Source organism: Lethenteron reissneri, chromosome 13, assembly GCF_015708825.2.
Source record: "Lethenteron reissneri isolate LAM-NWPU_2019-01 chromosome 13, ASM1570882v1, whole genome shotgun sequence".
NCBI lineage: Eukaryota > Metazoa > Chordata > Hyperoartia > Petromyzontiformes > Petromyzontidae > Lethenteron > Lethenteron reissneri.
In genome coordinates, this window is record NC_083791.1 from 10,053,475 (window position 1) to 10,341,832 (window position 288,358).

Sequence of the window (288,358 nt, forward strand, 5' to 3'; positions counted from 1 at the left end):
TTGTGGATGAGAATTGTTCGGTAGGTCGTAGTACAGCAATGTATTATTCTATCCGTGTGTCTCTCCGGTTTCCTTCCACACACACAAAGGATTCGCGAATGGAAGTGGCGAAACATTCCAACGCAGGACCAGAATTAAATCGAGAAGCCATCATTATTATTACTCCTATATCATTTAAGCTCTTTGCAGGTGGGGTTTGTGGCTCACACAATATATCATTGCGATGTCCAACATCTTTGGTCTCAGAGATGACAGTACAGCAAGGGGGTTTGCGACCCACTACAATTGTAAATGTTTGTCTGAAAATTAAATGGGAAAAAACAATATTAATCGTGAATAAAATCTCATACGTGAAATCATCGAATCCGATGCTCTTTCAAATGCTGGGCCGACCTGGCTGCTCTTAGTTGTCTTGCGTGCGTGGTCAAAATTCCACATTCATGCGGCAGAGATGTTCACCCAGGTGTGTGGTTGTGACGGATTTTTTGTGCCATCTGCCCAATTGATTGCTTTGCGTTGGCATTGTTATGAGGGCGTTTTGCGAGGTGTATTGTGTTGTTCGTGTCGATCGGGGCCTCGGCATTTAAATCTAAAAGCATTTCTTACATAACATTAAGTATTTGAATTGTACAAATACGAATGTGCTGAGTAGAACCTAGGGTGTCACGGTGGTGATATGTTAATTACCTCGCCTGGTATATATATATCGTGGGTTCGATCCCGACCCTGACACCTGTTTCTATTTGAAATTTGCATGTTCTCCCCGTGGTCGTGTGCATTTTTCTCTGGGTCCTCCGGGTTTTCCCTCCACATTTAGAAACACGCGTTTTGAGTATTTTGCTTCAATAAATATCCACTTAAGCCACTTCGTTGAGCCATCATTTCAGGCCAGGTCACTTATTTAAAAAGAATTGTATAGCCCAGTGGGCCTTACCTGCGAAATACAAAATTTGGTTTTTAGCTTAAACTGCGAGAAGGCTTCTTCCATGCAGTGTCATAAGGTGAGACCACTCTGCATGATCCGTGTGGGTTTCTTGGAGACACTCAGGATCAATATCACTCGCCACTCATGTGAGCCCCGGGTCCTCCAGTTGTTCCCTCCACATTTGGAATCAACATGCGTTTACAGTATTTGGCTTTCAGATTCCAAAGAACACAGGATGAGATGTTACTATCCTTTGTGCAAGCACTTCCAAGAGTTCATGAACAGTGAGCCTGGTGAAAATTGGGGAGCGCATCGTCAGTAGTGAATCTTTGGTTCCTAGGGTGTTTCGGCCTTTCATACTATACACCCTCCCCAAAGGCGGCCAGCGACAGGGTGATCAATCCTACGCTTGCGTCCCATTCCCAATTAGTCATAGGAGTTGCCTTGTTGTTGATAGCCAACATCCCATGGGACTATGCATGGCAATCATTTATGATAACAAAAAAATAACTGTACAGTTCAGTGGGCCTTACCTGGTGAAATAAAATGGTTTAGGTTTTAATAGGTAACGGACATGATAGAGGCATGTGAAAATAAAAACAAACATGCTGCAGAATTCCTCATTGCGTTCAGATTTATTCAAACATGTTAGTTTTTTTTCCTCGTATTTATTTTATTTTTGTTTCAACCTGTTTTTCTTCTTCACGGTGGCAATATATGCTACTTGATAACGGTGACCTACACACACACACTGCACTCGATGAAGAGGGGATGTTGTAGTTGTTGGTGTCCCGGATGAATTTTTCAAACGTATTTACAGAAGAACGCAACAAGGTGCGGATGACGACGTGGGAGTTGCCTGGTGGTTGAGTGAGTGAGTGGTTAGGTCAGTGGGTGGTTGTGAATGAACGAGTGGTTGAGTGAGTGACTGGGTAGGTGAGTGGGTGGTTGTGAATGGACGAGTGGTTGAGTGAGTGAGTGGGTAGGTGAGTGGGTGGTTGTGAATGGACGAGTATTTGAGTGAGTGAGTGGGTGGGTGAGTGGGTGGTTGTGAATGGACGAGTGGTTGAGTGAGTGACTGGGTAGGTGAGTGGGTGGTTGTGAATGGACGAGTGGTTGAGTGAGTGGCTGGGTAGGTGAGTGGGTGGTTGTGAATGGACGAGTATTTGAGTGAGTGGGTCGGTAGGTGAGTGGGTGGTTGTGAATGGACGAGTGGTTGAGTGAGTGAGTGGGTAGGTGAGTGGGTGGTTGTGAATGGACGAGTGGTTGAGTGAGTGAGTGGGTGGGTAGGTGAGTGGGTGGTTGTGAATGGACGAGTGGTTGAGTGAGTGAGTGGGTAGGTGAGTGGGTGGTTGTGAATGGACGAGTGGTTGAGTGAGTGAGTGGGTAGGTGAGTGGGTGGTTGTGAATGGACGAGTGGTTGAGTGAGTGAGTGGGTAGGTGAGTGGGTGCTTGTGAATGGACGAGTGGTTGAGTGAGTGAGTGGGTAGGTGAGTGGGTGGTTGTGAATGGACGAGTGGTTGAGTGAGTGAGTGGGTAGGTGAGTGGGTGGTTGTGAATGGATGGGCGAGTGGGTCGGTGGGTGAGTGAGCGAGCGGGCGTTTTGGATGGTGGATGAGCTGATGAGTGGGTACAATTTTGAGGTTGGCCGTTTGCATCCGGCAAAATCACATGCACAGAAGAAACACAACTATAAACTCAATCTGTTGACATGACATCTGAACAACAGAGACGGCTGCAGCTTTGTTATTTTTCTAATTTTTCTTTTTACAGAACGCGTTCACGGGCAAGCCTCTCAATTTTCTGAACATCGTTTTCACTTCCCCTTGGTATTTACGGTATCCCCAACCGCCCCCCCCCCACCCCCCTCAAAATATGAAACCACAAGACGAATATTTGAACCCAGGAAAAAAAGGCAGATTAGAAGGAACAGGAACCACGAGCTTAACAAACCCTGTCTTTGCAACCAGCGCATAGGCATATCATTTGACAATCAGTGTGCTACTGCTGTTGCTCATCTTACAAGTAAAATGAAGTAATATTTGTGCCCATTGTCTTACTGCCATCAGCATCACAGCATTGCTGACTAACTGCACGCCACCCTGGGCAGGTACACGACACGCGGTGAGCAAGCGGTGAGTGGAGGAAGGTTCATCCCTTTTTTTGAAATCGTACAAGCTAAGATATGTTTGTTTCATTACCGAATACAAATACGCTACTCTATAGGCCATTAACTTTGACAAACACAGCCCTGTTTTGACAGCGCCGTCTGGCTCGTTAGCTCCACGCAGCCTGTTTGCTCTGAGTCCAAAATAAGCGGTGACCTCAATGACACAGCGCCGTGGTTTCAGAGACAGCCAGGCGCCTTCTTACATTTGTTTTTAATTCTAATCAGTTTTTAGGCAATTGCCAGCTACGTCACGCCGACACGACAACGAAGAACAGAATTCGTGATCCTTTTCCCAAGCGCTTTCACATTAACCCTCCCAATTTGAGTGTTTCCGTTAAACACGTAGGCTTTCGAGACCGATATCATCCATAGTAGAGGTTTTTTTGGGGGGTTAGATCGCGTAAATCGCGATTTACGGTTAGGTCGCGTAAATCGAGATCCAACTCAAAAAAACCTATACGATGGTTGAGTGTTTCCATTCGACGGATAAAAAGAGTCGTCCACCCTTAGACAAAAATGTTTACTTTTTCAGCGAAGCAAATGCGCCGGTGGGTTTTCGAGCAAAGCAGCCTTGCCTTCCTTGGAAGGCAGCGTCTTGGACACCGACGCTGCCCTTTCAGAGCCGAAAGCAAAAATGAGAGTAGATTGGTGAAAAGGTTGAAGATTGTTGTTTCTTTTAACCACACACAGGAGACCGGATTGTTTTCCGCTTTAAAAACTGCCGTGAACGATGCCTTTGCCCATTCTCTCCGCACACGGCCGTAGGCACGGGCAATTGCCAAAAACACACATCCGCACAGTATTCATTCTTCAGATTGCAAGACGGTGCTTGTAAATTAATGGGAAGAATGTCTAGGGCAGTGTTGTTCACTGATTCTCAGAGGGGGTGGGTTTGGGGTGTCACTTTCGCCGATAAGGCATCATCAGTAGTGTGAGGGCCGCCACACATTTTTAAACCACTGTTGGGTTTGACAGCGGCACGATGATGATGGGGGGTGTTGTCACCATTTGTGTTTTGTTTCGATGGCAGCAAATCAGGGGCCGCCAGTGGCCCGCCAGGCCTTGCAATGAAGAACAGCGCTCTATGGCATCAAAGGTGTTTTGAGCCAAGCTTTTCCAGCAAAAAAAAAACAATTCCCTGCGAGTGTGAGCCAAGTGGACGGCGCATGAACGTGGCGACCGGGGCGACGATTTTGTTTGTTTGTTTATAAACGTCCAGGCGAACATCGACGGCGTTCAAATGACAACGCATTCAAATTACGCGGTGTGTTTTATTACTTCTATCATTACTGATGCACGCAGAAACAAACACATTTATATTAACATCATCCGGCGGCCTCGGCTCTATCGGCGAGAAGTGAACGAGTCGGTGGCCCACTGTCTGGCAAGATCATCCTCACCGCATTGACGAATGTGTAGCGCTCGCTAAGAGAAAAAAGCAACACGTGGCATTGTTGTTCTTGCAAACAATGAGATCGGGTCCGTGCCGGCAGTTGGGCGTTACTCAAAGTTACAATATGCACACTCGTCTATAATACACAGGTCAGCGTAACTGGTTTATTCTGCATTTGAATGCAGATCGTGTCTGGTTTTTATTTGTCTCGCCTTTCGCCTCCTCCTCCTCCTCCAAACCCCCTAGATGTAAAACGACAAAGCCAGCAAAACGCAAAACTTGGTCGTAACACGGACACCTTAACCCAGTATCGAGCGACGTCACCGGCACACGTGAATTAATTACACAGGGATTAGATTGCTAAACTACCGTATGTTTAAAAATAATAATAAGAGAGAAAACGTAAACTACTAACTTTCGCAACACCTTTTGCAATTATTAATATTACAAAACCTTCACTTGCACTTAAAAATCAAGGATAGTATACCGGACTGACTTGGGGGGGCGGGGGGGTAGAATGAATCCGCCATGGCACCTGTGTTATTTTCTATGGCTTAGCAACCGGTAGGTGGAGTGGTCGTTTCTCTGCACAATAAACCCAGCAAACCGAAGTTGGATTTCCAGCCATGGCCAACTTGGGTGGCGAGTTCTACCTGGACCGGTCGCCGCCCCCAACCACTGCACCAACGAGCGTGGTGAGAGGTATGTTAAAATAACTGCCATCAGTTTAACACGTGGCAAGGCTTTCGCGACCTATATTATTCATCATTAAGGTTCTTGGGTTGGATCGCGTAAGTATAAATGCGTCGAAATCTTCCCACACCGACACAGCCAATTAGTAATGGATTTGTCACGTACACAAAGCGCCCAATTAGTTACTACTTCAGCTCACCGGTGTGTTGGAGAGTAAATCCACAACATTTACAATTGTGATTTAAAGCTTTCGTGACTGCAGGGATTCATCTTCTTGGTTCTTTCGGTAAAGTCACGTAGAAGGGAAATAATAAAATAATAAAAATAAAACATAATAAAATAATTCTCACGACGTTTCGGCCACAACGCAAGCAGCCGTCCTCAGGTGAAGAATGAAACACCAACAAGCTTGGAGCGTATATTTGTCAAGGCGCTCTTCTTCCCCACTCCAACCCAGATTAAATATACGCTCCAAGCTTGGTGGTGTTTCATTCTTCACCTGAGGACGGCTGCTTGCGTTGTGGCCGAAACGTCGTGAGAATTATTTTCTTATGTTTTATTTTTATTATTTTATTACTTCCCTTCTACGTGACTTTACCGAAAGAACCAAGAAGATTTACAATTGCCATTCGTTCTACTTTTAGCTAAGTATTAAGTCCAATTATATTGTTAAGCCGGTTCTAATCACGTGGGAGGTAAGCAATATATAACACATAAATGTTTAAATAAGTTACACCGATTTACTCATTTACTGGAATAGATTAATAAGCACTGGTTGGTTGCGAGGACAATAAACCAGCACTTTCACACTTAGACATGTCAGATTCAACTGTCCAGGGTCTGCCACATATGGATATGTGAATATATTAAAATGGGTACTGCAGTTTCTCACTCATTAAACCAATCCACATTTGAATCTGAATCTCAAGCAAAGGCCATTCTAAGGTCATGGAATACAACCCGCATTTGATAAGAGAAATATACGTAATAAAATGTGGCACAATATAAAATGTATACTCCTGGGACAGCAAGGCGCGGTGGACTTGGCCGAGTGGTAGTGTGTTACCTTCCGCTTGTTGCAGAGGTTTGTGGTTCAAATTCGGAAGGCAGTCCCCTGATTATAACTGCAGGTCTATTAACCGTAACATTATGCTGCCATCTGATTCAATAGTGGACGTTAAATATCCCGTGGCATCGTTTGGAGGCCATTTTGTGATGACGCCTATGATCCACATTTTTGCAAATGACTCAATTGGGATTAACACGCAGCAAACACTGCCCCCCCCCCACCTCCCCCCACCGTGAAGCTACAGCAGACTATGTCTGTGAAACATAGCACCAACCTTTGTGACCATCACGTAAACTCCGGTCATCCTCGCAGCGGCTCTTAGCTAGCCATCAAATTAGGACGGTCAATGCACTGCGCGCTTTCGGACACACTTCTGCGGCCGTCTGGAACGCTCTTCCTTACGCTATTAGGAAGCCACTGGAGCTATACACTTTTAATTCCAGATTGAAGACTAATTTCTTTAAAACTGCTTTTTGTGTTTACCTTGTTATCCTTCCCCCGCACCTCAGATTATCACGGTTGGCTACTTCCGGTGCGAAATAAGTTCAATATACATACATACATACATGTGACAGTCCTGCACTATGAATTCCAAATGTACTCTGTTATTATTTTTGACACAATGAAGTGCGTCTTACTTCTACGAGTCTTGTATGTATCCTTGATATTAAGTTAACAACCCGACATTGCGATCCTGGAATAATCTATGAGCTAACACTACGCAAGGGTAAGGCTCTATACCACTAGCCTGCATTCTAAACCTCAGCATACTTTCAAGCATACAGCACGCGCGCGCACACACATTTCACAATAATACAACGTTTGTTTTTTTCCCCAGCCAATGGAAGCTACTTAAGGTCTGTTGCACTAAGGAGATTTGCAGTTTTATACAATTTTCAGTTGTAATTTAGATAGACGTTTGAATAATTGGTTTATATTTTTTCTTTCCCGATTTCAAACCTTCCCAAACAAATTTAGCGGGATTATATAATCAAGCACTATTGCCACACGACTGAAAAATGGGGCAGTGATAGCACTCTGCTAATAATGATGGCTTTTTTGTTTTGATTCATAACGAGAACATTTTTTTATAAATCACTCATAAATATTGCATCATTACGTGCATTCCGATTGTTTAATTGGAATATATGTTGGATTAAAAAGTAAAACAGGCACCAGACCTCAAGCAACGCCGTATGTATGTCTTAAAATATACATATAGACAAAAACACTGTGAAATTAACATTTGTTTGAATAACGCAAACCTTACAAAATCCTGGCACGTACACGCACGTTGCTAAACAAAAAAAAACTTCAGGCCATGCAGTATGAAATTATCCTTTTAGAAATAGAAAGTACTTTTGTATTAAAAAATAAAAATTAAGAAAGAAGAACATTCGAAGCTACCATAAATTGTAAAAACAAAAAATAACAAGATGATGAAAATGTTTTTGTACATATAAGTACAAATATAAGTACAAAAGCACGTCAACACTTGCTTAAATATTTTCGATTTTCCTCTCCGGGAATCAAAACAAAAGCAATGGCTGGCACACACGCTACACAATACGTGACTTTATGTCTTTATGTATTCGTTTTTTTAGGTCAGGGTACGTGTGTGTGTGTGTCTGTGTGTTTGCATGTTTCTAATTATAAGTACATATTCTGTACGCAGACATGTACGCGCAATCATTGAGAGATGGCACTGTTTCGAGTTGTAAGCCTGGGTTGGAAATGAACGCAAAAAACAATATATAAAATACAAATGCAACATTTAAAAACGCGACTACCGTCGCTGTTGCTCTTATCAAAAACCTCAAAAATATGCCAGTTTTTAAGTGGAATCTTTTTAACATTTATTTTTTTGTTTTAGTTTTTTTTGTAAGCAACTATTGGCTAAAAAAATGTGTCGAAGACGGGGGTGGCGACCTCCTCTTAAAAACAATTAAGAACGGAATAAACGGCTTTGTTTTTCTCACTCACAAGCCCAATTTGGAACTGATAGTAGCAATTCTCACACTGGAATGTTTTTGTAAAAAAGAATATATTGACGTCTTAAAAGTATGCCGTACTAACTATTCTCTAAGTAACTTTTAATGTGAAATGGGTGTTTTTTTTTTACTTTGGATTTTCTTGTTAGAAATAAATGTAAAATCCACTAAATAGCATTGACATCTTGTTAAAATGAAACTCCACGTGAAGCAGTCTGAATGAATGTTTAAGACATCAACATTTCCATGAAAATTACGGCTACACTGCTCGTATTTTTTGTTTTAAAATGACAGCTCGGGAACATGCCAATAATTACACTCAAAACGAATCTTGGGAAGTAAATTATCATTTCGCAAACGAAAACATAATTATAATGACCATGGAATGTGTTATCATTAAAATGGTATTTTTTTACGCTGTTATCTCATAAACGCAATTGGAATATTATTTTGTACAGTGAGATGACTAACAACTTGAGGTGTTATACTAAAAAAATAATTACTTCCCGAAAAAATTTGCTAAAACGACTTTAATCGTAAAAAAATTTAAAAAACATGTTGTCACGTAACCACAGGCTAAAAGTAAGCCAGCTCCCATCATGCCGCTGGGTTTTGTAATTTGGAGCTACTATGGACTCCTTGCAGTACAGAATTGTGGGGAAATGTTTGGGATACCTAGGAGTTATTTTTTTTTTTGCGCAAGGAAGGAAGGGTTGGGTGGGTTAGGTGAAGATGAATCTCACAAATTGCGTGCACAACACAGAACGCCTTTGAAATTAACCAAAAATCGTTTTGGGTCAGGAAATTTGCTTCGGGGTGGGGCGGGGCGGGGGGGCGGTTAGGAGCGAGGCGACTAAGTGGACGGGGATGGGAGTGGAGGGGGGGCGCGGGATGACGGGAGGAGTTTGACGGAGTGGTGGCGGCAGTGGAAATCCCATCATGCCTTGCTCTCGTTCTGGTTGGCCACGGGCTGGGTGGCCTCGTTGGGGACCGTCTTGAGCTCCACGTCGTCGGCTTTTACTTCGGGTGCCGGTGGCGCCGTCACGGATTCAGACGGCTCCTCCTTTGCCGGAGATTTCCTGCATTCATCGCAGAAATTCCACGACAAGAAGAACAATGACAACGACCACACGCGACAACCACGAGTTAACATTTGTTTGCAATCGCAAGGGCGTGTTTGTTTGCGAGCAATGGCAATTGAAACCCTAATGTGCATTACTCGTGCGTTTGCTCCATTACAAAGTGCAACCCTTCAGTTTAATGCGGCACTCTGTCTAGTTCGTGTGAAAGGCCTGACGAGAGTAGAACACCGTATATAAATGAGTGTATGTAATAAAATTAATGTAAAAACGAGCTACTAATGAGCATGCACATGCTTTAAAATATGGAATATAGCATTGTGATGGTGATGATGATGATGGTGATGACAAAAGGCACATTTTTCACGCACGAAAACTTAATCTTTCTCATTTGGTTTAGGTCTGGCTTTCAATCCTCATGTTTTCCACGTACTAATAAACTCACAAACTCTGTGCAGAAGAGAGGTAAGAAGATCATGCTCAGAAAATCAAACCGCACGAAGAAAAACAACAACTTCACTACGTGAGCGGCGTTCGACGATCGACCGAACGTCATTGGGGCCCATGGTGATCTACAACAACGAGCAAAGCTCACGAATCAACAGAAATAAATCAACGAAATAAATCGACGAAAAACAAATCAACAAAATAAATCAAGAAAATAAAATAATGGCGTCGCCGCACGACCGGACACGGAGGTTCCAAGCACCTCCATCGACCACACGCAACACAAAGTGAAATCAAAACGGCACGACAGCCACATCACGACACGGAGAGCGGAGACAACGGCACGGACACGAAAGCACGGCACGGACACGAAGCAGGAAATCGAGCGCTGGCGTACGTTTCCCCAGCTGCCGCGAGCGCCGCGAAAACGTCTCTAGCCAAGTCGAGTTCCCCGAGTCCGTCCACCGGCCCGTCCCTGTCGCCGCCGCCGCCGCCTCCGGCCCCCGCCGCCGAAGATTTTCCGCCCGATGGCTCCTCGGCCTTGACGTCCTTTTTCGGCCCTGCGTTCGCCTCTGCCGGCTTCTCCGGCTTTGGCGCTTGGCCGGCGGCAGCAGCAGCTGCGGCCACGGGAGGCTTCGCGGGGCTGGCCACGGCATTGGTGCCACCAGCGCTGTGATTCATGACGGGGGACGCAGCAGGAGGGGCGGTCGTGGCTGCGCCGTCTTTCTTCGGCGTGTCTGCTTTCTTTTCCGACGACGGAGCGGCTTGCGCCGGAGTCGCTCCCCCTGCCCCCACCGCCGCCGCCGCCGCCGTCGGGCTTGCCGCGCCGGCCAGAGCGGCCCCGGGCGGCCGCGGAGCCGATCGAGACTTTGGACTCGGCGTCGCCGCCGTGACAACCGGAGAGCCGGAGCTCGGCGCTCGGGGATGACTCTTCGGCTTCTCCTGCTCCGGAGCGGCGCCCGTCGCGGGAGACGTGACGGCGGCGGTGGCGGCGGCGTTCTTGCCACCGGGCGACGCCGCGCTCGTCTTGACGGACGACGGGTCGCCCGGTTTTGGTTCGGAGGACGAGGCCGCCGCGGTCGCCGCGGCGACGGTCGGGCTCGCCGGGGCGTTGGTTTTGATCTTCGCCAGCGAGGCGGCGGAAGCGGTGGAGACCTTCTCGGCCGATGCCGTGGGAGCGATCTCGCTGGCGGGGCTGCTGCCCGCGGTGACGTACGCCTCGGAGTTGGTGGTGGTGGTGGCGGTGCCGGCGTTACCGGAAGGGATGGGGTCTGCGATCACTGTCACCGCGGTGTCCGCGTTGCGCCTGCGCCATTTGTTTGGTCGCAGCAAACGAAGGCGTCCGCCGGAACGAGCGGACAGCAGGAAGAGAGGTGGAAGGAGGAGGAGGAGAAAGAGAGATACGTGTACACATTGCGCACGTGTGCACACGAGGAAGGAGGAGTGCGGGTTTGTACCCGCTCTCGGACCCGATCATGGTGTGTGGGTTCAGAACGGGCACTAGAATGAAGGGTTGTTCAGACACACGGTGGATGGAAATCACGTGAAAATATTTTGACGATAAACAGCCGACAGATGTGGAAAACCAGAAGGACAGACATTTTACGTCACAAAAGCACAATAATTTGTCGCAAAACCCACGTTTACACTTGAACACAGAGATGCACCAAATAAAAAAGACCATGAATAAACAAAAAAATGAATGTACAACACAAATGTAATATGGTTTCTGACAAGTGATTAATGGCATGCACTGCACAGTGTTGAAACGAAATGTTCCAGCGCGGCACCACGAGCTGCTTTTTCTTTCATTGTCTAGAAAATAAATCGTGAAATATAGCCAAAGCAAACTATAAACAAGCTCATAAAGCATTAGCCTAACATTTATCGCTGAATTATTAAAATTCCACAATTATAAATCAATCTTTTTGTGGACCCGGTGCAATGAATTCACTTAATTTGACATTTAATTAGATGCGACAGTGATAGTGGAACATTTCTTAATTAATTAATCGGCTGTTTTCAGCCATACATCTGAATCACTATCTACACAACCCTGAGTCAAGAACTCTGAAAGTCGCCAGTGCCTTCGGGCGCTCCGACGTTTGCTGCTCCAGCGACTTTTAGCGATCCACTCTCCACGTGGCGCTCTGGGTTCAATCCCAAGCAACACTCGCAGGGAATTACCAAAAGCATGCCGTCTAAAAAAAGACGTGGATGATAAAGACCATAAATTTCGATTTAAAGCTTTCGTGACTGCAGGGATTCATCTTCTTGGTTCTTTCGGTAAAGTCACGTAGAATGGAAATAATAAAATAATAAAAATAAAACATAATAAAATAATTCTCACGACGTTTCGGCCACAACGCAAGCAGCCGTCCTCAGGTGAAGAACAGGTCTGTCGAGAAGACAGAGTCATTCAGACTGAGAATTATTTTATGTTTTTATTTTTATTTTATTATTTCCATTCTACGTGACTTTACCGAAAGAACCAAGAAGATGATAAAGACCACATTGGCATTGGCATCTATCGCTTGTCGTTTTCACAACAGCGCAAATTACAAACGCGAACGTTTCCTTCAACTTACAAGAGGAAGTTCTGTCCTGGTGGATATTGACCTGGTTGAAATGAAGGGTTATTGCTTGTACGCGCCACTGGTTACAGCATGATGTAATATCATTATTATGTGCGCATAAAAATTTCAATTGCTGGTAGTTTTGCTTTGTCCGTTCGGTTTTGCCGAGTATATTGTGGTATTTTTAATCTATCTTGTCTATTAAACTGCAGCCCTTATTGATTTTTAAGGCCGTTGCATTCTGAAAGTGTCTACTGTGTTTATTTTCTGACATTACGATTTCATTACCATTTAACAACTACACACGACTAAACTTTTTTAGAATTCAATAGGATGAGCATGCATAATATATTAAAAAGTGGCATTACTGCATGTGATACACAATATGTTTCACTGCGTTGTTATTTTCAAGGGCATTTAACTCATCTGAAACTACTCCGAATCATTAAACCGCGTAAAAATAAAGTAGAGAACGCATTTTTCACTCTGGATTAAGACGTGCCGTGTTTAACCACGGAAAATAACAAATGTGCGATGATTTTGCCAAATGCAAACAACTCACGAACACTAACAAAGTGCGCATGCGGATCCTGTTGTCTGCACGATATATTTAAAACGTAACAATGGGCGCAGGAGTCAGCTAGCACACAGTGCACATTTATTTAGAACACTATATATATATATCTCACGTAACAAATGTGTTTTAATTTTCCCCTATCTATTTAATGCGAAAATAAATGAGCCCTCGCGAACGTGAACTAACGTTTCAGCGCTTAGAATCTGCGCGCCGTATTAGTTGCCCTTGTTATCGTATTAGATGCAAATCACCATGAGATATGTCAACGTCCGACTGCATCAGTGCAATTTAGCCCAATTAAACACATTTGTTTTGTTTTCCACAAAGCTTCTGAAGCTGTGAAACCGGTGTCCACCTCCTCATCAAATATCTGTGCAGCTGAACACTTTGTAGTTCTAGATTTGAAGCTTTCGTGACTGCAAGGATTCATACTCTTTGATTTTTTCGGTAAAATCACGGAGGTAAAAAATAAAATAAATGAAAACAACAAAAAATGTAGTTGCTTTCATTTATTTTATTAACTAAAAATGTAGTTGTTTTCATTTATTTGATTTGATTTTTGCTACCTACGTTTGTAGTTCACAGCAGCCCGCATCATTACACCCATGAGCATTATGGGAAAGTTAGCATGGCGCACGGATTGGCTATTTACTTGTTAAATGTTAACATTTGTTTGAAATCCTAAACGCATTTTTCGTTTTTGATTGTCGTGTGAATGGCATGACGATCACTATCAGCCACGAGGAAACAGTTGCACTTAAGTGAAGAGGAATCCAGATATAACCAAGGGTTTAGGGGTGGAGGTTCAATGTAACGAGGACATTATGGCATTAAACACAGTGTGCAGGCGTGTGGAACATCGGTGCCATATGCAATGGGACATTAAACGCAAGCAAAACAAACTAAATTATGTGGGCAATTTAATTTAATTTGGTAAGAGCATGATCTGAGAAAATGCTATGTTAGCGAGAGAGCAAGAGAGAAAACCACACATTCACTTGTCTTTAAAAAGTAATTATTTGCAACAGCTTCGTTGACTTTTTTTAAAGGACATCACAGATTTGGTTAAAATTCATAATAAAACAAGTAACCCTTTCTCTTGGGAGAAAGTATTTGGTTTTGTTTGTTGTTAAAGAGCACATCAACAGTTTCCAGGAATGACATCTGCAGGTGTCGCGATTGTGTGACGATGTTGATGGTGGTGATAACGAACTGACACATGGCAAAATAAAAAGATAAAATGCAATTAGCCTCCATGAGACAAATTCCCGGACACAGCATAATATGAAGTGTGACATTGGCTTCATAAGAGAATGATTTCATATTGAATGTTTTGCGTGCGCTTCCCTGCAATAACATATTTGGCACACACAAAGACAAAGATCCCCGATATAGCCTTAACAGATTGTTGGTGCAAGTGCCGTTAGCTCCACACACACGCACCACACCGTACAGACATATCTGTGGTCTAATTGCTCTCAGAGCTACATCCAAATTGGTTTCCGTAAAATGTCACTTTAAGTGCACTTTGCGCACGCCGTTCTGTCTCCAATGTGAAGAAAAATTTCCAGTGTGGAATTGTCAAAACACGATAAAAAAAACACGTTTCCCATCTGGCAACATGCGCTGGAAGACGGTGGTGACATTTAAATAAAAAAAAAAGTTTCTACAGCCGAGTGTTTTGCTTGGTTTAATAGTGCCGCTAAGCTTGTTGATTTAATTGTTTCATTTTATGTTTTCGCATAAAAAAAAACACCTCACCGTCATATACTTTATCGTATTAAATGCATAATGACGTTAGCCATTACTTGCCAGGGATCATAAACAAATCTCTTGGTCCAAAAAAACCCGGCTTGGTTCGGAGGTTATTTAAGTGAACGTGATAGCCGTGTTCAAGATTCCAGCTCCATATAACAATAAGTCGATGGCAGCATTAATAACTACGACGCTAATTTGTAACGAGCACAATTTCCACTTGCCCGAAGGCAGCGACCCTGAGGCACGGACGAGCCCACCTCAGAGGTACGCTCAGTAAAAGTCAACTAAAAAGATAGTTTTTTTGAGAAGGCGCTTAAATGTCGCTAAAGGGTCAGCACGTGGATGGGGTATGGCGTTCCAAGGTGGAAGGGCCGACAACGTGGCATGAGCTCTAACTGCTGTATTTTATTCAAACAGTTAGATCCTTTAACAAAAAAAAAATTCCCTACACAAAATGTGTGAAGAACATTTCCATTCGGATCTCATGCAGCTAGCGGTGCATCACCTTGGGCACGCGAGATGCCACCGGAACTACTTTGTGAAGTCAACCGCGTCGATGTGTTCATCGACACCAATCGTCGTCTTTCTAACAGAACACTTATTTACCTACGATAATTTGGCCCAAGTCAATCAGACGTCTCGTACATTGATTTCGGTCAAATTAAGTGGCCAGACTCACACTGTCAAACCCCTCTACGACAATAGCCTGTGTTAATAGCCACATGTGGTTGAGACCCGGATCCTAACCCAGATTTCTCAGCGGCGTCTGTATGCAGAACTTTTTTCGCACCGTACGTAGTCAACCGTGCTAATTGGAGATGCGGTGGAAGGACAACAAACGACTCAGCGGCGTGACCTACAAGGCACCAGCCGCTCCTCCTGGACGTTGTGAATCTCAACACCGTGAGCTTTAGTTGTGGCTCGGCTATGGCTTGGCCTCGAACACGTTTCAGCTCAAGCTCGTGCAGCTCAGTTGCTTTTAAATGTATACGAGTGGCTCAGCCATGCCTTAGGCTCAGGCCCTCAGCCTCACGGGAAATCTTTTATTTGAGTTCAGTTTGTTGTCTTTCTCCCCCCCACCCCGCACCTACGACTAGCACTGTTGGCTACGTACGGCGCGAAAGAAGTTCAACACACATACGTACAAACATACGTACGTCCCGAGCATGACTCGGAACCATGTTCAGAGGCGGCTCAAGTTGAGCACGGCTTTTGGGTTTGATCGCTTGAGCCCGAGCCAAGCCGGAGCCAAGGCTGAGCCGAACAGTGTTACAGCGCAAGTACAGAGACAGCAGAGGCAGCGAGCGGTGACGGTTGCGGTTTGCAACGATGCGACCGACAGCGACGTACTCGGGCTGCGTCAGCGGCGTGGTCTCGGTGGGCTCGCTCGCCGGGCCGCCATCCTCGTGGTTGGCCGTCGCCTCCTCCTCTGTCTTCACCTCCACGATGGGCTCCTTCGATTCCTCCTTCCTGCCGCGGACAAACGGCAACGAGCGACGGCGTCTCAGTGGCGCCGGCGAACGGATCGCGAGCGGCGGAGAGGAAAAACAAACGTTACGACCGGACGCGCCGCCCGCACGCGATGGCCTCTGTCCATCTATACGAAGACAATTATACCCAGTGCGGTGAGTGGGCAGCTGGTGTGATCTGCACCACACCCGGTCGTCTTTGCCTCCCCATGGTGATGTACACACACCATGCCAAGTACTCGCTTCAACGTGATTTGACCTACGGATGGGTGGCAGTTTGCAGCGCAGTGCGCTAGACATTAGCCACCGCTGCCCATTTTTGCCCATATATACACAAAGACAAAGATCCCCCGTATAGCCTTAACAGACTGTTGAGACAAGTGCTGTTAGCGAGCACCTATGAAGGCCAGAACGGTACACGAGGGGGTGGGTGGCCAGCACCACGCCCGACCGCCTTAGTCTCCCTAGTGGCGATGTTTGCACACCGCACCAGGTACTAATTTGAGGCCGAGTTGACCTAAGGGGAGGCCCAAGGACCGGTTCAGATATTCGTCACTGGTGTTGACCGTGAGCAAGAATCGAACCCGTGTCGCCGAGTTCGTCGCCCGGCGCGCTAGCCGCTGCACCACCACTCCCCCAAATATATACAGGACAAACACAGCCACAGAGACGTATACTCACGAGTAGGAAGCCTTGCCCTGCTCCGGGTCGGCTGCCCCCTTCCCGGAAGGCCCAGCCTTGCCGCACAAGCTGACCGTGATGCACATGAGGAGGCCGCACTTCTTCAGGAAGTAGCAGGTGACATCGATGGCCACGAGCAAGATGAGGAAGATGACAATGACGATGCCGATGATGGCGCCCGTGCCCATCCCGCCGGCGGCCCGGAGGATGCCCGAGTCGCCGTCATCGCCTGTCCCGGAAGCGGAGGGGGGAGCGGCACACGGGCGAGGGTGAGGCGGGTGAGGAGGGCGAGGGTGAGGCGGGTGAGGAGGGCGAGGGTTCTCATCGTGGCTCCAGGGCGAGGGCACTGCCAAGCCAAAAGGAGCGCACCGCTGAGTTGTACGCCGTGAAGGCTTTGACCCACGTGAATGTCGCGGCAGGTTTTAATGAGCCCAATGTTGCCGGTGCCAACTGCCAAAAAAAGTATAGGCTTGGTTTTCGACGTGCAGTGGTTTCCGTGTAAATTCGATTCACCCTCCACCCCAATAAAGACTAAATTGTTCCAAAAGGCTATGATGGTGAGCATTTTAAATTTGCAACTTTGGAACGCAACGGACCCGGGACTGGTAGCAGTAGTTTTGTAACTCAGTGAAGTTTAAAGTTTGTTGCACATTTGCCAAAATGTTTACAGAAATCTATATAAAATTAGCCCATAAACAAATACGGTAAATTGCAGTTTACCCTTTTTGTAACCTGAATTCGCTGCTTCGCCCCATATTGGAGTAATAACTTCTGAAACAACAATGTTACACGTCACGTACACTAATACAACTTTGAAAATTTATATTTTTATTCCACAGCAACTTGCAGTGAGCCACTGCTAATTTACCAAGTTAGCTGCAGTGCACTCTATGCATTTAAACAAAACGGGAAAGAAAAAAAACCCCACGTAGCTCAGACAGCGTCCAGAATGCGACACTAACGCTGCGACGTGCGCTTTCTTACGGCAGCGTGCGCAGCGATGGTCAGAGTCACTTGTGACCTGGGCCAGGTGTTCATCATGGTTGGGTACGTAAGGTTCGAAACAAGTTCAACATGAATACAAAATGTTTTAATGTATTTATGTTGAATTTCTTTCGCACAGTACGCAGCCGACAAAGGTAATCGGCGGTGCGAGGGAAGGACAAGAAACGAAAACACAAAAAAGGCAGTTCTCAAGAAATGAGTTTTCAATGGAACGGGCACACACGCTCCCACTATGCAGGCTTCTCGTTATTAAATTCTCAGCCGCCCGTTGCCCCCCACACCCCCAGAGCTAAAGCAGTTTGCTATCCTGTCTCCATCGTACCTTGCCCTGTCAAACCCACACACCCTCTGCCGACCCCTCCCCATCCACCAAAACCCTTGCATATGCCACACATATCCACCCCTCGCTTCCTCCTCGAAGCCCTCCAGCAACAGCATAAACTTCACATTTATATATCAAAACGAGGACAAACGCCACTCGTGATAGATTGCACGCTCGGGATGAGATTCGTTTCTCTCCGTGGCACTCAGGATCCTCTGAGAGGGCGAGCTGGAAGCAGGCGCGCACGCACGCACGGTGCGGCTGGGAAATTAAGTTGTGTATCCGGGGCGCTGCATCGCTACCGATAATAAGGCAGATTGAGTGCCGCTTCGAAAACGTAGTTCAGCTACCTCCGTTGGGCGCCGATCACTTAGAGCAACGGGATCCCTCCCTCAAACCCTCCCTCCTTCCCCCCCAAGTTAAAACCCCTTCCGCTGACCGTGCTAGTTTAATTCATTTTCGTCTCTCTAACTCGTCCTCAGCAACATTTATCAGCTCTTGTCAGATCAACCTAACAAACAAAATTAACCATGAAAGCATACGGAAACTGTTTTTTTTACAATCATGACTAATAGATGAGAGAAGAGAAAATGTACGAGCATTTTGCCTTGCCAACGGGAGGCCAAGCTGTTTCGTGAAATGCAGCTTCCATTTTTGCAGCAGAGGCAAGTTTGTTTTTGGTTAGCTTTCTTCCTTACACGCTTAATTTAAAATGTAAATAATTCAACTATTAATAATATACGTTTTTGGGTTAGATCACGCTATTTATAAATGTGTCGTAACCCTCCACCACCCGACATGGCCAATCAGTAAAAAACGTGTCATGCTGACAAAAGACAAATAGTTCACTACTTTAGCCCACCGGTGTGTTGAAGAGTGAATCCACAACATTTACAATTTTTGAGTACGACGTTTCGCTGGTAATTACATCCAGCATCATCGGGCAATGTGCCCGAAGATGCTGGATGGTCGCGAAAGCCTACGTGGTTAATTAAACTATTACTCTTGACTATTTTTACCAGGTAAGGCCCACTGAGCTATAGAGCTATTTTTCAGAAGCGACCTGGCCACAAATTATATCTCAACGAAGTGGCTTATCATGTGGAAATGTCTAGCAGCCAAATACTCTAAACGTGTGATGTTGATTCTAAATTTGGAGGGAAATCGGAGGAGCCCAAAAAAAATCCACACAACCACAGGGAAAGAGACACGCAAACTGAAATTATACAGGGGTCAGGGTTGGGATCGAATCCACGACCTCCTGCATACCAGGCGAGGGAGTTAACATCTCGCCACCGTGGCGAGCTTGAACAGGGCTAGCGTGTATAAATAATAATCACATGCCAAAATGGAATAAAGTGTGTGAGAGCACATTTTACAAATACACCGAAATGGCGGAGTTTATGACACACTGGGAGGACGTAAGTGGCAGCCAAACCGCCTTCTGTGCAGCAGAGTGCTATCAACATAAACAGCAGCGTGCTGGTAATCCCCCGTTAAATGGCCTTCCTATCTCATTCAATTAAAACTCGCTTGTGGAAAATTTTAACTCCCAGCAAAATCTTGGCCAAAATGTGTAAGTTTGAGTGACACGTTATGTGCGCGCGCGGGGTGATAAATGTGGAAAAATGAGAAACACAGGCCACGTACTCTTGTGCAAACGCCATTAATTTTAAATATGTAACCTTAATATCTCATCCCGGGGAAAATAATTAAACGCAGGGGCAAATAGTGTTAGCCATGCATTTGACAGCACTCTTAAGACTTATGCAAATATTCACTAATGGCATTCAAATTGCATGGAATTTTTTTAAAACTTGCAACGGCTTCATCATCGTCATAATCATCATCATCATAAAAAAAATCACACTCGGGAAATACACATCTATGAGGTCCGCTCGTGTTTTTTGTCTTTGTTTCACCGAGGCAGCTGTAAAATGGGAACCTACAAATGCAAAGCAGAAAAGACGACGTGTGATTGTTCGTTGGTGTTTTTGTTTATTGAGCACAGAATGGAAGGTACCAAATGCATATGCCCCACACAGCAGATCTCACTTATTATATTTATACTCTCAATATATATAAACACACCAATAGCAGGAACTGCTGTCGATCTAAAACCTCTCAGTTGCAGGCATGATTGACTTGCAATTAGGGCTCTCTGAGGCTTGAACCAAAGAAGGAAAAAAAAACCTAAAAAGTTACTGTATTTGGTGTGTAAATTATACTCAACTGAACACTGCCAACTTTTTTTTTAACGAGTCCAATATCCTTGATAAAAGTGATCCTCGTTCTCTCGTCACTGTACTAATACTATCTTGAGCATAGGTATCCATTACCGTCACGTTCCTTGAATTCTTTCGTACGCAAGGCAAATGTTGACACGGCATAACAAACCGTTTCAAATTACGTTTTCATGATGCAAAATGATGCCTATCAGCATTGAGCGTTAGTGCGCGGCCATAATCAAGGCAGTTTGAATCTGGATTCTTGCGAATGACCCGCTGGCTAAAAAAATGGAGCAGTGGACATCCATTCAAACACGTGCTAAGCGATAGACCAATATTAGCAGCGTTGAAACTTATTGTCACAATCAGGGAAAACGGATATGATCTTAAGCGACATTGAATTATCACTGGAGGCGTGGACTGGAACTTGCATGTTTGGCAGCAGGACTTCATGTTCCTAATATACAAATGGTCCTCGGGTGCATAGCATCAACACCTACCAGAGCGGTACTCACAAAAGAAAACAAGCCTAAGAATCCAGCTTCAAAACCTGTGTTGCCTTCATTCATTCTTCCATCTGCATGCACTGACAATGCTCGCCAAGTGTCCACAAAAGCACGGTTCCATTACTGTGACTACCGAATAAACATAAACGTGGTCATTCACTTCTCTTTCTAGACCAAGCACGGTGCATCTATGACAACGCAGCATGTCGTCAATTTTTTGACACCGGAAATGAGTGCCAAAGAAGCGTGCGCGCGTGCACGTAGGATGGTTGAAGACGTAAAGTTGTGAATAAAAAATAAAATCCAGGTCGCCTTTATGAGACACTGCCCAACGACGCTTGAGCGAACGGGCCTCGCGCCGCGTTTTCGTTAACTGCAAGCATTCGGTCCGTTAACTTTTGCTCAGGATACCGATGGGTGGCCGCAATTACTTTTGACGATCACAATCCATTTCTCTGTGCAATGCTGCCCTTCAATAAAACATTTTGTTTGCAGCCTTTTGTCAATCAACACTGCCGGATGGAGGTGTCCCCATGCTGCAATTGGCCATGAGGATTTTTTTTTTAACAAACTTAACCATTGCTGTTCAGTGGGGGGGGGGGGGGGGGTTATGAAGATGGGAGCCAAAGGACTGGTTCACAGATTTTACTTGCCGCTGACGTTAGCCACCGCTGGGAATGGGGAGCGAGTCCTTTGCTAATTTGCCGCATCGCCACTCTGTCCAGTTCAGCAAATGCTCAATAGTACGGGGAAAGGGGCTTGTGAGCAAAAACATGAAGTTGCAGAGTAAAAATAGGACCTCGCCTGGTTTGTGTTCAAAGACGTTATCCCTACTATTAGGCAGGAAAAGCATTACAAAGTGTGGATATTGCAAAGTCATTTTAATTCGTATTATTGTTTTGAGGGTGGGGGCAGTTTAACCATGTATCTACAGCAAAGAATATTTATGTTAAGAAAAAAACATCTCTCACAGCATACTCATATTTACACTCCTATGTTACTTGATAACAATGACGTTAATAATAATATAATCTATCGGGCGTATGAATAGGATTACATTTGACACATTGAATTTAGATGGTGTTGAAAGGGGGGGATGTAAATGAAAATAACGAAGATGTGGGTCTGAGCACGTGACAATTACTGCGTAGGTGTATTGTTATCTTTGTTAGAGAGAGAGAGAACAATGCCACTCAATAACCAACTCCCACACAATCATGCAACCATGCATGATGCACCGCTCATCAAATTGGTCATTTAGGCTGCAAAGGGCTGTATTGGAACGTCACACAAGAGCTCAGGATACACAGCACGAGAGCACTTTTGGGCGAACGGTGTGTCCCCTCTTACACAGCTAATATCTGAGGTCAAGTGGAGCCACACACACAGTGACATCTCTTTTAATCAGTATTGATAAATACATACGCTGTATTCTGAATATTACATTGTTCATATGTCTACTTTATGGATTTCGTGTCCATTGGAGCATAAGACAGAGAAATAAGATTTAAGAGATAATGAAAATATTTCCAGTGTATTATTTATTTTTTACTTGGCCGCACGCAATAATCAGCATAGGACCGGTATTACAGTATCACACTGTTCTGCGTAGTTGCCAAACGTAATACCAGACCGCTGCTCAGGGTCATAAGCAAGCCAAAACTTGTGAATCAATTGATCGCTATATATTAAAGGTGAAAATACACAAATATTATGCACAGTTTTCATGTACTCAGCACGTGCGGTGGACATCACTGAAATATCACCAAGATGGACATGCAGTGAAGATTACAAGTACACGCTCATGTTTAAAATCAAGGGGAAGTAAAGTGGTAATACATGACTGCTTACAAAGACAATCGAACAATGTGTAAGTCGTTTTTTTTTAAGGATGTGAATTGGGTTAGAGAAGAAAACAATTCCGCATCATGAGCAATACTTTGGGGTAAAATGTAAAAACCGGACTCTCATTTGCACGCTTGGAAACGCAGTGGTGTCCGTCACCGTGTGTTTTGACGCAACAAAACCATCAGCACCACCACCACCACCAGCGTGACCGGGGGGGGGGGGGGGTGGGTAGCGACATCTTGCAGAGTGAACACAGCACTGGCACGTGCGCACTTGGCTGCCGTGAAAAACTCTCTCCGGCCCAAAAAAAAAAAAATGTACCACCAAACCCTCCATTTTTATCAAAAGATCGCCGCGTTTTACCCAAAGACGTCGCCGGGACAGAGGAAGGCTTGGCACACCTAGCCTTGGTGGCTACAACAGACACAGACAGACCAACAGACGGACAGACCTCACGGAAAGGAGATAGGGATGAGATGGCGCATGCGCAACAGCTAGCCATTCTGCAGCGTCGTTAGGTGGAAGGGGTCAGGGGGTCAGGGGTTAAAGACTGGAGTGGTAAAACTTCTCATGGGGGCAGGGGGGGGGGCAAAAAAATTTAGCTGGGCAGAACTTTTTGCAGCAAAACAGAAAAAGGCGCCCCGTGACAAAATGTGCACAATTAGAATTGCGCAGTGGGCACAGATGCCGCAGTGTGAATTATTGTGCATGTAATCGAGGAGCAGGGAATGCATACATTTAACGTTACATTGTATGTTAGTTGGCAGTCAACTGGCGTTGCATGCACTGAGAGCCCAATTAATTTGATAGAGCAACCTTCGAATTTTTTTATGCATTTGTTTACCATTCTGGAATCCCAATGTTCACACTGACGTGTTTACGAGGCAGATGCCGAGGTAAAGGGCCCTTGAAAGTCCAACGTCGTTCGAACTCACATGGCGTCACCGCTCGAGACATCTGCCGAGATTTATTGGCCGAAAAATTACAAATGCCGCGAAAGAATCCCGTCACATGTCGGGAAATTAAGTTAAAACGTAGCTTGTGGAAATTCAAAAATCAATTTTCAAACTATTGAATAGTCATCATTATTATGTTACAATTCATTGGCGGTGAAGTGTATTTATTTGCATGCAAACTCAAAATATTCCACGTGGAATTTTACACTGTGTAATTATCATTACTGCTACTATCTAATGCAGAGAATGGTATATCTATTAAATACAAATCTTTATTAATAACGAGAACAGTAATAGCAACAACAAAAAAACTGAAATATTAATTACGACCATAGCAAAACATTATAAAGAAAGTGACATCGTTGCTAGGTGTTGATGATGATTTTTTGTTGTTGTCCCTGGCTAGGCAGCGGTAAGCATGGCAGTGAAGGCAGCCATCAGCAAAGTGAGCAAAACTGCCGGCTGAATCGGAGCGAACGAGCCTGGCATGTCTGCATTCGTGGTGCAATTCATTCGTCGCCATGCCGCGAGTGTGAACGTGACAGCCGCATGCGTGTTGCGCGCGTGCGCGTTGTGCGCGAGTTCAACAAAAACAGAAACGCAAACGGGAGGGGGGAGAGATGGGGTGGGATGAAACAAATGCCACGTGCGCAGCATGTCCGTTTGGCGGGGTTGTTGCGACCGCCGCCAGAGTTGTTGCCGTGTTAATGGGATGGGTAGTGTTAGGCAAAACGGAGATTGCAGAGAAGCGGTCAACGGGGATTGGTCGAGGGGAAAGGGAACGAGAGAGAGAGAGGGGGGGAAAAATAAAACGAGAAAAAGAGAAAAGGAAAAACAGAAATATTGTAAGTAAATGCTTTAAATGAAAAAATAGACAGTTGAATTTGCACAGAGAACACACTATGAAAACAAATGGATATTTCAGGGAGACAAAATGCATTTGTAAAGATGTATTTTTTTTTTTAAAGAGAGAAGGTTAAAACATTTAATAAGGCACGGATCTAAATAAAACACAAGTGTGCCAAACATTCCAGAAGCCTTATGCGGCCAGGAGGACAGGGGGATGGAGAACAAAAAAATGTAGCTACCTGTTCACGTTTCTTTCGCGATAACGCAGTGGGCAAGGACGGCCGGGCTTGGATCCCAACAGAGGTCGCAACCGGGTACCCGATACCCATACCCTGGTGCGGCCGGGTACGGGTACGGCTAGGCCGTGAGTCACTGGTGAGTAACCGTTTGTCACTCATTTCAGTACCCGGCCGGGTACGGGTACCCGTTCCCTACCTGTATCCGTACCCGACCGGGTATGGGTACCCATTTGCGACCCTGGTGCGGCCGGGTACGGGTACGGGTAAGGAATCAAAACCCGTTTGCGACCTCTGGATCCCAATCATCAAACGGTTCAATCGATCCACCCCTAACCACTCACTCCGCTTGGGAGCGACTAAGCGTGCTCGTGATCAGGAGGTCGAGAGCACGTTTTCCGCACGAGATCGGACGAACGCAAACGGCCAATGATGCCGCCGGCTCGCAGCGGCAGCGCTCACCCCCGGTCGAGGAGAGCTGCGTACGTGGCGATCGGACGACGCCGAGATAATTGCGTCCTCCTCCTCCTCCTGAAGGACGTGTTTCCCCAATTGGACTCACGGATTAGAATAGAAGCTGTTGGGTAACCCACCATTATGCCCCACCGCAAGCCATCACGCGCATCTCAATTTTTTGATCTCCTGCCGAGGGAGGCGTAAACAACGGTGGATGAAGAGGCTTGTCTGCCGGTTTCAAACGCACCACCTTGGCCAAGAATCTAACCCAGTGCCGAGGGAGCTAACAACATCTACGTACAAACGATTAAATGTGGGTACGTGTATGTACACATGCACGTAAATACATGAATCTGTAAATACATGGATATGTAAATATACGAATGTGTAAATATATGAAAGGTTCATATACAGAGCCATGAGAGCACAATACACATTGTTGTGTGTATGCATATAATCACATGTGCGCATGTGATTATGCATGCATGTGTTTGTGGTGTGCGAGGGTGGTATTATAGTTCACAGACAGAATAGTAATCAAGATTGTTGTTTTTTTAATTCGTCGTCTAATTTTAGACTAGCCCAACACGTAAAAAAGGACATACAGATAGATAAAAATATATATTTTGATATATTTAATTTAAAAAGTGCACAACATAAAGGCAGTGCAAGTTATCATTTTGTTCACGATTTTCTGATTGTTACCACCATATACGATCATATGCATGTGTATATGCATGCGTGTTGTATATATGTATGCCTATTTGTATCTACCTATGTGTGTATGTATGCGCGTACATAATACACACATACATTCGAATGCGTTCGTATAAGCACAGCAAGCAATACACTTTAACGAAACCGTGTCCGAAACACACATACAGCGGACGTGTACAAATTCTAGAAAACCATTGCTTTTTTATTTACTCCGTCACTGATTAGAGATTGCAATCGCAGGGTGCAGGTGCCATGGTGGAGCTCCAGATGGCGCGACCATCACCCACCGTCACCCACGGCACGAGTGTCCAAATTTTGCACGACAGATGTGGCCCCAGCAGACACTTGGACCCCATGTTCCGGCATAATCAGCTGCCTAATCAGCATTGGAAAGGCAGCACGGGGAGACCGGCTGTTCTAAGTATACACGGGAAACCTTGTTTATCCGCTCGGCAATTATCCACTCATGCAAGGTAGGGTGGGGGGGGGGGAATCGATAGGTGTGATGCGCTGGGTAATTCTGATTACGTACAGGCTCATTGTTATTCATTTTGTGTTTTTTTTTCAACGTAATTGGCCACGTGACGCAGTGGTTGGAACAAGCGGCTTCACAATCTAGAAGGTTGCGAGTTCCCAATCCCAGTCGAGTATTATTAGCTGGGGGGGGGGGTTGATAATGTGCGTGCCACTTTGTGGGAAATCAATAGCGGTTGTGCCATGGGAATGTGGAATTTCCACCGTTGATTTAGGGCTGTAAAGGGCAGATGAGCATTGCCCCGATACTCAAATGAGTGCAATTTCACCAAATTTTACTCCAATTAGTGCAATATCACCAACGTTATAAACGATATTAACGTTTCTCAACGTTATATACAAATCTAATATATTATTTCGAGGTGACCGTGTAACTTAGGGGTCAGGGCGCTGAGACAGGTCCTGTGAGAACCTGGTTTTAAATTCTGGTTTCAGCCACATGTGATTAAACTGGGTTTTCAGTTGTTGCTAGTTACTAGTCTCAGCCCGGTAACCAATCACTGCACAATAATAACAAAAACATCTTTAATCAAATTACGATTTGGATCAATTCCATCTCTGTGAATTTTCCAAGTATATAATTGTTTTGACTTCCATACAACCAACATTTTTCTGTACCAGCGTATGCACGAAAGTGTGACCTCCTGGTGCATGAAGGGATGTCAAGACATAGTTCTGTTACATCTCCTTCTGCAGGCCATTCTCTAACACACCGGTTGGTGATGCCAATGGAGTCTTTGTCTCATACCATTATGCCAATAGCACGTTCGGAATAACATTTGGAAAAAAGACCACAGAAATTAAATGTACATTCATGTTATTGATTTCTCAAAATGTATTTTTGAGTCTGCTTGGATGCATATTCAGTTAATAATGATGAGTTGTGTCTCATTACCATTCCTTTGAGCTATCTTATTAAACGTGGTCATCATTATTTCCACAATCATGTGACTGTGCTTGTGCAGATATTGTTTAATGCATTAGCAGGCAGAGGGGACATTGTGTTTAATTGCCTGCAGAAATTGCATTTCAGAACATGCCTGGATTATAATAAGTGTGAATAAACAAGGTTTCGTAGCACGCAAAGACCCGCCCCCACCCCCCACCCCCCGGTATAGCCTAAATATACTTTTGGGACAAGTAATGTTAGCGAGCACCTAAGAAGGCCCATGCCGCACTATCACACACGCACACACATAGGCGCATGCACGCACAGCACATGCGCGCACAGTGCATGCGTCTATACGCGTCTTTTCAATGCAGGTGAAATAAATTGGCTGCGTAGCTTTTTGTCTCTTTATTTAAACAGTTTGCCTGTCTTCATTTGATTTTAAGTGCCACAGCGCACATTGAAATATACCAATCATTAGAACACATCGTTTTGTGAAAGAAAAGAAAAATCCCGAAACATTTGTTCAATTGGTAATGCCGAGGATTTCAACATGCGTAATGACGGCAATTTAAACCTATGAAACAAAAGTACTCGTGATGATTGATTTGCTTTTCACATTGAATGGAGATTGGGTCCAATTTACAGCGGGGAAAAGCAGGTCGGAAAACACGGCCAGGCTACACGCGCCCACCAAGAAGCGCGCTGACGCTAACACTCGGCGTGGGAACGTTAACGTGCGGTCATCTCATTGTTGCAACCTAAACCTCATCATCTGCGCGCCATGGCAATGCGCAACTTCCACTATCGAGCCGCGAATGCACGCACGCTCGAGCCCATCGCCCCCTTCTCGGCGGACGATGGTCTGACTCACCCGTCACGCCACGCGCGGCCCGTACCTGCGTTGGCTGTTGGCTTGGGTTGGGTGGTGAACCGGTGCTCTGCCGGGTCGGAGTCGCCCTCCTTGTTGATGGCTCTGACGTGCACCTCGTACTCCGTGTTCCACTTGAGCGACGACAGCATGGCGTGCTTGCTGGTGGACGGGGCCCGCTGCTCCAGCCACTCGGCGCTGCCGTCCACCTGCGAGAACCGGCGGCCGTCACTCAGGAACGTTAACCCTGACCGGATGTTATCTGTCTCGCCTGGCATGCGGGAGGTCGTGGGTTCGACCCGACCCTGATGCCCGCCGTGTATTTGGAGTTTGCGTGACCGATGCTCAGAGAGTGGAGCTCATCGCCGACAAGTGAGAGGGCACCTCCGATTGGCGCGGTTGGCTACGTACGATGCGAAAGAAGTTCAACATATATATGTACAGCGCCTGCACTACCAACTGGCGAGCAGAACGAGCAGCGCAGAGTAATGGCGGCGCCAATGGTGGCAAGATGTTAACTACCTCACCTGGTGTACAGGAGGTCGTGGGTTGGATCCCAACCCTGACGCCTGCCGTATATTTATAGTCTGCATGCCTCTCTCCCTGTGGTCGCGTGGATTTTTCTCCGGGTTCTCAGGTTTTTCCCTCCTCATTTAGAATCAATGTGCGTCGAGAGTATTTGGCTGCGATACATTTCCACATCAATAGCCACTTCGTTGAGCTATCATTTGTGGCCAGGTCGTTTCTGACAAAGAGCTATATAGCTCAGTGGACCTTACCTGATAAAATAAAAAATTAGTTTAGTTTAGTTTAATATGACGAAATGGGAGGAGATCTTTGTCTTTTTTTTGTATGCACATGCGAGGAGAGTAGGCATATTGATTATTCCACCGACTGGATTCTGGTTATCTTGGATCAATTCCACATCATCCATACCATTGGCTTCCCCTAAGTCAACTCGGCCTCGTGCAGTGAATGAACATTCGAAATGGAGAGACGGGCGACCGAGCATGCTGCTGAGCGCGGGCGATTTCGTTGCCGCCTGATGCGTCAGCTTTAATGTGCTTGCTATCAGCAATGGAAAAAAATGTGGGTTTTAATCTGATAGGATGACTCCGTGTCCATCGTTAAAATAAGTGAGACGCAGGGGTGGCCAAGCAGTTTATCTGCTGGACATCTGTGAAAAACATCTTCGTAGCTCATGGGATTCGTCTGGCCTAAATAATGGGTCAGAGTTCTGAGCCTGCACAACTGAGACCATGGGTTCAAATCTAAGGTTAGAGCCGCCCGTGATTGTGCCACTTGGTGGTGGTGAAGTCACATGGTGCTTTGTGACAGTTCAGGAGAAGTGCCAAAGGCTCATTGGCAGGAGGTCATGAGACAGGCCCAAGCGCCCTGAGAATGATACATTTAAATTATTATTGTTGTATGGATAAATGACTGAAATCAATGGTAGATGCACTAACTGCCACTCCTTGCTGTATTTTAGCTGCCTGGTGATCTGCTCATTAAACTATATTTTATTTATTTTACCAGGTAAGGCCCACTGACCTATATAGCTCTTTTTCAGATGCGACCTGGCCGCAAGTGATAGCCCAATGAAGTGGCTTATCATGTGGGAATGTATAGCAGCCAAATACTCTAAACGTGTGATGTCGATTCTAAATGTGGATGGAAACACCGGAGGACCCGAAGAAAAATCCACATGACCACGGGGAATACATGCAAACTCCAAATATAAGGCATCGTCAGGGTCTGGATCGAACCCACAACCTCCTGTATACCAGGCAAAGCAGTTAACATCTATCCACCGTAGCGCTCATATGTCCTCCTTTGTTGCTTGAGGGAGACTGCCTACAACTGTCCAGTATCATCTAGTATTAGCCTTCTGCACAGTGGGTGATCTTGACATCACCATTGCCAGTTGTTGACAGGTCCACACATGCGATACACGCACATATACATGTGCCCAAACGCAAAGATTTCCCTACAGCCTTAACAAGCTGTTGGGGCAAATGCTGCTAACAAGTACCTGTGAAGGCTGGCACGAAGCAGTAGGGGGGTGAGTGACCAGTACCATGCCTGGCCACCTTTGTCTCCCCAGTAATGACGTTTTCACACCCCACTAAGCACACATTTTGGGCTGAGTCGACCTAGGAGATGCCCTGGACTAGTTAAGACGTGCGTAGCTGACGTTGGCCGGGTGAAGGAATCGAACTCCACTCGCTGGGCTCGTAATTCAGTGCGCTAGCCACTACACTGCCGCTCTGCACATATCTAATTCACAGTAAACCCTTGGATTGCGAGTAACTTGGTCTGCGAGTGTTTTGCAAGACGAGCAAATTTTTTTAATAAATATTAATTTGATAAACGAGCGAGGTCTTGCAATACGAGTAGTACGTGTATGCGCTTAGGTTTTTTCGGTAAAGTCACGTAGGTAAAAATTAAAAAACAGAAATAAAATAATTTTATTTCTATTATTATTTCTATTTATATTATTTATTATTATTTATTTTTACCTACGTGACTTTACCAAAAAAACCTAAGAGTATGATATACGAGTGCTTTGATATACGAGTGCTTTGGATTACAAACACGTTTTCCGGAACGAATTATGCTCGCAATCCAAGGTTTCACTGTATAGGTATATATACACACACTCACACATGTATACATACCGGCCGATGTTTGACCAGGTAGTGCTGGATGGGGGAGCCTCCGTCATCCTGCGACACCCAGGAAATGACGTAGGAATTCCCGGTCGAGCCGACACTCCCGTGCACCTTGGGCGGGCTCGGCTCTCCTGCAGACGGCAGAGCAGGATAAACACATGTCATACGATACATGCACGCATGTCTGTATGTGTGTGTGTCAACGCTAGCGCGAGTGCATCATTTGCATGTACGGTGGGTATCACAGCAATAAGAATCTTCTTGGTTCTTTCGGTAAAGTCACGTAGAATGGAAATAATTCAGACTCTGTCTTCTCGACAGACCTGTTCTCCACCTGAGGACGGCTGCTTGCGTTGTGGCCGAAACGTCGTGAGAATTATTTAATTATGTTTTATTATTATTATTTTATTATTTCCATTCTACGTGACTTTACCGAAAGAACCAAGAAGACGAATCCCTGCAGTCACGAAAGCTTTAAATAGTTATAAGAATGTTGTATATGAGGGGTGGTTTATTCGGATAAAAGAATTGGTTATCATGGCTGCAGTTGGGAGGTTAGCACAATCAACTGCTCATTGAAGCAGTGGAAAACTGCGATAAGGTTGACTTCAAACGTTCCGTGACCAAATCGTCCTCAATGTGCCTGCTCGTATCTTGGAAGATAGGCAATGTTGGGCTTGGTTTTGTATTCGGATGTGCTGAGTGTCAATTCTCTCGTGTGCCTGGGTTTTCTCTGGGCACTCCCAATTTTTTCTGCCCACCCAGTAAACACTCACGAATAAAACTGGCCAAAAGATAGCAATGCAGGAAATTCCTGAATCGAAACAGTCTTGAGACTCAAGTGAAGCTTTCTTGGTTAAAGACGTGGCGGGATTAAAATACTCCTCACGTTAAGTTTTGAGCAACTTTTAAAACTGTACAAAAACACATGTTTAATCCACACCTCATATTTACGTGTCAATTTACTTGTAAGTATGCACACATTCAGAAGGATCAAAAAGTAAGAGTTAGTTGTTAATGTGAGACTTGCTTCACGTTTGGATCAACATAAAAATCACCCTGGCAAAAAAAAAGTGAATCATCCACGGCTCCATTGCAAAGCTATTGTCACCATCTCACGCGTACCTAATGAGCAATAGCCGCGGTATGACCCATTTTTTTTTTGCTAGATTAAGCCGTAGCGGAATCAAAAACAGACTGTCCCAGAACATTCCGGGCATCAAGGATTCTCAAGATCCGATTCCCGTGCAACATTCCATTTTTAAACGTTTGCCAATGTTTGCGCTAGCCACTCACATTTAATGTTTGAGGGTAATGCTTGTGTAAGATGCTGATTGGTAAACTTGAAAATATGAATTGAATGGTGCTGGGTAATGGAGCTGGAAAAACGCAACACTGTTATTTAGAAAATTTCTTTACAATTTAATGAAAAAAATTAGCAATAATAACTCAACATAATGGAACCCATCAACTGGGAATATCCACAAATTATCACCGCTATTGTAGTTTAATTAAACAAGGCTTGGCATATTATTAAACTGCCGTGCATCAAACGTTAAACTAAAAATTAAAACCATAAGTATCTCTTTTTTATATATATACACACTTTATTTTAAAGCAAGGCGCCACCCAGGGGAAATGTGCAATCCAGAAAGGGTTGGAAAATTCCACGGTAAAATGTTTGGGAGTGCCGAAGGATTGGGATAAAAGAATCGACAGCAAAGGCAGAATTCATTGAGAGAATGAGGCTGCAACGCGACTCAAAACTATGGCAGGGAGAATTGAGGGTTGGGTGTTTTTTTTGTTATCATTTATATTAAGTTCACTTGCTTGCTTGCTTAGGACTGTGCAAATCTTTCGGTCGTTTTTTAACCCACTTCCCGTGATCCAATCGAGCTGACATTTTCCACACAGACTCGTTGTGCGTGACAATTAATGTTCGTGAAAATTTTTTTCCGAAATTTTACACTTTTTAGGACAAAAATATTATATTTAATTACCAATTGCTTAATGGTGCAATGCAATCATCTGACCCATAGGTGGCAGCCATCTCAAGCCAGAGGACGAGAGGACTCTAGCCACCACGCATATAAAGGATTTATAGTGAAAAACTTTGTTTTTACGGGTTATACTTGTTCATTGGCGGGAAGGCGGGGGAATCGTGTGTTATACTTCTAATATCTAAGGACACTTCAAAGCGTATGGTGAGTGGAAAGAAAGGTCATTAATTAAAACGAATGATATTAAATTTGTTTTTGCTTAAAGAGTCATTTTGGAAAAGATCAAAAGAGACTCAAAGTGTGCTCAGAACAGACGCGGGAGAATGTCTGGTCACCCTCGTCTCCAAAGCAACGTGCAAAAAACATTATTTGCTCAATTTAATTAAGAATAGTGGCTAAACTCATCCTAAGGGTGAATAATAACAATGTTAAAATGTTGTATTTTTACACAAAAATTACTTTCAACAGGCGATATTCAATGCACGAGGATTCAAGAATGTGGTGGTGGAAAATATTAAATTCATGTCAACGGAATTATAGCTACTTCATTTGTCCTATATATATAAAAACAATACATTGCTTGTGGAAATAACGGAATTATTTTTCATTAAAAGCAATTTATATTAAAGCAATTTAACATGGAGTTTTGCATAGTAAAGCCATGTAACATCTTGGGAATGTATTTAAATGCTAAGCTGTATTGCAAAATACTATATAATCTTAATATTATGCAAATTATATAAACCTGCCCTCAATGTAACATCAAAGAAAAAAACAGCTTAAGATATAAGAGTATAGTTTAACAGGCATATACAAATATTAAACATAACCGCGCACATGAAAAAAAAACATTTAAAATTAGGTTTTAAATGCGTTAAAATATATAGGCGAGTATTTAATTCATTGACGTCTTTATTTTTTCTATTTTTTTTTACCTCCTGTTTAGCAGCGATGCAGACACCAGGACATCACCATCACCATGACAACGCAAACCATGTGATGGGTCACATGATCACATGATGATTGGTGGTGGTAGGAGGAGGAGGAGGGGGTTGGTTTGGTATATTTTGGAGGTTTGGAACGGCGCATGGGAACAACAAAAAAACACAAAAAAGCAAAGAAACATCAAGCTGGAATGAACAAAGGGTTAACTAACACACACTGGCACTCGCACGCAGGGTACCACAACACGCAGAGAATGATTAACTTGGCAGAATGCATTGAAAGCACGTCTGTCTCGTTCGTTTCGTGCAGCGTCTTTGAGGCGTCGTCGCATTTAAATTGCTCAAAATATATATTTTTAAATATAACACCCAAAATGGACACTGCTCTTGCAAACGAGATGCTCCATCTCAAGGGATTTTCGGCGTAAAATATTTTGCAATAAACAAAAAAATAATGCTGGCATTAGTGCTGCTTTATAAATCATGCCACGCTTTGAATAGACAATGAGCATTCTGTCTCCCACCACCTGAATCTATTTACCTCGAAATCTACCGGTCCATCCTTACAGATTATTAACGCCGTTCAATCTTCCTCCAGCGGAATCCATTAAATTATCCTTATTAAACGCATTTCAACAACGCGAACAACTGTCAATTCGCAGCAACTCATTTTTTTCTGTTAGAGCACAACATATTTGAGTTTGCAAAAAGAGATATATGTAGCAAACAAGCCTTGGCCGAGGAACTGTGGTAACAATAACGCTGCACCCGTTGAAGACAAACGGAGGGAGCAGATGCCATGGGCGTCTGACAAGATCGTTAATATGCAGGTCTTGCCGTGCGGGGCTTTTTCCCTGAGGTACGCAACTGCTGTGTTTATGCAACTGTAACTGAAGGATAACGGGGAATTTCAAGTTTGTTGATCTAAATTGTTGCCTTGCTGAAAGGAAGGGGGCACTGCGTGCATTTATTTTAAGCGACGATTTGGCTCTATGCACAATGCTAGTGGTTACAGGAGGGCAGCTCTAACCAGCCCATACTGGACATGTGTAAAAAAGAGCTTCACGGATCATCGGATTCCTCCAGTCTGAGTAAGGATCCTGATAAAGGTTCTGATGTAAGGCGGGAACAAAGGGCGGAACGGACACTACGCTTTGCAGACTGCCAAGTTAGGTTTTCTCCGGGTGTAGCATTTAAAAAATTATATTTAACACGAACAGTATGCATACGTAAAAAATAAATCTATTTCATACATTGATGCAAGCGGCAGCCAAGCATAAAATGTATTATATTCCATAACTTGTCATTAAAAATAACACATTATGCACATCCTGTAAAATGAACAGCACACACACAACGCAACGCGACAAATTCATTTATATATATTTTTTGTTACACAGAGCGGACGCTGGAGGCCCCTGCGATGCTGACCGGCGCGCACGCAGCTGCACCGTCACCGCATCCCGGACGAAGCTGCATTGCAGCGCTTGCCTGATGAAACCCAAGAATACGCGCATGTGCCACCTATCCCCGAATCCAAACGGAGCACGAGCGGCCAAACTCCATTCAAGCTTGATTTGAAGCTTTCGTGACGGCAGGAATCCATACTCTTTGGTTCTTCCGGTAAAGTCACGTAGGTAGAAAATTAATGGATCGCGACGTTTCGGTCGCTTGAAGACGGTCGCTTGTGTTGCGATCGAAACGTCGTCATCTATTAATTTTCTACCTACGTGACTTTACCGAAAGAACCGAAGAGTATCCATTCAAGCTGTCACACGGCCGGTGGGGGAGGGGGGGGGGACGCTTTGCGCACTCCATCTCAAACTGGCAAGAAGCAACGCGCACCCCGGTTGAATCCAAACAAAAGCAAAACTGTGCAAAAAACAACAATAACAACAACCCAGCAGCACACGCGCACATACACTGAATAGAACCCGCCAAAGCCTTGCGCGGCAGCATTATTCCGAAAGCCGGGGCGACATCAATGTCATCCGTGGAGCAGCCCAAGCCTGGAGACGCCAATTTTCGACTGCATGGCCGCACACTGTCAAAAAAGCCGGCCCAATCCCATGCGTTTGGGTGATTGCCCACGCTCGCAAAGGAGGCATAGCGATCAGCCATACACAGCTGTGCTTCTGAGGCCGTCTAGAACGCTCTCCCTTCCTGATAGTAGGAAGCCACTGGAGCTATGCACTTTTAAATCATCTCGGTTGAAAACTAATTTCTCACAAACTGCTTTTTGTGCTGAGTTTATTGACCTTCCCCCCGCACCTACGATTAGCACGGTTGGCTACGTACGGCGCAAAAGAAGTTCAACATACGTACGTGCGTGCGTACGTTCACACATGGCGTCTGTGTAGCAACAGAGGATGCACGTGGCAGCAGTGTGCTGCCGATGGCCACGCGGAGAGGCCGGTCGAAGTCACCAAGCGTTCATTAACTGGACCCCCGCAGCCCGTCACCGGCTCGAATGATGCAAACCACTTTGCGGAGATGTGGGATGATGATGACGATGTCACATGGGCTCACAAGTTAATTCGCCAATGTCCCAAACAGAATTCTCAGCGGGGCCACATATATACCGTATAAACCTGCTCAATTGAGCGTGGAGCAGTACTCATTTCCCCATTCTCATTCCTGAGCCGTGGATGGAAATTCCATGTTTCTATGGCATGGGTGGGGCGAGTGAATCTTTTCACGGGACAACCATTGTTGATTTCCCCAGCGAGCGGGGTTCATTTTATTGACTTGCAGAGGCGACGAAAGGGCCGAGATGACCCACAGCCGGGGGACTTGCAACTCACGAACCTTCCGGATGCAATCCCGCACGAATTATAATGCGTACGAAGCAACAACAATGGCAACAACAAAAGCGATGTAACTTTTGAAACTCAAAAGAGGCAGTCTGCGAGCCGTCCCTGAAGGTGGCTACACCTTGTCAAAGGAGCTCATGCGAGCGCCGAGGGGTGCACACACGCACGCAACGTGCCAGCCACGTGCAAGCGTCCGACACCTCGCACTTACTGGACTGTATTGGACCTTTAACCGACGAGGCTGCAAACACGGGGGAGGAAGTCACATGAAACTTGGTTTAGTTTTTTTATACAGAAAAAAATAATGGCAGCGGGTCCAGTATTGTTGAGAGAACCATGCCATGCATTACACGCTTAAAGTTAGTGTATTGATAAATGGCGGCTCAGTGAAGGTTATGAAGATTAAACAAAACGCAAATTTTTTTTAGATCTTATATGAATATAGCGCTGCCTTAAAGAATTTCAGACGAGTGATGAACGTCCAATATACATAAGCCCATCACTGCAGCGTAAGGCAAGCAAGCTCTTGGAATGCATGGTGCATGCATTCGAAAGGGAAGTTCCCTCACACGGCCTCAAACATATATTTTTTAAATATCCCGTCCCCTCCCCCCCCCCCCCTCGTTTACAAGCAGAGATGGCGGCAAATCAGCCAAGTGCGATTTTTTTTCTAGCATTAATGCCGACCCAAGTGGGCTAAGCGCATTGCCCTGTGGGCGATCCGCCGCCTTTGTGTGGAGGCACAAAATAAAAGGGCACTCGGGCAACGGGGGCAAGATTGACACATATTGTGGAGCTGACAGCCCAGGCTATGAAAGAGCTTCGGATAATGCGAAAAAAATTGGCAGAATTTGTCACGCAGAGTTTAAGTGGCAGGCACTTTTGGGTCAACATTAATTCGTCACCCCGCAATGTCAGATAACATTCGTTGCAATTACGTGACACCGTCTCAATTTCGGTAAGCAACACATTAGGGTTAGTCATTGCGTAGATTACTTTAGATGCTGAGAAATTTGAAGTATTAATGAATTTGAGGCTCAATAACCTTTTCAAGTTGGCATGCGTGACCACTAATATCAAAATAATTGTGATAGAGCTAGGCAGCAATCGTTCCAAGAACTATTAGTCATTTTATCATTGTTCATTTTTAATCGAGATTCATGCCAGTGGTTAATATATTTAAATTATATTTTTCCAAAATTCATTATCCCTTTGACGCTATATATCACAATCCCAATCTCCAAAAGCAAGCGTTGCTTGATGATGCTGTATTAATCGTCTGCAAAGGATTTGTGTCTTAGCAGAAATCACGTTGGCTTTGTATATGCGCTTTGGAGATTGCATAAAAGAGAGATATTCGCAGGGAAGAATTGCTGCCGCTGCGAATTACACCAAAAGGTCATTAAACTGAAATTACCGTCTTCCCAAATCAGGCAGAATAAGTTGAGCAGTGCTGATGTGAAGAAACGCAAAGCTGAAATTATTTTAATTTAAAGAACGGCGTGTTTTTAATTAGCATTTCGAGTTCCAGTCGGTCAATTATTTCAGCGTGCGCCCTATACATGCCAATGTTGATTGGTCGCATGCCTTCACTTTTTAAGCTAACGTCAGCTGTGCTTTTGCAGAAACACAGCCTGATAGTGCAGATTTTTTTTTACAGTTCTACTCGAGCAGTTCCACAGTCTCTGCAAATTTTATTTCACGAAAAAATGAGAAAGAAGCTCAAGCACACAGCGCAATGCATTAAAGCATCACTTACACACAACCTCTGCCGTAACGGCTTCTGCCGGAAGAGGACCTGACCCCAGCAACTCCGAGACGGTGACATCAAAGACGCTCCCCTCGGAAGCCGGCGTCGTCGTCGCCATCGTCGCCGCATGCCCCGGCGCAGGAACGGCCTGCAGGTTTTGGTTTGGCGGCGCGGCGCTCGCCGGCACGATGACCTCGGCGACCGGCACGAGCGTGGTTTGCGAGACGGACTCCGCAAGAGAGTCGCGGAACGGGACGAGCCCGCCGACAAAAGTGCTTCTCTCCGTCGCCCTCTCCGTCGTGGGCTCCGTGACGTGCCCGGCTACGTCGCTGGCCGAAAGCTCGGACTGGGTGGCATCGTCGGTGCCAGGAGGAGCGGCGGATGTCACCGTGTAATCGAGGACCTCAACGGCCGCGGCGACGGCGGTGGACGGAGACAGGGCCCTGGGACTCGGAGAAGACTCCGAGTGCGTGGAGTGGCCGAGCGGCGGCGCCTCCGTCGTGACGTCGAGGGAGGGGGCGGCGGTGGCGGTGTTGCCAGACGCTTCCGTGGAAACCGAGAGCTCCGTCGTGCCACTGAACCGAGGGGGCGGCCCTGTGAGATCCGTCAATGTGGGCGCAGTGGCCGTGGTTCCGGCTGAACCATCTCCCACGCCATGGGTAGTTGCTTCCTCGGAAGGCGTCACGGAAGCAAAAGCAAGGCCGTCAGGCACGGTCGCCGTGCGCTCCGTGGACGGGGGTGGTGGTGAGGATGCTGTTGGCTCGGCAGATGGAGAATATTCAGCCATGGTTCCTTCAATTCCCACGGTGTGCTCAGGGGCACTCGGAGATGTCGCGGGGATTGCTTCAGTCACACTTGAGAGGGTCACAGCTTCTTGCGCTGTGGCTTCTTGCGTTATGGCTTCTTGCGTTGTGGCTACTTCTTGTGTTATGGCTTCTTGCGTTGTGGCTTCTTCTTGCGTTGTGGCTTCTTTTTGCATTGTGGCTGCTTCTTGCGGTAAGGCAGTGGGAGGCTCCGACACAACCGCTAGCTCAGGGGTCGAGGGAAATGGGCCTCCTTGTGCCGTGGGAGATTCCGGTGAGGTTTGCGGCGCTGCGTCCGCGGTGACACCACCGGGGGCCTCGTCACCACCCCGCGTTGGCGACGGGAATCCGTCACTTGTGACGTCATGTGACTGGGGCACCGTGGAATCATCGGTGGCGTCGAGGTCACCCGTGGTTGGATGGGTACTTGGACTATTGACTACAGTTGTTAAAAAGCAAACACATATCGGCTGATTACAAATTAAAAAGTAGCAATTAAATAATGAGAAGTTTTTTTTTTTCCCCGACCTGCCCCCCTCCCTCCCCATCCAAATGACATTTAAAAAAAATGCGTAATGCACTTAATGTAGATGCGTCTGTGGTATAAAGTGGCAGTGTGAGCAGATCCTGTTGAAAAAGGACTTACGTGGTGCTCCGGTTTGAACCTCACCGGCGCTGCGGATGGCACGTTTGAGCTGGAAGCCGCTGGCGACGTCTTTGCCAGGCCCAACGAGACTACTCGGAAAAGGCTTCGATGCTCCGTTCCAGCCATCGGACGCAACTGCTGCCGAGGCTCTTGGCCAAGCTTGGCCGCGCACAAACCTCTCCAAGATCACGACGACCTCTTGAAAGCGATCGACTGAAGGGAGCGCGGCTGTATCCACTTGAGAAAGAAAATTGTCAAGTAAATGAATTGAAGAGTCCATAATTCAAACAAGCGGGTTTTGTTTCAAGTTTCTCTAGTCTTAGCGGGGTGTGTGATCAACGGCGCATGCTCTGCCACACCGATAGCTCACGGAGCGCACATCTCTCCCCAGGAGCTGGGCTGCAAAGAAGGCATGCGAGCGTGGAAGAACCGTTTCGTCGAAATGCTGTGGTCCATTGTGAGAAAGTCTGCGAGTAGCTTCTAATTATTATTTTAAAAAGCAGGAGTTTTTTTTGTTGTTCACTCTTTGCGCGATGCTTGATTTCAAGGCGTTCCCCCTCTGGCTTTTTGCTTCACACAAAAGCGAAGCAAGCGCATGTTAGGATGCGTTGTTTTCATTGCAAAAACAGGCAGTGGAAGAGGAATGGCTTGATGCTGCATACTTTTGAGAAAAACATTTTGAGCAAAGCAAAAGTTTGCCAAGATTGTAGTGAAGAAGACGTCTTTAATAGGTGCCATATAAAAATAAAACACAGTTTTCATGAATATTGTAAATTCTTCTAAACTGAAATTGCACAACTCGAGCTTTAAATTACGTATTTTTAGCCATGTGCACATGAAAGAAATGTTGAATAAAAACCGTATATTTTTGGGGGTTTCTTCCAAATCCTAGTTCGTACGCACAATCAAGTGCCGTGCAGCAAAAACAGAGAATCGATGTTTACACAAACAATTTAGCGATGCTCCACTGCCAGTGGTGCACAATTAAAAAAAAATATCCGTCAATTATAAATGTGAACTGCTTTTAGTGTTTAATGTGTTGCCCTTCCCCTGCTCCTCCAATTAGCATGGTTGGCTACGTACGGTACGAAAAGAGTACAAAATACGTACATACAAACCGCACTTCCGATTATCACGGTTGGCTACGTACGGTGCGAAAAGAGTTCAACATGTGTACGTACAATAATGCTGGGGGGGTCTTAAAAGTGTAAAAAAAAGTTTGACGTTTCAGGAAAAGGCCCTTTTAAATTGCATAAACAACAGAGGCCAGGGAGACCCGAGTGGATGATAATAGTTGGAGACTGCAATTGCTTACACCACGAGGCCTGATAAGAATTACGCTTTCAGAAAACGAAATGTTTGTGATGTAAGTTTCACGTGAATATTAAAAGTTCAACTGTCGCGGCAGCGGACATTTTGTGAACACCAGATGACGCTGGGATGTCATCTCCAGCAAATCGTTGTACAATACAAATTGTCAACGCTTTGCTAGCCTTTTAAACATTTCCACAGATTTGATGATAAAGCGATAAATCAAATGGCATATTTTCCCATCACGTGACAAACTTGATTTTATTTTTTGGGTGGTGGAGGGTTACATGGCGAAAACATTACCCCTATACCTCCAAGATTTAACCAAACAGAAACGAAATACGAATCATATTGTTGTTTGTCGTATGACAGTCATACCAATGTTTGCATTCTCAACAGTTGGTATTAATCCAAATTACGTGAATAACCAAACGATGTGTTTGTGTGTTCATGCCCAGTTATTGGTGACCAGGCTGAGATCATAAACTCACAGAACCTGGTTTAATCACAGCTACATGAACCTCGATTTTATTCGAGGAGCCTGAACCCACCCGACCTAAAACCTGATTTTAAAAAAAATGTGTATTTCACATTTGTTTCATTTCATACGTTAAATGTTTGCATTAAAAAGATGAATCAACTCTTCATGGTCACAGACGTGTAAAAACTCACGATCACACCACACATGAAAGCAAAGCTGGGTGGGCGGTGGTTAGGCACAGAAAGTGGGTGGTGGAATGATGAGTGCGTACGCACAAAGCCTGCTGCTTGGTTTGTTAAGCCTCTTGAGAATCAAAACGACCATGATTGCCAATGCGAGGCACATCATTGCCTGCAGTTGCACCCAACAGATGCTTGCAAAAACACGGGGGCCGTTCCGCGTCCGCGAGCTGCACTCACACCGAAGTCGCCGCTTAAAAAACACAAAAACGCTCAACCGCACAGCACACAAGCAATTGGCATTGCACGTTCTGCCCAGAGCAAGCGTTCTTGGGCAAGCGTTTCCTGCCTAAATGAATGAAAAGTTCCCTAGCAATTCAATCCTACGGTGATTTAGACGCAAGAATTGATCATCCCCGATCTCGTATGTACATTAGTTGCCGTCCGTGCCCTAATTGCAAATGTTATAAAATAATTTGAATACGTGAAACAAAACAAGACGGCAATTTTTACACACGCAATTTGACGCATGTATCCTGACCCTTGAGAATGATGCGTCTATGCATTGTTACACCTCTAATATACGTGTTTATGGGAATATATGAGGCACGTGTTCATATAGAGTACGTAGCGGTGTAATGGTTAGCGTGCTGTGCTACCATCCCAGGGATTCCAGGCTCAATTTGTGGCCGTGATGCACACCACTTGTAAAGCGGTGTCTGAAGCTGTTGTCGGCTTCATCTAGGTTAACTCAGCCAAAAATGTATTTTCCAATGCCACGCAATAAAGACATTGGCATTGGGGAAACGGGAGGTGGCTGGGTGTGGCACTGGAGCCACGCTAATCATCCACGTGCCACACTGGCTTTAACAGGCGCTTGCTGAAAGGAACTCACCCAGCAATTTTATTGGCTAAAAAACCGGGGGATCACTGGGGATCATTGTTGTATAGATCATTCCATAAAATGTTTCACAATGTGAAATCTTCCTCCCACACGCATGCAGGTAACCGTGTAATGGCCACGCTCAGTAGCCAACGTCAGCCACGAGAGACGATGGGGGGGGGGGGGGGGGGAAGATCGACTATTGTGAAGCCTAAGGCTCATGGAGGAATGAGACCAAACGCTTCACCTGTTCAAGCCTGATGCAGAGAGATGGAACTGGGCGGTCGTATAATTCAAGAGGCTGCTACTAGAGCTAAGCGCAATGATCCGTGGTGTTGTGTTTAAGACGCACAATGCTACTGCTTAACGCTTGTGCGCCTATGGCATTAAGCGACACACAAGGCTACTTACTGAAACGGTATGAAGACGCTAGATTACAAGTCGGGAGACAGAATGGGGTGGGGGGGGGGGGGGCAGAGAGAAGGACAGAGGGACGGAGGGAGGGAGAGGGATGGGAAATGAATAATTATCAGAACAAAAATCATACACACAAAGTTATAAAGTGTTGGCAGAGGCGACGTTTATGTTTTGCTTGTCATTGCCAAAATCGCTCTGGCTCACTGTCACCGTGTGTTCTCCCTGCAAAAGGATCGTTTTTTCAAAACTCTTTCTGCTCACATAAAAAGAAGTATTTTGGCATAACATGCCAGCGACAATGTTTTTGCGAAATTTGAAAACGAAGGATGCCCCCCCCCCCACCCACCCCGGCCCCACACCGTGGTGGTTCACGGGGTTGTGGGTGTCGAGTGCACCACCACCGCCGGTCAGTGCGCGCCGGTGAAAGTGGGGAGCACAGACGCGCGAGAACAGATGTTACGGAACACCTATGGATTTTGATGCGTTGCTCTCTCTTGCCCGCCACGTGGCCCCACAGCCTATATCGCCCGATACTTCGATACCTCCCTACCGGTTTAAAGAATTCAGACTCTGTCTCTTCGACAGACCTGTTCTCCACCTGAGGACGGCTGCTTGCGTTGTGGCCGAAACGTCGTGAGAATTATTTTATTATGTTTTATTATTTCCATTCTACGTGACTTTACCGAAAGAACCAAGAAGATGACCTCCCTACCGGTTTACGTCGGGAGGGGATGCGTTCCTGAAAGGCGCGATGATGAATATCGAGATGAAGTCAAACGAAGCGACTGACAGGGTGGTAGTAGTAGAAGTAGTTGGTGGTGGTGGTGGCGAAGGCTGAGAGGCGATGGATAACAAGAAAGGGACGGATGGCGCCGCTGGCGACGTGAGCGAGTGGGGTTGAGGCGACGCGGAACGGGGCGTAGTAGTGATAATAATGAAGTGACGACACGTTCTTGGTGCAGACGTAAATCGGGGTACTGCCGTACCCTGTACGACGCATTGCGGTCGCCAATCCCAAGCGCTGTCTGGGCTCAACCCTGCTTAGGTTTCTAGATCTTGGGTGAAACCGAGCGATTTTCACATTCGTGGCGAATTGGTCATTGGGTTGTTACTAATCATTATTAATTATCATCGTAAGATGTTAATACGCTACTGCAGGGGTCGGCAACCTACGGCTCCGGAGCCGCATGCGGCTCTTTACGGGCTGCTTCTTGACGATATGTACGTATGTACTCAAATGCATTGCGGCTCTTGAAATACTGAATTTTGTACCGAATTGGAAAGAAATGGCTTTTCTTGTTATTTTGGTTGCCGACCCCTGCGCTACTGGATGAAGACCACCACGCATGCCGTGTCTGCCATGGGGATATTTTGACCATACTTCACCATGCCGGTCAATGTGGTTTGGTGAAAGTGGCGAAGGGGAGGGGGTTGGGTTGGACTGGTTCAGATATCAGTCGCCACCCACGTGAGCTTGGAATCGAACTCAGGTCACCGGGCTGTAACACAGTAAACTAACCATTCCAACACTGCTCCACTCCCCAAGGTGACAGTGACGATAACAACAATGCGCTCTATGTAGATTTTTTTTGCGCACTTCCTTACGAGTACCATATTCTCAATTGAGCACTTTTGCAACCGTTTACATTTTTTTAATTATTTTTTCTTGTTTGAATTGACTATCAAGATGAGTGCTCACGAATGCTTAATGAGGAAGCAATCAAGAGCATAAATTTCTCGCAACAATGACTGGATGAGCTTGGAGCTCCAAAGGTAATTAAATATGATGGGTCTGAGTCCCAACGCCATAGAGATTGCTATTCATTCATTATTAAGCCTACGTAAGGAACACTGCATCTTCTGAAACCCTCCCTCCCTCTCTCTCTCTTAGATTAATCGTGATAATATTGTACGTGCATTTGCATACAAATGAAAAGGTCTTCTTGTAAGTAGGCGTTCGAAACCGTTGCATTTTGCGTTGTATTCTCATAGAGAATTGTTTCCGTTCAGCCAGGTTTTGTTAAAATGTGTTTTTTCATATTATAATAATGCCATTTGTTGGTGCCTTTTCTAATTTTGAACGATTTCAGCACAACACACAAGGAGATAATTCTCTTGCAATGTAAGGCGACGGCCTCTTGAAAATAAAGTGCATTGGAGCAAAATGTACTTTTTAGGAAATACTTTGTGGCTAGCGTATTCAACTATTTAATGGCATAACGCTTAGGTCACGTGACCACTTGGCATGGCGAACCACTCTGCTGCACCGTTAAGCACAACATAAAAACACACTCAACACTGGAATCGGACAAATATGCCAATGCAAAAAATTCCTGAACAAAAAAGATTCCTGAATCACAGGTTTTCCTGAATATACAAATGGCAATATTCGAATTAAAAGCTAATATCATGAATAGACGCGCAATTAACTATCACGTACTGATGATTTAACCATTCCATCTCACACATTTGAGGTAGTGCTGTGACTCATGGTCACGATTCAATTCAGGAATGATTTTTTGTCTCGGGTTGAGTCTCGTTTGGATCACTGCTCATGTATACCATCACATTCATCTATGAATCGTTACGTGCATAGCAGCTAACGTACGTAACGTGTGTTTATCAGCATCACGGTCACCATTTCCTATTCACTGCTGGATGAAGGCCACTCAACCCGGCCACCATCATTTGCGGTGATGCAATGCCAGAACCGAGCTCACTCCTGCACATGGCATCATCTCTCCATCACCATACCACAGAGGTCACCGCACCACAGAGGTCACCGCACCACAGAGGTCACCACAGAGGTCACCGCACCACAGAGGTCACCGCACCACAGAGGTCACTGCACCACAGAGGTCACCACAGAGGTCACCACACCACAAAGGTCGCCGCACCAGAGGTTACCGCACCACAGAGGTCACCGCAGCACAGAGGTCACTGCACCACAGAGGTCACCACAGAGGTCACCACAGAGGTCACCGCACCACAGAGGTCGCCACACCACAGAGGTCACCGCACCACAGAGGTCACCACAAAGGTCACCACACCACAGAGGTCACCGCACCACAGAGGTCACCATAGAGGTCATCACACCACAGAGGTCACCGCACCACAGAGGTCACCGCACCACAGGGGTCATCCTATTGGATGCTTTCTCTCTCCTATGATTGCCATTCCTTCACCGGTCTTGTCCACTAAGATTACCATTTAATGTTAACTGTCAAATCCACCCATGGCTGAAATGTTCAAAGGTAATTCATTTAAGGATGCTCCTGTGGATAGATCGGAATAGTTTACAGTATTTTTATGCAATTTTTTTTTTTGCAATGAACAATTCTCACAAATGGAGCAAATTAAAGACAGTTGGGGTTTTCAGAATAATACCACAATGGCCCCCAAAAATATATAACACAATTAGTATTATTAATAATAGTATTGTTATGGTATTATAATTATTAATGGTCTTATTATTGAAGTATTATTAATAATTATTGTGCCGATGATAAAAGCGAGGACCGACCTAATCCAAGGCACCACTCATTGTGAAGTATACGTAGATAACAAATGGTATAATAATAATAATACCATTTGGGGCTTTGGATTAAATCGGTCCTTGCTTTTATCATCGGCACAATCTTTGTCATGCACAGAGATGTAGATTAAACGTGCACTCTATATAATCAGCACAAATAATATCACTTCAGGCTGTGTTCCACCCATTCCTCTACGAAACAAAATTCCTACTTCTTAAACAACACTGCACACTCATACGGACAGCTGTAATCACCAGTAAAAAACGATAATCACTCTAAACATAATGAAGTGAATAATTAGCCAAAAAACATTGGAATCATATTTTGAATGGTGACGCATGAAAAATAAATTAACCTCATGATAGTAAAAAAAATACCCACAAAAGCTTAATGAAATTTTGCTACGTAAGAAACTGAGACATTCGTCACAGACAGTGACAGTCCCTTGAACGATTTCAGTCTGATACGCCGTAGAACCCAAGCGATAGCAGCTGTGTCGCACATTCACAAAATTATTTTTTGCCAGTGGCTGCCCCATCAGACAAGTGTCACGCGAAGCAGGATTCACTGGCAGAACGTCCTCTGGTGTCGTGTGAAGTGAGCAAGGCCCGGAGGCCGGACTTACGGATGGGCTCCGTGTAGAACAAGGTTGGCTTGGTGAACGGACCGTCCCCGACGCCGTTACGGGCCGACACCTCCGCCATGTAGTGGGTGTTTGGCTCTAGGTTGGTCACCTTCACTGTGTCTGCTCCCCACGCGTCAGCACACACACGTACACACCCACGCACAGACGGACAAAATTAATTGAAAACTCAGCGGTACAGGCATATTAGGCAGGCGTATGAAGTCAGAGGGAGAGGTAGAGACCGACTGGCCATGTGTGAAAAATAGCTTCCTAGCTCATCGGATTCCTCCAGAATAAATAAAGTCTGAGTGATGCCGCAAAACTGCGGCTTATCTTTTTCTCAATAACCTTTCATCGGACCGATTGAAACATTGTGGGTATTAATTCATGAGAATGACACGACTCTGGCAACTTGTATTTTCAACACAATCTCCCATTACTTGTTGCACACTGCTTGATGTTGTGGTCAGGCCCGGCTCACACAGCAGTGGACAGGCGCAGCTCCCAAGGTAATGTCTGGCCTCTATACCGCAGCGTGTATCCCGAAGCCCAAACGCGCCCCAACCCCCTCTGCCTATCCGTACTCACGCAGATTGCGTATCGACGGACGTGCGTGCACCGAATTCGGAGCATCCGTTCGATTCGTCAGTCACACGACTGCAAAGTGCCGACTCGTTATGCCGTGCAAACGGGGAGGGGAGATTGAAAAGTTCAGGATTCATTGCAGAATCTAATTATTAATCCTATTTAGGAGCCCCATTAAGAGTGTTTAAGTTTGCTGTCCTTCCCCCGCACCGCCAATGAGCAAGGTCGGCTATGTATGATGCGAAAGAAGTTCAGCATACACACATGAATTAGCCTTATTAGGAAAAATATATATTTTACTGTTCACAGTAAGTATGTTCAAATAAACTGGTAGCCGCTATACATATTCTTCCTGCAGTGCGGAATATATATTGCATGATCCCCCCCCCCCTTTTTTACATGAGGTGGGTTCAATGCCGGCTGCGCTATTAGTTCCGGATAATTGTAAAAGAATGGCAAGTCACTCCGAATAATTGCGGAGTGGCCGGAGAGGTGGGGGGGGTGGTGAAAACTGTGGTCTCCTACGTGAACCGACATCACAGGGGCAATTCTAAGATGGCCACGAACCATGTGCCATGTCGTTCAAGCGCGTCGTGTTACTTGCGCTTGTGGGCGGAGAGAAACGTCAAACTGCTTGAAATTCAAAGGCAATGCCAGTTTCGCGAAATGCGTCTCTCTGTCGCTCTCTCGCGGAAGTGTTTATTTGGGTGGCGCAACGGTTTGAACGGGTTTAAAAATGGGTGCAAGTTGGCAAAAAGGTGATGAGGAAGTGATAAGAGATATCCTGAAATGACTGCATGAAGAATTGATGGCAATCGGATGTCAAGGCAGTACAACACCGTTATGACAAAAAGGTACATTTAGCAGAGAATATTTCGAATATAGGGTCGGTTTCATTTACTTGACCGGACACTATTTTAAACTGAAAGTGCAGGCAAACTATGAACCACGATCAAATCGGCACATTATTTACAATATAAATATATGGCTAAGATGTCGTGGTAAAGACCCACCACCTGCCCGATCAATACTACCCCTAAAGTTGAACTATTTCTCACTTTGGTGATATTATACAACATTCTGAGATAAAACAACAGTTAGATACTTTAAAGCTCATACATAATTCCATTATACATCTAACGACTTGCGTGCATTTATTGCAACATTTATACGCTGAATTGTGATTTATAATTCAGATATGAATGTTTATATATTAAAGAAGTAATCTACAAACAAAACACTTTCATAGTTCCAAACTGATTTAAAATTCAATTCGAAATTTAATGGCTTATGGATGATTATTTTTGCAATTAAAAATATAGATAATAAAAAAAAAATCGGTTAAATTAATTACACAAATTACACATCGCACAGGAATTTATAATTTCTTAATTATTTTTCGCAAACAATAAAAATTGAACTAGGAGCACAAGAAAATTAGCGTCACTGCCAACGGGAATCTGCAAATGTGAAACGGACAAACGGGCAGAACGAGCGAATGTATGTACGTACGTTGAACTTCTTTCACACTCTACGTAGACATCCGTGCGAATTGGACGTGTGGGGGAAGAACAACAAACTAAATACACAAAGCAGTTCTCAATAAATGAGTGTATAATCGAGATGATTATTTAAAAGTGCATAGCTCCAGTGGCTTCCTAATATCGGAAGGAAGAGCGCTCCAGACGGCCGCAGAAGCGCTCCAGAAAGCGCGCGACTCGGCGACCGTCAAACCGAACGAGCGAGCGAGCGAGCAAACGAGCGGCGACCCACTTTCGCTGCCGCCAAAGTAGTAGCTGGTCCACTCGCTCAGGCCATTGGCGGGACGCACGCGCACTGTGTACGTCAGGATGGGCACACCGCCCGTGTAATCGGGCTCCTCCAGGGTGATCTCCGCTGACGTGGAGTACACCGCCGTGGCCTTCACCGACTGTGGGGCCGACGGCAGGGCTGTTGCGCGGGGCGGCGGGGGGGACACGCGCGCGAAAATGGGAAACGACATCAAGGCTCGGCGAGAGGGTGTCAAGTGCAGCTTCGGTGCGATCGACGGGTGAGGAAGGAGGAAGGGGGTTGGCTCCCGTGTTACAATTCACGCAGTTATGTTGTGCAGAAAAATTGAGAATACGTTTTTTCCCTTTCTAGAAACAAAACAAGTTTTAAGATTGTTCAAACACCAAATAAAAACAAGACGTAAATAAGTAACGTTCTCGAATCAATTCGCGATCAGCAATCATGACGATTCATTGAATCGCTGAGGGAGTGAACGGTTAGACAGAAAAAAACACGAAACAATGTCAACCGGTATTGGCCGAACACCCCAATTCCTCCCAAAAATGACATGTAAATTACTCAATTGGGATAACACGCAGCAACATCGTCACCTACTCCAACATAAACTCCTGAAAGGGTCTCAGTGAGAGGCATTTCTGGGTAAACACACACGATCATGCTAATACGGTGAATCCTCATGCTGGCTGGTTAAAGGCACGCAAGGGAGTGAATCTCAGTTGCAGATGCACGGGCACACACACGGGCAAAGATAAAGACAAAGATCCCCCGTATAGCCTTAACAGACTGTAGGGGAAAGTGCTGTTAGCGAGCACCTATGAAGGCCAGAACGGTACACGAACGAGGGGGTGGGTGGCCAGCACCACGCCCGACCGCCTTTGTCTTCCCAGTGGCGATGTTTACACACCGCACCAGGTACTCATTTAAGGCTGAGTCGACCTAGGGGAGGCCCAGGACCGGTTCAGATAATCGTCACTGGTGTTAGCCGTGAGCGGGAATCGAACCCGGGTCGCCAGGTTCATAGCGCAGCGCGCTAACCGCTACACTACCGATCTTCACACACGGGCACACGCACATGAACGCACGCACAAACGCACCTGCTTCCACCAGAACAAACTCCTTGGACTCGCTCGCAATGTTGTTGACGGCGACGCAGTTGTAGCTTCCAAAGTCAGACTGCGACTCTGGTGTAATCTGTAATGAACCGCACACACGATGGACAGTGTCTTATGAGATGCGTCATTTAAAAAAAAAAACTTCGTTCAAATAATTCCATCAGCGTTGCTCCTTGCGACAGAGTCCATTCAGAGCTCTTTTAGTAAAGCCTCTTGTTGGAGAACAAAGTCCACGGAAGGAGACATCACAGAACTACCTCCAACATGTGTGGCCAGCATCACGCCCACCCGTCTTCGTCTCTCCAATGCTGATGTTTTCACGCGGAGCACAAGGCACTTACAAATACTCGCTCGCTCGCACCACACGCAGCCGCCGGTGCCAGTGCCAGCGCCACGGAGCCCCTCGCTCACCTCGAGCACGCTGAAGCCGGGGAAGCTGTGCACGATCACGTTGGTGAGGTTGGCGCTGGGGATCGGCTGCCCGTCGCGACTCCAGCTCACGGCCGCCTTCGGGTTGGCGAGCACCTCGCACGTCACGTTCACCGCGTTGTTCGGCCAGCTGTGGTAAGTCACCTTTTCTCCGGCGAACTTGGGCCCATCTGCGCGCGCGCACGTACCCGCGACCGATTGCAGCCGTGACTGTAACTAAGGTCCGTGCTGTATAAACACCTGTGCCGTCGCAGGACGCGCGCGAAATAGAGCCGAACGGCTCATCGGGCCCTTCCTGCTGAAATAAATAAAATCGAAATCATGAATTCACATGCCGCCAACGTCAATATCCGCGCCATTCGCCACTAAGTGACGGTGACGTCACCCACGGCACCTGTGCCAGGCCAGCCGCACTTTGAGGCCACGTGAAGTATTGGAGGCTCGTTGACAGGAGGTGACGGGACAGGCCCAGGTGCCATGGGTTGACTTGACCGAGACGACTGGCAGATGCACCACCTGTGCCCCCAACTGTGCAAACTCGCTGCATTTTAGCCGCCCAGTGGTCCGCTCGTTGTTGTTGAGAGCGTCGCTCCTCCGCCCCCCCCGTTGTTGCTGGAGGGCGACTGCCTCCAACCGACCGGTAGCGTCCTTCACGAGCCTCATTCTCCATGCTCACGCGCGAACATACACACGCACGTACGCGCACGAGGCGCACGGCTTACATGCCACGTCGAGGTGCATGGCGGCCGACGCCTGGCCCACGTTGTTGTTGGCGATGCACATGTACTCGCCGGCGTCCGTGTACTGCACGTCGCGCAGCGTCAGCGAGGACACCTTGGCGTAGGAGCGCACCTCAATGCGGCCTTCCAGCGTCTACGCACAAAAGGGGGAGAATAAAAACCGAACAAAAAAAACGAGCGGGGAGAGACGAAGGAAAGATGAGAGGCGTCGCATTCGGAGGAGCGTTTGTTGGGGTTGGGTAAATCGGTTACGCGCGGCCTTTGTATGAAATAACATTTTTTTTTCGTAAATTCGGAAAGGATTCTGCAATTTTAAGTCGAGCGTCGGTAAGTTTCTCTCTTTAAAAATACGGAATTTGGCGCAGCTTAAATGATGAAAACGGTTTTCCTTTTGCGACTGCAGGCCTTAAAAATTTTGGCCGCAGTTTGGCGACGGCTCTGGTTGCGATCAAAGCGAGTGCCGAACATCCGGCAGTAAAAGTCATTTGGGCAAGAGTTATTTCACTAAAAAATGTCAGCGTCCTTTCAAATGTCAGCGGAACCAAAGTTTAACGCTACTCGCCGTGAGAGAGGAAGCAGAGCCGAGGATTGAAACCGAAAATCAAAATCATTGGTCTTCATTCGTCGTCAAGGTGAGTGAAACTAATGTCAATTTTAGTTGGCAAAAAAAATTACGTACGACTCCGTCAATTTCACGTCAAAACCTACACCGTTGATTGAATGAACTAAAAAGCTGAACTGCTCTTTGGAGAGGAATGTTCTTTGTGAAACGCTGACAATGACTGTATGACTATAATTGGCAACATGAAAATATATTATAGATAGCCCAGCTACATAAGTGTTGGCCATTCAAACCACACTCAATCTGTATAACTGTAGGCAATCGAAAAATGAAAGCAAAGGTAGGACTATAAAAGAACCCATCATTCATAGGAACATTTTAAAGAAACAATGAACACAACACCTACAAAAATAAAAAATAAATCATAACCCACAGCAAATATCAGACGGTATCTTATATATGTCATCATAAGCTATTTTGATTCAGGAAAATATTTCCTTTTCAAATGCGTTAAAGTCATCAAACATCACATCTCCCATTTGCCTCGCATTTCTTAACGTCTCATAGTAGGCTCCCACACAGTAGTGGCCAGAGTCATTACGAAGAAATAAAATCGTGAAACGTGATCAGGATGCCCTCGTGGCCGCAGAGAAATAGTAACCGTGACGAAAGACAGCACTTTGTCGATCCATGGAGATGTCAGTCAGGGGATTTTGCCACAAACTTGAGCACTCTGGTCAGTGCAGGTTCCCAAAGAGGGGGGCTACTGGGGGAGGCGGAATTGAGCAGAGTGAACGGGGGCTCCAGGATCCGTTCAGGTCACCCTCCTCACCAATTGTAGCGGTGGCCGTGACTGATGTCGGTCCGCGTGATTGTAACTCACATTATGGAGCCAATGTATTCCTCCTTTGCCGAGGCAAACTTTTTTCGAGCGGCTTAATAGAGAAATGCACTTCTGTGAAAAATATCATCTGAGAGGTGACATTTCACAGATGGCTTATTCCTGTCACAAGTGGCACAAGATATATATATATATAAATATATACATAGAATCCATACGTTGTTTTACTTCGCACTAATTTTTCATGGATTCATTTTTTTAATGAACCCACTCGCTATGCCCTGACATTGTCAGGAACAGGTTTTTTTTTTCTTCGTCTTCCTCTTCTCCTTCTCGCCGCGCTTTGCCACCACAAGGCCCCCAGAGTTTTCTGGCACGGCACTCAAAATCTCGAGGCGAGCGAGCAAAAGCGCTCGGCGATTCGCGAATGGCTTGCACGCGTCAACACAAGGACGGGTTGGGGGGGGGGGTGAGGGGGTGGGTTGCAGGGTTGTCCGGGTTGCACAGGGCCCGCCCGCCCGCCCGCCCACAAGACAAAAGCAGTGGGGGGGGGGCGGCACGCAGAGAGAATGACAATGATCACCCGAGGGGGGTGGGAGGGGGCCACAGCTGAGATCTCAGAAAGCACTCAATTCCCTTCGCAGATATATACATGGATAAAGCGGTCATCAGACTCAAAGGCAAACACGTTTTTTCTGTTGCTAACAAAGACGGTCACTGCCAGTCGCGCGCTTTTCAGACGCACTTCTGCGGCGGCCGTCTGGAACGCTCTTCTCCTTCCAATGTTAGGAAGCCACTGGAAGCCGTGCACTTTAAAATCACCTAGAATGATAACGAATTCCTCGAAGCACTAACACACACTGCTTTTTGTGTTTAGTATGTTATCTTTCATCGGCACCTCCGGTTAGCACGGTTGGCTATGTACGGAGGAAAATAAGTTCAACATACATGCATTATTTAATGTGTATATATGTATATCTTAATTATAATAATACAAATGTGTCTATTTGCCATAGTCGAAAGATTTGAGAGCATAAGAAACAGGTTAATTGGAATCGACTTGCTCCCACTGCGTATAATATTATTCCTGCACGAGCAATGCGCGTGTATGCATGTGGCCGTGGGGTTAGTGTGGGTGCGACGGCTTAATTACTCACGACTTATGTGGAACATGCACGCGGAGTTCATTATTTGTGTATTTTATGAGCGGTGAGACAACAAAGAAACGTGCATCGTATGTGGAAATTCACTGCGGGTTCAGCCATTTATGCGTGCGTTATTAATGGTGATGGAAATAATTTGCGAGAAGGCCCTCCAACTGAGCTGCAACATATTAGTCCCTGGTGTAACAGAGCAATATTCAAATTGTGTGTGCAGACATTCTGATGGAAAAGCCTAGTTTTTTTTAACAGAAGTGAACATCATTCATCATATAAAAATTGTACGATGACTGCAGCGTAAAAATAATAATATGCCATCCTAAAAATTTGTAATCGATGTAAAATAATCCATAATACTATTTTAAATCGTAGGCTTTCTTGTGAATATTTTCCAGAGAGTTGGGTGGCATTAGATAAGTTACGTAGCACTCAGTGCTAAGTTGAAAATCATTTACTTCGTGAGCAAGCTTAACGACATTATCTGTGGTTGATAAGGAAAACAGTTCTAAGATGCACCAATAATTGCAGAAGGATTGATGTCATACTGCAATTATGAACTGTACAATCACGCTCAACACACATATATAATGTGTGTTATGTATGTTATATATGCTCTCAACACATATATATATAAAATGTGTGAATGCACAGATTATATATGTGTGTTGTGATACCCCGTTATGCACACAATGGGGTATCTAATATTCTATGGGTATATATTTTTACGTTAACGTGATCGTGACAATTATGTTTTGCCTCTTGCATCTAGAACCCCGGGAGGAGCTTTTGTCAACTGCGCATTTAACTGAGGAGAGCTGACGGCAGGAAACCCATCCCCTCGCACGGCACACAACTGCCACCGTGAAACTGTGAAAGTGCGCGCTTCCGAAAAACGCCTTTAAGGAAAACCAACTTTGCCTCCCGTGGAAGTGCTCGTGCCGCCGCTGCTTGTTCGATTTCTTTCAACAACCGGTCGTCCGCTCGTCGCGCCCCGCTCGCAACTCGCGAAAGGCGCATCGCAACGAGCACCGAGGCGAGGAAATTAGTGCTTCCTCAGATTCCCACGGCTCCCCACGGTTAGCACAAGTGAGAGGGAGAAGTCACACGAAGCAGGCGTGCTGGCATGCAGGCGGGTGTGTGCACGTGGACGGATGGTCGGCAGGTACGAGTGCTGCGAGTGTGTGTGTATATATATGCGTTCCATGAGCTCTTGAGTGCAGAGGTGAGGTTTATCACTTCAAAACTAAACTGTGATTCTATTTTGTTTGAAACAGGCAAGGGGTAACTAAACAACGTAGCTCTTTTTCAGAAGCGACCTGGCTCCCACAAATGACAGCTCAACGCGGTTGCTTATCATCACGTGGACACTTATTGCAGACAAATACTCTAAACGCGTGTCGATTCTTAATGCGGAGGGGAAAACCCGAGGACCCGGAGAAAGATCCGTGCGACCATGGTGAGAACACGCAAACGCCAAATATACAGCAGACGTCAGGGTAGGGATGGAACCCACGACGCCGTGTATACCAGGCGAGGGAGTTAACATCTCCTCGCCACAGCGTGTCAGGGTTGGGATCGAACCCATGACGTCCTGTATACCAGGCGAGGTAGTTAACATCTCACCACGCGACGGCCACTCAGGTCTGACTTGACTGGCCGTCGTGGTGGCAAGGCGCCAACGTGCCCGCCACCTTGGCTCGGACGAACTTTGGAACGCTAAGTCGACGCCAGGTGAACCGGCCAGCCAGTGAGGGTTTAGGGTGGCCTGCTAAGGCAACGGCCATCTGAAGCGGTCGTCCGCACATGCGCCACGTGACACGACCACGTGACCGAATTGTTGAGTTCCACTGTGGCAGCATCGACTCATTGCATGCAGCGACATCCACCCAATGTGAAAATCCAGCGTGGTGCCAGCCAGTCCTGCGCATGCAACGATTCTCTTTTCTAATCTGCAATGCTGAATGGAACTGCATTGTACGAGTGACCTGAAGCCTATATTTTGTAATTTGCCCTCAACCACCTGTTCACCTGTGATCTCATCAAGTTCACCGACAGGTTAAATGCTACCAGCCTGTATGAGATATGTTAGATGGAAACATGTATGCTGCCCTTCAGCATCATCTAGGTCACAGGTCATAAGTCAAACATATCTCAGGATTAATACCATAGGTCCCTGGCTCCTTCCGGACAGAATGAACTCTGACTCAACACCGTGTGATGAAAATGTACTTGGGTCCTGTGACTCACAGATAAATGATGCTATGCACGCTTGCAACCGCTGAGTAAATTATTATTACACTTAAAATAACATCCCAGCTTAAAACTTCACATCCAAACGCTATAGATTTATACACTAACAATGTGTACAGTAGTAACTTCTTAAAGTTACCGAGTTATGTGTACGTGAAAAATAAATAGGCCTTTGTCAGTCCACTGCTGGATGAAGGCCTCCTCCGCATAATCGGTCATCGGAGTTGTTTGACTATACTTCACCACGCTGGTCAGTGTGGGTTGGTGAAGGGGGGGGGGGGGTCGACCAGGATGGTTCAGATATCGATTTAAAGCTTTCGTGACTGCAGGGATTCATCTTCTTGGTTCTTTCGGTAAAGTCACATAGAAGGAAAATAATAAAATAATAAAAATAAAACATAATTAAATAATTCTCACGACGTTTCGGCCACAACGCAAGCAGCCGTCTTCAGGTGGAGAACAGGTCTGTCGACATAATTATTTTATTATGTTTTATTTGTATTATTTTATTATTATTATTATTATTTTCCTTCTACGTGACTTTACCGAAAGAACCAAGAAGATGGTTTAGATACTCGCCACTGATGTTAGCCATGGCTGAGAATTGAGCTCAGATCGCTGGGTTTATTGCGTAGCATGCTAACAACGGTACACCGTCACTCCACCCCAACGTGTATTTGTGCATGTTCTGAAATTTTTACAAATTCAAAATCATTTCCAGTAATCGCTTTCCGGTCAAAGTGCAGTCAAAATGAAGGCATTTCACTGAAAAGTCGAGCAATTGATTTTACCCTCTGGGTAACAGCTTCACTTTTCTTCTTTCCATACCAAGATGCATTTTGTATTATTCTGCGTTGTGTGTGTGAATGTTTGTTGCACTTACGTTGTCCCATACACTTACGTCGACGTTAAAATTCGAGTTTAAAAAAAATCCAACGCCTGTCAGGTGGCTTCAAAGGCAGAGCGAGCGGCTCGCTAATCGGAAGGTTACGAGTTCTCATCCTGGTTGGGGCGGCGGGATAACCCAGCCTATCATCCCTCTGGGGTCGATCAAATAGGTACCAGCTTGTGGGCAATTCAACATTGGTTGTCACAATGGGATAGGTTAACCCCTCGGCATAGAAACGTGGGATGTCCACCGATTGCTCAGGGCTGTGAGCGTTGGATGAGCACCGCCTCAATGCTCATTGGAGCAGGAAACCGCTGTGGACTTTGCCTCTAAATTACCCAACGTTCCGTGACATACGATACGAGCCAGCGCGTGCACATCGTCTTGTCGCAAGACCACGTTTGAAGCCAATTTGTACTAACAATGCATTGCATCGTTCTGTGCAGAATAGGGCTCCTCCCTCCTACGGAAAGGCAGCCCTCTCCATTCAAGTGCAAACTTGAGTCGTCAAGAGTACGAACACGTCTCACGACGAGCGTAAGCATGGCCAGCTGCATCGTGGTGAGATGAAGGTTGGAGTTTTTGGAATTAAGCACCGGACCAAAAGCCGCATGTTTTGCCCTACGTGAAAAATGTAAGACTATTTGTTATGTAATGTAAGAGACAAGAGCCCAATATGTGGGCCCTGTTTGGAAGTTACAAGGAAATTCTCGATGTGAAACCTCACACTTCCACTTGCTATTGTAGTAAATACGTCAAAAAAGTGTTGCTCGTCAACCGTTCGTGATGCCTCCTGGTCTCTACAGCGACCGCTTGCTACTGACAAGTGTGAAGAAAAGACCTTTGGAGGGCTCTATCCACGGGAGGCCGTCTTTCACCACGGGGCGTCAAATCACACTCCCGAATGTTACACCTCGCGGCAGCAGAATTTGCCAATATATACCGCTGGTGACAAATATCCACAACAAAAGACAATTTTCTAATTAACCCTGCCGTTAATTCAACATAGTGCAACACCATCAGCATCATCGTCATCATCACCGTCGCCGTCATAACAACTACAGACACGGTGACTGATTAATAACAAGTTTCTGTTAGTAACGCATCTACTGGCTCATCTACCATGCGGTTATTTAGCGAACACAATATGCAAAATAATTAAAATACGCATATTAGGAGGCTTTAGGTTGACCAGAAGCTGGTTAGTTGCTTTCTACGCTACTCGAGGCTAAGTGCTAGCCAAAACGTCTCGCACGCGGACTTTGTGGTGAGTCGTGTTAATTGGAAATGGGGGTGAGTTGGGGGTCGGGGGATGGTGATGGTGAGTCTCAGGAGAGGCACAGACGGTAGATGCCACAGGGAGTATACCTGTCTGGTGATTGGACGAGTCCAAGATGCCTATGTAAGGAGACAGGGAGTGGTTATAAAGAGGGGAACAACCGAGAGAGAGAAAAAGAAACACGCTGCCAAATATCTTATTTTTTTTACATTGTAGGTTTTTATGTTCTTCATTGTTAACATCCGCAGAGCCCGGCAGTCGGGAGTGTCTCATTACACGGCTTTAGAGTGGAGCGTTAGGTGCCGATTGTCATGCAAACCGTATCCAGCAAGCACGTAACTGGCACAGTTCACACGTTAGTTATTGTCCAGGATTATCACACACAGCCCGTGTTACCCATCGTTACCAGCTCCTAACGCTCGTGTGTTGAGCATTATGCAAGGCGAGACTGAGAAACGGTCTTCTCCAATATTCATATCCTCACAGCTAACCGGGCGACCGCAAAACCGCGAATGAACTTTGACCTCCGGAACCTTCTCCCACCTGCTGCCCCTGGCGGAACACGTGCTGGTCGCTGACCCTCCTCCAGGTGATGGTGGGCAGGGGCTCCCCCTCGGACTCGCATGTCAGCACAATCTGCTCCTCCAGCTCCGACGTCGTCTTGTTCTCCAGGTAGGTGATCTCCGGTTTAACTGCGCCGCAAAAGAGGGGGAGACACGCGACGGTTCACAGCTCACTGCCTCTGCCGGGTCACTGAAACCGGTGAGCCTGTCCCGAGTCACGGTGGCTACGAGACGTTAACTGCCTCACCTGGTATACGGGGGTCGTGGGTTCGAACCCGACCCTGATGCCTGCTGCTGTATATTTGGAGTTTGCGTGTCTCTCTCTCTCATCATCACCACGGTGGCTAGGAGATGTTAACTACCTCACCTGGTATACGGGGGTCGTGGGTTCGAACCCGACCCTGATGCCTGCTGCTGTATATTTGGAGTTTGCGGTGTCTCTCTCCCCGTGGCCGCGTGGATTTTTCTCCGGGCCCTGCGTTTATTTTCCCTCCACAATTTGAATCAACGTGCGTTGGCTGCTATAAATTTCCACGCCATGAATAAGCCACTTTCCTGAGCTATCATTTGTGATGGCCAGGTCGCTTCTGAAAAAAAAGGGAGCTACATAGCTCAGTGGGCATTACCTGGTCAAATAAAAATCACTATGGGAACCTCATTTGCCAGTAAAAATATGATAATTGGTTTTTTACCCATTCTATCTGGCAACAAAAACTGACACCTTTTTTACAAGGAGTCATGTTTGCATAGATCGCAATACCTGCAGTCATAATACAAACAAAAGAACATAACTCTGATAATGTGCACTGTCCTTGAAGTTGATTGGTCCACACCCGAGACAGCTTTCCTTCGAGCCTAGTCTCATATGGGTTGGACCAGATGACGCCAAAAGGCGCACAACTCAAAGACAATGCACCATCAGAGTATGAGAGCTCGGGGCAAGCATCTACACTATGGGAACCTCATTTGGCAGTAAAAAATATGATAATTGTTGAATAGTTTGGTCCACGCGACGTGTGCCGCACGCCCGCCACGAAATTTGATCCGTTGCCCCCATCCCCGCCAACGCGACGGTGAGCGAGCGCGCACGCGTGTGACAAGGCCGCCGCATTTTTATTTATCGTCGCCAGTTTAATCGCGTGCCCGACGTTTTTTTTTTACAAAACGGATGATTGAACGGCTGGATAAATGAACTGGCACGGGTCCCAATACATTTTCCATATTTCAGTTAATTACACCACATTATGCCCTTTCACATCTGGCCAATTACATGTCCATTGAACTACTTCTTCGTCACCCCCCCCCTCAGCCCACTTCAGTTCCCCGAACATTTAAAAAACAGACAACACCCAGCGCAATAAGACAAGATTCATTTAGCATTAAACGAGCCTCAGAACAATTCCCCAATCGCTCCTCGCGCGCCTCAGCCTTCGGTTAAACAATACGGAGCTGGAACTGTGACACAAATTACACCGGTTATCTGCCCCCCCCAAAAAAAACCTCCAAACAAATTTTAATTGCTTCATTTCAGCCTGCCACTTCCTGCGCCCGCGTACAATAAAACCCGCGCCGGTGATGAATCACCAAACAGATTATGCCAAGAAACGAGCGGTAAATCATCAGTCACAGTTAAGAGGACTTTCGCTCTCGCGCCTTAAACTAGTTTAGCTCACTTAACACAGCGCAAGCGCTTAATCATTGGTAGGGCGGAGTAGCGGGTAATGGCCGTGGACGATAATACAACAATAGGCACGACTGTGGCGACAGTCCTTAAGCTATATTTATAATTAACGAACAATAGCACTTTGCAGTCCTCAGTGACAATCTCCTGGGCTCAGCCTTGCTCATGCCGCCACTTTCCACGTATCACTTTTTTTTCTCCACGGCAGCCCACGGGGAAACCACCTGAGGGGCCACCCTTGTTCTTAAAGTAATTCCCAACAAAGTCAGCTTAATAATTACGACAATCGCAGTAATATCACGGGTGATTCCCACGTGGAGAACGCCAATTAAAATCGGAGCTCGCAAAAAAAACGTACAAGTAAACAACAGTGTTTTTTTTTCTTTCTCTAAGCTATAAAGCATCTCTTTTCCAATGTAAAAGGTAGAATATGTCATTGCAGTGAGCAGCTGCGATCGTAGACTTTAAGCCGGGCAGACACCCGTCACGAAACAGGTTCTCAACCAAGTCACTGCATCTCGCATTTTAAGGTGTGCTTCTGCGGCCGTCTGGAATGCTCTTCCTTCCGCTATGATGAAGCCACTAGAGCCGTGCACTTTTAAATCTAGATTGAAAACTCATTTCTTTACTCTTTGGTTCTTTCGGTAAAGTCACGTAAGTGAAAAAAAAATAGAAATAACTAAATTAAATCACGACATTTCGGAAGCAACACAAGCTTCCGTCATCAGGTGGGACAACCACAGCAAGAAACAACATTTCTTACATCCTGCTTTTTGCGTTTAGCTTGTTGTCCTTCCCCTGTTACCTCCGATTACCACGGATTAATTGCTTGACTATTTCAATGTAAGTGCTTCTGATAATTGCCTCTCACCTCATCTCGAGTCGACCTTGTTATAATTTACTGGTTTGTATCTTTCGTGACTGCAGGAATTCATATTCTTTGGGTCTTTCGGTAAAGGCACGTAGATAGAAAAAAATAATTTAAAAAATGAAAATAAAGTGAATGAGAAAAAAAATTTCACGACGATTGTTTGTGTTGCGATCGAAACGTCGTGATATTTTTTTCTTTTCACCTTATTTTCATTTTTATTTTTATACTTTTATTGTTATGATTAGGTCTATCTACGTGACTTTACTGGTTTGTGTTAATCCCTTCTGCTGCATAAATATTTTAACTGAAATAGTATCGAATTGAAGAGTTTTATTCACATCATTTTGATGTTGCCATTGAGCCTTTCGGAGCTGTTCTACCATTGCTTGGTTTTTGTTGCCACTTATTTTGTATGTACGTTTGTTGCTTCCTTGTCACCCATGTCTCCTTTTATTTTTAATTCAATTCATGAATCAAAATATTTCTTCTGGAAAATCCCTTGAGATGGAACATCTCGGTGTGAAACTGAATGTCCAGCATGTTGGCTGACACACACAATGAAAATACGTAATGACTTGCATACATGAATGTTAAATGTAAAACGTACACCGTTTGCATTTATACAATGAATATCATACCCACTCATAACACACAAATACGTTTACAAGAATAACAACTGCCATATCTATCACCAAATGTCTCGCATTAAATAATACAATTGTGCCAAATAATGTAGATGTTTTTGTGGCCAATGCTACGACTCCTACGTTTTTCAGTTAAGCCATATCGTAGTTCTATGCCAAAATTCGTATCAATAATGACATTAATTTTAGTATAAAACCACTACGATGGGACCAGTGCGCATAGCCGGTTCATATTTTGAAATAAAGACTTTGCTTGAAAGATTTCTGTTCCTTTTTATTTTACTACACAGTTGCTGGGCACAGGCCCCAAAATTGTCAAGCAGGCCAGTAACAAACAAGCAGGAGGGAGGGAGGCGGAGTGAGGAGGAAGGAGGAGGTGGGGGGAGGAGGGTGGAGGAGAGAGGAGGGAGGGAGGCCACTCACCAAACACCTTGAGGGTCACCTCAGCGTCCTGCTCCCCGACCTTGTTCTCGGCGCTGCACAGGTACTCTCCGTCGTCCCCCTTGGCCACGTTCTTCACCACCAGCTCGCTGCCGTTGGCTCTCAGCGCGTACTTCTCAGACACTTCCAGCACCTCGCCATTGCTGCTCCCCCCCACCCCCCCCAAAATGGAAAATGATTAATCAAGACGATCGATCAGTACGTCAAGCAAAATGCCACACGTCCGATTCGCACGGTCGGCTACGTACGGTGCGAAAGAAGTTCAGCACACGTACATACGTACAATCAAGGCGTCTGTTCATAGGCAATCAAGAGACGGCTCATTGCACCGCTGTTGTAGCATCGAAGACGCACGCTGGATGAACACACAAGCACGCGCATTTACACACCCTCAAGCATGAGTACACTTTTTGGCTAGCAATCGAACATAGACGGTCGCTGCATCGAACGCGCGTTCAGGTGCGCTTCTGCGGCCGTCTGGAACGCTCTTCCTTTTCAATATTAGGAAGCCACTGGAGCTGTGCACTTTTAAATCATCCAGATTGGGGGCGGAGACAAAAGTGACTGGTAGGCATGTGACGAATCGCCTCCTTGAGATTTGACGAATTGTCACGATTCAGGGTGGATATTTAATTTGAGAATATATTTGTTTCTCATTGTGTTGCACGTCGAGCCTCTAGGGTGCTACAGGATTCACATCGACAAATTAAATACAACGTGTACGGACGGCTCATGAAGTATTCTCACACGCACGATTCGATGTGTGCATTGTGAGCGTAAGAACCGATTTTTATTATTATTAATTAACCAATGCATCAGTGATTGTGTATCAGCATCTCGGTGTGGTGCAAGCAACCTCATCATCTCATGCAGGCACCATTTCAGCCTTAATAGGTACTCACTAACCACATTTCCCCCAACAGTCTATTGGGTTACAATAATGATCTTTGTGTGTGTGTGCGTGAGCGGTAGTGTAGCGGTCAGCGCGCTGCACTACGAACCCGGCGCCCCGAGTTCGATTCCCGCTACCGGCCAACACCAGTGACGATTATCAGAACCGGTCCTGGGCCTCCCCTAGGCCGACTCAGCCTCAAATGGGTACCTGGCGTGGTGTGTAAATACATCGCCACTTTGAAGACAAAGGCGACCGGGCATGGTGTTGGCCACCCACCCCCTCGTGTGCCGTGCCAGGCCTTCATAGGTGCTCGCTAACAGCACTTGCCCCAACAGTCTGTTCAGGCTACACGGGGGATCTTCGTCCTTGTATTTGCACACACACGCTGGCAGCTTGCCTCCTTAATATTAAACGTGTATACACAGACACAAGTCTGCAGACCATGCTGTCTCGGCTAAACCAGACGACAGATGTCCATCCCTCTCATGGGAGCTCTTCCCAAAACATAAAGTATGAGTATTCACAGGGACGGATGGATAAAGCGAACAGCAGTTGCGCGATAAACAAGGCACTGAACAAAGGACGGCCTTGCACAGAGAGGGCTCCCCGATCGCGACGCTCGGGTGCCATAAGATTGTCCGGCGGACTTTACTTTTTGACCCAGATGCTTGGCCCACGTGCGTGCATCTCGATTAAGCGGGCGACAGAACCAATAAACGCATTTGAACAAAGTGGTTTCTCCAGAGCATGTCAACTCCCATTCCGAGGAAGCCCTCAAGCTTGCCAAGACAATTAAGCTGAGAGAATGAAAATAAATTACGTTAACCGCCAGTTGTGTTTTTGTGGCCCCCCGCGAGGGTGTATTGTAAAGCATTGCTCTGTGAACGAGGACTGCGTAGTTTTGATAGAATTCCCACCGACGCTAGACCCCCGTGCTCCACGGGAGAAGTTGATAGGGAGGATTCTGTTTCGAATGTCTGACAATAGATTTTTCCACTTAACTGACGAACATCATTCGGCCAATGAGGACATTTATTAGGTTTTTTTTTACCAAAGACAATATATATATCCGGATGCATTGAGCTAAATTGAGTGTATTTATGCTGCTTGAATTTACACGATTCCTAGCCTGGAATCAGGAGTAGACCTTGGAATGGAATGGTGCCATCGTGCGTTGAGCAACATTGTGGAATCGTGATACAACACCAAAAGCACAATCAGGATACAATAAAGGAAAAATAATGATGACATGTTATTTTTCTTCCCATCGCTTCTCAGCTCTTAACACTCTGCCCAATCCATGAGTGGAAATCACAACACCTCCCGATAATTTGTGTTCACTGCGGTGGTGACTACGTCCGCCAGTAACCCGGCACTTTGGAGGTGAGGGTTGTGTGGATCACGCAAATGCTGTAAAACTCCCATTCTGTGGGTGTTCGAGGTGCCATACCCTTGGCTTGCCAGGAGAAGATGGTACAGAGAAGATTGACTCATCTCCATCTGTTCCATCTGTATGGGATAGAAAATTGCCCTCCCCCATTCCACAGCCCCCCACTCTATCACCCTTCCCTTGGCTCCAGCCAGTGGGACCCCCCCCCCCATGGGCTTTCTCCCCCCCCGCATCCCCCACTGCCCCCCCCCTCCGCCCAGCGAGCTGTGCCCCCCCCCTTACTGGTCGGTGTGTGCCATGAGCTCTAGCCAATGAGAAGGCTGGGAAACGACAGATTGATAACACTTTTTTTTTATCACGTGATAAAAATGTTGATTATTACTGCTCAATTTGACGCACGCATCGCGAGCGTAAACCAAATAAAAAAATCGATGGCAAGACCCGTGCCTCGTTTACGGGGTTGAAACGAGAGGTTGCCGTCATTGGCAGTGAGGGCGTACAGTTGGGGCAGTTGGGAACATTAGCAGCAGAGGACAGGGAGAGTTGAGAGGCAGAGGAGTTTTAGTTTTTTTTCTTTTTGTAAATGGCGCAGAGATTAAGTGCTCCATTGAACCAAGATCGTTTAACTTTTTTTCTTGGAGTTAGAGTGCAGAGTATGGACTCCGGTGAGCAAGTGCATTAACTGCCACGCTGGAAATAGTAGGCATTGAAAAGCAGACAGAATAAAACGCTAGCTATTGTCACCGTTCCCAGACGGATCTTTGTGAAGTCACAACATCGAACAGACGAACGAACGAAGGAAGGTAAAACATGCACAGTGGTCTATGCAAATAATCCATTAGCAATACCCGCCATTCGCCACTAAGTGACGATGACATCACCACGGTGACCGTACATGTATGCAAGGACAAAAAACGAGTATACCTACCCACAAGTACAAAAAAACAACAAAGATCCCCCGTATAGCCTTAACAGACTTTAGGGGCAAATGCTGTTAGCGAGCACCTATGAAGGCCGGAACGGTACACGAGGGGGTGGGTGGCCAGCACCACGCCCGACCGCCTTTGTCTCCCTAGTGGCAGGTACTCATTTGAGGCTGAGTCGACCTAGGGGAGGCCCAGGACCGGTTCAGATAATCGTCACTGATGTTGGCCATGAGCGGGAATCGAACCCGTGTCGCCAGGTTCATAACGCAGCACGCTAACCGCTACACTACCGCTCCCCACACACACAAGCAATGCAAGCACGCTCACATGTACAAAACGACAACGATTTTCCCATTCACTGATACGGACGGTTGGAGGAGGTGTCAACAGGGAGTGTGAATTCATAATAGAGGTTTCTTTTTTTAGGTTATGTCAAGTGAATATAAATGTGTTGTTAAACCCGTCACCACCCGACACAGCCAATTGGTAAGGTTTGTCACTTAAACAAAACATGCCAATTAGTTACCAGCTCAGCACACCGGTTGTGTGTCGGAGAGTAAACCCCCGTCAACATTTCCAATTCGACTAACGTGACGTTTCGCCGGTAATTAGGGAGTATGAATTCGGTCCAACATGGCACACATGGGGTGGTGAGGCTAGCATCGTGCCAAGCTGCCTTTGTCTCCTCAGTGATGATGTTCATAACATGAGGTAACCAGATTGACTCAAGGGCACTCCGTAGGGAAAGGTTGAGATATTAGTTGCCACTGATGTTAGCCAAGGCTGGGGATTGAGCTCAGGTCGCTGGGTTCGTAGCGTAGTTCACGAACCACGACACCACAGAGCCCCAAGGTATTAGGAACGCGTTCCAGATTGACATGTTTAATATTAAAAAATCTGAGGCTAAATTTCAAATTTTAGGATTTAAATTTCTGAAATTACAATGACATTCATTGTTTATTCACCAAATTTGGTCCATTTATTATGAGAAAACCAAAAAGATAAATCTTTGAATATTTATTTTTCAAAGTAAAAAAACATTTGAATGATCTAAGCAAAAAGCGACATCACATAACGTCAAAACGACATCACGTGACGACACTTTTGTTGCGGGTAAAGCACTGAAGTGACGCCGTGGAAGTTACATCCACTTCCTGTGAGGTCACATTTCCAGATCATCCAAAATTTCACATCCAAACCAATTTTTATTTTCTACTTCGGTTCAAACCCAAACTCAGGGAAACACATCCACACGACAGATACAAACACACCGACACAAGCAAAGACATGCAGAGTACACGCAGAGACACGCGTAACACACACCGGGTCCAGGTGATGATGGGTTCGGGGAATCCGTCGGCTGTGCACACCAGGCGGGCATTCTCTCCGCGGTCCGCCGTGGCGTTCACGGCGTTCTGCCGCACGCGCACCGTCGGGGCCACTGCGACGGGGATAACGACGACGAGGGGACAGTTGTACGAGGGGGGCATCAACATCAGCGACAGCAACAGCAGCAGTTTGCAACAGCAGCGGCAGCACCAGCAGTAACGACAAGGTACAGCGATACCCCGATCTGTTTCTCCCACTGTCACGTCATCGCTTTAGTAAAACCGCAGCCTGATTCGCGTCACCTCGACCCCACAAGCTTACGTCGCTGACGGCGCCGTACATCTTTTCTAGGTTGTCCGTCACCTCTCAGCCTTCGCGTCCACCACCACCACCAGCACCACCTTGTCTACTACCTTGTAAGTCGCTTCGATTGCCGTCGTTTCGACATTCGTCACCGCGCCTTTAAGAAACGCATCGCCCCCGAGGTAAACCGGAGGTGTTGCTGTAGCTGCATTGGCATCTGCCAGTCATCTCGGTCAGCGAAACGATAACACTGGGGTCTGTTCCATGACCTCCATAGACACGTCACGTGGCTCAAAGCCACGTAGATAGTGGCTTTACCGAAAGATCCTAAGACTATGAATTCCTGCAGTCACGAACGCTTTAAGTCAGGATTTAATAATATCTACTTTTCCTTTTCCCCTGAAGCAAGACTCACCGTTCGATGCAGTTTCATGAGATGCGGTTGCATTTAGATTAAACGTAAATTGTTTCGATTTAAAGCTTTCGTGACTGCAGGGATTCAGGGATTCATCTTCTTGGTTCTTTTGGTAAAGTAACGTAGAATGGAAATAATAAAATAATAAAAATAAAACATAATAAAATAATTCTCACGACGTTTCGGCCACAACGCAAGCAGGTGAAGACAGACCAGGTCTACTACCTTGTAAGTCGCTTCGATTGTCTGTCTTCACCTGAGGACGGCTGCTTGCGTTGTGGCCGAAACGTCGTGAGAATTATTTTATTATTTTTCTTTTATTATTTCCATTCTACGTGACTTTACCGAAAGAACCAAGAAGACGTAAATTGTTGTTGCAGGAAATACAATCCCAAGCCGCCCCCCTTCTCCCCCGCCGGCGCTCACCGTTGACGAGCACGCGGATATCGCGGTAGTCGATCTCGCCTCGCGCCAGGATGCGCCCCTCGCAGCGGTAGACTCCTTCGTCGCTCTTGCGGATGCCGCGGATTTGAAGGTAGTTGTTGGAGAGCAGCGAGAAGCGAGCTGAGCAACGCACGCACACACCGCGGCCCCCCCGGGGTCAGAGGGCGATTCACACACGGCGAGATGTTGACCACCTCGCCCGGTATATAGCAGGTCGTGGGTTCGATCCCGACGCTGACAATGCTTGTACATTTGGAGTTTGAATGTTCTCCCTGTGGTTGCGTGGATTTTTCTCCAGATCCTCCGAGTTTTTCCCTCCGCATTTAGAATCAACATCGCGCGTTTGGAGAGTATTTGGCCGCTATAAATTCCCACGTGATAAGCCACTTCGTTGGGCTACCATTTGTGGCCAGGTCACCGAGTATCGAGACTCTGTATTGGGAGGGTCCTTGCCTTGGTTTTTGCACGAGGGAGAGATGTCGCTACTGTGTCATCCCAAACCAAGTCATTTACAGGACCATTTTCAGCATTGAGATGTTTGGGAAGGAATAGAAAAACCCAAAGGAAACCCAAACAGAACCACGGGGAGAACATTCGAAATCAACGTAGAAAGTGACCAGAGTCAGGATTCAAACCCAGGGATTTTTTGCTCCGTAGGACAAGTGTTACTACCACTGCGCCACTCTGGCGGCCACGATGATGAGACATGGGTGCGTGCCGCGTGCCGCTCACCGTCCTTCTTCATCATGACGTTGCGCTCGTTGAATTTCCACATGACGGCGGGCTCAGGAGAGCTGATCACATGACACTCGACGATGGCGTCATCTCCCTCCTTGAACTCCTGTGGCGAGCGAGCCTCCTTGAAGGTCACCCTCTCTGTGAGCACGTGCACAAAGACACAGATCCCACCACCCCCGTATAGCCTCAGCAGACATTTTGTGGCAAGTGCTGTCAGCGAGTAGCACCTACGAAGGCCGGCATGTCACACGATAGGGATGCGTAGGCAGTACCACGCTCGGCTGCTTTTGTCTCCTCAGTGGTGACATTTACACACCGCACCAGGTACTTATTTGAGACCTAGGGAAGGCCTAGAACCGGTTCAAATAAATCATTACTGGCGTTAGCCATAAGCGGGAATCGAACTCGAGTCGCCGGGTTCGTAGGGCATCATGCTGACTGCTTCATGCACACACACAAACAGCGACGCACAAGCGTGCATTATTCACTGTCTGGGCCAGCGCAGACACAATGGAAAAAAAAATATCTTTAAAAAAAAACTATGATTTTCCACCCCTCATGCAACCTTTAACACCGTGGGGACAGGTGCCGTTGGTGAGAGCCTATTTAAGGCAGCACGGAGCGTGAGGGTGTGGTGTGGTCATCACGTCAGCTCAGGCTGCCTTTGCCTCCCAAAGTTCTGGGTTCACGACGTTCACACACTGCCCCGAGGTGCCGATTCGAATATCGCTCATCACTCGTGGAGGCTGTCAAGGGAGATCACAGCAGGTTACTGGGTTCATGACACAGCGCACTAACCCTTTGCGTTACCGCACCCTGTACAAAGACAAACACAAAGATCCCCCGTAGAGCCTTAACAGACTGTTGGGGCAAGTGCTGTTAGCGAGCACTTATGAAGGCCGGCACGGCACACGAGGGGTGGTTGGCCAGCACCACGCCCGGCCGCTTTTGTATCCCTAGTGCCAATGTTTACACATCACACCAGGTACTCATTTGAGGCTGTCGACCTAGGGGAGGCCCAAGAGCAGTTCAAATAATTGTCACTGATTTTGGCCGTGCATGGGTCGCCAGATTCGTAGTGCAGTGCGCTGACCGTTACACAACCACTCCCCACACACAACAACAACAACCGCCATCGCCACTAAGTGGCGGTGACATCACCACGACGCTTGTGCCAGGCTATGTGCATGTTGAGGCCACGTGAAGTGTCGATCGCCTGCTGGCACGAGGTCACGGGACAGACCCAGGTACCACGGGTCGGCTGACTAAAATGAGTGGCTGATGCACCACCTGTGCCTCCTACTGTGCCAACTTTCTGTGCTTTATCCACCTGGCGCTCCGCTCGTTGTTGTGAGTGTCGCTCCTCTGCCCTCTGTTGTTGTTGGATTGCGACTGCCTCCAACTGCCCAGTAGTATCCTTCACGAGCCTCCTCCACAGAGGCCGATCTCCATCTCTAACCCATGGCCAGCCAGTTTATCCCCCTTGATCTGGCCAAACAAAAGCTGTTTAGGCATGCGGTGGCTGGACAGGCGGGCTATATGACCCAGCCAACACTGCCTTGCCTGCCGGAGGAGCTCACCGATGAGACTTTGCCAGATATTTCAAGGATTTGTGAGCTCCTCACACAATCCAGTCTGGCTAAACCCAGGATGGATCGTAGGCAGGCCAGCCTAAATGTTTCTAACTGGCGAAGATGTTCAATTAGGGGGGGGTCCACATTCCGCAAGCGTAGAGAAGGGAGGGATTGACTGTTGCCGAGAAGACCTGAAGCTTCGTGTGGAGCGACAGACCAGGTAGCTTCCACACAGCGTTACGCAGCTGATGAAAAATATTGCCGCTCGACTGATTCGGAGTGAGACCTCTGCTGTCAAACCGGAGCCGGTCATGAGCACACTGCCCAGGTATGGGAAACTCTCCACTCTCCCCACACACAAAGAAAGAGAAAAGAACCCCCGTATAGCCTTTAACAGACTGTTGGGGCAAGTGCTGTTAGCGAGCACATATGAAGGCCGGAACGGTACACGAGGGGGTGGGTGGCCAGCACCACGCCCAACCGCATTTGTCTCCCTTGTGGCGATGTTTACACACCGCACCAGGTACTCATTTGAGGCTGAGTCGACCTAGGGGAGGCCCGGGACCGGTTCAGATAATCGTCACTGGTGCTGGCCGTGAGTGGGAATCGAACTCTTGTCGCCGGGTTCATAGCGCAGTGCGCTAACTGCTGCACTATCGCTCCCCACACACGCACACGCACACAAAGACACATGTACAAACACACAGACACACACGCACACACGTGCAGATTTACGAGTGCACCAAGGTGCTCTTCCTATAAGCGGACGACAGTTGCGGCGCTGTTTCACGCTTCTCTCTAGACCACGGATAACAAGCTCAAAAGAACTGCTGAAATATTAATGCTAAATTAATAATTTCAGCATCATTAAATTTTTATAATTCAGATATCTTTAGGGCCATGGGTCGTCCGTGAATTGGCAGCATTGTTTTCCATCAGCCAACGTTGGGAATGACTGATGTAGTTTGCGGTCATCATCATCATCATCATCACTGCTATATCCATCAATTGCTTAACGTCTTCTGAACCAGGAATAAATCACAATTTGTGTTTAGCCTTCATACAATAATTCGTTTTCTTTGACCACCTCTTCATCTGTTTTCCCTTCTTTCTTCACTGCCTTGCCATGTATAGTTGTATGTATCAACCACCTTCACCTCCTTACAGAAATGCCTTCTGCAAAGGTTTACTCTTCATTACCGTGGGCAATAAGACTGGCATTGTGGATATCTATTTGTTTTTCAAACGCATAACTTTCTCCCTGTCCCTTCTTGCTATGTAATGAAGCATGGCATCTATTAATTAATGACGCCAGGGTCCTTTTGCAAAAGGGAGTTACGATCTCAGAGGACTCTCATCATGTTGTCTATTAAAGAAAATATACCAACGTATAAAACTATCAGCTTCACCAATCTTCACCATCTACCTACTCACATACCCAAAACCCTACCTAACCCATGTATCCAACATCCCTACCCTACCTCCCTACCTACAAAACACTCCTAACATTCTTGTGTACCCACCTATGTCTACTTACCTGTCCACCTAAATTCCCGACCTATATACATACTGGTCTATAAATATGCCCACCTCTCTACAAACATACCGACCTACCCACATTTATATAAACATACATATGTAAAACAACTGCATACATATCTTAACCATTTACAAACCTACACACCTAGAAATGTAAAAAAACATATATACTTATGGTTAACTCAGCCTGATGCACATTACAATTCAAGGACATAAAAAATAACAGTCCTCACATTAGTGGCCATCATAAACATTTATGAACACGAAAATGATATGCGACTCCCGTTTTGACAACCGCTTGGAGCAACTTCCGAGGGGTATTGCAAACTTCACCTCTGACCTCGAAACCCCCAATGCCAGGCTCCCTGGCTCAAAACTGTGGCCTTCAAAACAAAACAACAAAACATCTCGAGATTTGCCAAATTGTTCGGGAGATATTGTCAGCGCAGGGAGTAAGGCAACGGTTAGGTCTCCGTCGCACTCTGACCTTGCTCCCGCAGCAGATGGGGGGGAAAGCAATCCCACGCGATATATTTGTGGCCACGGACGATGCCGAGCATTCGGTCGAGATTGGCGGTGGAAGCCGTTTTTTTTCCCCTCTCTTTTAAAAGAGAAGCCACGACGGCAAAAAAAAAACCGAGGATGATTTTGAGACACGCGGCCGCGATGAGCGGGTTTCCCCGCCCAGAACATCGGCCGGCACCGAGGCAGAAGGGGAAACAATCAAAGCACATCGCCACTTCCTTGTCTGCGCTCGGCTGTTTCTCTTGCACTCCCGATTGCAAAGTTTCAGACTTACTGGACACAGTTCTCAGCTGTTAGGGAATGAGTTAATTCATCGACAGGCAAAGTGATGAGCTAGAAACTGAAAGGGAAAGGGGTCGGCCTGGCAATTGAGTATTTGGTTGCTTTACATTTCAACGTGAGAAGCCACTTCGCCGAGCGATCAATTGTGGCCAGGTGACTTCTAAAAAAAGAGCTATATCGCTTAGTGGGCCTTACCTGGGAAAATTAAATCGTTTAATCGTTTATAGTTGCATTGCCTGCTCACACCACTGCTGGCGGGGAAGGCCTTCAAACGAGAAGAAGCTCGAGAAAGCCGCTCTCTCACATGAGGTGACTTTGGTCTACTCTTCCACGCTGACAAGACATCTCGTAGCAGCTAGGAGCACCCGACACTGAACCCCCAGCACACCTGATTTGCCGATTGAGTCGCTGGTGCGGTACCGATTAGAGCTATTTTGGTAGACAGAGGAGGTGAGGCTGGTTGAAGGGGCCCCGGGAGATTTGAGAGTCTTGCCCATTGGTGGACATACGTACGGGGCGCTTAATATCGTTTGTGAGGAGGATTCATTGACTTCCAAGGGCGTGTGAGTAGTTTTTGTCCATCCTATCTATCTTCCACCCCGCTTTAATTCACTTCATTGACATTCACATGAAAGAGTGAATTTAAAACCACGAATGTCCAATGTGAGGGACTTCTTCCTCGTTTGCTTCTTACGTGAAAAGAGTCCACTGCTTAAAATGTTTTTTTTTTTTCCGGCAGTGAGTCATTGCGTGTGTCACTGATTATGATTGCAATGCACCACTCTAATGTACAAATTTCACTGCATTTCCCCAATGTTTTCATTCAAAAGTAAATCGATGAAATGAAGGCGGTACACTACCGGCGTACGATAGTTCATGACCATCGATTCGTCCACCGAATGACTCACCGAAATATTCAAAGTGACCTAACGGCATCAGTTTCAAAACAATTCAAGAAGTAATAAGTATAACCCGTAAAAACAAAGCTTTTCACTATAAATCCTTTATATGCGTGGCGGCTAGAGTCCTCTAGTCCTCTGGCTTGAGATGGCTGCCACCTATGGGTCAGATGATTGTCTGCCAGTATTAAGCAATTGGTAATTAAATATTTAATTTGTTTTCCCTAAACAGTGTAAAATTTTGGAAAAAAACTTTTCACGAACATTAATTGTCTCGCACAACGAGTCTGTGTGCAAAATGTCAGCTCGATTGGATCACGGGAAGTGGGTTAAAAAACGACCGAAAGATTTGCACGGTCGTAAGCAAGCAAGCAAGCACGCAAGCACGCAAGCACGCAAGCAAGCAAGCAAGCGAACTTAATATAAAGGATTTAAAAATTGGAAATAACCTTGGAGATCAAATAATAATAATAATATTCGTACAGTTCTGCGACTTACGCGAACCAAATTGTTAATAGCTATTTCAGAATCGAAATAGCGAGAGCAAATGACTCCCACCGCGATGGCCCAGTTTCATTTATTCAAAGTAATTACGCACGATGAGGCATCTCTCATGCGGGCGAAGCAGCAGTGGCGTTCATGTCACTGTCAATTGATCCAGAGGCCACGGATGTTCAATTGTGTCTTGTGAGACGTTACCGCTCGTCGCTAGAAAACAACAACAAAACCACGCATAATCATGCTCAAGGTAGCACACTGCTGTATTATTTAATAAGGTAAGTACACCGCCCTCCCCCCCCCTGTATAGTCTACATAGACTGTTGAGGCAAGTGCTGTTAGTGAGCACCTATTAAGACCAGCACAGCGTACGGAGGAGGTGGTGTGAGCAACACCACGCTCATTCGCCTTCATCTCCCCCGCACTGGTGAAAGTGTCCAGTTGGGGGGGGAGGGCGTGCCCCCCCCCCCCCGCAAACTCGGCCCATGCATCACCGCTGATGGCTGAGACTCAAACTCAATTTGACAGGTTCTCAGCGTCAGCCTCTGCGCTAACCGCTGCGCTGGGCACTGCACCAATGGAAAGCGCTCCGAGCAGATAGATTAATTCCTGCGGGCACCAGGCTGGCGGTGGCCCCTGAGCACGGGTTGAAGGTTCTCCTTGGGGTCGGGGTGTTTGTGAACACAGGCCAAAAGAGGGTGGTAAATTTCACCTTAGGCTACATATTATTATCGTGATTTGCGTTATGCTTTTTGAACCAGGAATGTCTCACTGAATCTCAACACTCTTGTTCAGGACATTCCTGAATACGTTTTCAAAGTAGGGGGGCCACTGATGTGATTTCCAATCGAGTAATTCTCCAGATAATATTCCAGGAAGGCCTCGCCCAGTCTCACGAACCATTTTAGCAGGGTCCTGCCGTCGCAGCGGGGGGGTGGGTGATGGTTTGCTATGGATCATGACACCCGCAGGCGCACAATGGCCCACTCTCGCGATAACGATGTCATGGGATGTTATGGACATCTGTGAAAAAGAGCTTCACAGCTCATAAGATTCCTCCTGCAGTATAAATAAAGATTCCGATTCAACGTCCACTGCGAAGCAGACGGCGCATGGAACATTTACCGTTCACGCACACCACAGAATTAAGCTGTGCCATTTGATTGAGGGGCTGTGTGTTTTCTTGGTGTGGTTTTGTTGGTTGTGTTTCCTTGCCCAAGCTGGATAAAGCAGATATATATAATTGATGTATTTATTAGTCATTGATTCATATTTAGAGACTTGATTACCTTTGTCTCCATGTCGCACTACTGTCATGTTTTTGTATCATTTGCTGTTGTAACCTAACTGATCTGCCCACACCCCCATACCAACAATCTGTAAAAAATATCTTTACAGCTCATCGGATTCCTCCTCCTCCTCCAGCAGTCTAAATCAAGATCCTGATTCTTCTGAAACCAGGGGCTGCGGTTGCCAGATTTTAACCGCGAAACAACCACAGAACAACCACCAAACAACCGCGGAACAACCTCGGAACAACCGCGGAAAAAGCACAAGAAAACCGTTGAACAACCACAGAACAACCACAAAACAACTGCAGAACAACCACAAAACAACCACACAACAACCGCAGAACAACCGTGGAACAACCACAAAACAACCGCAAAACAACCATGGTGGGACACGCGCCAGCGGCGAACGCCCGCGGGGGGCGGCGCTCACTCACGGTAGATGCTGACGATCACGGTGCCCTCGCCGGTGGTGCCGTCGGTAGCGGAGGCGACGCACTTGTAGACACCGGCGTCGTCGACGGTCACGCGGTAGATGGTGAGCGCCACCTCGTTTTCCTGCCTCGACACCGACACGCGGTCGCTGCTCTCGATGGCCACGCCGCGCGGGTCGAACCACGCGATGCTCGCGACGTCACCGCTCACTGCCGGTGGCGGGGACGAGGGTGGGAGAGAGACGGACGGGGGTTGGGGGGGCAGGCGCGGAGATTAGAGACGGGGGTTCTTCCTCTTTTTCTTGTTGTCGTGCGGCTGATGCAGATGCAGAGCAGCGACTACGAATTCACATTCAGGCGGTCGAGCCAGACAGCCGCGTCAGGAGCAGTGGAGGATTATCGATGCAAGGTGTGCAAGGAGGGAAACGGAGTTGTACGCTGAAAGAAAGGATGGACAGGCGGGCATGCAGGTGTGTACGCAGTCAGCTGGGCAGCCGGGAAAAAGCTATATAGATGGACAGACAAGCAGAGAGAGGTGGAGGGACAGATGAGCAGGTGGTAGGTAAGGCAGTCAAACAGGCAGGCAGGAAGACCAACGGCAAGACAAATAAGTAGACAGACAGGCGGGCATACAGGTAGGCAGGTAAACAGACAAATGAAGAGATGGACAGATGGTTGAACACGCGGGTAGGTAAGGTAGTCAAACAGACGGGTGTACATGCAGGCAGAAATGTCTGTGAAACGAGTAAGCACGAAGATGTTTGCCTGACTACATTGCCAGTGTATTTTGTCTTGTACCGCCGTGGAATTTAAAGTGGGCATATTAGCTGTTTTGTTGTGGACAATTAACAAGCCATTGGAATGGACATGTAGAACTTGGCATTGCATTTACTGTAAAAAAAAAACATGGAAAATACATTATATTGAGTCAGTCTGTTAGCGATACTTCGCATCCAATTTGATCATTACAATGTGACGAAGGCCCCGCTTATGGAAAATAAAAAATGGCTTCTCTTCATCTTTGACCCAGGGGCAGCAGCGATTACGAGGCACCTCGCTCCGACTGGCACGCGTGCGCAATTAGCGACGGGGCCTACGCCTCGCGCCGCGCGGTTTAAGCGGCACACTTACACACCTTCGCGAGGTGAGCGCGCTTCTCAAGAACAATGCCACATAATCGCCGACGCGCACACGCGAGAGTCAAGCGGCGCCTGCAACAGTTTAACCTCTCGTATGTCACGCACTGTCAAAGTCAAGCGCAGGGGGCATCTGAATCGGTTAAATCTAAGTGGCCCGTGTTTATATCGAAACGGACACTAAATAACAACGTCTAAGTGAGTTTCCATTACATATGATGGCCCACTTAAACCTGAAATAATGCGCTCGCAAACACACACTAAATCTTTGGAGGGGGCCATTACTGTTCGTGCTAAGCAACGTCCAAATTCATAGTCAGATAAACCAAGGTCGAATGTGCAGCGGTGAGACGTGTTGCCAAATTTAATGGGCTCTGCGGCTCGCACTCAATCTGGAGCCGTAGATATGCTCCTCCTCTGTCATTGCCAAGGCCATGGCAGAGGAAATTAGGTTTGGTTAATGCGTCGGTTCGTGCATACTGCGGATGAGCCCAACGTGAGCATATCCATTCCCACTGAAGAATCATTAATGGGACGGACCAATCGCAACGCATCGAGGGCATAGAGGGCCAGGTGACCTTTCATGTTCTGATGGAAATAAAAAATATTTTTAAATTGCTTCTACCAAAATTAGTTTTAAGCACATTTAAAATAGCCTTGATGTTTGGTTCGGCTATAAATAGTGATAACGACCTTGAAATAAATTGTGCAGACCTTCTTTTGTATTGACTGCATGCATGCCACAATTATTTTAGTCTGAATTTATCTAGGAAAGGCCCAAACCAGGTTCAGGTATGAATTGCCACTGGTACTTGTGCATGGCCACAAATTATAATTAGGCCTCTAGGTTTGTGCTGTGGTGTGCTGGCCGCCACAGCATCACTGCCCACACGTACAAACGCACAACGACAAAGCTCCCCCGTGTAGCCTTAACAGATTGTTGGGGAAAGTGCTGTTAGCGAGCACCTATCAAGGCCGTTACGGGACACTAGGGGATTGGTGGCCAACACCACGCCCGGCCGCCTTTATCTCCCTAGTGACAATATTTACAGACGGCACCAGGTACTCATTTGAGGCTAAGTCGACCTAGGGGAGGCCCAGGACCGGTTCAGATATTCATCACTGGTGTTGGCCATCAGCGGGAATCGAACTCGGGTCACCGGGTTCATAGCGCAGTGCACTGACCGTGACACAACCGCTCCCCACAAACGCACATTACGCACACACGCACACACGATATGCCATTAGTCATTCCCTACGAATCCGTTTCACTTAGCAAGTTTCCATATTTTCCAACAGTGGTATTTTGCTAAATGAAAACATTTTAAAAATCTATAAATCTGATATTGGCAACAAGCCAGACTTAATAAGGTAATTAAATAATTTTATGTGCAGGGCTTGTACTGTGTATAAATTACACTAATACATTCAAAGAAACTTTAACAAGAAGAGAGTAATCCAGTTTTTTTGTTATGCTTAAGCCAGACACCTTCATTAAGCTTCCCAAAACTTCTTACCAGGTTTCCTTAATGTCCCTTTCAGCAACATATTCATCGCACATTACTTTCAGTACATATAAGACAATTCAATGGCCATAAAAAAAAGCCACGGGATGCTATTTTTCATGGCGAGTGGCGGTCGCCTTTTTCCCTTGAAGGCTGGCTGCCAATCAGTCAGATGATTTAAGCACCGCGTCAGAACGTAGTGGTCACTGCGGAGACTTTTTGATTTATAGCCGAATGTGTATTAATGATGAGAGGAACGCTGCACACACCCACCGTCTCCCCCCCCCGCCCCCCCATGGCCTTATTAAAGACTCTTGAAGTCAAATGACAAGCAGAGGTTAGGGTCCTATTTAATTACACCCTCCATCACATTCAGCAGGCTTCAAGGCCCCATGTTGAGAAGATAAATACACGAAATGACTTTTCCGCGCATTATTATCGCCATCATCATCATCACCACCACCACCGTCATTGCGATTCCTCTCGAGCTGTCTTAGGAAATGTCCATTTGGAGCAATACAAATTCAAGGTCACTCTTTAGTTTAGTTCATATTTTGGGTGCGCAACGTGGGAAAATAGTCGTGGTGCAGTTGGTGCAACGAACTTGGCAACCTGGGTTTGATACCCAGCTATGGTTCGCATCAATGTACATTAATAGGAAATTTTTAATGCTTCATTCCAGTATGATCAGTGGCAGTGAATTCAAATGCAAGTACGTGGATGTACGTGTGTGTACCTCACAAAAACGTATGTTTGTGAGTGTACTTGAGGGGAACGGTAGTGTAGTGGTTAGCGCGCTGCGCTACGAACCCGGCCACTCGAGTTTGATTCCCGCTCATGACCAACACCAGTGACGATTATCTGAACCAGTCCTGGGCCTCCTTTAGGCCGACTCAGCCTAACATGAGTACCTGGTGCAGTGTGTAAACATCGCCATTGGGGAGACAAAGGCGGCCGGGCGTGCTGCTGGCCACCCACCCCCTTGTGTGCCATTCCGGTCTTCATAGGTACTCGCTAAAAGCACTTGCCCCAACAGTCTGGTCAGGCTATAAGGGTAATCTTTGTGTTTGTACTTGCGCACATTTCTTTGTAAAGCCACATCTACTAACAAACTAGAGGGCCCTTTAGTCGACTGGAATACTGATACTCATAAAACTGCTATCACAATTATACTAAACATTTTCAACACGTCCCTTCTATAATCACATTATTATTTTTTTTGCATTTTGCTTTGAATAATTCAAGCACGAGTGAGTTAAACATAATCTGCTGATATTAAGTTTCCAGAATCTGCTGGTGTCTGAATTTAATCATCATGGTAAAAACCAGGGCAATATAGCGAAGAACTCCCTACAAAGGTATATTCATGCTCGAGATTTCAATTGCACCGTTTCAAATGTCCACGGATTCGTGCCACGTGCAAAGAAATCGACGGCGTTCATTCCACCGATATGGGATTTTTCGGGCTTGGCACTGCTACCAGCTACACCGTCGGTGGTCAAGGTTCAGGAATGCAACCCCGCGACTTACCGGTGCACATGAAAAACTTGGAGTCGGCAACACTGATCTCTCCCACCGAGGGCGAGATGACCACGGAGAGAGGAGCACCTGTGATGGTATGAGCGGACGAGGGAAGGGATCGGGGAAGCGTTCATTGAGGGGGAGATGGCAAAAATAGAGAAGGGTCGGGGAGGATATAAGAAAGAAAGCATTGAGTGTCACGGATCATAAAGATCACGTAAATATCATCACAAACACAACGAAACAAATGAACTCGAAATTGCAGGGTGAGCCTGATGGTCTGAGAGTAATTGTTTTATTATGCGACTTCACGCACACTTTAGTCATTGCGAGGGATATTTATATTTTTTTGCATGCTGATTGGTTGCAAATTTTTCATGACATCTGGAAAAGTGTAACTTTAGCCCAAGGCAAACGTTTGCATAAAACAAACGATGGAGGCAATGCAGGGGAAAATAATCCATTAACTCGATATCGGTCAATTACATAACAGTATTAAAAAATATAACTTTTTTTATGTCACGAGTATAAAGCAATTTCCAGATGCACAATAACTTGACTCAATTGCCTATCATTCAACCAGGAGACAGCCCGATGGGATATGTTAACTTTCGACGTTTACAATTAGTTTGCATTGTTACGTAATATCTTTCGTCCACATTTAATCCCGACTGCGCTATCCGTATCGTGCCTTCAGCCGGGCGGGGGGGGGGGTTTATTCGCAACTCTCACGGAGCGGTGCATCATCGGTCATGTTTGCAAAGAACAGCCTCCGGATAAATACATTTCACACACAACATGGGAGTGGTGTGTGCTTTCGCATGCATCCTGCTACAGAGAAAAATGTTCATTAAAAGGGCATTAAAATCGATGCTAAATTTTCAAATTGGCGGGGGGAGGAAAAACATTTTACGTCATGAGCCACGATCGGACTGAGTATGTCAACCCTTGTTGTTAAGAATCGCATTTCACCACAAGTGGCTGAAACTGCAGGATCGAGCCTGAATCTCATCAGCATCGCCAGCTCGTTGCTCTGACCCTGATCCACCTGACCAACCGCACACAAGAGGTGGCCGCTTTCCTAACAATCACCTTGCTTGCATTTTGAAACTTTACGTAACTTTGGCTGTGCCAGAGCACGGCGTGGCCGACATTCACAAACGCTCTCTGTGAGCTCCTCAGAGAAATGAACGAATGATCGATGACTTGTGAGCCATGCAGGTGCATTTGCTTTTATCTGAAGGCTATCTTGAGCAACTTTAGCATAACTGTTGCTGGCAATCAGCACCGCTAGCGGTTTTGGCACAATTTATTTTCTTTTAGTAAAAAAAAAATTGTTGTTCAAATCTGGACACACGTGACCTCTGGTCCCACGAGTGAGCAACCGGGGATGGCGATTTCCAATCAGTTCACAGACAGAGGTCACACGACTATCCTGGGTTGTAAGTTCTATTGACAAGCCATTCTTCTAGATTTGAAGCTTTCGTGACTGCAAGGATTCATATTCTTAGGTTATTTCGGTAAAGTCACGTAGGTAAAAAATTAAAATTAATAAAAGTAAAATAAATATAAAATAAAAATCACGACGTTTCGGAGGCAACACAAGCTTCCGTCTTCACAGCACGATAGCTGTATCACTTGATACAGCTATCGTGCTGTGACGGTTCCACCTGAAGACGGAAGATTGTGTTGCCTCCGAAACGTTGTGATTTTTATTTTATTTTTATTTTACTTTTATTAATTTTAATTTTTTACCTACGTGACTCTACCGAAAAAACCTAAGAATATGAAGCCATTCTTCATCAAGCACAAGTTTCAACACACATTGTTTTCGTTGGCACGACAGAACTCCAATCACTCTGTGCAACCGCCTTCACCAAGTTGCCACAGCTGCTCGTGGTAAAATGTTGTTTTCCGGCGATGAATTTTTCCATAAAATGTCCCCCTAATGTGTTACGGCCTAGAGGCTGCAAAACTGGAGTACGTGATTTAGCAGCGTTGGCAGGTGACGGACTCATCTGACCGTGGCTGGTAACTGGTGCGTGCTGCTGTTTATGTGTGCGCGGTGTCTACGCGTCATAAAGCACCAGGGTTGAGCGCGCTTGCAGGACCCCCATCGTTCACGGGACCCTGGTAAACGTCACTAAAAGTGCCTTAGAGCCGCTGCTTTTGCACACAAACATGAGTGCGTTTAAATGCATCTTTAACGACCGTTATTTACTCGAAACCGCTCGACTATTTCGGCAAAGACTTTTGTTTTTTACTGCTGTGGTTTAATGCTCTTTGAAATTACATAAAGGAGTGTAATTAAATGAAATTTAACTAAGGTTTCTTTATAAAATATTGGGCATTGCAAAGTATACCGATCTTTAGCCAGCTGTCAATTATGCTTTATTTTACAGATCATCCTGAACGAGCAGTGGCATTGGTCCTTTCTTCTGAAGGCATTTGCACTTGAATACAGCGCTAAACGCAACCTTTAGACAACAGAATATCTTACACTGTTCACATATCTTTACGGGGCATGCGACGGCTGCATAATCAATTAGCATTGTGGTTTCAAATGTATATGTGGCTTTTTGTTTTTATCTTCCTTTATTTTTATGCCAGGGATGGGTAACTCCATGTCATGTGGGATTGGACATGCAATGTTTCCCTTCCCTGCTGCAACCTGCAAACTTATCTGAATTTTCAGCCTCAAATACAATTTCACAGGCCGTGTTGGCAGAGACACAAACTGAAAATGCAATGGCACGACTGTCATCATTAGCTTACATTGTACGTTGATCTTATTTTGCACCGAACATAGCCAACCGTGATAATCGGAGGTGCGGTATCGATAACAAGCAAACTTTCTCTATCAAATGCCCAACAAAACCTCAAAAATCTGCTTTTCTTGTTTTAATCCCAGGTCTCTCTAGGAAAATGTATATTTTCAATGGCGAATGAGGTCTTGTCATCCGAACACGTCACTGTACGTAATAGAATGTAATGTAAAGCAGGTGAGGTGCATTAATAAAACTAGCACTCGCCAATTCACTCGCAGTTTCTTGCTTACCGGCGGACAGTTGCCTCCTTATTATAATTATGTTTCGTTTAATATCATGTCCTCATCCATGCAAACTGCATCTCACTATCGCTGAGGAACCACAGCCAAGCTGGATGGTAGCAGCCAGGGCAGTGATAGGCGCCGCCAGTGACGTTTTGCTGCCAATTACAGCGTCCACTCAAATTGTAAATGCCTCGGCTTTGCTCTTGAACACACCGGTGGTGCTGGAGTCTTAACGCATTGGCACATCTTGTTCAAGCGACAAACCTTGATAATTGCTTGCTTGTCGGGTGGAGGTGGGTGTACGACACACTCATATTCACGCGATCTAACCCACGTTTTTTTAAATCATGAATAATATTGGTCGCGTAAGCCTACGTGTTGAATCAAGGGGAATGTACAACTGACATTCTGGGCATTGGGCCTTTTGAACAAAGAAAGAGACGATAATAGAGATGGATTGTAATAGTTAAGGAAACATTTGTAAGAAATTGTGTGTTACCTATAACGATTCGTTTGTTTAATGTTTTATGTTTCCTAATGTGCTAATTGCCCTCTACACACACACTGCTGTTTATACAAATGTTACCATCTGTCCAAGACCACATTGTCATTGTTCATGCAGCTACAATTCATTTCTGAATATGGTATATAAAAAAATAACATGTACAAGGTTGCATGGATCAGATAGAGTAACGTTTATTTATTTATATATCAGATTGCCATAATTGTTCAAATTAATTCTGGAACATGTCTGAATGAACCAGCTTAGTCTTGCAGTCAGTGACAAAACATGTAATTTCAGCAGAAAACTTGCAATCCCAGTCTCTGGAATTTAAATTTCAAGCTACACATCATTAAAAAATAAAACACTGGCTTTTTGTGCCTTACGAGAGTCAAGGCTAATGTATAAACGCATCTGGCAGTCGCCAAAAGTACCAGGACATTTTTTTATTATTATTATTTTTATTATTTTTTGTTCCTGAATAAATTTAGTTTTGAATAAGAAGTTACAAAAGCCTCCTCTTAAGCCAACTACAATGATTATTAATGGAGCAACTCTACCAACTTGTAAAACATCAAACGTTGGACAAAACAGCATGGGTTGTGAAGTGCCTGCCCAATATTTCCATTCCTGACACGTGGCCCATCGTTCGCCCATATCACCATGGGGCAATTCTAACAAACTCTATCTCATATGCTTGGTTCTTGAATCCCTGCAGTCACGAAAGCTTTAAATCGAAATTCCATCTCGTTGGCCAAATGTGCTTTAAGAATGGAAATTAAAAACAGGCCGTCGTGTAAATTGTGGCCATGCCAACCCAAACTACAGACCAGAGAGTAAACCACCGTTGTCTCTGCTCCTTCACAGGAGGCAAAGCAGATCTATGCGAAGTCTCGCCTAAAACACCCTCGTGGCGAAAAGGCCTCCACGTTGGCAATTATAGCTCCTGACCATATTGCCATCGGACGCAAGAAGAGAATAGCCATTGGCCTGCTCGATAAAAAAAACACTGCAAATCCATTCCCACGTAACACTGCAAAAACCTGGTCTCACGAGTTGAGAAACGCCGCTCTGACATTCGGTATAATCCCCACACGATACACAATTTTACACCACAGGCAAAGCGACGTCTGATGAGCAAAATTAGAGCAGATCAGTCTGCATAATGCGACTTCAATGAAATTTGACATTCCACTTTCATTGCTTAATCTCATTTTACATTTGCAAGGCCCGTCCACGAGACATGATCTCATTGTTCCCAGAAACGTGTCTCGGCACGTCGCCTCGGCACCACGGGCTGCCGTAGACACACACGGAAACGTTATACTGGGGGAAAAAAAGAATTCCCTGGCTGCGAGTTATTTATTTAAAGTTCGTTTCCGTAAAAATCTGAAACGAATGTGGAAGCTGCCTCCCGTTGAATGGCATGTAAGAAACGCCTCTGCAGAACTGTTAACTCTGCAAAAACCGTGTCCCAGTTATATCCAGTGCCAAAACATGCTTTCCGCACATGTGTTTCTCTTTAATGCGGACAAAGAGTTTTATTTCCATAATTCGAGCTACCCCCACCCACCACTTCCTTTGTGTCGCACATGCGTATTTGACAGCCAAGCATGAAGAGCAGCGCACGGCTACAGTGCCTAACAGGGCACTCGCCATTGAGTTGGGTTACGGATAATTGATCAGAAGTACCAGACGTTGTACAATATCCCGAGTAATTTCCAAACAGAAATATTACGCAGCGTTGTGAACTGTAGTGGAGATGGTAACCTCGATGTGACAACAACATTGGTGGGAAGTGACCCTTGCACACTTTACTGGTACCCGCAACCGTAAATTTGAAAAAAAAATCCTAAAGAAATAAAATGTTAACACGTCTTTTTTTTCTGGTGGAGGCTAGAGATCACAATGAATGACTGCAAAAAAAAAAGATGTGTGGGACTACCGAGCAATGCCCTACCAGCAATGCCCTGGTGGAGCATTGTGGGTAATAAAGAACAATAAGGTAGCGTAAATGAGCGTGAAACGATCACCAGAGACAAAGAAGATATGCAAACAAACTGAAATAAAAACAAGTTACAGCCATTTTGCAAATCTACAAGCGGATAAAGGCTGCCCTATGCCACGCTGGTCATGCAATTGTGCAACTAAAAACATGGTACGGAAACGATCAAAAAAAGCATTCAAAATGACAAATATCATTTAACTTCCTTACGCGTTGGATTGTGTGCGGTTTTCGAAATTTGCGTGAACCTGACACAATGTGTTCGTCGGTGATAAAATCGTAATGCGATTCTGCAAGGCTGCTCGTTGTGGCTGCAGGACACGGGATTGCACGAGACATTTGTTTTATAAATAAACGTGCAATAGGCGTCCGCTTGACTCGGCACAGTGAGTGAACGCGCGAGCACCTCCGAGGTTGTGGTTCCAAGCCCAGACAAGCGAAAAAATCAACACTGGGCACAAAGTCCGGGAGGATTTGCATGTGCAGCATTAATTATGATTTACGGGGTCGCGGAGACAAAGACCCTACACGTATAGTCTTCCCGCACCTACGATTAGCGCGGTTGGCTACATGCGGTGCGAAAGAAGTTCAACATACACAGAGTGATGGGGCAAGTGTCGTTAGCGAGCACCTATCATGGCCCACGTGGTGCACAAAGTGGCTGGGGTGAACGTCACCACCCCCAGCCGCCTTTGTCTCCCCAGTGCTGATGACGAAACATTGCACCCGGTACTCATTTACTGCTGAGTAGACCCAGGGGAAACCGAGATCAGGTTTGGATATCGCTCGCCACTAACGCCAGCCGTGGCCAGGAATTGAACTTATCTAGGCAAACTTTTGGCCAGTATCAAAATGATTAATTAAAATAATAACCTCTACCCTTCCCGGCAATTAAACAGGTGTCACGATGTTCAAACACCAACTCGAAACATTTCGCAAGGCATCGAGTCTGCGTTAACCACACGCACTTGTGGCAAAACGTGCAAACAAACATGCTCTGATGATTCTAGATTTGAAGTTTTCGTGACTGCACGGATGCATACTCTTTTTTTCTTCCCGGTAAAGTCACGTAGGTAAAAAATGTAAATAAATTAACCCACGACGTTTCGGAAGCAACACAAGCCTCCGTCATCAGGTGTAACCGCTCCAGTAAAATTGCTGTAGCAAACGTCGTGAGTTAATTTATTTTATTTTCTTACCTACATGACTTTACCGGAAAAAAAAAGAAAGAGTACGCTCTGATGATGTTGCGTAAGCATTGCATTTGACACGATACTGACCTACACCAGCCACAGGCTTCTGGCCTTGTCCCACCAGTGTTGGACCAGAGAACGCCAAACGGCGAACAGTACAAAGTCAATGCAAGTATCAAGGTGTGAATTGTTCGAGTTGAGCAGTTGTATCTATGGTACCTTTGAGCCAGCACTTTTCGCCTTTTGGCGTTCTCTGGTCTACCACTGACGAGACAAAGGGATTGAAATTCGTCCGCTGGGGTTCCCAAATGTAATGCGCTAACCACCCTGCCACCGCCCTCTCCGGCATGAACACACATCGTGGTTCAGGCTGGCCTAGCCTCCGACGGGATGGTAATGCCAGTAGCATACCCACCGGACTGTGTCTTTATCGTGTTCGTGTTTACACGCCACGCCGTAAGCTCAATCAGGGCTGAGCCAACCAACGGAAGGATCTACAACAGGGGCCATACAAAATGATCAACTTAAAAATTAGCCCGTTATATTTGGTCAAACATTTAATTAACTCACCCCTAATGTGATGGCTGGAACTGTTTCTCTTTGGCGAGGCGTGTGATGTTAGCAGGTATTGATGATGTTGCTACTCGCAACTGCTTTTCCAGGTTTGCTCCTAGATTTATTGAATTTCGAGTCCCGCCTGCGCTTGCCTTGGCAGGGCCAGACCAAATGATTTCGAGGGCCTCATACGGCCCGTGGGCCGTACGTTCCCCACCCCTGATCTACAACGAGGGTCAGGCACAACATTCCCACTGTTGTCATCATATCCAGCAATAGCACTCCGGTGTTACTGGGTTTGGCTACTGCCCTCCACGCAAATACGCACACAAGGGTAAGATTCCCTTGTTCACGCTTCCAGCCTGTCAAGACAAGTTCTCTCTGACAGTGCCTGTTCAGGCTGGTCATTCAAATTAAGATGTGTATAAAGATGAAATAATAAATTAAATAATAGCATACGACGTTTCGATTGCAACACAAGCAATCATCGTCAGGTATAGATTTTTGTTGCTATTTCATTTATACCTGATGATGATTGCTTGTGTTGCAATCGAAACGTCGTATGCTATTATTTAATTTATTATTTTATCTTTATACGTGACTTTACCGAAAGAACCAAAGAGTGTCTCCACGTCCATTGCTGATACGGTACTATCAATTACTAATTTGAGGCTATGCTGACCCAATGGCAACTCAGGCTTGGTTGTGCATTCGACGCAAGCTATATTGACTTCATGATCACCGTCGCGTTAGCGTGAGATTGATTTGCGACGGATGTCCACGAGCTGCTCTTGCGTTTCAACTCCAAAGTCCCATGCACTCTGCCCTGGCAAACACTTCGACCACATTCACCATTTGCCGGAGACTCTGCATAGTCAATGAATGCCACAAAGTTCCTCAAGCAGCAAATCAATAGTCGGGGTAGGGTCCAGTATCTTCGTAGAATAATCATTGTAAACGTGCCCTCTAAGTGATACAGAATCAGCAAGGAGCATAAACCATCACGCGAACTCCGGTCATCCTCGCAGCAGCTTTTGGCGAGCCCATCGAACAAAGATGCGCTCCTGCAGCCATCTAGGATGCTCTCCCTTACGAAATTAGGAAGCCACTGGAGCTATGCACTTTTAAATGTAGGTTACAAACGAACCTCTTTTGGACTGCTTGTTGTGTTTAGTTTGCTGTCCTTCCAGCGCACACTTCTGATTAGAACGTCTGGCTACGAGCAGTGCGAAAGACGTTCAACATATAGTAATAGGTTTTTAACCTTTCAACTGGTACAAAAACTGACACCTTTATACAAGGAATCATGTTTGCAATAGCACTCCGGTGTTACTGGGTTTGGCTACTGCAGAAACAACTCAGAGTTGTTTATTTTTGTTTGCATTTTGACTGCTTGTGTTGTGGTTATTGCAAACATGATCCCTTGTATAAAGGTGTCAGTTTTTGTACCAGTTGAAAGGGTTAAAACTTATTACTATATTTTGGCACTGTTAAAGGAGGTCTCATAACGTTCAACATACATACAGCAGGTGGTGCAAGATCTGAAGTGTGCTCTGAGACATGGCTGGATTAGATATGCGTAGCGGTGATGATGATGATGATGATGGGCTGAGTCGACTCCGAATGGGATTTACAATTTTACGAGCCCAAGTGCCGGTACCGGTCCGTGGCCTGTTAGGAACCGGGCCACACAGCAGGAGGTGAGCAGTGAGTCCGCGCGTGGAACCCGCCCCCATTGTTTTAATTACCGCTTCCATCCGCGCCTCTTTCCCGCACTGTGCACTTGACTGAGTCACAGTTTTGGTAAGCCCACAAGCTCTAACCCCTGGCCACAATGAGTAAAAAACAAACGTCGCTGAAGAGCTTCTTTGAAAATGGGGAAAGACCCAATGATGAACCCCCCCCCCCAGTCCGTGAAAAATGTCTTCCACGAAACCGGTCCCTGGTGCCAAAAATGTTGGGGACCGCTGCCCTATCACAATCTTGACAATTTGTTTTAATCAATACAGGCGTCCCTCGCATAGCGCGCGATACGCGCTCCTGAGAAACTGTGCACAAGTCAAATCGCGCTGCATGGAGTCGATTTCCCCATAGACATTGTGCATGTGATATGTTACGGTTCTTTTTTGTTCACAAATTTAAAATTTTAAGACCCCCCCGGCATTTTCTCCGCACACATCCGTTTTCGCTGCGACGTGGAATTTGACGTGTACATGAGGTCACAAGGCCCGCCGCATGCCCCCGACCCGTGCACAAATCAAACACGTGCCAGCCCGTGTGGGTTTTTCTGTGCATTGCTTGTGAAAACGACTGCCGGGTGCACAGCAAGCAGACGCCCCCGCGTGTAAGAATCGGCTCACGGAGCCACGTGGTGGGCTATTAAAAGTGAGCTAAGTCCCATGAAAAAAATCCAACGCGTCGACTCCAGAATCATTATTTGATTATTTGAAACGCATCGTCGGTGAAAATGCACGTGTGTGTGTGTGCGTGCAGCACTGAACGGAAACAGTGCAAATGCAATTACCCCCAGGATAAAAAAAAGCAATTGGGAGCTGATAATAAAACATTTCCATTTCTCCGATTCCACTGCCCCCCCCCCCCCTCTCGTCTTCCCAGCACCACTCCCCAAAATAAGTGAACATAATTTGGTTGTTACTTGCATTTAAAAGCCAGAGGACTGGACTTTTAAAGCGAGGTGGCTGTGAGAGGTTCAACGCGAAGGCTGTTAAACGAGACATAACCAAAAGATTCATCCATTGAATAGATAAAAAATTTTGTCGTGAGCCACAGCGTCAACCGTGGTTTTTTTTCTCTCCCAATTATCATCGTTAACATAGTCCGCACGCGCACGACGACTGGCTGCCATTCATTTTGCACCGTGCTCTTGAGTTTAGCCAAAATGCATGAATGTATTTAAAAGGGGTTCAGCGCAAAAAAAGAAACACTCTTTGGTTTGATATTGAAAACATCCGTGAAGTAATTACTACACCGGCAGTGCACGGGGGGGAGGTATTATAGAGAGAGCGTTATTAAAGATAAGCATGACTGCTTGTGCCTTTTATTCGTTACTTCCATGCAAGGGGGTGAACCGCTTCAAGCGAACCCTAAATGTGTTAAGAGTTTAATTTCTTAACCGCTGCAGGAGCAGGTTAAATTTGTCAAGTATAATTGCCCTGGCAATGTTTTACCCGTGCCAATGTACGTGTTGCAAGATTGTTAACCCGCATTAAGCCGCCTCGACTTCACCCGTGCCGTCCTTGGGAGTGAATCCACGCGGCCCTCTTGTGCGCACTCAAATTATTCGCCAATTGTAACACTGCTAGCAGCAGACTCGCTTAAATAGAAACGCTCGACACGACTGCTCGTGTGATGTGAAGTCACCCAGCCCTTACGAATCACCTGAAATATTTACTGGTCTCCCTATGCCCCCAGGCACTGTGTGCGCATGGATGAACTTCTTTCGCACCGTACGTAGCCGACCGCGCAAATCGGAGGTGCGGGGGAAGGCCTACGAACTGAACACACAAAGCTCAATGTTGTTTCGTCAGCACGTGAACACTGCAGCTCGTTTGGCAAATGTCAGATTTGTTATATTTAATTACTCCTCGTTCCACTCCTTTCTCTTACTGTCCAAATCGTGCGTTGTTTAATTGTGTAAGCTCGGTGTAGTGTGACCATGCATTCATTATGCATTTGAGCCTGTCAATTCTAACTATTTTAAAAAGTTTGTTCTAGTCATGTTCATTTTATGTAAGAACAACACAGGCGAACACTAATGTTGGTACATAGTGTTTTTGTGGGTTCTGTGCACATTAACTCTTTGGCAGTATTGCACTGCATGTGCAAAAAGGACAACCAGTCAACACTGCTGTTGATTAACTGTGAATAACCAAACCAATAATAGCTACTGCGTTTTCTCAGATTAACATGATCCATTGTAAATTCACGTGACTACACTCACCGCCCTCTGATCCTGCACACCTGATTGGCTCACAGCGATGACATCACGTCTTGACAATTCTGGCGAATGGCCTGACGAAGCCTGGTTGTTGTAAACGCCAGCGAAACGTCATGGTCCTCCTCCAACAGTGAACGGTGTGGGTTTACTATACAACACACCGGTGTGCTGAAGTCGTCATTAATTGGCACGTTTTTGTTCACGTGACAAACCTAACTAATTGGCTGTGTCAGGTGGTTGTGGGTTTAACGTCACATTCATATTCATGCGATCTAACCCAACGAACATGTTATATTATGCAGTTAACACGAATTGGTTCTACATTAGAACAAGCATATTTCTGGCTTTGCCTTCTGTCGTGCTATTTTAGTTGGAACTAAAGGACAAAAATACCCCCTTTTTTCTTCCACGTTTGACATACCACCGATGCGGCACAAGTCGGCTACAAACCTCGCAGAGGAGAACACTCCAAATGTCACTGTCTCATGGGGACGTGTACACGGCATGACGGCCGATGGTCAAACAACTACTCCCTGATTCATATACTTTCAGGGGCAATTGTTCCATTGCATCGTTTGACAACAACCGCCGTTCGCCACTAAGTGGTGGTGACATCGTCACGGTGGCCTGCGCCGGGCTAGGTGCTACCTTGAGACCACACGGAGTGTCGGAGGTTCCCTGGCAGGTCACGGAACAGACCCAGGTGCCATTTGACACACCCTACGTGTGTCATGTGAACGAATGTTAACATCTCAATAGGGATGCATCGTGGAATTAGCAACTGTCCTCATCAGATGGGCAGTTAAAGGAGAAACTGAAATGTATTGTGAAATGTATCCACAATATAATTTGTTAGGGTTGTTCAAGACCGTAGTTTTCTATACTCGGTATAGCAAAGTATTTAGTCAGACGTAACAAGGGCATTTAGTACCGCACATCTCTCGTTTTCACTATTTTTGTTATTGTATATTCCAATTAATCTATATCTACTTGGATTTCTTATAAGCGAGCAGCGTACCACTTTGTGTGGGAGAAGGGCTAGACAATTACATGACTGAATGATGAATTAAGTCCAATCAAAATGCATCTTTATCCACGCTACGGGCACACATGTTTCAAAATCAGAAGTTTATTTCCCACCATTCGAGCTAAGCTCTTTTTTTTTCAAGGGGCAAATCAGCCGACAGACAACATCGAAGCATTCCAAAGTGCGTAAGAGTTTTATATAATCAAATTATCGCTTTGTTTAAGAGCACTGCAGTGAGAAACTGTGACCAACCGAGTTTTAACACTATTATCTGTGCAGTTATTGGTGAGACCTTGACATTATCTATACTTGAGGAGGCTGCTTTAAGGACGGATGGATCGCCCCAATCCGAACCCAGGAAGCCCAGTGGCGTCGACTCGGTGCTGCGATATAATGACATCACATTAGTCCTCCACTAAGCGGGACGAGCTGCATCGTTTTTTTAATGATTGTTTTAATAAATGCAGTATAAGTGCTCTATATAGTTTTGTTAGAAATACGCATAAATGGACATTAATTGGCGTTTTTGTTTAACTTTTACTCGGTCTCCATTGGGCGGGAAAAAACATGTTTCCGTCAGATTGAAAAAATAAAATAAAACATTAAAACGTGTTATTTATACGCTTTTATTGTGGTAAGCACGGAAAGCCTGGAACAACGTGCCCGATGGTTGCTGGGGAGGGGGACAATGTTACTTGTTTAACTGTGAAAGTTCATAGGAGCAATGTGCTTGCTAGGATTGAGACCATTTTTTTTCTCCTGGGATGTGACAATTCAATTCCAACTTCCACCTGCGCATATCACACAGGGCGCTACGAACTGGACCTTAAAGACCTCGCAATTTCGGAAAATATATATAGAGAGCAGGCCATGACGTGGATTCCTGAAAGAGGGCAGCTTGCCTGAGCTTTATGAATGTGTCAAGGCTGGCTGTGTCGTGGGATTAAAATACTATAATTTATATCGTGATATTATACCCCGCAGAACTAACAACACGTCGTTCCAAGAATAACGAAATGAACTGCGCTGCAGTCTGATGTGAAAGTCGTACGAAACATTTTCATGAGCGCGCGTGCCTTTGTGGATATTGCACCTTTTGTCGGCCATTTTTAAACGCGAGGATTTTTTGTTGTTGTGGTGCAGAATGTGGACGGAGCTTGCTGCACGCATCGTCCACATTCACGTGTTGTTATTGCTTTCGTTGGCCACGGGGAAACTCGGCTTTCGTTTGAATCCGGACCCAGTGTAATGAAACCGGGTCGTGCGGTAGACCGCCAGGGCCAGATAAATGAAATATCCACACCCACACATACGCACGAACGGTGGTTTCCATGGCAACTGTTGCCAGGGGACCCCCAGCCTCCAGCCAATTTCCTATGCTACGAAAAAATATATATGTACGGTAAAGTCAACCAACATTATTTAATATACGCGTGACATTCACGTATTTTTTTTTTTACTAAATTTAAAATATTTAACAAAATTATGCAAAATCCGATGCAATCTGCAGAAATTGCCCTCGTATTTGTGTTAATGTTGCATGCATTGTATGTACGATTGCAAGCGATTTTTCGGTAATTTTCATTATTTATTGAACAACTGCAGAACATTTTAATGCATCACAAATGATGGCTGTTATATTATTATTTTTGTTCATTTTAACAGAGGCACCGCTTCGTGTAACATTGACAGCGTACAATTTTGCCAGCTTGTCAAAATGACGGAATACCTTTTTAATATTCCCATTGTGCAGTCTGCCTCATTTTACAACAAAAAAATGATCAAGAAGATGATTATTCATTGCCTTGATGAAAATTCTTCACGTTTGAAAATAGTGGCCAACAATTCTGCGGATGAAAAAGACCTGCAATTCACTTCTTTTCACACAAGGCTCTCGCTGCCCTGCCAGATTTATCAATATTTGAAGACTTGTTATGGCTGCCTTGTGCAGGGAATTTGCATTTTAAATATGATGTGACCCATAAAACAATGCCTCGTCATCTTTAATGTTCAAAAATAAACTGGCTTTAACTTTTATGTATACAGACCAAAACTAAACAATGTTGTTCGTGTTTGGAGAGATATAAGCACCACATATGTTGCACTAACACCACCCACCATCCAGATTTAAATCGGGAAACCTTCGCGAAATTTAATTAGAATTTTTATTAGATATTCAGCTGGATGACATATACTGAACCCGCAGATTCATTATTAATGAAGGTACACCTATTACTTTAAATCATGTCCTCATTACGCCAATCTTTTTGATTTTTAAGAACTTTGGAGCCAACGGTAAGTAAAAAGAGCATTGCTTTTTCTCAATTTTGCCTAAGAGGGATTAACACTGACAGGAGTTTCACAAAGATACCACAATCAACTTGAATACCTTTAAATGCCAGTTTGTGTGAGGCTCGTCACTGGCGGTGCTATCTACAAAATAATATAAAAGGACTGTCTCTGCATTTTCTGCTATCTTCCAAAGCCTCGCAGCGATCTTAGCCCTTATTATGCAGCCCGGCACACACTGGCCGTGCTGCAATATCGACAGCTAGTTTGATACACTTGCCTTTCATTTCCTAAGCAAAAAAAACCCCGAAAAATATATATCTTAATCATAAAATATAAAGGCAGATGGTCTCAGCTTGATCTAGATTACAGGGTATATAAATGTATGAGATTTATATATATAGAAAATTGTGCATGATGACATTTCATATTTTTGTTAAAAGCAAAGTGAATATAGGCCACTATTTACAACAATAAACAAAGAAATATATATCGTCAATGTCACTTATCTACCCATAATGCTAACACCGACAATTTTTTTTTTTTGTTGTGATGAAAATGCCTGTACTGTTGGGCTGAAAACCTTCCAATTGTTTCCCTTCTTATCATCTCAATTGTAGGTGGGAAGCATTCGAGGCCGGAGCAAAAAAACGTGGCCACCCCATGCGTTATTCAGCGGAGGCATAATGAGAACAAAAAAAAACACATCCAGTGGAGCACACTCAAGAGCGTTTTACATTTTTTATGATACATTCCGATAAAGGATCTCTCATCCACAAACACAATTACAAAGCAGGAGAGGAATTTACTTGAAGGCAACACATCTGTTGGTGAAAAAAAAATCTATATTTCTTAAACACTTTAGCTTAATCATTACCGTTGTAGGTTGGCACTGGCAATAATAGAGACAATTGCTTAATAAAAAACACCCAACACAACAGTGAATCTCTGATTAAATAGGAAATAAATATGTCTAAGCTTGGCTCCACATAATTACTACTATAATGAGCCAAGAATGTCCGTGTGTAACGCGTGTGACGTCACTCCACATTCATGAGCGGGTGGATTTTCACTCGTGCAGAAGGTAGAGCAGAAATAAAAAAGATTTCGCTTTCAATTTGACGCTTCTTTATTGAAAGTGGATCTATTAAATAATTATACGCAGCAACAAAGTGGATTTGGTGTCTTTATTTATTTCTTCAGCACTTGAGACGAAAGGTAAGTCTAATTTATGCTTCTATATTATGGTAAAATATATATTTCTTGGTGATTTCCCAGATATTGTATCGAATTCCTATTTATTTCAACCCCAGTGACCGAAAGCAGAAGAGAATAAAGCATCAGAGCAGTGAATTTGAACAAGTTGAACGTCAGTTATATACTGTGCTACAGTGACATGAAGTGGGGTGCTATATGAAGTAGTTTTGTGCAATAATCACTGCCATAAATACAGTGCTACAGTGAAATGCAGTGAAGTGTTTGATGACATACTTTCGTGCAAGATTCACTGCCATTAAATTTACACAAGATACAATTATACTCTGCTCAATTTTTTGTAAATATTACAGCTTCCGTCCTAGGATGGGCAAACAAGATAGTTATATATATTAAAAAAACGTTTAGTCTACCGGGCCACTGGCCTTTCCAGAACAATATTATCCAGCAGCATTGGTTTAAGCAAGTAAACTTTGGATCAGTCATTTCAACCTTCAGCAGTCACGCTTCTGAAATACTGCGGGGTTCCAAGATGCGATTGTCAAGAATATATGATCTGCTGACAAGACTCATGCAACTTGAAGCCAGTCCTTGCTTCACCACATACTGCTGAATAGCATTGGTCTGCAAAGCCTTTCACATGAAATACCTCAACATTTAATTACGTGGAGAGAGAAATTGAGGTAAATGCATGCGTTTAGATATCCACAATGCTCTTCAACAACACAGTGCATTTGATGATTATTGCATTCAATTCAGGAATGATGCAATCCTACTGACAACCAAATGATGTTACGTTGTAGCCTTGTCATTTTTGTTGAAACCTTTTATATTCACAGATTGAGGCTACTGTTGAAGTTCTCTTCATAATACGTTGGTAATATGCATAATTTCTGACCGTTGCTATTACTATAACAACATAATGTTGCTATTACTATAACAACATAATGTTGCTATTACTATAACAACATAATGTTGCTATTTTTTTTACTCTCATGCCACTTACGTGGACAAACAATGCCAAATATTTTGACATAAATGAAATCAATATTGAAATGACGACCCGGTGAAAGTGCTATCATAACTCTGACAGTAGTTCTGCAGTTGTACATTACAAAAGAAATGAATGCCGACAAGTTCATGACATGATGGGTTTGAGTATCCATACCGCGCATCAGCCAGTAGAGGCAGTGTCACAACACTTTTTGAACCGCCTAGAATTAATCAAATCTGTAAACAATGTACAGGTACACGAAACGCCATCATAACAGAATAACAGTGCAGGCCAGACCAAAAAAACCCATAAATTTCCAAATAACACACATGTGTACATTGCATTTGGCCTTTGCGCATTATGCAAAAAAACATCAGCAGTTCATGAAGAAAACACCACCTTAGGGTTGCGTATTTAAAAGGAGAGAAGGGTGAGAGCCGCATTGCCTTTGTGGCATCGATTTCTTCCCGTTCAATAAAATTACAGGGGTTTTGAAATGAGCTCTGTGCCTGTGGTCCCACCTACACCAATGCAATCAGTACTTTCAAGTTGGCCTGAGAAGTGGGATGCGATTGTTGGTTGATGAATGATCCATAAATGCATTAATTAGACTCACTATAACTTTAAAGTGAAGATTAGGTAATTTAGACCTTTCAATTGCCCCCCCCCCCTCTCAACTTCATTATAATCATGCTATCGGCATCACGTCAAGAGATGAATAAAATGTCCATTTGGAAATCTGCAGTGAATAGTGAATGACACACCTTGTCATCGAACGAGACTGACCATGTCACTTCAACAGACCTCTTGCTTGCTGGAGACACACATTGTATAGGCCCTGCAAAGTTCATTCACCACATGTCAATCAAATGTAACCATTTTCTAATTTTGACCAATGGAATGTGGTTTAAATGAAGGGGTATTGCAGGTTTAGTATGACTGGCCTGAGACCATCAACTCAGAGCTGGGTATCTCTATTTCAAAGACATAGATCCACGCCCGTATAACCTTCAGCAGACTGTTTGGGCAAGTGCTTTTCGCGAGAACCTATGAAGGCCGACAGGACACACGAGGGGGTGGGTGGCCAGCACCAAGCCTGGCCGCTTTTGTCTCCCCAGTGGCGATGTTTACATGCCACACCAGGTACTCATTTAAGGCTGATTTGACCTAGGGGAGACCCATTACTGGTTAAGATATTCGTTACTGATATTTCTTCGAAGCCGGAATCGAACTCGTAGTGCAGTGCACTGACCACTACACTGCTGCGCTTTATTTCAAACAAACACACACACATATCCACTCATAGACCGCTGGAAAATGTGGTGTTAGAAAACATACTATGGCCCACGCAGCACTTAAAGGTCATTAAGCGGCCAGCATCAGTGGTATTTGGCATCACCAACACCAGCCACTGATCGAATGCCAAGTAAACAAATGGGTGGTATTTTCACTTAACGTCGAGCGAAAACACAACACGGCTTTGGCAAACCTTGACGCACGCCACACACAAACAAAAGAGCCATCACCTGCCTGCGAGCGCAAAAGGGGGGGCTCCAGAATATTCCTTCCACCGCACCCTCAAGACACATCTATTTTGAGTTCCCTTTTAATTGCCAGCCATTCACATCAGCCCCCACGCCGATGATTTACTAAATAACCGTCGGCCACACGCTGTGCAAGTCACTGCGAGAACATTCAGCGGTTGCGTTCAAGCAGGGTGACGATTCACCCCTGTGAGCAGGTGGCACGTTCTCAGCAAGTGGTGGCTGTGGCGCTTGCTTGAGTGCACCGCACGCCAATCAAACACGCGGGGGGGGGGGGGTCCAGATTGTCGCGAGTTGTCCTCCGGATTGTCGGGACAATTACTATTTGGATCTGATTGGCAATTAATTAAATTATACAATGTCAACATAATTACCGACCTATTGTGTGCACCACCCCCACCCCTCCCCACATTTAATCCATAGCAGTCGTCCAGAGCTTTGCCAAGTATTGGGGAGCGTGAGGAGCCAAGATGTTTTGGGTGCAATTCGAGTCTCAGAGGAGCACGAGTTGAACATTTCATGACAAAGTGTTGGGCCAAAGGTTATTTCGAACGTAGAGGCCAATCACTACGATAACCACAGGAACACAGCAGCCTCCCCGCTTGCCTTATGCTGTTTACAACCTCGGATGCTAGAATCTCATGCAACAGGCGGGGGAAAAAGAAAGCAGTCTCGTGTGGTGGTTTTTAAAATGCCAATCACACCGTTTCATCAGAAATGTTCAAGGCCCGGCTAGCTTTGAGATCGGGATGCTCACCCTGGAACCAATTTTACACCAGTTCCAGTGGTTATATTCGTACCACACCCATCCAATATTATTTGCAGGTTTGCAGGAAATTACCAATGTGCACTCGTCTGTTGTGCGGCAGAAGTAGAAGAATCTGTGATTTCAATTGCAAAAGTTGACAAGTGTGCACTGGGGCATTCGTCAATGTTGCACGTTTGAAAACGACAGTCGACTAAACAATGATAATTGTCCAGGTCTCAATTTCCAAATTTATCGTGAATCTCAACGGCCTGTGAATTGATCATTCATTTATACGCCTATAAATTATAGTATAACCATAAAAATAAATTTTACTCTAAAACTGTTTAAAGTAACGGTACATATGCAATACAATTCGAATTTATAAAGTGTCTAAATATGCAGCCATATCTCAATGTGCTTTTTATAATAATGGGAACATTCGCATTGATGCGACTTGAAAGCGAGCAAGTGCAGTGTGTGCATCTGCCAGTATGCAAAGTCGTTTCTTTTTTCTTAAATTTACCTGAAATTATTTTCTCGCACACTGAGTACTGCTTTAATGCATTTAACTGTAGCCAATCTAAATTATCCTGCAACCTTCCGTGAAGTAAAATGCTTTCTGCAGTAAAGACACCTCCCCGAGTCTTAATTACAGCAACATCATCAATAAGGCCGATGAAACTAATTCTTTAATGCAGGGTTTTTGTCTCACTGTTGCCTAAAAAGTGACGGTAGGTGCACGCTTGCTTGGTGGGGAAATCGTGCACTTCTGACACCAAGCGTATGACAACAGCTTGCGAAAAGACCTCGGCACAACACTGCACCATCTGAGCTACATAAATGCTTTACTTATATGCATTATTGCCCTATCAGGTTTATGTTGTTTCAGCAGGATGAGAACTCAAGAGACCAGGATAGCCTCGTTCACACGAGTCACCCTGGGGTATTAGCTTGCCAGTATGAGGCAATGATTGCTGAATACGGGATATATATTTGCTTACAAAATCCCAGTCGCTTAACCTGCAGGTAATTTGCCAATGTTTTGGCTAATTGTGACCGATATAAGGAGTAGTGCGGTGGTGGTATAGATGCCGAGGGTGGAACTAACACAACAACTACATCGTTCCCCACATCTGCGGACAGCTCGAATACTGCCGTGCGTGATTTGGTTCCGGCTCAGTGCCTTCAATTTCCGGCAGATTTTTTTTTTCACCTCCCTTTCCCAATCGCACACCCACGCAGAGACCATCACGGAGGCAATTCCATTCCAGAGAATAACTCTGGGTTATCACGGGCGCCCCCCTGTCCCTCCAGCTAACGACGGGCAACGCAAATTGTGTTGACGGAAAGGAAAGGAAGAGGGTGTATATAACACTGCGAACGCGCGCACCACGCTTTGTAAGCACGCGGGCAAATGGAACGGAAGAATTTGGCGCATGCCACAGCTGCCCGAGCACGATGCATTGTGTCATTATTGTGGCGCGGAGTTTTCAACAGTTGGTGTAAATGTCACCATTTCCACCCCTTTGTCCTGATGTTAAACTGACTGCTGTTCCTCTGGCGTCGTTCTCACGAGACGAAGGATACAGTCAGAAATCTCGCCGGGCAGCAGATAATGGCTGCGGAAGATATTTTTTTTAACAGGGCTTCTGAAAAATCCTGTTGTTGGAAGCCTTTGTGATCCTTCATGCAGCAGAGGTTTGCACATTCCCACACTGCTACGAGACCGTCTATGACAGCCAAATAGAGTAGAAAGAAACCTAAAATAAAGGGTGTTTTTTGTTCATTCGTGAGCAGGCGGAGACCCATGAACTCAATAGATTTGAAATTCTAGTTTAATCACAGCCAGATGCCCAGACTCGAACGCAACCGTATCATCTCAGTTCTCTAACCTCAGCCACCGCAAACGGCTGCCGTTTATTTCCAGGAAATATTTTCCAATTCATTTTTTAGCTTCTTCTTAGGTTGCAAAACGTTATTTTGTTCAATTCCAAAGCTTGATTTTTGAGGACTCTTTTGGGTAAATCAGGTAATCCCCAACCACTCTGTACCCCAGGTGATCAATGGTTGCCATTAGATGGGCCTGAAATCTGTGACTCAGATCGAGGGGCCAAAATAAAACATTATCTTAGCTGCACGTGGTGGCAAGGCACGAGAAATCCAATTACGAGGTGGACCCAAAATAGCAACACCTGATATAGGCACACATCAGGCGCCATTTTACATGGACGGACATTAAATTAGCAGCGGATATATTAAGTGAGGACATTCATAACACACACAGATTTCGATGCATACACGCCATATGTGGCTTTTGTTAAATAACTATTTGGTGTTAATTTTAGGCGATGGGTTGCAAAAATGCCGTACATGACGAAATATTGTACTCTCTTCAGCTCATTGCTAAAAAGAACGGCCAAATGCAGGGGCTGTAAGAAGGTGACCACGAAGTGTATTGCTTTCGAATGGCAGATTATTTGACGAGTCAAGGAAACTGCTTTGAAGAAAAGCGTATATTACTATATTGAAGAGGGTACTTGAGGCGGCGATGCTATCACTACTGCCGTATGAATCAGAGTGCCAGACCCTAACAAAGCAGTTAAACTAAACAAAAACGTTTTATCTGACCAGGTAAGGCCCACTGAGCTAAATAGTTATTTTTTTAGAAGTGACCTGGCCACAAATGATAGCTCAAACAAGCTGCTTGTCGCGTGGAAAGTTTATAGCAGACAAATACTCTGAACGCATGTTTCTAAGCATGGAGAGAAGTTTCAAAGTTTCATTTACTAGGTATAGCCCTGTGAGCCATTCGGCTCTTGAATCGGGTGCAACAAAAAACCGGCGGACCAGGATAATAACCCACGCCACCACGGGAGAACATGCAAACTCCAAATATACAGGCATTGTCAGGGTCGGGATCGAACCCACGACCTCCTGCATACCAGGCGACGGAGTTAACATCTCGCCACAGCGGCACCCAAGACCAGACGGTGGGACACTGTGAGGGCAGATTTTGAAGGCTGCGAGGCTTCTGTGTAGCAGCTGCGAGATCTGGCGGAGGCTAGAGAGCGCTGGCAATGAGGTGTGATGGCATCGGCCGCATTTGGCCACAGAAACACCTTGACCTGGGGACGTCCGACGGAGATTGGGAAGGGTGGAGGCGGCTTGTGGTGGCCTCGACCATGACACCACGGATGACGTGGAGCAAAGAAGAACAAATGTTGTTACACGGCAGGCTGGTGAGATACGTACATGATCCCATTTCATCGCTGTCTAAAACGCTCGCATTGATCGGGCAATTTTGAGACAGCGGAATTGCCCAAATACACACGACCATATACAGACACCGCTCTGTGAACAGTGCTTGCTTACGGCTAGACCCGCCCCCATCACAGGAATGTGGAATTTCCAGCGCCGCCTCAGGAATGGTAATAGGAAATGCACGAGCACTACCACGCACTGATTTTGAACAGGAAAACTCTTTGTTGTAACGGACAGCGCATTTACCATATATGCGCAGGGCTTCACCACAAACAGTGTTCAAACTTCCCGAAACGCACTCTTGTGACTAAGATTACCATGGGGGAGAAAAAGCAAAGAATTACGCTTTAAATTCAGGCTATTTCAATGAAACAAAGTTAATAAGTTGGTAATAAAACACCATAGTATGCCCAACGGAGTAAATATAAGTAACTCCTACGCGAGTCTTCCCCCAGCGTGCACCCCGACAAAAACGCCGATCCAACGGTGCGAGGAAGAGTGAGGGGGCGGTGGTGGGGGGGAGAAACCATTCCCAGATGGACGATGCGACCGGCCACCACAGCGCCATAAAACGATGAAATTCAATATCTCAGGGCACGTCTGGACAGCGCACAATAAAGCCAGCGTCAATTTATCGTCAATAAAAACCTCGTTAGAGGCCGGGCATAAAAATCGATGCGGCGTCAAAACCTCAGCGCGGCCGCACATAAATTGTCGCGGTTATTATTTTCCTCTTTACATTTTTTTTCTTTTCCAGCGAGCTTGGAACCGACCGTGGGATTCCTAAACGAGTGTCGCCTCAAGTGCATTCGCTTACAAGCAACGTTTGTAACACGTGTCAGCTGTCCCTCGACGAATTAGCCAGCATCTCGGGTCATTGGCTTCCAAAGCGTCGGCAAATCTTGGAGGCGCAACACGACGCGTCGAAGTGTGAAAAAATAAAAATAGCTTTTACCCTTTCTGGCAATAACACAGTTCATAAGATGTTCAAACACCTTTTGCAAGGAATAAAATTAGCATTATCCACACGTACCTATGGCGAACATGCAAATAAAACATGCTCTGATAATAATATGCATTTTCTTTGAAACTGATTGGCCTCCGCCTGCTTTGAAACTCAAGTTGCCATGCTCACGGTGACTGCTTTGACATTGCCCGTGTGAGAGATGATCGCTACACCGAGAGACACGCGGATCAGAGGACGAATACAACGGAGGGATTCCACATTGATAAGGAACGCAGGTTTCGCTTAAGAAGGAATGATGGCCGACGGTGGAGACTGGTGAGAGAATGGAACAGTGGCGGCTCCTGCAAAATCTCTCAGGGGGGGCAAATGTCTGGATGATTGATAAGGATAAGGTCCACCCATGCAATGGATAAATTAACAGCTTAAGCATGTAAAGGCAACTTCACTTCTTTAATATTAATGAAAAATAAAGTGACTTACAATACATCTTGTTTGTTTCTATCTCACTATTATTACAATCCACTCAGTTTCTTTTTATTAAAGATTCCACTAGGTGGCGACAAATAATATTGTTGACTGAAACGTGCTTACGTATGATGACGTAAGCACGTTAGGGCGAGCCCTCCCGGAAGCCATAGAGAATGCATTGCAGCGCCCCCCGTTCGAAAAAAAAACATCTTTGAATGTAATTCTATGAGAACACTCTGGGCGATTCTCAGCCAGAGTGAAATCGCCCAAAAAGAGGCGGTACTCCACAGAACGTGACATGACGCTGATTGGACTATATCCAGAGGCACAGTAACGGCTGAGATTGGTGGTGCGTCGCCCAATCGCCCTAATGAAGAAACCGCCCCTGGAATGGAAGCAAAATTATCGAGCGCGCCCTAAAACGATGATCAACCCTGGACATGGGAGCAATGAGCTCATGCGCAGGAGCGAAACTGAACCGTTGTTGAATCGCAAGACCGTCAGAAATGGCATCTATGTGTGGAGGCTTTCACCCAGCGGCGGATATATCGCGGAAGATGATTGCGTCACAAATTATTCGTTTACTTCTAAACCAAAGTGGACGACATCAAAGCGGAGCACGTTGAAAAAGCTCAAAGAAGTCGCTTGGAGCGCTCTTGACAATGCATGCGACCACCCCCCCCCCCTGTCCCCCACCATCCCCAAGACATTTCTGGTTTCATTTTTACGATGCCTCGTGAGAGAGCGAGGGTAGTGAGGGAGCACCTCCACCTTGGTTTTAAGGGTCACCCGAAGGACCGGGACGGACCCCCCCCCCCTCCCCATCACCTCTTCCCTGCGTCAGACGCGCGCTGCTGTAATCTGTGCTGGATCCCCGTCGTTAGGCAACGGGATGCTGCTGCCGGATTACCGCTCGCGGTAATGGCCGGTGCTTAGCAACGGGCCCCGACAGAGCCATCTTCCTTGGCTCCACTGCCGTCGACGACGACGCGAGCCAAAGCGAGTCGAGTGTGCGGGACTGAGACAACGGGCACCAGTGTGGAGTACAATGATACAATGCCCCCCCCCACCTCCCCCCGGGCAAAAAATGGAATGTGTGCTCAGTGGACAAGGCTCTGTCCTGCAGAGTGCAACAGTGCAGAGATGTCTTCATTGCGCTTTCCCCATGAGCACATTCTCTTTGCACGCTTGCTCTATGAATGTCCGCGATAGGGCGGGGAAAAGATTCCCAGAAATGTAAAACGTAAGACGAAGTGGTGGGGGGGGGGGGGCTGGGAGAAGAGAAGGCCATATTCTTAGGTGTTTTCGGTAAAGTCAAGTAGGTAAAAAAAATAAAATTAATAAAAGTAAAATAAAAATAAAATAAAAATCACGACGTTTCGGAGGCAACACAAGCTTCCGTCTGTATCAAGTGACTCACTTGTATCAAGTGACTCACTTGATACAGCTATCGTGCTGTGACGGTTCCGCCTGAAGACGGAAGCTTGTGTTGCCTCCGAAACGTCGTGATTTTTATTCTATTGTTATTTTACTTTTATTAATTTTTATTTTTTACCGACGTGACTTTACCGAAAAAACCTAAGAATATGAATCCTTACAGTCACGAAAGCTTCAGATCTAGAAAGAGAAGGCCAACCATTTTTTTTCTGCTTGTAATTGCGTATTTTCAGGAATGTTATGAGAATTATTATTCTGAAATTATCATGGGAATTATTATTATGGGAATAAATTATTATTCTGAAATTATTATGGGAATTATTACGGGAAATATGATGGGAATTACTATCATGGGATTTATTTCAGGAATGTTATGGGAATTATTATTCTACGGAAAAGATCCAGTAGCACGTAGTGAAGAAAGGTTTTCTATTTATTGAAAAAACAACTTCACGTCAGATGGATTTATTGCAACGTGCTACAGTTTACTCTGATGTTCAGTCTGCCACATTTTATCATACACGCTGAGAGAAATCAACGAAGGAATATCCGAATCATTTTGAAAGTATAGCCTACCATCATATAATTTCATCCTGACACACTAATCTAATTCTGAAGTAATCTAAAGGTACAATTAAAACACAGATCTTAAAATCCTACAAATGGGTGGCAAGTAGTTTTAAATTGTATTAAATTTTTTACTCATTTAGGTTATTTAAGTCCTTTAATTCTCGACAATTCAGTCTTTGAATCGCTCAGTTTGCTGTGGCAAATATGTGATTACCCACATGGCATGTCCTTGAATATTTCTGTGAATGTTGATTAAATGCAGGAACTGAAAAAAATACTATGAAACTAGGCTCTATTAAATAAAACTTTTTTTTAATGCTGTCATAAATGGACAGCAAAGTTAATGTGTTAAAAACTAACAAGCATTGTCGAAAAGAGTGAAAAGTGATGAGCTTTAAGGTGAACATTTGCATGAGTTGTTAATAATGTTCACACAATATTGTGTGCCAGAAATAAAACAAGTTCCCTCCTCAGGAGGATCAGCATGACCCATTACCTACTGAAATTGTTATTTTCACCAAACAATGCATTATTAAAGGATGCATGTCTATTAATTTGTATATGTATTTTAAATACTACGTATATTTTTAACACGCATGTGTAAACCGATTCTCATGTTGTCAACAAAAAATGGGCGAAACGCATAAATGTGCAAGAATAATGCAAACAGCAGAGCATGAATAGCTCTTGTCAAGCAGTTACATCCACGTGACCTTTTTGGCAGTATCAAAATATTGAACGATGCCTTTCTGGCATGATTTCCAGAGTCTGCATTTGATGTTCAAGTCTGCATTAACCATCTATCTATTTTTAAAAAAATGTTTCACACATTTATGTCGTGTGCGTCATTAACCCTTTCTCATTTCGATGACGTATGTGTAAGTCATCAGTTTTTCTTCAGACCCCGTTCTGATTATGTAAAAATTTGTATCACCTTATCGGTACATATTCAGGTCAGAAGACGTACTGAGGCTCCCACAAGGCCATGCGAGAGGGCATGTGGCACAGTTTGCCACTAGCTATCATATGAGTGCGGTCGTTTCGCTACGGTTCCCTGCGATCAGTTCAACGTCTTTAAAAACAACGACGCAACGCCTCTCTAAATAAAAATGCACGCTGAACCGCTTGTGCGTTCAGAGATTCAGCTGTTGACAGGACCCACCCTGCAACTTGCAGATGTTTCAGAACAGAAAGTGTTAACAACCACATCAATTTTCGATTTAAAGCTTTCGTGACTGAAAGGATTCATCTTCTATGTTCTTTCGGTAAAGTCACGTAGAAGGAAAGTAATAAAATAATAAAAATAAAACATAATAAAATAATTCTCACGACGTTTCGGCCACAACGCAAGCAGCCGTCCTCAGGTGAAGACCAGGTCTGTCGGTCTTCACCTGAGGACGGCTGCTTGCGTTGTGGCCGAAACGTCGTGAGAATTATTTTATTATGTTTTATTTTTATTATTTTATTACTTTCCTTCTACGTGACTTTACCGAAAGAACCAAGAAGATGAACCACATCAATGGGACAAAAAAACCTGCAAAAAGCAACAGAGAAGCGTGAAGAGAGAAATGCTTGGAATTACCTTGAGAGACAGAATAGGGGAACGCATTGGTCAGACAACGTTGGCAGGCTAGTGGCATAATTCAAACTGTAAAGGCGAGGGAACTTTGAGCAGGATGCATCGTTGGCAGGAATGATGACCGTTGGTCAAGAGTAAAGATGGAGCAGCTGCTACCAAAGAGATGGGAATGCGTTTGATAGAGTCGACACACACACACACAATAGATTGAGCAAATTCAATCAGCTTGTGTGCGGGCGCTATGTGGATTCTTAACATTGTAGGATCGTGAGAGACGGAGGTGGAATTGGGGGAGGAAGGCTTTCATCCTGCAGAAGATTGACCATGGCTGATGTTGATGATGATGATAGAAGATAAAGATAAATCTGTAGAATGGGCATGAGTGCTGACCTCAGTTCGCTGTGGCCCTTTCACAAACAGTGTCTGTAAACTCTTGATGGAAGCGTGTTTTTTTTTTGCAATCGAGTTATTTTCTGGATGCAATTTGTCTGTGCTACCGGAACAGAAAGGGTTTTCAACAACCATCGTGGCGTCTCTCATCTTCACGGGCTGAGAAGTCTCCGCGATTCGGTGCCAAATTCAATTTCAGATAATTTTCCCGAAGTGAGCCCCCAAATACCTTTGTAAACCAGGTCTCACGCGAGTGAAACTGTTGCTAAGCTCGCTATATCGCAGAAGAATTCAACGACTTGGGGGAAACTTATCTCCAAAGTTTTGCGACCGCAAGCGCATTGTATCCAAAGACAAAAAAAAATCCCCGCCATGAGAAATAATAAGTGTGATGCTTCTGAACAGCGGCGTGGATGTCTCATGCTGATGTTTGGAATGTGTTTGCGCTTCACGTCCATAACTGTGACAATTTGCAACGGCAAGTGTGAGATTGGTACAAATTGCCTGACATTGTGACGTTATTTAACACATAGGCTTTCGCGACCAATATTATTCATAATAGAGGTTTTTTTTGGGTTAGATCGCGTAAATATATAAATGTGTCGTTAAAACCTACCACCACCCGACACAGCCAACTAGTGAGGGTTGTCACGTAAACAGAACGTGCCGATTCGTCACTTACACAGCACACCGGTGTGTTGGAGAGCCTCATGTTCTGTTCATGTGACAACCCTTACTAGATGGCTGTGTCGGGTGGTGGCAGGTTTCAACGACACATTTATATATTTAAGCGATATAAGCCAAAAAGCCTCTATTATGGATGTTACGTTATTCCTGAGACTACTGAGCCCAATTAGAGGAATATTTCTCCCAAGAGGAGGGGCATAAGTTTGTCTGTCTGGCATTGATCATACAAAGATGCAGCTGTGACGTGTGGTGTGAGCTCCAATCGCGAGGTGACAAGGTGCCTGTAGGAGGCAGGATAGCAAGTAAGTTACTGCTTTCATCTGTGGAGAGTTTTGAATGTCATTCACTCGATCATCTAGTTTTCCAGAGCTTCGAAATGTATTAATTAAACTGCTGTTTGGCAAAACAGTCCAAGGCAGAACCAATGAGAAGGCCAATCTTGAGACACAGTGAGACTTTCAGGATTATGCAAATCTATAATTACATTATTATATCATTTCACATGAGTGATAATCATTACAAGGCAAGTGATAATTTATCCCTCGAAATATTTAGTTCATTGTGATTATTCAGAGGTCATAATTCGTTTCAAGGATATATTTATTTATTTACCAGGAATTGAAATGGGCCAGAAAGACCCAGAATGCTGTGTTGGAAGTGAAAGTCTATATGTCATCTACATATATATAAATCACAACTGTCCATGTGGCCGTCTATAAATGACGTCACGCACCTAGGGGGGGGGGGGGGCGGTCAGACATTTGTGACGATGTGTGACGAGGGGGGAGGGGGGTTTGAGAAATGTGACGTCACATAAAAATGCACAACTTTAAATACATATAGACAACACGTTATACTTAATTAAATATACTTTTTAATTAATGTTTTCTCCTACAGCATCCGAGTGCAGAGCCACATTAATTACGCACTACAATAGCAATAGTTTAAAGCGATTTGAAGCATGTTTAATATTTTTTTTGGGGGGGGCAGAGCTTTGTGACGTCATATTTGAGGGGGGGTCTGACTTTTTGTGACGCCGTGTGACGAAGAGGGGGGGGGGGGTCAAAAATCGTCCAAAATCGCGTGACGTCATTTATGGACGGCCCCCATCCGTCACACTCTGCATCCCTCGAGCGGTAAGTACGAAGAAAACAGATACAATTTTGTTAAAGGTCTACAAATACATACGTAACATAAATTTAAAATCGCTTTACTATTTGAAATGAATGCGCTGCAACAGGCAACATATTTTTTTACACATTTAATAGTCAATGTTCGAATCCACTGCCCATCCGCCTTGCACACAGGCTCAGTTGGTACAGTCCAGATCTAGCAGCGGATATGGGGAAGGGGCATTTATGAGTTCTCCCAGTAATTTGTTCACAATTTATAACATCGTGGTGAATATGGGGCACCTCGAGTGGCTCAAGGGATTACACAAACCAATTGCATGCAAGATATACCGATAGAAAATAATTTGAGTTTAATATGCAGAATCTGGTTCTTGTATCATGATGATAATGATGTTTTTTTTTTTTTAAACCAATCTTATACTCTCTGATGTTTATAGAGAGCAATAATGAGATGTTCAAGTTGAGGTTGGCTAACCACTGAATTGCGTCATCATCCTGAACATTCCTCCGTCGGAATACATTTTAACCAATCAATCAATGCATGACTGGAGTGAGTTGAAGTGATGAGCCCAGGACACAAAGGACAACGGTGGAATGAATGTGGGGAGGGCCCAGGAAAGCAATTAGTGGCGAAAGAGGACCAGAATGTGGACCCCACACAGAGAGGGTAAAATGGCAGGAATAACAAAAATCGATGCATCACTGCATCATTAATTCATTACATGCTAATGCGTATGCAGTGCAGGTATGATCGCCATGACATATTACAATTTTGCTCTATCTGAGCACAAGTGTTGTTCGCCTTGGGAATTCCCGGGGGGTACGTTATTTGTGAGAACAAAACGATGTGACCCCCTTAGCGCCGAATACTGAATCAAAACAGGGTAGGGACGGCGGGTGGCAGTGGCAGGAGCAGCAGCAGCATCTGGAAGATGAATCAATAATTCAGCGACGACCCGACTGGAGTTCAGGAACAAAAAAAAACACGTCCCTAATTGCCCAATTTTATCCAGCTTCGAGGAAAATACGGCCGCAATGTTTCATCAGCGCCATAGAATCTCATTAATGGCTAAGAGATTGGGAACTATGAGCGAGGGCCTAAGGTGGCGTTGGGATTTTGGTGGGCATTCGGAAACAAAAATGTGTGCGAGAGAGAGATGGAAGATACTCGTGCTTTCATTTGTTACTGTGTACGGATGGGACTGGGGAAAAAGTGTGAATGTAACGAATACAATCTTTAATAGCCAGCCTGATTACGGCTGGCTATTAAAGATAACAAAAAAAGTCTTCTAATGCGCACACATCTCGGAAGTTTTAGGATGGTAATGTTTAATAGCGAGGAATTGGCACCTCAATTGCAAATGGCTGTTTCACTTTATCAATCGTGCGTATTCAAATGGGCTCTTGATATGTTTTGTTGATATGGAACTGCAGGTCCATTTTTAATCAAAATTTTTTACTAAAAACCCCCCACTAAAATTGCATACTGAGCATTAAATATAATCGAAAAAGTACAATGTAATATTCAGCATTTGTAATTCACTGATGAATGAAGCCCTCCTCCATTGCCGTGAGGGTTTTGGGGCCATCATCAGCCACGCCAGCGAGTGTGGGTTTGTGAATTTGGAAGCCCTGGACCGGTTTGGATATCGTTCATTGCCACTGATGTTGGTCGTGGCCAGGAATAGAACTCAGGCCACCGGGTTTATAGTGCGGAGCGCAAACCACTGAACCACCACTGTACCCCTCCTTCGCGTACCATTTACCGTGTCGGTGATGTGTACTCCCTCAATTGAACGAGTCGAGAGCCCAGGGGATAGAAAATCAGGGGGGGGGGGGGCGGTGATTAACATGTAAATGATTATTGTTAGGCAAACATTTTCGTTTTTGTAACAATTTACAAACATCTTTGCTTTGTAATTGATACTCATTACACATTAATTAATGACTATTCATTACAAAACAAAAAGGTATTTTTTTTTTATTGGTGAATGGAACAAATTACGATCTGGGTCGTGGAGTGGAACCCATTTCCTGTGCACGCTACGCTTGGCCACCTTGCTTCCGTCCGCTCGCCTACAGCGCCTTTGATGAGGCCTGCTGTCATTTTGAACTTCACCGTTCACCGACGCAGCCCACGACCAAATCACCCGGGATGTGACAAATCTCATCAGGATCTCAGAAGCGTGCTTAGGTGGCTGTGGGTTTCGTGCCGTGTTTCGGGCCAGCAGAAGGATAGTGCGGAAAAATCTATTCATCTTCTTGGTTCTTTCGGTAAAGTCACGTAGAAGGGAAATAATAAAATAATAAAAATAAAACATTATAAAATAATTCTCACGACGTTTCGGCCACAACGCAAGCAGCCATCCTCGTCGTGGCCGAAACGTCATGAGAATTATTTTATTATGTTTTATTTTTATTATTTTATTATTTCCATTCTACGTGACTTTACCGAAAGAACCAAGAAGATGAATCCCTGCAGTCACGAAAGCTTTAAATGGAAAAGAAAAATCTATTGTTGTTCTCTACTTCTATGCCCCCATGCTACTACCCCCACTGCCTTAACAACCCAACGCTGACCAGCGTGGTGATGATTGGTCGAAAAACTCTCACGGACCTGCACAATGCTGAGAAGCCCACACCCAGCAGTGGATTTCACAAAAGGGACTCTTATTCACGAATGCCGTTCATCGGTCTTCAGGAGCCAGTTGGCCTTCTTACGATGGGTCACAGTTACAGCGCAGCAAGAACGTCGCTTGGGGCATCAAGCGGGGAGAAAGCTACCGGTGGAGACGAGAAACGCTCTCGTGCATTGTAATGCGGCGGAGTCGATTTTGACACGCGCACGTGATCCCGGTTTGGGTCTCTAGCACGGCAGCTGGCGCAGATTTCACCACGAGTTGCGAGGCTCGCTGCTGCCCGACGACACGCGTGTTACACACGTGCGTTGCACGCTAACGAACCCCGTCCAGGCAGGTGCACGGGGGGACCCCCCAATTCCCCATTTAATTACCGCTGCAATGCATGGGCAGCATCCAACAATGGGCATTTGTACAACAAGCGTTCGAATTATTACTTTACTTTTTTTTTTTAACAGTTCATGCCCCAGTAACCAGGGCCCCCTGATCACCTCGCGAATCTGTCGTTAATGCAAAACAAGGTTTTTCTTTCTGTTTCTGTTTTTTTTGCCTGATTCCTAATGAGCTACTGTTTTTTTCTTCTTGGTTCTTTCGGTAAAGTGACGTAGAATGAAATAATAAAATAATAAAAATAAAACATAATAAAATTATTTAATTATGTTTAATTTGTATTATTTAAAAAAATAAAACGTAATAAAATACTTGTATTATGTAAATTTTTTATTCTTTTATTATTTCCATTCTACGTGACTTTACCGAAAGAACCAAGAAGATGAATCCCTGCAGTCACGAAAGCTTTAAATCGAAAAGAGCTACTGTTTTGTTTGAGGCTCGGTCCAATTTAAATTTACCAACAGCATTTAGCAAAACTATGTTTTTTTGTTTACCTGGACGTGCGTGGAGTAATATACAATGAGCAATGAGTAGCCGTGCATTATGCATACATTTAGCACACTAGAAATCCTGCCTGTTGCTTGTTTCTAGAGATTTCCAGTGCCAGACAACATGTGTTGACCCAAAATATTGAATCCCTCAGGAACAAATCATCAATTCTCCACGCTGCCCCCCTCTCCCCCGAGGAACTGTTTGGAAATATGTGGGATATTGGTGTCTCGGCTTCTAAATATATTTGTATTCATTTTGTGACACAAATTCATCTTTCATCGCAAAGGGGTCTGTCTATATTAAACATTTTGTTGTTGAAATTCCCCGAGCCTTTTAGACACCGTCAAAAACTGGGTTTTGCAGCACCCAGGCAAAGATGGCGCCCCCCCTGGCCACAGCTCATTCAAAATAAATGTGAAAAAATTCCCCCGCGGTGAAGTTCTACATTGACATGTGACAACTTCCCCTTGTAGTTTAAAGCAATTTAAGCCACATACTTTTGACGATCAAAGGGTTTCTTTAATATTCGCTGTTTACATATTTGAATCTGTGGCTGTCTGCTGGTTTATTTTTATTTTTCTGTGATCACGCAGTGGACAGTAGGCAGTGTTCAGGTAGAAAACTTATTAGAGATTGAAAACCCATTTATTTAGAACTGCTTTTGGTCTTTAGTTTGTTGTTTTTCCCCTGCACCTCCGATGAGCACGGTTGGTAAGGTATGGGTGCAAGCTCAAACATACGTTCGTTTGTGACAAATGTGTTGAAGTGAGAAGCAGTTTTCTGCTTTTGAATGGCAATTGCTTTTTTTTCTCTTCCAACCAAACTTTTTGAAACAAGCATCTCCCGCGGAGCATCTGTTTATCTTACAACTTGGAAAGCAACCGAAGGCGTCGCATTAGCGTTGCAAGCACACAGCTGCAGCACAGTGAGCTCGTTGGACGCCCACAGCTAAAAAGTTTTAATTACCCTCACATTTCATGTTCATTACGCGGTAATGTCGGCGCAATTAAGTAACCCCGAGTCCTCAAACCGTTCATCAGCAACACTTTAAAGGAGATTGATTTTAATAATTGCAATTGTGTCCCTGTAATATGAAATTAATGCTGCAGACCGCAGCAAGAAGATGCAACAAATGGGCGCTAATTAAATCACTTCAAACTCTTTTGAACTCTCATTTAATGAAATGGTGACCATAAATCTGGTTTAAAAAAAAGCTTTCTTAAAACGTTTTCCAGAGATGCAGATCTCACCGTGTGAATAAAAATCAAGCAATGGAAACAACAAGAAGCCCTCCTCCGATGGACTGCGGCACGGCAAGCGTGCGAATTGCTTCGATACATTACAGCCCAGTTGTCAGGTCATTGTGTGATGAAGGCCCTCCCACTCACACCGTGTCAGTCGCAAGGAGTGCTTGACCTTCAGCACGCCGGTCAGTGTGGGTGGATCGGTGATACCACGTGCCACGCAATGTCTGATGTGGCTCGGATTCGAACTCGGACAGGCCGGGTCACGAGTGCAGCGCTTGCCACCGTGTGCTCGTGAATGCGCCCATCAACCCAGTGCTGGAAGAGGACCTGACCATATTTCCCATCGCGGGTGAGTGCGGATTACCGATGACGGCAAGCATAGTGCATCTTCTTGGTTCTTTCGGTAAAGTCACGTAGAAGGGAAGTAATAAAATAATAAAAATTAAACATAATAAAATAATTCTCACGAAGTTTCGGCCACAACGCAAGTAGCCGTCCCCTTCCCCCCCCCCCCTTCTAACCCAGCTTATATATATATGCTCCAAGCACGTGAGATGTTTCATTCAGACGCTGTCGCCTCGACAGACCTGGTTTCACCTGAGGACGGCTACTTGCGTTGTGGCCGAAACGTCGTGAGAATTATTTTATTATGTTTTATTTTTATTATTGTATTACTTCCCTTCTACGTGACTTTACCGAAAGAACCAAGAAGATGAATCCCTGCAGTCACGAAGGCTTTAAATCGAAGCATAGTGCAGTTACATCGCATTTTTGTGGCTCTGCTTGCCATCTGCTGCCCGCAAACGTAGCCCCAAAGCAGCCTTTAAATCCTGCTTTTACACACAGTGGTCACCCACCTAGGGAATCTCCAGGCTCAAACCTACTTATACACGGTGAAATGCTTACCATGTGCACATTTTAATGAGGGCAGTTGTGAATTCGAGTTGAGGTTTTTTTTTTACGGACTGCGTTATGCGTGCTCAAATATACAATACAGTCAGTAGTCACTGCTGTTGTTGCTGAATAAGCGCGTGTATCGGCCGCACGTACCCTGAGACATGGAAAATTCTGTGGGACCCGTGTGCGCCCGTTATTTTTCGCGTGTTTTTTTTTTTCTGGGCTTATTTACGTCACGCAGTGAAACGTCGAGCAGGCGATGCATTGGGCGCGTTTACGTCCGATCGTCTCAGCGGACGCCGCCGAAGACGAAGCAAGACAAATGCAGGCCGATTTATGGCAAGGCGCAAGTATGCAGTGCAGTGCAAACGCTCAATCACACCGGACGTTATTCCTTCCGAGCGCACCAACTGCACATCGCAGACGTTTGCCCCCCCACCCACCTTACACCCACTTTTCGTTCGTACGCCGATCGTCGTCGAACGTTATTCACGGAGCTACAGAACCGACGCCTGCGCTGTAAATCCACGAGCAATTGGCCTACTTTGGTGATTGGTGCGATGGCCTCTGCGCAGTGTTAAGGGAATGCAATAACCGAATGCGCTGCCATTGCAAAAAGCGATGGTGTCAGCGTGTTATCACTGCCACACCGTTCAACGCCCCGGTTCTGGAGACATGTTCATGCGGATGAGACGTGCGCGATTTAAACGGCGCAGTCCTTTGACTACGCGGCTCCAAGCTTGGTGCAGAAAATGAAAGATAGCAAGTCAGCACAATGAGACAACTAAGTTACATGCTAATGCTGAGCTAGTTGGAATGTACGTAACATTTTAACTGCGTCTCTTTCCCAATGTTGTTCCAATTACGCTATTGCTTGTTATGTCACGAGATGAAATAATGACCTTGGGTGAGAGAACAGCCCCGTCGAAGAAGATATGATGGAACTGCTACTGAAATCACTGCTAGTGACTTTTTTAACACACTCAGTAGGTGGCACACTCCCATATGCCCCGCTACACACAGACATGTTTTTATGGCATCGTAGTCTGAGATATATATTATTCTCGGAGCTGGAATTTATCCCAATTAAGTGAAACCCTAATTCATTTTTGGAAGGTGGGGGTGGGGGTTTGGTGTGCAAGCATTAGTGACCAAAGCATGGACCGTTAACTCGCTACAATTGAGAAGCTGGCGGCTGAAACTGAATTCCAACTTCGGCAGCTTCCGCCTCAACCCTCTGACCGCTCAGCCACCACACAGAGGGCACATTTTAATGTTTCCAAGTTCATCTCCACTCGCAAAGCCGCGACGGGAGAGGTCACACAGGTTACCACGGGTGCTAGTGGAGCTCTAAAGAAGAGGGCTCTGCCAAACACATAGCCTTTCGCTCTTAGCACGTGACCTTTCACTTCAACGGATGACTTTACACCTTGGCGTGTGACCTTACGCCCTGGCATTTGTCTCCAAAAGTGGGACAAGAAAAAGTGCACTGTAACAAGCAGAAAAAGTACACGAAACACCCAATTAAGAGTGGCAGCTCCCTGCACCTCCCAAAGGAAAAGAAAAGAACTCGCCCACACTTAGCGGGCGAGGTCTTGGCTGAGCCCATGGCCCCTGGTGAGAAAATGTTGCCACCTGCCCAGTGTTGGCACGGGGATGATGGGATAGCCATCGGTCATCGCCAGTGAGCATCCGTGCACACGTGCAGCATTTTGAGAATCCGCAAAAGCTCGACAGCTGTTGGCGATGCTAAAGTATTAACACAAATTTAATTTAAGTCTTTGTTCTTGACTCCAGACACGATTTTTCTTGGGCTTTTTGGAATCGCGTATAGTTCACTCGAGGTATAACAACGCACGCGTTTATTAATGTCTATTCTTAGGCCCACAATAACTACACTGAATAGTGTGTGTGTGTAAGAATCGATGTATTTTAAATAATACGTGTTGTATGTAATAGGGTCATGTGACCTCCTCCAGGCACTACAAGTTGTTACATTCACAGCAATTTTTTTTTATTATAAATTCTTGAATTGAACCGTGACCTGACATCTTGACAATTCATTGACTCTAAGTGGGGGGGGGGGGGGGGGAGTGGAATCTTTACACCCAAAGTGTTTGTCATTGTTTGTCTTTGACTATTTGTGAAAGCAAGTCAAGCTATTGTATACCTCATTCAAAACCCTTTTGGTGACATCGTCATCACGCAAAAAACGAATGGCAGATCTGGGACGCGAAGCTGGGCCGAGCCTGCAGTGCTTGGATCGGTGGCTCCAAGTGTGAGCAGTAGAGGTTGGTGAAGCTAAATTAATTGTTGTGCTGTACTTCTATGCTTCCACACCTATGCTTTCTGCCTCCACCAACAGCCCGGTGGAGCCGGATCAAATAACCCCCATGACTCACAGCGGCGTGGGGAATCCCTCATTCGGAAGTGGATTTATTGAATATATATGTACATATGCAAAACTAAAAACTAAAGCTATTTTTCATTTAAGCAGGTAAGGTCCACTGAGCTATATTGCTCTTTTTCAGAAGCGACCTGGCCACAAATGATAACTCAACAAAGTGGCTTATTATTACATATAAATGTAGAGCAGTTAAATACTCTAATCGCATGTTTATTCTAAATGTGAAGGGAAAACCCGGAAGACCCAGAGAAAAATCCACGCGACCATGGCGATAACATGCAAACTCCAAATATATTAAAAAAAATAAAGTCGCTTGATCCTGAAAAATTAGGAATTTCTCCAAAAAAAAAACTGGCACCCAACAGGAAATGACCTCACTTCCTGTCATCGCATCCCGCTTAATCCCCTGCTCCACAGCCTCTTCTGTAAAGCTTCCCCGATCAGCCAACCTCTCACAACCTGCCCTGCTTGCAACACACAGAGCCGGCCCAGCCACTACGCGACCCTTGCAATTGCAAAGGGCCCCGTGGCCAGCAGAGGGCCCCCTAGAGTCACTGCTAGCGAGTGGGTGAAACAAGTCATACATCAAAGGGGCCTCCAACCAAATTTTGCTTAGGGCCCCCAAAGGTCTAGGGCCGGTTCTGGCAACACATTACACAGCCTTGGTCCAAACATGTAATCCGGACCCTGTGCCCGGGTCCTTGGTTTTCACGGCTACAAATAAAGTACAAACATAACAAAAATGGTCAAATTGTGGGCAAAGTCGGATTCTATCTGACATGTTCCTTTCGTCATTCTTGGGTAACCAAACAAAAACATATTGTGGTTATAAAAAGCGAGCGGCCAAAAGCCTCAATCCCTAATAAATATTAAAAAAATGAAAACAAAATAACAACCGTATAAGGGAGAGGCTAAATAAGATGTTCGTCTAGATCAGAGTTGTGTACACGATAACAATGCGGCAGGAAGATGGCTTGGGATGACTGACGAAAATTGCACAGCATAATAAAAGTAGACCTCGCCGAAAGAAAAAAATGCATTTTCGTTGAACGAGAGAAAAGTCAAACATCATGTTCACACACCAACGGCTTTTACAGCAATCATATATTGACAAAACACTGTTTCTTGATGTTACTTTGTGTGTGATGCATTCACAAAGCTTGCTACTCACAGACACATCCATGTAAACACAAAACTAAATATTGTCACAACAACAGACACGTCAAAATAACAATGTGAGAGTTCGGTGGAAGCAATTTTATATTTTGGACTTTTGACATGTTTCCTGTTGTCTATGTGTTTTGACTAAACTTTAACACAACGTCTGGCCCCTGCCTGGCATAAAGCGTTATTTAACGCTGGCATGAAGCATACTTTAAAGCTTTAAACTTTTTACTATTTGATCACCGCCAATCATTGAGACCTGCTCAAATTCCATTGTGTTTTTATATACTTGTACAATGAGATCCATAGTCTGGAGAAGAAAAAATCTCTGGTAAAAAATAGAAAATAATGTTGTGGATATAAAGCAGATAGCCTATTAAAGCAGAGCTCTCGGTGCCATTCAGTGACACGTGTCTCGCTTGCGTTGGCTGCTCAAAGCCACCCCGACAAACGGCGCCCGTAAACGGTTAGCGTACATTACACTGTGTAACTTTTTTTTGTTCCTGGGTAGTAAGTGTTATTTCGTAATTGCTTATGCCTCAAAAGTATAGTGAATGGCTGTTATTCCCAACAAACTTTGCTTTTGTGACCAGGACAGTGATATTTTGAAATTGACCTATTTTCAATGAGAAAACGGGCAAATTTGTGTCTTTTCGTTCACTTAAAGTCAGAAAAAACAACATATGAATAACAATTAACATGTATTTATACTAAAGTAATACAAAATTACTACAAAAGATTTAGACACCAAGGCGCACTACCACAGGCGGGACTGGCCACAGCGGACCGAGTTCTCTGTGGGGAGGAACAACGTCAAGTGGGAGCCACTGGTGGACCCCCGGAAGGTGCTGATGCCACCACTGCACATCGAATTGGGCCTTATGAAGCAATTTGTCAGAGCTGTAGATAAGGAGTCGGCAGCCTTCAAGTCTTCTTCCCCAAGCTGTCTGAGGCAAAGGTCAAAGCCGGTGTCTTCGTCGGACCACAGATAAAGAAGATCCTGGAGTGCAATACATTCCCCAAGAAGCTCACTAGTAAGGAGAAGCGGCTTGGAACAGATTTGTCGCAGTGGTTCGTGGTTTCCTGGGCAGTCACAAGATCGAAAACTATGTGGAGCTGGTTGAGACTCTGAGTGAAGAACTATGGCACAATAGCGCTGTAAGATGTCCCTCAAAGTCCATATCCTTGATGCTCATCTTGATAAATTCAAGGAGAACATGGGAGTGTACTCGGAGGAGAAAGGCGAGTGCTTCCACCAGGATATACTGGACTTTGAACGCCGCTACCAAGGACAGTATAACGAGAATATGATGGGAGACTACATTTTGGGGCTGATTCGTGAAAGTGATTTACAGTATAATTGTAAAAATCGAAAAACTACTCACTTCTTAATATTTTGTAGTCATTTTTGTATCACTTCAGCATAAATACATGTTCATTTTGATTCATGTTGTTTTTTTCTGACTTTAGGTGAACAAGAAGACACAAATCCGCCCGTTTTCTAATGGAACATAAGTAAATTTTAAAAGATCACTGTCCTGATTTAAAGCTTTCGTGACTGCAGGGATTCATCTTCTTGGTTCTTTCGGTAAAGTCACGTAGAAGGGAAGTAATAAAATAATAAAAATAAAACATAATAAAATAAAATAAGCGTCTGAAGACGCTGTCTCCCCGACAGACCTGGTCTTCACCTGAGGATGGCTGCTTGCTTGGTGGCCGAAACGTCGTGAGAATTAAATTTCGATTTAAAGCTTTCGTGACTGCAGGGATTCATCTTCTTGGTTCTTTCGGTAAAGTCACGTAGAAGGGAAGTAATAAAAATAATAAAAATAAAACATAATAAAATAATTCTCACGACGTTTCGGCCACAACGCAAGCAGCCATCCTCAGGTGAAGACCAGGTCTGTCGGGGAGACAGCGTCTTCAGACGCTTATTTTATTTTGAGGACGGCTGCTTGCGTTGTGGCCGAAACGTCGTGAGAATTATTTTATTATGTTTTATTTTTATTATTTTTATTACTTCCCTTCTACGTGACTTTACCGAAAGAACCAAGAAGTCGTGAGAATTATTTTATTGTTTTATTTTAATTATTTTATTACTTCTCTTCTACGTGACTTTACCGAAAGAACCATCAAGATCACTGTCCTGGTCACAAAGCCAAAGTTTGTGAGAAATAATAACCATTTTCTATACTTTATAGGCATAATCAATTACGAAATAACACTTACTACCCACGAACAAAAATTGCGTTACATATTGTTATCACAGCAGAGAGGCAGTGCAACTCGGAGGCGTGGGGTGGAGGGCAAATCAAAAACGAGCGATAATTATCTGCCGGATGTTTTTAATAAGCACACCAGAAAAAAGAAAAAGCTCCTTTTACCACCCCCTTGATGGTGGCATTGTGTGGTCGGCTGGTAGGGAGGGAACGGAAGTAGCAGGCTGAGGGGGGAGGGAGCGATGGTATTTATTAGGGGGTAGTGGTGGGAGGTGGTGGATGGGGAGCCACAGAGGGGCATACATAATGAACATAATTTACCAACAAAAGGGGCCAAACACCACAGCGTTGCAATGGGTCCGCCCGGGACTACAGATGATTGAAATGCATTTTTTTTTATGTTTGCAGAAAGCATGGGTTTGATAGATGTATCCACGGCCGCCTATGCAAGAGGATTTTAATGGGAGACTCAGGCTCAGGATGATCAATTCGACGTTATTTTAAAGCACGTTCCTACAAATCTATGTTCACGTACCGCCCGTAGTCAATCCACTGCTAGATGAGGGTCCTCCGCCGTGCACTGTGGACCATGCGGGATTTTTGACCATACTTCACCAGTTGTTGAATGGGGGGGGGGGGCAGGGACTTATTTAAATGTCACACCACTGATGCGAGCTCTTGATGGCTGTGGGATGTATAGATGTGGGGGCATATAAGTACAGTACAACAACGATGAACTGCACCTGCACCTGCCCTCTGCTGTCTACACTGTACGTACGTTAAGGTTCTCAAAAGTTTTGGAGAAGTGTGAAATGCGATGCTGTGTGTTAAGGTCTTACCAAAGGGCCGCGAAACACGTGCAGCATATTTTAATGCATTATTAATGTGACCACAGTGCTGTGATGAAGTCGGTGAATTTTCACCGAGGCTCGGGGCCTTTAAAGGATGCATGCAAATCGGTGCAAACTTTGCACGCAACCAACTCACACATTTAATTGTGAAGGCCCAGCAGTCGATCCCCTGCTGGATGAAAGCCTCCCAAGTGCAATGTTGGTCATGAAGGTGATTTGACCGTACTTCGGCAGATGAGTCGGTGAAGATTGGTGAAAGGGACACGGTGGTGGTGGTGGTGCTCAGTACCGGTTCAAATGTCGCTCATCATCAATGTATGTTATAACCATAGCCCAGAATTAAACTGATGTTACCAGGTTTCCCGGTTTCGACGCACAGTACATGAAGCAGCATGCAAACACTCCATCTGTCTTGCCTAACAGACAAAAATCATTTTTGTACATCCGTGTGTGTGTATTGGCTGTAAGGAGCAGAGACCCAAGCAAGTCTTGGGCCTCCCCTAGCTCGACCCAACCTCAAATGAGTACCTGGTGTCATGTGCAAAGAAGCGTACTGGGGAGACAAAGGCGGTCGGGCGTGTTGCTGGTCACCCACCCCCTCGTGTACCGTGCCAACCTCCATAGGTGCTCGCGAATGGCACTTGCCCCATAAGTCTGTTACAGGCTATACGGGCATTCATCTTCTTGGTTCTTTCGGTAAAGTCACGTAGAAGGAAAATAATAAAATAATGAAAATAAAACATAATAAAATAATTCGCACGACGTTTCGGCCACAACGCAAGCAGCCGTCTTCATTTTATTATTTTCCTTCTACGTGACTTTACCGAAAGAACCAAGAAGATATACGGGCATTGTTTGCCTTTTGGTTTGCTCATCCAAAGCCCATCCAGTGGAGCACTCCAAACCTCTGCCATTCGTCAATCGCAGCATGTGCTCTTCTACTGGTGCAACATCACGGGGAATTACACAACACCATGCTGCCAATTTGTATTTCCTAAAACTGTAATGGGTAAGAATGCGGGAAGCCTAAAGTTCATTTTCTCAAAAAATATCTAATTAAAGAGGTCTTAACTTCAACTGAAATACCTACAGCATGTGCCAATGATAATAATAATGCTGTGATGACAACGATGTACTCTTCTTTTGTGGAAATTGAGTTCGTTAAACATTCGCGGACACATTTAAATGGCATTTCCATAACTGAAATTGTGGTTTAAGCTTAGGCTCGCTTTAGGTATTATAAGTTCAGATGAATCCTGACAAAATGATGATGGCTAATTTGAAAATGTACAGCGATTTGCATAATGAATTTCTTTTCAGAGACGACGTGGAAAGTGCAGTGACTGTACCCCCACTCCATCCCATCCACGATCCCCGCAATTCAGGGCCACGATTCGATTAAAAAATATATTCTTCTTCTGTTTAAATAGCAGTGCCACGAGTTGCTGGCATTAGTCATGTGAATCCATTACATACAAAATACCCAATAAATAAAAAAAAACAAGATTCTTACACTGGTGATTCCATGCATGGTTCACGAGCGTAAGAGTCCATGAATGAGTGCATTACGACTACACAACACTGAAAGTCCAAACATATGAGAAATACAATGGTTAAAAAAATATTGTTTTTCCAAGTGCTTTGATATGTATATAAATGACATTACACGTAAATCACACATAACCAAAGGTGCATGTACACAGTGATGCGTTCCTGAATGCTTGAAGAGTAAAAAACGGTTTTCATTTCAAAATAACAGTGAAAGACACATCCATTTTTATTTCTCCGAGGTTTTTTTTTGGTCACTGACAATGCAATTTGTCAAGGAGCCACGCTTGGGAGCACAGGCCACAGACACACTGGCAGCCATTTCCAGGCATGTATCATGACAAAATACCAGCTGGAGCAAAATACGAGCAAGACAGGCCCATTGCCTGAAACGTTGCCGATTATAGATTTATTTTTAAAGGTATTGTTAGTGGCGAATATGTGGTCGCCTTTTTCTTAATTATTTACGACATAAATGCCGTTCTGTTGGAAGTATACAGTCATCCAGGGTGCCTATAAATATATAATCCTTCAAAAGAGAATTATAACTTCATGGCAGTTTGAGATGGGCAACCTACACAGCGTTTGGAGATTTGAGAAATTGGCCGCAGGATCTCACCGACGACGCGGCTGTTTATCGCTTCGAAGCTGCTGCCGATTTAGTGTCGAAGATAACTTTGAAGATTTTTGTGATAAAAAAAACCTCAAGAACATAAAAGATAATGTTACCAACATTTCGTGTCTGTAATATTATTGAATTAAATACTCCCAAATTTAAGGATCGAAACAGGACTTCTCCACAATTATGGCTATCCACCTGATGATGCTCGTTGTAATTACTGGGAAAACGTCGTACTCAGATTGTAAATGTTGTGGATTTGCTCTCCAACACACCGATGTGCCGTACTAGTGACAAACCTTACTAATTGGCTGTGTTGGGTGGTGGTGGGTTTAACGACACATTTATACTTACGCGATCGAACCCCATAAAAACACCTGTGTTATGGATGATATTGTTCGCCAAAACCGACATGTTAAACTGACATTTCGAAAAGTGCTTTATTCCTAAGAGCTTACGAAGCGTGATCAGAATGTATTTATCATGTGCTGGACCCATACCGGTGCGCAGCAACTAGTGTTCAGACTCACACAATTGACGTTTCAACCGTGCAGTTTTAAAATCCAATTTATGGACACCGTGTGTGTTACACGTCTGGGCAGACCGAATGATTTTTGAGTGAACAATGTGCGCTACATCACAAGGTGGCGCCACACACAATGCCTGTCTTCATAGGAATACAGCAAAAAATTGTATTCAGAATTTGAGAAAAATATTCCGCCTGATCGCTCTATGCACCCGGGTACAATAGGCAGTGACATTCAAAAGTGGATGTACTTCACTGCGAAAACATCTTCGCTTGATTATGCATGAGGTGATCATCAAAGGCTGCTTTAATTGGACATTGATTCCCATGCACACAGATTAACGGGCCGCTGCTTTTAATTGTGACTTGGGAAAAGTGCAGTGTTAATAAAGGGAAGCTGAAAGTAATGAACTTGATTGGAGATAGTGGTGAATAACAATAGCAATCTTGTGAACAATCTGTCCCACAATCTTGTTAAAATTATGTATTATTATGGTGCTGCATCCTCGCATTTGAAACAGTTTGTCCCGAGGAACAATTACATTTTTTTGTTTAAAATACAGCATTACAATTGCAAGTTTAATTAAAATTTCCACATACAACCTCTTAGAATAGAAAAATGAATGTACCCCGATTGCCGTGGAATTAATGCAATAAGTTACAGCCTTTTTGTTGAATGGATTAAAGAGATAAGTGTATTCTGTAGAGGTGCCCAGGTGGCTTATAGATCAGAGTGCTGAGTTGGCATCGTTGAGATCTTCCAATTGAATCTGGGTTTCAGCGTTCCATGATTAAAATGCCTTCTCAAGTGTTGTGGGTTGGTAGTCTAAGCCTGATCACCAATGGTGTCCGTGTAAAAAAATATAATTCCTATGAAAGCGTGAAAGTACAATACATTTGGGAAAGAAGAGCAATGATGGAACAAAAATGAATAAGAATGCATAATACACTCACCTTTCCTATGTCTAAATCAATGTAACGTACAGTAATCGAATCTGTACATGACGAGAAAACGCTTCATAACAGAATAACAGTACAGGCTGGAAACAAATATGCCGTAATTTTCCAACCAACACAGTTCCAACACAATTCCCGAAGAACTACACTGCCTACCTACAAGTATGCATTTTTTGCTAACGTTTATCGCGAAGGGTTTATGTGTTAGTGTGTGTACATGTGTACAAAGTATGTTTGCACAAAAAGAATCGAACATTCCGAACAATTCTTTCGGACAAAAATAAATATCCCTCGGTGTGCTTGTATCTCACGGACGTTCACGCGGCGGCCTTAAAGATGCCGTGCTCGCTTGCGGACGTCAAAACAACGGGGGAAGATTCTCGAGTCAGATTCGGAGGAGATGCGTGGCAATGCATGAATATAAATCATAAACCTCGTGCTTTGCCAGCGCCTGGCAGAAGTGCTGGTTAGAGACCAATTATTTCTGGCGCTTCATCGAGCACATAATTGTGACAGACGCGCTAACTAGGACAGCAGCAATTCTGTGCGCTAACACTTCATAACGCGTAACGCGCGATGATAATGAAAGTTAGAAAAAAATGTTTTGAACGTGAACGATGTTATTTCACGATACCATGATCTGATCGCAAAGCATTGGATCGCTTAATGCTGCATAATCATAATGCAACGTGGTAATTTTGCATGCTATGAATATAACAAAAAAAGGGTTTGCTTTTTTATATTAATTATTTAGTTACATTTAATGTTCATTTTGACTACAGTCAATTATTGTGAAATGTTTAATCCCAAAATACTTAGGCATTATTACGTGCAACTATGTGAAGAAAAAATGTATACCATGAATATGTATTCAAATCCTTTCAAAGAAAAATATATGCGAGTTAAGTAAAATGTACCTTCATTTATATTCTGAATTTTAATGCATAACTCAGATGTCAGTTGGGCAATATGATTTCCCTGGCCTCAGCCATGACCCAGGGAGATGCTTTGGTTCAATCGCGATGGCATAGCCAAATGTTCATCAGCAATTGTCACGGGATATTGTCACCACAAATGGGATTAATCATCACACCATTACCTGTTGTAAAGTATTATATTATAAACTAGCTTTACTACCCGCCTCCGCCCGGGACTTGGATTCTTGTATTGGATTGATACACGGCCTACGCAATGGGTGGGGACGGGGATGTGTTACGTCAGCAGGCACACTGCCTGACGTCAGCAGGCACACATAGATGTTATGTCACCGCTCACTTCACGTGCAATATATATTATATCCATTACTGCGCCCCCCCCCCCCCTCACAAAAAATACAAAAGTATATGTTTATACTTTGTGCATTGTGTACAGTCTGGGAGCTACCCACATGCCAAATTTCAAGTTTGTAACATGTTGGGATGTATGCTAAACATTTCGAACAGACACACATACAAATTTTCCTTTTATATATATAGATATTATGTAGTTGCCAAAACTGGAAAAATCTTATTTGGCAACCAGACTAGCAACATCCAGTGGTCACGTGACTACCCAAGATCGCGTGCTCCAATCCAGACCAACCAACTAGAGTGGACTCTGTAACTCTTATCCCATTATCCATAATGAGTTACCATTTTCACTCAAAGTTGCCATGTGTTGTCTGCAGGCAACAATTACCCTAAAATAGTGTACCATGGCATTCAGAGTTACTGCACCCCATGCTTGCTACCGTATTACATCAGGAGACTGGTGGTGTACAAGGAGGATTTATACGAAACAAGAGAGCAGGTAGTGACTCTAAAATTAACGGTTCCTAAAATAAAATATATGAACAGACATGAAGTCCATTTCCCCATAGATATTTTTGATTCATCAATAGCAATATTTTCCAGGAGCATTTTTTTAAGCAGGCAAAGGGCCCAGACTTGTTTTGACCTTCAGGGCATCCTCAGCAAAGTCAAATCTGTCAAACACCTGCTGTTGCATCGAGAGATGTTACAGCAAAAGTGGATTGTGCAAAAAAAAGTGCGTGGTTCATTCAGCGCAACAGCAGCCAAACCACGATGAGTGTCACGTGGGTTGGTGGAGCCATGACAGCGAATCCGCGATGGGCCAACCAACACAAGCGTCAAGACAATGCAGTGACTCTCCGACCGGTGGGTTTCAAGCACACAAGTGCCCATAGCTGTTACATTGCGGATCTGAATCCTTTCCCGTTTCGAGACATCTGCAAGTTGCAGGGTGGGTCCCATTCACCACTGAATCTCGGAAGCGCGCAACCGGTTGGCGTGAATTATACTTCGAGAGGCGTAGCGCCCGCTGTTTTTGAAGACGTCGTACTCACCGCAGATAACCGTAGCGACACGATGGCATCCTACGATAGCTGGCGCCAAACTGTGCCGCACGCCCCCTCCCTACATGGCCGTTTACTGCCGATTCCGTTCCGATGACGTCCGCTAAACGTGTACGTCATCAGAACAGGAAAGGGTTCATCACCGCCGCTGCCTCCGTGTCCCTTTAACACAGCAGGGAGGGGCGATTAATTCGAGTTGGCCATTTGCACGGCTGCCACAAGTCCGCCACCGCCACCACCACTGCCACCGCCGGCGGCCCCAGCGCCGCCGCAATAGAACGATAACATTCGGAGTGGAGAGTGCAGCACGGTGGGCGCAGCGGCGGTAAGTACAGATGCTCACACAGCCAGCGCCATCGTTGTTACGATGACACGTTTGCCAAGGAAGGCATTTTTGCTTAATCCAACTTGACATTGTGTTTGGTCGCCTGCAGGCGCACAGAGCACAGCTGCCCTCCCCCTCTGGACGTAACACGAAGCTATTTCTGTTCCTTTAATGGACTGCGCTGTAGATGTGCAAAGCTGATAAAATGACGGTAATAATTTACGTTTATATGGGGGGGATTATATCGCGTATCCTGTACTTCACAGCGCACCGTGTATGATAGACGGTTTATAATATGCATCGAAATTTACGGTGTCCCGCGTATTATAAGACGAATTTGTCACACAATTCCATGAATACGTGCAAAATTAGTGGATTGCAGGCAAAGCGAGGCACGTGACTACCAGCTAATTAATCCACAATAAATAGGCGGATTGTGAAGTCGTATATATTTTTTCAAATACCCAAATGGTGTGAATCTGCCATATGCGTCTATGTAAAATCATTTTTTTCAATTTTTTCAACAAGATTTATTCGATTGTTGAGCTGAATATGCCAGTAAGATGATTGGTGAGTGGTTCGGGGAGTACTGAGCTGGAAAAACTGAGATCCTAGGTTCAGGTCCAGGTTTGCTTCATCTGTAATGATACAAAGTTTTCAAGCAAAGCAACTAGATGGTCATAGCCACGTACCCAACGATTGATATATTTGGTTTGCGAAATTTGAAAAGTTGTACAGCATAGCTTGTGAATAGGTGCACCAACGTGTGCGTAAAAATACTCAACATTAAGCGATACCAAAATGAGATCGGTGAGCTAATCGTTTAAGGACTTTGTCTAACCACACTGCAATATTAAAGTGCTCTCTATGAGAGTTTTGGCACAATTGGAATTTGAGATTGGGGAGATAAAAAAAAACAATGTTGGTAGGCTTTTACATCAGAGGGTTACTTCTGCCATCATAACGAACATCAAACACCAAGCAGGCTCAACATTTCTTTACAACGTGCCAACACGTCAAATGAAATATACTACGTGCGATCACACATGAGAGAAAAATACATTGAGGTATAGACACAACAAAAGGGGAAAAATACACAACACCAAACATTTGTTGACATCGCCATCATTATGTAAAAGTTAATTAGCACTCAGTAACAGCTGTTTTTTTAGATATTAAAGTTATTTCACCTGTTCGCAAATGGCAGCATAAATAATAAAAGCAACAGAAGAAACCTACATTGTAATTTATGCTTTTGCTCAATTATTAATTGTTTTTGTTATATTACGTCCCTATTATTTTAAATTACTGAAGCCATCTAAAGAGCTGCACAAAAAGACCACTGCTAAATATTGAAGCTTCTGGCACCAATGCACCGCGAGGTTTGCCAACGGAGTGGTGGAAGGGGTCATCATCTCATCTTACATCGATATAGCGCTTTTACCCAAGGCGCTTTGCAAGGGTTGCGAGTGGTACAATTAGTGTAGCTAAAAGTGATACGGTGAATAGGGACGGGGTACAGGGAAGGGCGGTTTCGTGGGTACCGGAATGAGGGTGGTTGCCTAGAGACGGAGGGATGGGATGATGGGCCAGGGAGAAGAGACGGGGGTTTTGCGGGAGGAGCTGAGACTTAATTCTAGATTTGAAGCTTTCGTGACTCCAAGGATTCATACTCTTAGGTTTTTTTTCGGTAAAGTCACGTAGGTGAAAATAAATAATAAATAATAAAAATTATTGAAATAAAATAATAAATCACGACGTTTCGGAGGCAACACAAGTCTCCGTCATCAGGTGGGACCGTCACAGCGAATATTTGAACTGGCCCAGGGCCAGTTCAAATATTCGCCACTGATATTGGTCACGAGTGGGAATTGAACTCCGGTGGCCAGGTTCGTAATGCAGTGGGGCTAACCACTACACTACCGCACCCCTACCTACCGCTCAATATACAAAGATCCCCTGTGTAGCCTTAACAGACTGTTGGGGCAAGTGCTGTTAGCGAGCAACTATGAAGGCCAGAACGCCCTGGCGGCCTTTGTCTCCCTAGTGGCGATGCTCACACATCGCACCAGATACTAATTTGAGGCTGAGTCCACCTAGGGGAGGCCCAAGACTGGTTCAGATAATCGTCACCGGTGTTGGCCGTGAACGGGAATCGAACTCGGGTCACCAGGTTCGTAGCGCAGCTTAGCGCGCTAACCGCCGCACCACCGCTCCCAACCGCCCAATATGACCACACGCACGTACGCAGGCACCCTTCGTAGGTGCATGCACACACACACAAGCTTGCAAATGCCATGACCAACCCACGTGTCACTGTTGAGCCAAAGGACGCGAGCGAGCACCTACTGAGACAATAACGATAAGGGAGAACACAATGTAGTATGGTCAGCACCTTTCATTTCCGATCTCTGAAATGATGCACTCCCTGAAGGCCATTTGGGTCGATGTGTTGTGCAAGGCACACTTTTCTTTTTATTTACGTGGAGCGACATTTAAATGAAGGCGCTACATTGTCTGCTTCGCACTTTATATTCTTCACAACGATGCAAATTATAACGTTGTGATGTACCGATGCTTGGCTACCTGCTGCAAACCGAGACCTACTTTTTAGGCTAAGCCCAGCAGGATCAGGAAGATTTGTATGAGAATTGTTCACGGGCCAAAATTTGAATCCAGGTCAAAGCAAATACTGCCATTCAAAGGCTCTCCATTGTGCACACGTAGCCAACCGAACCATTGGGGCGAGCACTGTCAGGGAGCACCTATTAAGGCCAGTAAGTGGCACGAAGAGGAACGCGTTGCTGGCCCCATGCTTGGCTACCTTTGTGTTCCCAGTCCTTGTGTTTACACACTGCAGCAGACACTCATTTACAGCCGAGTCAACCCACGGAAGGCCGCAGGGCAGGTTCAGACAACTTGCCACTGATGTCAGCCGTGGGCACGCACACTCGATCCAGCGCGCCAGGATATTTCACGCACAGGCAAACACGCCGTTTGTAAAACAGTAGCATGTTGTGTTTTTTTTCTTCCATTCCCTTCCCCTTAGCCACCACGGGTAAACAAAAACATAAACGCACAGTGCCTATGACAGGCATGCTGCGAGCGGTTCCACAGCTCGGAGCTGTCGGCACATTGGTGAAAGGACGTCTAACACCCATCACTATGGACTCATTAGAGGGGTGCAGCGTGAGAAGAATTGCAATGAGTAGGTACAACAGCAGCACTGAGCGGAGACTTTACTCCCGAGCCACCGGCTTCAAAATACTCCGCGCATTTATTTCATTGCGGTGGGATTCTAACCCGCTTTTCACCATGACACATGGCACTTGTTTTAAAATAGCCGCCTCGCGAAATTAAACCGGTGTACGACACGCGCAAAGGGTGAACTAAATAAAGATGAATGTGTCCAAGCGAATGCTAGGCTCATAGTGAAATGTCTAATGGATATCTAATATAGAGAGAGATGAATGTGAGTGACTTACCAAATTACAGGAAACATCATGATGCTCCGGAAGTGCTGGAAATGTTAAATATAAGCACACATGTAGTCCATGCTTGCAATTATATGTATCCGCAAAAAAAACTAAACGTCAGAATTGTGTCCACCTAAACGTCAGGTCCAAATGCGAATTGGTTTGTTTCTCTCATCGGGCAGGGTTATCCTCGACGTCTACACTGCTTCAAGCCTCGTGCTGAACACTCACAAGTATACGATCCCCACCATCGGTGAACCAAGTAATTCGCCTCCGGTGGAGTACGACGCTAAGGCCAATACAAAGTGGACAATACCCGCTGACAGTTACTACTCCGACACTGAACAAGTGATTTCAATTCAATACAAAGAAATGCAACTATGAGTCCGTCCTTACCTTTGTATGGCCTGTTCTAAAAGCCTGCACGCTTATGTCACAGTGCAGATTCATGCTTAGTAATGTGTACACGTGATGAAAACTACGATTCGCAAACAAACCTGCTGTGAGCAACTTGGGTGTGTTAAACTCGAGGTGCGTGACGATGCATCGAGTGGTAACTTGAACGTACTGGAGATGCCCGTGCTGATTATGGACGCATGGAACCGCCGGTTGCAGAAATTGATTATTATTTTTGCAATTCGTGCGCAGATGGACTGTTGCATCGCGAGACGGCGAGGGATGATAAACAACCAGGGGAGGCATTCATCCACCAGTGGATAGATCACATCTGCTGCTCCCGATGATGTATTATATATAGGTCACACGAACCCTGCAGCTACTATATTCACGACAATATATATACAGTATTGTCAATTATTGAATTGTGTCAATTCATCAAATTGCCTGTGAGGGCCCGGGAGGGTGAATCATTACCCCCCGACCCACCCCCCCAAATTTCATTGAGTCGGCTAGTTTGCTTTTCTCAGGTCTGCCCGTGGAAAATAACGTTAACTTCAAAGAGTGAAGCATGTCTTGCATTGTCAGCAGTTGCCACATTCGTAACACCTAATGTGGAAATCTGGGTTCAGATATCTTGCGTGCATCTGCTGCTTAAAGAGAGAGCTGGCTAACATTGGGATAGAGGCTCGCGGAACGATAAACATGCCACCCCAAGATCTTGGTTTTTATCCGGAATGGCAGTACCGGTAGATCTATGCGCATCTCTCAGTGCATTTTTGCTGAATGTAGTCTTAAAGCATGCCATTTCGAACGTATTAAGCCAGCAGAATCGACGAATTGGTATCCACCGCTTTGCACTTGGCGTCTCTAGAGGCTGACACATCAGTGTAAATGTCAGACTGTTTTCTTACACGAGCGCATGGTTACGTGCTTGCTTTATTTGTGTCCAACGTTAATTTTTACTCAAATCCAAACTCATGCACCGCCGTGGTTGTCAAGTGAGGAACAAATCACAATAATGGACAAAAATAAATTGCAGTATAAACATTTCCCAGGAAAAAGAAAATACATAAGTCATGAAATATAAAGGCATATGAAGGGGAAAAAAATTCAAAAGGGAAGACAGACGCTCATGTAATTAACCCCGAGTATCAGTGGACTAATTCGGCTACAATGCGATAGTAATATGTATTTATGGGTTTTCCCAGATAACGTGGAATGTTCAGCATATTTTTGATACTACATAACCCTTCTAGGCCGATCACAGAGCAGACGGCAGGCAGGCAGTCACGCAGACGGACAAATACAGACAGACGGGGAAGTGTGAGCCGAAATGGATTTCTCATAATTTTCCGTGAAGGCCCCAAAAGTAACCCGCAACAGGTGTGGACTCTGCTGGGATATTTCGTGCCCACTGAGATGTTTAGAGGCAGAGGGGGTGTGGGGGAAATGAGTGGCAACTGCGGTGGCTCGGGGTGTGGGAAAGGACACGGGGTCAGGATCCCCCCCACGGCATGAAGGAATGCATGACTGACCCAGAGCCCGGACCAAACAAGGGCCCCATCAACCGCTAATGTCTCTGGGTAAAATGTGCACACCTTCGTGCACACACTAACTGGCACTGACACTGCGCTGTTGGTGCGATTGAATGGTGTTTCATGATGCGCAAAGTTACGAAGAGTGACAACGATGGGCGGACAAAGGGAATTTGGCTGTGCGTATGAACACAAAAAATTGGTGCATATTTGTACAAGTTAGCGTGAGCGGTTTGTTCGTTTGATAACAACCCATAAAATCGGTGCACATATTTTTTTATAGTTTTTTTTCTTCTGTAGAATAGATTAATTAAAAATAAAACAAAAAATGATTGGTTGGATTATCATACATACTCTCGTTTCACAATATCCAACATTATTTTGACCACCCAACCCATCGTAGAATTGATGTTTCCGGGGGCAGCGGCGATTTTATGCGGTTCTAGATGGGATACAAGTACATTACCACTTACAAAACATGCTAATTAAACCACTTTAAAGGTAATTAAGAGGGGGGGGGGGAAGCAGTTTAGTCTATTCTCCATCTTCATTATTGTCACTCAATGGACACTCAACGTGAACCACCAACTTGAGTTTTACATAAGGTTTTGTACAGGGTTTGCGCCGCGATAATTGCAGCAAACTTATTGCTCAATTAATTTTATGGAAATTTGAAGCACACTTATACAACTGGAATGTATGGATCGGTCGATTAAAATTGTGCAATAATAATTTAACAAATTTACAGCCCTTTGTCAATATACCACAGTATGAAGGTCTTCGCTGCACTGTCAGTTCTGCCGGGTGCTGTTTGACCATACTTCGCCATCACGCTGTTCAGTGCTGGTTGGTCAAGGTCAGGTCGGGTGGGCAACAACTGGTTCAAGATATCGCTCGCCACCGATGTTGCCCATCGCCGGCAATCGTACCCTGGGTCGCCGGTTGCGTAACGTAGCATAGCGTGATAACCACCGGTCCCCCTCCCGTGGTGTACTTTTGTAATTGCGTGTTTGTTGTGCTCGAGCCTTCGGGGCAAGTTTTATAGATGCATTCACGCAAGCAAGGTCCGTGTTGTTCAGCAGAATCGCGTCTCTTGGCCGTAGGGGCTGTGAGCGCTGTGTAAAACTAACGTTCGTCCGCAGATCAATTAACACACTGCGCCGCCACCGCCGCTCAATACTACATCGCGGGGCAAGAGTGTACACAGAAATATCCCGCTCCCGTTGAGGATTCTTTTTGCTATGCGCTCTGCAACTTTCGCGTGAGTAATTTCCAGAGGATTCGAAATGGTGAGCCGATAAGTGCTACAATCTTGGGACAACTTTGACAATTGGCATGTGCAGAGCATATGTAAAATACCTGCATACATATGGAAGTTACCAGATATGCTATATGCATGTGTGCATCTTCTTGGTTCTTTCGGTAAAGTCACGTAGAAGGGAAGTAATAAAATAATAAAAATAAAACATAATAAAATTATATAATTTTATTTTATTATATTATTATATTATATTATTATATAATATTATTATATTATATTATTATATTATTTAATTTTATGTTTTTTATTATGTTTTATTTTTATTATTTTATTACTTCCCTTCTACGTGACTTTACCGAAAGAACCAAGAAGATGAATCCCTGCAGTCACTATAGCACGTGTGCATGTGTATGGGTTTTATATATATATATATGATGGGGAGCAGTTGTGTAGCGGTTAGCACGCTGCACTCCGAATCCGGTGGGCCAAGTTCGATTCCTGCTCACGGCCAACACCAGTGATGATTATCTGAACCGGTCCTGGGCCTCTCCTAGGCCGACTCAGCTTCAAATGGGTGCCTGATGCGGTGTGTAAACTTCGCCACTGGGGAGACAAAGGCGGTCAGCGTGGTGCTGGCCACCCACCCCCTCGTGTGCTGTGCCGGCCTTCATAGGTGCCCGCTAACAGCACTTGCCCCTACAGTCTGTTAAGGCTATACGGGGGGTCTCAGTTGGTTAACTAAAAACATGTTGGGTCTGTCCCGTGACCTCCTGCCAAAGAGCATGCAACACTTCACAAGGCCTCAAGTGCACTTAGCCTGCCACAAGCACCATGGTGACGTCACTGCAATTTAGTGACAAATATCCAATTGTCTTATATACACGTGTGAGACATTCATAGATATTGCGATGCACAGCAAAGAAAACTGAGTTAAATATAAAATGTGTTCTTTCGTCTGTAATCACGTGTGCATTGTCACATGACTGGACTTTTCATTTGCGAAAAATGTCGCCTGCGTGTGGATTATTCATTGATCAGTCTGGTGACAGGTTATGTAAGAAGCCCAGAATTGGGGTTTTTTACAGAAGAAATGAGGCGTAGTGAATCGTGACGGCAGATGCCCGAGATCCAATAATTTCGAGGAAAGGGTTTGTGGATCGTGTAAATTTGTGAAGCTCCAAAATGCGCATGGCGCTGCAAGATACTGATGAGATGGCATTACAGCAAAAAAAGGGCTCATAAACCCATCTGTGTGCAGCTTTTGAGCGTTATTCCTTTGTGCGCGGGAGCTTTCTCAGGGTCGTCCGGCTTCCTCGCAAACGTGAGACGCTCCTCGAAAATTAAATTGGACGGACATCGCAATGCAAGTCTCAACACTCTGGTTATAAATGACACTTGGCTTTAAGGGACTGGATTGTGAATTTTCACAGACAGGGTCCAGGAGAGTACATGTGAGCAGCATACATACAAAAGGCAAATATCCTTCTTCCAACCTGATATACTGTTGTAGATTAAGTTGCGAGCAGCAATTGACACGAATACAAGCAGTACATCTCTACACATATGAGCCGATCAGTCCACACACGCTTGTCCCTGGGCAAGAAGTGGTGCAGTGCCTAGTGCAGTACGCTATGAACCTAGCCACCAAAGTTCGATTCCTGGCGATGGCTATCACCAATGGCAAGTGATATCTGAATCAATCCTGGCTCCCCTTCTCTCACCAGCGTGGGGTAGTATGCTTAAATTATCCCCGTAAGTGACAAGGTGAAGGAGCGGTCCTTCATCCAGCAGTGGGTTTACAAGGGGATATTAATTATTAGAATTGTTGAATTATGTACGAGCCTCTGCGATATGCTGGAGATGTTAATCCCGCTGCTTCCAATCGTCCTGTTAAAGTATACGCTATTTGAATTGATCCGAGCAAGAGAGATGAGGTCAACATTTCTCAATCAATACTTGCATTACAAGCATATTTATCGATTACAAAAACACTATAAAAAGAGTAATTTGTTTTATTTAAAAAAAGAACATTTAAGAATTGCGAACAGATATATTTTGTTAAGTTTCTCAATGCTTGCCACTTGCATAATTAGTTCCATTAGGTTCATTGTTTATAATTCACACTTAATCTTCTCGCTCTATGCACACGTAGCATTCTAGATATATTCACGTGGAATATTCTAGACCCAAAGACACAGGTTGGCATTACAGCTGGAATACGAAAGTAATCATACGGTTATATTTTCTTCCAGCTTTCTGATAGTTTCATCCAGCTTCCAGATAGTTTGTATATGGAAGAAAGTAGGCGTGCCGTTGCCCATAGGGTCGTCTTTGCCCATGTTATAATGAACTGTTTTGTATATGTTGCCCAGTTGACCAAGAACGCATCCTTGAGCGCAATAGGAGGGTAAGCCTTCTGATTTATACATTTGGTAACAGTAGAGTTGTGTAGTAAAGCATATACACACACATTGTCCTTAATATAGTGCTTTTTATTTAATCTTCTTTTGAAGTTCATGATGGTGATGATAATAATAGTGTTCTTCATATCTCTAGGAAAGCCTCACGGAGTATCAACGGATGTATGTTGAGCTTATTTCGCACCGTACCTAGCCATCAGGACTTTTTCTTAGGAGGGCCTGCTACGTTGAGATGTTAAGTCAAACATTGTTTGCATGTGGGAGGAAACCAGAATAGATGGGAGGAAACCCGCGTGCACATTCGGGGATGACGTCCCAAGTTTTGAACCGAGAGATTCGATCCACAGACACAATAAAATTGAGTCGATGTGAGTACTTCGCCGACTGATTGCCTTCCTGTCACCTTGCAGCCCTTCCAAGCCACTTGCCTACCTACAGCACCTGGCTTGCACCGGTCGTGACCCCCCATGCAAAGATTCAACCAAGACTCAAACCGGCATTCGCTTCTGAAATCTGAGACGGAGATGCATTTACCACACGAAGAGGGTGCAGTCGACTCACAAAACAGCACATTTCCACGCCGCGCTAATTATCTTTCGCAAATCAGCTCAGCAGTCAGGATTGAACAACGTGTCAAAGGAATGCCGTGGAAGCGAATGGTCGACAAATGTGAATGGGTCCAAAAAAATGCGAGTGTGAAATTCCCCGTTCGAAACACCCAGGGCATGAACCCTCTGTCCCACGCCCACACGAATGCCTACTTCGACACGAGCGTTGCTCGTCACGTCTCAAAACTTGGCAGTGTGACTATGGGTCACATAGTAAACCGCTGTAGTCTGTGCCGTTCATAATTGGAGGAGGAACAGCAAAACTACACTAACTGTCGTCCCAGAAGCCCTCTTCGTGGCTAGCAGGCCTCGACATTGGCATATTACAATACGCAAGATAAGAATAGATCCTCCCTGCTGCGCTATTGCATTTGCACGGAATACACGGCCGGAGGCGAGGGTGGGGTGATGAAGGCGTAACGTCAGGACGCACGAACCCAGATCAACGCTGTTTATATGCTGAACTTCTTTGGCACCGTACATCGCCAACCGTGCTAATCGGAGGTGTGGTGGATGGTGGGTGATGTCATCACGTGAACGTGCGCGGCGACGTCAATGCCGCTCGCTTGCGCGCCGTCCAGCCAGGCAGACAGGAATCCAGGCAGGAATCCAACCAGAAAACGTCTGTATTTTATAACATATTGCGAGTAAAAGTTTGAATATGATAATATGGTATGACAGCGTATCACGCGCATTTGTGTGGGATCCATGGCCGAAGTGAAGGCTTGGTGGGGGGTGGGGGGGTGGGGCGGTGGGGGCGTGACGTCAGCGCGCAGGAACCCAGCTCAACGCTCAGAGATGCTGGTGATGCCATCCCACAGATGTGTGCTGTTAACAAAGTGCACTTGGGCTTGCGCCAGGCAGGCAGAAATAGAACCAGGGATCCAGCCAAAAAACTTTTTGTTCGAACGTGGTATGATAAAGGGCAAGAGTAGCTTTACGTTTTCTGGAAGCGTACATTTTTATCCATCCAGTAATAGATTTCCCCCCCAAAAAAAATTCGACTAAACGGCACTTGTTGTAGTAGAAGTGCATTTCATAAATGGTAAGTGATGTCCCTAAAATATAACTATGCATTATTTAGGAAAGCATAATTTTTATGTTGAAATGAAATCCACAGTATATAAAAATACAATTGACTGTACAACTCTTTCTAAAGTTACTATGGTGGGATTAAATGAGAATAGAGGCGTTTGCTCTAAAACAAAGAATCAACCCCACATCCTTGTCAGATGTCAATGGCCTCAAGCATTGCCGGATGATTCTAGTAGCAAATGTAGCGACAGTAGCTACGGGTCCTGCACTTTCAAGGGCCCCGCGCTAAATGCTTTCAAGCTATCAATTTCGGTTCAGTGATTCTGCACTTGCTCTATTACTATAGTACTATACTGCCTTCAACTTTTATGAACGACTACATGTTTAAGGCTAGCTATTTGTTGTATTATCTGGCTGTATAGCAAGTGAATAAATACAATAACTCTAATATGCAAGTTACAAATTTGTGTTTTAATATGTATCTGTTTTTGTTAATTTTGGGCCCCTTTATAACATATGCTACAGGCCCCGCACTAGCTTAATCCGGCACTGGCCTCAAGTCCAATCTACCACTGCTGATTTTTCCCAACGTAACATCTGCGGCAGCACCTCAGTCCAACCCCCTCCAAACCCTTTCATGTTTCCCCGTGCACTAAAATCAGCGGAGAAAGTCAGCCCCCCCCTCCCCCCCCAAAGCTTGTGACCAGTCCAGTCATCAGGAGAGGCCCACAACGGCCTACCAGCGACTGCTGGTGCTGTCAGGGGGGGGGGGGGGTCGTCACGGTTTATCAGCCACAGCTGTCGCTTCCCCCTTCTGCGAACGCTATTTCACGTGAGGCTGTGTCGCAAGGTCACCTGCGCGCTTGACCGAAGGACGTGTTGTAATTTAAGATATGCACGGAGGCACGGAGCGTGATGCGTGTGGGAGCGGGAAGAAATGTTGGCTCGGGGTGGGGGGGGGGGAGAGGCTTCGGTCGAGTGAAGCCCGACCATTTCCCTCGCGCAATCTGCAATGCGCCGAAAACAATGAAGGCAAAAAAAAATGAGGCTCTGCGGCACCGTGTACACCTCTCGGCAAGGCAAAAAAGAGCCGATAATTCAACACGCGTCACCGACATTTGCAGTCCGGGGCGGTGGATATTGACGGGAGTGGATCGCCGCACAACGGAGAGCTACCTCCTGACTTCTGTTGCCTTTCACGCGGACAGAGTGCACCAGATAACGGTCGGATCGCAGGCGCATTCACTGAGAGTACATGGCAGGGGACGGGTGGAGTGAGGAGAATGGGAAGGGTAGGCAATGGTTTATTGTGCGACACGGTAAAGGCTTGCTTGGATGGGAATGAAATTCCAATTTCAGAAAACGCACAGAGGAAAGCACTGAAGTCGAACGATTGCAAGCAATTTTGTAATCTCTTTGGCTATTGCACAGAGAGATCTGAATGCAAGGCACACTGCCATACTCTCATTACTTGTAGTGACATTTTGTAAAGGGTTCTCTTGCAGAATTTCCCCAAGAAAAAAAAAACTCTTTAGTCTCCTCAATAGCAGCTCGCGTAAGCTAAGTGAGCCACTGAAATCCCCGCGGTAATAAACTGCCGTGCAGTGGTACATGTCTGTGTTTCGGTTGAGTTAATGCATTTTTTTTTTGCCGACCATTAAATAATTAAAATGTGGCTCTGGAATTATTAGACTTATTTTTTTAAACAAACAATAATAACGTAATCGGTTACATTTCGATTTAAAGCTTTCGTGACTGCAGGGATTTTTATTCTTGGTTCTTTCGGTAAAGTCACGTAGAAGGAAAATAATAAAATAATAAAAATAAAACATTATAAAATAAAATTCTCACGACGTTTCGGCCACAACGCAAGCAGCCGTCCATTAGGACGCTGTCTTTCCGACAGCTCTGTTCTTCATCTGAGGACGGCTGCTTGCGTTGTGGCTGAAACGTCGTGATAATTTTATTTTATTATGTTTTATTTTCATTATTTTATTATTTCCCTTCTACGTGACTTTACCAAAAGAACTAAGAATTTAACGTCATCTGTTGTTGTTTTTTCAGGATATCTTCAATGCACTGTTTATTTGTTGGGACGATTCCATTTGGAATATTTTGACAAGTCACTACTAATGTACTCCAGAGTTATTTCCTCGGTGCTGGAGGAATTCACAAAACTGAAATATGTGAGGAAAATTCTAGACAACAGACAGGTCAGCAACCTTCTGCATGGTCATCTACTCGTGACCTCAGCCATTTAAGTTCACCGTCGCATGTGGAAATGTCTGGATGAGCACAGTAAGAAGTGCTCAACCCACAATCAGAAAAAAAGTGGTGAGTCCAATTGATGGCCAGGGATCTATTCCACTTATCATCATCTATGGATGGGAACAACAGCTGTTCTATCGAGAGACTGAGCCCATCACTGGAACGTACAATTTCCACCACTGTCTCGGTGCCGATTGCGGTGAGCGATGCAGATTTACTCGTTTGAGACAATTTTTTCTTGACGAATTAATTAGAAGTGATGCTCGTTTTGTGAAGGCAGTGCCGCCTATGCGAAGTCACACTGTCCCACAGTCACGCAGTCACGCACGGCCCCCGTTCATCGAGTCTCATTTTCATTTAGCCCACGGTGTGCCAACGGCACTTTGTCCCACCAGTGCTCCAGCAAAAACAGAGGCCTCGGCTGGATGGTGGCGGCCACCCTATATTAGTTGGAAAACTGATGAAGCAGTGGCGGCTGGCGGCTCAACTGCTGGCGAGACGGTGCCGACACTGCCATGGGAAGGCAGAGGCCGGGTGTTGAGGATGGCACCTTACCCCCAGGCGCCACGAGACAGACTCGCTCGTTAAGCACGAATGCACAGCGAGAGTCATGTTTGCATTGACCACAATACCTGCAGTCGGAATGCAAACAAAAAACACAACTCTGATAATGTATGCATCTGAGACAGCTTTCCTTAGAGCCTAGTCTCACATGGTGTTGGACCAATCAATTTCAAGGACAGTGCATACGTTATCAGAGTTGTGTTTTTTGTTTGCATTCCGACTGCAGGTATTGTGGTCAATGCAAACATGACTCCTTGTAAAAAAGGTGTCAGTTTTGTTGCCAGATTAAAGGGTAAAAAATCAATTATCATATTTTGCTACTGGCAAAGGAGATTCCAATGGTGCACAGCGAGAGTTTTTTTTTTGCACGCTCACAATTCAGTCCGCTCGGCGCGTTAAGACACAGGTCGATGGTGATAACAACTCCAGACTATTTCAGAGCTCGGATAATTCAGTGTTGAATCCAACTTGCTTTTTTGTATTAAATGCCGCATGACAGCCCACGTTTGAAACAATATCTCGTTTGGCAGGAAGACCTGGATGGCTATGCAGGGGCTGAATCCCAGGAGCATGAAGAAGATGTGCGTTTGGCATGTGCAGAAAACAGGCTGCTTTTTTCCAAATGAATTAAACAGCAGTGGCCCAAGTAACGCTTTGCTATTTCATTTATAAACAGGTTGAGATGATTATAGGATCAAGATCATAGTAAATTGCGTGTCCATGTACAATAATGTACTGGGACAAATGAGATGAGACAAATAAGATAGTGGACATGATCTATCCAAAACAAAATATATGGAAGAGATGGACAATACAATCCAGACAGATGATACAAATGAAAGGTACAACGAACTGAGACAGAAAAACAACACAAATAAGATGATTCAAATGAAAGGGGAAAAAAACGAGACGGTATATTAGAGAGTATAAAGAAGACACACGAAGACAAAGACACACACACAATAATCGATTCTTGAATCTGATCGTGGGGCTGAGACGGGGCAATTCTCTGGCAAAGCTGCATGGGTCAATGGCTACAACGATAGACCATCATGCCGTGGCTTGAGAGCAGAACATTTTAATGTGCTCTCGCGGCGCCGAATGGCAATCGGACTACGAGCTTAGGGCAGTAAACTTTGCGATGCAGTCCAATAGTCAAGCCATTTAGTCGCCACTGGGCGCACGCATGCCTGTAGCGTTTGATAGAAAAACACAACAGCAGCAGCAGCGCTCATAAGAATGCTGATAACGTTGACCGACCGAGGAGGTACGTTCCTCATAAAGCGGACAGCCACATAAAATCCGTTCGCCTGACGCGCCTTCGCATCCAAATGAGAGATTCTGCAAACGCCACTTTGCGAAAATACTCGCGACTGCCCTCCCCACATCTCCCCTCGCCTCCCCCCCCCCTACCCATCCTACACCCCCCAAACTCCGCTCTGCGCGATTGAACGTTTTACACCGCAGACAGCGGAGAGTAGCGAACCGTCGCCAGCCACGAACATGTGCACCGGGAGCCAACTTGACGCTAACGCATCGAGGCGGCGGTGGTTTTTGGGGGAAATGGCATATGCATTAGTGTGCGCAATGCGGCGACGAACATTAACTCTCTCGAATGGCTTCACGGCTCTTAGCACCGGCGGTTCCCCTTAAAAACCAGGAATTGCGCTCGCATTCTATGCCGTGGGGGTAGGCGGCTTCGCACCTCCGATTGCCCGAGAAGCATATCACTGTTCAGCCTTAACTGAGCGTACAGTTATGTCATACTACACCGTCTAAATATTTGCAATTATTGTGCATTTCTTCAAATAATTTACTGTAGTATTGGCCACATAAATACGCGCAATAAGCAGTTTTAGCATTTTGTATATTTTTTTTCCCTGTATATAAAGCAAATAATCAGATTCGTGGAGAATAGAACACAGGAAACATCATGGGGACCGTACAAACAGTGAGATAAAATATCTACAGTGGGTACAATTTGCATCCATTTCATCTCAAAGATACCATGTCCTATCATTTAGCTTTGCTCAAGGGATATCTAACATATCCACTGTGTGCTTAGTCTCCCGAGGCATTCACTTTTTACTAATATCGGTTGTACAGACGTCGCAAAATTAATCATTTTTTTCACACGCCAATAATTGAGAGAACAATCGAGCGTGCCAATGCAACGATGCGGTGTCTTAATCAATCAAGAACTGCTTCCAGGTCTGAGGTTTCTTCCAGGAATGCGATCACATTTCTGCTTTACTGATAAGTGAGGAGCTTCGAGAACCCATTATCAAGCGAAGCGCGTCTGTCCTCCGGTGATGACGTCCCGTCTGGCGACATCAGTGGACAGAATAGGGCCCGTGACACGATACCAAACAGTTGGCTATTGTGCGCCAGAGCCATTACCAACATTTGTTAACGCAATCTTCGGCAATTACTGCATTTTTCTTCTCAGCGCCGGGACAAAAGGCCGCCTCATTTAAAATCCAGCTCGGCGCAGCTCAATGAAAATACGAGCGGTAAAACTTTCAGAAATGGCACACAGCTAACACCATCACTATACATATATTTATTTCAGTCGAGCGATGTGAAAATGTTGGCGTTTTTTTTTGAGCAAATAGTCATTGCATAGTCCAGAGGGAAGCAACAATATGGATTTTGTTGTGCGTGGGCTATGTTCGCAAAGTAGGCTTTTACGGTTTAATAAATAATAACTTTCATCTGCGCCGCTTGAACGTTCCTACAAGAGAAGCCGTTGTTTTCCATCTCGATGCTTTCACACATTTTAACCCATTTTGAGTTGAAAGCCTCAGCTTTGTGGGGGGGAGGGAGGTGGGAACTACAATACGCGCTCCGATTTATTTTTCATAAACGCCTGCAAGACAAGGTCACAGGGTTGGACAGTGTGATCGTGCCAAGAGACAGAATGTGATTCAGGTACAGCACCTGGTCTTGCCAATCCAGCCTGGCCTGGCTCTACGAAGCATTTTACACGGACACTCGGCTCTCAAGCACGCGTATGAAATGTTTACAAGGCCCTGTTAACGTTCAAATTGTGAAAGGGAATTAATTAGACGAGCGGTGATGCAATGATTTATTGCAATTCAGGATCGTTTACATCGCGGAAAAAGTAGCGGCCTCTAGTGGCAGGAGTCGTCACCCGAACCGATTTCATACAACATAACATCACCACCATCTCACCCTTAATCGAAAGTGTTGTGGGGCACAATTTATGCCAATGAACATCGATTCTCTCTCTCTCTCCACAGCATGCAGCGTGCATGATGTCAAGAGGACCGATTTCTTGTGCATGAATGTGTTACGAGCTTAATAATTAATAATAACATGAATCTTCTTGGTTCTTTCGGTAAAGTCACGTAGAAGGAAAATAATAAAATAATAAAAATTAAACATAAAAATTAAATATTTTATTATATTATATTATTATATTATTACTATATCATTATAATATTATTTTATTATGTTTAATTATGTTTTATTATTTATTATTTTCCTTCTACGTGACTTTACCGAAAGAACCAAGAAGATGAATCCCTGCAGTCACGAAAGCTTTAAATCGAAAAATAACAGGAATAATTAACGAATCGGTGCATTGTTACACCCCGAGGTCAGCTCCAGATCTCAGAACAAATACACCCGATGAAAACAATGTGCAGCGATGAACCCATTTCCATTGAAATGAGAGAGAAAAATATACAAGTGCAAAGTATCCACAGCTGTGTAGGTCTCGTTTTAATTAAAGTGAGCTGTGTTTATTTTCCCGTGGTAAATTAAATCTTAAGCCCTTAAACTGATAAAAAAAAATGCTCGCAGTTCTAAGTTGCACGTTGAAAAAAAAATGGCATTAGCCAAATCCTTAGTCGTTAATATTTTAATGACAGATAAATAAAACCACACGGCGCCCAAAATTAGCACAGCAGCGCAATTATAGCAGCCATGGCGAATATAGTTCCTGTATTTGATATAATGATACAATTTTCACGGAAAAATGACTTCAGTTGCTGTTAAAATTATTTGGTTTATTATCACGTGATTTTAATGACTTAATCAGAGAGCCGTTCACGCAAAACCAAACTGAACATGTGACCACAACGTTATAAAAAGCCGGCCCAAGTCCTCATTGTCTTGTCAAAAGTGGCCCCAGCCCGTTGTTTGATTACCGCGTCATTGCATTGTTGCAATTAACAGTGTTGCAACAGATAGATTCCTTCCTGATTGTTCTATGAGGCTGAAGAGATTACAGATAAATAAATCACTGCCTTCCAGATGGGGTAGACTGCTTACCTCTGGCTCACAGACAGCACAACTGCAGCTTGCTAAAACACCAGACCCCCCCCCCCTCCGACCTCAAATCCTTCCTCCTCCCCTTCTAAAGAGCTTAAGCAAACCCTCTGGAGGGAGTTATCAGAACCTAAATCTGGAGCGTCTGTTTGCTTTTTCTTGTCAGTGTGGTTGATTCTCGCTGCTATCACTTTACTACCGACTTGACAGAAAGCATGTGTCTTCGCCCGCTCTGCATGTTGGCTATTTATCCAGTGGCGAAGAGCAAGCGGGATCCCCCTATTGCTTGTTGTTGTTGTTGCAGTTAATAGTTCAGTGGAAAGGCGTCTTCCATTGAGCGGAAGTGCTCCGAACCAAGATGCGTCTGGGCCTTTTGGTGGCGACGCGCGTTTGACGATTGTGCACGGTGTCCATGTGAATCATGGAAGATGGGCTTCCTGTGCCATTGCGTACTGGCAACACCGCGTGCCAAGGGGGATTTGCATTTTGATGGATGCTTAGCCGAGTGTAATATCCCAGCGAACATTCTTATGGAAGCTTTTGGAATGAAGCGCCCGTTTGCCATCGTTGACATGCAAAGCGCGGCACCGCTTACATCAATCGATAGCTCCGAGTTCATGTTAACAAGCCACTGACCCTGATCTCCTTTATTAAAGTGCTCTAACTAATTTCGTCTTCGTATGCTGGGAGCGAATTTGCAAGAGGAAGAAGTGAAAACGTTCGGTTGTGACGGGTGCTGCGCAGGTCACCGATGCGGCATTTCACGGGGAAAAACGTCACAATTCGAATGTTGACGAACACCTCACGTCTCTCTCTCTTGATTGGCCGCGTGTCACCAACACCATGGAGGACACGCGGAGGTATAGGGATGAAGGGCATGCGATGATAAAGCCTTCACACTGCCGTGTGTGGGTGTGCGAGTGTATTCGCTTGTGGGGAGCGGTAGTGTAGCGGTTAGCGAGCTGCACTACTAACCTGGCGACCCGAATTTGATTCCCGCTCATTGCCCAACACCAGTGACGATTATCTAAACTGGTGCTAGGCCTCCCCTAGGTCGACTCGGCCTCAAATTAGTTCCTTGTTCATTGTGTAAAGATTGCCACTTGGGAGACAAAGGCGGCCGGGCGTGGTGCTGGCTACCCACCCCCTCGTGTGCCTTTCCGGCCTTCATAGGCGCTCGCTAACAGCACTTGCCCCTATAGTCCGTGAAGACTATACAGGGGATCTTTGTCTTTTTGTTCGTTTCATCCTATATCAAAATGCTGTCTAAATATAATTATTTATCTGTGTCCCACGTAGTGTACATTTCACAGGAACGGCGTTCCAATGTTCATCGCGCATAGGTCATGTTTTAACAGCGGTGTGAAGGCTGATGCTTAACATATGTGCACGTGCTGGGAAAACACTGAAGAGTTTCCCGTTTACGAACGCATTACGAATTGTCTTGCGAGCTTCATGGCGAATAGCATCAACACTGCTGATGAAACCAAAGAGATAGAAACTGGTCCAGAGCTTGCTTGTTTCTAAATTACTGAACATCTGTGAAAAAGAGCTTGAGCTCATCGGATACCTCCGGTATAAATCAAGATTGTGAAATTAATATTTGGTCTCGAAAGCACAAATGCTCATGCACCCAACATTCTTTTTGTATCTGGATAAGTCGACCGAAGTGTGTGTGCGCGTGTTTTTTTTTCCATTCAAAGTTTACTTATCACATGAATCGCCTCCTGAGATATATACGACACGAGGCATGGCGATGTGCGGTTGCTATTTGTACTGTCGTATTAGGGCAAGTCTTTCCGCTGATGTTTCTTTTTTGAGCGACTGAAATAAACACCGACGATGCAGAACATTCGGAACTCTGCAACTGACATTTTAATGCTGCATTCAAACGTCCTCCCATCACCCGGAAAGCTCCCACCAAATGTAAAAATATGTCTGGAGCATTCGCCAGGGGGTTTTGGCTACGCATGCCTGCAATTCCAGCACTGAGGGGGCGATGGTTGGTGGATCAGACGAACAAATGTTGCAAAACTCCCTTCCCATGGGTGTCGAGGTGCCATACCCTGGCCCGTGAGAAGACATCACCGCAAAATGTGGACACCACCTGCTCTCATCCGTGTGGTTATAGAGTATTGCTCCCTCACATGCATCGGTTATCTTTGGGTGTTTCGGATGTATAAAGACTCATGGATTGGTTGATCGCACCATAATATATATAGAGGACCGCAGAGCTTGGGCGAGTGTTCGTGCCGGCCCACTGCCGGGCTTGCCTTACTGCTCGCCTGTGGTTTCTTACGCCTCCGAGTGATTATCTCTCTGTCTGAGAGTGAGTGAATATTGTGTGGCACGTTACAATTTGAAAAAAAAATCTCGTAGTTATTATTATTAGGATTTGTAAATAAACTTTTCAATAAAAATTACTCTCAAAATCCCAAGTTATTAGACTTTTTTATGTGTTTATGTAAAATGCTGTTTATGCCGCATGGAGCATGATTTGTGTTTTATTTGTTTTAATTGTTTTTTCCTACGTCTTGTTTATGTAGAAGAAATCGTCCCATCTGCACGGCCATGGGAAGTTATATTTTAATCTGAGAGCAAATAGAGCCTTGTTTTTCTTACGATACCCAGAGAGATTTTTCTTTTGCACAAGGGTCAAAGGTTTTCAGCTGCCTTGGCTTCTTCGACCCAAAATAAAGGCAGGTGTCGGTACGAGTCCAACTCCAGCGTGCTCCCTGCTCGCTCACCACAACTCTCCTCCACATCTCTCCAAACTACGCAGATTGATGATAACGAAATACCCATTGAAGGCCCCACAGTGGCGTCTCTCTTCTTGCTCAGGCAGCACATTGAGGAGCTTCGCAACCCATTTCTGCAATCGCGCGTAATCTGTCCGCACAATTCCCCCCCGCCCAACCTCCCCCGCGACGCCACAGTTCCCAATCATTGACGAATCAGAGCTCGCACTCACCTGATTGTGAGATCAACGTGCGGAAGCCAGTTCCGTCCGACGGGAGGCAGCGGACGCAAGGCGACGCGGAGCGAGGAGAGGTCCGCGCGCCGGTGAAGGTTTCGACAGGAGTGTGCGTAGGAGCCAGGCCAGGGGTAGGGGAGAGAGAGAGAGAGCAACAGCGAGGGCAACAAATTAGACACGCGCACTAAAATTCAATAACCCATTTATGTCTAGTTAAGGATGAATTAGCAAACTTTAGAACGCTTGCTCCGATAAGACAGTGTAACGAACGGTGCTGGCAAAAAAGCTGCCATCAAACATGCCACAGAAGAGATCATTGTTTAGCTCGTGTTTTCTTGTGCCCTGAAACCAATTTGGCGGCTGTGAATTTGCGGTGTATTTCAAAAGCCGCACAACATTACGAAGCGCATTCGATGTCATCATCATCATCGCCATCACTCAGGCACGTTCTATCCACTGTTGGACGAAGGCCTCCCCACATTGGCAACCATCGCTGGGGGTGTCTCAATACCGCGTCCCATGTTTACTCCTGAGCTGATCTCATCACACTCCATCTCCGCAGAGATCACCCTCGCAAGCATGTTCCCCGACTTTGGCTGCAATTCTGTCACCAGTCCAATCCATCTTGCAGTGATCCATAATAGAGGCTTTTTGGGTTAGATCACGTAAATATATAAATGTGTCGTTCAAACCCGCCACCACCCAACACAGCCAACTAGTAAGGGTTGTCAAGTGAACAGAACGTGCCAATTCCGGGTGCTGTACTAGTGACGAATTGGCACGTTCTGTTCACGGGACAACCCTTACTAGTTGGCTGTTTTAATTCATATTTTTACGCGATCTAACCCAAAAAAACTTTATTGTGGATGATATTGGTCGCGAAAGCCTACGTGTTAAACCTTCCAGTGATGCGTCCCTGTCCCAAGTCCACGTAAATCACAGCCAGCATGGTGATCTGCTGTCCCCGCGCACAAACCTTGCACAATGGGACCAGAGCAGATGCAGGGTCTCCTACCCGAACACCTGGCGCCAGTTACAGAGCCTGAGCCAGTTTTGAAATAGCCTCAAAACAATGTTGTTCGGAATAACCTACTATGCGTGATCAGCGCGTATTGATGATGGACTGGACTCGTAAGAGTCCGTGAGAACAAATGTTCAGACTTGTTAAAATCTCCCAAGTGTGTCTCTTCCCTGATCCACATGCTCCTCCTTCAATCTCTCGGCACAATTTCCAATTATGCATCTCTCCATGCTTCTGGGCACAATTTTCACCTTTTGTTCCTTAGTAATTGCCAGAGTCCAGGTTTCAGGCGCGTGCCACGGCACGTTAAACGGGCGGATTGCGAGCATAGGCGCATTTGCTTCGTTTCTTTTCATCAAATCATCAAATGTAAGATTTCTAAAGGCACTCAATCCCGCTCTGGCTCATATTTATTCCAGTTCACCTTTCAATGATTACCCGAAGATAAACGTAGCCGGATGTTGTATATCCAGTTGTGTCCCTCCGCAAATTACTTTTGCTATTGTGCAGTGAACCTGTTGGACGCGAATTTTGGTCGGGCGCATTTTATATTTCTATCTTCACTTTACAGCCTTCCATTTGAAGCTGTCCATTTCCATCGGTTATAATAATGATCATGTCGTCAGCAAGACTGAGATGGTTACTATTTTGATCCTTTATCTTTAAGCCTTCATTTCTCCAGTGCAACGTTTCGCTAAATATATTCTCGTCTGACTGTGAACATGTGGATACTAATTTTTTATTGACGTGTCCAAAATAACATGTTTCCTTGTCAAATGACCATTCTTCCTCTTCTCATATTTACAATTACATTTCATAACCAAACAAAAAATGCCCTACCCAGAAAATCTTATGGTTTGAAATCAATGCTTAATTTTCAGCAATTACTGCCTCGTCATTGGCTACTCGTGTTCAGGTGATTGGATTCCCTCCTATTTGCAGTTGCGACGATTTTTGCTTCATTGATGTAGCTGATATAACAATAACATAATGAAATAATATATCGTCATGGATAGAGTGTACAATACAGAGAACCTTCGAAAGGCATGGATTTATTTGCAAATTAACACCATAAGGGCAGAACTATTTCTGCACTTATTAAATTCAACAACACAGCAGGCACACGACAAACAATTTTATGCAATTAGACTGCAGCAAACAATTACTTAATGGATAAGCTATTAACAAATGTATCGCGTGGGTGTTACGCATTGTGCATGCGTGCACTCCTGCTGACAGAGCCCTTTATGAAGAGCACAGATGGTCACTGACGCCGATGGGTGATCAATCAATATACTTAATCTATCCTCGTGAGAGCCCATTTTGCGAGGCGGTGGTGGCTCACGCCTGTAATCCAGCACCGTGGAGGCGAGGGCCGGCAGATCTCACGCAAGTATAGCGGAATCTCCCTCGCTGTGAGCGCGCAATATGCTGGGCTTGCCAGGAGAATGCGGAACGGCAGTGGTCACTGATACCGCTCCTTACTCTACGGCAGTGGTTCTTCTTAAGCTGGAGTGCACACACCCCCAAATGGGAGCAAGGCTGCAGTAAATGTTAAGAACCACTGCTCTACGGCATAGAGTGTTCCCCCTCGCATGCATGAGTTTCCTCCCACACGTATGAACACTCATTAATTTAGCTGAAAAAATTTTAGTAAGTAGGAACTCCAGAGCTCGGGCAATCGTTAGAGCCGGCTCACCGCCTGGCTGCTGCCTTCCACATTGTCCGTGCTTCCTGGGTGATTGTGAGATGCAACTTGCACGAACGGAGCGATATAAAGCTAAACATGAAATAAATTGGCCACGACACAGAGGCATTGGGTCTCTGTGTGTCTATTGTGTGTGTCTATCTCTCTCTGCTTGTGTGTCTGTCTGTGTGTCTCTGTGTCTGTGTTTTGTCTCTCTCTCAAATTCAGTTCGACCTGATGACGATTGCTTGTGTTGCAACGTCGTATTCTATTTCTTAATTTAATTTCTTTCTACGTGGCTTTACCGAAAGCACCAACGAGTATTTCCTGCAGTCACGAAAGCTTCAAATCAAGTATGAAATATAATCATTGTTATTAGGATCCTCGTCGAAATGTACATCCGTTACATATCGGCAATATAAATGAAACAGAAGTAGTCTTTGCATGCGTTTGTTGGCAATTTACAATAGCTGTGATGAATACATGGGATTTTAGATTCTAGCGCTTGAACGCAGCAGTGTCGATGTGCTTCAGGCACGGGGGGGCGGGATTGATGAATTGGTGCAGGCTTGAATGATTATATTCGTGTGATTTGCTTACCCTTTGCTCTACTTTGCCCTCCTATCGTGTCTTTGTATTGTTGTTGTAACGTTCTGCACCTACTGCCCCTACTGGACATCTGTAAAAAGGAGCTTCATCGCTGTACATTTCCTCCAGGATATTGTCAATATTCAGATGCTTGCAATTACAGCACACATTAAGACACACAAAGGGGAACGTGTATCCTCTAAAACATGTCAAGGTTAATTATATGATTCAAACTATTTAGACAAGTGGGCTTTGTGCAGAAACAGATGACTAGAAGAGACTTCGATTACTACTACTATGACGTTTGTTTACTCAGGGAAGCCCTCTAATGGCTCGTTTTTGGGAGGGTCCTGCCAGGTTTTCACAGGAGCATGACTGATGAACAAGAATAATAAAAATGATGACGACGACGATGATGGAAGAGACAGCCCTAGAGAAATCAACACCTCCTAGGATATCACCCAACGCGGAGATGGAGTGCTGAAACAGGCTCGTGAGGTTGATGCCAGGTGGATCGTGACATCGCAGGATTTCGACGGACGGTGCCCTGCGTGGGTATCGCCTTCAGCCAGCAGCGGATCGATCGTGGCTGATGATGATGCTACTGCATTACAAAGGTGGCATAGGGGTTGTCATGTCTGCATTGCTAAACCTCGGTGCCTGCATTCATACGTTGCCCATGTTGCCAAAAATTCGATGGCACGCGGGGACGTTTCGACGCAATGTCCGCCAGGTATTGTTAGCATTCGTTGTATATTTGGCCTATAACAGCTCCTGCTGTTACCGCTGTTACAGGCCTGTTCGTCAGCTCAACAAAGCAATTAATCAATGCCGACCGAAGAACAAAAACATTGTCCAAGCCTAACAAAGCCTGGCTAAAAGTATCACCGAAGAACATCCGTCCGCGATGGCGTAAACGTGAGGCGCCACGGCGTAAGAACGGTCAACGCGTGAGAACGGTCAACGCGACCAATGCGAACGCTACAGTCTCGCGGACTCGCTGCATCAAAAGGGGCCGTCATTGAAACGTAACCACCGGAGTCGCTGCAGCCGCCGTCATGGTGCCGTGCATTTAAATTGGCAAGCGCAGAGAATTAAGGCTTCTTCATTCTGAATTGTTACTGAGAGTGGCATCTTCCCCGAGCTCATTATACACCATACCCCCAGGTGAATGTGCTGCTGCGTCTCACGTCAGGGGACCTAACGGAACGCATTTGTGTTCAAAGACATCTCATTTGTATTCCTCCCTCCTTTGTGCGAGTTACCTAAATACCCACTTGGTAATTTTTTTTTTTTGACTCTTACCAGTCGATATATTAAATAAGTCTGCCCAACGTATGAATAATTGATGCGCCCAGTCCGTTGCTGCCGAGCCCACTGCTTCCGGAGAAATTGGACCAAATGTAACATGAATTCCAGCGACGTTTAAAGATTTTGGCGTGATCCAAAGTCAAACTCCTCAGAAAAATCTTGGGTTCTCAGTCGAATGTGGTTCCATTTTAGAGCCGTGGATCCCAACACACAAACCTCCAACTGGAACAGCCAGTGTGTGTGTGCGTGTGGGGGGAGGTTAGAGGTAGGGTATATGCCTATAAGAATGGAATATCATTGATTGAGATCTGTAGATCAAGGATCATCTGGCATTTCAAAAGAGATGAACTCATCAACTACTCTAAAAAAATCAATTCAAGTGTCCGTAATTATGTTTTCGAACCACAAAAGTTTTAACACGATACGTCTGTTTTTGTTAAATGCTCTATGATCGGCTTTACTGAATAATAAACATCGTTTAACAATTAGTAATGTTTGGCCAACTACTAACTTACTCCAGGTACTTATTTGTGGTTAAGTGAAAGTGCATTAGTCCACATATTAAAAAAAACACAACAACGTTTACATGAGCGCGAGTGACAATGGCAGAAAGGCATTTTAGAGATAAATTGTTGTATCTAACACAATTGATCAAGTGCCAAAAAATGACACCCCAACAGACACAAAGGAATGGTGTTATTAAAGATAAATGAAATTTAAATATTCACAAATGTGGCCCAAATAGAATATATTTTTCCTGGGAATTATCAACAAAATAGACTGATCATGTGGAATTGACACTCACACACAGTGTCAATCCAGGATAATTATAATTAAAAACAATTCCCAGTGTGCAAAAATATTAAAATGAGAGAAAAAAGCCTCTTTCAAAGTGGGCAGCAATATGAGCTGCTACTCCTCAGGAACAATTCGTACACTTAATTTCACGGTAGAATGGCGAATAGATAATGCAAATTACATTTCATTTTGGTGAAAGCTCCATCCCACCAAGGCATGCCAATCCGTATTGCACAGCAAACGTGTCCTTCTCAACAGAACATTTTTTGTTTATGAAGGAATTAACGGACATTGGGAAATTCCGAACAAAAAACGAATGCTACGAAAAAAATTTGTAACTTATGATGCCTGTGTGGATGACTGACGTTTAACATTTTTTACATTGGCTACTCCAATTGCTGCTCCATTTGAGGTGTGAGGGGGTAAAGGGTCTACGCCTCTAAAAAATGTAACATTTTATAGAGAAACCAAGATTCATGAAAAACTTTTTGACAGTTGGATGGAGCCGCGTATCTTTTGCTCCATAAACGCGTATTTTATGCAAATGTGTGAGGTTTTCGGTGGAATGCATTTTGACAGCGTTGAAATGATTGCCCAAATGCACGCCTCTCTCCCACCTTGACACCGAAGTCGACTTGGTGAGTGTGTATCGGTTAATGAGTCCATGCTCATTTACAGCCATTTGTCAATCTGCTTGTGGATAATGGCCTCGCCATTCCATGTCAGTCACAGGGGTTACGATTTAAACTAATCTAGCCTTTTTTTTTACCAGGTAAGGCCCACTGAGCTATATAGCAGCTCCTAGCAGCCAAACACTCGAAAAGCACGATGATTTTAAATGTGGAGGGAACAACCGGTGGACGCGGAGAAAAAATCCACATGACCACGTGGACAGAGAGAGCCTGCAAACTCCAAATATTCAGGCTGTCAGGGTCGGGATCGAACCCGCAACCTTCTGTGCGCCGAGCGCGCGAGTTAGCATCTCGTCACGGTCGTTACTCGAGCTTGTTCAGCCATGCCGGGCAGTGCACGTGAGTGATGTGGAGGGTCAGAACCAGTGCTGATATCACTTGCCACTCATGATAGCCGTGACTGGGAATTGAACTCGAATCACTGGAGTCATAGCCCAGTGCGTTAGCTACCATGCCCCCCCCCCCCCCCACCATTCTGAGTGTATAATCCAACAAGGTATGTAAACTGTTATTTCAAAATACATAACAATAAAGAAAATAATCATCATCAGCAGCAGCCATGGTCTATCCACTGTTGAATGAAGGCCTCCCCCCTCCCCCCCTTACCATCAGCATCCCTCATGGCCCTGCAATGTCACGATCGATCTGGCTCCTGCTCACGATCTCATCGCATCGCTCTGTGTCGCCGGTGGCCATCGACGTTGGCCGCCATTGCGTCACCCGTTGCTCGTCCATCAAACATCGTCCCTCTCCAAGCGAAACGTTCTGCCCAAGCCAACTTTAGATTTGCGAGGCAACTTGATGTCTCTTAATTTGTGTTTGTTTGTCGATACACGCACACGCCCGCTTCTACGTCTCTCCGTGAGACATTGCGACATCGTATTTGTTTAATTAATCTAATTGAATGGCGTGTAGAATTTAAGCTGGATTCAAGGATATATATTTCCCTCACACAAAACTAAATAATTCCTCATTTTTTATGCTTAGTTTCATAATAACTTCGTATGAATTCTATAAATGTTTAATTCGTTGCCAGTCTGTCTGCTTTACGATGTTTTCCAAGGTCCTTAGGCTTTCCCGTCAAGTACAATTAACTGAATTACACATATGCATTGAATTCCCACAGCTATACAATGATTGCATTGTTATGCTTGATTACGGCTTTCATGAACATTTCATATGCAGTACATACAGACAGATGTGACTGAGCGAGGGACTGATGGAAATTCTAATTGCAGGAGTTCTAATCAAGGGATTGAAGGGCTTCAATAATTGCAGAACAAAATACAGTATCTTATTCTACACAATAGATAAAATCTAAAAACCAAAAGTACGGCACAAACTCAATATCGCTTTGTCACGCTAAACACTTTGAACATCATGTTTGAACCAAGCAAATACTTATTGTACAGTGGGTCAATAAAGCCGATGGAAAGTGGACAAATGTATGCGACCGGTAAAAAAACAAACATTTATAGTATACAACAATAAATAATAATGTAACAATTGCAGCCACCTGCCCACCCATGGATTGGTGAAGGCGGTGGGCACCCAAACACAGCTCTCCCCTTGCTCAGTGCGGTAGTAGTTTGTAGTAGATGCGTTCCAAAAACAATTTTCACACAAAACGAAACCGCACGAGACGACTGCCTACGAAGTAGCGTACGGAGTACACGCACAGTACGCATGCACAGTACACATGCACAGTACACATTCACAGTACGCATGCACAGTACGCACACAGTACACACAATGTTACGTCCAACCGCACAACCGCATATGAGTGAATTAAAACCGGTACGTAACGAATTTTAGGTAGAAAGAGGTTAGCTGCACGTACGCGAAATCGCACAAACCGAACCCGCAGAGAGCGAGGGAAACGTGTACTGTACCACTTGCCACTGATGGAAGCCGTGGTGATTATTCAAACTCAGGTTTCAGATTCAGTAACGTGCCAAGCACTGCACCACCCATCTTCCCCGGTATAAACAGCAAAAACGAAAGCGCACAAAGCAAAAAAAATCATCAATAATGCTGAGCTAAATTGCTGATAATCAATACAGTGGGACTGAAATGTTTTTGAAAAAGAATGTAAATGCCCTTTTCTCCATAACATCAGACCAGAATAGCACTTAATTAAATTGTGTGCTGTGAGTTCTATATGCTTTGGCTTTGAACAACAAGCAACACGATCAATATATAATTTTATTTGGCCAAGAGGAAATTTAATCTCAGCCCCACCACTGTGCCTCCTCGCTTGTTCCCTGTCAATCTCACGAATGTGATTCATCAGGAAGATTGCGAGTTGTACCTGAAGACCATCATTACATTAGCAACAGCAGGGGCGGGAGAAGAGTGAATGATTCTCTTCACTTTCATCTCCAACGACCCGCCGCCATTGGCATTGCTAACCTCTGTATTATAAATTGCTACCTCTACACAATAGTATACATATTTCTTGCTCAGGATGAATGCGTCGATGCCTTTAGACAGAGGCTTATCATGGTCTTGGGTTGGGTCTTACAATAAACGTAATCCTTGGGCTTTACAATTTCATGTTGCTTGTGCAGGTAATTCAATCGGTTTATTGAAATGTGGAGGTAAATTACGAAGCAGCAGAACCGGCCCTTTCAAACCCCCCTTGCAAAGCTGCATGAATTCCACGCACTGAGAAAAAAGAAAGCAAAATGTAGGTCAGGCAGGGGTTTGACGCTTCTCCCAAAAGCGAAGGCTTTTGACGATGTGTTCTTCCGGACGGATACTGCTGCAGGCAGCTTGCTCGAAACTACGTGGGAGGTCCGCCTGCTACGTTGTCTGGAGTGGAAGAAAGTGCTAGAAAATGCTTTGGGCCGTAACAAAGAGGACCAGGGGACGGCAGCAGCCATCCTTCCCGCAAGCAGCCACTCACGCGCTATGCCCACATCACAAATGGGACAATTGGCAGGGTTTCGATTTAAAGCTTTCGTGACTGCAGGGATTCATCTTCTTGGTTCTTTCGGTAAAGTCACGTAGAAGGGAAGTAATCAAATAATTAAATCGAAACCCTGCGTTGTGACCGAAACGTCGTGAGAATTATTTTATAATGTTTTTATTTTTATTATTTTATTACTTCCCTTCTACGTGACTTTAACGAAAGAACCAAGAAGATAAATTAGCAGGGTGATCTAAAATAATAATAATGATAAATAAAAGCTTGCGTAACCCGCTTTGCACTAGACAGCTAAAATTCCCCCCAATAATGGATTTCTTCAAATCCATATCTGAAAGTATATACTCTGTATATAAATCTACACGTATTACAACCAATATAGACTATTTATAAACGAGCAACTCTTATAAGCTAAGGTCAACAGAGCTCAAGCAAGCTTCTATTTGGGTTGGCATGGCACAACACAAGGCCTGGCCCGCCCATGTTGAAAAACCACGCCTGATTATGATTTTGGGCTGGGTTGACCTTGAGGAAGCACATGGCCACCCTGAGATACCAATGACTCCTGGTGACGTGCCCATCCCAAGAATAGAATCCACGCCGCCGGGATCATAGCACAGGGCAAAAAAATTGCAGTACCGCCGCCGATACTTATATAAACACAAGCGTACGTGCACAAAGACAAAGATCCCCGAATAGCCTTAATGGGCTGTTGGGGTAAGTGCTGTAAGCGAGCAGAACCTATTAAGGCTGGAACAGTACACGAGGGGAGGGGTGGCCAGCACCACGCCCAACCGCCTTTGTTTCCCCAATGTCAATGTTTACACGCTGCACCAGGTACTCATTTGAGGCTGAGTCGACCTAGGGGAAGCCCAGGACCGGTTCAGATAACCGTCACTGGTGTTGGCTGTGAGCGGTAATCGAACTCGGGTCGCCGGGTTCGTAGCGCAGCGCGCTAACCGCTACACCACCGCTCACCACTCGGTGTACATACACAACAACAACCGCACCACGGCGCCTGTGCCAGGCTAGGCGCACGTTACGGCCACGTGAAATATCGAACGCCCGCTGGCAGGAGGTCACGGGATAGACCCAGCAGGTGCCCTGGGTTGCATGACTGAGATGATTGGCCGATGCACCACCTATGCCCCCTACTGTGCCGACTTGCTGTGCTTTAACACGCATACCTGTCAACCCATACGTTTGACCCGAATTCTTGGGAAGGGAAATTGAGTTTTCAGGTCCATACGGCATACAGCCGTCTCAACACGGGCAACACAATTATGTTGTCTATTTCTTTGTGTTTCTCCATTGTGATGGGACTTTGTAGGATGAACGTTGAGATGTAAAAGGGGCACGGGGTGACCAATACGGTCTGAATTGGTGTGTCGTAAGGTAGGGCACTGGTAAGGGGTTGACAGGTATGTGTGGATGTCCTTAAAAGTGTCCTAAGCTGCTATGCCTTGGGGGCACCGTTAATTGTGACACAGACGGACGCCCCACCGAATGCTCGCTCACCACGCGTGCACACATCAAAACGCCGATGTCTCTGTTGCTTTAGTGTTACTTTTATTCGTATTATTAGCGGATTTTTTTATTATTATGAATTGATCATCAAACACCGTGCATTATTTTTCAGTTTCATTTCATTGATTAGGTATAGCCCTGTGAGCCATGCGGCTCTTGACTCGAGTGCAACAGCAACAAACAAAAACACGAGCAAGAAACATCTAAAAGTGACTACGCGCAACAGAAAAATCCAGGAAAAAACTGCAAAGTCTTCCGGAAAAAGCACCGTGTTTGTACTGTACGTTAGTGTATCGCTACAACGATAACGTGGGGACAGCGTAAATTGTAGGTTTCGGGGAGGGGAGGTTCCTATTTAATTGTGAAAAACAACTAACTTACCTCATGCAGATTTGAATGTGTGTGTGTGTGCGTGCATATGCTGTGCTATGGGGAGCGGTGGTGCAGCGGTTAGCGCGCTGCGCTACAAACCTGGCGACCCGGGTTCGATTCCCGCTCACGGCAAACACCGGCGACGATTATCTGAACCGGTCCTGGGCCTCCCCTAGGTCGACTCAGCCTCAAATGAGTACCTGGTGCGATGTGTAAACATCGCCACTAGGGACACAAAGGCGGCCGGGCATGGTGTTGGCCACCCACCCCCTCGTGTGCCGTGCCGGCCCTTCATAAGTGCTCGCTAACAGCACTTGCCCCAACAGTCTGTTAAGGCTATACGGGGGATCTTCTTCTTTGCATACGCTGTGCACATTTGTCAACAGACTGTGGAGCTGATCCTTGGAGGGGGCTCCGGATTAAATGGCTCAGCAGTTGCCAAAAACATCCCCTGAACTACTGCGTCTGCAATCCTACTTAACATCGGACTTAATTTCCTGAGTGCACCTGATCGCCCACGCACACAGAACGGTTAACCGTGAACAAACTGGAGCTATTGAACGCCTTCCAACCAACTCCCATGGTGGGCATACAAGTCAATATGTATTGCTGCAGATAATTTTGGGCAACAAGTCTTACGGTATATTTTGTTTCTAGCCCATTCATCATATGGGCCATCCAGATCGATGTTTCCTAACAGTATTAGTTTACACAGGCAAAATGCTGCGCATAAACAACTATTATAAATAACAATAATAGGGTTTTTCCCCTTTTTTCTGGCAACAAAACTGAAACCTTTTTACAAGGAATCATGCGTGCATTAACCACAATGCTTGTGGTCAAAATGCAAAAAAAAAAATACACTAATAATATATGCATTGTCCTTGAAACTGATTGGTCCACACCAGAGACGGCTTTCTTTGAGGACGCCAAAAGGCCTTTTGGCGTCTTCTGGTCTAGCACCAATTGAGACGAGGCTCAAAAGAAAGCCGTCTCTGGTGTGGACCAATCAGTTTCAAAGCCAATGCATATATTATCAGAGTGTGTTTTTTATTTGCATTTGACCACAAGTATTGTGGTTAATGCACACATGATTCCTTGTAAAAAGGTTTCAGTTTTGTTGCCAGAAAAAATGAGAAAACCCCGATTATTATATTTTGGTGCTGGCAAAGGAGGTCTAATGATGTAGAAACTATTATGAACAACAAACCTTGAAAGGGGCCACATAGTGTAATGGGCTAATCGTGTTGCATTTATGGCCCGGTCGCTTCGAAAAGAGAAGTTAATACCTCAGTGGGCTTTGTCTGGGAGGATGGGGATGGTTTATTTGGTTCTCTCGGTAAAGTCACGTAGGTATAAAACGTCACGTAGGTATTTTATACCAAAGAGTATGGATTCCTGCAGTCACGAAAGCTTCAAATCCAGATTAATGGTGTATTTGTTTGTGTTTGGGTGATTTTTATTTTTCGATTCAAAGCTTTCGTGACTGCAGGGATTCATCTTCTTGGTTCTTTCGGTAAAGTCACGTAGAAGGGAAATAATAAAACAATAAAATAAAACATAATGAACTTCAGACGCTGTCTTTCCGACAGACCTGTTCTTCACCTGAGGACGGCTGCTTGCGTTGTGGCCGAAACGTGGTGAGAATTATTTTATTATGTTTTATTTTATTATTTTATTATTTCCCTTCTACGTGACTTTACCGAAAGAACCAAGACGATACTGCAGAGATGTCCAGCCACTGCCAGGCCAGAAAGCTCACCCTCAGATGTGACGTTCAACTTAAATATAATTTGCCGTCTATCTGCAGACAAGTTAAGGGAATGAATTATTTAATCCAATCTAACATGGGTGGTTTTAACATGATCATATGACCAGAGGGAGAATAAAGCATGTCCACTTAATTAATTGAAATATACATGGAGGTAAATCTATATTTTAGAGGACAAAACAACGGCATGAGCAATCTGCATTCACAACCGTTTTTTTTTCTCCATCTACCATTGCCCATCATATACATCAATCATATCTTAGAATAAACGAATCAATGTTAAATATGGTTCAATTACAGTGGAACAAGATTTGATTCAGTGGAAGCTGATGCAGTCATCTCATAGAAGCCGTCACAAACCAATGACTAAGTCGCCTTCCTCTTGTCGTACGGCTGCTGATTTCGACGCAGAGTGACAACTCCACATCCGATTGGTCAAGCCCAGATAAGCGCGTTAGGAGCAGCAGAGTGCATCGCTACGATGTCTCCTTTGTATTTGTGGATTGGGCGTTGCATCGTTCTATGTTGTAGGTTAGCACAATTGGCTATGTATGATGCGAAATAAGTTCAACATGCATACACTGTATGGTGCGTTCTGGATGACCACATTCGCACGCTGGAGAGTTTTCAGTTTTCTCTTTGTGCATCAGGTATCTGCATCTGCCATCGATGCGGTGACCGATCATTCGATCTCCCGGTCTACAGAGCAGCAGCACAAGGACTAAGTAAACATTTAGAATTTTTCTTAATTGCTCATAGAGATGGAACAACTGCATTGAGATTGCATGAAGAAAGCAACGAAATTTAAATCAGAAGATAACTAAGGCAAGGAGATGCTGTCTTGCCAGGGCTATTAATGGTAACACAAGAATATATATTTTATTTTAAATCGGATTGTAGAAATAAAGCACAAGCATTTATGGAGACGCTAACATCTCAGATATGCTCAGGGTATAGTTATTGCAACAATTGAACAACAGGAAGCAAAATTTTGATTTAAAGCTTTTGTGACTACAGGGATTCCTATTCTTGGTTCTTTCGGTAAAGTCACGTAGAAGGGAAATATTTATTATTATTTTATTATTTCCCTTCTACGTGACTTTAACAAGAAGCTACCGAAAATCTTAACGCAAAGGCTGAAAAGGTTGGGATGAAGTTATGACAAAGGTCGTGTACAACCATTTTGAAGACAAACAAATATCGATATTAATTGTTGAAGAAAACATAACGGGAAAACACAGAAGAATATGTATACCAAGGGAAACTACTGAAGGAGAGTCAGGATTAAAATGTTTGTGGAATGTTTATGGAAAACAAATTTGATAATGGCAAACGAAAACGCCAATGTCCTTGAAGGTAATTTTCATTCAATGCATTTTATTCGCTATGACATTTGGATTATAAGCTCGGACACTGACACAAAGATGAATGGATCAAACGTTGAAAAGTGTGGAAGAACCCAAAAAAAGCACGGAGAGATGCATGCTTGGAATTACATTTTGAGATGGAAAGAAGACGGGATAGATGGATTGGTGAACAAAACCCGTAGCAGACATCGTTTTGTCTGTCAAAGAATGAAAGTGCGTCCCTGAATAGAACACATTGCTGAACGGCTGATAGCTGATGGAAGTGCCTGGTGACGGAACAGCAGCCAATGGGAGAGACGCATGCCGTAAAGCACGACCACCATGGCGATAGAACGATGAGATATGTTCACGTGCAGAGAGTATAGATCGTATTGCTGCATTACAGACCATGTTGAATGGCAATAATATGGGGGGAGGTCTTATACAGCAGCGGAGAGATAATGGCTGCTGCTGCTGATGATATAAAGTATTATGCAAACTGTGGTCAGAATGTTTTAACTTATTTATATTCTACACTCTGCCAGCAGCCGTTCCAATAGAATTCTCAATTTTGAGATTCCAGAGATGTATTTATGGTAGCGTGCATTGTAACTCGAGCTAAAACGGCGGCTATGCAATGAGAGTCAATGATACAGATATTTGAATACCACATTGTGGAATTGTTTAAACTCATTAAATTACTTTGGTAAAAAGTTGTCACGTTGGCGAGATGTTAACTGCCTTGCCTGGTATACAGGAGGTCGTGGGTTCAATCGCGACCCTAGCGCCTGCTGTATATTCGGAGTTTGCATGTCTCTCTCCCCGTGGTCACGTGGATTTTTGTCCGGGTCCTCCGATTTTCCCCTCCACATTTTAGAATCGACATGCGTTTAGAGTATTCGGCAGCTGTACATTTCCACGTGATAAGCCACTTCGTTCAGCTATCATTTGTGGCCAGGTCGCTTCTGAAAAAGAGCCGTATGGGTCCAGTGGGCCTGACCTAGTAACATCATAGCTAAGTTTACTTTATTATGATTCTTTGATGCATTGATTTAGGGTATTCTTTCGTCTACACATCTTAGTTAGTACATTATGCAATATGGTGTTTTGTATTATAGCAATGACAATTATAATTGAATGTTGTTAAACATTTTTTTTACAAAAGTTTGCTGCTGTGGTGCAACGTTTACTGCACTGCGCCTTACAATGAACCATTTACTGTACCATTGACTCGGCGACACATCAGCGGCGATTGAAATGTATGGGACGCCTTCATCCAGAAGTGGATTGACAAGCCGAAGTAAATAATTATGAATAGTAGCATTTTTACATATGACAGTATATGCAACAGACATACAGAGAGTAGTCCTTTAATTCTTGTGAGATTCATGACATCACGTGACAACGCATAGACAAACCCACGCGCGTTCAACAGAAGCAACGTGATCAACACCATTGGAACCTCATTTGCCAGAAGAAAAAATATGATAATTGGTTTTTTACCCTTTTATCTGGCAACAAAACTGACACCTTTTTGGTCCAACACCATGTGAGACTAGGCTCTAAGGAAAGCTGTCTCGGGTGTGGACCAATCAACTTCAAAGACAGTGCATACATTATCAGAGTTATGTTTTTTGTTTGCATTACAAAAGCAGGTAGTGTGGTCTATACAAACATGACTCCTTGTAAAAAAAGGTGTCAGTTTTGTTGCCAGATAAAAGGGTAAAAAACAATTATCAACGTGATCAAGCTACGACGATACAAACACTGGCTAGACAATAATCGGAACGTGACAATTGGAGAACACCACCGGAATTCATGCGGCCGCGGCTTTCGCGCACGCCATGCCACGTGGTGCGCGCTCATGGCGCACCGAACTTTTGGAAGTTTGAGATGAATTTGACCGACGCGAGTGATGTATATTGAACAAAAAAACTAAGAACGGCAGGAGATTGCGGTCATGTCGCGGATCCTGCCGTAGTTGAGATAACAAGCGTGAAGCGGGTTCCTTTTTTTCCCTCTCGCTCTCTCTCTCTAAGGCGCCAGAATACGAATGACATCACCCCACTGCCGCTTTGAACAGCAGAGGTTAAGGCTGGATGGGTGGGGGGGCCTGGGCGACTTTTGTGAGCCATGCTTCGCATGCTAATCCAGCTCTCTCTCTCTCCACAGCCGGCTGCATGAGAGAATGACAAAAAGGCCGAATGAAAGGCTGAGACGAATGAATGAATGAAAGAGAATAGAAGAATAATGATAACATAAAAGAATGAGAGCGGAGGGGGATGGGGAAATGGAAGCGTTAATGCAAGTCACAAAATATAATACGAAATAATAACGAAGGAATGAAAGAAATAGAGTGAACGAGCCCATTACTGCAATTTCCTTACGGTAATCTGCACATATAAAACAGGAGCGTGCAGCAATCCATGCATGTGGGTGCCACTAATGTGTGTGTGTGTCCCCGCGCGCGTGTTCCCAGTGCTACCCACTCCACAGTCAGCCCACGGGGTGACAGGCACAGCCCATCAGCCTCGTGGTTTCGCATGCCCTCGCAAAGTCGACAAACAAACGAACAAAAAACCACGCTCCTAAAAACGCACGGACACATTCTCCAGCACGCAGGACATTATTGCCAAAAAACAGAGTTTACAAACTCTCGTTTGAAGTTCTGTGAATGGTGCCTGGTCGTGCCTTTGTCTGCCCATCAGCAATGATGATGGGTGGAGCGGCGGTGACGCTTTGGGTCTCATGGCAAGAAACGCCTCGGTTTGATTCCTGATCATGGCGCCTTTCTCTGTCAGATTCTGTACATTCTCCATCTGTTCCGTGTGGGCTTCTTCCAGGGTAACTGGTATTGGCCAAACATCGCAATGCAAAGCATTACTTGAAAATATTACTCAATTGGAATTACAGGGAAAACTAGACAGGAAACCCTTAAAATGAGTCACGGTTCTCGCTGAGTCGTTCCTGAGTCGACGCCCACTTCAGCAATTGTGTCTTGCTGTGGTTGTCCCACCTGATGACGGACGCTTGTGTGTGCGCCCGAAACGTCGTGACTTATTATTTTATTTCTGTTATTATTTCTATCATTATTAAAATTTTTTATTATTTTCATCATTTTTTTTTACCTACGTGACTTTACCGAAAAAACCTAAGAGTATGAATCCTTGCAGTCACGAAAGCTTCAAATCTAGAAAGAACAAATAAAGAGTAGCGGCTGATGACGTGCCGCTACACTGTAGAGTCAGATGCTCATCTAGGGTTGAAATGAGGACCCACTCCCAGGCCCCTGAGGGTGTTGCACTCATCTTCACTGTCTACACAGCCACGGTGGCGAGATGTTAACTACCTTGCCTGGTATACAGGAGGTCGTGGGTTCAATCCCGACCCTGATGCTTTCTGTATATTTGGAGTTTGCATGTTCACCCCGTGGTCATGTTGATTTTTCAATATTTAGAATCAACACGTGCCTAGGCTGCTATGAATCTCCACGCGATAAGCCACTTCGTTGAGCTGAAAAAAAAACATTTAAAGACGTAAAAACAGAATCGAATGCATGCTAAATTTCTATTTAAAGCTTTCATGACTGCAGAGATTCATCTTCTTGGTTCTTTCGGTAAAGTCACGTAGAAGGGAAATAATAAAATAATAAAAATAAAACATAATAAAATACAATTCTCACGACGTTTCGGCCACAACGCAAGCAGCCGTCCTCAGTTGAAGAACAGGTCTGTCGGAACGTAGACGCTGTCTTCTGACAGACCTGTTCTTCACCTGAGGACGGCTGCTTGCGTTGTGGCCGAAACGTCGTGAGAATTGTATTTTATTATGTTTCATTTTCATTATTTTATTATTTCCCTTCTACATGACTTTACCGAAAGAACCAAAGAAGATGAATGCATGCTAATTTACTTTTTGAATGAAAAGGAGCCACAAAAGCTGCAGAACTTGCGTAAGCCTCTCGAGTCACCACTTTGTCTTTCTTTCGCTCTCGAGCTGCTAAAACGGCCACTTAGCTTCACACTTTACGTGGTGACATCCAATTATTTAGTATTTACGAGAACGTGTGTGTGTGTGTGCGTTTGCATATTTAGGCTACGATCCAGAGGATTTGCTGTAGACAAAAGCAGCGCTAATTTAAATAACCTTCACCGTTAATGGAACTGTTTGCGAGATCGAATTGCGTTGCGTTAACTTCTGCTCGCCCGCTACTTTGAGTGGCGTACAGGGAATGGCCCATGGGAGACCTCTTGGCATGTAATATCCCTCACGCTGCCAGCATTGCTATCTGGCTAGTCTCAAGCCAATGAATATGGATTTTTTATTATATATTATATTTTTTGGAGCGAGCCAATTAATATATGGCAGAACCTATATTTTATCCTGGGCTGATGCCACCCCTAAACGTGTGAGCCGGGGAACTACTTATCCAGACTGGTCAGTCTGGGTTTGTGAAGATGGGATGGGGGGGGGGGCAGCTCACAAAATCTCTGGGCCATTGATGTTAGCAGTCGCCAGAACTTCAACTGAGATTATTCATAGGTTAATGGCACGTTTACATAAGCACTTCACCACTGCTCCATGCCACGTAATTAATTATGCCGATTGTTGTTAGAAGTGGGATGGGAAGTGCCGGGTAGCTGAATTTGCAAATTAATTATCCTGACAGTTGTGCATTGTCGGTTGCTTGCCGAAGTCTTGCACTGTCATTCTTTTGAAACGTAAATAAGAGTCCCATGATGAAGCTCAGCTTGAGTCATATACAAAAAAAAGTTACGCTGTGGATGAAAACCTAATAAAAGTGATGGTCACGCAACATACGCTTTAAAATGAAATTAAAATTTATAAAAAATAAAGTAATTATTTTAATAATTAAAAAAACTTATATTAAATTTTTATTAATTTTTATTTCATTTTTTACCTACGTGACTTTACCGAAAAAACTAAGAGTATAAATCCTTGCAGTCACGAAAGCTTCAAATCTAGAATTAACACGCTTTAAAATTCTCCTAATTTGGCAAAATGTCAAAGGCCACAAGCCTCTGCTGTGCGAGACGACCGTCCGAGGGGAGGGCGCTCTGTGCCTCATTGCACCGCGGGAGCGCATCGGGTTACAGTCACCTCCACCGCGCCGCACCCAATCTCTCAAGCTACGGACCTCCGCCGACGTTACATAAACGACGTTATCTAAACGACGTTATATAAACGTCGCGCAACTTTGGACGGGGGGTGGGGTGTGCAGGGCGGGTTGAGAGAGAGACGCCCGATAAAGCACCGCCACCTCCTCCCTACATCTCCCCTTCTCCCCCCCCTCATCCCCGCACGGGGGGATCATCGCATCCATTCATCACCCGCGGTGTTTGCCGCTCGGCAGGCGGGAATGCTGCGCTGGCATGCGATGTGCCAACTCGGTGGCCGGAGGGGACGACCCGAACTACCGCCACCATCACCACCACCCCTCGTGAAATTCAAGAGCGCGTGGAGGGGGGGGGGTTAGGTGAAACCGCATCGCTACCTGCGGTTCAGCCCTCCCAAAAATGGGTGCAATTCTCCTGCAAGTAAAGATCAGAGCGAGCATTAATCAGAACTGTCGCTCTGCTTTTGGAGCCCCGGGGGGTGTGGGGGGGAGGTCTCTGTGACCTCGTTCGATGGGTGCCGGTGCAGCAACAGAAATTGGTTGCGGAGGTATTCATTATTGCATTCCGCAAGAGTACGGTTTTAGTTCTCAAACTCCGTGAGAGTATGGTATTCATTCTCAACTTAGAGAGAGTACGGTAATAATTCTCAGGTCCGAGAGAGTATGGTATTCATTCTCAACGTGATGCCGTGCCCCTGTGTCTGAAAGGCATGTAGCTGCGGTAATGATTGAGGGCGAAGTTCGTTTCTCGGCACACCACCATAATCCCAAGTAGCTTGCTTCCACCATTGGAACCTCATTTGCCAGAAGAAAAATATGATAATTGTTTTTTTACCCTTCTATCTGGCAACAAAACTGACACCTTTTTTACAAGGAGTCATGTTTGCATAGACCACAATAGCTGCAGTCATAATGCAAACAAAAAACATAACTGTGATAATGATATGCACTGTCCTTGAAGTTGATTGGTCCACACCCGAGACAGCTTTTCTTAGAGCCTAGTCTCACATGGTGTTGGACCAGGTGACGCCAAAAGCTGTCTCGGGTGTGGACCAATCAACTTCAAGGACAGTGCATACATTATCAGAATTATGTTGTGCTTTATGCAAACATGACTCCTTGTAAAAAAGGTGTCAGTTTTGTTGCCAGATAGAAGGGTAAAAAAACTATTATCACAGCTTGCTTCCATTTTGAGAAAACTATAATGCTCTTCGCAGGAACGTTGCGGTTTTCCTCGAATCCTCGTGTAAAGGTGGACTGTTCAATTCATGGATTTGCAACGTGTCGTTACGTGCTTTGCTACGTATTTGGCAATTAATCACCCTGTGGATGCCCTTGCAAACGAGAGATCTTTCGTTTCAATGGATTTTCTACGTTATGTATTTTCATAATTGATAAATGTGGACAACAAAATTGGAAAAAAATGCCTGTTCCAACGTCGGCCTGGCACTGCAGATGCAACCAACTATCCAAGGCTATAACAACTTAAGAGATTGCACGCAATTCGCGCGAGGCATGCAACGTGTTTGATGGCCATTGCACGGTGCGGCGACGACCACACCTGAGCCCGACGTTTAACCGTAAACGTCGTCCGCCTTCAGCTTCGCACGCGTCGATCAGCTCCGCGTTGTCCCGTCGCCGCTCTGACTCGCGTGTTACCCGGGGAGCAGGCCTTGCGAGAGACACACGGTGGCCTCGGCCGGGTTCTCACCCGGTGGGTGCCACGTGTACGATCGCGATGTTGAACGCACGCACACATCTCCTTAATAACTCATAAGAGTCAAAGCCGATATCTGGAGCTCGCACGAAATTTATTTTTTCGGGGGGTGGGGGTGATTTGGTTTTGCTTTAAAACAACAACAACAATCCGAGGCTATTGCGGGCGAGCTGTGGGTGTTTGGGACCGATAACCGCTCGGATAAATAGCGGGCCTCTGTCGTTAAGCCCGTGGATTGTGTGCGGAGGCGGTCTCCATGAAGGGCAAACTCGAGGTGAAGAGGAGATGGTCACCGTGATCTTGGCGACACTTGGTGCGGTGGCGGTGGGGTTTTGCGGGAGGGAGGGAGGAGGGGGAGGTTGTAGTTTTATATTCAGTCGCTGTGCCTGCGGAAATGTTTTTCCAGAAAGAAGAAAAAAAAAACTCTAGACAAACAACTTTGATATCAGGTGCTGTTTGTTGCCGGTCGCGAGATGTTTTGCGACTGTTTGGAACCGCTGTGCTCAGCAACTGTGTGCAAAAAAAAGCAAACTAAAGATAGCGATGCACAACAACAAAGGCTGGAAAACATGACGAGTTCCAGGCATCTCGCGTGATGAGCCGACGAAAGGTCTTCCCAGAACGTCTGCGTGTTTACTCCTCTTGCCGCTTGCCGCTAACTTTAATCTACATTTACAGAGCGCCTCCACCACTCTGGACATTGTATCTTAATTGTTTTCTACTTCAACCCCCCCCCCCCCCCCCCCCCATCAATGTTTTCCTGGCATCGTAAAGACTGGGATCCAAATTATATCCGTGTGCGCAGCTCCTCGGCTGCCAGCAGACTGACACACAGGGGCCAGGAACAGCCCTCGGCAGACACTCAGAAGGACCTTCTCATTCGTTGCATATCTCTTCGCTGGCCCTGTAGAGAGCGCTGTTCAGCCTAATAACTAAAATGTTCTTTCAAAGTCCCTCATTTTTAGACACGTTGAACACCAGGCGGGTGTAACAAGCGTCCGATTGATCGATTTGAGGTTCAATCTCATGCTCAAGATGCACACACCGAGTCGTGCGTGTTAAAATGTATACATTGTTGTTATTATACATCGCGATGGATGTCGAAGGCTTGGGAGAGGCCTACATCTAGCAGTGTATACATCACAACTGATCATCATAATACTTTGCATGTAAATGGATTTACGTGCAGGCTGCCCGATTTGCCCTATCTTATGCGTATAAGTGGACTATTTAAAATGTTTTTTTTGTAGGATTCAGATTTTTTTTGTGTGTGGTTTTTTTGTTGTTGTCAATATTTCACTGACCAATGGAACACTCTTCGGGCGTGTCTACCCAGACATTGGACACTCCTGGAGGCCGTTACGTCCACCACAATAAAATACAAATCGATTCATGAGTTCTGTCAAGATTGTCACACTGTAATTCATTAAAACCGTGTGTTCATGGCCAGCGACGTAGCTATCGAGTGTGCAGGCAGGTGCAATTGCACCATGGCCAAAGCGCCAGGCTCCGAATAAAGTGGGGGGGGGGGGTGTGGATTGGACAGGGGGGCCCCAATTTCATTCATTGCACCAGGGCCCACGCCAAACACAGAACACCGCGGGGGTGGGGGGGGGGAGTGAATCATTTCACAGGCCTAATTTTCAGCACTAGGGGACAGCTGAGTCAAGCACAAACACAAACCCCAATACCAAGGGGGAGATGTTTGTGCAGCCATCAGTGACTGAGTCAGAGCCAAATTCGCGGCGCTCAAAAGCCTTATTACCTCCAAGGTCAATCGGGAGCTTGAACTCGGGGATCTCGGAGATTCTGGCTCAGTGCCTCGACATGGGCATCAGCCTCCCTTGAGCTGCCCGGCCAGCACCTGGCCACCTGCGGGCATTGTACGCCCAACACATTCATCAATAACAGTGCCATGCAAGGAAAGTGCACACGTTTTGGGCAAATGTGTTACGAAGCAGGGGCATTGTCCCAAACGTTGCCTGCTAAATACGTTTCTTTTAATAGGCAGGCAGTGTTATTGGCGAATGTATGGAGTTTTGTGCTACGGTATTTGTGTCCGCGCACAACTGCCAGGGCAGTATCTCCAAACAGCTGGCGAGCGGTGGCACGTTCGCCGCTTCTTGCAAAAAGGTCCTTGGTTTGGTTGAAATCCAGCGGCCGCCCTGATTATCACTGTGTGTGTAACGACCACGGTAACACAGCATTGTGCCTCCCCGTGGACGTGAAAGATCCCGTGACATCATTCGCAAGAGTACGCCCACTGCGTGCCAAGCGTCAGGGTCCAAATTTGCCAAAATCGAGATAACTCAATTGGGATTAACACCCAGCAGCAGCAGCAGTCATCACCCCCGACTGGCAGACAAATGGCCCCATGTCTCTGTTGCAAATGACCGACTCGTCCTGGCTTGTCGCGTTCTCACCTGGTCACACAAAATCGAAACGTATTTCTGCTCCCCTTTGCCTCACCGTTGGACAGAGTGGGCGGGTGGGGGGGGGCAGGGTGACATTGGGGGTTAACGAAAGTCGAGAGCAAACGCGGCAAAGGATCGGAGGGGCTCGGCGCGTAGCGGGCCGAGAGTATCGCGTGCATGGCTCGGCATGCGCGCGCGTGCCGCCTTAACCTCCGCGGGACGCTCGCGCACGCGAGCCAAGCGGCACGGCACGCGCGCCCCGATGTTTCCCGTGTCATTTCGGGACGGCCGAACACTAATCCATCGCCCGGCGTCGGGGAAATTCGCCGGCGCGCGCAGGAGTTGGCGCAGAAGCATGCCCTCGGCGCAATGCCGTTAATGAAAGCTGCGTGGAAAAATAATATTGTAAAACGCGTGCAGTTAATATCATTCAGCACGCTGCCAATGATTGCAACCTAGACATACAGAGATCGTTTGAACAAGTACAGAAGGGACTGGCTGTTTACTATCCAGATTTATAACGTATGGTGACCGATAATGGCAAGCAGCCAAACACTATTGAGCGAGGTGTCCGTTTCATTAAATACTTCCCCACCTCAATGTACCTACCCTGTCCTTCCAGTTGTATTTCATCCCGGTTATAAAAAGTGACAGAATGTTGTAATCAAGAAGTTTCACGACTAAATTGGCTCATCAAATTGGGGAGGCTATTAAAGGCGTAATTCTCCAGGGTTTATGGGGGGCACCACTTCATCATCGTAATCAGGACAACAGGCAAAAAAACAATCAATTAAACGAATACTTCAAACGCGTACGCACCCATTCCTAAAAAAAAATTCCAACCCGGTACTTTGCAATTACCATAACCATAACAATAAAAAATTATTATTACAAGCCGTGCAACCTCATGAATGTTGGATGTCAGATTGTGAAAACGTTCCAGGAGAGATGAATGTTAAAACAGCTGGAGCAACGGTATTCTATCGCGATTGTGAGTAGGGCAGCAGATGTTTTAAGATGCAATTACGTTTGAAAGGCTATTACTTTCAAGGTTGGAAAATATTTTATTAGCGGAAATTTTGCACAATGCTTCGGTTGTAGAGTACGGTACACATTCGAAGCGCAGTCAAGCACAAGGTCAAGCTCCATATGCTCAACCACGCAAAATATCTCTCGTGTTGCCTACAGGCAGGCTGTTGGGGCAAGCGCTGTTAGCGAGCACCTATGAAGGCCACAGCACAGCACACGAGCGGCTAGGTGGCCAGCACCTTGCCCGACCGCCTTTGTCTCCCCAGTGACGATAATTGCACAGTGCACCAGTTTCTCATTTAAGGCTGAGTAAAACCTAGGGGAGACCCGTAATTGGTACAGATATTCACCACTGCTATTGGTTGTGAGTGGGAATCGAAGTCGGGTCACTGGTTTCATAGCCCAGTGCGTTAACCACTACACAACCGCTCCCCATTCATTCAACTTCAGACACACACACACACAGGCACGCCATCGTACGAGCACAAGTGCAAACACACGTACCCACTGAACAGTGCAACACGGAATATATTATTATGAGGACGCGCAGAGAGCAACCCAGATGTACACACGTAGTCTTTAACATGAAACGTACAAATGTACTTGCTAATGCAATCGCATGCACGTCTATGCATATGCTCATGTTCACACACACACGCAAGCCCACATGCTCACTTGCTGAAATGCACCGCTGACATGATCGGTAGCTCGAGCATACATTAAGCACCTGTGCAAACCTTCAGAGACTGCTGTCCAAACAATGACCCATGGCAAAGAAGCGGCCGTCGTCAGGCCCACAGAATGTCTTGGAATCCGTGTCTGGCCTCTACCCCAAAAATGTAACAACTCGGCGGTCGTGAGATCATCTTGTGCTTTAAGTGACTCACTAAAGATGACAATTTGAAAATAGCGTGACTATGATATCGAAATACGCAATTATCTCTATATCTGTGGGTGTGTGCAATGGTTACCGTGCTGTGAACCCGGCCACCCGAGTTAGATTCCTGGCCACAGACAACATCAGTGGGTGCAGAGTGATAGCTAAGCCAGTTAGCCCTATGACCCATAGGGAAGTCCTTCACCCAGCTTCAGATTGATGACAGGCTTTGAATTGCAATTCTGATTATTACTCAATACGATTACAGAGTTAATGATTACTTGGAGCGATTTCGTTTTGATTCAATCCTGCACAACCATCACGGTGTGAGTGATTTGGGAAGTCTCTGAATGAAAATTGTCATCCCTAAGTCCAAGAAAGGTTGTTCGTTGTTAGACGCGTGCATTTGTAATCACTCTGTTTCGCTGAAATAGTCTTCATTGATGTGCGAATACTTAGAAGCTCGACTTCAACTACCCCATTTCCTACCCCATTATTTACACGTTATTTTAAATGTGCATATACGGAACTGAAATTCCCATGCGGTCCTGCTGGGACGAAAATGCACGAGATCACTTTCTTTGCAATTGTGGTAATAGACAAATAAAAAAATAAAACCCCATTACAGTCCTTTAAAGTACTGCGAGATGCTGATTCAAACATGAAATCAATATATTTACAGGCCTTTGCTCGTCTGCTGTTGCATAAAGTCCTCTTTCACACAATCTTGGTGCATGGTGATTGCGTGATCATTCTTCACCACGCTGGTCAGTACGGGTAGGTGAATGGGCTCCGGACAGGAGCAGTTTAGATATCACTGCCACTGATAATGAGATGTTAACCAGGAACCAAACTCACGAAAGCTAGGTTCACAGAGCAATGGCTAACCACTGAGCAGATAAGATAAGAGGACATACATTACTATTTGATGCTTCAAACAACAAACAAGCGTCGACTACAAAGAAAAGTATAATGATTCTCTTTCATCATTGGAGCACTCCATTAAAAGAAGTCCACTCAGCATTATTTTCTCACCAATTATTGAAATCAAACTAAATTGATTGACATGAAAGTGCTGAAATGTGTTATTGCATCAACTCTAAGAAACAAATCCTACTCATGTATAATCACATAGACATATAGAATGCACTGAAACTGGTTGATGTCCGTATAATGGATTCAAACGACAGAATCACAAGCAGGTTTTGCAATTGAAAGTTCATGAATGGCCGAAAGATGATTAAAATGCTGTCGTAAATGCTGTTTTTAAATACACTCTGCAATTGGAAGGGGTTAAGTTAATACCAATGATGAATAAAAAAAAGGTGTATTCCCTCTCCATGTTGAATGATATCCGCGCACAAGGAGTTTAGCTGCGGACATCAGGAACAAAGTAGCTGCAACAACTCATTCCCCAATCTGAAATCAACCTTGAACCACAAGGAAACGGAACGGCAATTAAGCGGGCGAGCTTATCTTGCCACCCAGGTTGCAATTTCGATGGCTTTCCCAGACAGTTTGGGGTGCTATCAAGTCACTCGACCAAGCCGTTTTGCTACTTCTCGACATCCAATTGAGTTAGGGGTTGGAATGCCCGAACACATTAGACGCATTCAATCTCTAACCTCACAGCAACCTCTATCGAATTTGCCGTTGTATTTCTTTGTTTTTTTGTGTGTGCAAGAAATGCCATCAAAGCCACTCACACTCAACGATGCACAGAAGCACCCTAAGTGGCTTCCCCCCCCCCTCCCTCCTTTGGCTTAGCGCCACAAAATTTTCGGTCATTGTTGGCACGATTACGCAACGACGTATTATATTCCTTGCAATTGAAGCTGGCTATTTGGATCGCCAATTCCTTCCCATGTCATTTGGGTTGAGTCGGCAACTGGCTCTGTACAGAAAAACGGGGTCACGTGTGTGTATATATACGCACCTAAGTTTAACAACGCACTCACGTACGGTTGCTGTATACTGCATATATAATTTTCGGGAATTATGAATCTTCAAGTGTTGTTTTGTCCGCTGTGGATTGCCCCCCCCCCCCCCAATTTTTTTTTGTGTTATCTCCTGCGCCTCACCAAACAGAATTTTTTTTTCCGGGGGAAAGCTGAGAAACAAGAAAGGCAAAGGATGGGGAAGCAATATTCATGGGGAAAATGTACATGCAACAAGTCGCGGATTATTAATGGGCAGTTCAGCCCAACTGGAGATGCCGAGCAACTTCAAAGGGAAGAAATAGACGATACCGACCCGTCAGCCGTCTCAGCCACATGTCCTAAGCCTAAACTTTACGATGGGATTATCAAAATAATGACCACATGGTCTGTACTTAAACCAAGGCATTTGAGAACCTGCAGGGAGTTTGTTTTGTTGTTGCTGCTGTGAAGATTAAAGGTAAAACTAAATAGTGCACAAGTCCTCGTGACACTGTAAGATTACATTGACTGTCTTCATTGCTGGCATATAAATTGGGGGATTGCAGGGTTTTTTCTTCCTGTAAACCAATCAAATCGGCAAATAATGTAGTGAGTTTGCCTTCTACATTTGCGTGCAGAAACTGAGCATCAGAAGCCAGTGAAGTGTAATACTCGAGTAGTAACAATAACAATAATTCTACTACACAGCCTTTTCTCAATCCCCTGCTGGACAAAGCCTCACCCCCCCCCCCCCCCCCATGCCTTTTGGTCATTTAGATCGTTTGACTATACTTCACCAGGTTGCTCAATGTGCATTCATGAATGTGGGGGGGTGGAGAGGAGTGTGATCAATTTTCTTAAAATGGTAAAGATATAGGTCTTGTTGTATAAAAGAGATTTGGCTGTTGCTAGGCAAAAAAAAGTGACAGGTTTCACGATTTTGTTTTACGAGTAATCTGAACTGTAGATAGACCCCAAAAGTGGGTGAAAATTGGGGGTCGTGGAAGATGTTGACCCACATAAATCAACAAGGGGTTATGAGTCGATCAAAAACAAGGGAGAAACTGCCCAACCAAGGATGAGAGAGAGGGGGGGGGGGGGGGCGAGGCCATTTCGTGTTGGAGGGGAGGAATATCCCAAGATGGCCTAACAGCCAGGACCAATTCGAACATTGCTCACGAATACCGCTAGCCATGGACGGGAATCAACATCGGTTAGGATCAAGCAGGAAGGGCCCTTGGAGCCTGATGACGATCGCATGAATTGTGGGGACCAGGGTTTTGTTGATCCTGAAACTCTGAAATGGGTCGTTTCTGTGTCACTGTGCCCACCACATGCAAGCAGCTCTGTGGGCAGTGGCCACAAGGATGTGAATTTTGAAGGGGTATTCTGTGAAGGGGTTTATATGAATTATGCTGGGTCGTCGCCCATCTGCACCGACCAGCGTGGTGAAGCAATGGTCAAAGAAATATGGCCAAGACACTGTGGGGACGGGCTCATCTAGCAGTGGATTGAACACGTATGTGTGTATGTTGACCTTCCTTTCACACTGCACAAAGCCAACCGTGCGAAACGGAGGTGCGGGGAAGGACAACAAACCTTAATACTAAAAGCAGTTCTAATAAAATGAGCTTTCAATCTAGATGATTTAAAAGGGCATAGCTCCAGTGGCGTCCTAATATCGGAAGGAAGAGCGTTCCAGACGGCTGTACAAGCACAGCTGAAATCACTGGAAACCATCTTTGTTCAATGGCCGAACATTAAAATGTTCTGTACATTAGTATTATAAGTAATGTTGAATAATACTCCCAGGAAATGTTGGAAAGTTTCTATTGGCATGTGTGACCAAGCATATTAAAAGATTCTGGCTAAAAGAAAGGACGCAGGGCACTGAGGGATTTCCAGGAGTTTTTTAGCCAACGCTCACAGACATTTTGGAACCATTTTTCTCCTGCAAATTCAGCACAGTTATGACTCTGTATTAACCTCCGAACACGCGTGATAGGGAAGTAACTGTAACTCAGCAGGTGACAGGCACGCTTGCACTTTGAGTCCGTCGACTTGAGTTCAATCGCCGGCCACGGCTGGCGAGTGATAGCTGAACCAAGCTCTGGACCCACCATCACAAACCCGCACCGAAGAGCACGATGAAAGTATAGTGGTCAAACAACGCCTACAAATTACACAGGTGAGGCCTTCATCCAGCAATGGGATTCAATGAGATGCTGAGAACTTAGAATATGATAAGGATATAATACTCTTAGGTTCTTTGGGTAAAGTCACATAGGTAAAAAATAAAATTAAAAGTTAATAAAAGTAATGGAAATAAAATAAAATTTTAATTCCATTATTACTTTTATTAAATTAACTTCATCGGTACCGAGGCTGCTACAAAGCCATAATAATGGAAATAAAATAAAATTGTATTTCCATTATTACTTTTATAAACTTTTAATTTTATTTTTTACCTACGTGACTTTACCGAAAGAACCTAAGCGTATGAACCCTTGCAGTCACGAAAGCTTCAAATCTAGAATTAAGGATATAATAACCGGAGATTCGGTGAGGGTGTGCGTGGCCACCGCATCGCGCGCTTTCAGACGCACTTCTGCGGCCATCTGACAAGCTCTTCCTTCTGACATTAGTACACCACTGGAGCTATGTACTTGTAAATCAAGATTGAAAACTCATTTCTTAAGGTTGTTGTGTTTAGTTTGTGGTCTTTCCCCCGCCACCTCCGATTATCACAGTTGGCTAAGTATGGTGCGAAAAAAGTTGAACATATGTACAATGTGCCCATGTGAAAATAGCTTCAAGACACTCAACAGAAAGTGACAAAAACAAGTGAAGCTTGACCAATGCCTCGTCCCTTTGTTATGCCAATGAACCAGATGGCCCCGTGAGGATTACAAAAGGCCTTGGCATACAATACCAGGCGAGCCCGACTTTAACCACGGCATATTTTAAAAGCAGCCCGAGATAACGCAATGAGCTTCCCTTATTTTTTCACGTTACGATGCTGCAACCTAAGGGTGAACATCTCCATGATTTTTTAAATCTCCCTACAATTTTCCGGGGAGGGAGAAATATAAGTAAGTGCACGAGTCCCTTTTAACGCACAGACAACGAGTCCACAGGCGACACAAATGAACCGCACGCGAGCAACCATTCCGATGATATACGTGTACGTAAAATAAATTAATTTCATCGGTACCGAGGCTGCTACAAAGCCATGCGCAGGAGGGCATGTGGCACAGTTTGGCAGCCAGCTATCATAGAGCACTGTCGTGTCGCCACAGGTCTCTGCGGTGAGTAACAATATCTTTAAAAACAAGAAGGGCTATGCTTCTCTACATGAAATTATCGCTGACCAGCTTGCGCGTTCAGAGATTCAGTGGTGAACGGGACCCCGCCTGAAACTTACAGATGTCTCGGTACAGGCACGACAGACAACTGGGAACACATCGCACACTTTGAGACGCACTTCTTTGGCCATCTGGAACGCTCTTGCTTCCGTTATTAGGAAGCCATTGGAGCGATGCACTTTTAAATAATTTATATAGACCACTGATTTCTTTAGAACTCCTTTGTGTGTTGAGTTTTTTTGTTCTTCCCCCGCACCTCCAATTAGCACGGTTGGTGTAGTATGGTGCGAAAGAAGTTCAACAAACATACACGTGCTTACACAAAATGGACATATATGTTATAATTTACCTACCAAAGTCTTGTTGAGTCTCAAAAGCTTTGCTAGGGATTTCTGCTTGGAATCTTTGGCCAATTTCTCATTTTACATCGTGAAGACATGGGTAAGCATGGTCCAATACCAAAATGTCAGACAAGATGAGATATAACGTACTATACTGCACTTCCTCCTACAAGCACTTAATTGTCCTGCAGGTAAGTATTTAATGCAGACAAAATCTCCGTCTCTGTGTGATCTACCTACTCCACCTCTACATTTTTGGATTTGGAGGCATAAATGAAAGATACCAGAGCTTGCAATGTGGTGGAACATGCATAAGTGTCATGCGTGCACCGATATAATACTTGCCGAGGCATAAACACCCATGATTGTTTTACACTTAAAAAAAAAAACTATCCAGAAAATCCATTTCGCCAAGTGAAAAAAAAAAATCCAGCTTTTGAAAAATAACAACCATAGCAAGCACTTTGATCTAAAAAAATACACGTACCCCGCTTTCGCCCTTCCCAGAGGCCAGCCCTATTCTAATGCCCTGTGTGTGACAAATGAGGCTTTTGCTAAAACAGCAATAGGTTGGGGAAAGATGAGATGGGTGGGCAGTCGAGCAAATGGAAAGAGGGTTGAGGGGGAGGAGAAGGGCGGGGGGGAAGTGTATAAGCTGTGGAAATAGAAAAATGTTTTACATCTCGGTAGCATAAAGGAGATGTAAATGAGCGGTTTTTTTGTTGAAAAAAAAGAATCTGAAGCAAGGCTTCCGAGTATCTGGGGGATACTTTTTTTCATGCCAAACTTGAATTATTATGCCTTGCACACTGGCAAATAAATATACAGTACGGTGTATATAATATACATCCAGATGGTATGGGACATCTGCATTAAACACCAGAAAGTCATACGAGTGAATTGAATTTCACATGACCCGGCACAATGGAAAATCATTAACGGCTCCCCATAATGTTTTGTCCGTCTCGATTTCGGTAATGGATGTATTTTGTGGATTTACAATGGCAGTCCATTTCACAAATTCTGGTCTCATGCCATCATTAGGAATTAGGGTGGTATAAAGAAAAATGTAATTAACGCTCATTAAATTAACTCATTTGCAATTAATAATCGCCATCTGGAGAGTATAATGCATATACAATATAGTAATTGTGTCAGTGTGTGTGTTTTTGCGTGTGTGTGTGAAGAGGCTCATTAAGGATGCTACAATGCAGTTGGATGGACCTGACCTTCAGAAACAATGGGAGAGTGAACGAGTGAATGCTCACAACACTGGGGCAAAACCAAAACACGGCATAACCTGCAGAGTCGGCAGGGCAAGCGGTGGAATCTGCAAATAAACTCCAGGACATTAACTCACAAAACCTGGGTGTCTCTCTCGACCTCTCATACGCGAGCTTTGGGGCCGTCCATAAATGACGTCACGCGATTTTGGACGATTTTTGAACCCCCCCCCCCTCGTCACACGGCGTCACAAAAAGTCAGGCCCCCTCTCAAATATGACGTCACATAGCTCTGCCCCCCCCACCCCCCAAAAAATAAAACATGCTTCAAATCGCTTTAAACTATGGTCATTGTAGTGCGTATTTAATGTGGTGCTGCACTCTGATGTTGTAGGAGTGTTGTTATAACAATTAGTGTTGTTGTAACAATTCTATATTTATTTAAAGTTGTGCATTTTGATGTGACGTCACATTTCTCAAACCCCCCCCCTCGTCACACATCGTCACAAATGTCTGACCCGCCCCCCCTAGGTGCGTGACATCATTTATGGACGGCCCCTTTTGACGCTTCACGTTGGCACAAAATGTACTTGGCCTGGCACAAGCGATGTGTCGACGTCAACGTCGCATCGTGGCGAAGGGCGGCCGTTGTTGTCATCGTGCGCGAAGAGCAGTGGTGATGTGGTGATCGCAACACTCTTTACGTCCATAATGCGGATTTTTCGCGTTCTGGCCACGTTCAAACCTGGCCTGGGCCTCATTTTAAATGACTTGGCCTAAAATAAGCAACTGGAAGCTTGTCAGCATTCATTTTTGGGGGATGCAAAAGTGGCCTGGCATTTTACCAGCCAGCAATTTGATAAATGTCTCCTAACCATTAGGCAGGCATCAACGCGGACCATAACTGATTCACACGCTCACGATAGTTGCATGCAAGTGGCAATCGCGTATTTATGATGCATGTAAACGCATGCGACAATTACACTGAGGCTAACAGAGCGATCTGGCCACAAATTATAGCTCAACGAAGTGGCTTATCACGTGGAAATGTATATCATCCAAATACTCGAAACACACGTTTGTAAATGTGGAGGGAAAAACGGGAACACCTGAAGAAAAATCCAAGCAACCACAGGGCGAACACGCAAACTCCAAATATGCAGCAGGCGTCAGGTTCGGGATCGAACCCACGACCTCCTGTATACCAGGCGAGGTAGTTAACATCTCGCCACCGTGGCAACCATTGTATACCTGGGTGAGAACATCAGCTCACTAACACTTGAGAACCTGGTTGAATTACCAGCGACTGAATCGTGGATCTAAATCCAGGATGTTAGTCGTGCTGGCTTGGCGCTTTGAAATCGGAGCCATCTGGCCACCTCAATTGTGTTGGATGCTCATTTACGATGTTTCCCGTCATTGAAATAGCATTCCGTGATCATAAAATAAAAATTGTCCGTAACAAGAAGTCTTGTCGCTGAATTGCGTTCCAACAAAACATGTATTTTTATGGAATGCCGTGCTTCTAATTGGTTCATAATAATAACGTGAAAATAAGGAAATAACACACAAGTTGTTGTGAGTAACCAGAATGTGCAGATCTCAGCGGAGGGTGAAGATGGCTGAAACTTGGGTCATTTCTTTCTGTCGGTAATATTTCCCGAATGGCCCTGCAAATTGGCAGCCATGTGAAATGGCAGCGTATTTGAGGGCATTTGAATCTGAAATGATGAAGCAGTGGTGGAGAGCTTAGCGCTACCGTGCTACGAAACGAGGAATCCCAAATGTAATTCCAAGCCACTGCTAACGCATCAATGGTTTTGTGATATACAGCATGCTTCAAAAAAATGTTAACACTTCCAAGAATTTGCAACAATACCACAAGAAATGTGCCTCTGGGCTCTGGGGACCACCTGGAGAAGATTCCAGGCACGTGTTGACAATGATGGCGAACAAGTGGAGACTCTGACTTTTTTTTTACTCTTAACATTACATTTGTTATCATGTTAAAGTGTATTATACGTAGTCCAAAATAAGTGTTACCATCTTTTTTTGAAGCACTCCGTATAATGAGCCGGTTTTCAGGTCCAATCTTCACCGACCCTTCACCACCGGCCAGTATGCTGACATACAGTCAAACAACCTCACTTGATACAGTTGCTGTGACAGTGCCACCTGAAGACGGAAGCTTGTGTTGCCTCCGAAACGTCGTGATTTAATTTATTTTCATTAAATGTTTTACCTACGTAACTTCGCCGAAAAAAACAAAGAGTATGAACCTTGTCACACCATGACCGCCATGGTGTGACAAGGCATTCATCCACAGTAAAGGATTGGAAGAAAAAAAATTGCTATCAGTTATAACAATCGCTCGCATTAAGATTTCAGAGAAAGGTATTTTTCATTCGTTGTTCTTTACACAAAGTCAACCTTTTCCTCAGAAAAAAAATAAATGTGACAATTAGTCCAGCTTGGAGAATAGTTTTTGTCGAGCCAATAATGTTGCCGAGTCACTGCAGGTCACACGTCGAAGCTAAGAACATGTCACTGGACGCGCAATTTTATCGGACGCTTGAGGAAAAGCTGTCAAGCCAAAGGTACAGGGGGCATTTTGTGAAAATGTTGTTCTGGTGCTTCAGTTATTGCTGCCTCGAGCAATTGCTTTGGTCACCGTGGTTACAGCCGATGTCTGACAGTGGGAGACAATTCCTGAAAAATATTTCAGTCATGGGATTAACTGCTGAAAAAAAAGTGGCATGGCTGCACGGTCAATTGTTTCAAAGCGATCGTGTGTGAAATAAACTAGCACTAAAAATATATATTCATGCATTTTATTATAATTTAAATGCATATTAAAAAGCCAACAATACATTTTAGAGAAACTCGCAAATAAATGATATACAAGTACATTTCCTTGTCAGTCGAATAAGTTTGATGTTTTAGCTCGACCTTTTCTCATTTGACTTTGTAACTTAATTCTCGTGACGCGTTGAAGCGCATGCAGCCAGACGGACACGCGATAGCCTCATCTGATTTTAGTGCGGGCCAAGGTTAAAAACGTCAGGGGGAGATGACGTGAAAAAGATGGCAGACCTCCATTATATTTTTTGATGGTATGCATCAGCCAACGGTAATGTCCATTCATTAACCATTGCCGGCATGACTTCGCTCTTAGAATAAAAAAAAATGCCAGTCACGCTCACCTCTCGGACCGAACGCAGGGATGCAAGAATGTGACCTCATTGCTCATGACACAGCTGCTTGTGCCTCGGAAGAAGACCTCGCATAATTCACAATTCCCAACTCCCTGCAGCGAGGGGAGAAAAGTAAAACGGACAAAGGCGGCGGAAGGACGTTTGCGTTGCTCTCTGGCGAGGACTCTGAAAAAGGGGGTTGCTGTATTATGTTGCATTTCTATTGCTTGTGTTATCGTCAGTCTACTGACATGGCGACTGTCTGTTGAATGGTAAACCCCCCTCAACCAGTGTGTTGAACGGTAACCCCCACACCCTCCCCCAGTAGGTTGGTGTGCTGGTTTCCCCAGCTACGATGACATGAAGCAACGGAGATAGATGTTTGTAGAGCTGATGCGAAATAACAAAAAAACTAAATTGTTTTAAAATGTCCAAAAAACAACCTGAAAATATTTGGCAGCTTCATGACTGTGCAGGAACCCCGAGCTTGTTGATACATCAATTCAATCTTGGGCTTGGTAAAAAAAATAAAAATCCTCACACTATAAATTTGGGTATGGTCCATGCACCGATGTGACAATGGAAGAAAAGGATTGCTAAAACATGTCTTGCCGTAGAAATTTCAGCTTACGCTAATTTTTGATTGAAGGTTTATTTCGGTGTTTTTCATCCCACATTGTCTATCCGTCGGCCAGATGAAAGCCTCCTCGACGCCCTCGGGGTCTTGCGATGCCACAATCCGTCTCGTTCTTGAACGTGAAACTGATCCCATCACTCCATGTCCATGGCGTGGTCATCCTCTAGGGCGCATTCTCTCATTTGGCTGCCATTCATTCGATGGTCTTCGTGCCACCGGCCATCACGTCTGATAGAGATGCGTCCAGTCTGAGCTCGCTTGCTTTCCTTCCAGGTCAAAATTACCGCTCTGGTTTGTGTTTTGTACGCCTCATCTCGGGCGTGCCACTCTACACGAAGCGCTTTTCCGATTTTTTTTTTTTGCCAGGATCCATAATTATGACCTGCACGTTATATCCGGCAGTGCACACCGACTGAGAACGATCACACCGTTGCTATTTTGGTTGTCACATTTAGTTTTTTAAAATAAAATCACTCGACACTGCTCTTGTTCTTCTCTTTATTTTATATATTTTTTAAATGTAATTTTGTTTGTTATTTTGGCATGGCCTTTTTGTTCGTGTCAGACGTGCTCCATTTAAGCGTAGAGCCCCAATTTTGCTGTGATTCGTCACATCCACCATCGAACCGGTTGGAATGCGACATTTAAAACGTGTCCACAACACCGCGAGTGGCTGCTACGCGACACGCCAAGTACAAGCAGCGACCCACGCACTCATGTGCAATTTTAAAACAAGTAAAATAAATTGCAGTGCACTGTGCAGGCGTAATCATGCAACAGTGAAGAACTTTTAATCACAGAGAGTTACAACCACTCAATTTCTGTGATAGCGTAATACACATTCATCTTCATGAGGCCATACTGTTCATTTTGTTTTATTGCCGGTATAATTCCCAAGCAACTACATCATCTGGCTCGGTGGTTTATATTCTATCCTATTCAAATGAAATGAACACACGAGTTCTAAACATGGCGGATATAATAAATACGTGGTTTTTATAATTCAATAAAGTGCCTATATTTTTTTGCGTAGCTCAAACAAACCGCTTCATCCAGAGAGATGTATTAATTACAAATACAGTGCAGCTGCGCTTCGAGTGATGGAAGTTTGACGCATCACAGAGAGATCCACGCACACGCACAAAATGTACCCACGGTGTGTGTGTGTATGCGTGCCTCGCAAGGTTGCTCACTCTCGCGTCCGTTCGTTCGCTTGTGTTTCAATACAGCTGCTGTCAGAATGAATGCGCTCAATCTCGACGGTGACTGCTACGTGGGATAGGGGGGGGGGCCTTCAAATGAAATGCCTCATGCAGAGCAGCAACGGCGATGGGAAGGAAGGGGTGGAGTGGCGGCACATCGGTTGGAGCACCGCCGCTCTCTAAAGTCCGCGAAAAACCCTCCGTTCGATTCCCGGCCACGGAAAATGCACGCCGGCGGTGGTAGTAACTTTTTTTTGCATTTCGCACAGCCGAACAGTTAACCACCAATGATGCGTGAGCACGCACTCAAAATGTCAATTTAAAGCACGTCCTTTTTTGCTATCAAATAGCTCAGTCGTCTTCACATCACAAGCGAGTACTGTAGTTCAAAGATGTTATATTTATTGATTCTATGCACTTCTGTAGTATGGGGGTGGGGGGGCTTTGAACTTATATTTTTAAAACCAGCAGGTCTTGTCAGTTTTATTTATTTGATTTTAAGGGCTTTCCAGCTGTGACAGTTTTGGGGAAAATGGTCCAACATTATTGCAGTGATTAATTCAATTAAGGCACGAATGCGTGAACGAAACTCCGAGGCTCTGCCAAGCGGGAGCAATTTTACTCAGCATGATAAGCCACGCAGATATGCCAACGAAGTTGAAGTAAAAGCCGTGTACTTAATTTTTAGCATCTATTTTCAAGGTCCTCTCTTTTTACGAATTGAGCAAAATGTAACTTTATATACGTTAAGAAACCATCCAGCATATTCGCATGCTGCGTTGGTAACGTGGGGACGGGGGTTGTTTGATCATACTTCACCATGCTGGTGAGTGCAGCTAGGTGAAGTAGATGCTTCGTGAGGGAACTCACCACTGATGTGAGCTGTGGCCAGGGATCAAACTCAGGCCGTCGGGTTTCTAGAACAAGTGTGCTCATCATCATCACCACTGAACAAGATCCACTCTGCTTCTGAACAGACAATTGAGTGGATAACAAATAGAAAATTATATCTTTAATCTGCTGCTATTAATCCACACGAAAGAAGATCATCACTGTGCTACCACCGCTTCATCCGAGTTAAACTAAAAAGAACATATGTAAACTATGCTACGCATAATAAGTTGAATACATCGTCCATTATCGGCCCCAAATCAACGCGTGCCACGCGATCGCACGGAGTCAGTCACGAAAATAAAAAAAAATCACAGTCCGCCAGCCGCATAACCAGAGCTACTGGAAAACCATGGCGTGCGTGCGAGGAGGTTGTCTGGTCGATAGAGTGATAGCGGGGGAACAACACTTCACTTTGAGGTGCCAGCGCTCTGGGTGAACACAACAAAGACAAAAAACCCCCTCACTCTCCCTCCAGAGCGACCATGAAACGCAACTTTTTACAGGTAGGAACAATATGTTCCACACTGCCCACCAGGGATTTTTTGTCTGTCTGTCGTGCATAAATAAATATATAATGTAAACAGCTCTTTGATTGGTGGAGACCTACTGCCGGGTACGGAGAGGGGAGGTGCCTAAGGGAGGAGGGTCAGAGGAGGGGCCTAAGGAAGGGGGGAGTCAGGAGAGGGGTCTAAGAGAGAGGGGGTCAGAGGAGGGGCCTAAGAATATGGGAGGTCAGGGGAGGGGCCTAAACAAGGGGGAGGGGCCGATAGTTAAGGGGGCTGGCTACCTGGCTGGCTGCCTGGCTACCTCAAGTCAAGTTATCTTGTACACAGGTAGGAACAACAGGTTCCACACTGCCCACCAGGGATTATTTGTCTGTCGTGCATATTTGTCTGTCGTGCACGAATGCGCCGTCCAACCAAGTTCCTACCTGCCCACTCTGAAGGAACGTGTTTTTCTTCAACAATTATTTTCTGAAGCAGCGGACATGTCGGCGTGTATTTGTTACAGTATTTTATTTTTGCGAGAACTGATAACATCCACAAGGTTGACCCCCCCCCCCTCACTGCAAACAAAAATGTGTTACCTCTCACCCGTGTTTGCCACTGACCAAGTGACGAATAATAGGGCGAAACTCTTGAGTGTCGAAGATGAAGTTAGAGTTTAGTACCTTCTGTCCAGGGACAAATACGATGCTAAGCTAATCATCAAATACGAAGTTCAAATTTAGAACTTCTTTCTAGACTTGAAGCTTTCGTGACTGCAAGGAATCATATTCTTAGGTGTTTTCGGTAAAGTCACGTAGGTAAAACATCAAAATTAATAAAAAATAATAAAATAAAAATAAAGATCGCGACGTTTCGGAGGCAACACAAGTCTCCGTCATCAGGTGGGACAGTCACAGCCAGATCAGCTGCATCAAGTGAGGCAATGATTCAAGATGTAATCCCTTAAAAGCGAGTTGAGGGGGGGAGGAGAGTGGGGGAGGGGCTCATCAGAATGTGGTAGCCAATGAATGGAAAGTATCGGGAGAGAAGGGCCAAAAAAGGGTGGGCGACGGCGTGGAAGAACTTCTGCCAAACAATATTGTTGACTACATTGCACACTGTGCTCTGATCTTTGCGAGAATTTCCAGAACAATATCTGGATCTTTGCAGGGTCACCTCATTCACCAACACCACGCCAACCAACATGGTGAAGTATGGTCAAAACAACTGCCACGACCAATAGGGCGTGAGGAGGCCGTCGCCAAACAATGGATTCACAAAGAGCTGCACAACCTAATCACCGTCCTGGTCATACACTTCCATTTGCTTTTGGCAACATTCAACATTGTTCAAGGCTACAGCAGTCATAATATAAACGGTCTTCATTTACCAAAGGGAGTGTCTATACTATTTTTTTTCATTTTCAGGAGAGTCCTGCATTGAAGAATGTGGCCAATTCCATTGTGAAAATGTTTTGCGTGTGGGTGGAAACTAAAATACTGCACCACGGCGGAGCCCGTACAGACCAGAGGATAACATTTAAGATAGCAATACACTGAGGAACCTAACAATGCAATGCTGTATTATGCCACCTATTGACCACTTCACGACCCAAGCACACACGGTCTTCCCTGGCGGTCTTCCATCCCAGTGCTAACGATGCTGAAACCTTGTTAGCTTTCCATAATAGGATGAGTTCAGCATGTTCACAGCGAATTGGTTGTAGTTTTAAATTTAATGCTGCTCTACATATTAGTTGGAACTGAGAGTTTGACAGTGGTATCAATGGCAATGGCACTGCAGTATAATAAATGTCGATAATATTTTCTGTATCAGATGTGCTCTGACATAATTAAGATGCACAGGATTCACATTTCACGAAGAAAATAATATATTTCCGAAATTGTTGAACATTTTGTTAGGCCACTGAAGCAGTAACAATTTAATTAAATATAAAGTAGCCTCTTACTTCTGCTTAATTTACAACCCACGAAGGCTCGAGTAGGTCATAATTCCTATCCAATATCTCTTGCCTGGTTTGAGTGAAATATTTAGAATGCAGCGTCTGGTAGCGTGGATGATGGAAAGGCATCAATTTCACAGGGTGTTTGTCACAATACAATCGTTATTAATTTCAACCCTTCTGTCAATCTGCTCCTGGATGCGTAGTGTTCACAGGACAATCCGTTATTGTATCACCATTTTAATCATTGCCACATATTAACACTGCCCAAGTAGGTATGGGCAGGACACATTGCTAGGAGCGATAAAGGCTGATGGGGGGGAAACTGGTGACGAGATGGCAGCCAGGGAAAATGTCATGCCTAAGAGGATAGTCATGATGAGATTAGCTGATGTGCAGTGGTGTGCTGAACTGTTGCATCATGTACGTACGAATGCTGAACATCTTTCGCACCGTACGTAGCCAAGCACGCTAATCGGAGGTGTGGAGAAAGAATAGCAAACTAAAACACGGAAATCAGTCCTTTAAGAAAATTAGTTTTCAATCGAGATATAAAAGTGCATAGCTCCAGTGGCTTTCTAATATTGGAAGAAAGAGCGTTCAAAACGGGCCGCAGAAGCACATCCAGTGATTGGTGACGATGTGAGGAAGCCTTCATCCAGCAGTGGATGGAACATGGCCAGTGATGAGCATAATGCTGATCCACGGGTAAGCATGTCGATTATCAGGAGATGATATCACAGGTGGACATGGATAATCGGATCTGCCAGTAGTTCACCAGATGTCGATGGGGATCAGAGGGGGTTTCGCTCTATTAACGGACAGACCACGACTAATGCGCAACAACATTTCCCAACGTGTAACAAAAATAGAGAAAAGCACACGGTGAAAAACTCGCCAGGAGCTTGAGAAGACCCTCAATTCCCATAGAGATGTTGGAGCTGTCAGATAACGTGTCTCCTGTATAAAAACATAATTCCATGATGATCCATTTTCATAGGAAACAATATGAATTTTTTTACATTTAGGGAAAGGAAAAACACTGTTTCGTTCATTGTTAGGCTAAATGATTCGTGTAAAACCGGGTGATTGTGGTCTTAATTCTAGATTTGAAGCTTTCGTGACTGCAAGGATTCATATTCTTAGGTTTTTTCGGTAAAGTCACTACCACATTCTGATGAGCTCCCCCCCCCCCCCCTCTCTCCCCCCCTCAACTTGCATTTAAGGGATTACATCTTGAATCCTTGCCTCACTTGGTGCAGCAAATCTGGCTGTGACGGTCCCACCTGATGACGGAGACTTGTGTTGCCTCCGAAACGTCGTGATTTTTATTTTATTTTACTTTTATTAATTTAAATGTTTTACCTACGTGACTTTACCGAAAAAAAAACCCAAGAATATGATTGTGGTCTACTTAGCAAAACGTCACAATGTATAATCCACTTCACGTCGGTCCCGAAGTTTATTTTTGAATCAGAAACCAAATATTTATTTATCCTGGAGAAATCTGATGAGCTATGAAGCTCTTTCTTTACAGATGTCCAGGAGGGGTGAGTCAGAAGGTTACAACAGAAATACAACGCAACAAACGATAGGAGTGAAAACGTATGGGAAATGCAAGCAAATCACCAAAACAAATAAACACGTATACATTCTAATTGCATAAGTACACCAATTCTCAAGCTTGGGCAAGGCAGCAAAACAACAGCAAGTATGGTCCCAGACCACACCAAGACAACGCACTGCCCCTCAATAAAACTGGACATTTCATTCATAGACAGCTGAGTTCAAACTCTATTGGCTCGCATAGAACGAGATAGTGAAGAACAGATCTATAGCTAGTAAATCTCTACAGATGTCCACGACAAGAAGTGAGATAAGTGAATACCTTTTAGGAGTTGTTACACAATTTCTTTCATGCTCTATTGGGTTTAAAAAAAAGCCATTTTTCCACTTAAGCCTGCTCGTCATTTATTAGAGACAAATTGTCAACAATTGAACTTCAGTTGGAAAAAAAAACCTCTCAGCCTGCTTTTACGCCTTTGTAAGAGTGTTCCCTTATTTTCTTCCATAAGCTGTTGCTTCTATACTTACTCAATTTCTACCGTCGAATGTTGCACAATGGCTAGCTTGCTCTGGGCTTGTACAATGCGCCATCGTTACAACGTTTGGACTCGGGATAGTATGTTTCCCATTTTGTTCAATGGCTTCTGTAGCTGCAGCGGCAGAAGACAACTAATGTGGGCAGCGGGGTGGGGGGTCAATGCAGCATTAATAACCACGCACTGCATATTGTGAGCGCGACACATTAAGACACTTTGTTAATGTGGGCAGATAAAAGCTGGACATTTTCATTTATGAAATACTGCAATGGTATGCGTGTAAAAGTACAGAATTAGCATTAGCGCATAGGCTGTCGCGACGAAATATTATTCACATTAAAGGTTGGTGGGTTAGATCGCATAAGTAGAAACGTGTCGTAACCCTCCACCACCCAACATAGCCAGTAAGGTTTGTCACGTAAACAAAACGTGATCTAACCCAAAAACCTTTATTATGAAGACTTGGTAATGTTATCTCTGGTCCCTTACAGGAAAGTGAATTGCATTATGTAATTAACAGTGGAAAGACTCATAATAAATAAAAATATTTGCACATTTTTATTTTTCCTACTTTTTTATCATTTGCAAGCTGTACCATTTATTACATAATCATATAATGCAGATTTTAATGGAATATTTTGTTCATTTCGAGATTCACTCTAATTTCATTGCCCTATATTTCTGCTTGAAAATGACTGATAATTACAACTGGTAATTATTTTCAATGCCATGATAGAATGTGAATAAGCATTTAAATAGTAAAACAGATCCAGTAATAAATCACTATGAATGTACCCAATCCATGTACTGCTAAACAGATACTTAAGAACTACTATTCCCACACTCTTGATTATAATAATGTTAACTTATGACTCAGCCAAGGTAAATTAGCAGGAGGGAATGAATCATTATTTGATATATTTTTTAGTAATCTTTTCTTGGAAATTAATGCCAATCAGCTTGACAGGCAAACAGACAAATGGCCTTTCAGGCCTCCCACTGCCATCACTGCCTGCACAATTATCTAAAAGCAGGGCAGTGGATGTCTCACAATGTCCAGGTAGGCAAGGGTCGACAACATGTTTGGTACAAACGCTGTTTTCTAAAGAGTCGATTGTTTTATTCCAACATCACATTCAGCGATGTTGCAATGCATCACCATCATTATTATAAGATTACTTTATAGTCGACTCTATGATGTCATTCGCACGTGGAAGCCACTGTGTGCCTATTCCACGTGAAATGAAGAACAGGAACATTACATGCAAATATATATTTTTCAGTTTTCACAACGACACGTGTCAATGATATTTAAACGGTTCTTCATCATCAGCCATGGTCCCATTCATAATACATTTTTGGGTGAGGTCACCTAATCATTTTTGCCAAATCTGTGTCAAGAAGACCTTCCACCACCCAACATAGCCAAATAAAATATGTAATTGTCATGCGCACAAGTGTTGTGAATACCGCTCACCCTCACTCAACAATGAAGAGCAATTCTCTCAACCAAATTTAGCAATTAGATACGTACGATGGTTCGCATGAAACGATGCCAAGCATCTTCTGCAGGAAAAAAACAAAATCCATGAAGTCAGAATAAAATATACTGCCTGGATCTTGTCCAGGAGACGCGTGGCGTAGTTGCAAGTGAAAGGTAATTATTTTTTATTGAATTGCTCTTAAACTCATGGGTGAACTGGAGCTCTAATAACTGGCGCGTTCAAGGCGTGCGCTGTAAACGTGACAATCTGTGCGGCTGTGTCGGGTGGTGGAGATTCTTACGACACACATTGGGCCTCATGGTCTATGTGGCCAAACCCAAATATCTGTTGTGAATCATAACGTGTGAGCTACGTTGTTAAAGAGTCAGCCGCAGTCTCTCCATACTGATTGAAGGCTTTCCTATGCCGAGTAACTCGAGCCACTCGATTCCTTTCCCAGGAATCGCAGCACTGGGAATTTCTTTGGCGAAGAGATGAACGCTGGAACGAGAGTGGCCTGCTGAAGAGGCAACTGTTGCTGCTTTCGTATAATCATCAGCAGCTTTAGCCATGATCTATCCACTGCTGAATGAAGCCCTCAGGACGTTGTCACCATCAATCGTGATCCTGAGATGCCAAAATCCGCCTCACTCATGCAGAGGAGCTGATCTCATCCCTCCAAGCTCTACGTCGGTTGTCCTCTGGGCTTCTCTCTCCTTTGGCTGCCAGTCCGTCATCAGTATTGTCCATGAGCAACCATCACTTCTCGCTATAATGCGGCCATTAGCAATCAGATGTTCCCAATTTGAATTTTGTTCTTGATGAGTGGAATTCCAAGCGGGAATCCTGAATTTTTCAGCTTTTGTTATTTTTTTTATGATAAAGCTGGCGGTGTGCATGGGATAAAATCTCATATTTTTCCATGCACAATGGGGGTTTTCTTTTTTTTATCATGATCAAATTCAGCCCTAAAAATGATTCCATCTCATTCTTGCTACCCTTTTTTTATTTGGTCATTTTGATCTTGATCTGCCTTCTGAATAACTTGCTCTTGGTACACATACACAGCTGCTCTTTCCTATGGTGTCCCTCCAACAGAATACGAGGTTTCTAAGCAACCTCGTTTGAAATATATACATTTATGCAAAGCTTTTCTTTCCCCAACCGACATGTTAATTAACACTGCCCTACCCCCCTCCAACACAGAGAGGGGCAAACACACGGCTCCATCAGCCAACAATTGCTCTTTTCTTCTTGGAATAAAACAACCCTCCAAATCGTGGATATCAAAGCGCATCGGCACCGCACTCAACAAATGCACCATCAAATCGTTCCGCAGTGAGGAAATTGTTTAATCGGAACGCTTGTTCATTTTACTCGTACCACCGTCGTGAGAATGAGGTAACAAAGTGCAACTACAAAACCTCACTCTAGAAATACGAGACGCAGTCTTCCACCACCAACCGCCTTGCCCCTCACTACATAACCCGCACCTCCTTCACCAGCATCCCAAATGAGGTAAAATATGGTGGTGAACGTGGTTGCCCCAAGCACAGGTCAGTAAGACAAGCGTTCCATCCTAACCATCGCCTAACGTGCGAGATGAAAAATAACATTGTGCATGATGTGCGAAAGCTTTTTTACGTGTTACGTTGTCGTTGATCGCAAAACGCTTATAAACGACTCGGGACAAAACAATCATTGGAGATTTTCAACAATCTTCTCATTTTTCGATTTAAAGCTTTCTTGAAGGCAGGGATTAATCTTCTTGGTTCTTTCGGTAAAGTCACATAGAATGGAAATAATAAAATAAGACAAATAATTATTTTATTATAGAATACTTTATTATTATTTTATTACTTTATTTTAATTATTTCCATTCTACGTGACTTTACCGAAAGAACCAAGAAGATGAATCTTCTCATTTTCAGGAGTCATGTGTAGTCCGTCCTATATGTTTCTTTGTGTTTTCGCTCCCCTATTAAAATGGAAACCTTTCTGCCAGGTCCCGTTAAGGAGAGACACTGGAATTCCACAGTGGGTTCTCCAAGGACAGCAGCACATCTTTGACGGTTGAACAGCAGTGAAACGAGAGACTCACAAGATTTGCTCCCAACATCTTACTCAATGGGCTTGTTTAATCCACACACCACCCTGCAATCTCTGCGTACATAAAGTAGTGATTGCTGCAATGTATCTCCAACACTACTTTAATACTCTTAAAGCAATTGCACGGCAACATTAAATACAGCGACTTTGTTAGGGTTTGCAGTGATCATTGACTGGTCTAAGACACACTCACTGCACATAAAACCTAAATTCTCTCTTGAGTGATAACCCCAGGAATTAAAATGCGCTGGCTTAGTGCTGTGATGTCAGATGCAGCTCTACAAAAAAAAAAAACCCAGGCCCATCTCGAACTCCACGGCGTACACAATCCTAATTTGTGTACGCGAGCAATCACATAGGCTAGCAAGCCCATATTGTTAGCGTTTTGTCATTATAATGTGAGGGATATTGAAAGATGAAACAAACTGATTATTGTTTAAACTGAAGGGACACATTGAACTGAAGGTGAATTTAATTTCAAGCCATGCAAATCGTTTTTTTGCAGGTCTGACTAAGAAAGACAGAGGTCTGTGTGGCATCTCTCAAGTTGATGGATCTTGATCTTGTTTGTGTCAGGAACATTCCCCTGTGGGTCTGGTCAGCCGTTATTGCCCCAACACTTTGACCTCTGCATGCAAACAACTCCCACGCGCAGACACAAGCCTACAGGCACACACGTGCGCACACACACGCGCACACACCTACGTCCATATGAGCACGTGAATGCCAAGACGTTGACAAATATCTCACTTTTCTGTGTTATATACTTTTGGGGCAAGTGCTTTAATGGCCAAACCATATGAAAGGCTGACACAACACACAATTACTGCGTAACCGAACACGCTTAATGTATACAGGAAGACCTCAAAGAGCCTCACAAATACTCATTTCCAGGAGGATCCCCTATTGGGATATTTGGTTAATTACAATCATGTGTTTCATGCGACAGGAAACTGTGGAGTACCTGGGGAAAAAATCACCACACACACACTTGAGACTGCACAGATTGGCTCAGTAATCCACTGTTCTACTGCTGTCTCCGAACTCACGATGAGATGGGGTTTATTCAGGGCGTATCTGGATCACCGTGAATGCGAGTGGTGTGGCCCAATGTTGCTTTTTTTTGCGCCATGCTCATTGCTGATTTTTCCTGCCCGGAAGTCGTTTTAAGCCGTGTTAATGCAAGGGAGGCAACAAAGCCAAGTTCACGTAAGGATAGAAACCCAACGTGCCACGCCAGAGGTCGCAAACGGGTTTTCATTCCTTACCCGTACCCGGCCGCACCAGGGTCGAAAACGGGTACCCGTACCCTACCCGATACCCGGCTACCCGTACTCGGCTGCGTACCGGGTATAGTACGGGTATGGTACGGGTATCGGGTACCCGATTGCGACCTCTGGGATGAAGCCATGTTGCAGACGCGGGTGGGTTGATTCTAGGAACTTGAATTGTGAGAAGAGACAAGACGTTGGGAAATGAGTGACAAACGGTTACTCACCAGTGACTCACGGCCTACCCGTACCCGTACCCGGCCGCACCAGGGTCGCAAACGGGTACCCGTACCCGGCCGGGTACGGGTAGCCGGGTATCGGGTAGGGTACGGGTATCGGGTACCCGGTTGCGACCTCTGCGCCACGCCAAGCCATGAATCGAGCTCGCCTCCCAAGAACCGTATCGAGTGCGAACTAACCACGGAGTCTGTATACGGCGGTTCGTAAGCATGTTGAACTTCTTTCGCACCGTACATAACCAACCGTGATAATCGCACAAAAATCCACGCGGCCACGGCCAGAGAGGACATGCAACCTCCAAATATACGGCGTGCGTCCGGGTCGGGATCGCATCCCCCTACCTCCTGCATCTCAGGCGAGACAGTTAACGTCTCACCATGGTGGCACCCCTCAAACGCACACGTGGTACGCAATGCGCATTCACGATCGGTCCCAGCCCTGCGCATGGTCGCAATCAGTGCGAGCGAAGGAGCGAGCGCGCAATCTGAGAGGACACTGCCCACCGCCCATGCCGCCCCTGTTCTGTACCATGGTCACGTGAACACAGGGACCCTCTTTCAGACGAGTGCTGCCCCTTCTTCCACCCACGCCCATTCACACAAACACAGCCACAACCCCCACCCCCTATGAACTGTTTCGAGCAAGTGCCGTCAGCAAGCTCCTATTAAAGCCTGCACGGCACTTGAGTTGGGTGGTGTGGCCAGCCCCATGGCCCGGCCACCGTCGTCTCGTGAGTGCCGAATTTGTCTCTACGCACACCAATGCAAGTCATGTGAAGAGAATGAAACTTAGGTCTCTGGGTTCATGTCACAGTGCGAAAATCATTGTGCAATCACTCCACCCACACACATACAGAGACAAAGATCGCCCCCTATAGCCTTGAACAGAATGTTGGGGCAACTGCTGTTAGCTAGCATCTATGACGGCCAACACAGCACACAACGAGATGGGTGACTAGCACCACGCCCGGATGCCTTTGTTTCCCTCATGCTGTTTATTTAGACACTGCGCCAGGCTGGGTCGATCTAGGGGAGGCCCAAGACCACTGCACTAACACGAGACACATACCCACAAATACGCGCACACACAGATGCGACTACAACGGACTTTCGTGTAAAATCCTTATTCTGGACGGCAATCAATTTCCCGCCCGCCCGGAGGCCACACCAGCCATCTGCTTTGTCTGCCATGCCCCTTCGAGCACTTTGGTCCATGCCCAAGCTTCCATCTGCCTCCTCCATCTGGGCACCGATAATGGGCTCACTTTCGACGAAACCCAGACACCCAGAGCATCAGGGAGGCATCTTCGGAGATAATCTCGCCGTTAATCTGCGACGGGACGAAACCCTAAACTAGGCATCGGCAAGGCTGTGGTTGGTAAACAATGAGGGTGGCACCAGGAATGTGACCGACCCTCTGGGGGTCGAGCACGCTATCTCGAATGGGAAATCCTAGCGCTTGATCAATACTTGCTCTGTTGCCAACAAAAAAAAGAGAGTCAACGGCGACCTTGCTCTAATAGAACATCTATTATAGGGCAGGAATTCTGAGGAGGTCGAGTCAAACGCGTGGCTCGGATCCAAGACACGAAACAGGGCCCAGGGCCATCCTTGCTAGGCCGCTGATGGCTGTTCCCCCGTGGACATGCGCTCGACGACTTTCACATATAGCAGATAAATAAAAGAGGAGAGGGGGGGGGGTCAACCTCGGTACATCTTTGGGTGAACGAACATGTTGTGACTTGTGCAGTGTTTTTGTTTCCCCCCCCCCCCTTACTCCCCATTGACAAAATCGCGTCGTAAAGTGGCAGCAAAACTAAAAAATAAGATCGGATTTAGCAAACAACAAAATTGCTTTGCTCATTTAACACTAAATTCTCACTGTATGTAAAAAAAGACTTCGCCAATATATGTACAGTACATGTACCTTTGTCAATCCACTGACAGATGAGAGCCTCCCCACACCGTGCAGGTCGTTGGGGTTATTTGAACATACTTCACCAAATCTGCCAGTGTGGGTTTGGTGAAGACAGCCGCATTTGACATAGCAGCATGGAAGTACAATAGAAGGGATGATGCTGCACTGCCCACTGTGTAGCCCTACAGCCTATAACATCTGTCATGTATGGTGGTCGCCCATCCATGCACCGAGTAGGCCCATCCCTGCTTCGCTTCCATAACCTTACGGAGGTCGGACACATTTTTTGGTGATATGATCAGAAGCCAACGTTGCCACATTTGTGTATAAATTAAACGTTGGCACTCTCGATAAACTACACTTGCTGAATATCTACAGCGTTATCCTACGCTACAATTAGAGTTGTGACTCAGCGCATGCAAATACATCTCTGTGAATGGAAAAATTAGCAAGGATGCGGATGCATTCAGCTTAACTTTTACATTTGCAGACTGCACTCTAGGATGCTCTTAGCCACCACTTTAAATAATTCGCAAGGAAATTTATGCGCTCAACGTCAATTGCTCAAGAAGACTTGGCAGACGTCATGACACCGAGATACGGCCTCAGAAGACGGCTACTTTGTTTTAACGGGCAGCGTTAAGACATTATGTTCATAAATTAGCGGGTGTGTCGGATGCAGTTTGCTCAAGTCCCCGCTTGACCTGGAGTCATCCAAAATACGCCCCCGCACAGACGCTGAAAACATTACATCTGAACCCTGTGTCCATGCCACAAATACCTCACGCGGGCAGCTGCAGCAGCTGCAGCCTTTAGGGCTCAAATATTTCATGGCCTGCGGTAGCAGCAGAATTTGCAGGAGGGGGGAAAAAACCCGAATAAGGTTTAAGCCATGGTCCAGGTTTGACAGCCCGTCGCAGGAGATTCACTGTCGCTTCCCGCCCAAAGCCCAAGTAGCCACACCACTCGCCCCCCCCCCCCCCTTCTCGCATCTCATTCCCAAGGGAACAACGAGCTAAGCCTGTAACAGGGTCAGTCTCGGCGTGATTAACGCAGCTGCATACGGCAGCAGCGCAGACGCACGTTTGGCTCATCCGCACTGGGGCGGTGGCGGGGGCAGCAGAGGAGGCGTGGACGGGGCAGCGCTGCCCCCCACCTCCCCTAACCCCACTTTACTGCCGTGCCCCCCCCCCTCCCCCTTAAGCTGAGCGGCGCAACACACTCGGTAGGCGCCTTCGTCGACTTCTCGTCCATCGAAATAAAGTGCCACCAATAGCTCCCTCGCGAGAGCGCCCTAACCCCCACCCCCTCCACCTCCTCCACGGTTTAATAAATCCCTGGATATGCCACCGACCCGAAACGTCGACTCTCCCGCCCGCATGCGTCACCCAGAGACACATCTGGCCGCTTCTGCGGAGAGAGATGCCATTAATGAGTGACAGCGACAGCCCTTGGGAGGGCTCCCCTTACAGCGCCATGACCCACACACACACGCGCGCACCCCCCCTTCGACAGACCGGCTCCCTCCCCAAAGCCTCCCTCCCCTCCCTACCGCCACCACCCGTCCAGCCGTCTTTGTCTGCCTTGACGAACGGCCAGAGTCGGCTCGCTCATCCATCTATGATGTGCGCCCGTGTCAATAATGGACGCCGCTGTCCCCACCATTAGTGACGTGGGCGCCCCCTGACAGCCATATCTGTTGCTCCCATATTTATTGTTTCTGTCGCACTAATGGTCCATCTGCTATTTCACGTTCGACCAAATTTCTTTCTTTCAGTCTGCAATCAGATTTACTGCGCGTGCCGCGCGCCGCCAGTTTATTAATAAGCGCGCACGTTTTTTGCCGATGCGCGTCCTTAAAATAAACAAGATGGGGCTCTGTGAATGTCGGGGATTTTTTTATTTTATTTATTCTCTTCCTCCTCCTTCTACGTCTTTGCACTGAGAGGCAGCCTTCGTCTAGCCGTGCCCGCCAGGCAATCGAGCGGCCTTTGGTTTGCCACCCGCGCTCGCTGCGAAGCTCACGGGGACTCGTTCAGCCCCGATTCTCAGAATAGCTTCATTTTACATCGCAATAAGCGCTGGCGGGGCTCGCAACCACGCTCCGTACGCGTGCCCCGACTCATATGAGGCTCGCTCGCAGATTATAAAGACCATGTTAAAGTCGACAGGTGTAAACTCAAGGCTCAGTTGGGTTTATCCGATTTCTGCTGTCGTGCCTATCAGCAGGAGGAATTTGCGTCGATCGGCGTCCTTTATTTCACCTCCTCGGAGCTCATTGGGATTCGTGATATCCCTGGGCAAGGTGCAATCGCGTAAGATTTGTTTAGATACCACTTTATTTAGTCGTGGTCGGTTTTTAATCTGCGACTCGGCCTACAATACAATGATCCACGCTGTCGAATCATCTTACGAAAATATGTAATAACCACTTTACAGCAGGTGGCATACTTTGACAAGGCACCTCGTATTTAACTTGGTAACTGAACACATAGAACATTAATGTCTCCACACAAACCTGGCATGCTTGCAAGCATACTGACCGCAGAGTCATCCAGCTGTCAAGACATGGTCCAAATATGGCAAATAGACGATCTCATTGCGACATAACGAAACAGGCATTGCCATTGACTCAAGTCTGTGCTCCTTTTTACAAAAATACCAATGCCTTCTGCTCCGCTGACTCGCATTCTAAATTCTGGTGACAAGCTCTAATTGGATCTAATAGCCTTCATAGAAACCGGGATACCAAGTTGCATTATTTGTGCGCGCGAACACGCACGCACACAAGGCCAGCCAAAAACCCGCCCTTAATTAGTGCTTCAAATTTAAACTTGGGAGTTGTACAAGTTAGATGTTTGTCTCATTAAACAAAAAATAATAAACAGTAGATACAAGCTGAGGCCTCAAATTAGCATGGCTGGCTACGTACGGTGCGAAAGAAGTTCAACATACAGTACATATATTTAGTTGACTTTTGTGTACAGTACTAGCTACACAGGGTCAATACAGTGTAACAGCAAGGCGGTAATTATTTAATTTTCACGTCAACTGTCACAAATACTTATAAATATTTCAGCATCAATAGAGCATCATTGATCACGCACACCCACACATTTTAAGTGGCGAATCTGATGCAAGTTTAATGAAGTGTTCTAGCCCTTTCACACGCACTCCATTGTGGATGTGTCTTGATTTTAATAGGCATTTTTTCTCTGTCCCTGATGCCTTTACTCGCTCGCTTTTAGTAAAGGAACAAATATAACCGGATTTACCGTATTTATTATTCTGCTTGCAATTAATGAAACAGTGGTATTGCGATTGAGCAAATATTTATTCTGGAAACAAACTGGCATATTATGAAACTGTTAATTGTCAGGAATTTGCAAGTGAGTAGGAGAAAGTCATTCGATTCAGATTTGTTTCATCAAATTCAATTCCTAAAAAAAGGGTTCCTTTTAAAGATTAATTGGCCTCTCAAAGGCACGTTGGAAAACCCACAAACACGTCTATGGAAACATGCCAATAGGCTCAGAGCAAAAGTGCACGAATAAAAGTCAAACATTTTTTTTGTAGGGATGCTAATATATTGCGACGCTTAGTCATTTCTGACTGACAATTTTTAAATATTAATCAAGGATTACAAAAACAAATCCTGACCCATGATAGTTCGAGTCTTGAATTGTAAGAAAAAAATTGTAATGTTTAACTCTGGCTTTTTTGACAAATTAATGCACAAGGAAAGCTGACACCACCCTTGCATAGTACAAGCAAGTAAAAAGCCCATTATATACCCTCAGCCTGTACCTCTCTTATGAATAACAGATGTTTCATTTTTTCCCTCGCAAAAAATTATTCACGCACAGCTTCACGTGCGTACAATGACATTTACAGTGTAAAATGTTATACACGTATTTAAATGTTGAATTGGCTGGCATGTACTAAGTCTTGCTCTGACTGGTACTAACACAAGTATCACCATAGAACCCTTCAATGACTCACTGGCAACGCATGTGCATGTCTTGTTCCTCTCGTGTGTCAAGCCCTTCCCAACCCCCACACCTATTTTGTATTCCTGCCATCCCACTTTTATAGCCATAAACCACAGCCACTGCTCTCCCTTCCCCCTCCACCCACCCCGTTCCTGACCCCACCTCTCCCCTTTCTGCTCATGCCCACGAGGCCTTCACCCCCACCCACCCATCCACACACCCCCAATGCCCCCCCCTCCCCTGCCTCCACAATTTGACTCACCGCACCCAACCCCCACAAGTGCTATAGACCGCCCGCCGCAGCCGCCCCCCCCCCCCCCCCCCATCTGAACAATAACAGCCCGATGAGGCAAAAGCCCCCTGATCGGGCTTTGTCACCGCCAAAGGTTGCGGGAGACCTTTTCTGTTGTTTCTATATTTGAAGCTTTCGTGACTGCAAGGATTCATATTCTTAGGTTTTTTCGGTAAAGTCACGTAGGTAAAACATTAAAATTAATAAATGTAAAAAAAAAATCACGACGTTTCGGAGGCAACACAAGCTTCCGTCTTCAGGTGGAACCGTCACAGCCACGACAGCTGTATCAAGTAAATGAGAGATTGCAAGAGCTACCACTCCGTTTATATAATGGTTGGAGAGGGGGAAGGGCCAAGTACGGCACACTTTTTATTTATTTTTTTATTTTGTTTTACTTTTATTAATTTTAATGTTTTACCTACGTGACTTTACCGAAAAAAACCTAAGAATATACTTTTCTGTTGTTGCTAGGTGTGCGGTGCCGCTCGCCACGCAGGAGGAAGAGGCACGCTCACACGTTGAAACTCACTCCACGTGCATGCCAAATTGATGTACGTGCCCGTGCGTTGAATTTCTTTCGCACCGTACGTGGCGAACCGTGCCAAGTCGGAGGTGTGCGGTGAGTGGGGGCGGTAACAATACGGAACGCACGAAGCAGAAACCCGCAGAGTGTCGCTGCTATCTTGAAGACAAATCTTGAGACTCGTTTTGTTTTAAGCCACCACCGGTTTACCCAGAATGATGCGATGATGTTTGTCTCTGTGATACTATTTTTATACGGTTTGCTTTTTTCCTCTGCACCGCACGTCATTTTTGTTTCATGTTTCTGCAGCAGTGCCTCAAGATCTGCTCCAAAAGGTGGGCACAGCCATGTGATCATGAATACCGGTGTCAGTGATAGGATCTCGTCGAGGCGAGATGCGCGGAGTTAAAATGGAAAGCAGAAGGCAAGTGCATCTTGTTCATTTCGTGAGACGGAAAAAAAATAAGAAGAAAATCTGAAAAAAATCTGAAAAAAATCCACTTTTTTAAATATATAAAGGGCAATGCTTAACCGTTTTATTTAAAGCTTCCTCAAAACAAGCTTTTACGGGTTTGTTTTTTCTTCTCTTACCCATTATGCCCATTAGCTCAATGGGGGTGTATAAATCGTCACTGTTGATAGCACGCTGAGCTTATTGCTTATAAACTACCCTCTCCCTCCCTTTACATTCGAGACGGAAGAACTTAACAAAGTCGTGGCTGGAAGATGACAATGGGTGACACACGCATTGTTATTATAATTATCGAGTTGAAGCTGTGCAAAAAAAAAAATTAAACCACGTTGTTACATTTTGCTTTTTTGCTATTAGATACATCGATCGACAAAGAGATTGGCGAGCGACACTTTGCACTGCCTGCCGACGTGACGGGCGCGCGAACGATCAACGTTCTTTGGCAAAGCCCCTGATTTGGGAAGGCGTCTCCATCCGCTCGACGCGTTCGTTCATTGTTTTCCCGTCGCTGTTTCAAACATATAAATAAATAAGGGCACAACCGCGTAACCCACCCACCACAATCTCCCACCACTCACTCCTCTTTTCCCGCCTTCCTCACCCCCCTCTCTTCTTCACGCTTCACACACACGCAGAGAGCGAGAGAGAGAGAGCGCGCGCAAGCAAGCAAATGTTTTCTTTTTAACAGGGGGTATCGAATGTATTTACCGGACACAAGCAGACGCAGTATTTAAAACGTTTGAGGTTTACAATAGTCATCAACGCTACTGCTGCTGCTTTAACTAGCAACATAAGATACATATTTTTTTAAGGATATCCAGTGTATCCACCTTGGTACTAGCTAGCAATGCTCATTTGAAACGATCCCATTTTAATTCAACACCAGCGTAGCGATGACAAACGCAAGCGCGTCCTCGAACGAACGGCAACGAATTTGATACAAAGACACGGGACCGTTGCACGCGCCCTGCGATGCACGGGCCAAGGGGTGGTAGCGGAATAAACGTGGGTGAGTGTAACGTAGAACATCTTGTGCGAAGCTGTTGACTGTTATCCCCTCGAAACACACGGGGCGTATTTGTCTTTCCCTCCCCCGCCGCCCTGTGAAGCCGAACGATAATTATTGGAAATTGGCCAAACACCTCAAACATTTAGTGGAGCCACACATCCTCCTCCCCCCCCAAAAAAAAGAGTCTTGAAGCTTTCCCCGGGTAAAAGGCACTGTTATCATCATCACCATCACCGCCACCACCGCTACAAAAGCCTGCAATCAAGAGGTTGCAGATCTTCAATTAAAGGCGAGAGTCCACGTGTCGACAAAATCCAATAAGTCGTCCCGTTGCTCTGCTCGAGACCCACACACACACGCGCGTGTGCACAGACTGCACGAGTGTGTGTCTCAGTCGTCGCGCAGTTTGGTGAGGAAGGGCGTTAAAATACAATGATTTCATTGCGGCTGTTATCATAGTCACTGTGTGCCGTTGCAGGCTCGTTTCTTGGGCGGATTGATTTCATAAAGACAACTGATGTAGCTTGGATGGGAGTCCAACCCCTTTCCGCCACGACCCCCGCCAAATACCCTGTTCTAACCCCCAGCCATCCCTACAGAAAAAAATGACAGCACATCATACGCATGCACAACCAAAGACAAAGATCCCCCGTATAGCCTGCTACTCGCAAGCACCTATGAAGGCCACCACGACAACCAGAGGGGGTGGGGGTGGCCAAGCAGCACGCCCGACCGCCTTTGTCTTCCCAGTGGTGATGTTTACACATCGCACCAGATAGTCGTTTGAGGCTGAGTCTACCTAGGGGAGGACCAGGACCGGTTCAGATAATCGTCACTGGGTATTGGCCGTGAGCGGGAATCGAACCCGGGTCGCCAGGTCCGTAGCGCAGCGCGCTAACCGCTACACTACAGCTCCCCACACATTCACACAGAATCACACACACACACAATCACATACACACACATTCACACACAATTACGCACTCCCTCCCACCCCATGTTCGTGCTGAAAGCAAGCACATACTAAGGTCCAGCACTGATTGGCTATAACCACGCCTCGCCGCCTTTGTCTCCCCCCAGTGCTGATGTGTACACGGCACTGAGTACTAATTTAAGGCTGAGTCGATCTAGGGAACTCCCAGGGCTTGGTAGCCGTGGCCGAGAAATTGAACTCAGTTTGCCGGGGTTTGTAGCGCAGTGCGCTAACCACGGCGCCACCTCTCCCCACAATTACCCATTCACCCAGACACGCACTTAAAATAACACACTGCACAGACGATAAGACAAAGATCCCCCGTATAGCCTGAGCAGACGTTTTGGGGCAAGTGCTGTAAGCGTGCACGTATTAAGGTCACGTGGTCCCGCCCGGCCACCTTTGTCTCCCTAGTGGCGATGTTTACGCACCGTACCAGATGCTAATTAGAGGCGGAGTCGACCAAGGGGAGGCCCAGGACAGATGACCGGTTCACTGGTGTTGCTGGTCGTGAGCGGGAATACGAACTCGCTTCGCCGGGTTCGTAGCGCAGCGCGCTAACCACTGCGCTACCGCTCCCCCACAATAATACACAGACACACACGCGCGCGCGCGCGCGCATACGATTGCGCGCGCACACAAAGACAATAACATACGGGCCTCACACGCACACTAACACACAAACAAAGACAAAGATCCCCCGTATAGCCTTAAATGGGCTGTTGGGGCAAGTGCTGTTAGCGAGCACCTATTATTAAGGCCAGCACGGCACATGAGGGGGTGGGTGGCCAATACCAAACCCGGCCGCCTTTGTCTCCCCAGTGGCAATGTTTACTACACACCGCACCAGGTACTCATTTGAGGCTGAGTGGACCTAAGGGAGGCCCAGGACGGGTGCAGATAATCGTCACTGCTGTAGGTGTGCCGTGAGCGGGAATCTAACTCGGGTCTCCGGGTTCGTAACGCAGCGCGCTAACCGCTCCACCACCGCTCCCCACACACGCGCACAGACGCGCACACGCGCATAAACACACGGACGCACACGAACACACGCGCACTGAGATTCACACCCGCGCGCTATAGCGCCCGTACCACACAAAAAAATAATAAAAAGGCGGTCCCGCTAACAATGCAATGCTCATTTTAACAACGCGTTTTATACGGCGCGTTCATTCCACTTAAACTATGCTTTCGGTTTTTTTTTGGTTTTTATTAAGAAGCATAATATAAGAGACCATTTACCCGACGCGGTAATTTGATCTCGCGTGTGCATAAGTGCAAATGTGAAATTTTCAAATCGCGTTTATTGACGTTCGCGCTCTCATTATTACCGTACAGAAATGCATGGCTTCTATTAACACACGCGCGCTAAGCCAGCGAGCTCGCTAGGTACACCCAAGTCCTACTTTGCATGCCATAATCCTTTGTGCACCCAGCGTCCATCTGTCCAGATTAAATCTGGTCCGACGAGGCTTTTGACAATACGCGGCCCGCGCGAAATATTCTTACGCACGCTCAATACGAACGCCAGCGATGATGATTCAAACTTGTGTATTTTGATGGGCATGTGTTGCGTTAGACATCTACGTTACACTTATATAAACAGCCGTACCTTGTGCGCCGTAAATCAAGAGACCGACCATGGAGAGGATTCGGAACCCCTCCATTTCTGCAGCGGTGGTAGATGTGGAAGATTCCCTTCTTGTCCTCAGCGCTCTTATCTTTGCACGCTGCTGCTGCTGTTATGATTAACACGCACAGACGTGAGTGTGTATAAGCTAGACGCCGTGTGTGTGTGTGTTTCGCTTGTTTAATATTTTTTTTGACTATGTACGTTTTTAAATGCGCAATCGTTGTGTTATTAATTAAAGCCGCGAAGAAACGAGGCGGGAATGAACGAGCAGACGTATCTATCCCAGGAACCGGTGGAACCTTGCACTCATCCACTCGGCAGGGCGCGATGTGAGGTTGATGCGAACAGCGCACGGAGCGGCGTGCAGAACGAAGCAATGCGCATGTGCCGAGAGACCCCCTCTTCCACTTTCCAAATCCACACGTACGCACGCTACACACTCCTCCCTCCCTCCTACCCCCTCCTACCCCCCCCTACATCAACCTCCCCTTCTCATCCCCCCTCCATCGCCTGCCTCCCGACATCCCTGAGCAACCCACACTCATCATTCCCTCCCTCCCTCCCTGCCCCTCCCGCCCTTTCTCTCGCTCTTTCTCTCTCTCCCGTCTGCTACCCGGCATCGACGACGCCAGGACCTTTCCTTAAGATCATCCCTCCATCCTGAGCAATCATCACCAACCCCCACCCAACCAGCCCTGGCTCTCCCTTCCCCCACTCCTCCTCCACCGCTATACAGTCAATCCCCACTCTACACAGCCATCCTCATAATCCCCACCCCACACTCCACATCTACTCACGAACAAAATCACCTTTTGCGTTCCCCACCCCCCTCCTACCCGAGACACCCCCACCCCTGCCCCCCCCCAACCCCCCCCCCCCCCCCCCCACGAATATATCTGGGTGAAAGTAGTTCCGTCATTGTGGATGCAGGAATACGCTAGCACCGCTTTACGTAAACCATCACCTCCTTGTTCCATTGTCCCAACTCCCCTAGACCTCCCACCGCCCCATCACTCCTCTTCTCCCGATCCAGACCAACCCCCCCCCTCCACCGAGCACCCGCCCCCCTCTTTCCATCCCTCCCCCAGTATTACACAGGCAATGCACTGCTGCTCCTGATGACACTGGACAAAAGCATTGCGCAGACCAATTCTTAAATCCAGAACCGGATTGGAATGCATAGAGGATTATTCGGAGATAAAGCAGCCCATTCATATGTATATACAGTACACTATATATATTTTCCAAAGTGTGTGTGTGTGGTGTACACACCTCATAGCCGTAATAGAGGTTTTTCATAGCCAGTTTGTGGAGTGCATGGGGTGTATATGCGTGCGGCCCTTTGTCAATCCACTAAATGGTGTTTTTTTGTTGTTTGTTATTCATCTTCATGAATCAGTGTTGACACCAGCGATGCGCATGACACCACGAACAGGAGGGATTTGTATAAAGTGCGGCCATGGAGGTCGTTTCATCCTCGGGACTGGTTCGGTTTCGACGTGCCACTCGTGTTAGCAATGGCTGCCTATCAAACTAAATTGTGATATTTCTCGTCTAATATTCATTATGCTATTCACCGTGCTACCACTGCACGCATGTGTATAGGCGGATATAAAAAAAACAGTATTCTATCCGGAATATATATATGTTTACATATATGGTTATTGTATACCTCTGCGGTGAATGTGTAAGTGCATGCTTAGCATAACCATGTTTTTACATGTAAAGCAATATATTGTGATGTTGGAGATTTGGCCATTTGTGCAATTTGGTGAAAGATCTACAGCGTATGTATGCAATTTTGGCAAAATGAAATCCAATTTGGATATATACACACACGAAATATTAAGGAAAATAAGCCAAGCCATACACTGGTGGTGGGCGTGGTGATACAGTGGATCAAGCACTGAAATATATTCCACGCCTCGCTTGATACGCATCTGAACCGATCCTGACCCCTGCATCCCTTCACCAAACCATACTGAACCAGCTTGTTGAAGTATGGCGAAACAACTCCCATGGCCGACACGTTATGGGGTGGTCTTCAGGCAGCGGTGGCTTGACAAAATGCTGAAAATGATTAATAATTTCCAAGTCAACATTGAGTGGGAGCCTTATATAACTACAGGGTAACAATTGAGATGGATATTCAAACAATGCATCAAATTATTAAGTCACCATAATTCATATAAATCATTAAAATCATGATATTGTTACGTAAATATACACATGGGAGTGCACCTGATTTTCCCAGGCATTCTTCCACCCGAGTACTGACCATTGGTGGTGAGATGTTATCTCCCTCACCTGGTACGCAGGAGGTCGTGGGTTCGATCCTGATATTTGGAGTGTACATGTTCTCTCCCAGTGGGTGCGTGCGTTTTTCGCCTGATCCTCTAGTTTTGCCCTTCACGCTTAGAGACGTGCATTAGGATTATGTATGCCACTATAACAACAACAAAATCCCACGCGATAATCCACCTTGATGAGCTATGATGTGTGGCCAGGTCAATATGTTATCGCTCAATGGACTTTACCCGGTGAACAAACGTTTAGTTTAGGTTCGACATTGCTCAGCTTCCGAGATCTGACAATATGAGGCCCATGTGAGGTGCTATCGGTGCAGGTGTTAAGGCAGCGTGGTATAGCATACACCTGGTTTTGTTGTTCACATCATCCCACCATTCTAATGCTGTTCATCTCCCAAAGGATGCATTCTCAGGGCGAGTACCGTGAGAACCATGGAAACTGTAAAGGCCTCTGCCACTTGACGCTGTGGGCATTGAGGCAATGGAGCCGTGAGGTCACCCCAATTAGCAATGCACAACACAGCACACGTCGCGGTATAACCGGCATGACTTAACCTCGCAAGGTTGACCATTTCCCCAAAATACGATTGTTGAAACTCAGAAGCATCAGAATCAGAAATGTATTTATTATACCCGAGTGAATCCCATTGAGCTTTAAAGTTATTTTCAAGGGAAACTCGGCCGGCAGACGAAACTCGTTAAACTAAAAAGTTTTTATTTTACCAGGTAAGGCTCACTGAGCTATATAGCTCTATTTCAGAAGCGACGTGGGCACAAGTGAGAGCTCAACGAAGTGGCTTATCATCATGTGGAAGTTTATAACAACCAAATCACTCTGAACGCACATTGATCGTAATGTGGAGGGATAAACAAGAGGAGCCAGAGAAAAATCCACGCGACCACGCGGAGAGAGACACGCAAACTCTAAATATACAGCAGGCATCAGGGTCGGAATCGAACCCACGTCCTCCTAAACACCAGGCGAAGTAAATAGCCACTGATTACTATGAGGGGAGGGGGGTATCCATGTGGATACCCATGTCCACACCCTCAAAATAACTACACTGGCCTTGGAGGTCAGGTGTCGACTGTGCAACTGCTGGAGGAGCGGGCAGAAGGGAAATCGTGCCAACGTGCGATGACATTAAAGGTACTCAACTTCTTGGTTCTTTCGGTAAAGTCACGTAGAATGGAAATAATAAAACAATAAAAATAAAACATAATAAAATAATTCTCACGACGTTTCGGCCACAACGCAAGCAGCCGTCCTCAGGTGAAGAACAGGTCTTTCAAAAAGACAGCATCTGAATGAATATTATTTCCATTCTACGTGACTTTACCGAAAGAACCAAGAAGATGAATCCCTGCAGTCACGAAAGCTTTAAATCGAAATGTAAAGGTACTGTCAATGGGAACCTTTTCAACTTAAATGTGAGTCTCACAAACCACTCCAAGTAGTTGACGGCCACTGCTATTGAAGAGTGGCGGCACGCTTCTTGTAGTTCCCATTGGGTCTGTTAACAGTGGCGCAGCGTGGGTTGACATTGGCCCTGGTGTGAGGAATGAAATGGGACCCCATGTCCAATATCCCTTGGATCCCAGTGCAAGTTGCACCGCCTGCATGTTCGATAGCTACGTCACTGGTTGGTACCATATGAGCACTCGTGCCTCTTCTCCAGGCATCATTGGATTGTACTGCCAACGTAGCAAGTCTCTTCAAGTGCCAAGAGTCCTCGGCGCGCTCCCATTGCGTGGTTGCATTTATTTTTATTTTCCATTCGCTCGTTCATCAATTCGTTGCGTTAAGCCTGAAATTGCGTCTCTGGCAGGATGACAACGTGGTAATTGCGAGGCGAACTGCACTTCACCTCATCGTCGCCGATGTCACTGAGCAAATGTTTGTCGCTCTCGTGGCGTTTGTTTGTGTCGGTGAAGCGTGAGACATCGTCGCTGGTAACGATTTTAAACGCGGGGTAATTATTCAGCGGGACCTCACGAACAAAACCAAAAAAGTCATTTTGAAACATTCACGTGCATACTTTTAGTTTTTTCGGTAAAGTCACGTAGGTAAAAAATGAAATTAAAATTAATAAAAAATAATAAAATAATAAAAATCACGACGTTTTGGAGGCAACACAAGTCTTCGTCATCAGGTGGGACCGTCACAGCCAGATTTGCTGTATCAAGTGAGGCAGGGATTCCAAGATGGAAGTTCTTAAATACACTCCCCCTTAACTTGTATTTAAGAACTTGCATTTTGGAATCCCTGCCTCACTTGATACAGCAAATCTGGCTGTGACGGTCCCACCTGATGACGAAGACTTGTGTTGCCTCCAAAACGTCGTGATTTTTATTATTTTATTATTTTATTAATTTTAATTTCATTTTTTACCTACGTGACTTTACCGAAAAAACTAAGAGTATGAATCCTTGCAGTCACGAAAGCTACAAATCTAGAATCCACGTGCATTTTTCTGAGCGCTTGGTGGCTTGTGTGCGGATGCCTTGATCGCTTTCCAATACTCTTTCTGACTTCATAGAATAACTGCTTTACGGACAGAACACCTGGGAAATGCTCGTGACAGTAAAGAGTCCCTTTAGCACAAAATGCGTGCGCACAGCTCTCGCCTATACAGCAATATTTTCCACCCAACCGAATTGTTTTTCTGTTATAATCTATATTATCTTTGTCTCTCGTGGGCATGCCCGTACCATTTCTCTCTCTTTCCGCACCACGGATGCACGGCTGAAGCTGACCGATGGCTGAGGCTCGATTTTCAGCGTACATGAGGCTACCCTTGCACCGGAAAAAGTGTTACATTCACACCTTCCCACTCACCTTCCCCTAAACCCTCCAACCTGACACCTCCTCCCCCTGACCCGTTTCCACACATCTTCTTCACTGGGTCCCTGGTAGGTGGGACAAAAGTGTGAAAACTTGCACCCTTTCCAACACAATAAAGTTTGCCCGCAAGCATATGTTTACTCTGGCTCGATAGACCAAGAGGTAAATGATTAAACTGTTTATGTTAATGGTTCTAATTATCCATGCTTTCAATATATCACCTTCTGTTCCATATCTTCACGTTAAAAAAAGCGTTTAGGCTATAGGCCTGACTTTGGCAGGCTTACATTGTTATCCAGCTGCATGTGTTCAAGCATGCAAAGTCTGGAACCGGATTCACCCTTTCATGTCTCATCAGGAGAGTCAGGCATGCCAAACAAATGCTTCTGTCATTGGTCAATCCCCCCTGTCTCCACCACGGGTCATCAGTGAAATTTGTTTTCTTTAAATCTTACCGTGGACTGCAGTGGAGCATTCTGGGTAAAATAAAAAAAATACCCGTTCCATATCTCTAAAGTAAAAAAGAAAATTCTTCTATGTATTTTGTCCAGTGTATTATATGTATATAAATGCTTGATTAGTTTTACAGGTATGAATTGTATCACGGAAATATATTTTATGCATCCCAGGTGTAAAAGCATGCCGTATGTTTTCTCCTGGGGAGAGAGGTGGGTATAATGATTAGTTCCCTGAATATTGAAGTTAAACCGAGTATTGTTTGAGAGCTATGCGTTTTAAAAAAATCTGTATTTTTTTAGGGGAATGATCTACTAGTAGGGCACCGTGTGCTACACTTAAACTGCAGGAATCCACACACGCCTCCACAGCAAAATAATACTTTTCTACCCCACATTGTCAGCCTCCCTTATAGAAAGTTATCCACCTGCATTTATGCAGTGAAGTTGTCGGAAATTATGTATGCAGAATCCCTTAAGCAATGCACTCTCTTAATATATTCAAAGAAGTTATTCAATTTCCCACGGCAAAAAGACAATAACCCAGAGAATTACGTGTGTGCACGGCATGTATAAGGGGCACATGTGGTGTATCGGCCAGTCAACTCAGTCAGTCGATCTATGGCACCCACTGGGTCTGTCCCGTCACCTCCTGCCAGAGAATTGCGTGTGTTCACGGCTTGTATAAGGGGCACAGGTGGTACATTGGCTAGTCATCTCAGTCAGTCGACCCACGGCACCTGCAGGGTCTGTCCCGTGACCTCTTGCCAGCGGGCGTTCGACACTTCACCTGGCATTAACGTGCACATAGCCTTGCACGAGCGCCGTGGTGACGTCACCAACACTGAGTGGCGAACGGTGGATGTTTTGATACCTAGCTATCCAAAATTGTAATCGAGGCGTACACGTGTAGTGTAATAGCGCCGGCTGGTGGACAGCAGCTGTGGTGGACAGACAGGACACACGCCGGTGAGAAAGTGCACGGTGTGTGGGTAAGGTGGAAGAACTAGGGCAAGGGTCATGGAGGACCCCGTCTGGAGGCCCCTGGAACCTGCTGGCGGGTTCGAGAAGGGAGGCGCGGTCAGGGCGGAGCCAGGCCGCGCTGGTAGCATAAAAGGAGCTGAGAGCGGGGGGTCGGGGCTGCCGGTGCTGGGAGTGGACTCGTCTCGTCGTCGCTGTCGTCTCGTCGCCAACGTCGCTCAACGTCCCCGCTAGATATTGCGCTACTAAGGATAGCAGTTGGCTAACTCAGTCAGCGCCGTCAGTGTTAGACGGCTAGTGTTGTGTACAGGCTGGGCTGAGCTACTGTGGAGAGTGGGTGGACGAGACCGTGAAAGTTGTGAATAAACAAAGTGCCTCCTAGAAACTCTGTCGTGGAATCGTTGACACTACACATGTAGGGAAATATGCGTGCGTCTGCCAACGCGCCAACACAGCGTTTGCACCTTTGCGGGCCCATTTTACCCGGAAGGCGATGTTTGTATGGCTATACTGTGCCGTAATTTCCCCCCTCGTTTAAATGAAGGCTTGCAACGTCGTGTCAGACCGTCAGCTGTCTGTGCATGCAGATGGCTTAAAGTATAAGGAGGCTACGCACACAATTGCTGTGGAATTAAATATACAGATGTCAATATTGAGGACTGTAATGCAGTCTTATATTAAATATGAGATGTCAAAGTAAAATCGTGAAATAAAATGTTCAAGTGAAAATCAATGTCAAATTGTGGATGTACCCCCTTTGCACGAGAACAAATTGGTCACAAGTGAGCACGGAATATTACTAAATAAATTAAGCATTTGCAACTCTTTGTCAATCAACTGCTGGATGAGGGTTGTTTGACCATACTTCACTTTGCCGGTCAGTACTGGTTGGTGAACGCATACCTGTCAACACATACGGTTTACCCGTATTCTTGTACAGGGAAAATTTTGTTTTCAGGTCCATACGGCATACAGCCGTTTCAATACGGGCACACAAAAATAATAAAATGTTGTCTATTTCTATGTGAAAAGCACAGCAAGAAAATTTTAAAAATAATTATTGCTGTGGTTTTCACACCTGATGATGATTGCTTGTGTTGCAATCAAAACGTCGTGATAATTTTATTGTTTTCTATTTTTATTATTTCATTGTTTCCCTTCTACGTGACTGTACCGAAAGAACCAATAATATGAATCCCTGCAGTCACGAAAGCTTTAAATCAAAATTGTTGTCTATTTGTTTGTGTTTCTCCCTTGTGATGTGACTTTGTCGGATGAACGTTGAGATTTATAAGGACCAATAAGGTGTCTGAATTGGTCTGTAATAAGGTAGGGCACTGATAAGGGGTTGCCAGGTATGTGAAAGGGAGATCCCGTGACTCGCCACTCATGTTAGCTATGGTCAAGAATGAAGCTCACACCATATGAATCATAACGCAGTATGCTAGCCCTATTATAATGTTAATAATAATACAACCACAGTGAAGAAGCAAGGGGTATAATAAAGAGACTGGAAGGAAATCTCAAAAGTGCACAAAGCATATTGTGAGGTACCTTAAAATACTTAATTTGGAGCTTTCGTGACTGCAGGAATTACTATTTGGTTCTTTCGGTAAAGTCACGTATAAAGAGAAAATAATACATTTCTCTTTATACGTGACTTTACCGAAAGAACCAAAGAGTAGTACCTTAAAATATCGAGAGCAGCTGAAGAGCACAAAACAAATGTCATTAAGAAATAACGATCGCAGTGACTGATGAAAAAAGTAAAATACATTGACCGTTGAAAAAAATATATATTATTAATGCAGGGCTCTATTTAAAGAGCTTGAAATTTCCTGGACGGCTCCCCACCGTGGAAAGTGTCTAGATTTTGCCTCTGGACGGTTCGGGACAGCACACATCAGTCGAAGGGATGACAGCCAGCGGATGAGACCCGTGATAGAATGGCAACCAAAGGAGGGAATTCGTTGCCAGAGAGGATGAGCCCTCGAACCGGTTCGCGTGCAATAGCGACACTCATCGTCCGTTCACGACATCGCGCGGCATCGTGGTGATGACTTGGGGAGGACTTCAAACGGCACAGGAGTGATCATGTGGCTGACGATGACGACGATGATTTTGTGTCAGCGGCAGTATGGGTGAGGAGACGGATACATTCGGGCAGGATGTGGAGCTGTCTGGCACATGCAGGTGATCGTGACACGTGGCATTGGGTTTTGTGTGCTATGATGATCAATGCTGAGGACATATTCCATCGCTTTCATTTCCCCTCCTTCCCCTCCCGCCCTCACCCCCACCGTTGTACTCATCAAGAATAATGACACAGGCACAAACTGATTGTTGTTTGTTGTTATTCATCGTTTGGAGAGAAAAAAATAGTTGCCCAAACAAAAAGTACATTTTTTTTATTAACCTATTATTTTATGCATTGAGTTCACTGAAGCAGAAAGTTGATCTTGCGTAACAATATTACTCCGTTGGCTAATCCGTTACGAACATTGATGGAATATTTTGTGAGCAATGGTAACTTTTGCCCACAGGCAAAAGCCCATCATTGTCTACAAACGACCGCCTGTGTGTGTGTGGTGTTAAGCCTCTTCAAGGATGGGTAGTCTGAGCATTTGTAGCGTGGGCGAGCTGGGTGGTGGGGGAGGTTGGGGTTTGGGCATGTGGGCAGATAAGGGAGGGTGGATATGCTCTCGAGGGAAAAGGTTCACTCCACAATTAATGCCTAGCACTTATGGTGGTCTGCTCGCCCTAACCTGGCTAGGGACTGCTTTGGCTGTTTTAGCCACCCACCCACCCACCCCCCTACCCTCACCTCTATCCCCGTATCCTGTTCTCGGGACAATTCACCGCACTCGTTATGACGTGCAACAAAATAGGCCTCTCTGGCCAAAGCTTGAAAGCAATGTAACATGAAGAGGCTTTCTCCGGCAGTTGCACGCTTGCACAGCAAGACGACACTCGCACGTACAGGGGGAATTAAACAATCTTGGATTATGTAGACTGGGTTAAGCCAGCTGGCCGAGGTTGCATAATCTAACTGCGTAAAATAGAGGGGGGGGGGAAGGATAAATAAATAAATAACCGCTCTTATGAAAGGATTACTTAATAATACGGTCAAATCGATTGGTAAAATTGTCTGTACGAATTAACAATGCCTCAGTGTTAATAGAATAGGACAGGCATGGGATATTAACAGTAGAAGTGATATTTTTGTAAAGGGAGGGCAGCGGATTAATTGAATGTTCGTGCAATTAATTATCAGCTGGTGCAGTTCATCGCTAGAGTCTCGCCTTTGACGTGGCAATGCCAGCGCCACAGACATTCTCACGCGATACCTACAATATTTCTATACTCTTTGATTCTTTGGGTAAAGCCACGAAAGAACCAAAGAGTATGGATTCCTGCAGTCACGAAAGCTTCAAATCAAGATGAAAAATTTCTCTTTCATTTCTCGTTGTTGATCGATTATATTATTCGGCCGAAAATTACACAACTGAAGACGAAAATGTCTTCTACATTTGGTTCATGATGGGTAGGTAACGTTTGGCTCAGGGTCTAGAAAAATGTTGTAGACATTTAACGACGAACAGCCATTCGAAGGATCGTCGTGATTTTGTTAACGATTTTAAAAATTCAAGAAGAAAGTATGCTTTATCGCCTTTTCCATCTCGTTCACACGACTTCGTTTGCGCCGTTAGTCCAGAAATGCGACGTTTGCGTATCATCTGCAAAACGTGTAAACAATAGATTTTCGTACGTAGGCACGATTCGATGCGTGCATCTTGAGCGAAAGAGTCTAATCGCGATCAGTGAACGGATGTTGAACAATTACAAAAAACTTCACGGATCGGTAACGAACTTTGCCACCCTCTTGGTAAGCTCTCCCCGGTGAGGACGAGGTACGGTGGCGGTACCGATGGCAGACGGAGAGGTGACGGCATTTCTCGATCGCTATTAACGAGAGGGAAAACATTTTTTTTCGTGCATTTAAAGAATCGTTTATTTTTGTTGTTGTTGCTAAAATGTCAGGCACATCAAGGCACCCTTCGTCCGCGTCGCCTTCGACGCCATTCAAGCTCGCGCGTGCAGAGCAAAGTGCAAATGTAGGCGCCGTTGGTTAACCCCATCTCGCGTGCACGTGCTCGCAATGCGATGGAGCATTTGCTGCACCCCATTCGACGATACAGACTTTAATAAACATTTCGCGCGACGCTATTTCATTGACACGAGCTTCGAGCGGGGACACGGTCGGGATTGAATGTGGGAGGGGGCAGAGGTCACGCAAAGGACAAGGGGACAGCGCCCGGAGAAATAATTCAAGAAGGGCGCTGGCAAGGAAGGCGCCAAAAACGGGATTGGGAATTGGGGGTGGGGGACCCAAAAGGGATACAGATTGGCGGGAAAGTGAAGGAGAGGAGAGAGGTTTTATAAGGAGGTGTGAGACAAAGACTCCGGGGGCTGAAAGGCTGAACGTCGACCAACAGCATCGGCGCCCTAGCGGTGTCCGTGTCGGTGTTTTGACCGGAACTTTAAAGTTCCTCGACCAGGATGACTCGTGTGGACTCCCTTTCGTTAGCCACGAGCAGACATTGTATACGCGTGTTCGTGTGTTGAACTATTTTTTCGCACAGTGCGTAGCCAACCGTGGGGTGCGGGGGGGGATGGGAAGGGCAACAAACTACGCGCACAAAAGCGGTTCTGAAGAAATGAGTTTTCCGTCTAGTTTTCAAAATCACAGCATTGAATGCACCCGCGTCCACCACATTACGGTGAAGTGGAAAGCCAGCAACGTTGGCACTTGTTGCAACATCTCACACCACGTGGAGGTGGTTCGGGCTGTATTGTGCTCATCTCCGTCGAAGCGACGCAGCCTGCCCAAGCCACTTACTGTTCCCAACAGTCAACACGATGTCTTCAATGTGTTGCAAAGTGAATTCAGCACCACAATAGAAACAGACCGACGTGCCCAAGCAGGAAATCGTTCAATCGTCGCATATTTCCCACTTACGGACATTTTCGATCGGAATTTTTTTCACACTGATAAAGAAAATGAAGCGGAAGCTGAAACGTACACAAACAAGCATGGTAGATTTGAATGCATTGGAATTACACTGATAATTTAGGTTGTATTTACTAGGTAAGGCCCACTGAGCTATATCACTCTTTTTTCAGAAGCAACTTGGCTACTGATGATAGCTCAACGAAGTAGCTTATCACGTGGAAATGTATATGCAGCCGAATACTATGAATGCAAGTTGATTTTAAATGTGGAGGACAAAAATTGGAAGTCTTGGCGAAACAATCCATGAGACTACATGGAGAGAAGACAACTTCACATTTGCAGGCATCAGGGTCAGGATCGAACCCACGACCTCCTGCATACCAGGCAAGGGATATAACATCTCGTCACATGGAATATAAACAATACGCTTGCCATTAATGGGGTTAAGAGATCAATTCCTGCATGTTTCCCCAGTAAATAATAAATACGAGAAACAAAGAACCTGTAATGGCCACCAAAGTAGGCGATTGTGGGCCTTCATTAAAGCCTGAGAATTACCTCAAACTAAAGTTTAGTAATAATTATCACGTTGTAAGGTCAATTGATTGAAGGTAAACTCAAATAACACTCCATTAAAGTAAGGGCAGCAGAGTTTTTTTCATTTTGGAGAACAAATGTTAATTTGAAAGAAAAAAAACGCTAAATTTGAAGCACCTTTAAAGAATCGTAACAAAGTTGGCCCTATGAACAGTTGGATAATTGGGCAGCACACCGTTTATCAAAGTCACCTTTAATTGGCTGTCTTGTACTGTTTATTGATGCTCTATGTTAATATGGGAATTCTTTGCGATTTTTTTTCATTTAAGTCAATATGATTCATTGGGTTAAGGACATTTAAAGGCCACACACATGTTTAATAAAATGAAATAACATTTGGAGTGTAGCCTACATAATAATGCCATGGTGTTTCCACGTAATACTGCCATTACCATGTCTTGCACGAAAGATGGTGCATACTGCGTGGCCAATAGCATGTAATTTCACGTCATATTTTCACATTCTACTTTGAGGCCCAATCTTTAAAAGGAATCGAACCACATACCTGATTGAGTGTACTTTGTAAAAAAAGCACGAACAAAATATGACGCCTAAACACGGAACGCATACGGAGTGCATCCACATACCTAACAAATAAAACTACCTCTGGTACACATGCACACTCACGTTCAAAATAGCGATTATAAGGTAGGGAGTAGTGACATTTCGTAATCTGCACTCGTGTGACCAATAACGGCCCCGCAAAAAAAACTGATGCCATGTAGTATTTTATGTAATTGGCCCTGAAAGGAATAATGGGGACCTTCAGGGGGGAAAAATGAAAGCTTAAGTGAAGGATAGTTTGGGCTCCCGAGAAACAAAAGATCCAAATTTAGTGGTGGAGAGGCTGACGCATGGCAGATGTTCGCCCATTGATCGCGATGCCACTGTGGCTCTGCTATTGCTATCGATTAGCTCTTGTGGGTAATTGCACGACTTAAAATGTCACCCTGCCTTGTTGCACACCGGCGAAACCCATTGGCTATCGGAAAATACACCTCCCCTATACATTCCAGTTTAACGCTGGTCCACTATTGAAAATGTTCAGACTTCCGTTGAAGTATATTGCAGGTATGGCAACAAAATGTCACGGGCAACTATACAGAATTGAAATCCAATTTATAAGTCTGAGTCCATGATTAATAAAAATACCATATTCAAAACGTATTACTTGCTCCTCTTACACACAGTCACACAAACAAAATATGTCATGTTTAGCTTCATAGACTGGCTGGAGTAAGTTTGTTTAGCTCTAAAAACCAGCATGGGTACCAAATCCACTCAGACTTGTGCATCATGCAAACCATTAGCAGCCTCTGAAGAACTGTCCGAGGGCTCTCTTGTCCCAGGTCACCATCAACTCCAAAATGTATATATTTTTGTCCAGCGAACTTGTACACAGTACAGCGTACACATTCCACACAGCCATACCTCGAGAACCATGCACAGGGATGCTAATTTTTTAACATATTTATGGAAAAAACGGGCACATTTACAGCCAGTGTGTGAATCCACTGCTGGATGAGGACCTTCCATACCTCACCACACTGGTCAGTCAGTGTGGGTTGGTGAAGCAAGGAAAGCAATAGACGGAGATGAGTGAGGGTAGTGCGGTACAACAATGGATTTGCTTCACTACCCTCTGCTGACAACGTAGCTCGGCAGCTGCCAGCAGCAGCATGGTCAGTGTTCAGCAAAGCAACTCGATCCAGGCGCAACCATCGCCTTGCTTAAAAAAATTTGGGCGCGCGCTCTGAGTGATATTACAGCCCCAATCAAAATAAGACACAAAGATCCTGCATGTCAAGATCTAAATGATACACACACACACTATCAATATGCAAATATAGAATTTTAAAATCTAAATATCATTTATTTTGGGTACAAAAGCATCCGCGCTAAATGGGACGGACAATACATGCCCCATAGATAGAACGATGAATGCACAGCAGGCGTGCTAAGGGCTAATGATGGTGTCCTATAGACAAAGGACACCCAAGGGGGGATGATTTAGAATTACAGCACAGTTGTGCCTCCCTATACCCTCTCTCCCCCCGACTGTCTCGCCACTCTAATATCTGCGGGTTTGAGGTCGAATCATTAATTAAGGGGGTGTGTATTGGTGGGTAAGTGTGGCTAGCTGGTGACGGTGGTGGTGGTGATGGAGGAGGAGGTTAAATTTCGATTTAAAGCTTTCACGACTGCAGGGATTCATCTTCTTGATTCTTTCGGTAAAGTCACGTAGAAGGAAAATAATAAAATAATAAAAATAAAACGTAATAAAATAATTCTCACGACGTTTCGGCCACAACGCAAGCAGCCGTCTTCAGGTGGAGAAAGAACCAATAAGAGGAGGAGGTTGGTTGGGGCTGTGGGGCAGTTGCAATGGTAATTTAATCTTTAAAGGTTTGGAGGAAGTGGCCACTGAGTTCCTGTTTATGCTTCCAATCTCATCCCCGTGGGTTTTTCTTTTTTAAAGTGCCATCACAACACGAGTAAAGTCACACGCACTGTCAACACAAACAAACGCCCCCCCCACAACCACACGGCACTACACACGCCCTTCCAGTTTCTTGTTTTGCAAGGGCGTGTTTGAATAATAAAGTCTTCAAACAGCCCCTTGCATTTAAGTGTCCAAAGCAGCCATTAATCAAGGCTTTCTTTCATGTGGAGTACAATTTGAGTGGGGTGGTGGGGAAATAATATTGTGTTTGTTTTTCATATGCGTAAACAAAGTCGGAGCATTTTAGCAAATTGAGAAGAGACTGACACCGACTCCACTGAGAGTGGGTGGTCTGAGATACAGACCGAAGTTCTGCATCGAAAGGAGCCGTAGAGCAACGTGACATCGACCTCACAATTATCCGCGACATCAACGTGACGATCGTGCATAAGGCGAATCTACAAAGGAGTCATTAGCTTCTTGCGTTGTGCTTTTAGCCATGGTTTAGACACCCCCCCCCACCCCAAAACTATTTTTTTTTTGCGCGTGAATGCAAATTTTGTTTTATTTATTTAACATTTGCATCGCCAATTTAACTCGCGTGTTTTTGTTAACACACGTGATTGTGTATCCAGGCAAATTGCTTGTGTTTGAACCGACCGTTCGGAGTTTGGCGGAGAGCAGTGGCACAGCGGCTGACGCACTGCACTATGATCCCGGTCACCCAAGTTGCATTCCTGGCTAAGGCTAATACAATTCTATCCAGATTATCTCTGGACCACTGCTGGTCTCTCTCTGCCAATCTTCAATAGCCGTATTAATGACGCGTGATTCTTCACCTGAGGACGGCTGCTTGCGTTGTGGCCGAAACGTCGTGAGAATTATTTATTATGTTTTATTTGTATTATTTTATTATTTCCCTTCTACGTGACTTTACCGAAAGAACCAAGAAGATGAATCCCTGCAGTCACGAAAGCTTTAAATCGAAATTTAAACAAACCTTTCACAAGGAACGCATCTTCGGGAGACCTTTATCCAGCAGTGGATTGTGCAAAAGGCTTGTGAAGAGCCGACTGGTGGTGGTGGATACACTGCACGTGGCTGCCTGTAACCCGGCACTGTGAAGGCAGCGGCGACGGTTGGAGGGTCACTGCACGAATGTTGTGAACTCCCTTCACCGTAGGCATCAAGTTTCCATACCCTGGCTCACTCGTAGAGACTTTTTGACTTTTAAACAACTTTTATTGCCGCCAGCAGCAAAAGCACTGGAGGCGATTTCGATATGAAATGCACAAAGTCACCAGCAAACAAATGAAAATAAACGCTACAAATCCGCGCGCTGTGGCGCTAAATGCGCCGCGCACAACACGAAATAAAGCCACGTGGTGGTGGTGGTCATCGCGCACGCCACTGTGACGAGCGAGCGCTTCAGAAGGTGAATACGAGGGTGCCATCCACGCTGGTACAGAGGGCTTTTCCGGCTCCCCAGCGTTCGAAGAAGACGTGCACATCACCGACATGTGTGTGGTATGCGTGCTGCAGCCGGAGCCGCGCCTTAAGCAGGCCTCTGAACACTGGAAGCACAGAACAGCCGTCAGTGTCACCTTCCAGCATCTTTTTTCTCGTTCTGTACACCGCCATCTTCGCCTGAGCACAGGCGAAGTTGGCCAGGTCATGGCGCTTGTTAGCCAGGTAAGGCACCCCATATACGAAGCTGCTGTTGTAGAAGGGTACCCCCAGTTTCCTGAAGATGCACCCCAAAAGGCGGAACATTTGTTTGAGCCGCTGGCAGTGATAAGTACTGGTGGGGCAGATCCTCCCTGGCACCGCAGGAAATGCACAAGTCTGTTACCCCTGGCGAGATTCGGTTGAGCCAAACGGCCGATGGCAACGTGCAGTGTGCCAACCTCCACTGGAGGTCACCGCAGCGTTTGGCTACAGGGGGAGACTTGTACATTTGTTTCCACTCAGGGGCGGCCGCAATGAGGGGAGAGAAATGGTCCCGGGAATGCAGCGCCTTTACGCAGCACGTGTAGAGCGCTGTGTTTGGGGCACTCTTGAGGGGCACGTTCCTGCAGCCTCGGAGCTTCAGTAGCTTGCCGGAGTCCGCTGTGGCCGGGGGGCTGCGCGCAGGAGAAGCACAACTCCGGGAAAGAGGAGGGGAGAGGGGGTGGAGGGCCGCCACCATCTCCCGGTGCCTCCAGCTTCAGGCGCAACTCCTTCATGGCGCGGGTCACGTCCCGCAGCAGCTTGATCTCAGCTCGTAACAGAGCACTAGAGCAAGTGAACTAATCGATGTTTGTTCCATCTGTAAGGGGATAGAGCGTCTTCTCCGGGTGCTCCAGTTTCATTGTAACCGTTCATTTACAGCGCTTCTTTAACATGGAAATGTTAACATGGAAATGTAAAAAAAAACGTTCAGATAGCTACCGACTTAGCGAATCATTAAATAATACATCGTTTTAAATGCATGCCTATACAGGCCCCCATACTTCAACAGAGATTACCGTTGGTACGGCTATTCTACTACACACAATGGACAGGAAGGACAAGATCAAAGGGCTCGCATAATGCATAATGTACGTTGACTCATTAATCCCCCCCACTTTGCACAAGAGCGCAGAAGCGTGGCCACCACATCTACGCCTCTATGTAAGAAACGAAACAGGCGGACTTCTCCACAAATCTGGCTGTCGCCTGATGAAGCTAGTTGTAATAACTGGCGAAACGTGGTACTCAGTTTGTAAATGTTGTGGCTTGGCTCTCCAACACACAACCGGTGTGCTGTACTAGTGACGAATTGGCACGTTCTGTTTACGTGACAACCCTTACTAGTTGGCTGTGTCGGGTGGTGGTGGGTTTTGATGACACATTTATATATTCACGCGATCTAAACCAAAAACTCAATTATGGCTGATATTGGTCGCGAAAGCCTAAGTGTTAAACTAATTCATATGGTGGGTTTAAACCGTGTGCATTCTCCAAAGATACATATGTATCCCAGGGTAAATGCAATTTTTGTAAATCATTCCAGAATCCATGTATATGCATTCTATTTTTACTTCCTTGTTTTTTTTATAACAGCATAATCTGGCATACAGAGTGAGACGGGCCAGCAACATCATTGAGATAACGTCATAGAAGGAGTGCAAATGAAAACAAAGCAAGAACTTGCAATTCATAATGCGCCCATAACTTAACAAATGTGTCAGCGCAGAAGTGCAGAGGAGAGACAATCGATCGAGACGCACAATCATCCGTCGCCAGAACAGCGTGCGAGCCTCAGCCGTGCAGATGGCCAGAGGAAGCAAATTCCAGACAGTGGGAGCAGCAGCAGGGAAGAGTCAACCTCCCATTGGGCGATGGTTGATTGAGGGTTTTGACAGAAGGCCTTGAGTTTGGGACAAACGAGCTCACGTAAATTGCGTATGAATACGAAGAAGCAATTGAATAATGAGTGAATTACATTAATTACAATTATTTGCACATAGTCATCTACAATATGTGTGTATTTTAGGCCCGAGTTTGAGCATTTAGTTGGAGCAGCAACATTTCCTGTCAGCTAATTGCCAGAGACTACCTTGGCATTCGGGACGCTTAAAGTCTGGCCCTGTAAGTACAGAACATTTTGAAAAAAAATTTGGGATTTGAATTAAAGGTGGTGTGAGTAAATGCATTTGGCTTTGTGAGGATATGGTTCATTTATTTAATGACTCGCTGACCCTAATGTTACCTTCCTATTCTATCTCAATAATATGATCTTACATAAATATCCAACGCAACCGCTTGCTGTCTTCACAGCTATTTAATGAAGTCAAAAACAGGCATCTCAGAACACCGCGGTAAATTATTTAAAGAAAACATGATTAACATTTGTTGTAATACTTCAACTTTAACAAATCGCAGGCCTTCAAAGGTGTAACTTATTAAGCATTAAAAACATGTAATTCCCTCTCCATATTAAACTCTTTAGGATTTATGTTGCTGTTCCAATTCTGCATAGCTAGTAAACAAGCAATAATAACATTAATTATAATGAACACTCTTGAGTGCTTTTTCTATAAATTAGTTAAAACAAAAGGCATTCGAATCATTACAGGCTACTAGTGTTTTTGTCATAATTACATATTTCTTATTGGTAAAATTAAACCTCATAATGACGTGTACCGCCAAAGCTCACTTAAAGTCACGGTTGTTGCCTCTGGTCCAAGTGTTCCTTTTTCTAGCTCTTCAGTACAACTCCCAGAATGCATCTCCCTTTGGATCTGTTCATGCTTTTCAGCGTTTGTTTCATGTTCTGTGCCAGTATCTCTACCGGCACGCAACAGGAGAATACAGTATCCTTGGAAAAACAGGCTCGCCTTCATTTACATCGCATTTGTTTGGAAACGTTCTCTCACTAAATAACGCACGTTAACCTTGAACCGCGCCGTACATTTACGCCCCATGCAATTCTCCTTTAAAGCCCGAGAGAGTCCCACCACGGACTTGACCTTGACCTGAAAATGCATTGAGATTTTTTTTTTAATAAACAAGTCGATTTGTTAAATTGTCTTGCAAAACATCAGCGCACTGTCGTGTAATTTTGCTAATGGACCCCGTCCCAAGAGTCCCCTGTGCTCCATACATCACGAGAAAACCCGAAACGCGGTTTCTGTAATTATTGAGGTCGCTAGCCGATAAATCACAAAGTTTTGCATTTTTTATAAGCGCTTCTATACGTGCCCGTAGCCATTTTCGAATGTATTTCTGCCGTTGCTTTGTTACTTAATCTGTGTGATTGCTTTGTGCACGATTGCCGATTCCGACGTTTTATAACAATCCAAACTCATTGCATTAATGATCATAATCAGAATGAGGATCTTTATTCAGACCGCAGGGGGAATCTGATGAGCTATGAAGCTCTTTTTGCACAGCTGTCCAGTATGGGGCGGGTTAGTGAGGTTACAGAAGCAAACACAAAAAACAATAGGAGTGCAAAAATATATAAAATGGTAAGCGCGTCACTAAATATGAATACACCATGCATGTATGAATGACATAAGTCCGATTAATCAAGCTTGGGAAAGGCAGCAAAAACAACAGCAGCAACAATTACAGAGCACAGCAAGATAACAACACACAGTAGTCGTCCCTCAATAACACGGCACAGTAACATTGAACAGTTAAAGCTGCCTGATATCACAAACACAGATATTAGGCTGACGCTTTGGCTAATAGCCCTTCTTCAGAGCAAAGAATAAGTTCTAGATCACTCTGGAGATAAGAAAATAGAATAATTTGACAAGTGAACAGATTTTAATTGACATATGACACTTTTTTTCGAGTAAAATAAGCAAACCTTATGAGGTCAAACCCAACACAATCATACATAACACTTCCTTGGAAGGAAAGTGAACATATTTGTATAATATAATTCGCATTCATAGCAAAATTCAAACACGTAAATGCAACATTGCAAAGTGAGAAAAACTTCTTACATGGACAGGGTCCCATGTTATGCCACCCTCAATAACAGCTGGCCTTCGTAAATCCACTGCTGGATGAAGGCATCCACATGTCTTCTAGTCACGAGAATCTTTTATTATACTTGACCTACGCTGGTCAGTGTTCATTGGTTAGGGTGGAAAATCAAGGCTCGTTCATTTATCGGTCGCCCCCTGATGATAGCCATGGCCAGGACTCAATCTCAGGTGACAGTGTTCATGGTGCAGTGGACTCAGCACCCTCATCCTAGATCTCTCGCCTACTTCAGCAGTTTCTTTCTTGCCGTGGTTGTCCCCACCTTGATGACGGTTGCTTGTGTTGCGATCGAAACGTCGTGATCTATTATTTTTCTACCCACGTGATTTTACCGAAAGAACCAAAGAGTTTGGATTGCTGCAGTCGTGAAAGCTTCAAATCAAGATTATCTAAGGTGGTGAGGAGTGTAAGTGAATGAAATAAATGTTGTAAGTTGAATTAAAAAAATATTGTTTAAAGTACATTACAAAAGGTCACGTGCTAATTTACATTATAAGGTGCGTTTAACGCGCTGTGAGCACTGATGGCAATTGTAACAAATTGACCAGTGTACGTGAAGAGAATGAAATTTAATTATTAATGGTAATGGATATTATTATGCACCCACTGTTTAAATTCTAAACCAATTTGGTTCAAAGTGGCTCTGTGCTAATAAACATTCCAATATCATTTTACTTTTTTTGTATCAACTACAGGAGTTTATGCATAACAATGACAGGAGGAATTTTGCATTATTTTCTTTTTGTCCTGGTAGAAAATCTCATTATAAGCACTGACATAATTACATTTCAAAATTGTAATGGAATTGACTGATTTATTTGTTGAACAAATAAAGGGCATTTTTTTTCTTTCGCACATCAGAGTGCATCCCATGTGAAAATGAGCACATTCCATGGACGTCATTCCGTTGCAGGCAAAAATTCTGTGATATTAATAGCGTGTGACAACTTTGTAAATTACATGCACGGATGTATATCGCAAATGCAAATGGCGAAAAAAAAAAACTTGAGGCTAGTCGCTGTGATAGAAAAATGAAAACGTTTTTTTTTTCTGTACATGAAACCGTTTTATCAATGTTTATATTAGCTGCCACAGTATCATCAAAATCTATGATAATTTATCAGCTTCTAGTCAAGTCACTGCTGGATGAAGGTTTCCCCACATTTCAATTTGTTTCCAAGCACTATTTATTGTTTATCCTGTTTGCACTCAATTCTGGCATCGGTTTTGTGAAAATAACTTAAGTTTTTGCTCCGATTTGTTTGCACATTCCCACCATGCAATGTCCCGGAACTGTCACCACTTCCGACGTTCTTGGGCCGCGATTGCCCTTGCAAAAAGAGCTGCTTGAGCCTTACAAGCTGATGATGTCCGAGTCAAAGTGTCCGTTGTGGAGATTTGACCACCCTTCACCAGGCTGCTCAGTGCGGTTTGTTGACTCACACAGAGACCCATAGGCTCACACAGAGACCGATAGACTCACACAGAGATCCATAGGCTCGCACATAGACCAATAGACTCACACAGAGACTCATAGACTCACACAATGAACCATAGACTCGCACAGATGCCCATAGTTTGTGGTCCTTCCCCAGAACTATCTTAGATATACCTCGCCGCTGATGTTCTCCATGACAGAGAGTGACATCCAGGTCACGGGATTTATATGGCAGTGTGCCAACCACTGCCCCACCACTCCACCCCAAAATATCAATGTCGGTTATTAAAGCAGAATAGTGATTGCAAGGGCTGAAATGTGTGGATTCATTACGACAATTTCAAAGGCTTAAACAGGTGGTGTATTCCATGCACTGTGTTAAACTGTGAATCGGGAGAATGCATCCATTCAGACTTGTTGCCGAGCAGATTGATGCAAGTGAAGAAGACGACATACTTCGAGTCTTATCGACGGCCACGCTCTGCATCATACATGCGGCATCATGAAGTGTGCCTCTGCCATGGGATACTGAAAATTCCGTGGGCAGCAAAAAAGGAGGAAAATATCGGCATCCTTCAGGGGCTTCGGGTGGAGAGAGAGATTTTTCGTTTCACCGGCAGTTTGACACCTGACTGTGATTGAAGGTGTGGCCGAAGGCAAACGACATGTAGGTCATCCAAGATAGGCGACACGGTTGGACAAAGTGATACCGTGGAGACTGGCGGGATGTGTCTCCAGCTCAAGCGCAGCAGAAGAGACCAGGGGAAGTGCACATCGCAAAGTGGATCCCGGAGACTCCGTCGTCGAGACAACGGCGGGAGAGACAAGTGAAGTTAAAATCTGTTACAGATTACATGACGCTCATTGCTTCTGTAAGGGGCGCCATGGCAGAGGTCGCAACCGGGTACCCGATACCGTACCCTACCAGATACTCGGCTACCCATACCCGGCTGGGTACGGGTACCGGTTTGCGACCTTGGTGCGGCCGGGTACGGGTACTGGTAGACGCACGTGACTCAACCCAACCAATGAGTGAGAAGGCCGTGAGTCACTGGTGAGTCACCGTTTGTCACTTATTTCCCAACGTCTTGTCTCTTCTCACAATTCAAGTTCCTAGAATCAACCCACCCGCGCCTGCAACATGGCTTCATCCCAGAGGTCGCAATCAGGTACCCAATATCCGTACCCTACCCGTACCCGGCCGGGTACGGATAGGGTACAGGTACGGCCGGGTACGGGTACCCTTTTGCGACCCTGGTGCGGCCGGGTACGGGTAAGGAATCAAAACCCGTTTGCTACCTCTGCGCCATGGTGGCGAGATGTTAACTACCTCACCTGATATGCAGAAGGCTGTGGATTCGATCCCGACACCGACACCTGTATATTTGGAGTTTGCATGTTCTCGCCATGGTCGCGTGGATATTGATTTGGGTCCAAAGGGTTTCTTCCCTCCACATTTAGAAACATAAGTATTTGGCTGCTGGACATTTCTACATGATAAGCCACTTCGTTGAGCTATCATTTGTGGCCAGGTCACTTCTGAAAACGATCTGTACATGCCTCAGTGGGCCTTACTTGGTCGAATAAAAATAGTTTTAGTTTAGTCTAAGTACAGATTCCCGCTTAGCTCATCATAAGACGGATCATTATGTTCTAATGTTATGGCCCAATTAGCCTCACGCAATAACATAAACAATTCGATGTGTAAACGGCTCATATTTTTTGGTATAAATTACACTTACGTTATTGTGGTATCACTTGAGTTCATAATGCTTACCCAATGAACTATAATCTGTTGATTAATATAAAAACCGGAACTTTGAATTCCCTTGGAAGTTTTATGGAATTCTCAATTTAATGTCAGATGAGCATACAGTCGTAAATCAAGTAAACTTCATGAAAAAGTATTTAGAGCGTCTGCAAAAATTCAGTAATTAAATAAAACATTAAACAATTAAATTTCTAGTTTTTGAATGCTACAGCAGCATTAATGCACGAAATAAAATAAACCAGTGTTTAATTCAACTTACAAAAACAATCAGGCGTTTTCTTCAGGAGGTACGTTTGTGATACCTCATATCTGGCATTAAGAGAATGTGAAAACAACTCATTTCTGAATGTCGATTTAAAGCTTTCGTGACTGCAGGGATTCATCTTCCTGGTTCTTTCGGTAAAGTCACGTAGAAGGGAAGTAATAAAATAATACAAATAAAACATAATAAAATAATTATCACGACGTTTCGGCCACAACGCAAGGACGGCTGCTTGCGTTGTGGTCGAAACGTCGTGAGAATTATTTTATTATGTTTTATTTGTATTATTTTATTACTTCCCTTCTACGTGACTTTACCGAAAAAACCAAGAAGATCATTTCTGAATGATTAGATATTATGTTGCTAGAAGTTTCATTCGCAGACGGACTCACGGGACGTGAGTTTAATTGTTTGTAATGTTTAACATACAAGTTATTCCCGCATGAACAAATGCCAGGCGCAGACAAAAATTACTGCCCTTTATAAACACACCACATGGCACATGGAGCCTCCCACGCAGCATATGCTCTTCCCCAGACTTGTCCTCCCAAAACAAATAGGCCTCCCACACACACACACACTCATCTCCCCCTCTATGTTTTACAACGTGAAGCACTGCACCACAAATAAACACAACAACAGAAAAAAACCCCAGGCCACACACGCACACTCCAACCCATTACCTGCATACATACACACAGAAACAAAGAGCCCTCTGACAGCCTTAACGGGTGCTGGGGTGAGTGCATCCCACAGCAAGCTCCTATTGAGACAGACACGGCCTACGAGGGAGTGAGCACCACCTTGCACCCTCTTCGTCTCTGCCTCCCCAGCACTGATGTTTTTTTACACACTACACGCTCATTTAAGGCCGAGTCGATCTAGGGCAGGCCCACAACAGGTTGTGATACCGCTCAGCCCTGATGCCAGCCATGGCTGAGACTCAAATGAAGGTCACCGGGATGGCGCTCGAAACAAACACCCTCACTCCCCGACCCCTCCCCACCAAAGACAAAGATCCCCCGTATAGCCTTAACGGACTGTTGGGGCAAGTGCTGTTAGCGAGCACCGATTAATTTGCCGGCACAGTACCACGCGAGGGGGTGGGTGGCCAGCGCCACGCCCCGCCACCTTTGTCTTCCCGGTGGCGATGTTTTTACACACCGCACCAGGTACGCCTTTGCGTATGAGTCGACCTAGGGGAGGGCCCAGGACCAGTTCAGATCACCGTCACTGGTGTTGGCAATGTGCGGGATTCAAACTCGGATCGACAGTTTTGTAGCGCGGCACACTAACCGCTACACCCCCCCCCTCCTCTACCCCACACATTCAATTACTCACGCACACTGCGCGTGCAGAAATTATCTGTGACTAAATCACCTGGGATATACTCTCACCATCCCCCCCCCCCCCCCCCAGCAGCAGCAACCCCGATCTTGTCAGATGTCAGCAGCTAAGCCAAGTTGAGAATGGATGATGCCTGGATGGGTGTCTATCACGCACAGCAGAGGGCAGTGAAGAGGAATTGACATGTTGTGCTGTACTTCTATGCTTCCACGTCTACGCTGCCCACCTTCACCAACCCCCTCTTACCAGCGTGTATAATCAAATAATCCCTGCAACCTAATCCAGGTGTGGGATGGCCCTCATCCAGCAGTGGATTTACAAAACGACTGCTGCGTGTACATGCTTTTATTAAACATCAATGTGGACGTGAAAATGCAGTGGCATTTGCAAACAAAAAGTACATAAAATGACCTTTGGAGAAGACTTATAAAAACCCTGCATATACCACTCCGGGTGCATGTTCACAATGTGCTGCGGTGAAGGTGGATTCTTAGTCACGTCTGTGATCGGGCACGGGTTTGCATAGCCCAATACAGGTGCCTATTTAGTAGGTAACCGAATAAAACGTGCTCAAAATGTATTTCACGAAGGGAGGCTGCACCTATAAAGTAAATCCGTTTGCTGTTCCATTTCATTTGCCCGAAGCGTGCGAGGAAACTTCGACCGGCTCACAGTTTGGCAAATGTATGGCTCTGGTTAGCGGTAGATCCAACCGTCCATTTGCTTTTAGGCAGCCCGGCAAGTTAAATTGGACTGGAATGAAGGGTAGAGTAGCATAATGCAGTCTATTAACCCCATGTGGCTAAAATGCCAACCAATCTTGTTTCTGCTATCTCCTCCCGTGCCGGCTTAGCGTGAGCCAGGGGCATGTGTTTGCGGTGAGGTTAATAACGAAAAGGTCAGCCCTGTGCGCAGCAAACCGACCACTGCGGGAGGAGGACAAGCATTCTTTTCAAGCGGAAATTAAACACACGCAAATAAACAAGGGACTTCATTAGTAGCGGTGCACAAATGTGCATACATACATTTTAAATACATATATTGTGAAGAACATCATTGACACTAGCTAATAACAGAAAAAATATTAAAAAGGCTATCATTCCAGGTAATAGCCCTTCGTGGAGCAGTATTGCTCCCTTTCTCTCTCTTCTTAGTCGGCGAGCCAGAGCAGAGATTTGGTGCCACGTAATCTCGCGAAATTTTCCTCGTACCAAATGAATTACGTGGCTAATAACAGTGATTATTTGATGGAATTCTAATTTTAAAAATAAATGATTATTACATAATTTGCTGTCGTTGGCAACTCCTTCGCTGGTACTGACAGGTGAAATATCTGATCTGGACTCGTGGAATATCTAAGGATGATAAGGAAATACCAGTGATGAATGTGGTGTTGGTTTATTTACTTATTGTTTGTGATTTCCAAGGGAAAGACAGCTTAATGTTGCACAAGAATAAATGAAAAGGTAGGATGACCCCCCCAAACGTCTTCCCCGCCAGCAAAAATATATCAATTTGCTTAATGCAGTTTACAGTTCTCATTCTTTGGTTGTCAGAGAGCAATGTTGGATGAATTATAGCGTTGCTATTAATGCACGTAAAAAAAAAACAAATTACATGTTGTTCAGACGTCATATATGCAGCCAAAACGTTTAAACCAAGGTTAAAGGTGCTCTATTGCGTTGAAATGTCCATTCGAGAAAATATGTCTGTCAATTACTTAAACTAAAATAAATCAAAATCTTTTTTTTAAATAAGATATATTGTTGTGCAGAGGCGTAATGCTAGACAGCACCATTTAATCAGTCATTTACTCTCCTTAAAACGGTGCTTTTTGTAATTTAACATTGCTTTTTGTATTCATAGGTCCCCATCATTATGATGGATTGCCAATAACAATCTTCACGAACTCGCAGTGACCAGCGTGGTAGAGTATGGTCAACCAACCATCGTGCCTCCGCACTGTGTGATGAGACCTTCATCCAGCGGTGGATTGACAAAGAGCTAGAACATGATGACTGTTATGTTCTGTATAACATAAACAGGAAAATTGGCAATTGTGACGACGAGAATGAAACAACCGACGTTTGTGGACCAAAATGCCAGATGTGACACCAGCTGATGAGGTTATCGGCAAAAAGGTTGGATAGCTCTGGTGAAAAGCCCTGACCTTACGTGACATTGCAGAGTGAGCGTGCCAGGCTGCTCAGAGATGGTGGCGCCCACGAAGATGGGAATGTTGCACCCCACACCAAATCCCAAGCCATCAGCTCTGGCGTCGGGATTAAGACGCAGATAAGAAGAATGTAATTACGCAGTACTTATGACCGCGGCTTTGACCGGGATGATGGCGGCAGGAGCGAGGGCGCTAACAGTGGCGAAATGTTAACTACCTCCCCCGGTATACAAGAGGTTGTGGGTTCGACTCCGGCTCTGACGCCTGCTGTATATTTGGAGTTTGCGTGTCTCTCTCTTTCCCTGTGGTCGCGTGGATTTTATTGTGACCGGGTCCTCAGGGTTTTCCCCTCCACATTTAGAATCAACATGCGTGTATTTGGCTGCTTTACATTTTCACGTGATAAGCCAACTTCGTCGAGGGGTCATTTGTGATGGCCAGGCCTCTTCTGAAAAAGTGCTACGATGTAGCTCAGTGGGTCTTACCTGGTAAAAATATAAAAGTTTAATAGTTTAGTTCAGTTACAGTACTGAACTGTGTGGCTGTAGCTACCAGACCAGGGATAATTCTCCAGAGTCCAACAAAACAGTTGCAGGGGGAAATTGCTGCTCGTGCGACAATTATTTACAAAAAAAACAACAACCCTGTTTTTAAAACAAGCAACACCAAAAAATGTACATCTCGCATTTCCAGTTCCCTATTACCATCGAAAATAAACTTGCGGGAGTCGATGCGGTGCTGAGATAACGGCTCCCGTGCACAATTAATGTGAGCCCCCTCCGCCCCCCGTCAGAATTGTTTATGTCATTTTAAGCGGGAATTATTTTTTCGCTTTCGTCAATTATCGTGAGCCAGGTCACTCTTTCGGGTCAACGGCCCTTCTTTGTAGCACATGTGTTCTGTACCCAAAACATCGCCCATTACATACGTTTCATTTTAAGAAGACAGTGTAATTGAAGAATGTGTTGTTTCTACGTTTTCATGTCCTTTACACCACTGCTAATGCAGCAGCAGCATCACCAAAAACAATGTGCTTAACCTTGCAAATGAGACTTTTTCTGGTGTCGCGAGTTCTCACTTGGTTACACAAAATAAACTCGAAACTTGAACGGTTATTCTCCATTTGCTGGGTGAAAGCGTTCCCAAGCGCCAACGCCTCTGTTGCTGTGCGCATGTGATCCATCTTACTCCCACACGTCCCTGCGATGTCACTCCACATCATTTCTCCTTCGGTCACACCCTCGAGCGTGTTCCCTTATCTTAGCTGCTGTGCTATCAGTAGTCTTGCCAGACCACTGATAGTCTTGCCAGACTACTCGTAGTTCCTTTAACAGACACGTCTTGTCCACAGACGTGTTTTGGGGTTGTTTGTTGGTTTGCTTAATTCGTAATGAGTGTGACGTCTCTGATTTCCTTTTGTTACTTTATTCATTGGCATCCTCGGCATCCAAGAATTGCCTCGGGCTCCGAGCCGAACTAAGGAACCGTTAAAAGTCAACCGATTCAATGTACAGTGAAATTCAACAAGATAAGTGAAACAATGCGAAACGACAACATTCTATAGAGAATATGGTTTCATGCATCTTGAACCCCTATTGGTGGTGTAAAGCTTCGAGTAAATCCCAAATGTCATTTTTTATCTTGCTTGTTAAATGCGATTTTTTTCCAACATTTTTCATAGATGCTGTATGGATTCGTACAGCATCTATGATTCATGCAGCGTCTGTCTCAAGACACTGTGAAGAAATATGTATCGGCTCGAGGGAACTCTTTATATATTGAGTATACAATATGACAGTGAAAATGTTTGGGAACATGGTCCCAGAGTCACATGTGAGATATTACTGGTAGGAACCTCCTTGTTCCACCAGCCCACAAGGGATTATTGTGTCCGTACGTTGTGCATCAAAAATGGGAGGGGTGGGGCTGGGTGGAGAGGGGAGGGGCTGAGTGGGGAAGAAGGGGCTGGGTGGGGAGGGTGGGGAGGAGCTGGATGGGGAGGGTGGGGAGGGGCTGGGTGGAGAGGGTGGGGTGGGGCTGGGTGGGAGGTGGGAGGGGTGGGGCTGGGTGGGAAGGGTGGGGCTTGGTGGGTAGGGGCTGGTCACCCCGTGGTGCTCTTATAAAACTCAACGTTTAACCTACTCACGCCGGCTTGTGCCCGCCCTCACAGTCGGGCATATTTGCGGAATACACCACGCCGCCGTTGACCCTGGCCATTGACCGAGTAACCCAACGTTCCTACCAGCTCCCTCCGCAAGGATGTGTTTATTTCAACGTTTAAACTCGTGAATGAATGGGGGTCACTATGTTAAAATATAAATACGCTACACGTTATTTAATAGCTCCAGGTTTCTGCATGAATTCCATATTGGTGTTTTGGACTTTATTTTATTGAACGTTCAATCAATCCACTACTCCCACCTGATGTGACATGGTTCAGAAACACGGGCATTGATTAATTATAGAAAGCTGAAGAGAACAAGCAAGTTAAAGATGCAAGCTGGGAATGATACTAAGAGACATACAGAATAACACACTCGCAGTATTACAGAACATATCCAGGTTAATGACGTAATTTAAACTATTAAAAAGATTAAGTGGATTTGTGTTTTTTGTTTAACCTGCACATCTGGCGCATTCTGTTCCGCTACTGCCCATTCTTCCGTAGGTGATCACTTTAATATCGTTGTTAATCTGCGCCCATGCACAACGGTTCGCCCTCGCAAACTAGCTTTGCAACTGCCTAAATGGGGTCATTTCGTGGAACAAATAGACATTGCTCGATTGTTCATGCAGGGCGAGTCATGAGAATATCTAAACAATCGCAGCCAGGGGAGTGAAAACGAACCCATGAAAACGACCACATGAAAACGAACCCATGAAAACGACCACGTGAAAACGAACCCATGAAAACGACCGCAGTGGATACCGAGCGTTGCGATGGGCCCATGTGCAGGCGTGGGATGGAGATAACGCGGCAAGGGCTTCGTTCGGGGGGTGTATAGATCATGGCGGCTGCTGGTGCCGATTAAGCAGCAGTAGTTAGATTGTGCTGTATGGGGAACTGTCCTCTGGCCATCGCGACATAGGGGCACCACGAAAGCGATACAAAGACTCCCTGAAGAAGTCCCTCACTGCTTGCTGCATCGATCACCGTCAGTGGGCAACACAAGCAGCTGATCGCAACTCCTGGCGGCACACAGTCCACCAGGCCACCTCCTTCTTCGAAGATACCCGCAGGGCCCGTATGGAGGACAAAAGGAGAAGGAGGAAGAACCATGATCCCTCAGCACCCATCCCAGATGAGACCTATACTTGCAGCTGTTGTGGCAGGACCTGCTTGTCCCGCATAGGCCTCTTCAGCCACCAGCGTGCCTGCAGAAGACGTGGATGTCCTTCCTAGATCTTCGTTCGCGAAGCCAAGCCATGAGTTGGGGGCACTTCCACAGCCCCTCCAGCAAGCCACTCTCCCTCATTCCAGAGTTCGCTCTTCGTCGGATAAAAAAAAGAAATCGCAGTGCTGCGATTCCTGGAATAAATGTAACCCAGGGGCTTCACTGACTCTGCAGCCCTCTCATGCGCTGGCTTAACGACAAGCCCCTGGTGCTCTCGCATCAAAAATGTTCAACCAGGGAAGCGAACGTTCCCGTCCACAGAGGGGCTGGAGCAAGGAAATCAGTAACGGTGCAGGTTGGGGGTGCCTCCGGTGGCCGGATGTTAACTACTTCGCCTGCTATACCGGGTCCTTCTGTTTTTCTCTCCACACTTAGAAACATGCGCTTAGAGCAGGGGTCGGGAACCTTTTTGACTGGGAGAGCCATAAAAACCAAATATTTCTAAATATATTTCATTGAGAGCCATATAGTATTTTGAACGTATAATAAATTAAAATGTCTTACTTTTAATGCGACTTCTGGTCACGGGATCCGTGACCCGAGAAATTTTATCTTCAAAACTAATTTCTGTTTACTTTAAAATGACACAGTATTATTAAGCAATATCACAAGTATTTTAAAATCAGTTCCAAACTGATTTTTTAATTATTATTTTTTTCAACTCAAAATTGTCTGGGAGCCATATGTCGTCACCGGAAGAGCCATATATGGCTTGCGAGCCATAGGTTCCCGACCGCTGGTTTAGAGTATTTGGCTGATCTACATGATAAGCCACTTCGTTGAGCTATGTGGCCAATTCGCTGTCGAATAAGAGCTATACAGCTCAGTGGGCCTTACTGGGTAGCATCAAATAAAATATTTTGTTTGGTTGAGATCGTTAAGATGCTGCGTGGATTTTTTTTTGCATCGCTGGTTGAAGACCTGCAGTGGAATGACCATGGCAGTGGATTGACCAACGTTGTACCAATACATTTCTGGCTCGTGCCTCCATCAGCCAGCCCAGTAACCGTTCTGTCAGTGCCAATCTTCCTTGCAAATTCCATCGCGGTGTTTGCTCAGTGCCATCCCATTTGAGGTGACGCATGTGCATGCTTTGCTAGGAGCAAACTGATGTAAACACTGAAGACTCCGTATGTTTGTTTAGTGACTTATCTGCAGTGTCTTTTTTCATTTGTAACTTAAGGATAAATATCGTAAGTAATGTTTCAGTCAATGTTTTATTTCCATTGCATTATATCGCTTTAAACTGGAAAATACTGTAACCTCTAATCACATTCTTAAGATAGCTTAATTATTTAAAAAAAAACTTCTAAAATTGCCCTTTCCCACTAATGTAACTAGAACCGAACAATAATAATTTGAATGCACGTCTAAGCTTCTAAAGATGCTATAAAAGCCAACCATATGTGCTGTACACACAAAATAAAGTAGAATATATATTAACAATGAAGACCTCCTTCTGATAAAACCCACAGCCAATCCTTCGTTCCATGCGAGGTTACTCCTCCTCGGCTACAACTACCGAATGTCTGGAATTCTCTGCAATTTTAAAACTATAAAATACATAGAAAGATATACATTTTTTTACTTTACCACGTAAGGCCCACTGAGCTATATAGTTATTTTTCCGAAGCGACATCGCAACAAATCATAGCCGAATTTGAAATGACTTATCATGCGGAAATGTACAGCAGCCAAATACGCTAAACGCATGTGTCTAAATGTAGAGGGAAAACCCGGAGGGCCAGGAGAAAATTCCACGCGACCACGGGGAGAGAGACATGCAAACTCCAACTGTACAGGCGTCAGGGTCGGGATCTTACCAACGCTCTCTGTATAGCAGGCGAGATAGTTAACATCTCTCCACCACGGCATCCTCCGTGCTGTGGAGAGACTCTGCTTTTGTTCAAGTCAACACTGAATATTCTTTAGTTTCCAAGTGCGTACGGCTGATGAAACATATTCACTTGTCCTGCGATGAGTCTGGAGATGTTCTATTCGGGTGCTATATACAGGTTTTTTTAAAAATATTTAATTGTATGAAATTGAACATAATAAACACTTACAAAAATAGAAACACCAATTGGGCAGATAGAGAAAGGTGTGACCCACTTGTGTGTACTTGTCTCAGACACCCGCAAACACCGAGAACATTTTCACGTCATAGTTGCATCACTAATTGTGGCCACACGTATGATCTGAATATTCGAAGACGCCGCTCTTCAATTGTGGCGTTTGGTAAGATCCTTCATGTGGTCAATTATTTGCGCTCTTTACTTTGCTTCATTAACATTCGTATTCATACCAAGTCTCTTCCTCTATGCACAGTCTAGTGTTGAAATAATATGCAATCACGGGTGTTAGACCGTGCAGAAATTCTTCACGACAAAACACGCTCTAACCTTCAACGTGCAGTTTTGCAATTTTGCTGCATTTCCAGCAGTCAAACGAGTCGGTGAGGTGCAGTAATTTTATTGTCACGTGTAACCGTACCACTTTTCTCAAATTTTGTCATAAAGCGTACTTACTTTTGACTAATACACAATTTCTTTGCCACAGTGTGTGTTAAACGGTTACATTTCCACGTAACGTCTCGAAGAGGGCGGAGATCTGCAGGCGTAGAGAGTGAATGCCGAATGAGGCCAACAATTATAAGGGCTCAACTCACCATGTGGTGCGTTCGTTGGACAAAAATAAATTTTGAATATAGTACCGCATAAAACACATCAAATTTGTGTCAATTCACGCACGTCAGTGGTAATGAAAAAATAAAAATAAAATGTTTCTGTAACCTTGGCTCCCAAAGGTCTTCACAGCTGTCAATATGAAATAATGATTATATGGGGTTTTTTTTCCTATTAGAGCGGGAGAGTGGAAAAATAATGCTTGAAAAACGGACATCATAAAATAATTGTGTGAGTTTTTTTACGTTTCGCAACGAAAGTTGACAGCATTAAGGCATTAGCTCTCTCCGTCCGTTTGTCCATCTGTCTGTAGGGGAGGGTAATGGACACTCATTTAAAGAGGATCTAATTTGTATTAACAGGAAACTATTTATATGCCAATTAATGTAATTATCATTAGGCTCCATGGTGTAAAGTCTACAATGCTTATTAGCGCAATCTATCTGATCTCCCTGTTTGTGCCATAAAGAAGGGACATTGCTCTGAAACATCGCTTTTTTTTTTAAAACAGTGTTAATAACGAATGTGTTGACTTTTTTTGTAAATATAATTACAATGTTTTTATTCTTGGTTCTTTCGGTAAAGTCACGCATAAGGGAAATAATAACATCATAAAAATAATATTATTTTATAAAATAATAATACCATTTTTTTAATTATTTCCCTTCTATGTGACTATACCAAAAGAACCAAGAATATGAATCCCTGACAGTGACGAAAGCTACAATGTTTATATTAAGCCGCGTTGTTGTTGTTGTTGTGAGTGACTTACACAATTGACAAAGGGCCAAATTGATCAAATACGTTCTAACCAAAACATTGCAATTAAAATTGAGCACGATTAAAAATGATTGACCTTAACACGGCATGCCGCATCCGTCTCGATTACGTCCGTGCGCGCCACGTTATCGCGTGACATCATCAAGCGTGGCTCGGCAGATAACGTCACTCATCAGCATCATCCATGATCAATCCGCTGCTGGATGAAGACCTCTCAAAGCTGTCGCTGTCCCCCCACGGCTGATTTCATCACTCCATCTGCACAGCGGATGTCCTCTTAGCCACAGGGAACCCATTCTTGGCTTCCACTTCATTATTCTCGCCCATCGGTCACCATTCCTTCTCGCGATGGATCCTGCCAAAGTCAACGATATTTTCTGTATGTACGGTTTTTTTTGTACGTACGCTTCTTTACCAAGGAAGACCTCCCTGAATCTTACAGCTTGTTTTTAGGAGTATCCTGCCAAGTTTTAGTGGACATCTGTGAAAAACAGAGCTTGAAAGCTCATCAGATTCCTCCAGTATACTTACATATTCTGGTTCTGAAGCTTTCATAGGATGGGGTAACGTTGCTATGCGCAATCTCAATTGATGAATAGCATTGGGGATGTTTGGCCAGTAACAATTTATGTTTGTTTCATTTAAAGCGATGGGAGGATACCAAAGAACCCTAAGGAAACTCCATGCAGCACAGTGGGGAGAACACACAAACTCCACACAGAAATCCATACTTTTTTGGGTTTTTTTATTTAGTTGTTTACATTTTTATTTAATTATTTATAAATTAAATCACTGTGATTTAATTTAGTTGTTTTCATTTTAATTTATTACATTTTTTACCTACGTGACTTTACCGAAAACCCCCCAAAAAGTATGGATCCTTGCAGTCACAAATCTAGAATCCACACAGATAGGCGCCCAAGTCAGCAATAGAACACTGGCCCCCTTCTCGTTGTGAGGCACGAGTGTTGCCAGTGGGTTACCCTGCCGCCATACTTATTGTGCTCAAACTTAAACATCTCTAATCCATTCTTTCCTTTTTCTGTCGCTCAGAGTCATTCCAAGTGTGCACCTCCCCATGACATACTTTTCCTCTCGTTCTACGGTCCATCTTTCTGATCCGTGTCATTATGGCAGCAAATACACATTCACGTAAAACCACGCGGTACTCTAGGGGACTAACGCGCATTGTACAGCGTTCCAGAAACCCATGCCCACGTTTTATTGTTTCTTGATGTTTGTTTGTGTCCTTACAGCAACCTCATTTGCAGAAACATTGCGAGCAAGAGTCGCGATGAAAAGCGCAGACAATTCAGCAAATGTTAGAGAGACAATAGCAACGTTTTTTTTTTATCTTGGAGTGCTGTGACTCCGTTTCATTTTTAGACAAGTGCAGCTTATGCAATGGTCCTTTAACAACAACAACAACACTCAGAACTCTTGGTATCAGCGTTCACCCAGGAGAGAAGCCTTAACCGAAACTTACGAATCAGCAGCTTAATGTGAAGCTAAGGCAATCAATAACGGCCATCAAGCCAGTGGCTAGCACAAAATGCAGCGGGTCTCCCCCGGGGATGACGAGCTGCAGATTAAGCTGTACACACCACCCACCACCACCAGCAGCAGCAGCAGCAACCACGACGGCACGGCACCGCTCATCCCCCTTCCCCTCCAGCTCGTAATCTAGCCGCTCCCCAAAACCGTTGATAAATCCAGCACTGCAATTTCCCGCGAGTGAACAGCAAGCGAAAGATGTGACCACGTAAAGAAAACACCGCACATCCTGATTAATAATAACACTACTACTACGTGTTAATTCTAGATTTGAAGCTTTCGTGACTGCAAGGATTCAGACTCTTAGTTTTTTCGGTAAAGTCACGTAGGTAAAAAAAATGAAATTAAAATGAATAAAAGTAATAATAGAAATAAAATAATAAAAAAATCACGACGTTTCGGAGGCAACACAAGTCTCCGAAACGTCGTTATTTATTATTATTTTATTTCTATTATTACTTTTATTAATTTCATTTTTTACCTACGTGACTTTACCGAAAAAACTAAGAGTATACTACTACTACGTGTATTTCAGAAATGGGTGAATCCAATGCTGGATGACGGACTCCACACAACGTTTTGGTCGTAGGGATTGTTGGACAATACTTCACCAAACTGGTCAGTGCCGGTTGGTAAGGCCAAAACCAGCCAAGATATATTCTGTCACCGACGTCAACCATGGCCTGGAATTGAACTCGGGTCGCCGGCTTCGAAGTGCAGCGCGCTAACCATTGTACCACAGCTCCTGCCGTGTTTTTAATTTCATGTACAGGGTTAACAATACTGAAAACATATCAGTGTAGGAATGACTTCATTGTAGAGCGGTATTTACCGTGGGTGAAAGAATATACATAGGGCAGGGGTCGGCAACCTACGGCTCCGGAGCCGCATGCGGCTCTTTACGGGCTGTTTCTTGACGATGAGTACGTATGTACTCAGATGCATTGCGGCTCTTGAAATACTGAATTTTGTACCGAATTGGAAAGAAATGGCTCTTCTTGTTATTTTGGTTGCCGACCCCTGACATAGGGGAATAGCAGGAGCAAATACGTGGCCTTGTTTGTGAATAGGATGTGAAGTTGGCAGGGCTGTGTCTTGTTTGAATGTCCTCGTTTGTTTGCAAGGGTCGATGGTGACCTAATTGCTTGGGATGATGTCACAAGTCCAGCAGGCACTTTGCAGGATAAAAAGGACACTTTAATCATTTCAATGATGGAAACCTATGCAAAGTCACCAGGTCAATGTACACTAATCAATGGTGCCATTTCTTAATTTGTTTATTAATTTTTGATTTTAGCTCGGCGGTAGGGTTTTCATTGCTTGGTAGTGGCTGTATATGGGATTTGATCCTTGGTTATAAGTAATGTGCAGCATTGTAGGATGCTATGAGCATGAATGCCGCTATATAAAATTAAAACAAATATGATTCAATACGTGTTGGTTCATTTTAATTTCCATTCCTCCACTTATAGTTTTCACCTGCTCATGCCATTTATTTCGTTCAATCTATGCCACGAAGCTATGGCAAAACTTCTAGGGTTGATATTCGTCTCAGGCCCAATTTGATGTGCAGTGGTGGCATCAGTACCTTTCGGGGGTTCACCAATGGCTCCCACTTGACATTGTTACTCCCCACAGAGAACTCAATCACACATGTGGTAGTGCGCCTTGGTATCCCTGCTGTCCCAAAGGCAAAAATAGCAGTGAAACTTGGTAAAACCGCCTTGGAGACCCATCAGGAATGCCACCATTTTGAAGTCTCCGATGACCTCCCAGCCGTACTCATCATACTTCAAGGCATCCAGCAAGGTCTTGATGCTGTTGTAATCCTCTTTGAGGTTCACCGAGTGAGCCGGGGAAGAGAGGGGTACTTGTTACTATTATGGAGCAACACGGCTTTGAATCTCCTGGATGAGCTGTCAATGAAGAGGCGCCACTCATTCTGGTTACAGGCGATTCCGATTGCCTCGAACAGAATGGTCACGTTGTGGCAGAAGCAGAGCCCATCTTGACGGGTGAAGAAGCTGCAAAAAGGTTGGTGACGCTTCCTCTGATCTGCGACTTGCACACTTTCATCCAACAAGTTCCACTGCTTGAGCCTAGACGTCAATAGCTCGGCATTGGACTTGGTGAGACCAACATCCCTGATCAAGTCGTTGAGGTCTTTTTGGTTGGGGTATTATGGGTTTCTCTCCTTAGCTCCACCTCTGAAATTGTCATCTGGATCTACTACGTCTTCCTCGCACTCCGACTTGCTGCTCTCTTCTAAAGACGGCTACTTTCTCTCCAGAGGAGTGGGTACGGGGAGCTCATGGCAGTGTGGCACCGGGGTGATGGATGAAGGAAGGTCCGGATACGTGATAGCAGGTGCATTCTTGTCAGTCCGACGTTTGGAAGGGTCCACCATGCAGAAGTAGCAGTTGCTTGAGTGGTTAGTGGGTTCCCACCAAATTATTGGGATAGTGAACTTTCCATGGTTTGTCTTGATCCCTGACAGGCATACCGAAATATGCCTTGTAGGCCACACACATCTTTGAAGATGCTTCCACAGAGTACTTTATCGCTCTTGTCTTGATAAATTGGCCACAGACATAGCAAAATGCGTCTGCCGGATGCTTGCAGCCTCTTGATGCCATCTCAGAAAAATGCAGATATGTATCCACTTAGGCAGCTGGAACTAAACTGAACTGGTGGGCTTAAGGCCCCTGTATTTATACTACTATTTATATTACTGGAAAGTTCTAGAATGCTCTAGAAGTTACTCCAAGTTTACTCAGCACTGAATCTATCTGGAATGTTCTGGAAAATAGGTACATTCCAAAATATCACTGTCATGGTCACAAAAGCAAAGTTTGTGGGGAATAATAGCCATTTTCTGTACTTTTGAGGCATAAGCAATTATGAAATTGCTGTGAAACTGGTAACCTAAGTCAAAATCCCGGTCACGAATAGCAGCAATGATAAGTGATATCTGAACCGGTCCTGAGCCCCATCTTCGTCAACCTACGCTGACACATATATAACTACATATGGTGAAGTATGGTCAAACAACTCCCATAATTGACCTGTGTGAGAAGGCCTTTATCCAGCAGTTCATTGGCCAAAGGTCTGTCAATAAATAACTACGTATATAACACTACACTGGACTGTCTCCACACTGGAAAATACAACCTTTGAATATATATTATTGTCAGAAGGCTGGTCTTGCTCAATTGTGTACGCCTCAAATGTCCTTTTGAACGTAGGCTGTCCTGATGGAAGACTGGCCCAAAAACAGGACTACATAGCAGTTCGAAAAAAATGCTCGCAGTTTCCACACAGACAATATTAATGCGCTCCTCATTCACGTCCAAGCGTGCACGACAGCCCTGCTCTTTGTAAAGCAGCACAGACATGAATACCGAGCTGCTGCTGAACATTCGATTTGCACCGGAATTGGTGTGGTTTGCAAATATGCTCTCCAATGGGTCCCGGTGGGAGATGAGCTTCAGGAGATCCATCATGATGCATTTGGTAATGTTTAAAATTTTATTTACTATTTATTGTCACGGAAGTAAAATGTAGATAGCTTTACGTATCGTAAATCAGTCTTGTCAGTATGGTATACAGTAAATATTGTCATGATACAATTTAGATTCATACACAATGTTCAATCCTTTGTCAATCCAAAGCTGGATCAAAGCCTTCAAGTGGCGCGATGCTCTTGGTGTTGCTTGACCATTCTTCACCACGTTGGTCAGTGTGGGTGAGTGAAGGGAGCCATCGGGGATGCAGGTTTGGTGGAAAACCAAGACAAGGGCTGGATGGCCATTGAACAGAACACCGCCACCTCAATGATTATCTACCTTGACACGTACGGGGGGGGGGGGGGGCAGAAGTAATCCTCTGTATAAGGCAGAGGTGGGACAAAGTCATTGTTATGCAAGTCCAAGTCGAGTCTGAAGTCATCAAATTCATGACTCGAGTCTGACTCGAGTCCAAGTCACATGACTCGAGTCCACACCACTATAAGGTATCATCGGCATTATGGGGTAGTCCACCAGGCAAGGCAGGCCTGGCCTAGGTACACTAGGCCTGCCTTCCTTGCCTCGATTGCCTTTTCTAAACATGACCGTGAACCCAAATGCACGCAATTATTTTGGTTGTGATCACTACTTTGTTATAAACTTCAAACGATACGTTCAATTGTATGTTTTTTAGCTCATGCTAGGGGGCGGGGGGGGGGGGTAACACACGAAATTATTTTGGTGAAAACCACCGAAAATGTAAAGAAAACTTCCCAATAAGGAATTATAATAATCCCCATAATAAAAAGTGATGGTTTATTCCCCTGCATTTCATCTCGGCGATATTTCCCGTTTGCACCTGTGATAAAACATTTGCAGCCACTTATCATGGTGGCATTATAAAGTGGCACACTTCAACAGCGCTTGATATAGCACTGAAGTGATTTTTTTTAACAGGAAAAATGTTCCCGGTTGCAGCGTGCCCTTTAATCTGTCCAAATGGAGCTAAGATTGCTGCGGTGTTCCATTGCAGAGCTAAGAGGTAAAACAATCTCACGCGAGGATTTCCTTTTTTGCAAGATTAAATTTAATAAAAGTCTTCTTAAACCCAGGTTATGTACTAACCAGAGTGAAATGTGTGCTTGTAATGGAGATTTTTTTTGAGGGCATGGGATATTTTTTTATTTAAAGCTTTCGTGACTGCAGGGATTAATATTCTTGGTTCTTTCGGTAAAGTCACGTAGAAGGGAAATAATAAAATAATAAAAATATAAAAAAAAATTGTTTATTGTTTACTTTATTGTTTTATAGTTTTATTATTTTATTATTTCCCTTTTACGTGACTATACCGAAAGAACCAAGGGCATGGGATATGTTCATAATGTATATACAGTTCTGTAATAATAATGCCCTTTGTCAGGAGGGTCCTGTGACGTTGCGTTGTTGAGCCAAAATCGTTTGCAAGTTTTTGGCTTCAATAATAAAGGGTTTTTATGGGTTAGATTGCGGAAATATTTTTGGGTTAGATCTTGTAATTTTTTTCATGTTATATATGTACGCGATCTAACCCAGAAAATAACTTCTATTATGGATGATATTGGTAGCGAAAGCCTACGTGTTAAACAGAATTTGGCTTTTGCGGGAGGGAAAACAACGAAGAACGTGGAGAGTCTAAAGAAGTAATACATTACATGAGCCCCTTTACTGTCAACAACGAAAACAAGAAATGTAAAAGTTCACGTGGGAAGTCGTATTTCTGGATTTTCCCGAAATAAGGTTGGGCACATCCAAATAAAAAAACAACCTTAAAGAAAAATCACCAACACAACTTGGGACTTATCATCCAGCAACACTAAAAGGCACTTACAATATGACTCGTGAAAATGTTAAATACATTTGTGCGTGCACAGAGGCTCTCTGTTGGGTATTTTGATAAATTCCAGGCATGGACAGTTCTCTCTGGCATCAACCATTTGCATGTCTGCTCAAAGCATATCATTACTCTCTCTTTTTCCTCTTATGTCTCTCTTTGTGGCTCTTGCAAGACACCAATTTCCATTGTGTCTGGGCCCTGCCCTTCCCGTGGCGTTCATGTACCCTGCCGGGCGCCACACAGGAATAGAGAAGGCGCCTCGATCAGACACCACCTGATGACCTCCCATGGGCTCTCACTCCACGGAGCCAATAAATAAGAGGAAAGAGCCAATAAATGTGAGCTGGCATAGAATTACCACAGCAGGCAAGCACGAGGCCACAGCAGACACTGAATGTGTCACAGACCATGGCTCAAAAAGAAAAAAAGCTATGTTTATAGTAAAGTAATGGACAAAAGCGGCACAATGGATTTTACACCCTTATACACTAACATATAGACAGAAGCACACTATTGGTTGCCGTAGAATATATAAAACGCATTGAAGATCTTGAAAGCGGGAGTTGCTCAGGTGTTGGTTCATGTTTGGGCACTGAATCGGCATTGCTGATATTCTTGGTTGGAATCCAGGCAGCTACCGAAGATTAAACCAGGTTGTCAAGCGAAGGAAATTAATGGTGAATTGATGGCCTGAGCCTGATCACCAAGTGAATTGATGGCCTGAGAATGATCACTGATTTATATGAATTCCAGCTATCAGATTAAAATATCAACTTGACTGTCATGCAATGAAAATTTCCCCGCAGCAGGGAAAGTGTGTGGGTTCAATTTGTGTGCGGATTAAAACGTTCACTTGAAGGGATTTAAGAAATAGTTCCGTGATATATTTTTCCACGGATTGTTTTTTTTTTATACATGAGGCAATGCATTGCTCCGTGTTGTATACAAATGGGTACTTCATGTTCTGTCGGAGGTATATCCAAATGGATGCTTAAGCTCATGGCATGACAGTGCTCACGTCATTGGAATAATAATGGGGGAAATAGAAAACATTATTTTGTACCCTTCAGTATGCTTGTATTGCTGCATGAAGTCAACATTGGCCGTGGCGCTATTTTGTTTGTATTACAATCAATTTTTTTTTATAATATTAATACGTTTTATGATTACGCCCCCTTTTGTTATTCTACCGGATGAAGGCCCTCCACCTGCTGCTGCGGTGGCTGTGGAGATGTATTTGACCCCACTTCACCACGCTGGTCAGTGCAGGCTGGTGAAGGGCAGTGGCCCTTGACGGGTTCGTATATCACTCACCACTGATGTTAGCCATGGCCGTAAAATCTAATTCAGGATGCCGAGTTCATAGCTCAGTTCACTAACAGCTGCACCATCGCTTCCATCAACATTCAGTGTACACACGTGTCATACTACGTTGGAAAAAAAGTTGTCGCTGGCTGGCTTGGCTTGGCTTGACGCGGGCGGGCAAGTGCGCGTAATGGCCACTCACCTCCTCTTGTGTCGTGCCGGCCCTTAAAGGTGCTCGCTAACAGCACTTGACCCTACAGTCTGGGAGGGCTATACGGGGGGATCTTTGTCTTTGTAATGACTTCACCTGCACCCCACAGCCGTGTATCCGACGCAGAAGCGTGGGCAGTGCGAGTTTGTACAATTAATGTATTTGCTGTGTGCACTTTGTAAGTGCCGATTTTTCTTCTTCTTCTTCTTCCAGATATTGATACTAGAAATGTCATCATATCAGGTGACCAATAATTGCATATTAGAAGAGCGGCAAGCCGTTATTAATGTAATGTCCTCTGAAGGTGTAAAGACAAGTGAAATTCACGGCAGAACGAAACTTCAAAGTGGTGAAAACTGTATGACTCATGGCCATGTTTACAAATTAAATCACAATGACATGGTTTACATTCATGCACATGATGACCTGCAATATACATTTAGAAAATTCAATTTCTGGGATTTTGATGAGTAGACATGAGGGCAAAGCCATTTCTATTGAAATGGGGCAGGGGAGGGGGGGGGTTGAGAGAGGAATTTGCCATCCTCTTTGTTCTTTGCCATTCTCCCCCTTCCTCATATCACCACGCCGTATCTGAATAATGCATCACAGGTGTATTGTGGATTATTAAATGCAGTGTAAACGTGCGCGTTGTAAGGTACTCATTGTGCACTGAATAGCGATGCACTGCTTGCTGTGGTGAATTCCCGATGTGCGCTCTTTACTTGTCCAATCGACCCTGTGTGATCACTCCCCCTCTCCCCCCTTCCCTTGCCTTCCGTGCCCCCCACGAAACAAATCTTTCAGGTCGACCACGGCCAATTGCTGCCGATCAATGCGAGACAGGGAAACAAGATGGAGCCTCCTAGAACAGATCTACACCGCCGACGATGAATTCATCAAGGTTTTTTTTTTTTGTGACGTTTATACAGACCGTGCAATGAGCACTATGGAATAACATGCCCGTAGTGAGAGAGAAAGAGAGAAAGAAAGACGGTCAAATCGTGTATTTTATTAGGCCCCTCCTAAATGTGCTATGCCTTTCATCCGTCTTGCGTGATCTCCACAATGCAATGACCTTGATATGAGCGCCAAGACGACCAGAATGCAATGTCTACATTACACACAAACAATGACGAAGATCCCTTGCAATAGTGTTCTGGCCTGTTGGGGAAAAGCGATGTTAGCTAGCACCGAATAAGGATGGTGGTGTGGCACGCGAGTGTTGTAACCAGCATCACACCAGCAGTCTTTGTTTGGCCGCTCCGGATTTTGTATACGTGCTGCAAATACAACATTGGAGGCTGGGTCAAGGTCAAGTTAATTTATTAGGTATAGCCCTGTGAGCCATTCGGCTCTTGAATCGGGTGCAACCGCAACAAACAAAAAACAAAAACATGAACAAAAAAACATCTTAAAGTGAATATGTGACTGAGTGCAAACAGAAAATCCAAGAAAAGACTGCAAAATATTGCAGAAAAAACGCCGTACACCAACGCTGTGTGCAAAAATCTCAATGGGATGCAAATCAAACAACAACAAGACAACTTAGATTAAGGCCATCAGTCTAACGCTGTACTACAACAAACAAACATGGCTAAACCAATACACTTTTCAACCTAGGGGAGGCCGAATACAAGTCCTGATATCCCCGCTGATGCTAGCAGTGGTTGGGAATCAAACCTCGGTTGCCAGATTCTTAGCACGGTGTACGAACCACTGCGCCACTGCTCTCTACACCAGACAACAACAGCCGCCATTCGTCAATAAGTGACGGTGACGTCACCACACCGCATGTGCCAGGCTATGTGCACGTTAAGGCCACGTGAAGTGTCGAACGTCCGCTGGCAGGAGTTCACGGGACAGACCCAGGTGTCATGGGTTGCCTGACAGAGAGCCTGGCTGATCCATCATCTGTACCCCCTACTGTGCCAACTTTCTGTGCTTTAGCCACTCAGCGCTCCGCTCGTTGTTGTGAGCGTCGCTCCTCTGCCCTCCGCTGTTGCTGGAGGGCGACTGCTTCTAACTGCCCGGTAGCGTCCTTCACGAGCCTCCTCCACACATACGCAAACACGTGGTATACACTATAACCATGACATTTCTCACGGGAATAGCAATGTAATAGAAATAAATACACCTTTCGAACAATTGTATGCTGTGAACTGCATACGAACCGGCATGGTGGAACGTGTCATTAAGGCAGCGATTTGGAGGGAAGTGGATTTATGGATTCGTGAAACCATTGAGATGTGAGGTGGCCGGGTGTTATTAGCACAATGGATTCATGAACCTATCGGTGCGGACCACTGAATGTTCTCTCTCGAGTGCATTGGCTGTGTTTACCCATTCCTCCAGCATTAAACAAGCTCTCTAAAACAGAATTGGCCCAAAAAATCAGACTTTGCGAGGGTTTTTCCTGGACAAAATAAATAAAAAAAATTATTGTAATCAATGCTTGCGTATACTCCAGCTACGACTGCAGAGAAGTCAACTTGGCAGCCTATTTCGAGTCCCGATACAGGACGGAGTACAGGAGTGCCCGGAGAAAGATGCCATACCCACAATGGATGAGGAGCACATGAATTCCGCACAGACAGATCGCACCCCATCTTATGGCACTCGTCCCCCCGTGAGTGGGTATCTCATTCACGTGCAGGCTGATACGATCCAAACGCGATGGCTCCACCCCGGTGAAAGTCTCCTTGCCTGGCAATTGCCTCGTGCATCATTGGGTCCTGAATTTTGTCTCCATTCTTGTGTGTCTCAAATAAAATAAAAAAATCTGGACCCTGTGACGTGAGTTAGGATTGTCACCCCCCCACCCTCAGGGTGGGTTTGCTTTCCATTTACGACTCAGGTTGGGATTTAATATAAATGGTAAGTTTGATTCCCGCCTCTTGAAGTGGCCTTAAAGCGTGTGATTTCATAATAAAACAAGATATTGCACTCCAGATTAAAGGGGAAATAAAAGTCACGGTCTCTGGAGACAGCTCAGGGAGAGCGCTTCTTTTCTTAGATCTCCGAGTGAAATAATTTCTTTGATCATTACTACAGCCCCAGCTGTACTATTTTATACACTGTATAAACACAGTATAATATAGTATTGGTGTGGAGCGGTGATGCAGTGGTTATAACTACACAATAAAAACCTGGTGCCAAGAATCTAGATTTGAAGTTGTTTTCGTGACTGCAGGGATCCATACTCTTTGGTTCTTTCGGTAAAGTCACGTAGAATGGAAATACGTGACTTTACCGAAAGAACCAAGAAGATGAATCCCTGCAGTCACGAAAGCTTTAAATCGAAATTTTGGGATCCATACTCTTTGGTTTTTTCGTTAAAGTCACGTGGTTATAAAATAAAATAAATTAAATCACGACGTTTGGGGCGCAACACAAGCGTCTGTCATCAGGTGGGACAACCACCTGATGACGGACGCTTGTGTTGCACCCGAAACCTGGTGCCAAGTGTTTGAATTCTTCAGCCTTGGCTCGCATCAGCACACCTTCACCAAGCCACACTTAGCAGCTAATAGTGAAGTATGGTTTAACAACTTCCATGGGGAGGCCTTCGTCAGTGAATTGACAAAGGACTATAAGTTATTATTATCGAATAATTAAGTATACACGGATACTACAGCAGTGTTTCTTAACTCTTGCCCTCAAGGCCAAAAGTGGTCAAGTTTTCCGTGATGTTTATCTACTTGGCCCCATGCTGCGCGCAAGGGCTTAATTGGCATATGGATAGAGACCGCTGGTAATTACGAGAATGGCGATTCTGTGTGGGTGAATGGAGAAATGTGACTCGCTGGCTCTCCACACAGGTCGTGTTGAGAAGAGCACAGTGACACGCACTGTGTGTGTGGCTCACCGTGCCTATACTTTGCACCCCTATCGTGTCGTCGTTGTGTTTGCTCGCTTGTTAACTGTTGTAGCTTCCTTACTCGCCCCCTGCTGAACATGTGAGATCAAGAGCTTTGCGGCTCATCGGATTCCTCCTCCAGTCTAAATGCAGATTCGGATTCCCGTAGCCTGTGCCCGTTTGCAGACTGGCAGACTGGCACAAGCCACGGCTCAGACTCACCAAAGCACGGCATTGCCAACACACCGGTGGGCTGTCGTAGTCACTGATTGGTGCGTCATTTACGTGACAAACTTTTACTGGCTGTGTCGGGTGGTGAAGGGCTACGACACATTCATACTTACGCAATCTGACCTAAAAACCTTTATTATGAATAATATTGGTCGCGTAAGCCTACGTGCTAAACTGAGCGTAGGCGGAGTTTGACTTCTGTATTGGGGGGGGGGGGGGGCAGGGGTTGGCTTTGTCCCTCACATTAGGAATCGCGGATGCATATAATTGACTTATTTATTTGTAAATTTAATTCTAAACTACTGAGAATAAATCAATAAAGGTTTGTCCCCTCTCCCCCCAAACTCCGCCCATGCTGTGCAGGATAACATCACATCCAATGCAATGGCCAAGCGATGTCATTATTCATGAGCTCGGAATAAGACGCGAGCACAAGTACGGAGAGTTCGGAAACGGTAAACAAGTGGGTGATTCATTATTGCTGGAGTAAGCAGAGATAATCGCTGTAGATTTTAATGTTCAAATTTACGGAAAACAGAATTAAAACACGGCACTACTAATCCACGAAGCCATGCATCACTGAGTGTGGCGGCATTGGCAGGCGCATATCTGAGACGTCTACACTTAGGCACAATCAGTCTCAGTGATAGATGCTGAAAGTGGTTGCGAGAACGATGATTTATTTCGTTTTTTAAATAATGCATTGTGAATAAATGATTGATGAGAGTGTAGCCAAGAAATTACCCGCATTGCTTACGCGAGCGGCTGGTCACGTGGTGGAGGTTTTTGGTTGTTGTTAATATTCATGCTGCAACGAGGGCAGTGTCATTTTTCGAGGATTATTAGATATATTATTCGGCCAATTATGCAACGTACACGTAGTGTGTTCGGAGGCTCCAATTCGCTGGAGGCCAGGCATGAATGAGTACAAGACACTGTGAGCGGAGCAACAGCACAGCAACAGGGAGACTGCCGGGCATGTTGAGGATTTACAGTCCTGACTATGGGCTTACTCCCGCCCGCATAAAACACTTGTCAGGGCGATCTACAGTAATGTGTGAGGAAACCTCGCACATTATGAAGGGATTCTATATTATTTATGAATTCGCCTGAGCGTGGCAGAGAAAGTCACATTTTTGCCATCTGGCTTCTGCTTTTGCTAAGTGCAGATTCTACAATTAATTGGACATTCCATTTTTAATCCACTTTACATAAAGCTGAGGTGATTTTTTTAAATTAAATTATTTTTTAGAGGTCGTATGGGTATTTAAATTAAGAATAAATGAAGTTTTTTAACGCATTTTTGTATTTGTGAATCATGTTCGAATTTAGAATTTGTGATATGATACTGACATAAATTATATTAATATTTATCGACAACCCTTTATTGATCCTGCCGGATTAAGGTCTTCCCATGCTGTGTTGGCCATGGGAGTTGTGTGGCCATACTTCGCCACGCTGGTCAGTGTGGGTTGGTCAAGTGGGTGCCCAACACCGACTCGACTATCACTCGCCACTGTTGTTAGCCGTGGCTGGGAATCGAACTCAGATCACTGGATTCGAGAGCACAGTGTGCTAAACACTACATCAACATTAATATTTGTTACATTTTTACGCTGTTTTTTTAAAGTAATATTTTCTATCAGTGCATGAATTATAAGTATGTTAAAATATGCTGATTTATCAATTCAGATCGATTATTTTATATACGGTGCGAAAGAAGTTCAACATATATACATTCATGTGCGCAAACACAAGTCATTTACAATATTAAGCATGTTTTATGCAAATTCAACGCTTACGTTAGATGTAGGTTCATGGCATGACCTAATATATGTACATGAGACAGAGCAAATGAAAGTCACCCTAAAACACCAATTCTGAAATTGAATTTCAACCCCGGTACGTGACAATTCATCGAATCACTGGCAGTCTAAATCCTCACGTGCCTTACACGAACATACATTTCACTCCGTGTTTACACATTAATTGTTGTATCCTGCTCCCATGCCCTTGTATATATCCCTACATTCACTCAGGTCTCCTTTTGACAAATACACTCTTTTCTCAATGATCTCAGCCATACATAAAGGACACGAATGAAGGAACAGCAACTGGCACATTGCAGCCAATTCTTTTGATTGAGTCTATAATGTCCACATGTCAGCTGATAATGTATTGGTAATTGCGCCGCATGAATATCGCGGAAAAATCAGACCATAAACCCTGAGCGCAATGACTCAGCAGTGAGCAAATTGATCGGCTAAGCTTTTCAGCCAGGGTAGGGGGCAATGGAAATATACAAATATACAAACACAGACATAATTTCAACCGTGATGATGGTTACAAACTGAGTAATCATTGGAAAGATGTGATTAACCATGCAAAAAAGATTTAACTACACTTATTTGGACCATCTTATTTGACAGACAACTATTACAGGTTATTGATAGACAGCCAGGCTTGTTTTACCATGTTTAGTTTGTTTATTTTTTCACGCTATTGTTATGTAGGCCAGGCTTAGTCACAAACCGTACCTCTCCATAACAAAGGCTCAGCCTCTTAAGCCTCACCTTACCATATTAATAAAAAGTGTGCCGTACTTGGCCCTTCCCCCCTCTCCAACCATTATATAAACGGAGTGGTAGCTCTTGTAATCTCTCATTTACTTGATACAGCTGTCGTGGCTGTGACGGTTCCACCTGAAGACGGAAGCTTGTGTTGCCTCCGAAACGTCGTGATTTTTATTTTATTTTACTTTCATTAATGTTAATGTTTTACCTACGTGACTTTACCGAAAAAACCTAAGAATATGAATCCTTGCAGTCACGAAAGCTTCAAATCTAGAATTAGGCATTGGAAATGTTTATGAGTCAAGTGAACTTGACCAAGATGCTGGCACTGATGCATAGGGACGCGTGTCTTGATAAATGTACTGCAGCCAGACTGTCTTGATGGGACCCAAGTGGACGTGCAAGCCAGGGTAGAGATTCCCCTTCGAGTAAAAGGGTCAGCGTGTCTGACTCGGAGCCACCAAGTGTTCCGATGGTAAAACTGCTCAACTGACGGCTGTTGGACCAAACGTCTATCCCCATTATACGCGTCAATCCCCATTATATATAGTGTACACACAAACACCGCGTACATGTACAGATTTAAAATCAATTCGCAGGTCGCTGTGATTTTAATATTGCTTTGAATATGAAGGGCAGAGGGCCAAATGTAATTTACAAGTGAATCAGATTTATATATGGCCCATGAATGCACGAGTATGTTTGTGTGTGTGTGCGTATGTGTGTCTATACTGTATTTACATCTTCAATCACCTGCCCTATTGAATATTTATTTTATCCACTTCTTGTGAATGTCATTGTGTTTATGTCTTTTGGCAATAGAGCGCTGTAATTGTGAAGCTATAAGTACCTAAACAGAAGGGTGGATATTATTTGGGTCTTTCGGTAAAGTCACCCAAATAATATGAATTCCTGCAGTCACGAAAGCTTTAACTCAAGAAGGGTGGATATGTCAGTTTGACCTTCCATCTTCAACAAAGTTATCGCCTGATTGAAAGTAGAGGAAGGGGAATTATGATTGTTTGGTAATGAAAAGGAGTGTTTCTGTGGGGTCTTTTTTAAGTTACTTGAGTTTTGTGGTTTGGGTAAGCATTTCCCAGAAACGCTAGCGAGTACAAGTTCCAGACAATGTTGTTGACAACATTTAATGTCAGATTACATTTCACAGATAGGCTTTTGCGACCGATTTTGTGGTTCATTGGCCCAATTGTTAACTGCTGCGTGGATCACTCCCCAACACTCACCGCTGGTACTGCCGAAAGAGTCATAAATTGGCGCGTTAGTTCCCGTGACAACTTAATGGGTGGAGGAGGACTTACGACACACCTTCTACGTTCTGTTTTCTGACTCAAAAATCAATTGTGAATCGTTATATTCAACATTAACCGTTTTCGCCCCCACAGACCGTATTTCAGCGACATGTTTGGTGACGTATATCTGCCAATCTGATGTCAAATGCAGGCCAGCCCGTGAAGCTAACTCAGCCCAGACAATTCGGGCTCCAGAATGAAATGTCGGCCGACCTGTCTCTTGAGCTGACTACAAGCATAGAAACGAAGGCGGAGGGGCAGTAGAACCGCCTTACAAAGCCAAAGGCAAGAGCACAAATCCGCATGTTAAATAAACCCTTAAACTGGAATGAAAATAATGAGCAGAGGTAAAAAAAAAACGTAAGCTAAGATATAGCACACTCTTTTTTCTCTCGGTTTAAATAATGCCTTGTTGTGTGCATGTACACACACATGTAAATACTGTATATGCATCAGTGTGGGTGTGTGTGTGTATATGTGCTGTGTGGACACTCCCTGGCCTATCACTCCATTCAAAGCTTTGGGTCTTCTCGGCTGCAGTTGTACCCTCCCTTCTCTATGCTTGCGAAAAGTGGAGCTCCTTAAATAAACATCTGCACCAGTTGTAAACATTCAGGCAGGCCTGTTTATAATCCAACCTCTGTTTAACCAGAGTGTTTTGTGTGAGGAGCTCACAAATCCTTGCAATATGTGGACACAGTCCCATCAGTGGGCTCCTCCGCTAGGTGAGGCTGCATTGGCTGGGTCAGGTCGCCCACATGTCCAGCCACTGCATGCCCAAGCAGCTTCTGTCTAGTCGAATAGAGAGGCCTAACCAGGAGCGCCACGGGCTAGAAAAGAAATGGACTGATGTGGTGCAGAAGGACGTTGATGCTGATGACTGGTACCAGCAGTTTCAAGATCGGCCTCTGTGGAGGAGGCTCATGAAGGATGCTGTTCCGCAGTTTGGAGGCAGTCACGCTCCAGTAGCAATGGAGGGCAGAGGAGTGACGCTCACAACAATGAGAGGAGTGTCGGGCAGCTAAATCGCATCAAGTTGGCACAGTGGGGACTAAAGATGATTCATCTGCCTTTCATGTCAGTCAAGTCATGTCACCTGGGTCTATTCCGGGACCTTCTGCAAGCAGTGAGCCTTCGACACTCCACGTGGTCGCCTCAAGGTGCACTTAGCTTGGCACTAGCGCCGTGGTGACGTCTCCACCACATCGCGGTGAACGTCGGTTGTTCTTGTTGTTTATACTATGGGCTAAACTTTAGACTAGAGAAACGATGGGTGTGTGAAGCACACGTGGGCTTGCAGCTGAGTGGACTTCCTGATGACTAGTATCAGCGGTATCAGCATTGTCCCCTGGGGGGGGGGGGGGGGGCTCGTGAAGGACGCTATCCCAACAATGGAGGGCGGTGGAGCAAAACATTCACAACAACGAGCAAAGTGACGGGCTGCTAATATGCAGCAAGGTGGTGCGGTAGATTGCACAGGTGGTGCATCTACCAACAATATTTGTTAACCAATGACACCTGCCCTACCACGTGACCTCCTGCCAGGGAGCTTTTGATACTTCACGTGACCTCAAATGGCACCTATCCTGACAAAAGTGCCGGGGTGATGTCCCCACTCACATGAATGCGAAAAATGACTTGTTATTGGTCTGTCTATATTGTACCTTGCACTCTGCCAACATATCTTGTCGGTTAATCAAATTACCCTTGAAAATGAGACGTGTCTGAGCGGAGTTTTCTCGTATGGCTGTAACTACAGGTTATGCTGATGAACGTATGTGGCCACTTTTGCATGGTTGGTGAAAAATCACCTAACTCTAAAAGGGTAAATCATAACAAAGGCGTATGCTGTGTTGGTGTAAGTAATGTAAGTGTGTGTATACATACATGTGGGGAGCAGTAGTGTAGCATTTAGTGCACTGTGCTACAAACCGGATGACCTGAGCCACCCCTAGGTCGACTCAGCCTCAAATGAGAACCAAGTGTGATGTGTAAACATCACCGCAAAGGAGACGAAGGGTCTGTTTAGGCTTCAGGGGGAATCTTTGTCTTTGTGTTTCTACACTCGTGAATGCACACATACACGTGTGTACACACATACACGTGTGTACACACATACAAGGAAATGAGCATCTGATGCTTTGCATCAACATCAGCATTGGGGAGACAAAGGTGGCTGGGTATGGTGCTGGCCACCCACGCCCTCGTGTGCCGTGCCAGTTTTAATAGGTGCTCGCTAACATCACTTGCCCCAACGGTCGATTACGAGCTAGATGGGGGGAGGTGGGGGTATTTGTCTGTATTTTTGTTGGTCAGCTGGGACTCTAAGTGTGGTGTAGAGTGTTGGGGATCACTGAAGCGTGATTGCAGTCCTGTTGTCCGTGCCTCATTGTGTCATCCCGGCGAACCGAAAAGATGAGAACTCACAATGTATTGGACGCAAATGCACACACTCACCGCTTTGCGAAAGCAGTAATATCCGAGCCAATTGGCCACTTGGGCCAGCCTTCACGTAAGCGGCGCATATTGAATACGGAAGACATGACAACGACTTTTTAGAAGGCTACTTCGGTACTGACAACGTGTGTTGTCCGTCCATGATATATTCCTCGACGTCGGAGAAATCATCAGAGATGCAATGTCCAGAATATCATTAGAAATCAACAACGCCAGATTTGATATTCATCCTTTCATAGTTTTCCGTGAGATACAAACTCCATGATCGCAACAGCGTTCTTTTCCGCTCTTTATCACAATGTGAACTTTGCATAAAATGCTTTTATCTCAATTAAAATGCAGTTAAAGCAAATGAGTGTATACAAGACCGCTTGTGTTGTGATCGAAACGTCGTGGCTTTTTTTTGCTTTTATTATTTTCAATTTATTATTTTATTTTTTATTTTAATGTATTATTTTTATTTTCTATCTACGTTACTTGACCGAAAGAACCAACACTATGAGTGTATACATATGTAATGGTTGGTGCAGGCATTTGCTAAATGAATATTTGATCTGTGTGCAATCGGGAGCTTTTGAACATTTATTCAAAAGCATATGTTATTATATGTTGTTACTTAATAACTTTATTCTGCGTTCCTTACTCACGTATTAATATTCCCCACTCTGCATTAACGTTTGTCACCAGTGATGAAAATGATGCCATGCAAAACAGTTTCCATCTGCTGCCTTCTACAGTAAAGTTTGCATAATGGCTTTAAGAGAATTCTAATGGGGTTCTTTTTAAACGGTAAAATTATGGTAACATATTTTGTTGAACTACTCCATTTGGGATCAACTTACCCTAAAGGGAATTGACCAATTCTTGCCAATAACAATGCTTCACACCAATGCATATTTGTAAGGTATTTAAGGCTGCATTAGCAACATTAATTAATGTCATATGGCACACAATTACGTAACACTCTTGCTTGTGTGTTTGCCTGTAGAGAATTTAATGTCAAGTGACAATAATGAACGAACACGCACTGACCAGCGTGGTGAAGTATGATCAAACAACTCTCATGACGAACGTGGCATCATGAGGCCTTCATCCAGCAGTGGATTTACAAAGAGCTGCAAGTTATTAACATTATTATTGATGACAATGGGAAGGACATTTGTTTCACCACAGTTAGTGTACCTATACAGTCATTTTATAGAATATATATTCCTGAGCAGTCTCCTATCCTAGTACAGTACTATACTGAACAGATTATTCACTGTGTTACAGAAAAAAGTGTTCCTGAGTAGTAAGTGTTATTTCCTAATTGCTTATGCCTCAAAAGTACAGAAAATGGCTATTACTCCCCAACAACTTTGCTTTTGTGACCAGGACGGTGATATTTAGAAATGTACCTATTTTCAATGAGAAAACGTGGTGTGCATTTGTGTCTTTCGTTCACGTAAAGTCCTGGTCACAAAAGCAAATTTTGTGGGGAATAATATCCATTTTCTATACTTTTTAGGCATAAGCAATAAAAATATAACACAGTACCCAGGAACAAAAATTGTGTTACATTATATAATTATTTGTTGCTGCTGCTGCTGAATTGGCAGTGGTGCACAAGAACAAATAAACACCCATCCATAAACAACACTGCCTTAAACATATATAAAAAAACACATGTTTTCCTTTCAAAGCAGTGTCATTAAATGAATAATTTTGAGAACTCAATTCGTAAACGGGCTCAACTCCTGCTTATGTTTCGATACCTAGACCCGACTATGGGAGTTCAGGATGAAAATATCTTCGGGCCGCTATGAACAAAATCGACCACTGTTAATTTCCCCTTACCGAGGAGTGTATTACTGGTGGCACTCGTGACGTGGACACAAGATGGATGAGCGGCCGACCCAACCCTGACTGGCTTTGGATTTCACGGTCTCGCAAACGAGAGCTCCTGCTGCCAACAACATAGTCGTATTGTTTTGACCTTGTGCACACACTGCCTACGTTAAATCTGTGCACTGCTTGAAGATTGCTTTTCACGGTCATCTTCCAATTGTGTTACCCAGTGTTGCCACGAGGTTCTAGGATTGTTTCATACGGAATGCAAATGGTATGCAAGTGCAACAACATCGCGTTGGAAAGCAGCCCTGGAAGATGATATCATGGTACAATTATCTTGAAAATAACTTTCACCGGATTGAGAAAGAATAAAATATACAGGGCACATGTTTTATATGACAATGCAAAGATCTTTTGATTTAAAGCTTTCGTGACTGCAGGGATTCATATTCTTGGTTCTTTCGGTAAAGTCACGTAGAAGGAAAATTATAAAATTATAAAACAATTATTTTATTATTTCCCTTCTACGTGACTTTGCCGAAAGAACCAAGAATAAAAATGCAAAGATCCTTCGCCGCTTGCCAACTTAACCAGCATTTCCAATTCTCAGAACAAGACGCAAGACACGTTTCGTGAAAAGTCTAAGTAAATATATATTTTGTGTGCAGACCTTGGTGACCAGGCTAAGAGCAACGAGTTTCCTACACTTGAGAACCCACGTTTAATCACAGTGGCTACCCAGATTCAAGCGTGTAATCTGAGTGGTGGCAAGCTCAGTGCTCTGACTCCCAGAGCCACCCCAGCCCAGTTCCAGCCTCAGGAATTTTAATGCATTTTAGATCCAACGGTACCCGGCAGTGTGCTGGTATCAGTGTGTTATTGTATGAGGGTGAAAGGTCAGTCGGAAGCCTTTGTTCATTGCTTTTCCAGTAACTGCTTTGGCATCTGGAAAATTCAGATTCATTCGTCGTCCCCATAGATCTGGGGACCGCTGTATTAGGCGGCCACGGCTTGTTTTCCGTAACCGCATTTGTACAAAATCAATGCCTCTGGCCTGTGGGAAACAGTCTGCGAGCTATTGTGTCATTGGGAGAGCAGCAGCGGCGGCGTACACGGAGACTGGCGAAAAAGGGGAAGGACCACAAAAGTGGGAACTAAATCTTGACTTAAAGCTTTCGTGACTGCAGGAATTCATATTCTTTTGAAATTTCGGTAATGTCACGTAGATAGGTTAAAAAAAAAATACAATTTTTTTTGAACCTATCTAAGTGAAAATTATTTTTTTTCGTGACTTTACCGAAAGACCCACAGGAGTGGAAACGAATCCACTTTAAGAGGCCCTGCGACTGCCAATGCAGAGGGCACACGAGAGGCACGGAGATTGACTGGACACGTCACGGAGCCGCAGATACGCCAAGACGAAATCAGAGGTGTTTCCACAAAGCCTGCGCTCTTACCCATCCCCCATCCACTCGCTGAACTCTGCCCACCGTTCTGCCGCCACCCCCTTCCCCCATAACCGCTGATTATTCTGCTGGACGAGAAGACGGGCGGACAATTCTGCATGGCGCCACACAAGTGCGAGCTTGGTGCTTGCGAAGTGAGATCAGAGTTGCTAAAGACAAACCGTTCCGCGCTCGTTGTTTACTCAAAAGCACGACGACGCGATACAATTGTTTGCACCACGCTCAAACGACCGAACGCCATGAATCAAACCAATGTTCTGCGAGTCTTAACAATATTTCAGCAACGTATCCCGAATACTCTTAGTTTTTTTTCGGTAAAGTCACGTAGGTAAAAAATTAAATTAAAATTAATAAAAACTAAAATAATACAAAAAATCACGACGTTTCGGAGGCAACACAAGTCTCCGTCATCAGGTGGGACCGTCACAGCCAGATTTGCTGTATCAGCTGATGACGGAGACTTGTGTTGCCTCCGAAACGTCGTGATTTATTATTATTTTATTTTTATTAATTTCAATTTCATTTTTTACCTACGTGACTTTACGGAAAAAACTAAGCGTATGAATCCTTGCAGTCACGAAAGCTTCAAATCTAGAAGTATCCCGAATAGTTTGCTCCCGATTCTATTGCGCGGTTGCAGGACACAGAATCCTGTTGCCTGCATTTCGGTACATATATAGCCACCGGTATAACTTACCTAAAACATATATTAAGTTTTGACTTCATTAATTCAGCAATCAAAAGGTGTTGTGAACCCTTCACTGGCATTTAAACGTGCCTCCCCCCCTCCACGCTCCGAGCCGCTGTTTACTTGAAAATTCAATTGTGGCAAACGTTGGCAAAAGCGCATCGCTGTTATTTTTTTTTACTTACGAGACTCCGCCGAGGGGGGTGGGTTTGTTGGGGGAACTTAGCAAATGTCACGCGTGGAATATTGAGCGCACCTGCCGAGCGATGCCTCGGTGACAGAAGAATTAAACAGCGCCAGTCGAGCAAGATCCGGGGCCTTGAAGGAAGAGAGACGCTACGAGAGGCGGCGGGGTGGGGGGGGGCTACGTCATGCTTTACTGGAGCTCTTCGTCAAAAGCCTTGCAGATTCTTTTTTTTTCGGGGGTAAACGGTGGGTTGTTTTGTTCGCTCTTCAAGGTCTCCCACTGCCTCCCACTCCACGTGCCCTCTTTAAACGGGGCCACAGTCCCCCCCCACACCTCACCCGCCCACAAACCCAGTGGGCCTCCCAGTTTGAAGGGCCATTGAATAAAAAGGCATCGCAAACAATCACAGCAGTGAGAGGGCCCCTGGCCCCTGGTGGGCACACAGCTCATGGGGGAAGTTCAACGAAGCATTCTGGGTCTGCGTTCAAGCGCCCCCCCACCCCCCTATTGCCTTTTAAACGCCGGCTGTCGTACTGCGACTTGCATGCTCTCCATTTACCAACTCGGTTTTTCGGGAGGAAAGTGTTAATATGCTGTTGACCGTGACACTAATCGAGGCGGGAGGTTAATTAATGGCTGCGCACATTTCAGATCCGCAATGTTTATCCGGACCAATAATGTACAATGCACAATGTTTAATAATGTACAATGTTTAACCAGAGCAATCATGGACAATATAAAGAGGGGGGGAGGGGGGTTGGGGTAGGGTGATGGAATAAAAAACACCTCGTGCCAATGAAATGTGCTAATGAATTATATATAATGAATTCAAAGTTACTCGCATCATAATATTTAGATACTTTGCAATGGCAGTTACTGGGACGGATATTGTCCGTATGAAAAATAAGCAACAAAATGCTGCAATTGTTGACGTTTTATGTATACTTTTATCACAAACAGCAGACAAGAGGGCCCACTTTACAGAGCACTCGATATTCGTATTATTATTACTGCACCCTGTGGGTTGAAAGGTTTTGTTCAAAAGGGGACTTGCTTAGGCTTAGACCTGAGCCAGTGCACGCTGCGTTGCGGATAGACCCCATAGAAGCCCAGCCATCACTTAGGTCCCATTGTTCCCAGCCTAATCCGTGACTAATGCGGGTTTTCAAACGACGCTTGTGAGAGTTACTGTCTGTTGAAGATTTCACTGGGGAGCGAGCGTGGTTAGGGGTGTGCAGTTTCAGGGGTAGAGACAATTCAGAGGTAAGAAGGGGGGCGTGGGGGGTTACGGGGTTGTGGGTGAAAGTAAAATAAAGATTTGGCTTTCGAAACGCGGGGGTGGAGGGATGGGGGTTAAGATCCTGATTTCGGAGGCAAAGCAGAGACTGACGACTTGCAGGCACAGTGCAGCTATTTCTGGTAATCTTGCACGGCGACATTCAAATAGATTACTATTGCAACAGCTGAATTTGTTAGAATCCCAAAACAACCACCCACTCAGCCACCCCACCAACGTATCAGCACACACACACACCTAATATTTTATACAGCAGCTGTTTCCCAAATACTTCCAAGAGCAAGCAAGGGGAAGTGGAGTGATCGAGTGGATTCGGGATGAAAGCGCATGCAGATCGGTGCGAATGGTGATGCAACCCCCATTACATGCAGAATGGGGTGCATTATACACGTCAGGACGTTTTGGACGAGTGCACAGAGACTCGACAGCGTTAATCTGTGCGATAGAGGCACCGTTTCAAAATACTGTACGCAATATGGCCGTACACCCTTGTGTGTGTGTGACTGTGTGTGTGACTGTGTGTGTGTTGGGGAGTGGTGGTGTAGCGGTTAGTGCGCTGCACTACGCATCTGGCGACCCGGGTTTGGTTCCCGCTCACGGCCAACACCAGTGACGATATTTATCTGAACCGGTCCTGGGCCTCCCCTAGGTCGACTCGGCCTAAAATTAGTACCTGATGCGGTATATTAACATCACCTCTGGGGAGACAAAGGCGGCCGGGCGTGGTGTCGGCAACCCATCGCCTCGGGTGCCGTTCCGGCCTTCGTAGGTTCTCGCTAACAGCACTTGCCCCAACAGTCTGTTAAGGCTACACGGGGAATATTTGTCTTTGTGTTGCAGGTCGACAATTTCAGTGTTGCATGTATAGCCAAAGATCCCCCGTGTAGCCTTAACATACTGTTTGGGGGCAAGTGCTACTATGGAGTATCACCCCATGGCCCATGAAGGCCGGCACGGCACGCGGGGGGAGTGCGGTGGGCGTGCCAGCCGCACCACGCTCGCGCTTGTGACGTCTGCGGACAAGCCAGCCAATGGCTGCACGTTACTCTCTCGACGGTGCGTGTCTGAAACGCTATAGGTAGGCCTCGGTAAGGTGTCGACATGCCGAGAGGTAAGGTAAAGGGTAAGGTAAATAAAAGCTCCGTGGTGCAGTCCGTGGCTCCATTTAAAATTGGAATCATCGAGAGTATTCTATATTAATAAAGCGCTCTACCTAGTATTTACCTGTTATAAACCTTTTTAATGTGTAGTACTCCAGTAATTACCCTGTAATCGGATAATTTGGGTAAGGGTAGGTCTCGTTGCTTTTGAACTTTTACCTCTTACCTTACCTTACTAAAGTGTAAAAGTATTCTTGGTTCTTTCGGTAAAGTCACGTAGAAGGGAAATAATAAAATAATATTAATATTCTTTTATTATTTCCCTTCTACGTGACTTTACCAAGAATATGAATCCCTGCAGTCACGAAAACTTTAAATCAAAAGTGTAAAAGGTAGGGTAGAGTGATTGTATTGTGGTAAGGTAAAAGGTAGGGTAAAGGTAGGCTCGTTGTTTTTACTTTTAACCTTACCTTGCCAAGGCCTAGGCGCAGGTATTAAGCATAACTTAAGAATGTGCGACCGACCGCTATTTCAAGGGCGGGCATGCCGGGCAAGTCCCAAAGCGTGGGAAATTGCACAAAGACGCACACAGCGGCGCAACAAAAAAAATGTTTTGTGTCTGTGCGTGGTGCCGTAACTAAGGCGATCTGTCTGCAAAATGGAGGTTGAGGTGGGGGCGACAGGGACAGACGTTGCGTAATCAAATCCACTGGGTCCCCCATCACAACCAATGGGGGCTTTGTGTTGCGATAAAAAAAACGCAACAAATATCAACCGGCAGACGAGGAGTTCGGTCAACTGCCAAGTGGCCAGAGGCAGTGCTGTCAACCCCTTATCAGTGCCCTATCTTACGACAGACCAATTCAGACCTTATTGGTCACCCCGTGTCCCTTATAAATCTTGAAGTTCATCCTACAAAGTCCCATCACAAGGGAGAAACGCAAACAAATAGGTACACAAAATGTGCCCGTATTGAAACGGCTGTACGTCGTCTGGACCTGAAAACGAAATTTCCCTGGACTAGAATACGGGGTAAACCGTATGGGTTTACAGCTATGCTACACCTTTGTATATCTATGTATCTCTCTGTATCACTCTGTATCTCTATGGGTAAACGATATGGGTTGACACGGTTATGTAGACGTCCCCCTAACCCCAGCCCGCAGCTCATGTGCGGTCCCTGGCTTGCTCCCAACTGGGAGGGAAATTGGTCCCCCGTGTCGATGGACAACTCCTGCTGCCCTCTGAACCACCCAACCCCCTCCCAGAGATCAAATCTGACGAGAAACTCTCAGGCAGCGTTCGTCCGCTTTGCCTTCTCCCAGTGGTGTAGTAACGACATTTTCAGCTCATGGAGGGTGGGGGGGGGCAATATTTGATTTGTCTCGCACGGTCGCACCGAGGCTATTCTCTATCTCGGCTTCTTATTCTTCTTCTTCCACGCGTATGTCCAACTCACGTGGGGTCCGATGTCCTTGCCAACCCTCTCCACACTGCCCTTTCCTGAGTCATCTCTCTTTCCGCTCCTCGGGCCTCCACGTCCGATCGCACCACATCACCCCACCTCTTTTTCTGCCTTCTCCTCTTCTTGCGCTAATCACGTCATCGTTACTCTCACGGTCTCGAACATTTAACGCTGTATGGGGCGCTCCTTCACTATTGGAAGCAAATCTCCTAGGGGTTTTCAAGGGGGGCCCACAACTCGTGCCAGGAGTGGTTCAAGGCACTACCTGCCTGCCCACGTGCTCGTGACGCGACTGCCTTCAATCCCCATCACTTAATGATGCCGTCAAAGGCAGACACCAAACAACTTACATGCGGTGGCACTAAGTAATTTTTTGTTCAAATCGTTTGTCAATCCACTGCTGGATGAAAGCCTTCCCGAGGCTGTTGTTTTAGCCACGGGGGTTGTTTGACCACGCTTCATTAGGGTGGTCAATGCGGGGTGGTCCAGCACCGGATCGTATATCACGTATCACTCCCCACTGATGTTCGCGACCGCCCGGAATCGAAAATCAGGTTGCTGGCTTCACCATGCAGTCTGCTAACCACTTTGCCACCGCTCTGCCACAATGTATTTGCGTGTCTGCACGAATGTAACACGACGGCTAAACTTGGTTTAATCTGAAATGCGTACAGTATTGTATACTACCGAGTTTCCATTAAAACATTTTTACGTTGGAATGAGGCATTTATTTTAATATAATTTTAAAAATAAACATGATGCACCATAATATATACATCCTTTCAAAAAACCGTCCACTACTCCTTATACATTAGTTAAATAAATGCATTTAGGATGCGGTGAATATGTTTGAAGTCACGATAAGCTATGAGTGGCAGATTCCTCCCAATCACAGACAGCTATAAATGGTTCACGTGCAAACGTGAAATGTACTGTGGCATTAAAGGGCATCTTGAGGTATGGCAATGATATGCGGAAGTCTTCAGTAGATACATAATATCCGATGATGATCGTGATGATCACACTGTAAACGCAATGAGTAAATCTCAGCACACCACAACACAACAGCAGTTGCAGCAGGACTATCTCGGTGAAGTTGAGTTACTCAGAGTACATCAAAACGATATGATTTTAATAAGCTGAGCTATTCGTAATTTTTATTGCAGAACTAAATATAATCATTCGCGTAATTTGTGTCAAAGTATCAAAAACTAAATAAATAAACAATGTGTCTCCTTTATATATCCGTCTATTTACGTGAAGTGATGGTTATATGAAGGAGACTGCTTATTTATTTCGTTAATGTGCAGTGGTTAAGCTGGTACCTTTATTGTTTGTAACTTTCTAGCCGTGAGCCAAGAGTGTGCATTCTACATTCCATGACAGGGAAGCCAGACTCTCCATGGGATAGCCATTCATGGCTTCTCAAAATTCCGCAATGAAATGCAGTCACACTGTAGTTCAGCGTAGTGCAGTGGTAAAACTCGTGCCTCGCAATCAGAAACGTCTGGGTTCGCTTCCTGACTTAAGTGAATTTCTGCGTGGAGTTTGTGTGTGCTCTCCTCCGGTTCTGTATGCGTTTCCTCTGGGTTCTTCAGTGTCTTCCCATAGCTAACTCTCACGCCGTGAAATGTAACTGGCATTGGCCAAACATCCGAATGCTGAAATATTTTCTGCATAATGACTCGATAGAGATTACGCAGAGTAACATCATGGCAACAAACAAAAAAACTTGGCAGGAACCCCCCAGAAAAATAGTAGAGACTCAGTGAGGCTTCTTCTCGGTAGAGAATCATAAATTAAAATAATAATAACTTGGATAAACGTGGGTGCAATAATTTGTAAAAGCCATATCTAGTTGAAAGAGATAAATCGCACAGTGTTCATCGAATGCTCTGGTAATTAATTACAAACATACCCTCATGTTTATAGGTGCCGCGGTATAAATTAAAAGCTATGTTGCACATTTCCATTCCAATAAGATTACATATTTTCATCTGCTATACTCTCATGAACGTTTCTATGTTTTATTAACTCATTACTCAAACACAATTAATTTGTTTACTCACTGAACGTATATGAAAGTAAACATATACACACATCTCACTTAATTATATATTAGTGAATCACTTTGCTTTTCTATATCTTACTCTTATACAGTTTTCTGTTGTTATTGTTGATGTAACTTACTGACCCACCCCTCCTGGACATCTTTAAAATAGAGCTTCAAAGATTAAACTTGATTTGAAGCTTTCGTGACTGCAGGAATTACTCTTTGGTTCTTTCGGTAAAGTCACGTGGCAATAAAAGAAATTTAATAATAGAATACTACGTTTCGATTGCAACACAAGAAACCGTCATCAGGTGGAACTAAATTTGAGAGAGACACAAAACACAGACACGGAGACACACAGACAGACACACAAGCAGAGAGAGACAACACAGAGACACAGAGAGAGAGACACACAACAAAGACACACAGAGACCCAATGCCTCTGTGTCGAGGCGTTAAATAGAGAGAGAGATGGGTCTGCTGGAGCAGCTGCTAGAACAGATAAATTAGCATGTCAATGAAAGACCCAACAAGACTGGTACATTTTAGAGAGACTTGTGTGGAAATCCACCCCGAAGCGACCGAGGGAGAGAAAGAGCAAATGGACCTATGAGAGCCTGGTAACTTTTAGAGAGAGAAATAGGCAGTTTGAGAAAACAAAATGTTGCAATTTTTTGGGAAATGTAATGCAATGCAACACAGAGAGTCGGCTAACACACAGTTAATGCATAGCCTGGTTGATTTGGAGATCGTAATCAACTAGACTATGCGTTAACTGGGTGTTAGCCGACTCTTTGTGTTGCCAGGCATTACATTTCCAAATACATTTCTAAGTGTGTTTTCTCAAACTGCCTATTTTTCTCTCTAAAAATTACCAGGCTCTCATATGTCCATTCGCTCTTTCTCTCCCTCGGTCGCTTCGGGGTGGATTTCCACGCAACTCTCTCTAAAATGTACCAGTCTTGTTGGGTCTTTCATTGAACACATTCCTGCGGAGGGAGCTGGTAGGAACGTTGGGTTGCTCGGTCTATGGCCAGGGTCAACGGCGGCGTGATGTATTCTGCAAATATGGCCGACTGTGAGGGCGGGCACAAGCCGGCGTGAGTAGGTTAAACGTTGAGTTTTATAAGGGCACCACGGGGTGACCAACCCCTCCCCACCCAGCCCCACCCCTCCCACCCCCCACCCAGCCCCTTCCCACTATCCCCACCCAGCCAGCCCCTCCCCACCCTCCCCTCCCCACCCAGCCCTTCCCTCCCCACCCAGCCCCTCCCTGCACGATGGACGGACGGACACAATAATCCCCTGTGGGCTGGTGTAACCAGGAGGTTCCTACCAGTACATGCTAATGTATCTGCTCTAGCAGCTGCCCCAGCAGACCCACCTCTCTCTCTGTCCCCCCTCTCTCTCTATTTAAGGCCTCGACACAGAGGCATATGGTCTCTGTGTGTTTATGTTGTGTGTCTCTCTCTGTGTCTCTCTGTGTTGTCTCTCTCTGCGTGTGTGTCTGTCTGTGTGTCTCCGTGCCTGTGTTTTGTCTCTCTCTCAAATTTAGTTCTACCTGATGACGGTTGCTTGTGTTGCAATCGCAACGTCGTATTCTAGTAGTTAATTTATTTTCTTTTTACGTGACTTTACCGAAAGAACCAAAGAGCTTCATAGCTCATCCGATTCCTCCTGCAGCCTAAATATAGATTGCTTCCGATAGAGCAGTGGTTGTTAAACTTAACAGCAGCCTGCACCCCTTTGGTTCTCAATAAAAAAAAAAATTATACCGTTAATAAATACAGAGGGTTTGATGAAACAAAGTAGTCGTATGATAATTGTTTTTTTACCCTTTTATCTGGCAACAAAACTGACACCTTTTTTTTACAAGGAGTCATGTTTGCATAGACCACAATAGCTGCAGTCATAATGTAAACAAAAAACATAACTCGGATAATGTGCACTGTCCTTGAAGTTGATTGGTCCACACCCGAGACAGCTTTCCTTAGAGCCTAGTCTCACATGGTGTTGGACCAGATGACGCCAAAAGGCGCACAACTCAAAGACAATGCACCATCAGAGTATGAGAGCTCGGGGTGAAGCATTTACACCATTGGAACCTCATTTGCCAGTAAAAAAATACTATAATTGTTTTTTTACCCTTTTATCTGGCAACAAAACTGACACCTTTTTTTTTACAAAGAGTCATGTTTTTTTCATTATGACTGCAGGTATTGTGGTCTATGCAAACATGACTCCTTGTAAAAAAAAAAGGTGTCAGTTTTGTTGCCAGATAAAAGGGTAAAAAAACAATTATCATATTTTTTACTGGCAAATGAGGTTCCAATGGTATACAGTAGTCGTACTTATGTGCCCGTGCTTAATTTGTGTCTTTGATGATTTACCTGCAAAAAAAAATCTGGAATGTCTCGCACCCCCAGAAAGGGCATCTCTTACCCCAGGTTCAGAAGAACCACTGCGGGAGAGGGAGTTTGTAAAAGTCACGCAAGACTCACATACTTTCTAACAATGGATACGTTGTGCAACTATGTTAACTTTGTGAACACCTTCTGCTGTATTTCTCTGGTCACATATCACCATAGATTGTTTTTTTTCAGTGCATGTGGTTTTCATTATAAATTCCGTGAAATGTTGTAGAGGATTGTTTTCTGCAACCTGGGGCAGAGCACGTGTTGAAGACTCCGGGTCTACTTTTGTGCTTTCTTGTTCGGATTAAATTACTCCAGTCCGTGTACTTGAGATTCCAGGCCAACGGTTACTCCCTGCAATAGGACGAGCATTAGGTCACGTGTGTAGCTTTCAGCTATGGCACCAGCTATTGTAATTTTAAACGTATCCAGTCTGCTGTGTTGTATGTCTCGAAGGGAGGGTGCAAAGGCCGTTTTGAACGGTTTCATGTTTTGCTCAAATTGCCCGTTTTATAATGACGCTATGTATGGAGCTGTCTAAGAGCACCTTTAATGACTACGCTTCTAGCCAAAAACTGCCTTTGCCTATTCCTACCCTAGGTGTGCATATTAAAACGGAGCGATTCTGCACATTAAAATACTTAATGGGTGATATCGCTCTAAAATGTTTCATTACATTTCCCAGTTTTATTCCTTTATCCTTCATTCTGTTTAATATTTTCTCTAGAATTGTCTTTCATATGAAGACCACGATAACGGCGCCTCTAATGCCCCCCATCCTAACCGAACGCTTAGGAGACTACTGAGCAAATACTGGCACACGTAAGTGCACACCTATTGAATCAATAACTTTTGAGCACAACAAAGAGAATTTTTTTTTAAATCAAATCTGTCCGTTACCCCATCGTGTATTCTGTGTAAGAGCCACTCATTTCAAAAGAATGAGTCGGTAAGCTGAGCCATTTTCACTGCCGCAAGTCACCGGGTATTGAATTTTCACCTTCTTCCATTCGACAGCCATTATTGGCTGCAGCCTCTTTTCTGCCACGTATTGATAGACACTTGTATGTGGCAATTAGCATTCTTTTCCATTCATAGCTTTCCAGGAATTTGTTGCAAATACAATAACCTGCGCCCGTTGCCAATTCCAAAAGCTCACACAAGCTCTTGTGGCATTCCAAGCTTTGGTGAAAAAATGCTAACACCGTATGACTGTTTTATTAAGTATTCTAAAATTGTGAACATATGTCGAAAGGATTGTCTGAAATGTGCCCCCCCCTCCCCCATTCATGGTACGACCACTTTGTATACATGTGCATTTTTAGGATACTAAGCATACACATGTGCATATATGTGAAAATATACAGAGCATTGCCGAGCTGTGCAACGCATAGTTAAGAAAACCAATTTAGTATTACAATTTAGAACGCTTATACTGATCAGAACATGCAGTCAAGTTCGAATCATTAACGTATTGCTCACAATGAAAATTTGACAGCGGAAATATTATTTTATCAACACTTCATGTGTATCACTGAGCGATACACTTAAAATTAGACAGCATATTAGCAACATGTTATCAAACATAACTGCATTATTTAAGCATACCATTTGTGGCATACTTTGTTTCCTTTAAAACATTTTGGAACGTTAAATACAAATTTTTTATGCAGGTCATTTTATTATTTTATTTTATTAATTTTAATTTCATTTTTTACCTTCGTGACTTTACCGAAAAACTAAGAGTATATATAGGTCATGGATGTTGAGCGTGAAATCAAAAACAACAACGGCAATGCGTTCATAAAGGCTTATTGATGTATAGTCTCTTGCGAGAGCATCAGGGGCTTGTTGCTAAGCCGGCACACGAGAAGGATGCTGAATCACTGGAGGCACGCGATTCCTTTCCCAAGAATCGCAGCACTGAGAATTTATTTCGCGAAAGGTGAATTCTGAAATGACGGTGGCCCTGCTGGAGAGGCATTAGAGGCGCCCCAACTATCGCTGCTTAAACATTACCATTATCAGCAGTAGCCATGATCTACCCACTGCTGTATGAAGCCCTCACCACGTCGTCATCATCAATCTTGGTCCTGCGATGCCACAATCAGTCTCACTCTTGCACATGCACCAGAGGTCGCAAATGAGTTTTGATTCCTTACCCGTACCCGGCCGCACCAGGGTCGCAAACGGGTACCCGTACCCGTACCTGGCCGGGTACGGGTAGCCGGGTATCGGGTAGGGTACGGGTATTGGGTACCCGGTTGCGACCTCTGACATGCACTGATTCCCGTCGCTCCGTATCCGTGGTGGTCATGCTTTTTGGCGTGTTCACTCCTTTGGCTGCCATTCTCTTCTTAGTCTCGTCCATCAGCCACTTACTATTCTTAACAGTCAATGTGATGTCTCCAATGTTTGTTTGTTCTCCGACCCATGTGCTCCTCTGTCTCTCACAGTAGTTCCCAGCATGCATCTCTCCATGCCTTACGTACTTTTCATATTTGTATCCATTTCCCTTGTAAGTACCCATAATGCCGATCTGTACGTTATAGCAGGGAAATACACTCACTGAAAATGTATATTTTTTTAGGCACATTTGTATTTTGCTTTTCATAATTTAAATTCAGCTTTCTAAAACGCCCCAACCTTCTTTCAATCACCCATTAATTTCATAAATGTATCCTCGTCCACATTGAATACTTGCTTTAAATATGCATAACAGAAAAAGATCATTATAAATGCTTTGTGTTTGTTCAGCTCATGCTGCTCCAACAATTGTTCGCTTTCGTTCATCAAACTTAATTTATGAGACATTTGCTCTCTACGAATTTATGTTTAGCCAACACTGCAGCCTTCTTTGTTTAGTTCTTCAATCAAACTGGACGAACTTTTTGTTTTTACCAGCAGCATGTTTTAATGAGTTTAAGAAGGCACATGCTGTGTGATTAAACATGATGAGATATTTACAATGTAGGACATTAATAGCATGGCAACCCGATTGGGATTACAGGACTATCCATATTTTGCCACCACTCGCAGTGAATGGGCAAATGAGAGGTTTGCATATTAAGCCAAACATATCCAAATACAGTTTGCTTAAATAACCCTGCTTATAATGGCCATGCTGTCGGGAAACGTGATTTTCCGTTTACATTATATTGACATGTATGCCTTTGTTTTTCGAACACAATATTCAGAAATTATCGAATGTCATTGTGAAGAGCATTGACCTGAATTCTCTTCTGGTGCGTGTTGTGTTCCATCATGCAATCACAGTGTCGCCGTTCCATGAAATGTGACGTCCCAAAATTCGAAAGCTAAAAGTTCCAAGTTTACGCAAATCAATGCAAACTGTCTTTAACGTGGGGGGGAGGGGGGGGAGATCAGCGCAATGTATCTGATAGTGATGGAGAGATTCATCTCCCTCCCCCCACCACCCTCACAACTTCCATCTGACAATTACATGAATTGTTGGCATTTCATTCAATAATTAATGAAAAAAGTCAATACATTCGTCAAAAACTACTGCCTTAAAAGGAATACATATCTAATATGCAACATTTTGGGCAATGCCTCATCTGCATAGTCTCTAATTGATTTAATTATTTATAGTTGTTTTAATCATTGTGGTGAATGTGCTGGCTACCAGTGGTTGCAGGAGCCACCTTTAACGCACGATACAAACTATATACTAATAAAAAAAACTATCACCTCTTACATATAGAAGATGATGAATGCACGTATGATGAAATTAAGAATCTATAGTAATCGATGAGATCGATACATTATTAATCTTAGCGACCGCTTACAGGCTGTACATTAATATCTGTTATTCCCACGTTGGAGAAAGATGAATGGGGATTGTTCTGTAATTATGCATTGAAGAGCAGGTGCAAGTGAGGTGCAATTGTTTCCACGAACATTCAAAACTTAGCACTGCAGTGCCATCACTTAACCAACGTTGGCCACTTTCTGGGCAACAATTGCATTGATTTTGTTTTAATATAATCGCATTAGGATTGAACTTCAATCTGAGCATTTGTTACTCAGCACTGAGAAAACACGTATGTACCCCCCCCCCCCTCCCCGTTGTAAGGGGGTCAGGCGATCACTCGAAGGTATTAAACGTGGACGCGGTCCAGAAATTGCCCCCAACCATGCATGGCTTGATTTATAATGGTTTCTGTATAAAAAAAAAAAACTTACGAAAATAATATTTCTCGACCATAAAGGTCCAACCATATTATTGCTTTTTTTCAGTTGACCGTTTTTTTTTTAAGTGTAGCTAAAGCCTTTGTCTTTAACTGTATAATAATATAAGCTATGAAACCACCCTCTCTCGGTGGTTCTCTTCTCGACCTCTTGGGGCGGTGACACGGTCTGGTGGCGGGGGGAGCACTTTTTGCCGCCCGTTGCAGAGGTGATCAGTTCCAAGTCATCGGCCACCCTGGTTAATACTGCGGGTGCATCCACGATAAATGCCGTTCGCCGTCTGCTTTACATGCCCGATGTTCCCGTAATGCCGCTCAAAAGCAGCAAGCTGTGCGAGCCGGCGTCACTTTCTAAACGTGGTAAAAAAAAATGAAAAATGTGCAATGCTGGGGGATTTAAGTGACAATTAAATAAAAAAACTACTTAAATTCTTCCTCACCTCCCTACCTCCCCAACCACCCCCCCCCCCCATGATTCTTTGTCCACCTTGAATCCATCGTGGTCTCTAAGCTGTACCTCCTTCTTTTCATCGCTTTCATTTGTAACTAGACGATGACCATTCACCTTCAAGGGTGAGCATTTTCACTGCAACTCGCCCATTTTTTACACAAGGTCCCAAGAAAAGGTCAGATCAAGAGTAAAAACAATACCCTTTAATTACCCTGGAAAAACCTCACTGACGTTCCAAGACTACTTTTCAAGAGGGTCCTGCAATGGGATGTTTGGCCAATTCCAAGAATGAGTCTTTAGCCTGTGGGAGAAAACCTGGGTACCAGTATAAAACCAACATACAATGACGGGATAACCCTCAAAGCTCTGCACAGATCGATTTTTTTATGTTGCATACTACCAACTCCTGGTAACCTCATAGCTCAAGCTAGTCACACGTGACATTCCCAGGCAGTCTCCAATCCAGGTACTGTCGGGCTAAACCCTGCTTAGCTTCTGATAGCCGAAGAGATCCAACGCATTCAGGATAATTAGGTGATTTAGCAAATCACTTAGCGTCGCTTAGGCTTAAATGAACACTGAGCACGACTCATCTCTTTGAGTGGCCTACCAGTGGTTGAAATTCGATCGATCTATGGCATGAGCCAGCCTCTGTTGGACACTCATTGCTGGCCTCCTACCAAGCGAGCAGTACTTATATTCCTAATCTTGGAAGGGTCATGGATGAGGCTGAGAAAAATATTGGCTGGAACTTGAATTGTGGATCGCACAACCGGCAGCACGGAATAAGGTGTGGAATGCCAGAGTGCAGCCTCGTGTCCGTGAGCGTGGATTCTACGGGCGAGGCAACTTGCCATGAAGTAAGCCCCGAGTCAAGATTGTGGAGTCGTCCTACAGACAGCTGTTATGGGAGAATCAGAGCCTCTGATAAACTCTCTAGAAGGAAGCACTTTGGGCATGCAGATTGCACCAGCTGCGAACTGGTAGCAGCTGCTACGCATTAAGTGGCAGTCGCCAGGCAAACAGACGATTAAGGTGTTGCAAAGAAGATGCATTTTTGCATTGGGCATGGTCAGTGAGACAGCGAATGCAAGTGGAATGAAGTGGATTCTCCCACGGGGACACTGCGTGTGAAAATAGGAGCACTCAAAGCATTACAGCAGGCGCTTATAAATCCCCACGTGGTGTTTGAGTGTGGGCAAAGGGTGAAGCGAATTTGACTTTTTAATCCAAAAGACATTGGATTTATATTCGAACCTACATGTGATCACCTCTCAAGATACTTTGTAAAGCACTGGAGCTTGTTCAAAGCTGGGAGCAAGGTTAATGTAGACGGTGTATATACCGAGCAATCATTTTTTAGTTGCCTTCCCCCGCACTTCCGATTGGCTACGTACGGTGTGAAAGAAGTTCAACATACATACATCAGAATAAGTATCTTTATGTAGACTGCAGGAGGAATCTGATGAGCAATCAAGCTCTGTTTCACGGATGTCCAGTATGGGCAGGGTCAGCGAGTCACAACAGCAAACAATACGGACAACCGATAAGAGTGCAAAATAGAGACACAGGTAAACAAGTCACTACATAAGAATACATAAAAAAAGTACATTCAAATAAATAAGTCCGATTTATTAAGCTTGGGCAAGGCAGCAAAAACAACGAGAAAACATACCCAGGCCACACCAAGATAACACACCACAGCAGTTGACCCTCAATACAATGGCACATTGACATTGAACTATCGATATGCACACGTGTAGTGTAACAGCGCTGGCTGGTGGACAGCAGCGGCAGCTGTGGTGGACACACGACACACACGCCAGCGAGGAAGTGCACGGTGTGTGTGGGCAGGGTGGAAGAACTAGGGCAAGGGCAGAGGTCGCAAACGGGTTTTGATTCCTTACCCGTACCCGGCCGCACCAAGGGTCGCAAACGGGTACCCGTATCCGTACCCGGCCGTACCCATACCCTACCCGTACCCGGCCGGGTACGGGTATGGTACGGGTATTGGGTACCCGATTGCGACCTCTGGGATGAAGCCATGTTGCAGGCGTGGGTGGGTTGATTCTAGGAACTAGAATTGTGAGAAGAGACAAGACGTTGGGAAATGAGTGACAAACGGTGACTCACCAGTGACTCACGGCCTACCCGTACCCGTACCCGGCCGCACCAGGGTCGCAAACGGGTACCCGTACCCGGCCACGTACAGGTAGCCGGGTATCGGGTATGGTACGGGTATCGGGTACCCGGTTGCGACCTCTGTGCAAGGGTCACGGAAGACCCCATCTGGAGGCCCCTGGAACCTGCTGGCGGGTTCGAGAAGGGAGGCGCGGTCAGGGCGGAGCCAGGCCACGCTGGGAGCATAAAAGGAGATAAGAGCGGGGGGCTCGAGGCTGCCGCTGCTGGAATTGGATTCGTCTCGTCGTCGCTGTTGTCTTGTCGCCGTCGTCGTTGTCGTCTTCGCTCGATGTTGCACTGTCAGATAGTAGTTGGCTGTCTCGGTCAGGGCCATCAGTGTTAGACGGCTCGTGTTGTGTATAGGCGAGGCTAAGCGACTGTAGATAGTGTGTGGACAAGACCGTGAAAGCTGATAAATATAAGGTGCCGCCTACAAATCTCGTGTCCGAATCACTGACACTACACTAGTACAGCACACCGGTGTGTTGGAGAGTAAACCCACAGTATTTAAAATTCAAGTAACTGTGGAGAAATCCTCCTCCTGTTTCGGTCTAAAATAGAGAGGTAGTTGTGACGTCGTCACTTGTGAACCAATCAGGTGCAAGGACCGGGGGGGTGGGGGGGGTTTATGTGTTCATATAAATTACAATGGATATGTAGACAATATGAAAATAACATTCTCTACGTACTTTTCGTGTAGACGGGAAGAAAGAAGATTAGCATGTTCATGTGAGATCGCAGAGCCACCGTGACGTAGAGGTCGGTATCCGTAGGTGGACACGTTGGCGTGAGAAATCAAACCTGATCTTCTTGGTTCTTTCGGTAAAGTCACGTAGAAGGGAAGTAATAAAAAAATATAATAAATTTTTAAAAATAATAATTTTATTACTTCCCTTCTACGTGACTTTACCGAAAGAACCAAGAAGATGAATCCCTGCAGTCACGAAAGCTTTAAATCGAAAAGAAAGAAGCTGTTTGAGTTTTGCAATGCGGCAGAGACCGCAACGCCATGGCAGTGCAGAAACGTTGAAGAGTACCGGAAATACCCCTCACATTGTCCCTCACACCAAGCTTACGCGGGGGATTCCAGAGAACCGCTCCACTGAAGATTTAACGTTTCTGGTGGGAATAACTGCTTTTGTGTCCCAGTAGCCATCACATGATGGAAGAGCGAATGCCTCTTAAACGACTGCAGATTTGAGTTCGAAACTGTCCACTGTGTGAGCCCTCCTCCTCCCCGCATGCAAGAGACATATTTATGGCGGTGCTCAGTGGAGGGGGTGTTTATGGGGAAGTGGCTTGGGCACTCTTCCATTTATTTTTTCCATGCGCAGGACTTTCAAACTATCTCAGTGTGAAGAGGCAAGTATAAAACAACTACGATTGTGGACAATGTTTTAGAAAATGGATTCTCAATCTCTGGTTTGTATATATCTCCCCAAGGAACCATTGCTTCATTGTTCGCAAATACCATATTCTCCATTGAAATTCACCTTAAGCACTTCTGTATTCTACGCATTTAAAGTTTCAAAATGATGGCGTGCTCTAGTCTAACACTGTTGAGACAAGGCCATAAAGAAGGCTATCTCTGTAGGCTAATCAGTTTGAAAGACAATGCATATATTATCAGAGCATGTTTGCATGTTTTGCCACAAGTATGTATGGTTTATGCAGACCTGATGCCTTACAAAAGGTATATATTTGATGTTTGAACATCTTAACACCTGCTTTATTGCCCGAAAGATAAATTATTTTACATGGTGTGTGAATGCTTATGAGAGAACACTCATCCACTTTACCGTCATTTAGCAGATAGCGAGCTTTGGGCAGAAGGCGCATGTTGGGGCCTTGCAAATCTATGGTCCTGTCCGAGCATTTGTGATATTCAGGGACTAACGTGCCAAATGCTATCAGCATTAACTCTGCAGGCGGCCATCAACCAAACGACCTTTTGTCCGTGACCCCTCTCAGGTCATCGCGAACGCGAAGGCCCAATAAAAATGTATCTGCAAGTTACCGACCAATAGGTCGCACGGTACAACTGGGCTGAAAAGGGTTTTTTTTTACGTGGGAGAGGCCAGTTGAAAAGTAAAAATTACGGCGCAGGTAAAAGGGTTAACTTGAGGGTTATTTATGGCGTGGCTTCAGGGGTCAGCACGTTATGGGATATGGCCATGGGCCAGTGGCACTGGGGCAGCACCAGCCCATTGCTTTGGGGAAAGGCAATAAGGGTCAACCACACAGCTCTTAAACGCACGTCCGCCTTTTTTCCAGCCTCAGCATTTTCGAAAAACCATTGCAATTTTTCAAAAGCAGAGAGAGAGAGAGACAGAGAGGAAAAAAATAACTTTGGTTTTTTAGCAGCATGGCAGTAAATTGCACTCACTAAGTTTGAAGATCCGAGAGGCTGAGTTCGTTCCAAGGAGGATGTTTTTCATATTCTTGGTTCTTTCGATAAAGTCACGTAGATAGAATAATAATAATAAAAATAAAGTGAATTAAAAAAATGAAATAAAAAATAAAACTACAACCAAAGACAAGAACCCATTGGGGTGCCTTCAGTTTGTTTGTAGAATGTTCCATTCCAGGTGAAGTATGTATTGGTGAGACAGTGTCTCACCAGGGCCGGTACATCAGCATTCAATCCTTGTTGGACCAAATCTTCAATGATTGCAATGGTATCGGGCACAGGAACTCTGGTGAACAAAGAAACTACATCGAAACTAATGAGCAAATCACCTGGGGACAGTGAGATGTCCTTAATTGACGATACCAGGTGAGCTGAGTTAAGTACAGATGAGGTGGTCTTACCAGTGAATGGGTGCAAGGTCTCAGGCAGATATCGGGCCAGTTTGTAGGTGGGTGAGCCAATGGTGGAGACGATGGGACGAAGGGGTGTACCTCCTTTATGCATTTTTGGTAAGCCATATAATCTGGGTGGTCTAGCAGCAGAAAGTTTGAAGGAAAATCGTTTGGTCTGTTCAATTAATAAAGCTGAATCAGTGATGATACTGTTCGTTTTTGTAACGATCCTGTTGGTGGAATCTCTTTTAATTTTTGTGTAGCTACCATCAATAAGGAGGTCCTGAATTTTGTTGCACCTGCCATGTCTGGTTCTAATACTATGTAAGGTAGTTCTCATTGCTTGTGGGAGAGCGAGCCTTCTCCTGGTCGGATGGTTGAATGAACTTAGGTTGCTCTTGGGATCTGTCATGTAATGAAATGTCTCAAAGCACAGATCCTGCAATCTGAAGCTGTCCCTGTGAGGCAAAAGATGACTCAGCACGTGGCTTGGTGATGGGCATTAGTCTGCCCATGTGGGATGATGATTGCTATACGAGTAATTTATGGGTAATGTCGAAATGTTATTGCCAATCTTGAGATTGACATTGTACGTGTTGTGGGGGTGGGGGGTAACCAGGATAACCTAGACAAAGCCCATGCAGAACAGGGGGAGAACATACAAACTTCATACAGAAAGGCGCCCGGGTTGGGAATCTAACTCAGGCCTTCTGGCTGTAAGGCACAAATGTGCCCATTAAAGAGAGATGGGGGAATAAACCGCGGACTTCATTGTCAGGCTTTCCTGGCTTTGTGACAACGATTAATTTTATATTTTGCTCCATACCACCGGAATGTACCCGGCTAGCCCAGAACACTGGAGTAAAAAATCGACTACTTTGCCTGCCCCAAGATTTTTTGTTACAAAAATTTAAGGAAGATGCTATCAGGCCTGGGGGCTCTCCCAACCTGGGTTGCGGCAAAGCGCGTCGTCTATGTCACCGTGGGGTAACGGGAGCCGAGTATCGAGACACCGGCAGAAACGGTAACCTCCTGCTACTGATGTGGTGGACCAGCGATTGATTTCTCACGGGATATTTTTTTTTGTCACGCGGTGCTTTTGAGATATGGAGTAGTTGGGCAGCAAGGGTGTCTGATCTCATGTTTGGCCTCGGCTTAATAATAATAATACACGTTATTTATAACGCACACGGGATTTCGTGCGGCGGGTTGCTTTGCACCGGCGGGTTTTGCGACACCACGTTGATGGACCAGGGCCTTCAGCAGCTCGCGTGGGCAAAGTTCAGCTGCTCCACCGAATGCTCTCTCCATCAATCTTGTCGTGCCATGTCCAATGACTTGAGCATTGCTGTTCCCGCATCCGGACCGTTGCTGCGCTGGTTACCACTGTCAAGCGTCTCACTCCGCTCGGTCCGGCCAGGTGTGTAGACCTTCTTGTGACCTCTTGGGACACAGTCTAATCGCGGGAGACTGAAGCCCGGATTCGAACTCATCTCAATGATGCTTGGCTCAGCTTTTCCGACGGTCTGAGCCACCCGGTCATCGCTATTGATCGAGTTGATTCTGAGTCAAAATCCTTGCTTCTAGATTTGAAGCTTTCGTGACTGCAAGGATTCATATTCTTAGGTTTTTTCGGTAAAGTCACGTAGGTAAAAAAAAATTAATAAAAGTCAAATAAAATAAAAATAAAATAAAAATCACGACGTTTCGGAGGCAACACAATGTTTTACCTACGTGACTTTACCGAATAAACCTAAGAATATAAAAATCCTTGCTGTGTACACTGTCTGGTCCGTGAGTAATGTGATAAGCGTCATTGTAATTTTAGCCAGGAAGTGCCAGATATAATATTTGGATAAAGCAAAGCAAAATCATGATGGCGTTAAGAGGATTAAGAGGACAGTGATTCCTCGTGTTTTTCCGCTGTGGCATGTCACGTGCACTTTGGCGGTAAGAGATGGTGTTTGTGCAAGCGACAAGGTCAATGCGAAACAACACAAAATAGTTCCACTGTTCACGCTTTGCTTGTTCTGCAACTGGCCATTAATGCAACTTGACGCAGCGTATGTGTTGCTCTGCATTAATTACTTAACTTAAGCAAGTTACAATCAAAATCTTTCATTATTACCAATTGCCTGATCATGCTGGCATTTTATTCAACAACACCCGAACCATTGAAAGTGCGGGCTTTTATGAAGATGCATGGTCAATGAAATATGCACGTGCACGATCGTTAATATCATTGAAACATTAAAGCGAATGCATTATTTAATGCGTCCGTGGTGCAATTGGTTTTGTCCAGCGTGAGCCACGAGCTATGTTTACTGCCCTCCCACCGTTTGCACCCCCAAAAGGGGCTCCCGAAAGTTTTAACCGACTGGCCAGGCCAGAAGCAATGATTGTGAGCTTTGCTCCTCTGGTGCAAGGGATAGACACCGCCCTATGAGCCTCTGCCATAGCAACCGAGGATATTTAAAGAGCGCTCTTGCCGTAACACGCCCGGCGCCGCACATTTATGCGTTTCCCTTTAATCCAACCAGTCCACCTCCCAAACTCAATTTAACACGTAGGCTTTCGCGACCAATATTATTCATAATATGGGTTTTTGGGTCAGATCGCGTTATTTATAAATGTGTCGTAACCCTCCACCACCCGACACGGCCAAACAGTAAAAAACAAAATGTGTCACGTTTTTCAAAGGACAAAATAATTCACTTATTTAGCCCACCGGTGTGCTGAAGAGAGAATCAACAGTATTTTTAATTTGAGTAGTACGACGTTTCGCTGATTATTACAATCAGCTTCATCGGGCAAGAATGGTGAAGCTCTCCTGTTGCTTCCGGTCTTAAATAGAGCAGCATCAGGGTGACGTAATCGTTTAATTCAATTCAATCTGGTGCAGTGATTCGAGGCAAAGAGGGGGGGGGGGTATTGTAATTATATAGATTGGTAATCATTCAATTGTTATTCATTGGTATTTGTTTCCCTTATAAGGAATTGTAATTGTATATATTTAATAATACGCTTCCAGGCCGCACTAAGCCTGTAGCTGTCAGAGCGATTGAAGTTATTTCTGTTTCTCTCAATTTCAATGGATTCTCTAATTAGTCTTGGCCAGTAATAATTAGTTTTACACAACACTTCAACGTTATCAAAGTCAGTTGAGTGTGCTTGTTGACAAGCATGCTCTGCCACTGCCGACAGTTGTGTTTGAGTTAATTTAATGTTTCTTTGGTGTTCTTTTAATCTTACGCTGATGTTACGTCCCGTCTGTCCAATATACCTCCCAAACTCTAGCCACAAACCCACACCCACCACACTGTCATTGGCCACCAAATAATGGAGTGACTGAAATGCTGGATTATGCCACCTTTCCGCGTGATATCATCACACATCAAATGAATAATAAATAAAACGTCGCACACGTAACGGCAGACACAATTCCCGCACCGTAAGTATTCACATCTGACTGAACACGTGCATCCAGGTAGGCAGAGTGATGATGAATTGATTGATTGAAAATTGATTCTTACGCTCACGATACGTGCATTGCATTGTGCGTGCGAGAATAACTACGTACGATTTGTACAAATTACACGTAAGTGATATGTGTCAGTGGAATATTTAGGTTAACGGAGCGAACAAACCTGTGAATAGCAGATGGAATGAACGAGAAACGACAAAATCGAGATGGTAAAAACAAGGCACCACAGATACATTGATTCTTGAATGGAATCGCAATCCCAGAATCATGACAATCTATCATATTGCTGGGGGAATCAATGATTACATGTCAGAATGTGTGCAAGACCAAGTGTGTGCCATGTTGATGCACATAACCTGCACGCGTTGGGCTGTGAGAAGCCGTGTGTGCGAGTGTGTGAAGCCAGCAGTCTCCTTTGGCCACGAGGGGGGAATAAATATATAAATGTGGCCATCTCACAGCCTCAGACCCAGTGGGTGGGTGAGCAGAGTGAAAGTCAGGATTTAGAACGTTAAAGTTTTAACGAGGGGGTTGGGAGGGTGAGTATGTGGCGATGAAGTGGCTTCCAAAAGAATATTTTACGGAGAATATTATTTTTGTGGCTATGTCCAACCACGGATCACGTAATGGTTCATACAGGCTCCGTGATATACCTAATGGGTTCTATGTGTGCAAGTGGATTACGGGTTTTGTTTGTATCTCACCGAGCATCACTGCGATAGTCACACTGCAAGAACGGAATAAGGAAGCGGCAAACCAATGGGGAGTCATTGGACTCCTTTTTAATAGAGCTTGCGGCTGGTACTAAGATACTGATCCTTGGGCCAGGAGTGGTTACTGGCAAGCTACCCAGGCCCTAAAATTCTGACCTCATAACCGTCGCTGCCAGTACATCACCCACACAGCCTAATTTCCTGTTTCTGATTTATCAGATGTACTGTGACGTATTGCAAAAATAAAACCGGTGTAAATTATAACCATTGCACCGCATTGGAAATGAAAACTGTTCGTCTTATAAGAAATATGCTAAAGTGTAGTTTCAGAGAGAGAAAAATATACAGATGGCAGTTCCTTTCTAAAATAGCCAACTGTGAATATGTAATGTGCACGATATGCTGGGTGTCAATAAGCTATCAAACTCATTTCCATCTATATTGTGTACAGCGGGGGGGCTATTGTTGTCTGATACTTTTGTAATTTTAAATTTAGTGTGCAACTGAAATGCTGAAAATATTTGTCCCTCACCTGCCTCCCACCCTCCCGCCTGCCTCACCAATATCTGCTTTCCAATTTATTTTCTCAAAGTCACTTTGCAGTTTGCGGACGGAGAAAAGTTTATAAGAAGAAAAACCTTCCGGCACAATGTCCGTGTCGTGACCAATTAAGATGCTCTTTGGCCGATCTCCCATCGAATGTTTTATTATAAAAAAAAAACAATTATAATTTGCTTCATTTTTTTTACTTCTTACCTGCTGATGTGTGAGACAACAAAAAATAATAATGACAAATGAGCAGAGACAGTTTGCGTTGCTTCCA

General features: G+C 44.9%; 1 protein-coding gene across 4 annotated transcripts; it reads right to left on the reverse strand.

The window, feature by feature from the left end:
- Positions 1–5,745: 5,745 nt before the first annotated feature.
- On the reverse strand, positions 5,746–208,686 carry NCAM1 (neural cell adhesion molecule 1). 4 transcript variants are annotated; one of them, XM_061551025.1, is made up of 21 exons: positions 208,274–208,686; positions 80,795–80,872; positions 76,627–76,833; positions 69,578–69,721; positions 68,828–68,965; positions 67,678–67,795; positions 63,126–63,286; positions 59,487–59,635; positions 59,033–59,062; positions 51,945–52,095; positions 51,205–51,392; positions 50,776–50,872; positions 49,664–49,840; positions 47,306–47,425; positions 43,139–43,156; positions 30,924–31,048; positions 28,274–28,454; positions 16,829–17,057; positions 16,029–16,148; positions 10,165–11,073; positions 5,746–9,320 (listed from the first exon to the last, which is right to left on the reverse strand). In XM_061551025.1, the coding sequence occupies exons 1-21, from the start codon at positions 208,326–208,328 to the stop codon at positions 9,179–9,181; spliced, it is 3,537 nt and encodes a 1,178-aa protein (XP_061407009.1). In that variant the 5' UTR covers positions 208,329–208,686; the 3' UTR covers positions 5,746–9,178. The 4 variants fall into 4 exon arrangements, with proteins under 4 accessions (XP_061407009.1, XP_061407012.1, XP_061407010.1 ...); XM_061551028.1 differs by lacking the exon at positions 59,033–59,062 and having other exon boundaries at positions 30,924–31,050; positions 43,138–43,156; positions 208,274–208,685; XM_061551026.1 differs by lacking the exon at positions 43,139–43,156 and having other exon boundaries at positions 208,274–208,685.
- Positions 208,687–288,358: the final 79,672 nt, after the last annotated feature.

Bases quoted from the DNA above. Each gene is read 5' to 3' on its own strand.
- NCAM1 (XM_061551025.1), bottom strand. From the start codon at position 208,328: ATGGAGGGGTTCCGAATCCTCTCCATGGTCGGTCTCTTGATTTACGGC. The intron at 80,873-208,273 runs GTACGGCTGTTT...ATACCATCACAG, and splicing joins CTTGATTTACGGCGCACAAG to GTGCTCCTCTCTCCGTGGTC. The intron at 63,287-67,677 runs GTGTGTGTTACG...GGGGGGGAGCAG, and splicing joins CCCATCATCACCTGGACCCG to CAATGGCGAGGTGCTGGAAG.